The following is a 288,358-nucleotide window of genomic DNA, read 5'->3' as shown; positions in this document are numbered from 1 at the left end:
TAGCTCAACTCCTATTAGAGCTTACCTTACCCCCAATCATATTACACTAATTCACCCGCACACTTACCCTACTCCCACTGGTACATCCTCACACCTACCCTAGTCCCGCCTATACTACTCACTCGAATGCACACTCACACCTACCCTACTCCCACCTATACTGCTCACACTGGTACAACCTTACACCGATCCTACTCCCACCTATACTGCTCACACTGGTTCACCCTCACACCTACCCTACTCCCCCTATACTACTCACACTGGTACACCCTCACACCTACCCTCCTCCACCTATACTACTCACACTGGTACACCCTCACACCTACCCTACTTCCCCTATACTACTCACACTGGTACACCCTCACACCTACCCTACTCCCCCTATACTGCTCACACTGGTAAACCTCACACTTATCCTACTCCCACCTATACTGCTCACACTGGTACACCCTCACACCTACCCTACTCCCCCTATACTGCTCACACTGGTAAACCTCACACCTATCCTACTCCCCCCTATACTGCTCACACTGGTACACCTCACACCTATCCTACTCCCAGCTATACTGCTCACACTGGTACACCCTTACACTTACCCTACTCCCACCTATACTCCTCACACTGGTACACCCTCACACCTACCCTACTCCCACCTATACTACTCACACTGGTACACCCTCACACCTACCCTACTCCCACCTATACTACTCACACTGGTACACCCTTACTCCGATCCTACTCCCACCTATACTGCTCACACTGGTAAACCTCACACCTATCCTACTCCCCCCTATACTGCTCACACTGGTACACCTCACACCTATCCTACTCCCAGCTATACTGCTCACACTGGTACACCCTTACACTTACCCTACTCCCACCTATACTCCTCACACTGGTAAACCCTTACTCCGATCCTACTCCCACCTATACTGCTCACACTGGTTCACCCTCACATCTACCCTACTCCCACCTATAATGCTCACACTGGTACACCCTCACACCTACCCTACTCCCACCTATACTACTCTTACTGGTACACCCTCACTCCTACCCTACTCCCACTGGTACACACTCACACTGGTAAACCTCACACCTATCCTACTCCCCCCTATACTGCTCACACTGGTACAACTCACACCTATCCTACTCCCAGCTATACTGCTCACACTGGTACACCCTTACACTTACCCTACTCCCACCTATACTCCTCACACTGGTACACCCTTACTCCGATCCTACTCCCACCTATACTGCTCACACTGGTTCACCCTCACACCTATCCTACTCCCAGCTATACTGCTCACACTGGTACACCCTCACACCTACCCTACTCCCACCTATACTCCTCACACTGGTACACCTCACACCTACCCTACTCCCACTGGTACACCCTCACACCTACCCTACTCGTCATCATCATTTATTTATATAACACCAACATATTCCGTAGCGCTTTACAATTGGGGACAAAGAAAACTAATAAACAAACTGGGTTAAACAGACAAAGAGGTGAGAAAGCCCTGCTCGCAAGCTTACAATCTATGGGACAATGGGAGTTTGATACATGAACCTATATTACTCACACTGGTACACCCTCACACCTACCCTCCTTCCCTCCTATACTGCTCACACTGGTACACCCTCACACCTACCCTACTCTCCTCCTATACTACTCACACTGGTACATCCTCACACCTACCCTACTCCCACCTATACTACTCACACCTTGGTACATTCTCACACTTACCCTACTCTGACCTATACTGCTCACACCTACCATACTCCCACCTGTACTGCTCACACTGGTAGACCCTCACACCCACCCTACTCCCACCTATACTGCTCACACTGGTACATCCTCACACCTACCATACTCCCACCTGTACTGCTCACACTGGTACACCCTCACACCTACCCTACTCCCACTGGTACACCCTCACACCTACCCTACTCGTCATCATCATTTATTTATATAACACCAACATATTCCGTAGCGCTTTACAATTGGGGACAAAGAAAACTAATAAACAAACTGGGTTAAACAGACAAAGAGGTGAGAAAGCCCTGCTCGCAAGCTTACAATCTATGGGACAATGGGAGTTTGATACATGAACCTATATTACTCACACTGGTACACCCTCACACCTACCCTCCTCCCCTCCTATACTGCTCACACTGGTAGACCCTCACACCCACCCTACTCCCACCTATACTGCTCACACTGGTACATCCTCACACCTACCATACTCCCACCTGTACTGCTCACACTGGTACACCCTCACACCTACCCTACTCCCACCTATACTGCTCACACTGGTACACCCTCACACCTACCCTACTCCCACCTATACTGCTCACACTGGTACACCCTCACACCTACCCTACTCCCACCTATACTACTCACACCTTGGTACATCCTCACACTTACCCTACTCCCACCTATACTGCTCACACCTGTACTACTCACACTGGTAGACCCTCACACCCACCATACTCCCACCTATACTGCTCACACTGGTACATCCTCACACCTACCATACTCCCACCTGTACTGCTCACACTGGTACACCCTCACACCTACCCTACTCTCCTCCTATACTACTCACACTGGTACACCCTCACACCTACCCTACTCCCACCTATACTACTCACACCTTGGTACATCCTCACACTTACCCTACTCCCACCTATACTACTCACACCTACCATACTCCCACCTGTACTGCTCACACTGGTAGAACCTCACACCTACCCTACTCCCACCTATACTACTCACACTAATACACCCTCACAAACATTCCAATCTCCACTCTAAGCCACACTCGCTCCTCTTGTTCCATCTGTGCTCTTTTCCCTTTAGAATGTAAGCTGTCTAATGAGCAGTGTCCTCCATACCCTGTGTTTTAATTTCTGCATTTATTTTGTATGTCCTGTTTGCCCTGTGTCTCCTTACAAATCTACATTAATAATGACTGTAAATGGCAGTGTAAAATGGAGTTGCCGGTCATGCCTGCTTGACTTGCCCCATGACCTAGCAAAATACAAAAAATTAGATTCTAATCGAGTCCAGCGACTGTACCACGATGGGACCCCAGGATCTAACATTTAAGGGACAGTTTAGTCTGTTAAATATAAATCAAATGAACATTACATTTATTAGGAGTAAGATCCAAAACTGGGCAGAAGAGGTTTTTATATAACCTATAAATGCATTATTGGTTTTGTAGAAATTGGGTGAATAAATGTCACATTTCCTATCACACCCGGGTAGTAGGTTAGGAGACCCCAATTTAGAGCGTGTTACACGTGATGATCTCAGACCACCCAGTTCAGCAGCAAACTATATCTGGAACTGATTTTAAAACCTCAGCAGCTTGTGTCCCTCTATTAACAAATAACATGGTAACATTACTTGGGGAAATGCAGCCAATATGTTTTGTTCATTCTTGTGACGCATCCAGTTGGTGATATGATGCTGGAGGGCAATCCCTAAATTATGGGCTCACCCCCAAACAATGGTCCCAGCCGTGGCACACTATCTGCTATATGCTAAAAAAGGGGTGTGGTCATGCCACGCCGGGGGATGTTGTAATGCCACAGCTGCTGAGTTCCTGAAGTGGTGGGCACTCAATTTCCAATTTTGTTGGGACAAAGTATTGTTTTGGGGAACACATTAGTAAAAGTAACGCATGGAGATTCTAAATAGATATATGAAATACAAGGCTGTAACAAGAAGATTTGTATCCACTGTGTGACCATGCCCCATGTGCACGCTCCAAAACACACTCTCCGAGGGCCCCTTCCCTCCACTAGGTATATTCTGGGGACAGGCAGTATGATCCTCAGCCTTCATTTTCAAATAAAAGCACATTTTTAACAAATAAATAAAGTTGTTACATTTTTGGCCTTAGCTCAGTCTATGATTAGAAGCCTCTTTTGTTTCTGTTTTACAGTTGAGACATCTTGCTGGACTAGAAGGTTTGCAGTGGGTATATTTTAGCCTTTTTAAACCCTAACATCCATCTATCCTTCTTCAATCCATCCTAAATGCTGCTGCAAGGCTGATCTTCTTCTCTCACAGCTCCTCTTCTGCTGCACCACTCTGCAAATCCCTACACTGGCTCCATGTGTCCTCCAGGATCCAATTCAATTACTCACCTTTACCTACAAAGCCCTCAGCATCACCCCTGCATACATCTCAAATGTCATATTAAAATACTCTCTCTCCCATCCTCTTAGATCTACCTCTGACCTGAGCCTTGTCTCGTCTCTGGTAACCACCTCTCACTCCCATCCTCTTAGATCTACCTCTGACCTGCGCCTTGTCCCGTCTCTGGTAACCACCTCTCACTCCCGCCTACAAGACTTCTCCCGTGCTGCTCCCCACTTATGGAATTCTCTACCACGCCCAATCAGACTTTCCCACAGACTTCAAATCTTTAGATACTGAAAACCCATCTCTTTTTTTTAGAACTTATCTTGTCCTCAATGCTACTGATTGGGGAGTGGTGGAATATGGCATAAGGAAGTATCTTGTTGAATGGTGTCGATTTTTTTACTTGAAGCAGCTGGCAAACTCATGGGCTGTGAGGGAGGAAGGAGTAGCTGCAGGTGGGCAGAGAAGTGAGTATAAGTGAGGAGCTGGGTTAGCAGACTTGGTGGATATTAGATATTTGAAGAATGCTTGTTTGTAAATTGAAAGAGCAGTAAGATCAAAGGATGCATTTATAGTGGAAGAAATTGGGATAGGAACGAGATTTCTTCCAGGGGTGCTCTGCAGTGCTCTTCAACAATTAAATATCTTCTTTAGCAGATTTATTGCAATGTTAGTCTGATGGAGTGATGTTAGAGATTTAATGTAAGTGCAAAAATCTTCTTTTCTCCTTCATCCACTCTGGGGGACACTGCTACCATGGGGACGCAAAAATGTTGACTGGTAACTGGAGATGGATTTTCCCACCTTTGGAGTGTACCAATCAGCAGGAGGGGGGGGGGTGTCTCCTTTACACTCCCAGCACTGGTGTTTTCTTTTTTTTTTTTCTTAATATATATCCCCTATGGGGCACTGAGCTGACACAAGGAGGAGCTGTGAGGAGAAGCAGCAGCAGCAGAACTCTCTGAAGTCAGAATATCTCCCGTTCCGGAGCGTACCACTGACAGCCGGGGAATCTCTCACTCACTCCCCGCCGTCTGATGGTTCACCCCCCCCCCCCCCAGAGGAAGCCTCTATCAGCCCCGGCTGCCGCACTGCGCTGTGCTCCCGTATCAATGCCCATTCGTAATCCTTCCTAGGGCTCTATGAGATCCAAGTCCCCCCTCCGCCTCAGCGTATCTCCCAGTATGTCCGGTCCTCGGACGGAGTGCGGCGCCCTCTGCCTGCGGCAGCGCCGGACCCGTCAGGACAGTGCAGTGACGGCCGCTTAGCGCCATCACCGCTCCTCATCAATAACCACCACACTGCGCTGTGCGGTCTGTTATTAATATTCTTCTTTTTTAAAGCAGCATTGCTCCATTTTGAAACCTGTTAGGAAAAAAAATGTTAAATCCATCCATCCTCACCTACACTCATACCAATAATCTAATAACAATAATACAATGTAAACCTAAGCAGCAGGTACTGCTAAGCAGTACTAACCACAGCCCAACTCCTTGGGCATTTAAACATAACAGAGGTCTGTGGGGCCGCAGAGGGGAGGAGTCAGCAGCAAACTTTAGTTGTTAACTATTTAAGAGCCAACTCCATGCGCCCTCATACAAACCCCATGGTAGCAGTGTCCCCCAGAGTGGATGAAGGAGAAAATATATCTGGCCCAGGAATGTACAAACAGGGCCTGATTCAGCCACGCATGTCTCTGCAGATTGTACAAAAAAATCACTTTACGCATGTCCTGAACCGGACCATACGCCAGTAAACTCAGCCCTGTCTGCTCCGTTTTCATACACAAAAGACACTTGCTACGGTCTACAATTTCAGGGCTGAACATGGTGGGGAAGGGGAGTTTTTCCGTAGTTAATGTACAGTGAGGGCGTGCCAAACTGAAGTGCACACAGCCATGTCCGAATCCAGCTCTAAGTGTCTCACGGTTACTCGTTTCTCTGGCTTAGCTCTTGCTCCAGGGCCAGTCTTAGTCCTGATCAGTAGTGATGACAGTCTCATATGCATGCTATAACATGTGTTTGTAACCATGGCAACTGTAAAAATGCATTTTATGTTCAGTAGACATTAACAACATTCTAACTTTTTGCGAATGTATAATCCATATAGGTAATGAACATATCCTGCAGAGTCTTGTGTATTAGAGCACATCATGCCTACATTAGAGTTTATCAGCACAGGTATCTTCAGATCCGCTTCTTCATAAAGTCCGGAGTGTGCAGACCCTATTTAAAATGCACGTTGCGCTCAGTATGCTTGTCTTGATAAATCAGGTCCGAAGAGTTTCAGGAATTAATAATATACTCCAGATAGTACGTAATAACGATGGATTATTTTCCCTCATTTGGTAAAGAAGATGTCAATCATGTACATTGGTTTTGATAAAATGCGTTATCTTTAAAAAGGTTAGCAGGGGGCAGACTGAGGGTTACTCATGATCACGCGACCAGCGCCGAGTCTGTATACGTTAATGTCATCCTCTGGCGCAAGCAGCGGTTGTGAATGGAACTGGATAGAATCAAATCCTGCAGAGTAATATAATGTATGGTCAACGTTCCAACAGAGAGGATTCCCCACGCCCTGGGTCAGAGTATGGGAATCCCCCAGTTGTAACTAGAACGTCAATATAATGCTAAGAGGTCATTTGCGGTGGGAGTTCTTAGCGGAGCTAGTACTGCGACTTCTCTTATAGTTTATCTAAGACGTGGATCTGTAATTCCAGAACAGGAGCCCAGCGGTGACCAATAGAGACGGATGTATTGGGGAGTTTTCAAATTATTATTATTTTTTTACATTTATCTTCCAGTCTTCCGGCCCGATGTGTAGGATACGCTTTAAGAGTCTCTTACTACGTACTTTACAGTCTTAAGATATGTAATAAACTACGGGACACAATTTATGCTGTAAGTGTAAATCCAACTCTACATATAAGAGAGAATCGGGAACATATTAAGGGATGGATGCTGATCCCATTCTATGGCGATAATTCGTTTGGTTAATGAACAAATCCAAGGAGTATCTGTGAACAATTAAGTGGGAGAATAATGTACTCACTAGTGTACATCCATAGATAGTTACACACCATTCCGAGCCGCAGGTATTAGTGGAGCCATAGACATAACAATGAGATGACCGGAGTGGTATAAAACATCTGTAAGTACATCTGCTACACAATTGTGATACAAATATGATAAACCAAGAAGGATTAGACAACACAACAAAGAGGACTACAAAGAGTCTAACTTGTGTGTGTGTGTGTGTGTGTGTATATATATATATATACACACATATATATATATATATATATATATATATACACACATATATATATATATATATATATATATACACACATATATATATATATATATATATATATATATATACACATATATATATATATATATATATATACACATATATATATATATATATATATATATATATATATATATATATATATATATATATATATATATATACACACACACACACGCATAATATACCTGGCAGCATAAAAAACATCAAATATCAATTTAATAATTGTAAACATAGTATAATGGTCAAAATCAACAAATATGTCCGCGTATTATGTGAATGGGGGACATACAGCACACAGCTTCACAACAATGAAGAATTAACAAAACACAATGTGTGTTGAGGAAGTGTCATCATTGTTATTTTAATGATTTATTACTGAAGCACATTACATCTCAAGGAACGAGTGTTACATATTAAATGTGAATAGTCTGTCAGTCTTTGGGGCATATTCAATTGGCCGCGTTACTGTCAAAACTAACGCGGCTTGCGCACTAATTACCATTATTGCGGTAATAGTGCACGTAATTACCTTTAATGGCGGCTTTCTGCTCGCAGCTCCGCGAGCTGGTATCCGGGTTAGAATTATCGTAATAACGGTAATACTTTTAACGCCGCATTACTTTTGCGAGTAACGTGTCTGATTGAATATGCCCCTTTGTGTTATAAAGAAATATATTGAATATATGATGAAATGTATCAATATAAGAAGAGAAATGTCAAACTGTTTTCCCCGGTGAGAAATGGGCCTAGAGAATCATCTACGGCAGGTGAGGAAACAATACTCCAATGGAAATCTCTTTTAGGGATATAAATAATATAATCTAAGAAAGTGTTTAGCATAGGAGATACCATTTAACATTTAAGCTTGCAGCCCACGTCAAGGGTCCTCACTCCATCAAATAACACTGAAATGCCGTTAAAATCATCTGCACTGCTCCGGTCCACGGGTGTGTTAGCCGTGGAAACGTGTTCTGTGTAGTGACTGTCACGGTTCAGGAAATGGATCCTTCGGTTTGTCCAGATTTTAACTACTCAAGTAAGGCGCAGAGTATAACGGGGAAACGGTATTCACCAGGAACCGCTGCAAGGCGGTTTGGCCTTTGCTGCATCTATCCCGCAGTTCGCAGACCCTACTAGGAGTACCAGGCGAAACACCTTAGGAGAACATGCAAAGATGGTCAGCAAAGGCAGACAACACGGGGAGAAGAGTAGTGGGGATCGGCAGATACCACTGGAGAGATGGTAGCAAATACACTATGAAGTGTTAGTTCTGCAGTAGACAGGTTACCACTGGAAAGGCGGTGAAGTACACAGTAGAGTGTCAGCTCTGCGGACCACAGGTTACCACTGGGATGGCTGCAAGTACACTATGGAGTGTCAGCTCAGCCCCATCAAACACCTTTGGGATAACTAGAACAGATATTACGAGCCAGGCCTTCTCATCCAACATCAGTGCCTGACCTGCCCTACCCCAACTATAAATCTGTCCCTACATTTTAAATTTAGCTCCCCCTCCAATGCATATGGTTTTGCCAAGGTGACAACTTGCTCCATTTTTTCCTTAATGAATCAGGCTCAATGTCATTACAGACCCTGTTGGTGTAATGGTCAGGCGATCATGAGTCTTCTATAGATAATAACACTACTAGGCATTTTACGCGAGTTTCGCAAATGACCTTCTTTGCTTTTTTATTTCAAATCGAGGGGAATGATTAGACATGAAAAAGACAGATACAACGGTACTGAGGAAGGGTTGGTGGACTGGTCAGGGGTCCTTGTGTTTATATTTCCTTTATTTGTAACTCTGCTGCTCTTGGTCCCGGCACATTTTATTTTCACAAATGCGGATCCTCCAGAACCAAGTTTCCCAGAGGGCTCCAAGCTACTGATGTAAAGTAAAGGGGGTCCGCAGGTCCCCATACTGGGTGTTAGTGCTGGTGATCAGAATTATCTACACAGGTATTCTAAGGTCAGTAGGTTGCAGTCTCCCTTCCTACTTATCTGTCATCCGAGGGGGCATCGTCCCCATCAGTTTGCCCCCAGCCAAGGGATAGAACGTTTCATATTAGATCATCCGCACGAGATGGTTTCAATCTATAAATGTAAATTTTGAGCAATAACGTTCACTTTGTGCCTCTGTAATTGAGAAATGTTTTTACTCATTTACTTATCTCTGCTGGTTCCTTCATCCGCTAGAAATTAGTTTTGTACTAATGCAGCAATGATCTGTCTCCCCAAGGCTGAGCGTCATGAGAGGGTCTGTGGGGCTCAGAGTGCGGCGATTGTTCTGCTTTTCCCTCCGTCACTGGTGAGGAGCAGCGTCCAGGGAACATCGCCATCACCTTCCGCCAGCATCTCTCTCTGCTCAGAGCCAGTCGGTGGCATCAGTGTCTGGTCCGACATCAGGTGGCGGAGCTTCTCCATGGGTACGATACGGCAGCATAGAGCGTTTGGCACCTATGCTGGCGGTGAGGATATTGGTTAGAACCGTCCTGAATGTCTTCAGTTATTTTATTGTGGACACCAATTTCATAATTCCCTTTATCCCCCTCTTTCTGGACCTAAATACCCCACTCCTTCCTTCGTTGCCCCCTCTCCAATGTATAAATCTGTGAATATAGTTTTGTGCCGACACGTGGATTTACTTCTAATTTCAGCATGAATATTTCACCCCATGTATTGTAACAGTAAATGTACCTCATTTTACAGTAGATCTCACCCTCATTCCACACACTGTACCCCCAGAACGTGGGCCGGGCAGGGCCCCGAGACTGGTACCTTCTCACCTTGTGAGATTACTTTCCCACAAAAACCACTGTAGCTGCCGCCATTAGTATAACGGATACAAATCATCTCTGTGTCTGAGACGTCGGCTATTAGAATAAATATATAATAATGGAGTTATGGATATGAGTCATGGCCGCTGGGATTAGCAGCTAAATCCTGTTTCGTTCCCCTTTCACCCCTTGTTTTATTCCCGTTCCCCGATGGAGAGACCCCAGTGTTTATTATTTGGTCTCTACTGAACATCTGCAGCCATCTGTGTCCTGTCCGGGGATGATGGCCGACACTAAGGGTCATTATACTAATTGTGTGGGAAACTGAGCAGGGAGAACATCCCGTGTACCTGCGAGTCCTCGTGTCGTAGGAACCTGGGCGAGTAATCCTAGAAGCGGTATATTCTAAGTGGCCGTGTGGTATCCTGCGTGCCACACATTTCCCTGCCCACCATACCCTTTCCTACAACACCCCATCTCTTCCTGCACTGACCACTCTGCGGACCAGGACACCGGGGGGCTCTATACCCTGCAGGAAGTACCATGCACAGTGGCCGATTCCTACAACTAGATGCATTAGGATTCTGTCTTCTCTGATGGACCCCACTGACCAGAACCAGAGCTGGTAATGGGACATTTCTGTGGCTCAGAGGCTCCTTAGTCCCCCCCCTCCCTCTATCACCAACAGAAGCAGTGGCGTCACAGGCCATAAATACATCGCCTAAATAAGCTGTAATCATCGATTCCATCTCCACCAAGTGACAATTTATATATGAAACAGATTGTAAACCTGCAGTCAGTGTTTGTCCCAGAGCTGCGGACGTACCCAGGAGACTACAACAAAACATAAATCCTCATAATGAAGTAATTAGATGACTTTACCCGTCAATAACAGCACAAGAATGTTATATGGACATTATACACCCATTATTTATACTAGAATATACTGCGGCTCAGGAGCGTACCCTCAATGTATGTAACGTCAGTACAATATACCCGACACACTCACTCATAGCGCTCCCGTTTCATGTAAATAGTTACAGAATATAGTGGGAAGTAATTGTGCAGCTGGTTACTCTGCAGACTCCGTATAATTCACCCTCTGACATCTGGAACTTTTCTACAGTGTTTTTTTCTAATGTCAAAAAAAATACACGGCTGAATTTACATATTTAATTAATACTAATGGTCAAGACGGATAATGGGGACAGATATGGATAATGATAATGTATAGCAGAGCGTCTCTGAACGTCCGTTGCGATGTGTCATAATGAGTCTCGTTATTGCTGTAAATCTGCATAATTCCTACATCTGGAATCTCACCTCTGATGACATTTACTTTATCTTCTGTACATTTCTTTCTTTAAAATAATGTCCTATAAAGTAATGAAAATAGAATATTGTGAGACTGGTACGTGACAAAGTAATACACGAAAATACATCCACAAAATCTGTTTCCATCATAAATAAACGAGGAGTCCTGTAATCCAGCAATTACAGCTAGAAAATGGATTTATTCCTAAACAATACATTATCATTCTAAATATTGTTCTGCAATCAGTCCAGACTGTTACATCAATACACAAACAAGGTTTGATGAGATAACTAATACATTCAGCTTTCCGTTCTCTGCTATTTACTGTTATATATTTATTTCCGTCTTTATGTGGTTTCAATATTAAACAATAGTCCACAGGGAATGACCTAATGTGCAGAGGTTCCAGCAGCTGTATGAGAACAGAGCACACTGGAATATACATATATTGGGGGGATATCTTGTGGTTGGAAGAAGAGATTATGTGGAGAAGTGAAAGACGTATATCAGATAATTATATAGATGTATACAGCTTACTGATCTGTAAATATCAGGGTGACTCTGATCTAGACAGACATGAAAAAACCCAACAATGACGAGTACCAATCTCGTCCCGCATTCTGCGCAGATCCATCCTGCCCCGCCCACTGCGCTGGTTCTGTCCTGTCTGCACATCATTGGTTGAACTGCCCCCAGTCAGTCAGAGATTGGACTGTACAATCAGATCACAGGATGTATAGCAGCTTATACACAGATGCTGGGGTACCAGAAGTGTAACAATATATAAATACATGGAACAATACATAATACGTGGAAATATGGTGGTGAAAGGCAGATCTCTGTGCATTATATTATTATATATTATGCTCCTCAGCGCTATACAATAATCTGATAATGACCGATATGAAAGGTAACGAATGCCCTAATACCAATTATTTTCTTTCTTTGTGACTTATTTGCTGGAAGCTGTTACTAGGTTTCCACCAACCGGTCAGTAAAATAATAGTTTCCTGACACTAATTATAAGCTTAACCCCTTCAGGACTTGGCCTCTTCCTGTAGTATACATCTATATACAGTACAGGGGATGGACGGATAAAGGTATGGGAGAATCTACATAAAAGGACATTACAGAAGAAGGTAAGGACACATCCGGGCTCTCTGCCACTGGAGTATTATAGTCATTTAACATGACTGTTCTAGGAGATGTAGTGCCACCTAGTGACCTGACAGTGTTACTGCAGGGCTATGTAATTACAGGTAAAGAAGATTCCTTAATTTATAGACAACTTCAAACTGCATCTGACCTCACATTGCTGTAACCCCCGGGCCACTCATAAACCTCGGCACTTAGAGGGATTCACATTTGGACTATGACAGATCATAATAAAAGGGGTCCGGAATAGTTTTGGGGGGACCATGTTTTATTCTTATGGGCCTTTTGTCACAACGGTGGCCCCAGCATAGTGGGCCAATGTGTCAATCCAGGGCTCCCACTCTTGTAAATTACCCTGATCAACACGGTCCAGGTCGGTCAGGATGAGGCCCAGCGGATTTTCAGGATGGGGCTCAAAGCTTCTTGGGGGGTGGACGGGGGGCGCTATGATAGAGAAGGGGGGGGGGGTTATACTTCGCTGTTCCGGTGGATGGAAACCAGCCTGGGCAGTCTAGAGTTGGTAGAGGACTTGGGAGGGGGCGCACGGGGTGTTTTCGCTCTGTTACCCTGTGCAGCATCTCAGAGGAGACAACTGTCAATCACGTGTAGCTCTCCGCTATTCAGCTGTTTGTGTTCTTCCTGGATGTCACTCACAGTACAAGAGATTTGCAGAGTAAAATGAGAGAAATACGCTGCAACATTGAGGCTCTATTGATGATCTGTCACCAGAGAGTATATTTACTAAACTGAGATTTTGAAAAAGTGGGGATGTTGTCTATAGCAACCAATCAGATTCTAGCTGTCATTTTGTACAATGTACTAAATAAATGATAACTAGAATCTGATTGGTTGCTATAGGCAACATCCCCATTTTTTCAAAATCTCAGTTTAGTAAATATACCCCCTGGAATCATTGGGCAATTACTAAGAACACCCTAACATTCCGGGGGCACTTTAAAACTACATGACTTTATAAAAAATATGAATGACGTTTCCACAATATCATCACCACCCATCGGGGGAAACGTCAGCAGACATCATCATCATCAGTTATTTATATAGCGCCATTAATTCCGCAGCGCTGTACAGAGAACTCACTCACATCAGTCCCTGCCCCATTGGAGCTTACAGTCTAAATTCCCTAACATACACAGAGACAGACAGAGAGAGAGACTAGGGTCAATTTTATAGCAGACAATTAACCTACTAGTATGTTTTTGGAATGTGGGAGGAAACCGGAGCACCCGGAGGAAACCCACACAAACACGGGGAAAACATACAAACTCCACACAGATAAGGCCATGGTCAGGAGTCGAACTCATGACTCCAGTGCTGTGAGGCAGAAGTGCTAACCACTGAGCCACCGAGCTGCAGCAACAGTCTAAAGAACCCTCCTGTGCTTGTCCGTCACACAGCACCCTGCGCACACACAATGTAAGCTGCGTCTCTATCATCCGTCACACAGCACCCTGCGTACACACAATGTAAGCTGTGTCTCTATCATCCGTCACACAGCACCCTGTGCACACACAATGTAAGCTGCGTCTCTATCATCTGTCATACAGCACCCTGCGCACACACAATGTAAGCTGCGTCTCTATCATCTGTCATACAGCACCCTGCGCACACACAATGTAAGCTGCGTCTCTATCATCCGTCACACAGCACCCTGCGCACACACAATGTAAGCTGCGTCTCTATCATCCGTCACACAGCACCCTGCGTACACACAATGTAAGCTGCGTCTCTATCATCTGTCATACAGCCATGCAATACGCACAGAGATCACACAAAGTAAGCTGTCTCTATAATGCACACACTGCTCCATGCAGTCACACGATGTAAGCTGCGTCTCTATCATCCGTCACACAGCACCCTGTGCACACACAATGTAAGCTGCGTCTCTATCATCTGTCATACAGCACCCTGCGCACACACAATGTAAGCTGCGTCTCTATCATCTGTCATACAGCACCCTGCGCACACACAATGTAAGCTGCGTCTCTATCATCCGTCACACAGCACCCTGCGTACACACAATGTAAGCTGCGTCTCTATCATCCGTTACACAGCACCCTGTGCACACACAATGTAAGCTGCGTCTCTATCATCTGTCATACAGCACCCTGCGCACACACAATGTAAGCTGCGTCTCTATCATCCGTCACACAGCACCCTGCGTACACACAATGTAAGCTGTGTCTCTATCATCCGTCACACAGCACCCTGCGTACACACAATGTAAGCTGCGTCTCTATCATCTGTCATACAGCACCCTGCGCACACACAATGTAAGCTGCGTCTCTATCATCTGTCATACAGCACCCTGCGCACACACAATGTAAGCTGCGTCTCTATCATCTGTCATACAGCACCCTGCGCACACACAATGTAAGCTGCGTCTCTATCATCCGTCACACAGCACCCTGCGTACACACAATGTAAGCTGCGTCTCTATCATCCGTCACACAGCACCCTGCGTACACACAATGTAAGCTGTGTCTCTATCATCCGTCACACAGCACCCTGCGTACACACAATGTAAGCTGCGTCTCTATCATCTGTCATACAGCACCCTGCGCACACACAATGTAAGCTGCGTCTCTATCATCCGCCACACAGCACCCTGTGCACACACAATGTAAGCTGTGTCTCTATCATCTGTCATACAGCCATGCAATACGCACAGAGATCACACAAAGTAAGCTGTCTCTATAATGCACACACTGCTCCATGCGGTCACACGATGTAAACTGAATCTCTATCATCTGGCACACTGCGCCATGCCACAGAGATGTAGATTATCTGTCACTCTGCACCATGCGACATGCAGAGATCACACTGTAACCAGTCTCTATAATGCATCACACTGCACCATGCCATAGAGATGCAGATTATCTGTCACACACTGTAACCTGCGTCTTCTTAGTCTCAGTTATTGCAGCTGCAGCAGAAATCCCTGTCTATACACAGAATCACTGTTCCCAAACAGCTCCATGTCTGCTGGACGGCTGGACAGAGAAAAGACAACATTGGTTTATGATACACGAGTTTGTACAGAGAATTTATGACTAAATCTCTGTGCAATGTATATGTCTAATTAATAACAAAGTTAATATCTGATTCTTCATAGGATCGTTAACCCATAAACACAAATTGCTCTAGGCAGCCTCGCATGCGCCATAATCGTGGTGATATCGCTGCGCGGACCTTAAACTGAGCGTGAAATGAGAGACGGATGTCCAGGTCTTACAGGAATGTCCATAAACTTGGTCACCAGATATTCGCACTTATCCTCGTTGATCTCCCAGCTGCGCAGTCACAATCGCGAGCGTACTGAGCGCTACTATCCTCATATCAGGAACTTATGGATGATATTGGACATTATTGATCCATCCTTTGCTTACATCACGTGCATTGCTTCCATGTGTCATGATTGCAGGGTGTATATAGTTACAGTAATTCCAAAGTATCCCCCAATCCCAGCACTGAGTGGTGCCCACCGCGGTCTCTGCGCGTTCATCTCTCTTTATGGATAACTAGTTTGATGGTTTTATTTCTAGACCTATGTAACCACAGTGATCCCAAATGGGACGGATTTATTGTTCCTCTATGTCTAATCCACATATTACCACAAGTCCTAATTAACTATTAATCACCATATCCAAGAAAGGACATTTCACTTAATGTGATTTGGTTGGAAGAAACGATTTTTTCATCATATTTTACAACAAAATGGTAACTTTTCTCTGTGAATACAGCTTACAGTTGTGTTTATGGAGGGCAGTAATTGGGAGAAGGCCATGACCCGTACTATCTACATGAAGGACAGAAACTTGCCGGTTGACGAAGGACGGGAAGGTACGCCGGGAGACGCCTCTCTGGACAGGAGAGGTTGTTGGGTTAGTGGTGACCTGTGGATATCACCATTGACACCCAAGCAGTCAGCTACCGGCAGATGGGATCATCCACCGGTTCCAGCCGACATTTCCATTGTGTCGATCAGGATTCTGGGCGAGTTGGGACCTCGGATAAAGAGATTTGGGGCCAATTTAGTCAAAAATAAAAAAAACTGGACGTCCTAACTGCTGTATGTATGGATAGCCTCAGGGGGGAAATGTAAATGTGGTCCAGATTGTCCTATATTTAGAGACAAATTCCACCCTAGCGGAACTATTAAGCTCTGTGGTCTGCTGCATCTTCTATCTGCTGTTTGCGCTTTGCGTATAGTCCGGCCGCCACTTCTTGTCACATCAACAGGTGATGCGGTGAGGATGGGCTGTACGGACCCGGCAGAACGCCGAATCTAAGCTGCGCATCAGACATATTAGAGACCTCATTTATCTCCTACGAGCGCCAGGCTGCAGGTGCATTGGGATAAAGATGGCGGCATCTGATGAACAAGGGAATAAAACAAAGGATCTTCACAGAAATCCAGAGCTCTCTGACAACTAAGGAACAGTGAAGAGTGCGGTCTGACTGTCCTGATATATAACTTTCACTTCAAGATAAATTGGCCCTGGAGCAACACTACTAAAACTTACAAACAGGTCACAGAGTTCTACAGAAGCCCCAAATCCGGGGTGAAAGACGGCGGCGGTCACTATCCTGCAAATCTCACACATTTGATATATTTACAGCAAATTGTTTGATTTAATAAAATAATACAACTCCAGAATAATTGTAATAAGTAGAAACATTTATTATGTCTGATGGTTGCTTTATTGCACCATCTCCTAATGTGCCACGGAGGCAGTGCCACCAAAGTCAGACAGAACGAGGGGAGAGGTGGCGTAATTACCCTGAATCTGAGTCTATTGCAGCGTTTCATATACCTCCATTGTGTCATTACTGAACCGTTAATGCCAATCCCACCCAAATACATATTTCTAACATCCCCCCATGGCAGGACCCCCACATTCTGCTAGTTGGGGAGAATTAGTGTGAGAGAACTTACACCTCATCGTCATATTCCTTGGGTGGCGAGACGGCTATGACCAGATCAATCCAGTCCTGTAGAAAGATGCAATCATTAAGTATCTAATATTCTAAATACATCATTTATTCCTATAGCACCAGCATATTATTTAGCATTTTACAATTAAGAACAAACAGTAATAAAACAATACTGGGTAATACATAGAGAGAGGTAAGAGGGCCCTACTCACAAGCTTACAGTCTATGGGACAATGGGAGTTTGATACATGAAGGTAAGCGTTACACATTGGACCAGCCAGATTGCAAAGGTAAAAAGTATTTAGTGGGCTGTAATATCAGTCACACAGCAATGTTGGTCAGAGGGCTGTGTAGCGGGTGGTAATAGGGTAACCTAGGGAGGGTAAGAAGGTGGTTGAAGAATATTATAAGCTTGTCTGAAGAGGTGGGTTTTTCAAAGAACGTTTGAAGACCAGAGGAAAGTCTTACTGTGCGAGGGAGGGAATTCCACAAAGTGGGTGCAGCCCGAAAAAAGTCCTGTAGCCGAGAATGGGAGGAAGTGATGAGAGTGGAAGAGAGACTCAGATCTTGTGCAGAACGGAGGTGTCGAGTTGGGAAATATTTTGAGACAAGGTAGGAGATGTATGTCGGTGCAATTTTGTTGACGACCTTGTATGTTAGTTATATTGGATTTGGTAAATAACAGGCAATCAATATAGAGACTTCAATATAGAGACTGACAGAGTGACTCAGCAGAGGAAGAACGATTTGCAAGGAAAATCAATCTAGCTGCTGCATAAAAAAATAGATTGTAGGGGTGAGAGTCTGATTGGGGGAAGACCAGTAAGGATAGAATTGCAGTAGTTGATGAGGGAGATCCATGAATTAGAGTTTATGTAGTGTCTTGTGTGAGATATGTACAAATTCTGGAAATGTTTTTTAGATGTATGTAACATGATATAGAGTCGATGTGGGGAATAAAGAATAGTCCAGGATCACACCTAGGCAGCGAGCTTGCGGGGTTTATGGTTATGTGGCCAATAGAAATGTCAGGCAGGTAACATCTATTGTTAGGTGGGAATATTTTTTGGCGAGAGGACATCAAGATGAAGTGGCAGAAAGACAGTCAGTAACGTGAGACAACACAGATGGCATCATTAGGGGTAGATAAGAAAGATGACTCAGCTGGGGACAGGACTTACCCCTCCCGAATTCCAGGCTTTTGCTAGCGTCGCCTGCGCCTCAGATAACGTCACATCAGTTAGAATCTTCCCATTCACCGCCAGGATCTCGTCCCCTCTCACAATTCCACCTGAAAAAGAAAAAACTAAATTTTCAGAAATAATGACCCCGGTTTAATGACCAGAAAGGGGTGAAATCAATTTTTCTATTCAAGTTACTGAACATATGGAAACATTGTGTAATCTCTGTGCTTGGATCGCAGAATATAGTTATATTGTGATCATCCTGTATATAGCGCCAACATATTCAGCAACGCTGCACAATCAGGGAGAAGAGTCTGATCGTGCTACAAGTACAAATAACGGGCCAGAGAGAGAGGGCCCTGCAGATAGTGGAGGAGGGCGAGTGATGGGCTTTCAGGTGGCAGCATTACGTCAGAGAATACCAACGTGGTTCCGGAGTGTAATAAACATCTCTGGAGATTGGCATGCCCTCAAAATGCCCAATATCTGGAAAGTTAGGCAGTCATCTAAGTGGGTGTTTCTCGCCCCGTTTTAGCGATTCCTGGGTATATAATACATTATTGCTCCCGATGTACTGGATTCACGGCACGCAAAGCCTTCATCCCTCCAAAACAGGTTTTTTGTACCAATCAACATTTGCTTATTGCAAATAATCGGCCATGATCAGTCTTGCACATTAGTATGTGATTTACTGTATGACCTGTCCATGTGGCTTATACCATGTCTGGTCAGCCCAGGAGTGATGGACTGTCCTATCTCTAGGCACCTTACTAGGTAACCTCTAGGTAAGTCACCATACCTAGGAGGTAACCACCGACTGCTGGAGTCACGTTGTGACCATAATGAACCTCTTGGACTCCAGGTCCAGTCTGAACAGGGGCATCAATACTCCAATACTGTTCAGTATGAAGATCCTGTGACCGGGGTCTACTCCTTCCCATGTAGACAGCGATTTAATTTCACCAGAAAAAGATACTTGGTCACCGGCCCAACGGGTATTCAATGACCTGATGGTCAGATGACAGCGTCTGAGTACCCACTGTGTGGATGAAATTCACTAACACATTTAGGGGTCTCTGCAAGAATAAAATGTGGTGCCACTAAACAGTCATCACCACAAACCGCAGCAATGCATATTTAAGCACCGCTGTAATGCACCATTCCCGGGCTACTCTGGGTGCCCCAGCGAAGTGACCCCTCTTCTGCAAAGTCTTCTTCCTGTTTACCGGCAGCTTAGCGCATGCACACAGCACTTCCACTGTAATGGATTCTGTGAAGACGGAAAGTCTTCAGCAGGATCCCATAGGAAATAACAGGTAACGACACACTGTAACCTGTCTGCGCAATGCAGAGCTCATCAAAGCTTCATGCACTGCAGAACATCACAGTCCCCATATTGATCTATTGGGGCTGCGAAGACAAACATTAAGTGGGAAATCTTTGATTTCTCCTCTATAAGCCCTTCATGCATTCTGCTGCTTTCTCCATGTAATGCGCATCACACTTGCTGGATATTATAAGGCCAATTTACTAAGTAACAGCTGTTTATATTTTCTTCTCCCAAGTTGGAAGGATGGTGGCTCAGACACGACGAGTTGTCAGAATCATCATCCGCAGAGTGCGGTGCACCCAGATCTCAGGCTGATTAGGTGATTGGCGGCTCAGACACGACGAGTTGTCAGAATCATCCGCAGAGTGCGCTGCACCCAAATCTCAGGCTGATTAGGTGATTAGCGGCTCAGACACGACGAGTTGTCAGAATCATCATCCGCAGAGTGCGGTGCACCCAAATCTCAGGCTGATTAATAATCACGTCTGATATTATTGTAATATGTAACAGATTTCCAATCTAATAACAATAGAGACACTTAAAAGTCTGAACGTTATTATACATGAATATAGTCCTAATTTTCATTGTTTAAATTGTAAAATAATTACATGTGATAAAACTAAATGTTAATAATTTATTTGAACATTTAAATTTCTTTGACAATCAGATTATTTGCCAATTTTCATTTGCGGTTTTCCGATCAAAATATTATTTAATGTACAAGAGAATTAGCCTGGATTCGTTACAATAGGTGCTGTCAGACAATATAACACAGATGTCAAACTATTGCTAAACTCACCATAGAGGCGCTGACAAATTAACATTAGTAGGAAACTCAAAATCTAATGTAAATCTGCTAAAAACTATTATTCAATAAATGATTTAATATACCGTGGTTGTCAGCGGCTCCCCCGTCGTATATAGCAGAGACCACGATTTTCCCAATGGGAGATTCAATGCCCCCTTCTACCACAAGGTCCAGGGATCCTTCCTGTGTCCAACAAGAAGTGCAGAACAGTATTATATATAATCAGATCTGAGCTTCTTACAATAGGTTTAACCCTCTACAGTGATTCTATATGCAGCAGAATAACGGGAGCGTGAGAGGGACAGGAACAAAGGACACACATCCATTGCTGGAGGAGCTAATCAATCCCCAAATGTTGTAATATTCTGTATTCTCTATATTGTACAATATATACATCAATTTGCTGATCAGACTTTATAGCTATGGCTGATGGTGCACACAAGTCTACTACATCTGTAGATAATAGACATTGTGAGCAATATACACAGACAGCTACGTGCTGTGACGTTTTACCTTTTTAATTCTTAGTTGTCGGACATCCTTCCCTGCGATCTGTTGCGATGCAAACTAAAAAAGAAAAATTGCAAGTTACACCACAAACACTAATATACATGTATTAAGTATTGTGTGTTACCTGATTAAATGACAGACAACCAGTTAGTAAAAAAACAATTATATATAAACGGCCTGGTACAGGGTGCGACGTACATTGTAGAATCACAATACCTGCGTCTGAAGTGGGTGGAGCTAGAATGAACATGCAGCCAATCAGCATTTACTGGTAGATGTAAATCAGCAGCAAGAACCAGCTCAGGATTACTCCCATTCAATGGATGAGGAAACATTTCTCTATATTAATACTTCCACCCAACTCTCATTTAATAAATAATATAAGTGATTGAAAGAGGCCGCCTTTTTCTCTAGATACCCTTTGTGGAGTGAGAAATCGAAGGTATCGATCTGAGGCCCTAGAAAGAGGGAGCCGACTTGGACAACGTAGGTGACAGAAGTTTCTGTCGGTTCAGAAAGGCTGAGCTGCGCTTATTAGTTTTTTTTTTAGCAGAACAATGATTAGATCCACCCCGCGAGGTCACAATTAATTAGCACGGTGACAGGTGAAGTGATGCCTCTGATATATCTCTGCAGATGCAATAAAAACACAACATGCAGCATCAAATCTGAAAAAAAGTTGTCCAAAAGTTCTTTCAAAGTTGCCTTCTGAACATTTTTAGGACCAAACAGAAAATTGATCCAATGTAAAATCCTGCAACATTTTCCACTTGTTTGTTTTAAAGATTAGACAGGAAACATTTGAAAGCAATAGTTATATGCAGGCCACTCCCACAGCGCCAGCACAAGGACAGTAATATATAGTCAGTGAGTAAATGACTCATGCGGGCAGGTATACCCCACCCTTCAATGTAAATGTTTAGGATCTAATCTCTATGAAAGATAAAACATTTGAGGAGTAAATATCATCAGTTAGTTGTTCTATGGTTCAGACACTAATCTAATTGACCGTACGATTGTATGGATTAATTTCTGCTGTACAGCATGATTTTTAATGTTTAAACACTCATTTTGTTGGCAGGACCAATAAATAGAAGTTTAATTTTATCGATAATTTCCATTTTTATTCCTGTGAGTGGTTATGTAGGTCGGGCCCCCAGCGTTCTGCTGTGCCCGGGGGCCTATAAAGCTAAGACGGCCCTGTATGACCAGAGCCGCATTAAGTGGTGACTTGTATTTGAACATTTATTCCTGACTTACCATTGTGTACGGGTCAAAGTCTTCCACATATTTCTGGAAACCCTCAATGAAAAGAAAACACAAAGTTACAAAAGGAAAGCTCCATTCTTATATAAACGTACAGAACGGGAGGACAGAGCGGGATAGAAAACGTCTCTCCCTGTCAGCCAGAAACACTCTAGAAACCTACCGGACACTGTAAGTACCTCCTGTGTCACAATCCACCAATCGTGATACAACAGAAACACTGCCATGAACCTCAGTGTGAATAATAAGGATATTACAAGTCATCTCTGATTCTCTGTGCCCCCTTCTAAACTCATCTCTGAAGGATGCGATCAAGAGAATAGACTCATTACACCAAATGTAACTACCAGACATCAAAGCTGTTCTGATCTCATTTATATTGTCTGTCTGTCAGATATATTCACTTCCTACAATTTACTAGTCAGCTCTCGTGTCATTGTCATGGTTTTACAGTAATTACTTGAGATGAAATGACAATGTATCCTCAGCAGATGCACAGCTCGTGACGGGGCTCACAGAATATTAAGTAGCCAGAAATGTTCTGCAGATAAAAAATACTGATTAAAATAAACGCAAAACATTATCTCTGGGAAGATCCAGTGTCTGCGTTATAAGCGGAGTGTCCACCATGTTTGACCCTGTAATAGTTGCAAAATGTGAATGATCCAGGACTGTGTCATGTGATCGACAGACAAGAAACGCAGATTATCGGTGGTTACTTGTCGCTTGCTAGATCTGAACGAGGAGTTGTACACCACCATCCGCTTTAACATCTCCGGCGGCTGCAGAATGAAAACAGATGACAAGATTTAGCAGAGAGAAACAAACTCATTGTGAAATATGTACATCACCTACATATCACCTATACAGCACATCACCTATACAGCACATCACCTATACAGCACATCACATCACATCACCTATACATCAATCACATCACCTATACAGCACATCACCTATACAGCACATCACCTATACAGCACATCACCTATACATCAATCACATCACATCACCTATACATCAATCACATCACCTATACAGCACATCACCTATACAGCACATCACCCATACATCAATCACATCACCTATACATCAATCACATCACCTATACAGCACATCACCTATACAGCACATCACCTATACAGCACATCACTTATACATCACATCACCTATACATCAATCACATCACCTATACATCACATCACCTATACAGCACATCACCTATACAGCACATCACCTATATGTGAACGCAGAACATGCTCACAAGATAGAAGAATTTATGCAGATTTTCGGCCTGTCCTGTTTTCTGCTGTTGCTTTTACTGTTTATGGAGAATATTAATGTGTTCCTAAGGTAGTAAATAAATTAACCTATTGCTACTGAATTTGTCTTTAGTTGTTACTAATTACACACGTTATGGGAACCTCAGAATAACGACTACAGACAGACCTGTTAGTGCAGCGTGGGGAGGTGGGTTAGTGATCAGTGTACAGTAACCCTAATTACCCCTACAGTGTCTGAAACACTGACAGTCTGTATATACAGATCCCATAGGGAACAGGTGCAGGAGACTAAATCAATGTCCTGGATAAAATAAAAGCCGATTCTATGGAAACGACACAATATTTCCCTCTCCATTAATTGGTTATTCCCAGTCTTGTGACAGATTCACACACAGTGATACAGTAACGAAATAATCACCAGTGCAGTAATGGTTATAAAATATGAGTCTTACCAGAGGATCCGCTTTCACCGCCGGTCTCAGTATAAAGTTGGAGTCTGGAGGCAGCATGACCGGTTTGGAGGGAATCGGCACAGCCGGCCGGCGCTGGGTAGGTGGACTCGGGGCAAACTGCTGCATTCCAAAGAGCGGTGTTGGCAAAAGGTAGATAATTAGACACTTTGTAACAAGGCACCGCAGAGTAGCATGCAGTGGAACACGTGACCGGGCGCGGAGCAGCATGCAGCGGAACACGTGACCGGGCGCGGAGCAGCCCGCAGCGGAACACGTGACCGGGCGCGGAGCAGCCTGCAGCGGAACACGTGACCGGGCGCGGAGCAGCCCGCAGCGAAACACGTGACCGGGCGCGGAGCAGCCCGCAGCCGAACACGTGACCGGGCGCGGAGCAGCATGCAGTGGAACACGTGACCGGAGCAGCCCGCAGCTGAATGACACTCACTAGTAATGGTACAGTACTGGGCGCTGAGAAATGCTCCCCAGTATCTATAGCTGTCTGCTTATTTCATCAAACCATTTACAGTTCTAGTTGACATTACTTATTACATACATGTTACTGACAGGTGTCTGAGCTGGCCGGCCAGCCCTGGTCTATCAGCCATACAGGCCTCCTACATGCCGAGAATGAGAGGAATCTGTCTGTCTATATCGTCATTATTACATCATATAATAGGGCCGGGGGGCTCACTGACGAGTGTGTAAGTTTTGTGTTTTCCATAGTCACAAGTGCAAAAAAAAAAAGGTTTAATCCACGTTGGTAAGGTAACACAACAGTCACATATCACACCCAACACACTGCAAATCACTGCACCCCAGGACCCCAGCTCCGGACCCCACGTACCAGCTGACTGCTCGACGTGGATGAGATCTTACTTATGTTTGACGTGTTCCTGACAACCTGTAGAAAACAGCCTTTATATGGTTACAGATACATAGAATCCTTATCTATAAGAAACACCAATGATCACTTTTTAGAGCAGAGTGAACCATTTAATAGTTTTGTTTTTGTCACATAACACCATATAAACGCTCCTGGTACGACGGACACCTAGCACCAGACACACACAGTCCACATGAACTGCGAGGATTCGGGATATAACTGTGTACAAGGAACCAGTCTCAGAGGGCGGCTGGTTACTTACAGAGACAGGGTTATTAGAATCAGGTGCAGGTGATATCTGACTACAATAAAACTCTTTATGAGGCAATAGATCATTCCCAGTGTTTATCTCAGCGCCTGTGTGGTTTATACCTCCTCGGAATTAGACTTTACTGGGAGGTAAATCTCCGTTATTAATCACCCAGGAAAATATACATGAAATAAAAGTTGACCTGGAAGGAAATTTCCATCTTAGCTAAATGGCTGCACCTGTCCCTCCGCTGCGGCGACAGTAAGTGCTTGAACAGAATTTTATAGGCTCATTTGTTATAAGTTAGTAGAAGATACAGCGCGTGCTGGAATATAACCACAAGATGTAACATCGGGCACCTCAAGGCCTCAGACCTGTGGGCGGCACGATACGCCGAGTCAGGCGTTCATGGTACTGTACCCACTGATTCCAATGACCCCATACCCACTAGTAATTGCTCTTGGGGCCACTAGCACTTTTTCCAATGCTGGAGAACATTTACCTTCAGTCTACTTCATTGTCCTCGTCCGACTGCATCTGTGTGTATGTCATACAGTACATGGGGGAGCGACGTACTATAGTGGAAGGGTTAATACAGAATCGTTATCTCTAACTACCCAGCAGTAACATAACGTCTCTCCCTGGAGGATTCTTACATTTCTTCTAAAGATATTTTTATCAACGTGAGATTGCTTCATGAATTGTTCCTCACCAGCACAGGAACGTTAGATATTTTCTTCCTTATGAAATAGTTTAAATAATTAATTGGTAGATGAAAACACATGAAATAGAAGGGTTGTGTCATTAATAGTAGCACAGAGCACATCCGTATAATGCTGCAAGATACCCGGATTGGATAAAATTGTTAATAGCGCTGACAAATGCAGCTTCTTATCAGTCCGCGTGGTCACACCCCCATAGGCCATAATACCACAACGCTGGCGCCCAGGAAAAACCGATTCCAGGGGCAGGAGCCCGGTATAACCGAGGTGGGGGGTTAGATGGGACGGATATACATTGGTTAATTAATGTCAATTCTTTGTTAAAGGAACAATTGTTAAAATCTATGTTGAGACACAAATAGCTTTGTGAAATCCACTCATTGCGTCACACTAAGCGCATAAAGACAGAGTCACAGCCTAAAATGCTTTTTAGTGGCACCCAGATTGTCATTAGTACACACAGGTACACACAGTGCTTGTGATGGGAGGTCTGACGTTATATTACGGTTGTATAGATATGGTAAGTTCCACTATGCGGACCAAAGGGTAACCAGGGCTGCAATTACGGCACAAAACAGCGCTTTATAGACTAAATGAGGCAACTGCTTGGGACGCACTCTTCTCGGGCAGCAGTGAGAGATGACAATTACTGATGTCGGGAGCACAAGATCACAGCAGATTCCTCGGCCTGGAACGCGATCTACAATGGGACATTCGCTAAGTTATTTATTAAACACACAGCAACCCTTCCACTTACTACCCCTTATCTGTATATCCCCAATTTCCCTGTTTGTCTCCACGGACCTGGCACTATCTGTATAATGACTCCCTGCTGTGTTCTCACTTAGTTATTCAGTGTGTTTGAATGTTTGTGTGTCCGTCGCTGGCGACTGACGTGATTGTGGAATGGAGGTGGGGTCTCAGAAGTCCATCTGTCTTATTCATGGACTTCTATCTGCAGAATATACAATACTATTATCCACATACATCTATAGAGCTCACCTTTGGGCTTGGAGGGTAGGTGGGTTCTGGGTTTGAAGACCTCAGAGCTGATCTTCCTCTATAGCTTTTTAACTCATCTGAGAACGGCAGTGGTGGGCGAGCAGAACCTGAGGACTGTGGTGGCGGAGGCGTTGGAGATGGCATTGCCGGGGAGGGCAAGTGCATCCATGTTGGCTGTATAGGAGGAGTCCTTGTTGGTGCTGGAGGTGCACTTCTCCTCATCATCGTAATGTTGGGGGAAGGAGCCTGGCGGGGGTTACTGGAAGCAGACAGCATCCGTGGCGAGGGAGGAGGGGGCGCCATCCTTTTGACAGGGCGACTAGGGTCCTCTAAATGAACTTCATCCAAATCTGTGGTGTGAAGCTGGATGCCACCAACAAACCTCTGCACAGCAGCGGCAGCGGGTACAGCCGCCGGAGCAGAGGCGACAGGCGGACGTCCTCCTGCTCCCTGCTCAAAACAACAGAAAGAGTTAACAACTGTCAGCAGGAATAAAACAATAATATCCGCTCAGTATTCCATAGCATTGGGGGGAGAATGGTGGCTCAGTGGTTATCACTTCTGCCTCACAGCTCTGGGGTCATGAGTTCAATTCCCGACCTTGGCCTTATCTGTGTGGAGTTTGTGCGTTTTCCCCATATTTGCGTGGGTTTCCTCCCACATTCCGAAAAAAAATACTGATAGGTTAATTGGCTGCTACTAAATTGACCTTAGTCTCTGTCTGTGTGTGTTTGGAAATTTAGACTAAGCCCCAATGAGGCAGGGACTGATGTGTGAGTTCTCTGTACAGCGCTGTGGAATTAGTGGCGCTATATAAGTAGCTGATGAAGATGATTAGAATATACAGAACAACTAAATCAGTGGTGGTAGCTATCCAGTGTGATGAAACAATGTATCAGTGATGTCACTGGCTCCTACTGACTGGATAGGCTGCATTCTCAGTGATGTCACTGGCTCCTAGTGACTGGATAGGCTGCACTCTCAGTGATGTCACTGGTTCCTAGTGACTGGATAGGCTGCACTCAGTGATGTCACTGGCTCCTAGTGACTGGATAGGCTGCACTCAGTGATGTCACTGGTTCCTAGTGACTGGATAGGCTGCATTCTCAGTGATGTCACTGGTTCCTAGTGACTGGATAGGCTGCACTCTCAGTGATGTCACTGGTTCCTAGTGACTGGATAGGCTGCACTCAGTGATGTCACTGGTTCCTAGTGACTGGATAGGCTGCATTCTCAGTGATGTCACTGGTTCCTAGTGACTGGATAGGCTGCATTCTCAGTGATGTCACTGGCTCCTAGTGACTGGATAGGCTGCACTCTCAGTGATGTTCCTAGTGACTGGATAGGCTGCACTCTTAGTGATGTCACTGGCTCCTAGTGACTGGATAGGCTGCACTCTCAGTGATGTTCCTAGTGACTGGATAGGCTGCACTCTCAGTGATGTCACTGGTTCCTAGTGACTGGATAGGCTGCATTCTCAGTGATGTCACTGGTTCCTAGTGACTGGATAGGCTGCATTCTCAGTGATGTCACTGGTTCCTAGTGACTGGATAGGCTGCATTCTCAGTGATGTCACTGGTTCCTAGTGACTGGAAAGGCTGCACTCTCAGTGATGTCACTGGTTCCTAGTGACTGGATAGGCTGCATTCTCAGTGATGTCACTGGTTCCTAGTGATTGGATAGGCTGCACTCTCAGTGATGTCACTGGTTCCTAGTGACTGGATAGTCTGCACTCTCAGTGATGTCACTGGTTCCTAGTGACTGGATAGGCTGCACTCTCAGTGATGTCACTGGTTCCTAGTGACTGGATAGGCTGCACTCTCAGTGATGTCACTGGTTCCTAGTGACTGGATAGGCTGCACTCTCAGTGATGTCACTGGCTTGTAGTGACTGGAAAGGCTGCATTCTCAGTGATGTCACTGGTTCCTAGTGACTGGAAAGGCTGCACTCTCAGTGATGTCACTGGTTCCTAGTGACTGGATAGGCTGCACTCTCAGTGATGTCACTGGTTCCTAGTGACTGGATAGGCTGCACTCTCAGTGATGTCACTGGCTCCTAGTGACTGGATAGGCTGCACTCTCAGTGATGTCACTGGCTCCTAGTGACTGGAAAGGCTGCACTCTCAGTGATGTCACTGGTTCCTAGTGACTGGATAGGCTGCACTCTCAGTGATGTCACTGGTTCCTAGTGACTGGATAGGCTGCACTCTCAGTGATGTCACTGGCTTGTAGTGACTGGAAAGGCTGCATTCTCAGTGATGTCACTGGTTCCTAGTGACTGGAAAGGCTGCACTCTCAGTGATGTCACTGGTTCCTAGTGACTGGATAGGCTGCACTCTCAGTGATGTCACTGGCTCCTAGTGACTGGATAGGCTGCATTCTCAGTGATGTCACTGGTTCCTAGTGACTGGATAGGCTGCATTCTCAGTGATGTCACTGGTTCCTAGTGACTGGATAGGCTGCACTCTCAGTGATGTCACTGGCTCCTAGTGAATGGATAGGCTGCACTCTCAGTGATGTTACTGGTTCCTAGTGAATGGATAGGCTGCACTCTCAGTGATGTCACTGGCTCCTAGTGACTGGATAGGCTGCACTCTGTGATGTCACTGGTATCTAGTGACTGGATAGGCTGCACTCTGTGATGTCACTGGCTCCTAGTGACTGGATAGGCTGCACTCTCAGTGATGTCACTGGTTCCTAGTGACTGGATAGGCTGCACTCTCAGTGATGTCACTGGTTCCTAGTGACTGGATAGGCTGCACTCCTCGTGATGTCACTGGCTCCTCTGCCGAGGGAAGGAGTTGGGTGGTATAAGGGTGTTCTGAGCAATGTACTAAGTCTGCGCATTTTGAAGAGCAACATAATTATTTTATGGATTGAGACTACTGAATTGAGATAAGATGTTGAAGAGGTCGTATTTTCAGGGTAGTTTCCTGCCATGCAGAGGGTCCCTCAGTCGTTTCCACTACGAAAAAGGAGCTGAGAGAGAATGGATATTGGGCCTTGTAATATGCTGTAATGGGGCCCATTGTGTATCGTCATATTGCAATAAATTAGTCACTCGCGCGGTTCATTTAAGCCAGAAATAAATCTACAAATGGAAAAGATCCTCAGATTGGTCGGCTCCTCCGCACAGTTGGGCGGGGTTCACCATCGGGAGATCACTGTGATGTGAGCCGGGGTGGCCAATCCACGGCGCTATGCGATGTGCATCCAGAGCGCTGTATAAGTGGCGTCTGCTACACTTTGGTGATGGTTTATGGTCATAAGTTGTTGTTACATTAATGTTAAAATCCAACTGTCAGTGCTGGATTATCGCCTTGTTTTGCAGTCATGTAACAGAAGTGTTGCTGAGAAAGGAATATAAATGTGATGTAAATGATAGTTCTACAATGATAGACGCGGCTTCTGTCTTCCAATCTCTCAGCTTGCTGGGAGCTAGTGACATCACGGAAACACTGCTTCACTACCGAGTATAATGCATTCAGATTACATAAGAATTAGGTATTTAGCTTCTTTATGGGTTCTACACATCCTAAACATAGGAACTAAAATATATAAATTCAGAATGTTGCTAAATTTTAATGTAGAAATAGTTAAATAGGCGGAATCCCTATTTTTCGTTTATTCACTACTTGCTCGTCTTAGATAATGTTTTGTCTGTAAGGAGATGACTGAACTCTGTACATACCACTGCGGCAGAGGTTACCGCTCTTCTTACCTCATGACCCTCGTTCTCAGCGGATGAGATTTGCTCCAGCCTGGTCTGGCAGAGTCTCTCCACCCAATGCTGAACTTTCTCCGACTCCTCCAAGTCTTCTCGCTCCGTCTCGGAGACCTTGGTCACATGCAAACGAGTTCCAACATGTGACACGTGTACCATCACATTTAATGTATATAATGCTACAGTGATCTGGGTTAGGTGGGCAACCTGCGGCTCCTAAGATGTTATGGAACTACAAGTGCCAGCACATGGTAGGCAGGGCATGCTGGGGCTTGTGGTTCCAGAACAACATGACCACTGTGGGGCAAGTTGGGTTCTTCATGGTGTCCCAGTGGTGAAGGAACAGATAATGAATAATATAATATACATCTCATATAGCATTTGGGCATTACACAGGCACGTTCTCGTTCTGTATACAGCAGACACATATGTAATAAGGGGGGAGGGATGTGAGCATGTTTGTGGGATTAGGGTCTGGTTGTCTATATAACAACTACTAATAGTTCTTCAGGCCAGATATTAAGCAGAATATGTACATTTAAATGGGGTTTATTGTCTGGATCAATCCTATCCACCATGTACAGGAAACAGGAAGGAGTAGGGGCAACTGCGCCGGAGGTCACCACTGTACCGGTCCCGGTGGTGGAGGACTCAGCCCATCCATATACGGTCCGTCTGAAGGGCATGAAACTAACCACAAATACCAGCAGGTCAGATACAGGGGGTCCCCGGTTTGCTATAACCAGGATTATCTGCGGGACTGATGTAACCAATAAATAACAGTGTATGAAATGACTGACACATGTTACATAACCCAAGGCACATGTCCAGACAAACACGCGTGTCCCAACATCAGTACATAACAGACAGAATTACCTCCTGAACCAGACGGTTGATCTTTAGCCGTTTTTCCTTTTCCAACATCTCTTCTTTCTCCTTAGCCAGCGTCTGCTCAAACTCCACTTCCTTCTTACTCTTCTTCTGCTCGAACAGACGCTCGGCCTTCGATTTCTTCCGCTCTTTCCCTTTCTAAAGATGTTATTTCAGGAAATGAAACCACCAGAAACATGAGCAAGAAACAAACTACCTCAACCAAAGAGGTTTCATTATTCCCTAGAAGAGCTACTAGATGCTCTGAAGGGAACAATAATCCCATTATAACTCAGCGACGAATAGTCTGTGTAATAACCTGAGGATCATAGTGCATGAAAATACTGCAAAACACACTGCAAAACACTCAGAGGTACCGATAGGAGAAAAGGATGTAAAACTATCTCACCTCATATCCCCATCAGGAATCAACTCGTCGATGACCACATTACCGACACTGCTATTTCCCGAGGAGGTTCGGAGGTTAAGAGAACTGACTAGAAAAGAAGGACACTGACTCGCCTGGAGAGTGAATGGAGCATGAATGAAGGGTGCATAAAGCGGAGTATTAATGAAGGGAAATATCCTACAGCCCTAAAATCAGAGAAGTGCATTATGGGAGAGAACGTCTGCCCTTGTCTATGGTCCCCCAAAGTTTTACTATATGACACGTGGAAGAGCCAAATATATCGGTGTCACTGTGTGCAGATATGTAGAGATCATAGATAGAACACACAACACGCAGACATATTCACACGTTACACAGCACACGCCATACCTTCCTAAGGGTGGGAAACTTCCCTTCATATCGGTAGAACCAGCCAAATGCTGCACATGAGCAGGAGACAGAGGGACATTATTAATAACACTTATACAGCACCAACAACGCTCATTTATCAATTTACTGAGAACATGTGATTTCCGCTCAGTAAAAGACCCCAGGATTGGTGACAGACAATAAACAACGCTAGAGCCAGTCTTTTGGGTTGGCGATGAGCAGCACAGGATCATGGGTGTTTATAAACACCAGGACAGTCCCAGAACGCTCATTTACCTTCTGTCTCATGTCCAGTCTCCCCAGCACCCATTTCCCAGGTCTCCACCCGGCTGTTGGAGCCCAGAATAAAGCACTGTTTGTCCTACAGGCACTATGTAAGCACTACAGCCAGCAGTGTTATACCACTGACCATCAGTGTGACCAGTCCATCGATGTACTGCGCTACGTAATATGTTGGTGCTTTGTAGATAACAGAAAAGCAGCACAGGGGACTCTGTACAAAGACAGCGCCTCATAAATGCGCCAACAATCTCCAAGGTTTCGTGTTCATTACACGAAAATCTCCAGATTTGTCTGAAACATTTCTAGTTACAAGAGATATTATATATTTGTTAACATTTATTTAACCATATGCTAACCACTGTGCCAATATATCTATATCCGTAGCCGCTGTCAGACACAAGGTATGTAGGGAAGGGGACACCCTGAGCATGCTGGGAGACAGGGCGGGGGGTATTTTCAGGCAGAGATTAGGCGTTAATCCTCCCTCTTATTAGAAATAAGGTAAGATTGCCATGTTCATTTAATCAGCATCCTGCAGAGAGAAGTACATTACATAAAACAGACAATACAATATATACAGTACAAGTGTGTTACATCTTTTCTGTTTCTGGCTGACAGGAAGAGACAGGTGACAGGGCAGTAGTTAGATACGAGGGAAGGAAAGTACCCGACCTGTTTGTGTCTTGTCCCAGCGGCAGCCTCATCCTGCGTTATTCTCCCATCGGCTGGGGAGACAAAGGAGGAACAAAGTAACAGAGACAGGAAATGAGGAGGAAATTTTCCTATCCCTGCATCTAATACATACAGATCTCTAAGTGCGGAATACCAGCCTGATTATTCTGTGTCCCTGAGATCATTCATTTTATTAGCAGATGTTCAGTAGTTGATCTGTAATCTCTCTCCCGCAGGGAGACGTGGCCACCACAGTATTTAATAAGATACCAGACGTGGAACCAAATGACATTTACTTTGGTGTCTTTCCCACGATACGTCCGCTCTTTGTTGTGTCCCCAGGGGTCAGTCACACATGATGTCCCGGAGGACGTTCATTCACTGCTACTTAGGGAAAGGTTGTTTACTTCATTTATGTAAGAGAGGAAACTTGTACAGTTCCACAACAGCTGCCAAACTACAACCCCCTTCATCCTGGGAGACAGAGGAACGACCTGCGCAGTAGTTGGACCTGGGCAAGAGGTAATTCCTCTTGGAAGGCCATGGGCACAGCTGTGGTGGGAGACGATCACCTTGTGATATGGCTACGTGCAGAACACAACAGGCTGCTGCAGGCCAGCAGTATTGGGTACAGATGATTATTGGCAATAGAGAAAGTGTATTTAGTGTGTAGGAGAAGGACCCTCTGAGGAACCTGTGAGTGAGCGGGGAAACGTTAGGTGGTCTGTTTTATAGGCTCATATGTCTGACCATTAATTATGTTAGTTCATAATGTGTCCCACTTGGTTTATAGGACACCGACTTTATGTCATAAAACTGGACCATGGAGCGAGGAGATTAGATCGGCTCCATCCGGCTGTTAGGAAAGAATAAGACGCGTTACTTGGAGTCGTTCTCTCTATAACCTGTGTGGTGCTTGTTTAAGGCTCGGTATTAAACCTCTGGTGATGGCATTCCTCGAATACTCACCAGATACCGTGGGGTATTAATCCCCTATGTAACTTGTACAATACTCCCCTTACATGCATACACTTGGATTTTATACACATACTTTGCGTATAATCAGCCTCTATATACTTAGCTACATATTGATCTTTGTTTCTGAACGGATACATTGCATCACTGGGACATTTATTGTGATTATATTTCATAGGAACGGTGACAAACGCACATTGTGTCAATAATATAATACATTTTGGTTGGGACATTTGTGGGCTGTTTATTGTGTTTATTATATATTTGAATTTAAATCAGTAGAAGGTTTTTTTCTACTTAACTGTTCAATTTGTAGTAATAGATTATATTTTAGTATCAAGTTAGAAGAAATTTATATACTTCCATAAATATATGTTTAATTTGTGTATTGTTTATATTATCTTTTATTTGCTGATATTTTTCTTCCATTCATTAAAGGAGAAGATTACCTGATGCACCCTGACATGTCAGATCCAGGGATCCCCTACTGTACAACCAATCACTGAGAGCCAATCACAAAGCACCAGGATTAGGGCAGCTCTGACACCCACCTTAAGGGCCAATGGGCTGCAGAAATGAAGGCATCTTCCACAACTACTCACTTATACCTGGCAAACCCCTCCGGCAGCTGTCCTGGCCGTGGGACGCACAGGGATCTGGGGTGGGCAGATGAATGGTACATGGGAAATGTCTCTACTACGGATCTCTGTAAAAGGTCCATTATGGTGAAGAGTTTGGGGGTCAATAAGAGTATATGGGGCTCCCGTATAAAGAGAAAGATTTGTTGTATAAAACTTTTGAGACATTAAGGAGCATAATAATCATCTAATAACTCACATACGCAACTAAAGCACAGACTTACTCTTGTGTTTCGATGGGGGGCTGCGATTTGTTTGTGGGGGTGCAGACTTAGGACTTTTTGGCTGCTCTTTGTGTCCCCAATCTTCTTCCCACTCTTTCTTTATTTTCTCCTCCTGAGCGGAGATCCTGGAAAGAAGAGAGATTATGGAGAAACACATCAGTTCTGTGACTACATTTGTCAGCGTCCTAACGCGGATTCACAGCGCCAATAGCGTTTCCGACCTACGATATGAAGGGTCAGGTCCCTGATATATAATCATCACAGATTGTAAGAAACTAGTTACATTAAACGTTCACAGTTTATAGAAATTAGTATAGAAATATTTATACATAACAAAAATAACTTTATGTTTAATATGTTGCAATATTGAGTTTACGAAACACCACTAAGTCCCATTGAACGTTATAGAGGAATAAGCAGATTCTCTGAGATTTGGGGAACTTTTTCATTAAGAAAATGACTGGCACAAATGTATAATAAGAGAGATATAGCGCACTTCTTTATTTCTATGTGATGTCGCTCCTCTTCCTCCGCCATCTTCTGGGAGATTTCCATCTTCCTCCTGTGGGTAAATAATTAGAGAGACTCAGATACCATATCCACCCCATTCAGGGAGTACCTCTGTCTATATTAGACACAGTCATCTTATAGCCCTCATGAACCAGACCCGGCTATCACTTCCCTATGACACAGCTCTCAGGTTATAATGGTATAATGATCGCTGGGTATCAGGAGACCTGGGATAAGACCTGCGGGAGGGTCCGGAATAAACCTACGGAGCCTGTGTGCCCTGGACACACCTTCAGTTCTGGAGGGATTGAGCGCCTCACTAGCACCAGATCTGGGCACGGCTCACATGCGAATATTAAACATATGCCCCAGGAAGAACACTTATAGTAGGATAGAAGTAATGTGAGATTTAATAAATAAAATATAAAAATATACATAAATTCAGTTTAGAAAATAAACAAATATAGATGTATGACGGCCGTGTAGCAATTTATAGGTGGTACAGTCACAGCAGAGAACGTTTCACGTGCATGTTATTAGTAACACGGCTCGGAACGCCACTCGGGGGGAGCAGGGTACAGAAACCACATGGGGGAATCGGGGTGCAGAGGTCACTTGGAGAAGCAGGGGGCAGGTGCCACTCGGGGGGAGCAGGGTACAGAAACCACATGGGGGAAGCGGGGCGCAGATGTCACTTGGAGAAGCAGGGGGCAGGTGCCACTCGGGGGGAGCAGGGTACAGATGCCACATGGGGGTATTGGGTATTTATGGGTGACTTACACTTTCTCTTTCTCCTGCTGCTCTTTCAGTATTTTGTTGGTCTCCATGGCGAGTTTCTTCTGACGGAGGAGTTCCTGGCGTTCCAGCTCATGGCGCCGTTGTACTATGAGCTTTTCGTCTTCTGTCATGAAGAACTCCCGGCCCTGGGGATAAAAATCCATAATATATATATATAATATATATCTATAAATATCTCTCTCTCATATATATATATATATATATATATATATATATATACACACGTCACCCCAAATACTGTGTACAGCTCTGGAGAACGCATCTCCAAAAAGACAGTAATAAAATAGAAAATGCTCAGGAATGGGGGACTACAATGGTGCCTGGGCTGCCATACAGTGTCCCCCCCCCCCCACAGGAGCTGAACACGTCCGACGAGCGGGAGGGAGGAGGTGACAGGGTAAGAGAGTGCGGGGACACGTTCTGTATAAATGGGAGATCGCCTGTTACACTGTAACATGATCCCTATAGAGATGGAGGTAAAAGTGGTGTTACTGTTCATTAGGACACAATGTCTATGACTGGAGGGAGACTGAGGGGATTCAGGAGCGTTTCCACTTCTCCCAGCAGCTGAATGATTACACTAATGCAGAGGACAGACATGGGGCTACTGTATAACAAGGAACCTAGTTACATCCGTTACTTCTTTATGTTTAGTAACAACAGACGCCAACTATAAACATCCAAAACATTTCATCCTCTGATGGTTTCATGCCAAGACCTCCTCATCCCGTCCGTTTGCTGGAAACAGTGTAATGACGACATTTCTACAGGAAGATGTGTCGTTATCGCTGCAGAATTAACATCAACATTTCCAGCTTTCAAAACATTGTAATGAAAACAGCTGGTGTCCATATTGTTCTGGCACGATTAACATGCGGTCCGTGGAGCAGGTCACGTTACTGTACAGCTGGGGTGTTTGTGTCACACTGAGGTACAGTCTATGTGGCTGGAGATCCCTCTGCTGGTCAGATCCATACCGGAGAGGAGACACGGACATGGTCCATGTCAGTATACAGTAACAATAATACACAGGCGCCACAACCAAGCACGGCACCGTCTACATACATCATGAGAGTGATATATGTTATGACGGTCCAGTGTCTGTGCGTAACTCACCGATCCAGTTAGTATAGTTAGTGTCAGGGTCCGGCTGCTCTTTAACACTCGCACTGCCTGGACGGAGAGACAGAAACAGTTTACTGTGGATTCCTGGAGACTCACCGCAGCAATACCGATATCACTACTGTAGAGGAAGCACGTCAAGTCCTGACCCCTTGTGAGAATGAGACTTAGATTATGGTTATAAATCCAGATACGACACAAAACCATCTGACAATGGAGCATTAACCATATAGCTCCGCCCACTGCGCTTGTCTCTGTATTATTTCTCATGCTCTACATTGGATACATCTTCACCATCACTACAACAGATAGACATTTACCTCCTTGTGGTCGATGTTGGAGAAATCCACGCCATTTACCTCCACGATCTGGTCGCCGACCTTGCAGATAAAGACAGCGGAAATTAACAAATCTAAACCTGTAATGTTTTCTATGCAGATATGAGAGGGGAAGCGTGTAATATACAAGGAGTGTCAGGTGCACCACGCAGGATGGAAGGAGGGAGGCTGGAAGGAGGGAGGCTGGAAGGCTGGAAGGAGGGAGGCTGGAAGGAAGGAGGGAGGCTGGAAGGCTGGAAGGAGGGAGGCTGGAAGGAAGGAGGGAGGCTGGAAGGAAGGAGGGAGGCTGAAAGGAAGGAGGGAGGCTGGAAGGAAGGAGGCTGGAAGGAAGGAAGGAGGGAGGAGGGAGGCTGAAAGGAAGGAGGGAGGCTGGAAGGAAGGAGGGAGGCTGGAAGGAAGGAGGGAGGCTGGAAGGAAGGAGGGAGGCTGGAAGGAAGGAGGGAGGCTGGAAGGAAGGAGGGAGGCTGAAAGGAAGGAGGGAGGCTGAAAGGAAGGAGGGAGGCTGGAAGGAAGGAGGGAGGCTGGAAGGAAGGAGGGAGGCTGGAAGGAAGGAAGGAGGGAGGAGGGAGGCTGAAAGGAAGTAGGGAGGCTGGAAGGAAGGAGGGAGGCTGAAAGGAAGGAGGGAGGCTGAAAGGAAGGAGGGAGGCTGAAAGGAAGGAGGGAGGCTGAAAGGAAGGAGGGAGGCTGGAAGGAAGGAGGGAGGCTGGAAGGAAGGAGGGAGGCTGGAAGGAAGGAGGGAGGCTGGAAGGAAGGAGGGAGGCTGGAAGGAAGGAGGGAGGCTGAAAGGAAGGAGGGAGGCTGGAAGGAAGGAGGGAGGCTGGAAGGAAGGAGGGAGGCTGGAAGGAAGGAGGGAGGCTGGAAGGAAGGAGGGAGGCTGGAAGGAAGGAGGGAGGCTGGAAGGAAGGAGGGAGGCTGGAAGGAAGGAGGGAGGCTGGAAGGAGGGAGGCTGGAAGGAAGGAAGGAGGGAGGAGGGAGGCTGAAAGGAAGGAGGGAGGCTGGAAGGAAGGAAGGAGGGAGGAGGGAGGCTGAAAGGAAGGAGGGAGGCTGGAAGGAAGGAGGGAGGCTGAAAGGAAGGAGGGAGGCTGAAAGGAAGGAGGGAGGCTGGAAGGAAGGAGGGAGGCTGGAAGGAAGGAAGGAGGGAGGAGGGAGGCTGAAAGGAAGGAGGGAGGCTGGAAGGAAGGAGGGAGGCTGAAAGGAAGGAGGGAGGCTGAAAGGAAGGAGGGAGGCTGGAAGGAAGGAGGGAGGCTGGAAGGAAGGAGGGAGGCTGAAAGGAAGGAGGGAGGCTGGAAGGAAGGAGGGAGGCTGGAAGGAAGGAGGGAGGCTGGAAGGAAGGAGGGAGGCTGAAAGGAAGGAGGGAGGCTGGAAGGAAGGAGGGAGGCTGGAAGGAAGGAGGGAGGCTGGAAGGAAGGAGGGAGGCTGAAAGGAAGGAGGGAGGCTGGAAGGAAGGAGGGAGGCTGGAAGGAAGGAGGGAGGCTGGAAGGAAGGAGGGAGGCTGGAAGGAAGGAGGGAGGCTGAAAGGAAGGAGGGAGGCTGGAAGGAGGGAGGGAGGCTGGAAGGAAGGAGGGAGGCTGGAAGGAAGGAGGGAGGCTGAAAGGAAGGAGGGAGGGAGGAGGGAGGCTGAAAGGAAGGAGGGAGGCTGGAAGGAAGGAAGGAGGGAGGAGGGAGGCTGAAAGGAAGGAGGGAGGCTGGAAGGAAGGAGGGAGGCTGAAAGGAAGGAGGGAGGCTGAAAGGAAGGAGGGAGGCTGAAAGGAAGGAGGGAGGCTGAAAGGAAGGAGGGAGGCTGGAAGGAAGGAGGGAGGCTGGAAGGAAGGAGGGAGGCTGGAAGGAAGGAGGGAGGCTGGAAGGAAGGAAGGAGGGAGGAGGGAGGCTGAAAGGAAGGAGGGAGGCTGGAAGGAAGGAAGGAGGGAGGAGGGAGGCTGAAAGGAAGGAGGGAGGCTGGAAGGAAGGAGGGAGGCTGGAAGGAAGGAGGGAGGCTGAAAGGAAGGAGGGAGGCTGAAAGGAAGGAGGGAGGCTGAAAGGAAGGAGGGAGGCTGGAAGGAAGGAGGGAGGCTGAAAGGAAGGAGGGAGGCTGAAAGGAAGGAGGGAGGCTGGAAGGAAGGAGGGAGGCTGGAAGGAAGGAGGGAGGCTGGAAGGAAGGAGGGAGGCTGGAAGGAAGGAGGGAGGCTGGAAGGAAGGAGGGAGGCTGAAAGGAAGGAGGGAGGCTGAAAGGAAGGAGGGAGGCTGGAAGGAGGGAGGGAGGCTGGAAGGAAGGAGGGAGGCTGGAAGGAAGGAGGGAGGCTGAAATGAAGGGAGGGAGGCTGAAATGAAGGGAGGGAGGCTGGAAGGAGGGAGGCTGGAAGGAGGGAGGCTGGAAGGAGGGAGGCTGGAAGGAAGGAGACCATAGAGGTAAAATAAAGAGGCTGGAAGGAAGGAGGGAGGCTGGAAGGAAGGAGGGAGGCTGGAAGGAAGGAGGGAGGCTGGAAGGAAGGAGGGAGGCTGAAAGGAAGGAGGGAAGCTGAAATGAAGGGAGGGAGGCTGAAATGAAGGGAGGGAGGCTGAAATGAAGGGAGGGAGGCTGGAAGGAGGGAGGCTGGAAGGAAGAAGACCATAAAGGTAAAATAAAGAGGCTGGAAGGAAGGAGGGAGGCTGGAAGGAAGGACACCATAAAGGTAAAATAAAGAGGCTGGAAGGAAGGAGGGAGGCTGGAAGGAAGGAGACCATAAAGGTAAAATAAAGAGGCTGCAAGGAGGGAGGCTGACAGGTAACATAACAATGCACTTTATACAGAATTAGTTATTACAGACAGCAGCTTATGGGGATAATTCCCTGACACACAACTGGAAAGGACTTGGGATTGGGGGTCTGGGGTGCAGCTGCAGGAGAGTTGTCACTTGTCTAGTTTTAAATGCGCTAAGGCTTATTTACCAACGTTGCATGTAGGTAAAATTTGCACTACAGCTCAGACACCTGTTCTCATTGTGTAGGATGCTCACATCTAATTGATGGTTGGTTTGTGAAAGTCAAATAATTGTATGAAGTAAATGAAATGAATTAATATGGATTTATCATGCGATTGTGATTAGTATGCCACGTGTAATGACGCAATCGCACTGATTAACAACACACAATTACATTCACACTTACATTTGTAAATAATACACATTTACTAAGGTTCCAATAGACATTAGTAAAATGTATTAGAGATTAATTACTCAGGTCCTGTAAAAGATAAAGAGTTTGGTCTCATATTAAAGCCTTTTTCACCAGCATTAGCAACAGTGGTAAAAGAGTTCTATCTGACAAACATGTAATTCATTACATTATGCTCCTAGCAACTCAAACTATAATCTTGTTTATATTGAAATCATGATAGCAGCGTTATACGTGCTGTTTTAAGTGAACTATAAACGCACTATCATAGGAATATAACATCATTATTTTTCTGTGTGATCCTAATAACTTACAAGACACAATTTTGATACAATTGACATTATAGCAACAGTGCTTAAGGAGTTCTATTTGACATATATGCGACTCATTACATTGTATTCCGAGCAACTCAAACTTCAATCCTGCTAATATTGAAACCATAATAGCATTGGTGTACGAGGTGCTTTAGCGAACCATAAACCCATTCCCATAGGATTATTACAGGTCTACAACTAATTGGGTTATGTTTAACATCTATCTAGACTGCCTTTTACATCATTTAGAGGGAATATCACAAATAATCTTTACAAATTAAAACTATACTAAATTTATTTACCTATATGATTAATGTTATTTGAGACTTATCACCCTTTTAATTACAAATTATATAAAAAAATTTTATTCTGTGAAATATTTCACTGTTTTAAAAAGAATTATTTTAACAACATACAATAAAAGTTAAGTTTTAGATCCAAGCCTCTGATTTATCCCTAATTGACTTTAATTATTCAATCAGTGGAGTGCTTAGTGCATCTCATCAACCAATATTTCTCTCTCTCTTCCTTTTTTCATTCACCAGCATTTACCCAGTTTTGATAGAGTATCGATCACATCTAGTGGTCGCAAGTTATGAGCAATATGAGATTAATACTCAAAAGTACTTTGTGGGTAAGTTTACGCTGGTTATTCATCAGGAAGACACATAGGGAACAGTTGGGGGAAGTTGCCACCCACCCTTGGAGAAGATGAAATGAACTGACTGACCTATGACCAGCAGACAACTGGAACATCGTTAACCCTGGACCAATGAAGACCTCTCTGAGTGTTATCTGTGTACATAGTGATATCATCAGTGGTTTTTTTTTTTGTTAACTGCAACTGCATATAAACTCCTGGGCCATTGTTAAAATCTCTACCTTCCTGACTGCAAACTACATGGACCTGGGCCCAGGTGAAGTGCTAGTGAAAATGTAATGTATTCGGTTTTTATGCTTTCCTGTTTTATTGTTATACCCTTTATGCGTCATAATGCCTTGCTGTAAATCTTGCTATCTTTTGCTATTAAATTGTTTTGTGCGTCGGAACCACGATAATCGCATTGGACAATGTTTATTGGTGAGCGACAAAACAAACATAACAGGTTGCTGTGGCTTAAATGCAATATTAGTAAAAGATCCATAAGGTGTACACAGGTGTGCACACTGTGTTCATGTTCCCGTCCGCTGCTTGGCAGCGCTGATGGTGTTAAAACACTATCAGAGTGGCCAGACAGGATTCTCTGTCGTCTGTCAGCGGACAGGAACATGAGTACAGTGAGCCCACTACTGCTAGGGGGGATGACTGCCCCAAACAGGGGTGCACGCAGGATTTTTTAGGGGAGGTGTGCACAGCTATGATACACGTCAGACTGGCCGGGAACGCAGATCACCAGTCCACAGTTACGTGTATACAATATTGTTTTATTAACCTGGGAATGTGCTTTATGTGAACCTTAATAAATGTCTGTCCCTGTGCGGTGTGCACTGCGCTAATTATCATAACCCCGTCCAGCTGGTGTCTCGCTGGTATTATAACAAGCAATTGCCGACTTGTATTATTACCTACCTGAATATATGCCTCAGACCAGAGGCGGAACTAGCCAGCTGTGGGCCCCGATGCAAGGAGGCGGGGAGGAGGGTACTGGGGCCCCTGGCCATCTGCCATGCAGCGGGTCCCATTATCTTCATGGGCCCCGGTGCACGGCTCCTGCCACACCATTGGTAGTGCCATCACTGCCTCAGATATTGGTCGACAGATGAATATATACCACAAACAATGGCCGGAAACATGAATATAATCCTCAGAGAAAGGCGATAGATGAATGTATAGCTCAGACATTGGCCGATAGATGAACATATACAGTAAGTACCAGAACTTACCTCTAACCCCACTTCCGCAGACAGGGAGCCGGGTTTAACATTGCTGACAAATATTCCAGGTTTTTGGGCCGGGCCGCTGGAAATGCTGCAAAGATAAAGTGTATATGAAACACGGTATAACATCTGAATAATTCCTATCAATAATCCCGCCTACAACATAGGGGACGTTCATCACAATGCAACACGCAAGGGGGAGAAAGTTCCATATTTCAATAACACCTTTCACCGCGGTTCACTACAGCCCTCTACTGACAACACACCAGACTCTGCTCTGACAACCCGCCAATGACAACCCTCTACTGACAACACACCAGACTCTGCTCTGACAACCCTCTACTGACAACACACCAGACTCTGCTCTGACAACCCTCTACTGACAACACACCAGACTCTGCTCTGACAACCCTCTACTGACAACACACCAGACTCTGCTCTGACAACCCTCTACTGACAACACACCAGACTCTGCTCTGACAACCCGCCAATGACAACTCACTGCTCTGACAACACACCAGACTCTGCTCTGACAACCCTCTACTGACAACACACCAGACTCTGCTCTGACAACCCGCCAATGACAGCCCTCTACTGACAACACACCAGACTCTGCTCTGACAACCCGCCAATGACAACTCACTGCTCTGACAACACACCAGACTCTGCTCTGACAACCCTCTACTGACAACACACCAGACTCTGCTCTGACAACCCTCTACTGACAACTCACTGCTCTGACAACCCTCTACTGACAACACACTAGACTCTGCTCTGACAACCCTCTACTGACAACACACCAGACTCTGCTCTGACAACCAGCACAAGGTTGTATAAACTGGCAGCAGACCATGCATTTGTCTATAATATCAAAATCATTTGACAGACTGCGCATAAAATTTGCTGGAACCCATAGAAAACAATTACATTCATATGTTATTGGTTGCTATAGGCTACAGCACCTTTTGGACTATTTGTCTGTGCACTAATTTTCAATAATGTCCCCAATTATGTTTAGGTCACTAGAAAGCAGCAACCACTAGACGTCAGTTGTGTAATAGACGATATAAATCACTTATATCACACAGATTATAGGTTATAGGTTATAGAGAAGGATCATCAAACACAACAGTCCCTGCCACCGAAACATACAACAAAGCAGTTCCTCAGCTCCCTGTGCGTTCTATGTACATTATGTGTATACTGATACATCTGTTATCCGGGAACCGTTTACAAACTTCTAAAATACAGAAATAAAAAGTCAGTTATTGTTTGTGGTGATTCTGTAACACACAGATGGGACCCTTCCTATAGTCACAGCGAGGAGCTCTGCTAAACTACGAGATTTTTATATGTTTAAGTAGATTTTAGGCATAGTGCTTCAAATTATGGAAGAATCCTTTTCCTGAAAATCCCAAACATTCCAGATAACAGACCCCAAACCCATATATACTCATCAAGATATATACATAAAAAACACTAACAATACAGACATGAAATGCACGATAAATACAATACTGTACATAATGTGATGTCTCTTCACCTCTATGACCCTGTACCAGGCCCCTCTCACCATCCCTTACACCTGTGCCAGGCCGCTCCCGTCACCGCCTTACACCTGTGCCAGGCCCCTCCCGTCACCCCCCTTACACCTGTGCCAGGCCCCTCCCGTCACCCCCATACACCTGTGCCAGGCCCCTCCCGTCACCCCCATACACCTGTGCCAGGCCCCTCCCGTCACCCCCATACACCTGTGCCAGGCCCCTCCCGTCACCCCTACACCTGTGCCAGGCCCCTCCCGTCACCGCCTTACAGCTGTGCCAGGCCGCTCCCGTCACCGCCTTACACCTGTGCCAGGCCCCTCCCGTCACCGCCTTACACCTGTGCCAGGCCCCTCCCGTCACCGCCTTACACCTGTGCTAGGCCCCTCCCGTCACCCCTACACCTGTGCTAGGCCCCTCCCGTCACCCCCTTACTCCTGTGCCAGGTCCCTCCCGTCACCCCCTTACACCTGTGCCAGGTCCCTCCCGTCACCCCCCTTACACCTGTGCCAGGTCCCTCCCGTCACCCCCTTACACCTGTGCCAGGTCCCTCCCGTCACCCCCTTACACCTGTGCCAGGTCCCTCCCGTCACCCCCTTACACCTGTGCCAGGTCCCTCCCGTCACCCCCTTACACCTGTGCCAGGTGTCCCTCCCGTCACCCCCTTACACCTGTGCCAGGTGTCCCTCCCGTCACCCCCTTACACCTGGGCCAGGTCCCTCCCGTCACCCCCTTACACCTGGGCCAGGCCCCTCCCGTCACCCCCTTACACCTGTGCCAGGCCCCTCCCGTCACCCCCTTACACCTGTGCCAGGCCCCTCCCGTCACCCCCTTACACCTGTGCCAGGCCCCTCCCGTCACCCCCTTACACCTGTGCCCGGCCCCTCCCGTCACCCCCTTACACCTGGGCCAGGTCCCTCCCGTCACCCCCTTACACCTGGGCCAGGTCCCTCCCGTCACCCCCTTACACCTGTGCCAGGTCCCTCCCGTCACCCCCTTACACCTGTGCCAGGTCCCTCCCGTCACCCCCTTACACCTGGGCCAGGTCCCTCCCGTCACCCCCTTACACCTGTGCCCGGCCCCTCCCGTCACCCCCCTTACACCTGTGCCCGGCCCCTCCCGTCACCCCCTTACACCTGTGCCAGGTCCCTCCAGTCACCCCCTTACACCTGTGCCAGGTCCCTCCAGTCACCCCCTTACACCTGTGCCAGGCCCCTCCCGTCACCCCCTTACACCTGGGCCAGGTCCCTCCCGTCACCCCCTTACACCTGGGCCAGGTCCCTCCCGTCACCCCCCTTACACCTGGGCCAGGTCCCTCCCGTCACCCCCTTACACCTGGGCCAGGTCCCTCCCGTCACCCCCTTACACCTGTGCCAGGTCCCTCCCGTCACCCCCTTACACCTGTGCCAGGTCCCTCCCGTCACCCCCTTACACCTGGGCCAGGTCCCTCCCGTCACCCCCTTACACCTGGGCCAGGTCCCTCCCGTCACCCCCTTACACCTGTGCCAGGCCCCTCCCGTCACCCCCTTACACCTGTGCCCGGCCCCTCCCGTCACCCCCTTACACCAGTGCCACAGACACAGAAAACGTGACACAGGTGACCTTCGCAGTATCAAGATTACCAATTTCAATCCTGAGCATCATTGCGCCCAGCTCATCTCCAGAGACCCACCTGCATCCCATGCCCGTGGTGCCCACCAAGCTGATAAAAACTTTCTTTTCTTTGAGGTCCCTCCCACCGGAGGATGCCAGCCCAGCGACACTGCTCTTCCCGTCCTGCAGAGAAACAACATTTGTATACATTAAACTTTACTAGAGTGACAGGAAGGGGTTCCTAAAATTGCATCCCTGCACTATACCTTACCTTCAGAGCTTGCTGATTTTTATATATATATATATATATATATATATATATATATATATATATATATATATATATAATTATATACAATATATATATATTTAAACATATACACACACACACACACACACACACACACACACTCCCAATATGGACAAGAGTATTTGGACACCTGACCATTACACCAACAGGGACTGTAATCACATTGTACACAAATACATATACTGTAATATGGAGTTGGTCCCCCTTTTACAGGGATAACAGCTTCCACTCTTCTTGGAAGACTTTCCACAAGATGTTGGAGTGTTTCTGTGGGACTTTGTGCCCATTCATTCTGTAGAGCATGTATGGGGTCAGGCACTGATGTTGGACGAGCAGGCCTGGCTCGCAATCTCCTTTCCAGTTCATTCCAAAGGGGTTCGATGGGGTTGAGGTCAGAGCTCTGTGTGGGCCAGTCACGTTCTTCCACACCGTACTAGTCAAACCATGTCTTTGTAGTTTTTGCTTTGTGCACTGGGGTACAGTCATGTTGGAATAGAAAAGGGCCTTCCCCAAACTGTACATCATCAACATCATTTATTTATATAGCGCCAACAAATTCCACAGCACTTTACAATTGGGAACAAACATTAATAAGAAAATACTGGGTAATACATACAGACAGAGAGGTAAGAGAACCCTGCTCACAAGCTTACAATCTATAGGACTGTTGTCACAAAGTTGGAAGCATAGCATTGTCCAAAATGACTTGGTATGCTGAAGCATTAAGATTACCCTTCACTGGAGATAAGGGCCTAGTCCAAACCCCGAAAACAGCCCCATACCACTATCCCTCATCCACCAAACTTCACAGGTGGAATAATGCAGCCAGGCAGGTAGCGTTCTCCTGGCATCCGCCAAACCAAGACTCACCCATCTGACTGCCAAACAGAGAAACGTGATTCATCACTCCACAGAACACGTTTCCACTGCCCCACAGTCCAGTGCCAGTGTGCTTTACACCCCTCCATCCGACGCTTGGCATTGGTCTTGGTGATGTGAGGCTGCATGCAGCTGCTCGGCCATGGAAACCCATTACATTAAGCTCCCGCTACACAGTTTCTGTGCTTACATTAATGTCAGTGGAAGTTCAGAAATCTTCAGCTATGGAATCAGCAGAGGGTTGGTGACTCTTACTTACCATGCGCCTTAGCAGTCGCTGAACCTGCTCTGTGATTTTACCTGGTCTTCTGCTTCGTAGCCGAGTTGCTGTTGTTCTTCCTAAACGCTTCAACTTTCTAATAATATCACTTACAGATGACCGTGGAATATCCAGCAGGGATGAAATTTCACAAACTTATTTTAAAGGTGTCATCCTATCACAGTACCACACATCCTATCACAGTACCACACATCCTATCACAGTACCACACATCCTATCACAGTACCGCACATCCTATCACAGTACCACACATCCTATCACAGTACCACACATCCTATCACAGTACCACACATCCTATCACAGTACCACACATCCTATCACAGCACCGCACATCCTATCACAGTACCACACATCCTATCACAGCACCGCACATCCTATCACAGCACCACACATCCTATCACAGTACCGCACATCCTATCACAGCACCACACATCCTATCACAGTACCACACATCCTATCACAGCACCACACTGTACCACACATCCTATCACAGTACCACACATCCTATCACAGTACCGCACATCCTATCACAGCACCACACTGTACCACACATCCTATCACAGTACCACACATCCTATCACAGTACCGCACATCCTATCACAGTACCACACATCCTATCACAGTACCACACATCCTATCACAGCACCACACTGTACCACACATCCTATCACAGTACCACACATCCTATCACAGTACCGCACATCCTATCACAGTACCGCACATCCTATCACAGCACCACACTGTACCACACATCCTATCACAGTACCACACATCCTATCACAGTACCGCACATCCTATCACAGTACCACACATCCTATCACAGTACCACACATCCTATCACAGTACCACACATCCTATCACAGCACCACACATCCTATCACAGTACCACGCATCCTATCACAGTACCGCGCATCCTATCACAGTACCGCGCATCCTATCACAGTACCGCGCATCCTATCACAGTACCGCGCATCCTATCACAGTACCGCGCATCCTATCACAGTACCACACATCCTATCACAGTACCGCACATCCTATCACAGTACCGCACATCCTATCACAGTACCGCGCATCCTATCACAGTACCGCACATCCTATCACAGCACCACACATCCTATCACAGTATCACACATCCTATCACAGTACCACACATCCTATCACAGTACCACACATCCTATCACAGCACCACACATCCTATCACAGTATCACACATCCTATCACAGCACCACACATCCTATCACAGCACCACACATCCTATCACAGTACCGCACATCCTATCACAGTACCGCACATCCTATCACAGTACCGCACATCCTATCACAGTACCGCACATCCTATCACAGTACCGCACATCCTATCACAGTACCACACATCCTATCACAGTACCGCACATCCTATCACAGTACCGCACATCCTATCACAGTACCACACATCCTATCACAGTACCACACATCCTATCACAGTACCGCACATCCTATCACAGTACCACGCATCCTATCACAGTACCACGCATCCTATCACAGTACCACGCATCCTATCACAGTACCACGCATCCTATCACAGGACCACACATCCTATCACAGTACCGCACATCCTATCACAGTACCGCACATCCTATCACAGTACCGCACATCCTATCACAGTACCGCACATCCTATCACAGTACCGCACATCCTATCACAGTACCGCACATCCTATCACAGTACCGCACATCCTATCACAGTACCGCACATCCTATCACAGTACCGCACATCCTATCACAGTACCGCACATCCTATCACAGTACCGCACATCCTATCACAGTACCGCACATCCTATCACAGTACCGCACATCCTATCACAGTACCGCACATCCTATCACAGTACCGCACATCCTATCACAGTACCGCACATCCTATCACAGTACCGCACATCCTATCACAGTACCGCACATCCTATCACAGTACCGCACATCCTATCACAGTACCGCACATCCTATCACAGTACCGCACATCCTATCACAGTACCGCACATCCTATCACAGTACCGCACATCCTATCACAGTACCGCACATCCTATCACAGTACCGCACATCCTATCACAGTACCACACATCCTATCACAGTACCACACATCCTATCACAGTACCACACATCCTATCACAGTATCACACATCCTATCACAGTACCGCACATCCTATCACAGTGTCACACATCCTATCACAGTACCACACATCCTATCACAGTACCGCACATCCTATCACAGTACCGCACATCCTATCACAGTACCGCACATCCTATCACAGTACCACACATCCTATCACAGTACCGCACATCCTATCACAGTACCACACATCCTATCACAGTACCGCACATCCTACCACAGTACCACACATCCTATCACAGTATCACAGTACCACACATCCTATCACAGTACCACACATCCTATCACAGTACCGCACATCCTATCACAGTACCACACATCCTATCACAGTACCACGCATCCTATCACAGTACCACGCATCCTATCACAGTACCACACATCCTATCACAGTACCGCACATCCTATCACAGTGTCACACATCCTATCACAGTACCACACATCCTATCACAGTACCGCACATCCTATCACAGTACCACACATCCTATCACAGTACCACACATCCTATCACAGTACCGCACATCCTATCACAGCACCACACATCCTATCACAGCACCACACATCCTATCACAGTACCACACATCCTATCACAGCACCACACATCCTATCACAGCACCACACATCCTATCACAGCACCACACATCCTATCACAGCACCACACATCCTATCACAGTACCACACATCCTATCACAGCACCACACAGCACCACACATCCTATCACAGTACCACACATCCTATCACAGCACCACACATCCTATCACAGTACCACACATCCTATCACAGTACCACACATCCTATCACAGTACCACACATCCTATCACAGTACCGCACATCCTATCACAGTACCGCACATCCTATCACAGTACCGCACATCCTATCACAGTACCGCACATCCTATCACAGTACCGCACATCCTATCACAGTACCGCACATCCTATCACAGTACCGCACATCCTATCACAGTACCGCACATCCTATCACAGTACCGCACATCCTATCACAGTGTCACACATCCTATCACAGTACCACACATCCTATCACAGTACCGCACATCCTATCACAGTACCACACATCCTATCACAGTACCGCACATCCTATCACAGTACCGCACATCCTATCACAGTACCACACATCCTATCACAGTACCACACATCCTATCACAGTACCACACATCCTATCACAGTACCGCACATCCTATCACAGTACCGCACATCCTATCACAGTACCACACATCCTATCACAGTACCGCACATCCTATCACAGTACCACACATCCTATCACAGTACCACACATCCTATCACAGTACCGCACATCCTATCACAGCACCACACATCCTATCACAGTACCACACATCCTATCACAGTACCGCACATCCTATCACAGTACCGCACATCCTATCACAGTACCGCACATCCTATCACAGTACCACACATCCTATCACAGTACCGCACATCCTATCACAGTACCGCACATCCTATCACAGTACCACACATCCTATCACAGTACCACACATCCTATCACAGCACCAGCTTGGTGTCACTGAGCTCTTCAGAATGACCCATTTTGTATCACAAATGGAGACTGCATGGCTGGTGCTGGATGTTATACACCTCTGGCAACAGGTCTGATAGAAACACCTCAATTCAATAATTAACAGGTGTGACCAAATACTTTTGTCATATTATATATATATATTTATTACACACACATTCATCATCATCATTTATTTATATAGCGCCAAATTCCGTAGCGCTTTACAATCACAGTTAATCTCCCCATAATGACCCTTTCTGTTACATTATTACCCATGATTATTCTGTGTGTGAAACAAAACCGTCAGTGAGCTGTGTAATAAAACTCCATATTCCAGATGAGACGTCTGCACTTGTCCCTCAGCGGGAAGGACCTCCCTGGGGGCCACGTACAGTGAAGAAGTTATGTATTTGGGGTCCCCGCACCTGGCACAATGCCACAGGAACAAGCGACTCGCACAAATACTGAGGAAGAAACACTGATACAACCCGATATTAATAACAGTCTCTGAATAAGTGGCGCCTGCACCAGACAAAGGGCGGAATTAAAGAACGTGAGCTCTGGGGGGATTTAGGTTCTGGAGTTTCACAGCAGCATGTAAGGAATTATCCGCACACGGAACATTCTATGCAATAGAAGCCTCATGCTGGAGAATATCAGATCCTCCTGTCACATTCCAGATAAATCCCGTCTGATAGAGAACCTGAGACTGTAATAAACAGCGGCCGCTGCGCTGATCCAATTATTATTACAGCAGGGGAGATACCTGTATAGAATTCATCTAAAGCTGGATTAAGGAGACTTACAGGTCTGTTCTGTGTACGTTCCGGGATGTAAAGCACCAGTGACCCCGATCTCTCTCACACAAGTGTCTGATACAGATAATAGGAGTCACTGGAAGAACCCCAAGGATTGTCCCTTCTACAGGATCAGATAAACCCTTCTCATCTGGAGCCCCAAGTGTCAGTTTGCCATCGTTCTGGGACCCCTGCAGCAAATCACAATGATATGTGACAATCAGGGACTCCACAGGTTGTAGAAGGACGTGTCCTTATTTACATACACCTCCTGGCAACATCTAAAGTCTAATATTCGGGTGTATTACATTACATGTTCACTTATATGCAGATCAGCAGGTTTGTAATTGTTGTAGTTTAAAGGAGAACCTCGGTCACAAGGGAGAATCCCCCCATAAGAGCACCTCTCCTTCAAATAAGATTCAAATGTTTATCAATGGGGAGTGAGCAATGAAAGTGTAGAAACACTTCCACAAGCTCAATATGGCCAAATCTGAACTCTGTCTTTACCCCTCTCCATCACCACTGGCTCTACCATTGTCTCTTGTCTGGGGGTCACCCTTGACTCCACCCTCTCCTTTACCCATCACATACAATCCCTTGCCCAATCCTGCCGCTTCCATCTCCGCAATATAGCCCGGATCAGACCCTTCCTCTCCACTGATGCCGCAAAAACTCTCATCCACTCTCTCATCATCTCCCGCCTGGATTACTGCAACCTCCTCCATACTGGCCTCCGCAACACCTGTCTCGCTCCTCTTCTAGTTGCCAGTGTACCTGGGCTGGTACTCCTGACCTCTCACTATAGATCATGGTTGCTGTGGATGGATCCCTCCCCTGGCCTATCACACTGACCAGGGCTGCATGGGCAGCAGGCAAAGAGGTGGTACTAGGAGCTGGGTCCAAATCTCAGACAGCCGGAGAACGGATCAGATTTAGGGTCTAATCTGTAGGTCACAGGATTACAGCATATTGAAGAAGTTGTCAAGCAGGTCTTGAAGCAGAGTGATGTTTATTGCTCTAATGTCCTGACAAGGACAGTTTCACTAATTAGAGGTATCAGTGGTCAGGTCAGATGGAACATCAGAAGAATACATTACATGCTCACACAGCTCACCTTTTATACAGTTCTGACATAACTCCTAGCAGAGGTAAACCAGCCCCTTGGGCCTAGCTGGCTCCAACCCGTCTAGAATATTCCATCAGATCTCAGGATGTAATCTAGTTTTGCATCTAACTGAATTTAACTTCCACATCACCCTGATTTCTTCAGATGTTCTGTCTCCATTGTTTAGAGTTCCTGTCTGTCTAACAGGACCTGCATTCAGGTAACAGCCCCCTGCTGTGCATTCAAGTGTTAGTCACTCACATTAAATAGACTTAATGAGCCTTAATGAACACATCCTCTAGACTACACAACAGAATTAGAAATGCTCATCAGAAATCAAACATATACCTTAGACATGAATGCATTCCCTCTAGCAAGGCTAAACAGGAAAACACATTTTCTACCCTGGTCTCAGAAATAACGATTTCCTATCTCAAAATATACACAATATCAAAAATAAGTGCATGTGCCATTATATAAATAAGCGCCCTGCGCTATTTTCTTTAAATAAATTTATACCAAAAGTTATTTATCAGAGATCCAGTCACAAGAACCCACACTTGTGGGCACAGGTTCAGCCTCCTACTCTCTCCCCTCCATCCCCACTCTCTGCGGCTGGTCGTCACTTTCACCTCTTTGCCTGTGCACCTGCTCTCTGCTTGGTTTGAAGTTTTTATGCTTCAGAGCATTATTTATACTTTCTGTACTTATTGCACCTAGTCTTTGTTCTGCTTGTACGCCTTGCATTGTTACCCTGTACTGCTGTCCCATGCTCTATGTACGGCGCTGTGGACCCTTTGTGGTGCCTCATAAATAAACAATAATAATAATAATAATAATAATAATAATAATAATAATAATAATAATAATAGAAAATGGTGCCACCTTCTTCAGCTCTGGTGATGACTATGGGGTAAGGGAAAGAGGTCCCAGGGCACAGAAGGACCTGCACATGACGTCCAGGGATGAGGCTTCCTCTACTATAAAATACTCATCATCTTATAATATTCAGCTCCTTCCCTGTGGATCCAACACCTAAACAGCAGCCAGAGGCTGGAGCCTCAACAGTGCTCATTGTACATCCTCGGTCTTACTTTTAATTGTATGCTCTTGTGATCAGGGCACTTTCATGCCTTAGTCGATGTTATTAGATAGTTAAAATGGATTTCCACCCACTTTTTACAATCAAATCTGTACTGGCACATTGCAGTCCTTATATTATTCTGTTGCTATATGGCTGAAACACGTCACTTCTGAGTGCTGCTAAGCTCCTCCGCTTGTCTAACAGCTCTGATTGACAGCAGCTTAGTGTTCACCAAGGGCTGTTATGATCAAGGTATCATATATGAGGAAGAACAGGGATGTCACAAAGGTGGTGTCAATGCTGTGTGTAATTGAGTTTTTTATGAGCTGTTCAAACGCTATTAAAATTGCTAAACATTTAAAAAGCGAAGAGCTTCTGTTCACATGTTGTAAATATGACGACTTTCAACACTTACAGCGATGTGCGTAACCGCACCGGCTGAATTAACTCCTACCGAGCAGTCTATTATGTGTGTTGACATTTGTTGTGTTACAAGTATCAGAGGGGAAGATCTATGAAAGCCCAGACTAGGGGCTGTACAAATTCACTGGGTAAAGGTCAGGTGGAATTTTACCTCCAGAAAACCAGGATAAAAGGGACAGGACCCTGATCTGACCCCTGTATGTAGGAAATGTATATCTATATTTATCTATCTACACACATACATACATACATATATATATATATACACACACACACTCAGTGGTGGAGGTGTGCTGGTATACTACAGTGGTATACCATACCACTTCTCCCACTGCTGTCGGTACCCAGGAAGATTGTATCCTACTGATATTGGAATAGGCAAAGAATAAAGTCAGTAGTATATTAGTATATGTAGAATAAGGTCAGTAGTACATGTAGAATAAGGTCAGTAGTATATGTAGAATAAGGTCAGGAAGATATATAGAATAAGGTCAGTAGTATGAGTAGAATAAGGTCAGTAGTATATGTAGAATAAGGTCAGTAGTACATGTAGAATAAGGTCAGTAGTATATGTAGAATAAGGTCAGTAGTACATGTAGAATAAGGTCAGTAGTACATATAGAATAAGGTCAGTAGTACATGTAGAATAAGGTCAGTAGTACATGTAGAATAAGGTCAGTAGTATATGTAGAATAAGGTCAGTAGTACATGTAGAATAAGGTCAGTAGTACATGTAGAATAAGGTCAGTAGTATATGTAGAATAAGGTCAGGAAGATATATAGAATAAGGTCAGTAGTATGAGTAGAATAAGGTCAGTAGTATATGTAGAATAAGGTCAGTAGTACATGTAGAATAATGACAGAAGTACATGTAGAATAAGGTCAGTAGTACATGTAGAATAAGGTCAGTAGTATATGTAGAATAAGGTCAGTAGTACATGTAGAATAAGGTCAGTAGTACATGTAGAATAAGGTCAGTAGTACATGTAGAATAAGGTCAGTAGTATGAGTAGAATAAGGTCAGTAGTATATGTAGAATAAGGTCAGTAGTACATGTAGAATAAGGTCAGTAGTACATGTAGAATAAGGTCAGTAGTATGTGTAGAATAAGGTCAGTAGTATGAGTAGAATAAGGTCAGGAAGATATATAGAATAAGGTCAGTAGTATGAGTAGAATAAGGTCAGTAGTATGAGTAGAATAAGGTCAGTAGTAAGAGTAGAATAAGGTCAGTAGTATGAGTAGAATAAGGTCAGTAGTATATATAGAATAAGGTCAGTAGTATATATAGAATAAGGTCAGTAGTATATGTAGAATAAGGTCAGCAGTACATATAGAATAAGGTCAGTAGTATGTGTAGAATAAGGTCAGTAGTATGTGTAGAATAAGGTCAGTAGTACATGTAGAATAAGGTCAGTAGTATGTGTAGAATAAGGTCAGTAGTACATGTAGAATAAGGTCAGGAAGATATATAGAATAAGGTCAGTAGTACATGTAGAATAAGGTCAGGAAGATATATAGAATAAGGTCAGTAGTACATGTAGAATAAGGTCAGTAGTACATGTAGAATAAGGTCAGTAGTACATGTAGAATAAGGTCAGTAGTACATGTAGAATAAGGTCAGTAGTACATGTAGAATAAGGTCAGTAGTACATGTAGACTAAGGTCAGTAGTACATGTAGAATAAGGTCAGTAGTACATGTAGAATAAGGTCAGTAGTACATGTAGAACAAGGTCAGTAGTACATGCAGAACAAGGTCAGTAGTACGTGTAGAACAAGGTCAGTAGTATATGTAGAATAAGGTCAGTAGTACATGTAGAACAAGGTCAGTAGTACATGCAGAACAAGGTCAGTAGTACGTGTAGAACAAGGTCAGTAGTATATGTAGAATAAGGTCAGTAGTACATGCAGAACAAGGTCAGTAGTACATGCAGAACAAGGTCAGTAGTACATGTAGAATAAGGTCAGGAAGTACATGTAGAACAAGGTCAGTAGTACATGTAGAATAAGGTCAGTAGTACATGTAGAATAAGGTCAGTAGTACATGTAGAATAAGGTCAGTAGTACATGTAGAACAAGGTCAGTAGTACATGTAGAATAAGGTCAGTAGTACATGTAGAACAAGGTCAGTAGTACATGTAGAATAAGGTCAGTAGTATGAGTAGAATAAGGTCAGTAGTATATGTAGAACAAGGTCAGTAGTACATGTAGAATAAGGTCAGTAGTACGTGTAGAATAAGGTCAGTAGTACATGTAGAATAAGGTCAGTAGTACATGTAGAACAAGGTCAGTAGTACATGTAGAATAAGGTCAGTAGTACATGTAGAACAAGGTCAGTAGTACATGTAGAATAAGGTCAGTAGTACATGTAGAATAAGGTCAGTAGTACATGTAGAATAAGGTCAGTAGTACATGTAGAACAAGGTCAGTAGTACATGTAGAACAAGGTCAGGAAGTACATGTAGAACAAGGTCAGTAGTATATGTAGAATAAGGTCAGTAGTACATGTAGAATAAGGTCAGTAGTACATGTAGAACAAGGTCAGTAGTACATGTAGAATAAGGTCAGTAGTACATGTAGAATAAGGTCAGTAGTACATGTAGAATAAGGTCAGTAGTACATGCAGAACAAGGTCAGTAGTACATGTAGAATAAGGTCAGTAGTACATGTAGAACAAGGTCAGTAGTACATGTAGAACAAGGTCAGTAGTACATGTAGAACAAGGTCAGTAGTACATGTAGAATAAGGTCAGTAGTACATGTAGAATAAGGTCAGTAGTACATGTAGAACAAGGTCAGTAGTACATGTAGAATAAGGTCAGTAGTACATGTAGAACAAGGTCAGTAGTACATGTAGAATAAGGTCAGTAGTACATGTAGAATAAGGTCAGTAGTACATGTAGAATAAGGTCAGTAGTACATGTAGAACAAGGTCAGTAGTACATGTAGAACAAGGTCAGGAAGTACATGTAGAACAAGGTCAGTAGTATATGTAGAATAAGGTCAGTAGTACATGTAGAATAAGGTCAGTAGTACATGTAGAACAAGGTCAGTAGTACATGTAGAATAAGGTCAGTAGTACATGTAGAATAAGGTCAGTAGTACATGCAGAACAAGGTCAGTAGTACATGTAGAATAAGGTCAGGAAGTACATGTAGAACAAGGTCAGTAGTACATGTAGAATAAGGTCAGGAAGTACGATCAGTGTGATACACAGCACATGAGTAGCTCACACATCTACCTCCGTCTCGGAGATGTACTGGTCCGCATACTGCCACTTTAGTGGCTCCTCAGCCGAACTAGAAACAGAGGAAATAGTGTCTATGTAATTATAGATCACAACCTCTTTCATTCATTCACACAGCTTAGTGTATAATAATGTGTAACGTACAAGATATATTATACAACACAAGGGGGGTAACACCGTGTAAAGTACTTACTGTGTATGTATAATTAGGGTTAGGGGTACAGGGGAGAATACAGTACATTGAGGGGATAAATCAGTAGTGTATATGATATATAGGACCATATGTTGCTCTTTATAAGCAGGTACATAACAGCCACAAGTCACCTTTTGACAGGAAACATCCCGACATCTGCAGAGACAAGAGACAGGCGTCAGCCTCACACAAACAGCGGCAGCAAGAACGCACTGTCTACGACAGACAACTTACGTCTCACTTTAATGGACACAATCTTCTTTGTGCGAATGAGATTGATCACTTCCTCGTGAGTGCACGAACTGATTGAGTATCCGTTAATCCGAACCACCTCGTCTCCAATCTTAAACAGAGAAGGTTAATAATGATTAACTGGAATCATGATCATGAGATAACTGGAAGGAATGCACCGAATATCACACATATCTTCTGGAAACTAATCACATATACATACTAATATATATATATATATATATATATATATATATATATATATATATATATATATATATATATACACACACATACACTCCAGTCCTTCAGTTCCGTATCATCACATTACACTTCCATAATAGAATCCCATTCTATAGCCTGGTCTAAACTGTCTCCGCTCATATATATCAGACATTGCCGCTCTTTGTCTCCATTAGAACCAGAGTGTAGTACACGAACATTGCTCACCAGTGGATTACACTCAGCCTGTTCCCAACATGGACTATAAAGTAATTTGTACCAATTAGATCTTCTCCTTCAGTTTTTTAAGTATCTGCTCTCTATACATTATCTATAAGTCACTCACTACTCTGCAAACCTCAACCGTCCTCCTACATCATCTGCTCCCAACACCTCCCCACAGTCTCTTCCAGCTCCAAGACAGCGGCACTGAGGTCTATATCACACTATGTATATATACCTATACTGCCCTTATGCAGGCACACTGTGCACATATGTAACATACATGACAATCCTATGTAGTTTTGTATACTGGACCCTTTGTGAAAACATTCTGGAGATACTGCATATATAAAGGATCGCGACGTGCTTTGTGCGAGAGACAATGACGGATACATACAATGAGGTCTGCTAACACTTCTCTCTCTGCAGAACAAGCACCAGGTGGAATACACAGAAAACTGACACTGAACTGTCTGAAAGACACAAAGAGCCGAAATAGTTTCATAAAACGAGGAGTAATCTAGATTTCTCCGCAGAGCCATTATGTGATCTGATAATATCTCACTTTTATTTGCAACATTGGGATAGACGGGGAGGGGGCTGCAATGTCTTTATTCAGGGTGGGTACAAGATTACGCTCCTGTGATTAGCAGAAGAGGAGTTCGTAGACTCTCTAGACACAAAGACTGAGAGCCCCCGACACATTAATTAGCAGGAGAATCGGAATTAATGCTGACGTTACCATAAGAGATTATTATATTCCATTTCTCTGTGTTTCCAGGTATAAAGGTACCGCTCAGGGTGGAATTTCAGCGTGAGAACTATCCATAACAATTATCTCTGTCAGTTAACACAGTGGGAGTGACTAGATGTAAAGACGTATGCGAGTAAATTCTGTATCAGGCGACTGGTGAGTAACAATAACGTTAATCTACATCGAGGGGACGCGGTTCTGGGAGCTCCCCGACACACAGGATCCCAAATATCGCTACTACAAAAGACAACCACTCTGTGGGCCATGGTGATGTGACGTCCTACGCACTACATGGAACATCGGGGGAATGAGATACAGGAACTGGGAAAACATATAAAGAACTGAAATAATACTGCGCAAAACCAACGGCATCTTAGCTGACAAATGTTTGACTTATTATAGAATCGTAGTCTGCACACTGGTAAAGGTTATGTTGTAGTCACAGATATTGGGAGAGAAAGGATAGAAAAGAAGAATATATAAGGGGGTGGGCTGGGGGGGCTAAATTGTGAGCTCTTGGATCAAGGGTCTATAGGCATCCATCCCTTCATCTGTCAATTGTCTGCTTGACACAAGGCAATTCGGTGTGTAAACTGGTCCCTGCAATCTTCAATATGAAAACCCTCTGTCACTTTTAGAATCAGGTCAATTTATAATCAGAGTCGTATGTATCTACCGATTCCTTATAAGACGATGGACTGGTGCACGTGGAACCCTAAGCTACAGTGATTACCTCTTCCAGGGACTCAGGACCCCAGAAACCTGAGACTGAACATTTAGAATGGACACAACTGGGATAAACTGAATTACACCCCTGCAGTTAGGATTCAATGAGGATTACGGGTTGAAGAAATAATGACATGGTAAATTTATCCGATCTTCAGTTCTGGAAATTACATTTTGCTGTAAAGAAGGGATGAGCTTCCTGTGAATTCTCTGCTAATTCCCCCCTACAGATACTATATCGGTACAGCTTTGTAGTTATAACATTCACCATTGTCCAACTAACCTCTAACATCAGAGGAAGATACACACACTTCATAGGCTTTTACAGCTCGGGGTTAATGCCCCTAGGACCCATGACTTACAGAATTAGGCAAAGATGAACCCCTCTGTAATGAACAGTCACTGGTCTCGTAAGCCGGTCACAGACGGTGATGTTGGTGCGTGTGAACCCAACAAGCCTGATGCCAGAGAATGATCTATTTAATATAGATGAGATCTATTTTTGGAGGTTCCTGTAAACTCAGTGGGCGTTATATTCTGGGGGCCCCCAGGACACCAAATCACCTGATCTACCCACTACGGCCTCCTTCATGTGGCTATTGAGCGATCATGAACAAAGTATGGCAAGATCCAGCTGCGTAAATCCATGTGAGCATGAACAGTCCTCACGTCTATATAGGAGCATCAATACCAGGAACAACACAACCTCCACAGAGAGCACCATGTCCCCTGCCTATATCAGATCACGGGGAATAACCTCACCTGGAGTCCGGCGTTGTCCGCTTGTCCTTCTTTCATAATGTGGGAGATATAGAGACCACAACTAAACTCCAGACCACCTCTGACACTGAGTCCGAGACCATCAGGGTGGGAGCGATCTAACTTCACCTCCCTCAGCTTCCTGGAGATGACATACATTACATATATGTCACCCAAACATACATGAGGAAACACACACACACACACACACACACACACACACACACACACACATATATATGTCACCCAAACATACATGAGAAAACACTACATATATGTCACCCAAACATACATGAGGAAACACTACATATATGTCACCCATACATACATAGGAGGGAACACTACATATACTGTATGTCACCTGAACAGGTACATACACAGGAGAGGACACTACACACATCACCTATACATACATATATACATGAGCACGTGCCATATATACACTACTCAGAGACAGACCCTTTCTGCAGCAGACACAGACATTTCTAGGCTCATTTGAGCTCACATTCATCGTTGCTCCCATCATGCTTCGTTCTCCGGTACAGACGTTTCATGTCACAGAATATTAATAACATGTGATCATATTAATCCTCTCAGATAGTACAAAGGTCTTATAACACCCAGATCTCCCACATCGCAACATTCCCAGGCACATCATTACCTTGAACGTTTCGGTGTCAGCTGATCATATTCCACCTGATGTTTCAGAGGGATGAGGGGACGAATAGCATCAAAAAGGGGCAATCGCAATGGGTCATTGATGACAAGTTTCAGATCCCCCACAAAGACAGGGAGGTCCATGGACCTTCAGAAGAACAAAACAATAACTATTCATTTTCCAGAATGACAAAAATCTCAACAACTCTACAATAACATGGACACTGTTCTCTCAAACTGTAGAATAACATTATGGAAGGACAACAATCTTTCCAGGTCCACAATAAAATTATGGAAGGACACCAATCTCTCTAGCTCTAGAACAACATTATGGAAGGACTCCAATCTCTTCAGTTCCAGAACAGCATTATGGAAGGAGAACAATCTTTCCAGCTCTAAAATAACATGACACTGACCTCTTTGGCTGTCAGCTCTAGAATAACTATATGGAAGGACACCAATCTCTCTAGCTCTAGAACAACATTATGGAAGGACACCAATCTCTCCAGCTCTAGAACAACATTATGGAAGGTCATCGGAAGACACTAGAAGAAATGAGCATAATACACCTCCCTGTATACAGGAAGCAGAGAAGATAAAAAGAAGATGTTTGTACTTACTGTAAAATCTATTTCTCAATCTAAACAAAGTTGGGGGACACTGCGGACCATGAGGTATAGAGGGCGTTGTGGAGTCAAGGCACTACAAACTTGTCTATCCTGCTCCCTCCCCTCTAAGCCCCCCCCTCCCCACTGGCCAAAAATACTCAGTTTATTGAACTAACCAAACTGCAAGAGAGGGGACAACTTAACCAACAGAACACACAACGAACTGTCAGAGCAACAAAACGGTGGGAGCGCAGTGTCCCCCAACTGTGTTTAGAGAAAAAGATTTTACAGTAAGAGCTCTAGCACTAAGAGTTGAGGGACACTGGAGACCATGAGGACGTTCCAAAGCTGCCCCTATGGGTGCGAATGCTCAGACCGAGCAGAATGTAAAACTTTACAGCCAAAACTTGCGTCTTTAGAAGCAAAGACATGAAACCAAGATTTTTTGTGAACGAGTGGATGGAAAACCAAGTAGCTGCCCAGCACAACTGCTCAACCGAAGCCCCGTGCCGCGCCGCGCAAGAACTAACTGACCTAGCTTAATGTGCAGTAAAACCCACTGGAAACATCTAGATTTTGTCTGTTTCCTGGCTGGCCAGCCACACTTCCGAACACTATATAACACCAGGGGGTAAATGTTTCAAGCTGAGAGTTTTGCAGTGGGTTTGAAAAACCAATCAGACTCTAGTTATTTATTTAGTACATTCTACCAAATGATAGCTAGAATCTGATTGGTTGCTATAGGCAACATCTCCACTTTTCAAACTCGCCGGAAAACTCTCAGCTCGATACATTTACCCCCAGGAGGTTGTCATTCTTCCTTACCGACCAAGCCACATAAATCCACAAATGCACTGCAGAACTGAGATGTGTGTCAGCGAGAGTAAGAACTTCACCTGAAGATGAAGAGTCCAAATTTTGTCTGAAAGCAAAAACACCTTCTGGGACCCGGTGTCGGATATAGACCTAGAGACGCCATCCGCTGGGAAGGATCATGTTGAATTTGTCTACATTGAGAATCCAGCCATAGTCCTGTAAGAATTGCCTCGTCAATTGCAGATGAGTTCAGCCGAGCTGCCGAATCCGCTTTTAGCAAGAGATCGTCCAGGAAGGAGATGATCACAACTCCCCATAACCTAAACTGAGCAGCCATGACAGCCATCACCTTCGTGAACACCCTGGGAGCTGTTGCCAGCCCAAAGGGGAGAGCTCGGAATTGGTAGTGTTTCCGCTCCACCGCGAACCTCAACAGACTGCGATGACCCTGCCATATCGGCACGTGCAGATACGCATCCTTGATGTCCAAGGATGCCAGGAATTCGCCCCTTTCCATGGAGTTTATAACAGAACATATGGACGGACTTCATACGAAACGTTGGAACCCTAAAATGGGTGTTCAGATCTTTCATATTTAGAATGGCTTCTGAACCAGAAAAAGGTGTGAGCAGTAACGCAGTCCCCACCACCCGGAACCACCACCCCTGAATACCCCAAAGACCAGACAGCTTTTCTCAGGGCCTCCCTTCTTACAGGGTCCTGAGAAAGAGGAGTGCTGAGGAAATGCCTGGGAGGTCCCTCCAGATCCAGAATGTAACCCCTGGAAGCTACTCACCTTACCCATGAATTGGTAGTGGAATTTACCCTCCTGCCGTGAAACCCCAAGAAGCGGGGCCCCACCACCGTTCCCACCGTCTGACAGGGTTGCGAGTCAGGCTTTTCAATCTGCATGGATGTCGGGTGGTGGCCTCTCCAGGCGTGTCTGGCTCATTGCCCGAGGTGCTGAGGAGTGGCCTCTGCCAGAAGCACCTCTGGAATTCCCAACATATCAAAAGGATCGAAAATGTTTACCATTAGCTTTTTCAGTGTCCACTGGGAGAAAGGAACTCTTTCCTCCCGTGGCATGGGCAATAAATTTGTCCAGAGCTTGGCCAAACAGCACTGAGCCATTAAAGGACAGGGCCTCCAAAGCTCATTTGGATTCAGCATCTGCACACAAAGGCTTAAGCCAAAGAGTACGTCTGCTGCTATGGCCAAAGAGGAAGTACGAGACAATCCCTGCACGTCAACGAAGACCACATCTCCCAGGAACTCAGCAGCCTCTTTAATATGATCTACCCTGGGAACCAGGTCAGCTCTCGTAGTACCAGCCTGGATACCATCACTCAGAGCGGTGACAACCCAGGCTGCCACCATAACAGGGCGCAGGGATACACCTGAAGCCAGATAAATAGACTTCTGAGTGCCTTCGCATTTCCGGTCAGAGCTATCTTTTAAGCTAGCAGAATTAGGAAAAAGGAATGATGGTTGATTTTACCAAATAAGTCATAGGGGCGTCAACACTAGGGTCCATCTCCCAAGATCCCATTTCCGCATTTGGAAAAAGATAATAAAACAGATAACTTTCAGGCATCTGAAACTTTAGTGTCTGGTATTAGTCTGGCCTCACCCCAGATTTCCAAAAGTTGAGGAGATGGGGAAAAACCCCCCAAACACAGTCCTTTTCTTTGTTCTTTTGAACATAGAAGTCTGTGCTAGTGTTATCCAGTGGTCATAAGCAGAAATACGAAGCACCTGTCTCAAGATTAGGTCTTCAATCCCTGTCTTATAGACAGATCTTCCATCTACCCAGAAATGTCCTCCTGTTCCTGGGGGTTCGTATCATGACAGGGGGGGGTGGCACTAAAGCGCCAAAAGGACCTCCCCCGGTCAGCGTCCGCGGCGTTCACAGTGTAAATGCTGCTAAGTCTAATGTAACAGTAAGCTAAAAAAATAAGAAATAAGTTAAAAAAAATATAGCTAAACTAAAAAGTGCCCTACTGCGTTGGACACTACCACAAAAACTGAGTATTAGAAAGGAGGGGGCAGGTTAGACAAGTTTATAGTCCCTGGACTCCACAGCGCCCTCTATGCCTCATGGTCCGCAGTGTCCCCCAACTGTTAACGCTAGAGAAACATCAGTGCTACTATCTGATATAACCTCTAATATCTGGAATAAGACATTTACCTCTCCAGGACAGAGTGTCGGCTGTAGACATGTTATTTCTGTGATGATAGACATTAAATGTATTAGTCCCCGTTTGTCACACAATTACTGTGTTGTGAGGTTCAGTCCAGGAATGATTTCAAGGGCCATTACTACTGGCAATTGGGGATTTTGTTTTTTTTTCCAATTTTGTGTCAGAATTCAGGGAACAACATTCAAATCATTCATATCTGATGCCAACGCTGGACACAGCTGGACCGTCTGCCCGCTCTCTGCACCCACCAGAAGTTACAATGGATGAATCTCCACCCAGCCGACCTTCTAAGTCAAGGACGGGACTCAACTGGAGCCAGAGAAATTCTCTAAAAGTCATCTTCTCCATTTATTCATTTCTAATGTAATAATCCCCGGGTAACAGTTCCCTGATCCCCTTCTCACATGACAGGAGTGCATACAGTGGGCGTTCTTACATACAAGCATAAATCTGAAGCATTCATATCTTAGTGTGGCCACTGTCTGATCAGATTTACTTAGAGTACCAGACAACGCTCTGAGCCCTTACATGCTACAATCTGTGACCAATCAGGTCTAAACCAATCTAATTGGCTGACAAGGTGCACATTGTATGGGCAGCCTCTTGCTGGTTGTGTCCCACACGTGGCCTGATGCCCACGCTTGTCCTGAGCGAGACGGCTAATGTCCAATCACCTGCATGAGAGGTTGTATGACTCCCGGTGTTACTGTAGAGGGAATACAGCTGTGCACAGGCCGATAGCGCTCATCTTCCAATCAGATCATCAGATATCAGGCGTGTTCACATACACTGCGATGTCGCGCTAATAGCTAAATACTGTCCACATTCCAGCAGTGTGTAACACCCTGTGGGGAGTTTGTCTTCAAATACAGTAACTATTAATACCTGTCACACTATGTTGGACACCTGTGTAATCTGTAACACAATTACACAATAGTAAGACAAACAGCGATGCAGGAAATACATATAGGGGTTGTTCTTTAAAACAACGTAGGGCGCGCTCAGTTACTGTTTCTTTGGTAATTTTAACACAGATTTCTGCTCGCGGCTCAAGGTGCTGCAAACAAAAATCAGCGATGAACTTACAGTAGTAACGGTAATTGTGCACGCCCCGCGAGAACAACGCTGTGAAATAAATCTGCCCTATAGTGTGATGGAAGATGTCAGATACACGTCTAACAAATTCTGAATAAAACTATTATTTCCTGCATCACTGAGAAATGTCTAATAACAAAAGTTACTGACAGTGTATCATGAATGTACAAATTCTGAGGCTTCGAACCACGACAATGACCTGAGATTAGAGTCATATAAAATATGTGTTTCTGCAGGGTATAAATCTACTTCTACAAAGCCACAATGACTGCAGTCACCGTCGCTCTGTTAATAATTGAGAACCCCGATTCACAGCCTCACTCGCTGCTTTATACAAAGAGAACAATTAGACAGCCTGAAACTGATGAGATCTGACAGAAGAGGAACAAAGAGCGGCTGGAAACTTGGAAACATTCAGCTGCCAATCATCCCATGTCCCCAGGAGAGGAGGGGGTGTTGGGGGCGAGGAGAGGAGGGGGTGTTGGGGGCGAGGAGACCCTCCCGTTACAGATATCAGCAGGACAGCTTTTCAGAATATCCCATTAAATAGAATCTCCCAGATGTGCCTAGATAAGGAATTCTGTAAATCTTGTCCTGAAGCATATGCTCATATAAGGTTTAATTGCGTCCCTTAACGCAGATCTCCTCTAACAGCATATAACATAGTTACTCAGAGTATAATCAGTATATAGGAATACTGTTTACACATCGCCACAATATATAGGGTATAGTCAATATATAGTACATAGTACACACAATACAGATACATATACAAATCTCCTAAACTAATATAAGTCATATGTAAAGGAATTGTAGACACCCCCCACCGCCCAATTATCAGAAATCACCAACACAAAGCCTTGGGTAATAACAATTTATACTTACTGATAGTACATCCGCAGGACATCGTACAGATAATCCTTCTCCGCCTCATTGTCAATGCATTTCTCCACCTGCAACACAAATATAGTCAGCATCAGTAATTCCAGAGGGATAATTTCCTACCACAGAATCACGCGCCACGCCGCTGGCTACCTGCCGGGATCACGCACCACGCTGCTCCCTACCTGCCGGGATCACGTACCACGCCGCTCCCTACCTACCACAGAATCACGCGCCACGCCGCTGCCTACCTGCCGGGATCACACACCACGCTGCTCCCTACCTGCTGGGATCACACACACCACGCTGCTCCCTACCTGCTGGGATCACACACACCACGCTGCTCCCTACCTGCCGGGGAATGTACTGCTGGAAAAACACCTTCAGAAATCTCTTGGGCCATTCGTTAATATGACACATGTCCCCAGAGATGTGCAGGATCTCCTGTGGAACAGATGCTGGGCTGTTGTGGCTGCTCTCGGAGCCTTTCAAGGCAAGCGTTCATAAACCGGGATTGAGTTACCGCACGCTGTTAGAGTACGGAGGGGGTGTCACTCACCCTAACAAGCATGGAGGGGGGGGGGGGGGATACTAATCGGGGGCTTCTATTTAGCAGACGACATTACGCAATGCAACACAATAAAGAAGAATTAACAAATCATCAAGATAAACAAAGTTCAGCACATTATGTAAAGTATATTATTATCTCTATATCCGTGGGGGAGCTGTTATCAGAAATGTTTCTGATGGAGGAGTTACACAATGTACAGCATATAATTATTCAGGATGAGGGTTCCTAAGACACATTATAGTTGTTCTCTGGGCACTAATACAGTCTGGAAATATGACAACATAACGTTTACGTATCACATGGTATAAACGCTTCACCACTACAGTGAGTCCTAACCTTTAATGTGGGTTTGCAATATTGATGCTATACAGAAGGATGCACTTAATTATCGGAACCTCGGGTTATTTCGTTGGGATTTATTTATTTTGGGCGTTTTTTTTATGTTGTATATTTGCTTATTACCTGTAAATCTGTACAATAAATATACTTGATTTAAAAATACAAAAACCCCATGATATATTATTACGGATTTAACAAAACCACGGCCGTTTTGTACTCATGATCATGAATTTACATACTAGAACTAGCACCAGATAAGAATTCTGCTTGATGAAGGATTAGAAGAGGTTAAAGTCCGCCCCAGCATCACGGATACTGGTAATCCCGGAGAGGTGCAGTTGTGCTATAACCACATTCCAGAAACGGACCTTTACCTCCAGCTAATAAACTAATTAGTGATCCTGTGCAACACTGCAGCAGTGTAATGATGAGGTCTATATACAGCGCCTATAATGGAGATAGTATTATACAGGAAGAGAAATATCCTTCATCATTCTGATTATTTCCACAGTGCTGCACAACTCGGAGATACAACACACATACATACTGAATGCTCCTGTTCATATGAGCTGACACTCTAGAAGAGAACTACTGAAGCATAATAATTACATATAGCCCATCCACCTTTCATACATCAAACCTGCTTTACAAATTAACCTCATCTCTGCTGTACACATAGATTTAGAATAGGCTGCGATTTTTCATCCCAAACGTAGGCGTAAACTTAAGGCCGCAAAATCGTCGTCCTATGTGTGCACTTTAAGATGTGTGCAATATAAAATACAGTGTGAACATGTGGCCACATCAAGATATAGCATGGGGCAATAATAACTCTCCCAAAGCTCTCGTTTACCTTTTTATTAGACTCCTAAATCCACGAGAATGAATGAAGAGGTTAACGGTCCATCAGATACATACTGACCCCTCGAGGTCACCTAGGTTCATTCTCGGTGCAGCTCCACGAAGATCAAGTTCTCGACGTTCTCTTACAGTCTATTATTTTATATCCCTATGGGTACATTATGGATCTCCTAACCGATCATAGCCCGACGCTGGATACCACAGGGGGTCCCTACACTCTGGAGCATCTAGCAGTGATGCAGGTTAGTTATTTTGGAACCGAGGATCTTTTATTAATTAATAGTTTCTTAATCCCTAAGGATGTGTGTTAATACCATCAGCAGCTATCTTTATACTAAGGACTAGGAACCCATAATAAATCCACCTCCTAAGAAGCGTGGATGATGCCACATGTAACAGTCCTCATCTCTAGTGGGCGTACTACACTTACGTGTGCAAACCCCTAATGTACTTAACAATGAGCATCACTATAGAGCGGCTGACAATGGCCCATTATAATAGTGCTCATCCAGTATCACACACCAAGATGTATTTTGCACCATATTCTCAAACAATTCAACATGGTCACAGGAGCCTCACATCACTACTCTGTGCTGCTGGGGACCCTGCTCCTTCCACTATATAACTCTCAGTATGAGGCTTCCTGCTGCCTCCATTCCCCTCCTCACATCATGTCACTGCCCCTGTCACATGCAGCCCTGTCCTCACTAACACATCACTCATCTCCTGATATACTCTGTGCTGCTGGGGACCCTGCTCTTTCCACTATATAACTCTCAGTCTGTGACTTCCTGCTGCCTCCATTCCCCTCCTCACATCATGTCACTGCCCCTGTCACATGCAGCCCTGTCCTCACTAACACATCACTCATATCCTGATATACTCTGTGCTGCTGGGGACCCTGCTCCTTCCACTATATAACTCTCAGTCTGTGTCTTCCTGCTGCCTCCATTCCCCTCCTCACATCATGTCACTGCCCCTGTCACATGCAACCCTGTCCTCACTAACACATCCCTCGTCTCCTGATATACTCTGTGCTGCTGGGGACCCTGCTCCTTCCACTATATAACTCTCAGTCTGTGACTTCCTGCTGCCTCCATTCCCCTCCTCACATCATGTCACTGCCCCTGTCACATGCAACCCTGTCCTCACTAACACATCACTCATCTCCTGATATACTCTGTGCTGCTGGGGACCCTGCTCCTTCCACTATATAACTATCAGTCTGTGGCTTCCTGCTGCCTCCATTCCCCTCCTCACATCATGTCACTGCCCCTGTCACATACAACCCTGTCCTCACTAACACATCACTCATCTCCTGATATACTCTGTGCTGCTGGGGGACCCTGCTCCTTCTACTATATAACTCTCAGTCTGTGACTTCCTGCTGTCTCCATTCCCCTCCTCACATCATGTCACTGCCCCTGTCACATGCAGCCCTGTCCTCACTAACACATCCCTCGTCTCCTGATATACTCTGTGCTGCTGGGGGACCCTGCTCCTTCCACTATATAACGCTCAGTCTGTGACTTCCTGCTGTCTCCATTCCCCTCCTCACATCATGTCACTGCCCCTGTCACATGCAGCCCTGTCCTCACTAACACATCCCTCGTCTCCTGATATACTCTGTGCTGCTGTGTGCACCCCAGTTACCGGATTGGCTAGTGAATTGGAGGCATCTTGGATAAGCAGGAGTCTGAATTGAATAATGTGCTCTGAGCCTGGAGAAATGCACCATAACAAACTGAAAATATCCTATTCCTACATCAGAAAGTGATAAATGTGTAATATTATCTCTCACAATAGGTGCTGGTATTTATATACTAAGAACATTGTATAATATAGAAACGCTCTGCTCTTGTCCATTTATTATGTCTTAAACAGAGAAGTTATAAGTCTGCTGCAGTATACAGATGTGTTAGAAACATATGGTAGCATGCACTGAGTAACTCCTGAGGGTAAATGTATCAACCTGAGAGTTTCCAGCGGGTTTGAAAGGTGGAGATGTTGCCCATAGCAACCAGATTATAGTTATTGTTTATTTAGTACAGTCTACAAAATGATAGCTACAATCTGATTGGTTGCTATAGGCAATATCTCCACTTTCTCTCAGCTTGATACATTTACCCCCTGATATGGTTTCTGATTAACCTGAACTATTCTGACGTTTAAAAAAATGGTAGAGGACTTATTTCCTCCAGATAGCGTCACATTGGTAAGATCACCCCATTATACAGACAATGTCGCCCAATGGGCAAATGCTGATTAAGTTCAGATATATACAGTATATGGACTTTCATTTTACCTGAAAAGTGTATCGTCCCTCTCCCCTAATAAATGTTTAGGAAACTTTTAATGACAAAATTACTAGTAGAATTTATTTCATGCTCATTCTGGTGAGTGCAGATGCGAAGCTAATAATGATTATAGGATATGAGATTCTTATAGTGTACCGTGCGTTACCCGTACACAGATATTAATCTTCCTGAGGAAGCCTTGACTGTGTTCCAGATGTTTCACAAACATCATATAGACAACGCACTGATATTACCACAAACCAGGCGCAATGTCCAAGTCCTCCATACAAAGACATTAGACCGTACTGACTGCCCAGACATGAACGATTTCTATCTAAGTAATGGACAGGCTGCGTTCCCTGCGTACATGTCACATGTATGTATCCTGGGATAATAAGCGTTTTCCACCAATTAATTACTTGAGTTCAGGGTAATGCAGTGAAAATGTTGGAAATACCAACAAATGATGGAATACACAACGTTGGCTCGTTCATGACATATTGCGCAGCTGCCCAGAAACCCCCCCCTCCTGCCAGGACTGTTGTCAGGCTGGCCCCTGTCCTGGGCATCAGCCACGGATCTACAGATCCGTTCCAATCAGTTCCGCAACTTGCACTACAGTTAGATGCAGCAGATCACCCTTAATAATACAAAAATACAGTGTTCATCAGGACGTACATCCCAACTATCCCTGTAGTCGTAACAAAGTCCTGACTGAGCAGGACAGTCACATAAAATTGGGACTGCCTCACTAAAATCGGGACAGTTGGCTACCATTGCCCATGTGTTTGAAGGATATGGGAAGAGATGGAGAGCAGTCTAGCACACCTCTGTCATACACTGGAAGTGTGGAATAAACCCCCCCCCCCCCCCCCCTGCAAATCCTGCGTTACAGACGCACCTCTGACCCTCATTGTAAATCTGTGGTTTCTGGACAGGAACTGAGCACTAACTGGTTAACCAGTCACAATAATAGTAAATGTTCTGTTCTCTTATTGCCAAACAGGATCAATAGACAGAAAATTAAGCCACCTGCGTTGGGGGCGACTAGTCCCCCTTCGGAGGCTGATCTCACCCCCAGCACAGGGTCAAAGGGCAGATGTGTGCGCCTTGGATTATTCAGGTGAAGTTATGAAACCCATAAATATGAAATGTGGCGACACAGACGGGAAGCAATTAAACAGCAAAATATAAAGGTCAGAACCATCATTTACACGGAGCCTGGCAGAAACAATGGCGTCCGTCCAGATAATACGCGTTATAGGACAGGACCATGAATTATGGCTGTGTCATTATCAGAAGATAAAGAGATAAATTGTGTTACGCTCTAGTCCAGGACATATATCATCGTCTGCAGGAAAATGCAATCGCCACACACACACACAAACACACACACACACACACACACGCAAACACAGAGACGCATACACACACACGCATACACACACACATGCATACATACACGCGCATACACACATACACGCATACACACACACAGGCACGCATACACACACACACACGCATACACACACACACACGCATACACACACACACACACACGTGCGCATACACACACACATATACACACACACACACACGCACACACGCGCATACACACACACAGCTTGTTTATTGAATTTGTAGGCAGGTAAATATAAGGTAAAACATGTTTCAATCTTTGAAGTATAAATGTACAGTCAGTAAATATATTTTTTTTGCATTTTTAAATAACAACAACAACAAATGCAGCTAAAACTAACTTATGATGAATACAATGCAGACTGGTGGGGTCTAGGAGACTGACAGAGTGACAAACAGAAGCTAATATGGAAGACACAAGACAAGAAGGGAGGAGGATGGTGTTGAGGTATATAAGGGTAAGATAAGGAGTGCCTGGTGGTGAGGAACAAGAGAGGAAATGTCTATGCGTTGGCAAGAGGTTGGGGATGAGGGGTCATGAGGTTTACAGGAAGAGATCATTCATTGACATATAGACACCAATAAGGGAGAACAATTCTTTAGGTGGGAGATGGAGATTTCCAGATAAAAGGAATCAAGGTCTAACCTGCATTAAATAAAAGGGATTTTTATATATACTTCTTAAGAGTTATCATTGTGGGATTAACATGCAACAAATCTCAGTATTACAGCTACAAATAGTCAAATGTGATCGCATAAAGCGTTTGTTTCTATTTTTGAGATTTAGTCTTGCACATCGGACTAAACAGCCAACTAAGCTGATCCGTGCACCCTAGCTTGAGCTTGGCATGACTGCAGAGGTGACCGCCATCTTGAAAGTACGCCCATACGCGATCCTCCAGCCGTCTCTTAAAGGCACAACTCACAGCCTATTGGTCCTGCTCACTCCATCTCCGGTATTTCAGGCTGTATAAATTAGATCTGGTAACCCTCATGATTGTCACATCTTCATGTTTGTTTAGCTTATGCTACCTTGGCTTCCTCCCGTCTCATTGATTATATTCCTGCTGGTGATTTCGGCTGGCTTCTCTGACCATTCTCCTTGGATTCTGATTTTGCTGCTGTGCTTTGTGACCATGTATCGACCCCCGGCTTCCCTGCACCTTACACTCTCACCCAATACCTGCTCGGAGGGCTATGAGCAGTATGGGTACAGCCCTCTGGGTGAACACCTGTCCCACATTAGGCTCTGTGCCCCCCGGCAGATAGAGCCAAGTAGGGTGAAGTGACTGCATCCTAAACTCTTTATGTATTGTGACAATTTATTTATGTTGTGTATGGCAAATCCTGACCGTATAGCAGCTGAAATGACGATTCTTCATACCAGGGACAGGAGATCCTAGGGTGGTCTCCGCTGATAGACCCATTACTATTGTATCTGTGCGCTCAGAGATACAACAGTAACATCCAGAGGAGTAACAGGGTTATTTAATGTCAGCCGCTCTCTGGCTTCGCTCATTACCAAGGTGCAGTGTGTGCCATGTACAACCCACAGTGCTGCTTATTGGACTTTTTGTTTTGCATGAAAACTAGAAACGACTGTGCATGAAAATCCCAGGAGATGAGAGTGTGAGACCATCCTGTCTGTGCACAATTACTTCAGTCACAGAGACACAATCTGAACCTCTGGACCATGTCTGCAGTTATGCTTTGACTTCCTACTAAATGGTTGGCTGATTATTTTATATACTTAATTCTATGCAATAAGTTCAGAGGTGAATAATGTTCCTCTTCAAAGTTGAAACTCTGTCACTTACGTACTAAAACATTCATTACGGCTCTAATATAAATACTTGTGTTAGTAAGTAGACATCATGGTCTAATTTCAGTTCCTTAAATTTTGCACTAGATGAGGTAATATGTGACCTGACGTCACGTCTTACTGCAGAGCATCTCAGCACAGGTTACGTCAAACTCTCCCCCTCTAAATCTATATCTGTAGAAACATTTACAGATTTTTCAATGCATTTAATATGGTTTCCAGCTTTATCAAAACATGTTTTATATTTCCGGCTCCCTCTAATTCAAGTTACACTTGTCGGAAGTGTCACATCAGCATCTCGTGTGTCACATTTATTACTGTCCGCTCAGCTCCCTGTGTGTCACATTCATTTTTATCCCACCAGCTCAGGGACACACGTGTAATGTCCCTGTGTGTCTCATGTGTACTGCATGTCCCTGTGTGTGTCGTGTATGATCTATGTCCATGTGTGTGTCATGTATGATCTATGTCCATGTGTGTGTCATGTATGATCTATGTCCATGTGTGTGTCATGTATGATCTATGTCCATGTGTGTGTCATGTATGATCTATGTCCATGTGTGTGTCATGTATGATCTATGTCCATGTGTGTGTCATGTATGATCTATGTCCCTGTGTAATCCATATGTCCCTGCGTGTCATGTATGATCCCTGTCCCTGTGTGTGCCATGTACAATCTCTGTCCCTGTGTGTGCCATGTACGATCCATGTCCCTGTGTGTGCCATGTACGATCCATGTCCCTGTGTGCCACGTACAATCCATGTCCCTGTGTGTGCCATGTACGATCCATGTCCCTGTGTGCCATGTACAATGCATGTCCCTGTGTGTGCCATGTACAATGCATGTCCCTGTGTGTGCAGCGGGCAGGGGGTGGCACAGTGGGGAAGGGTCTCACCTTGTGTCTGAACTCTCGGGCTATCTTCCTCTCCATGGTGCTGCAGGTGACTGATACCAGGATCCTCGTCCCGATCATGTAACAGCTGCTGCTCTCATGGAAGCAACTTTCTCATTGGTCAGAGAGGAAGAGCCATCTGATACCTGTCCGCTGATTGGTCACAGCTGCCCCCTTGCCCTAAAAGCAAAGGATACATCCATTAACCCCTGCCCTGCTGAGCAGACAGATCATTACATAATCCATTAACCCCTTCTCTGCTGAGCAGACAGATCATTACATACATCCATTAACCCCTTCCCTGCTGAGCAGACAGATCATTACATAATCCATTAACCCCTTCCCTGCTGAGCACACAGATCATAACATACATCCATTAACCCCTTCCCTGCTGAGCACACAGATCATTACATACATCCATTAACCCCTTCCCTGCTGAGCACACAGATCATAACATACATCCATTAACCCCTTCTCTGCTGAGCACACAGATCATAACATACATCCATTAACCCCTTCTCTGCTGAGCACACAGATCATTACATACATCCATTAACCCCTTCCCTGCTGAGCAGACAGATCATTACATAATCCATTAACCCCTTCCCTGCTGAGCACACAGATCATAACATACATCCATTAACCCCTTCTCTGCTGAGCACACAGATCATTAAATACATCCATTAACCCCTTCCCTGCTGAGCACACAGATCATTACATACATCCATTAACCCCTTCACTGCTGAGCACACAGATCATTACATACATCCATTAACCCCTTCCCTGCTGAGCACACAGATCATAACATAATCCATTAACCCCTTCCCTGCTGAGCACACAGATCATTACATACATCCATTAACCCCTTCCCTGCTGAGCACACAGATCATTACATACATCCATTAACCCCTTCCCTGCTGAGCACACAGATCATAACATAATCCATTAACCCCTTCCCTGCTGAGCACACAGATCATTACATACATCCATTAACCCCTTCTCTGCTGAGCACACAGATCATTACATACATCCATTAACCCCTTCTCTGCTGAGCACACAGATCATTACATAATCCATTAACCCCTTCTCTGCTGAGCAGACAGATTATTACATACATCCATTAACCCCTTCCCTGCTGAGCACACAGATCATTACATACATCCATTAACCCCTTCCCTGCTGAGCACACAGATCATTACATACATGCATTAACCCCTTCCCTGCTGAGCACACAGATCATTACATAATCCATTAACCCCTTCCCTGCTGAGCACACAGATCATAACATACATCCATTAACCCCTTCTCTGCTGAGCACACAGATCATTACATAGATCCATTAACGCCTTCCCTGCTGAGCACACAGATCATTACATACATCCATTAACGCCTTCCCTGCTGAGCACACAGATCATTACATACATCCATTAACCCCTTCCCTGCTGAGCACACAGATCATTACATACATCCATTAACCCCTTCCCTGCTGAGCACACAGATCATTACATACATCCATTAACCCCTTCTCTGCTGAGCACACAGATCATTACATACATCCATTAACCCCTTCCCTGCTGAGCACACAGATCATTAAATACATCCATTAACCCCTTCCCTGCTGAGCACAGATTACATACATCCATTAACCCTTTCCCTGCTGAGCACAGATTACATACATCCATTAACCCCTTCCCTGCTGGGCACACAAGTTACTTACATACATTAATTAACCTATTCTGTGCTGATTACACATCAGTATTATGATCTGTAAATTCTTGTGTCATTTTCTCTCACTATTGAGAGATAACTGGTTATAATATTATGAATAAAAAGTAAAAATGATTTTTGTTTTCTTTCTTAAATCTAAGATTGGGGCAGTTCGGGGACTGTGCTATTACCAGGCCCGCAGCACCAGCCCCGGCCCCAGGAGGGCCCCAGCCGGGAGCTTCTCACACAATCATGAGATGTGGTTCCCGCCAGTCACGGCTTCCTGGGAGTTGTAGTCCTCTCGTATCTCTGCGCATAACGTTATAGCAGGAGCAGCACTACAACTCCCAGAAGCCCATGCGCTGGTCTCTCACACACACATGACATTAATGGACCAATCAGTGGGCCTCCTGCAGCCAGGCTGGTGGTCAGGGATATGGAGGCAGGTAAGTGCTCACTGACTGACCAGTCATATTAATATCAGTGGTGTTATATAAGGTGTTAGAGCTATATGAAGGTTATATGCTGTAGTGACCTGATGTTCCTGTATGTGAGTGATGAACTGGTCCATCCCCATAGATATCACAGTATTTAGGGGGGACAACCAGATTTATTACCAAATAGCAAAACACATTAAAACATGAGGTAAAATAGTGATAAATATCCTGAAAAAAAAACCTATATTTAAAATGCCCCATTAATAATCACACTGTCACCTCAGATAACAGAGCAACAAAACTCAGATATAGGCTAAAATAAGTTTAAACCAATCAATATAGACCAAGGATGAATTCCAAACAGATAATGGCGGGATTGTTTATACCACCTGTCTCCAGAAGGATGAGAGTTGTAGATTGTTGTCCATTGCGCACAGTACACGCTGTTCACGATGTCTGATCGCCCAACGCGTTTCATCTACTAAGAGACCTTCTCAGGGACATGTGTGTCCTCTGGGCCTGATGCTGGGTTAGGAGCAGTGACCTGTGCAGTCCATGGTACAGTGCGACGGGGGCACATTCATTGCTTTTTTTTTTTTTTATTTGCCTGTAGGAAAAGTACTTTATATTAATTTTACACTGAAAGTTAAATTTGATCTAGAACATGCCCTAAACCAACTCTAAATCTGTCCCCACATTGTATATATACACTGTCCCGTCCGATGCAACATCGTTTTGCCAGGGAGCATAGTTACTCTTTTCAGGATTTGCTCATAACTCAGCATAAGGTCGTTATTGTAATTATTGTCATGTTTAAATGTCTATTTGTTTGTATGGTTCCCCTGGTGTTATTCCTGCTGCTTCAAGCTGTAATCTGTGGTATAAACATATATAATACATGTATCTCCCCTCCCTGCCCAGCTGGTGTCAGGTGATTCCCTGGTGTGTAATAGCTGCTATTACTTGGGGAGTACTCTCCTTTACATGCTGCAGGCAGGTAAGACTCAGCCCAGTTACAGAGCATAGTAATGATCATGTTATTGTTTATAGTCGGTGTAGGACAGACCAGAAGGGGAAGACACTGGTGTGTATTAGCTGCTATTACTTGGGGAGTACTCTCCTTTACATGCTGTAGGCAGGTAAGACTCAGAGCATAGCAATGATCATGTTACTGTTTATAGTCGGTGTAGGACAGACCAGAAGGGGAAGACACTGGTGTGAGAGGGTCAGTGTAATGTGTACTGTAAGATGTGGTATTTATACAGAGTACAGCTTGACACAGTTACAACTGCATTAATAATGTATTTGCCGAGTGGATCAATGTGTTTGTATACATGTGTGTTTGTATGTTGTGCTATGTGTAAGATTGATCACACTGTTGTTTTGTTACTACCTAATCTTCATTAAACAGAGAAAATCCCCATCTTCAGCTGCTGATGATATCTGTGTGCTGATTGGTCACAGCTGCCCCCTTGTCCTGATAGCAAAGGATGCTTCATTAACCCCTTCCCTGCTCAGCACAGAGCCTTACATATATTCATTAACCCTTTCCATGCTGAGGACACAGATCAATACCATACATTCATTAACCCTTTCCATGCTGAGGACACAGATCAATACCATACATTCATTAACCCTTTCCTTGCTGAGGACACAGATCAGTACCATACATTCATTAACCCTTTCCTTGCTGAGGACACAGATCAGTACCATACATTCATTAACCCTTTCCATGCTGAGGACACAGATCAATACCATACATTCATTAACCCTTTCCATGCTGAGGACACAGATCAATACCATACATTCATTAACCCTTTCCATGCTGAGGACACAGATCAATACCATACATTCATTAACCCTTTCCTTGCTGAGGACACAGATCAGTACCATACATTCATTAACCCTTTCCTTGCTGAGGACACAGATCAGTACCATACAAGAGCCGCTGCAATTCTTTAGTTTTTGTCATAAAAATGTTTTTGGGGTTCACTAAGTGGATCTGAAAGCCTATTTGTTGATGCAGTTTCTTAACTCTTAATACTCCAGGCCACTATTATGGAAACAGCTGAGTTTGGCTCAGATGCCTCAGTAATATTTTAATGGTAAATTGCAACAATAGGTGATCAACCTTATTGCCACAATTTCATAAATAGACCTCACAATCTATGGGGATGAAGAGCGAAAGGAATAGATTCTACACGGACAGAAGCGGTCACAATGCATATATTGTGTGATTGTAGTACACAGATTTAGACGGGACAGTACTGCATTTGTGGACTGCCGGGAATGTTACCCCACTCACAGCAATGGGGTTTTAGGGGTAGGGGCGACCTAGCACTTCGGAAGGAGAGGGTAAGGGGTGGTCCCTGATGATAATGGTTCTATGAACGCTGGTGGTTACTGGCTCTGTGTGATATCAGACTTATATGACCTCAAACAAAATTACACAAAATCTGTCTAAAATCAGCTGAGATGTTATAGTCCAAAAATTCTTCCTTTAAATCCAGTTACTCCGTCCCATAATGAACCTATTTCACCTGAGGGTTCTGCCATAATATCCTAAACCTGGAGCCCCCAGCGGGTTCTGTAGACAGAGAAGTATCTAGCATACAGCAATGAGAACGGCTCTCTGGGTAATAATGCGGAATAGAGGACTAGGCCCAGAATGATTGTGGAGGACGGAGCGGGTGGATCTATGTCACGGTGCCTCATGGGAACTGTTAGTGGCAGAGAGAACGGAGCTGAGAATCCGCACATGGGCAATCAGGAGAGAAATCCCCCCTCACATGGAATGGCAGTCTCTGGTTAATGTTAATTCTTAACATGCTGCTTGTATGACAATAGAGGAGGAAAAGGAAGAACATTGATAATTAGCCAGACCCACGTCACTTGGGGGTATGTTTACTAAACTGCGGGTTTGAGAGAGTGGAGATGTTCCATTGTGACCCTATCTGGAGGAAATAAGTCCTCTAACCCTTATTTAAACGTCAGAATAGTTCAGATTAATCAGAAACCATATCAGGGAGTAAATGTATCAAGCTGAGAGTTTCGGGTGGGTTTGAGAAAGTGGAGATGTTGCCTATAGCAACCAATCAGATTCTAGCTTTCATTTATTTAGTGGATGCTACAAAATGACAGATATAATCTGAATGGTTGCTATAGGCAAAATCACCCCCGCAGTATAGAAAATATACCCTTTGGTGTCAGTATCTAGAGAACAGAGGGACATGAGGTGACCCGATAGAACCCCAAAACCACATGACCATGCAGATGTATGTTCACGGATTGGGTCCTGAATCACAGACAAGTAGATCATCTATATTTTACTCCCCGTGGCGTTATATCATGAGCACACAATACCCCTCTGATGCAGTAAACCAAATAAATGTTTGCCAGCTGATCTGTGACAGGAGCCCCTGAGAGATTGTAGACAATAACAGAAGTACAGCACATGTCCACTAGAGGGGGCAAGAGGTACTCATGCATCTGCTCTTGGCTGGTGTCTCATACCCAGAAATTGTTCTATTGAAGTCACCTGTAGATGACAGACAGGAATGTTCTTTCACAGTTTATAAATGCTCATTATCTCCCACAGCAGCATATAGTAAAGAGCAAGTCTCTTCCCACAACCCCCCCTCCTTCTCATCTGCCGGCTGTCTCTCTCGCATGTTTAGTCCAGTGTACTCTCTCTCTCTCCCTCTCCTGGCAGTCTCTCTCACACGCTTAGTCCATTCTACTCTCTCTCTCTCTCTATCTAACACAGTCTCTCTCTCTCTCTCACGTTTGGTGCAGTCTTCCCTCTCCCTCTCCCTCTCCCTCTCCCTCTCCCTATCCACCCAGTCTACTCTCTCTCTCGTCTACTCTCCCTCCCCAGTCTACTCTCTCTCGGGTATATTTATCATAAGGAGAGAAGCCCTGTTTCATACAGAAACGGGTGTTATAATTGGCTATATGGCATCGCCGTATACATCAAGGATGGCGATAACAGAAGATAACAAATTAAAAATGCTGTATTGAAATAAGACATATTGCAATGATAAAAACTTTTTATCTATATTAAATATTATTTATATTTTTCTTGCCAAGTGCAGCTGAAAGTCTGGGCTTCTGGTTTTCCTTCGTGTTTGTGCAAATCCCCTCAGATTAGCCCGGTGTAACGGACAGTGAGTTAACCCTTACTGCTCCGGATGAGGCAGACATGTAGCGCTCTTCCTATTGCAAACTCAACCGGCTGCATAATCCCATATCAGTGTATTAATACCATGTAAGTATTCGTAAGTACACGTAACACTGCTCTGTAGGTCTGGACAATCGCTTTTATTATGTGTGATATGTAGTATTCGCTTGTATTATGTGTTTATATATTTACACAATTGCTTGTAAAATGTGTTCTATATTATTAAAATCGTTTGTACTATGTGTGTTCTATATTATTACAATCGCTCGTACTACATGTGTTCTACATTATTACAATCACTAGTACTATGTATGTTCTACATTATTACAATCGCTCGTACTATGTGCGTTCTATATTGTTACAATCGCTCGTACTATGTGCGTTCTATATTATTACAATCGCTCGTACTATGTGTGTTCTATATTATTACAATCGCTTGTACGATGTGTGTTCTATATTATTACAATCGCTCGTACTATGTGTGTTCTATATTACAATCGCTCGTACTATGTGCGTTCTATATTATTACCATCGCTCCTACTATGTGTGTTCTGTATTACTACAAATGCTTGCACTATGTGTGTTCTATATTGTTACAATCGCTCGTACTATGTGTGTTCTATATTACAATCGCTTGTACTATGTGTGTTCTATATTATTACAATCGCTCGTACTATGTGTGTTCTATATTATTACAATCGCTCGTACTATGTGTGTTCTATATTATTACAATTGCTCGTACTATGTGTGTTCTATATTACAATCGCTCGTACTATGTGCGTTCTATATTATTACCATCGCTCCTACTATGTGTGTTCTGTATTACTACAAATGCTTGCACTATGTGTGTTCTATATTATTACCATCGCTCGTACTATGTGTGTTCTATATTACTACAAATGCTTGTACTATGTGTGTTCTATATTATTACAATCGCTCGTACTATGTGTGTTCTATATTATTACAATCGCTCGTACTATGTGTGTTCTATATTATTACAATTGCTCGTACTATGTGTGTTCTATATTACAATCGCTCGTACTATGTGCGTTCTATATTATTACCATCGCTCCTACTATGTGTGTTCTGTATTACTACAAATGCTTGTACTATGTATGTTCTATATTATTATAATCGCTCGTACTATGTGTGTTCTATATTATTACCATCGCTCGTACTATGTGTGTTCTATATTATTACCATCGCTCGTACTATGTGTGTTCTATATTACTACAAATGCTTGTACTATGTGTGTTCTATATTATTATAATCGCTCGTACTATGTGTGTTCTATATTATTACCATCGCTCGTACTATGTGTGTTCTATATTACTACAAATGCTTGTACTATGTGTGTTCTATATTATTATAATCGCTCGTACTATGTGTGTTCTATATTATTACAATCGCTCGTACTATGTGTGTTCTATATTATTACAATCGCTCGTACTATGTGTGTTCTATATTATTACAATCGCTCGTACTATGTGTGTTCTATATTATTACAATCGCTCGTACTATGTGTGTTCTATATTATTACAATCGCTCGTACTATGTGTGTTCTATATTATTACAATCGCTCGTACTATGTGTGTTCTATATTATTACAATCGCTCGTACTATGTGTGTTCTATATTATTACAATCGCTCGTACTATGTGTGTTCTATATTATTACAATCGCTCGTACTATGTGTGTTCTATATTATTACAATCGCTCGTACTATGTGTGTTCTATATTATTACAATCGCTCGTACTATGTGTGTTCTATATTATTACAATCGCTCGTACTATGTGTGTTCTATATTATTACAATCGCTCGTACTATGTGTGTTCTGCATTGTTACAATCGCTCGTACTATGTGTGTTCTGCATTGTTATAATCGCTCATGTTATGTGCAATTGATAACTCAGCTTAGCAGTCTCTTCTCCAATGTCAGAAACCCCTTTTACAGTCGCGCAGCATCTCTCAAGTCAATGTAATAACTGACCAGTAAGTTTTAATGGAGAAACTTAATACACCGAGCACAAGATATTTTTAATGACTTTCTGCTAACAGACTTAGGGTCGATGTCTTTTCATAAAGGTTTTGTCTGTGGTGCTTTGTGTTATTAGATACCGGCTGCCTGTAAGACGCGGGGGAGACAGAGGGACTTTTCTGTTCGTTTAAGACACAAGTGTCTTTATTTCATGTATTGTTTCCTTTGTATCCAACTTCTACCTAACAAAAGAATTGCAGGGTCTGGCCCTTTACACCCAGATGAAGCGGCCACACCTGGGTCCACGTTTATCCAAACTCTGGAATCCCCCCCCCCCCATTTATAAATCAAGTGAGACATTAGTTATGAAGAATGGGGGAGTACGTTAGCTATGTGGAATGGGGGGTACGTTGGCTTTGAGGAATGAGGGGGGGATGTTGGCTATGGGGAATGAGGGGGTACGTTGCTATGTGGTATGGGGGGAGATGTCAGCTATGTGGAATGGGGGGGTACGTTTGCTATGTGGAATGGGGGGGATACATTGGCTTTATGGAATGGGGGGGTACGTTTCCTTTGAGGAATGAGGGGGGGATGTTGGCTATGTGGAATGGTGAGGTATGTTTGCTATGTGGAATGGTGAGGTACGTTGGCTATGTGGAATGGGGGGGTGCGTTTGCTATGTGGAATGGGGGGATACATTGGCTTTATGGAATGGGGGGGTACGTTGGCTTTATGGAATGAGGGGGGATGTTGGCCATGTGGAATAGGGGGGTACGTTGCTATGCGGTATGGGGGGGGACGTCGGCTATGAGGAATGCGGAGACAGTTACGATGGATCATCTCTTGCACTTAGAGTAGTGGTGTAATATTCTATTGTGCAAATTAAATGAAAAGCTTTTTTTTTTTTATTATTATTATTTTTTTACGCATGTTAAACCGAAGTAAAACCACATATAAACTGTATTGCTTTTGTACATGTTTGATTTCTATTTAGAAATGAATCTAATTGAAAGTAAAGTTTTCAACTAAGTTAACACTCGTTGGATACACTGAAATGTAACACAACACTGCAGAACTCAAGTTAGACAATTAAAAAAACAAATATGTACGTCTTTTATATATAATATGTATGTCTTATTGGGTACAATGAACACATCATATAACAGTAGTGTATAGGTAGCCTATAAGGACCGCAGCACGTAGTTGTATCTAGTACAGTAGATTAAGAATTGATACATTTCAAGTAATTGCCCATAAAACTACAACTTGGGAGATGTAAGTTTGACCCTAACATGTCATTAGGATCCTCCTACTTTGTACTCTAAGTTCTATAACATTATATGGCGATTATTGCCGCCACTTATGTTAAAGAGTTAAAGTGGGTGTGTCTTAGTCAACGTCAGAATAATAATTTTTATAGAATTCTGTATTATGGCTCCACATTAAAACAGTAGGAAATTATCAGGTCTATAAATTGTGGCAGTCTTTCCTGCACACCAAGAACTTTCTTAAAAAATAAAAAAAAATATTGTATTTACACCATACATTAAGACTTTTTAATATAATATGGTGTAAAATTGTACATTTGTTCCATTAAAGACAGTTTAAGAAAATTTTCCGATTCCTTCCCTTTGAATGGACATTTCTGTAAATTCCCTGATCTTACATGAACAGTGGCCTCTGCCAGTGGGCGAACGTGACCCCACATCTTCTATTCTCACCTTTCCAGCAAGTATTCAGATATTCTAGTGCAGGGTATTGTCATTTCGTGATTTGTAATGGATACTCGTACAACTCATGTAGCAGTTACGCCCATTAGCGCAGTTGGCTTTGCTTATTCTTAGAAAAGTGGCTGCGCACATATGTGGCTGTGTAACAGATTGGGATTGGAGAGGAGCGGCGGGAAGGGGAAATCTAGCGTAGGTCAAGTACAGTGTGCGTCTCATAGAGACACAGATACCCCTGTCAAAGCCTGAGGCCTGGATACACACTGATGACCATGGTTGCCAGCACGAGTCGGCCGCTTCTATTTGCCTAATTACGGACTCGCCTGTAGAGCTGACAGGTGTATATTAGAAGGACATTTTTTCCATACAAGTGGAGAGTTGTTCCTGCTGTATTAGAGGTTTTGTTTATTTTAAACACCACAAATAGCGATTGTGTATTTTGCTTTCAAAACAAATATTTTAAAACATTGCCAAAAGTGTATCTTGCCTATGCCTGATGTAACTGGTCACATAGTAAGGGGTGCAGACCAGCAGCATCTTTGCACACAATTGCGTTTGCTTTTTTATGGGTTGTTTTTTTTTAGTGAATGCATTTTACGTCTGTCAATTTGGAACCTTTTGTTTTGTTGTGGCAAAGGGTTAATCTGCATTATGCGATGAAGAGGTAAATTACGCCATGCACATTGGAGCTGACATCTGGACACAGTGAGTTTATTGGCCACGTAAGTATGAAGTTAGTAAACTGATGATCTCGATTTTTCTATGTGAAATAATAGCGGAACTGTGATCTTGTTTAAGGTTCTTGTTTGATATCGTCAATTCTCCCTCTGATTGTGGAACATAAATGACTGTAGGATAATTGTCAAGTAGCTGCTGCATGTGAGAACCTTGGGGGGGCCGGATTTGTAACTGAGTCCTGTAATGTGAGCTGGACGCACTGACCAGCCCCAGTCGTCACTATCCCACCTGCTCAGAGAGATGTTCAGCACATTTCTAGCTGATCTCCGCTCAGGAGGGATGGAGATGCCAAACCCAGTCATCCTTCTGATTGTTCTGCTGACTTCTAGCTGGGTCCGAGCAGGTGAGCAGCTTGTGTCCAGCATACAGGTCTGAGCACCCAGCGGGATTCTCTGCTTGTTGTATTTCGTTCTATAGAATATTCAGAGTCTTCTTGATTGATGGTAAATAAAAGTTTCTCTTCCAGACTTTCTCTCTGCCGTCACACCGGACCCTCGTTACTCTGCTGACAGCCCCACAGATAGGTGAGTGAGATTTTCTTTGATATCTACAAGTGCAGGTCACTCTGAGAGATGTGCAGAATGTAGAGAAACGTGGTACTGAGGACTAGGCACCTCTTTCTGTACTGCTCTCTGGTATGTGCTGGTGTCTTATTATGTAAATTGTCATATTAGTAATGTCTCTCTGCTTTATACAAGTCACTGATAGCTCTGTGTAGCTGTTCCCATAGGAGCGTATAGTAATGACTCTCCATATGAGCACATATGACATATCTCCATATCAACCGCTATAGAAGCCGTATCTGTGACATATGTCTGATATCGGAATTAGATATAATATGGAACACTGTGCAACAAAGGAATATATAGAACAATCTCCTGATCCACACACTGACACGGCGATTCTTATATCCTAAAGAGTATAATGCACATTCCTGTGTGTTCTGCATGAGCAGAGATAGGTGGAGATTACCTGAACAGAACAGACACAGCCTTGTTCTCTTCTCCCCAGGAACAACAGCCCTGCGATACTTCAGAAAGCAGATCCGACTTCCCAAGGAAACCAGGTAAGGAAACCCAGCTCCTGAGGTGACATAAAATCTATAAGTTACATTAAATCTCTCACACGCCGAGCTCCCAGTACTGATCAGTGGAGCGAAGTCACTGACTTGAGTCTACAATCTCTACTGCTATCATTTCATGTTCAACATGGTTTTATACAAGATTAGAAATCTCATTGTTTCAGTGACATAAACTACTCAGACCTGCAAATATAAATGTACTTTGTGCAGAATCCAGCTCGGTTCTGCCGGTCAGGAGCGATCGCTGTTCCTCAGATCTTTGTTGTGGAAGTTACGTTGCTTTGTTCCATAAAATGTTTGGTTTGTTATCTACCGGTCTGTGGTACAAAGTACATTGTCTACATGTAGTTATGTTGTGCCATAAAATGTTGGGATTCTCCTTTCTGTCATCTGGAATATAAGCTCTCAGTATGTAGCCTTCTGCCAGTATCTAATGTCTGATCATGTAGAACTGTTGTAATTACCACAGACCTGCTGATGGGAAACTAAATACTGTATAAACCTCTATAGCCTGACATAACCTGTGATACAGTGTGTAATACAGACCTAGTATAATGTGACGGACCAGGTAATATCACTGAGTACAGGAGGGTGACAGGTGTAATACAGACCTAGTATAATGTGACGGACCAGGTAATATCACTGAGTACAGGAGGGTGAACATATGTGTAATACAGACCTAGTATAATGTGACGGACCAGGTAATATCACTGAGTACAGGAGGGTGAACATATGTGTAATACAGATCTCCTGTACAACGACACAGAACAGGTAATATCACTGAGTAGAGTACAGGAGGGTGACAGGTGTGTGTGTGTACACACACACACACACACATACACACACACACACACACACACACAGAGTGCTGGTTTGTTAATGGGACCCAGTGGTGGATGAGTGTCGCGGCGGATGTTAAAATAGTTAAGAGACGGATTTCATACTGTAATTGGAAAATGAGAGAAGTGTGTTCTATTAGCTTAACTGCTGAGGTCTAAGTCTTATATGACTATTATATGATTAAGGTAGATAATTGCATCCATAACTCTCGTCCGCAGTAGATCCTGGGTAGTATACCCCAATAGTGTCAGTGAGGGTCCCTGGGTAATTTCAGTATTCTGCATTCATGTACTATCCTGTGTAGAATTCCTACAGATCACGTTACAGAAACACAAATGACCCCTCTGCTCTGTGTGATCAAAGACCATCTAGTAAAGATCAGTGTTACCAGTCAGAGGAGGGTGTCTGTAAGATAAACCTGTCAGTTCACCTGTTTATCTTGTTAAATCCAGAAAAGAAAAGATGAAAAGCCTCAATGCCATGTTGCTCACAGTATTCTGTATGCACAGCAATGTGATGTATATTACATTCCCTGCACACTACAGCCTGGTAGCTCTCTATCTCTGTACTGAGTACTCAGTGTATATTACATTCCCTGCACACTACAGCCTGGCCGCTCTCTATCTCTGTACTGAGTACTCAGTGTATATTACATTCCCTGCACACTACAGCCTGGCCGCTCTCTATCTCTGTACTGAGTACTCAGTGTATATTACATTCCCTGCACACTACAGCCTGGCCGCTCTCTATCTCTGTGCAGGATAATCAGTGTATATTACATTCCCTGCACACTACAGCCTGGCAGCTCTCTATCTCTGTGCAGGATAATCAGTGTATATTACATTCCCTGCACACTACAGCCTGGCCGCTCTCTATCTCTGTACTGAGTACTCAGTGTATATTACATTCCCTGCACACTACAGCCTGGCAGCTCTCTATCTCTGTACTGAGTACTCAGTGTATATTACATTCCCTGCACACTACAGCCTGGCCGCTCTCTATCTCTGTGCAGGATAATCAGTGTATATTACATTCCCTGCACACTACAGCCTGGCAGCTCTCTATCTCTGTGCAGGATAATCAGTGTATATTACATTCCCTGCACACTACAGCCTGGCAGCTCTCTCTCTCTGTGCAGGATAATCAGTGTATATTACATTCCCTGCACACTACAGCCTGGCCGCTCTCTATCTCTGTGCAGGATAATCAGTGTATATTACATTCCCTGCACACTACAGCCTGGCAGCTCTCTATCTCTGTGCAGGATAATCACTGTATATTACATTCCCTGCACACTATAGCCTGGCCGATCTCTATCTCTGTGCTGAGTACTCAGGTATATTACATTCCCTGCACACTACAGCCTGGCAGCTCTCTATCTCTGTGCAGGATAATCACTGTATATTACATTCCCTGCACACTACAGCCTGGCCGCTCTCTATCTCTGTGCAGGATAATCAGTGTATATTACATTCCCTGCACACTATAGCCTGGCAGCTCTCTATCTCTGTGCAGGATAATCACTGTATATTACATTCCCTGCACACTATAGCCTGGCCGCTCTCTATCTCTGTGCTGAGTACTCAGTGTATATTACATTCCCTGCACACTATAGCCTAGCCGCTCTCTATCTCTGTACTGAGTACTCAGTGTATATTACATTCCCTGCACACTATAGCCTGGTAGCTCTCTATCTCTGTGCTGAGTACTCAGTGTATATTACATTCCCTGCACACTACAGCCTGGCCGCTCTCTATCTCTGTGCAGGATAATCAGTGTATATTACATTCCCTGCACACTACAGCCTGGCAGCTCTCTATCTCTGTGCAGGATAATCACTGTATATTACATTCCCTGCACACTACTGCCTGGCCGCTCTCTATCTCTGTGCTGAGTACTCAGTGTATATTACATTCCCTGCACACTACTGCCTGGCCGCTCTCTATCTCTGTGCTGAGTACTCAGTGTATATTACATTCCCTGCACACTACAGCCTGGTAGCTCTCTATCTCTGTGCTGCTCCTTCGCTCCCTCTTCCCACTACCTGCTCCCACCTTGCTCCCCTCTTCAATCTGTCCTTCTGCACTGGAATCTTCCCCTCATCCTGTAAACATGCTCTTGTTTCTCACATTCTTCAAGAAAACCCAATCTTGACCCCACCTCACTCTCTAACTACCCCCCCATTTCTCTCCTCCCTTTCGCCTCCGAAATACTTGAGCGTTTTTTCTAAAAACGTCTCAGCAGCTACTTCTCTAACAACGTAATCTTTGATCCTGCCCAATCTGGCTTCCACCCCTCCACTCCACAGAAACTGCCTCGACCAACGTCACCAATGATATTCTCTCAGCCAGATCCAGGGGCCATTTTTCATGCTTATCCTCCCAGACCTCTCTGCAGCCTTCGACACTGTGGATCACCTCTACTACTCCACACGTTCACACCATTGGCCTTTCTGTCACTGTTTATTTGTGGTTCATCTCCTACCTCGCCAATCAGCCTCCTGCACCACCTCTGTGCAGACGACACTCAACTCTACCTCTCATCAACTGATCTCTCCCCTTCCCTCCTCTCAGATGTCCGGTTGCCTCTCCGCCGTCTCCTCCTGGCTGTGCTTACGCTTTCTCAGACTTAACATGGCCAAAACTGAACTCTTTCTCTCCTCTCCCAACCTCTCTATCACTGTTGCCAACACCGCTATCTCTTGTGTTTCCCAAATTCATTGCCTTATTGACTCCTCCCTCTCCTTCAATCTCTTGCCCAGTCCTATCGCTTCCAGCTCTGTATCATATCCTTCCACTCCCAGGATGCCGCCAAAACTTTTATCCACTCGCTGATCGTTTCTCGCCGGGACTACTGCAACCCACTCCTTACTGTCCTCCCTCGCTACTCTGCGATGTGTACTTAATGCTGCAGCTAGACTTTATCTTTTCACTCACCGCTCCACATTTGCCTCCCCTCTCTGCCAAACCTTACTTTGGCTCCCCTTCCCCTACAGAATCATCTCAAACTCCAACTATAAGGCCCTCTCCAACTCCACTGCTCCCTACATCACCAACCTCATCTCTATATACTCCCTCCCGCCCTCCCCAGTCAGCCAATGACCGTCGCCTTTCCTCGCTTCTGGTAACCACATCTCACTCCCTTATCCAAGATTTCTCCTGTGCTACCCACCACCACTGGAACAATATCCCTTGTTCTATCAGACTATCCCCTAGCATGTATAGCTTCAATTGGTCATTGAAAACCCACCTGTTTAGAATAACCTACCAGTCCTCCACTTAGCCATTTCACCATGTAGTATATCTCGCACTCTTTCATCCTCCATCTCTACTACTCTTGTTTCAAGTCCTCAGATCCCCTTACATTGGCTCACCCCCATGTGTCAACTGTTTGTCTGCCCCTTTCCCTTTAGATTGTAAGCTCTGGTGAGCAGGACCCTCTTCCCTCCTGTTATCATTGCATATAACTTTTGCTCACCAGTTACACTGCGCACCTCCTCCTCGGGCTCTCTGCCCTTTGACTCCACTCCTCCATTGTCTTTGCACCTTTTTCAGTGGCTCTAAACCTGTTAGTTGCGCCCACACTAATGGGCACAGGTTTTAGCCAGCGCTGAATATACCCCTTGCACCCCAATAGCTGTGTTGAGTTATAGTGTTATTTGTTTACTGTATTGTACTGTTATACCATGTACTGTAGTTTTCCCTCTGTACAGCTCTGCGGACAATATGTGGCACCCTATAAATAAAGATTATTATTATTATTATTATTATTAATAATCCGTTGTGCTCATTCTGTGTGTCCTCAGCTGGAGGTTCTATAAAACCAATAGCTTGGAATTCTGTAATAGAATAGACCAGATACAAAATAATTGTTTTATATGAGTGGGTTGGGGTTCAAAGGTATCTTCAGTGAACAAAGGGTTAATGTGTTTAATTTGTGGCCCCAAATAAAAAAAATCTAGAAGAGTCAATTACCCCCACCTACCCCCACTTCTAGACTTCTGCAAGATTGAGAAGGACAATTTTGACCTCCTGTGGCCCATATAAGGATATAAATGTAGGGGTTTAAATATTTGTCTTGGGAAGAGAGATTCATAATATTTGGGGAGAAAACTCCTTTTTGTTACCTTAACTCAATGAGAGAGATCAGTTCTGTTTCATGTAATCTTCCCAGTGAACAGTTACTGTGACTTCCAGGTATGTGGACATTTCACCATATGGTCAAGTGGATAATTGGAAGGTATATTGCCATTGGGATGTGGGTCTGAATATGATCTGTGTTGTGTAGAGCAGAGCCCAGGCAAGTGTAAGGGTCATCCACATTCACTGTCACCTTCTCAGCCGGCCTCCCATATGTAGAGACCCATTGTGTTCATCTGATTTCCTTTTACAAGTAGATCTTCTAGTGGACAGAAGACAGAAAACATTGTCATTTACCCCAGAACTCCCTAAGCCACCCAATGGGCATCTTACAAGTCGTGTCAGCTGGAGAAATCGATTATCGATTATCCCAAAAACCAGACCCGATAGGGGATTAAACATAGATGTGTATGTGCAAATAGTGGATCAGAAGGAGCGATCCTTGGGCTTCATTAATTTGGGGGTTGTAGATTCAGAAGTAATCGGAGCTGATGCTCGCAGGATATAGGGGGTAGTGGCACGGACTCAGGGATTCGACTTTCTGGAAGGTGGGTCCAGTGTATTACAAATTGGGATTTGTGCTTGTATTCTAGTTTCAAATGAGCTAAATCGGAAAGCAGATGCTTTGCTTCATTGTAATGTGCTCACAGATTATACGGATAAACTGACATTTAAATTATTATGCTTCAGTGGACTGTGTAGATGAAGGTTCAGGGGGTGAATTCCATCTATATAGCCGGGCAAGTGGGTAATCTAGGGTCTCTTTCAACATATAGCATTAGTGATGAGGCTAGGGCCCCATAGGTTTTAATGAGCCATGATTCCACAAGGGGGCAGGTATCTTTCCCCTCCACTCCAGCCTTTCAGGGAATGCCACCAACATCCCGTTATTTCTTCTCTGGTGTTGGAGGGCATCCAGTTTGTCATTCCAGGGTCCAGCTTTCTGAGAGAAGGAGCTTTGTAGATGCATCCGTAGAGGAATCCTCCAGCACAGACATTTCTTGCTCCGTCTGCTCTGTCCCTTTCTCCGAGGTTTTATGAGACATGATAAATTGTTCAGTGTAATTTACAATCTGATATGGTTTGCAGGTAAGTTGGAAGCGAGGCATCAGTCAGATTATTAGAATCCTGTTTTTTGCGGGCAATAAGGCTTATTTCACCCAATACATAATAGGGGTTACCGCCAGCGTTAAACTTGGTACGTTTTACCAGCTTTTGTAGCAAAGCCTATCTAACAAGCGTTGTGGGTGACCTGTGCCGCTGTGATACATGTTACTGCCATCCCAGGATAAGATTCATATTAGGAAAATGCTATAGTCTTTTATTATTTATTAAAATAAATGAGATCTATTTTTAAACTTTATTTTTTGCAATTAGAACTGAAAGTCCAAATTAACCAACTAAGTATCGCTGTGTGCTAATCTCATGTTCTGTTCTTACCCGCTCTCTTGTTGCCTCCTCCCGGGGCTTCTCTAGAGCTGCTCCTCCTCTTCAGAACTCTTTATCTCGCTTTATTACAAGGTTCTCCATTGTCTCAACCTTTAAGCGGTCACTTAAAAACTAAATTTTCCAGAGAAACTTCCCTGGACTCTCTGATCATTTTCTGTTGTTAATAAAGGTTTTCCCATCGGTAGCCGGTTGCCCAGCCCACAACTTGCGTTATATTCGCTGACTGTTGGCGCTTTAGAAATCCTGAGAGGTGTTTGTTGTGTCCACTGTGTTTTCATTGCGCTTAATCTTTTCTTTACTTAGACTACGAGCGTATGAGAAACGTTTCTCCCCAGGGACTGTGGATTTTCCAGTCCTTGTGGCCTCTTCTCTTCCTCGTTGCTGCAGGGTGTATCTGTTTTCATTGTCACAAAGGAGAAGCTTCTGTTTCAATTAGATTCCGGCCTGATGCCAGCTTGCTGCCCTATGCCATCTTAGGAAGCTTGCCCCCTTCCTCTGCCCACTATTTCATCTGTCTTCTGGTTTCTGCTGACAAAGTCTTATGAAATGGCATGTCCTTATCTCTGAGGATGGTATATCACTGTAAGAGAGAGACCCCTGAAATAAATCATAGTATTCTATTCTATATTATTGTAAATGGATACAGCAGGAGATCTGTAAGTCCCACCCCTGGCAGAATGATAACTATCCCATCACTGCAGGGAATGAAGGTGCCGGAGGCTCCAAAAGTAACATTCTTCTATCACGTTATTGTAGCCATAAAAAATATATATTTTTTTTATTATTGTCACAATTTCCCAAACCAAATCGCAGGGACAGCTGAGGGACACACAGATCTAGGCTTTTTGGTCTATTAATGTGTGGGGATGGGGGTAATTAAAAAACAAAATGGCTAAATAATTGCTAATTTTTTTTTTATTTATTTATTTTTTTAAAACTTTTTTTAAACTAAGCATAAGAGTATTAATATACAAGGTGTCTCCTCTATCTTTTATACATTTATATCGGTGAGGTAAGGGGAAAAGAGGGAGAAGGGGTGTGAGGTAGAAAGGCACAAATACCATTAACAATATTGCTAATATGTGTGCATGGAACATGGCTAGGGAGAACTAAACCAAACTATTAAATAAAGGACTAAATACCAGACAGGTATTACTCACCAACAACGCACCGCATCCAGCCTAGGGGATCCGGAGGCGGCCCAAGAGCTATATTCCAACTGCGGGAGGGGGAGCCGTACCGGATAGGCAGCTGCGGCTTTCTAGTGAATACCACGGGGCCCACACCTTGTCAAAATCATGGGATTTATCGTGGAGGTAGTAAGTTATACTCTCCATGCTTGTGACATGTCAAATATAAGACCGTAGTTCCTGCAAGGAGGGAGCATTAGGGTGTTTCCAATGCTTTGCTATTAGGGATTTAGCAGCTGCCAAGATATGGGAGATAAGCTTGTTAGAAGGTGCGCTCTCATCAGGTATAGGGCGGGAGAGAAGGCATGACCAGGGATCTTTGTTTATCTGTTGTTCTGACACAGAGTTTATGAGTGTGAGGTAGATCAGGGGGGCGAGGACGCGTGCAAGTGTAGGCCAAGTAAGGGCGAGCTAGACCTGGATGTAGATCCGTTGTGGGTATAAACTCATAATGATGACAGTCGGATGCCACGTCTGATTGGCTGGCTGAATGTGTCTCTACCCCTCTTGCTGGCTGTGGCTGCTACATTATATGAAATCTCTGTGATTGATTCGCTTTATTCGCTTTGTTATTTGGTATCTGAACGCTGCAGGAAAAAGAGATTGTCATTTTACTTTAAAATAAAGTGCATGTTTATATTTAATGGTATTTTAAATTATAAATGAGTAACACTGTCCATACACTATCATGTTATGTATATTGTGTATAATTTAGGTACAACAGAAAAATATGTTGATGCGTTTTATACAAACACTGTGGAGCTTCTGCACTGTGGAGCTTCTGTAACCACAGCCGTGTACACACCGGCCGTGCACACCGGCCGGTACACAGACCTGGATACATCTTTGATACATCTTGAGATGCGTCAGACTCTGCATACTACGCACAATGTATGTCTGCATATTACATGGAAATTGTACACAAGGCCTTAAGAGATTAAATATTAACCCTACACCCCAGTCCTAGCTATGAGGCGCTTACCTTAAGCCATTCATTTATATTTTATGAATCCTGTTCTCTTCCCAGTACATTTGCTACTGAAAATTCTTATTTACAATAAATCTTACCAGATTGACTCTATAGCCAGATTCCTGATGAATGAAGAATAGGGAATCATATACACTTTACCTAACATCCTGAGCTTGATTACTCGTAATATCTTAATATGAGCCGGTTCCACGGGGCAGTGAGGCTACCCACTGAGCCGATGCCACGAGGCAATGAATATACCCACTGAGCCGGTTCTGCGATGCAGTTAGGCTACCCACTGAGCCAGGGCAGTGAAGCTACCCGCTGAGTGGATGCCACGGGGCAGTGGGGCTGCCCACTGAGCTGATGCCACGAGGTAGTGCGGTTACCCACTGAATTTTTTTGTATGTATCAGACACCTATAGAACATGAATCTATGGCAGAGAGCAAAATGTTCTTTAGTACTTGTTTCTGCAGTGTTTATACTGAGTGTAGCAAGAACAATTTCACTCTATACTCCCCATATTTACTATTCCTCCCGGGAGTAGCACTTCCAGGTTTATAGGGGTTTGTCCCTAAAATGTCACTTTCTCACAATCTTTTCTCTGTGTGTGTTTTATGCGTTAATATTTACATGTATCATGATGGGAGTTGTAGTCAAGTAAGATCCAGACAGACAGTTGTTCATGCAATGGGATTAGATGCAGGAAATGTTGCTGGAAATGTTTTGTAATGTTGGCGATGTCATGACCCTAATTTGTGTTATGGATTCAGACACCATGTTGGGACTGGTTTCAGAGCAACGTTTCTATATTGATATGGGATCAGTTATATAGAATGCCCTCCATTGCTGCCCCTGATATTCTCCTCCTCCATTAGTTTAGCAGAGCTCCTCACAGTGACTTGCCGAACTTCAGCAACAATTTACCCACTTCCCTTCTGGAACTTTCTGTCTCCGAATAAGAGATTCCAGAGCTGTAAATGATTTTTCTGTCTTGTAAACTGTCTGAATGTTGTCATGACAGTAAATCTGTGATAATCGGTATATATTATATTATAATTACTGTTCTTCTGGGCGGAGGTTGCGTTGGAGCGAGTTGCTGTGTGCAGCGTCTCCTAGGTAACGAGCGCGTTGCGGTGTACGCTGAAAGTTTATCTGATGGGGGAACAGTCTGTGTGTGAGTTTAGATTGATTCTCTTTGATCTGTGAAATCCAGCAAGTTTCCAGCATTGGACAAGTTCCAGCACTAATTTGTCTGCAATCCAAAGATTACATGGAAAAGATGCCGGGAACCTTTGCTGGGTTCATAGAGACCTCTTTGATCTCCCATTTCACCTTGAGGAGAAGGAAATCCAATGAGCGGCGGCCCGCTAACCCTGCAAACAATCTAATAGGGGGGAAGTGGGCTGATTTCTTGTTATAGATGCAATGAAGAAGAAGCCCCCGTATTACTCGCCAAGTACACTCAATTACTGCCTCTGACATGGGAGCAGTGTTTTATTGTTGATTATAATATTACACGGTATCCAGACATCATTTTGGTGTAAAATGCCTGCTTATGTGTTATTACAGATGTCTCTTTCTGTGACTAAATGTATTCATTTACCTTGTATGGATATTAGGGGTATTGAAGGCTGGAGGGCCACCAATGTGGTCCTGGAAGTGTATCGGGTTGCCTAGCACTGTTGTAGATGAATGTGACACACAGAGAATTGAGGGGACACTAATGCCTGTGACACTGGGAGCTGAGGGGACACTAATGCCTGTGACACTGGGAGCTGAGGGGACACTAATGTATGTGACACACGGGGGAGCTGAGGGGACACTAATGCCTGTGACACTGGGAGCTGAGGGGACACTAATGCCTGTGACACTGGGAGCTGAGGGGACACTAATGAATGTGACACACGGGGGAGCTGAGGGGACACTAATGTATGTGACACATGAGGAGCGGAGGGGACACTAATGTATGTGACACACGGGGGAGCTGAGGGGACACTAATGCCTGTGACACTGGGAGCTGAGGGGACACTAATGCCTGTGACACACGGGGAGCTGAGGGGACACTAATGAATTTGACACACGGGGAGCTGAGGGGACATTAATGTATGCAGGGCTGCCAAGAGGAATTTTGGGCCCCGGTACAGCAACTTCATGGGGCCTCCTATAGGTGATTAGCATGTAACGTTATTATGTGCTGCCGCTGCGCGGAGCCGTCAACAGGGGTGTGGCAATACCATTGGGGGCGTAGCTTGCACCATTAGGGGTGTAGCTTGCACCATTAGGGGTGTAGCTTGCACCATTAGGGGTGTAGCTTGCAGGTGAAAAGCACTAGGCCACACTCCTACAGAAAAATGCATTAATCTCACTTGTCCCCTCTGCCCACAAGCTTTAGTCACATATGCCTATAACTATAGAGCTCTAGTGGGGCCCTGGGCCCCTCAGGAAGGTCCGGGCCCGAGTAATTTGTACCTCCAACCCCCTCGGCGCCCCTGCATATATGTGACACACGGGGGGCGAAGGGGACACTAATGTATGTGACACATGAGGAGCGGAGGGGACACTAATGTATGTGACACATGAGGAGCGGAGGGGACACTAATGTATGTGACACATGAGGAGCGGAGGGGACACTAATGTATGTGACACATGAGGAGCGGAGGGAACTATTAAAGTGTAAAAAATTAGATTGTCTGATCTAGTTGCTTAAAGGAAAAATAAATACATTTATATATTTATATTAGTTTAAGATTGAACTTTGCAACTCAGCCAACTCCCTGAGCTGCGAGCTGAAATCCAGCGAGTAAATTACCATATTAAAGGTTTTTTCGCGCAGGATTACCGTAATAACGGTAATCCTGCGCGGACCGCGGGATTTTCGGCAATCCCGCAGACAATTGAATATGCCCCTTAGTCTTAAATTAATAAGGATTTAACAGGTATGATGGTGACATTTTACAGGACTCTTAAGGGGTATATTTATTAATTAACAGGCTTTTGATTTTTCAATCCCATTTATTAAAAAATCATGTCGGGACAGCGCATCTGATAGTCTGTTCTGCAGATGATTTCACCTTAATGTCCCATTCTCTGGCTCTCCTCTCTGCGCACTGTGGTAAACTTGTTCCTCAACAAATTACTTGTTCAACTTTATGGCTATTTCTGTATCGCCCACGCCGTTTTTTGCGCCGACTTCACCTGTCTGAAGTACCCGTTTCAAAACCTTGCTGGAGTTGCCCACAAAGCTGCCAACCAACCTTCAGTATCGGATAATTAGGACCTAACCTGTTACAACCTCCCATTGTAACCATCAAACATACAGACTCTGGCATGTTAATGTTCTCATCTGTCGGTGACCTTACATCACAGCTAATCTATGTAAACCTACTTTAAACTACAATGTTTCAGAAAACTGCCAAATTAAAAACCATGAGCAGATAAGAAATTAAATATTTTCTTACAATTACATTTTCCTGTTGCTAGCAATTTATTTTAAAACACTTTTTCTATCAATATTTTACAACAAACAAAACAAACAAAACTTTCTATAACTTTACCATTTGATTGTTGCATATAGCAATGATGGAACCGTAACTTATACTAAGTCTGTCTAGAACAGACATCTTTTCTATTCTAATATATAAAAGAGAAAATTTGTCCTTCTGTCTGTCTTTGTATACAAATCCACATTTTTCAAGCGAAGATCATGACATTTTGCATACGAGTGTATTAAAACATGACGGAGGCAACTAAAAAAATGTAAAATTGAAATTCATTACGGGGTGGGGGTGGCGAGGGGGGTAACGCCTAAAAATCATCGAAAACGAGCATAACTCTGGAATGTCTGGAACAATTTACACCAAACCTGGTACACATATGACTTACAGTCTGACAACAAATATTGTGGGGGCAAGACACCCCTAACACTCCTAAGGGTGGGGGTGGCGAGGGGGGTAACACATTCTTTAAATCCCGGGCAACGCCGGGTATTCTGCTAGTATATAATATATTCCTTATTTACCTTTTCTCCTGTGAACCTGTCAAGATCTTTATGATCATTTTATGTATTCACCTGTAGGTTTCTTCACAGTTACATTATACTTTATCACACATTCCTTCAAGTGGGACTATTCACATCCACTCTTTAGTTACCTCTACTGAGTTATCTGTTCCATTAAATGTAAGTATTACACATTAGATCAGCTAATATTTTTAAATACCCAATAATCTATAGCTTAAAAAACAACAACATGTTGTTTACCTCTAAATATGCTTCCCGCCTACCCCATTTTTTTTACATCCCATCTATTTGTTTGTTTTTATTCTGTATAGTGTCTTTACTATATGTTAACAATGTAAATGCACGAATCTTTGATATTATTAAATGTTACCACTATACACTGTTATGTCTGTTTTATACTTTATTTATTAAAACAATAAAAAACTTTCTAAGTTATAAATAAATAACATATGAACCAACACATATGGACAAACAGCGGTGCTGCGAGTCAGCTTATGAAGATATGACCTCATATAGATATGTAATGTGTTGTTTGTGGTTCTTCATATTATCATTTTCTTCTAAATTTATACTGTAAAATATATATCAGTTATTGGGTTTAAGTCAAAGTATCTTTCTCAGTATAAAAACGTGCATTTCATTTTGTACATCCGTGATAGTCATCTTACATATCCGTTATGCCGTCAGCCAAGTCTACTTTTCTGGGGACTGTCCAAAACTTTCACACACAACACTCACCAGATATTAATCACAATGATCATATCTTTTGCTTACCGAATCCTTATCTGTGAGCAAAGTAAGGCCATCGACCAAGCTTGTTATCTAATTAAAATGTTTAGCGAGCTCTCAGTTTCAACATCAGGATTCTCTGCTGAGGGTAGTGAGCTAAAGGGGAGTTCTAAAAATGCTGGGGAAAAAAAGAAGAGAAAATATCCAGGTCTTGGTTTGATCGTTCTTTCTGGTCCTTTCTTCTTTTCTTCTTTGCTTCATCCATCTTCAATCTCATGAAACAAATTCTGGAGCTTTGGGAGCAGCCTTTTAGTTTTCTTCCTATACTTGTAAAAGTCCTACTTAGTAATCTGGGGTAAAACAATCTAGAACGTAATAAATTCTTCTTTTGTTGTCGTTATTTGAAGTTCACATTGTCACCACTTGTGGTTGTCTTTCAAAAGGGTTTTCCCAAAAAATTTAGCATAGATTCTGGGAGTGATTCTTATACTGTATGTGTCCAAAAGCAGAGCCTGTGGCTGTATTAAACCTGTCCCCCTCCGTTCATATGAGCTTCTAGTTTATCACAATATGTTGGCTGAATATAGAAATCTGTTTAGTAAAGTATTTGTATCTTGCCTGGGTTTATACGAACTATGTGGGCAAATGTATTCTTTTACATGTAGATTATGTTTCTCAAGTTTCACTTGAAGCTCTAATTAACATTCAAAGTAGATAGTGAATGAAATATGTTATTCAATATAGTAATCTTAGGTTTTATTTATCTTACTTATTAAAGACAAATATAACCAAATAGTAAAATACAATGAACTGATGATGAAAGATACAAACATAGTGATGTATTAAAAATTACACTTTAACAGGGCACTAATGAATGTGACACACGGGGGAGCTGAGGGGACACTAATGAATGTGACACACAGGGGAGCTGAGGGGACACTAATAAATGTGACACGCGGGGGAGCTGAGGGGACACTAATGAATGTGACACACGGGGGAGCAGAGGGGACACTAATGAATGTGACACACGGGGGAGCTGAGGGGACACTAATAAATGTGACACACGGGGGAGCTGAGGGGACACTAATTAATGTGACACACGGGGGAGCAGAGGGGACACTAATGAATGTGACACACGGGGGAGCTGAGGGGACACTAATAAATGTGACACACGGGGGAGCAGAGGGGACACTAATGAATGTGACACACGGGGAGCTGAAGGGACACTAATGAATGTGACACGCGGGGGAGCTGAGGGGACACTAATGAATGTGACACACGGGGGAGCTGAGGGGACACTAATGAATGTGACACACGGGGGAGCTGAGGGGACACTAATGAATGTGACACACTGGGGAGCTGAGGGGACACTAATGAATGTGACACACACATGTTCACAAGACGGTGACGACTGATATATTCACCTTTCTCTTTATTTAGGAATCCAGAACATCAAGCAGATTACAAGCAGAGCAACTTTCCGCTGTGGAACGGAGGATACCCAAAGTAAAGTGTGGTAAGATACCTGATATATAGAAATAAATCTATATATATCTATCACTAATTGTTATATCATCCTATTTCATCTATTTGAGTCACTTCATGGCTGAAGTTGCATTTTCCTCCTGCACAACCCCCTCTCCCCCTCTTTTAAATGAACAGCAGATGTTGCACAATATCCATGTAACTTGTACCACATGGAGAAAGGTAAGTCCCCCACATACAGGTGTGAGCCAGTATTATCAGCGCTGGATGTAAGGTAAGATTCTGGTATAACCCCCTTCCCTTTTCTCAGCCGTTCACATGTAGTGCGGTAAAAAGACAAAATGGCTGCTTTGTCACTTGTAGGTTTGTTATTTGTGTTAACATATTTTTAACTCAATTCTTAAGTGTCCTATTTAAAAACTAGACCAATGGGACCTGCAGTGTCACATATAGATGACGTCGTAGGGGCACGGCTATGGGGTGACCTGCAGTACATATAGATGACGTCGTAGGGGCACGGATATGGGGTGACCTGCAGTGCCACATATGGATGATGTCACAGGGCCACGGCTATGGGGTGTGACCTGCAGTACATATAGATGACGTCGTAGGGGCACGGATATGGGGTGACCTGCAGTGCCACATATGGATGATGTCACAGGGCCACGGCTATGGGGTATGACCTGCAGTACATATAGATGATATCACAGGGCCACGGCTATGAGGTATGACCTGCAGTACATATAGATGATGTCACGGCATGGCTATGAGGTGACCTGCAGTACATATAGATGTCACAGGGGCACGGCTATGGGGTATGACCTGCAGTGTCACATATGGATGATGTCACAAGGCAACGGCTATGGGGTATGACCTGCAGTACATATAGATGATGTCACGGGCATGGCTATGGGGTATGACCTGCAGTACATATAGATGATGTCACGGGCATGGCTATGGGGTATGACCTGCAGTACATATAGATGATGTCACAGGGCCACGGCTATGAGGTATGACCTGCAGTATATATAGATGATGTCACAGGGCCACGGCTATGGGGTATGACCTGCAGTATATATAGATGATATCACAGGGCCACGGCTATGAGGTATGACCTGCAGTATATATAGATGATGTCACAGGGCCACGGCTGTGGGGTATGACCTGCAGTATATATAGATGATGTCACAGGGGCACGGCTATGAGGTATGACCTGCAGTACATATAGATGATGTCACGGGCATGGCTATGGGGTATGACCTGCAGTACATATAGATGATGTCACAGGGCCACGGCTATGAGGTATGACCTGCAGTATATATAGATGATGTCACAGGGCCACGGCTATGAGGTATGACCTGCAGTATATATAGATGATGTCACAGGGGCACGGCTATGAGGTATGACCTGCAGTACATATAGATGATGTCACGGGCATGGCTATGGGGTATGACCTGCAGTATATATAGATGTCACAGGGCCACGGCTATGAGGTATGACCTGCAGTATATATAGATGATGTCACAGGGCCACGGCTATGGGGTATGACCTGCAGTACATATGGATGATGTCACAGAGCCACGGCTATGAGGTATGACCTGCAGTGTATATATAGATGATATCACAGGGCCACGGCTATGAGGTATGACCTGCAGTATATATAGATGATGTCACAGGGCCACGGCTATGGGGTATGACCTGCAGTATATATAGATGATGTCACAGGGCCACGGATGTGGGGTATGACCTGCAGTACATATGGATGATGTCACAGAGCCACGGCTATGAGGTATGACCTGCAGTACATATAGATGATATCACAGGGCCACGGCTATGAGGTATGACCTGCAGTACATATAGATGATGTCACAGGGCCATGGCTATGGGGTATGACCTGCAGTACATATAGATGATATCACAGGGCCACGGCTATGAGGTATGACCTGCAGTACATATAGATGATGTCACAGGGCCACGGCTGTGGGGTATGACCTGCAGTATATATAGATGATGTCACATGGGCACGGGTATGAGGTATGACCTGCAGTATATATAGATGATGTCACAGGGCCATGGCTATGGGGTATGACCTGCAGTACATATAGATGATGTCACGGGCATGGCTATGGGGTATGACCTGCAGTATATATAGATGATGTCACAGGGCCACGGCTATGAGGTATGACCTGCAGTATATATAGATGATGTCACGGGCATGGCTATGGGGTATGACCTGCAGTGTATATATAGATGATGTCACAGGGCCACGGCTATGAGGTATGACCTGCAGTACATATAGATGATGTCACAGGGCCATGGCTATGGGGTATGACCTGCAGTATATATAGATGATGTCACAGGGGCACGGGTATGGGGTATGACCTGCAGTATATATAGATGATGTCACGGGCATGGCTATGGGGTATGACCTGCAGTATATATAGATGATGTCACAGGGCCACGGCTATGAGGTATGACCTGCAGTATATATAGATGATGTCACGGGCATGGCTATGAGGTATGACCTGCAGTACATATAGATGATGTCACAGGGCCACGGCTATGAGGTATGACCTGCAGTATATATAGATGATGTCACGGGCATGGCTATGGGGTATGACCTGCAGTATATATAGATGATGTCACAGGGCCACGGCTATGAGGTATGACCTGCAGTATATATAGATGATGTCACAGGGGCACGGGTATGGGGTATGACCTGCAGTATATATAGATGATGTCACAGGGCCACGGCTATGAGGTATGACCTGCAGTATATATAGATGATGTCACGGGCATGGCTATGGGGTATGACCTGCAGTATATATAGATGATATCACAGGGGCACGGCTATGAGGTATGACCTGCAGTATATATAGATGATGTCACAGGGCCACGGGTATGGGGTATGACCTGCAGTATATATAGGTGATGTCACGGGCATGGCTATGGGGTATGACCTGCAGTACATATAGATGATGTCACGGGCATGGCTATGGGGTATGACCTGCAGTACATATAGATGATGTCACAGGGGCACGGCTATGAGGTATGACCTGCAGTATATATAGATGATGTCACAGGGGCACGGCTATGAGGTATGACCTGCAGTACATATAGATATAGTCACAGGGCCACGGCTATGGGGTATGACCTGCAGTACATATAGATATAGTCACAGGGCCACGGCTATGGGGTATGACCTGCAGCGTCACATTTGTTGTTAGTGCATGTTTATTTTCCAAAAAATTACTATGGTTTTTGTAAATGTGAACATTTGAGAAATCTTTTCAGTTCCTTATTTGTCCCTAATAAATAATCCCACCATGTATATCTGAGTCTGTTTGTTGGGCAATGTAACGAGAGTCTTCGTGTTCTAAGACTTATTCACTATAGTTATATAGATATTTCCTGCAGAATGAGCCCCTGTCTGTGACTAAATTATTTTATTTATTGGAAGGACTCCAGACCATCTTATCCTGCAGCTGCGACTGCCCTTTAGTAAATGTTCTAAGTGGGTGGATAACTGTGACAATGTCCTTCAGTTGGATGAGATTATTTCTCCCTACTTAGCATATTCTGTGTTTCATTAATAACTGTTACATTATACCATCAATTTATTATACAGCCAATTTTATGGAGGAGTTTAATTTTCAAAGGTTTTCAAACCATTGACCTGGAAATTGTGTGAGATGAAGACTTGTGTCGGGATGACGTACGAAGCTCCCCAGATAGACCTCACCGGATCACTGTCTGCACCTGCCCGTCCAGGTGTATTATACCAAGGATTTTCCTGGTATACCTGAGATCTCAGCTAGTTAATCAGTTTCTAATGACCATAATAACCCAGAAAATCTTCTATATGAAATCCAATAACCAGCTCCGGACAAAAGATATTAATACTTGAAAACCTATTTATTATGAAGCTAATAATATGTCTGAAGTATCCAGTTTGTTTACTATGTACAATATCTGCCCCATTTGCTGAAAGCAGAAGTCTCTAAAAATATGTAAATACATATAGGCACTGATATGGGAATTAGTTATCACAGGGTTTGGGTATGACATACATGCACTGGTACGAGTATTGGGTATGACATACATGCACTGGTACGAGTATTGGGTATGACATACATGCACTGGTACGAGTATTGGGTATGACATACATGCACTGGTACGAGTATTGGGTATGACATACATGCACTGGTACGAGTATTGGGTATGACATACATGCACTGGTACGAGTATTGGGTATGACATACATGCACTGGTACGAGTATTGGGTATGACATACATGCACTGGTACGAGTATTGGGTATGACATACATGCACTGGTACGAGTATTGGGTATGACATACATGCACTGGTACGAGTATTGGGTATGACATACATGCACTGGGACGGGTATTGGGTATGACATACATGCACTGGGACGGGTATTGGGTATGACATTATAAACACTGGTACGGGTATTGGGTATGACATACATGCACTGGTACGGGTATTGGGTATGACATACATGCACTGGTACGGGTATTGGGTATGACATACAGGTACGGGTATTGGGTATGACATTGTAAGCACTGGTAGGGGTATTGGGTATGACATTATAAGCACTGGTAGGGGTATTGGGTATGACATACAGATACGGGTATTGGGTATGACATTATAAGCACTGGTAGGGGTATTGGGTATGACATTATAAGCACTGGTAGGGGTATTGGGTATGACATTATAAGCACTGGTAGGGGTATTGGGTATGACATTATAAGCACTGGTACGGGTATTGGGTTCGACATTATAAGCACTGGTACGGGTATTGGGTATGACATTATAAGCACTGGTAGGGGTATTGGGTATGACATTAGAAGCACTGGTACGGGTATTGGGTATGACATTATAAGCACTGGTAGGGGTATTGGGTATGACATTATAAGCACTGGTAGGTGTATTGGGTATGACATTATAAGCACTGGTAGGGCTATTGGGTATGACATTATAAGCACTGGTAGGGGTATTGGGTATGACATTATAAGCACTGGTACGGGTATTGGGTATGACATTATAAGCACTGGTAGGGGTATTGGGTATGACATTATAAGCACTGGTACGGGTATTGAGCCTAGGAGCTGTTTCTGTTGCTCAGTTTTTATTTGTTTTATATGTATCTTTCTCTATGTAACAAATACCCTGAAACACGTGTCCTTTGTTCCTCCCAGAAGTTCTTCCTTGCTTCAATGGTGGAGAATGTTTACAGAAGAAGTTCTGTGACTGCAGCCGTTATAATGCGTCTGGATCCCGGTGTCAGATAGGTATATAATATGATGTATAAGTTACAGGTACCATTCACCTTCGTGCCCTGGACATGCATCAATGTATTTACTGTGTAACAAAGGAGTGAATTGTGAATATATGCCTGTGCCTATATGGATACAATGTTTCATGCTTTATTATTTTACAGTTTATAACACAGGTGCAGAGAGAGAGAACATATGTCGGACGTGGGGACAATATCACTTTGAAACATTTGATGGAGTTTATTATTTTTACCCTGGAAAATTCACCTATGATCTCTTGCGACAAAATGAGCCGGACGAGCAGAGTTTTGCCATACAGGTCAGATGATTCATATAGACATCATCATCATCATCATCATCTATTTATTTATATAGCGCCACTAATTCCGCAGCGCTGAACAAAGAACTCACTCACATCAGTCCCTGCCCCATTGGAGCTTACAATCTAAATCCCCTAACACACACACACAGACCGAGAGAGACAAAGGGCAATTTAATAGCAGACAATTAGCCTACCAGTATTTTTTTGGAGTGTGGGGGGAAACCGGAGCACTTGGAGGAAACCCACGTAAACACTGGGAGATACTGTATGTTTGTATACAGCCCTCATCGCCTCTGGGCCCCTTATATATTCTGTGTCTGGTAAAAGTGGGCCAAGCTCTAGAAAATGTCTCCTGACTCTATATAGGATTATTATTTTACCAGAGTTATTGTCATTGAGGGAATTTGGTGTTATTATACAGAGAGAATGTTGTTTGTTATATATAGGGAATGTATCCTTATTACAAAGGGGGATGTAATGTTATTATATAGGGGGAATATGTAGTGTTATTTTTTGATATAGAGGGAATGTAGTCTTATTCTATACCGGTTATGTTTATTATATAGAGGGAATGTAGCCTTATTACATAGGGGAAATGTAATGTTATGTTTTATATAGAGGGAATGTAGTCTTATTATATATAGGGAATGTGATCTCGTTTTATAGACGGAATGTAGTGTTATCAGGAAACATTAAATGAAACATTCTATAGGTATGGGTCATTTTATTTTATGGTCATTAATAAAGATAAATAATAAATCCGGACATTACAGCATTCCCAGCAGACTCTTCTTGAGTTCTGTCTGCCCTGTGCTTGGCACTCATGTCTGGATGTTGGGTTTGTATTGCAGGGTTAGAGATAGATCAGAGGCATCAAATCACTTGTGAGTCTGTCTGTCTCTGTGATCTCTCTCTGACACTGGTATATTATAGACTATAGCAGCGTCTAACCATCCCTTCAGCACATTCACGATTGTCCCCTTCTAATATTACCCTCTTGTGAAATAATGGTTTCTGCTGTAAATGTCTTGTTCCCGGCTTCCATCTCATCTTTAAAGTGTTCCCCGCAGCAAGATTCCTTTGGAATGTGCATTACTGGGTTTGTACCGCAGAGATCTCTGAGCCACTGTCAGATATTAACTCACAAGTGATCTGTGATGGACAGGAAACAAAAGTATTGCTGGGGAAGTAATTTTTAAAGTAGCAATTATGTTTAATCAGAGCTGTGTTCCTTAATTATAAGCCCCATTGCCCGGGACACATAATCCATCCCACATAGGCAAAGCATTGTTATCATCCTCGCTGTAGTGAGATGAAAGGGTTAATATGACTGTGACATTGAAGTGCCGGCGAGTGGTGAGGCAGCTGGAAAAGTATAATATCTATTTTTAGTGGGATGTTTCGTGTAAGAAATCGATGATGAGGCAATTAAATGCTGCAGCACAAACAGCGTTCTAGTTGGTGCTTCAAGTGGGATGACTAGCCCTAATTTATTGTTTGCTATATCACAAAAGTAATATAGCAAAAGTGAAACACATTCACATTTGATTAAATTAATTATGAGTTAGAGGACACACTAGTGATGGCACGGAACAGAAACACATAATTGTTCAGAAAGTTAACTAATATAAATTAATTTTCTGCTCCATTTCAATTAATAAATAACTTTATTTACTAACTTATAAAGCAGCATCTTATTTCTTTCAGCTCTTACTGTTTTCGAAAAGTCATCATGTTACCGAATTTGTTTTTTGAGTCAAATTCAAATGTTATATTCCTGCTGTTAAACATTTTGTTGCTCAATACTGAAAGAGAAATTTAAAAAGAAAATAGGTTCAAACGATTGTAATTAATGCCTAAAACAGTTTTTTGTTCAGACTGTGATTATTTTAATCCTTTGTTTTGTCAGAAGACCAGTGGCGTTGCTGTATGTAGTTCTCAGTATTTAACAATTTGTTTCCAGATCTCAATAATCATTTACTTTACTAAAGTTGCCTCATATAGTGCATAAAATGAATATTGAGTAGAGATTGTCCAGGCACACTTTTTGATACTGTAGACGTGTGGGGTCTACAAGGTCTACGGGGTCCAGAAGTGGGCCCGGACAAGGTCTACGGGGTCCAGAAGTGGGCCCGGACAAGGTCTACGGGGTCCAGAAGTGGGCCCGGACAAGGTCTACGGGGTCCAGAAGTGGGCCCGGACAAGGTCTACGTGGTCCAGAAGTGGGCCCGGACAAGATCTATAGGGTCCAGAAGTGGGCCCGGACAAGGTCTACGTGGTCCAGAAGTGGGCCCGGACAAGGTCTATAGGGTCCTGAAGTGGGCCCGGACAAGGTCTACGTGTTTCAGAAGTGGGCCCGGACAAGGTCTATAGGGTCCTGAAGTGGGCCCGGACAAGGTCTATAGGGTCCAGAAGTGGGCCCGGACAAGGTCTACGGGGTCCAGAAGTGGGCCCGGACAAGGTCTACGGGGTCCAGAAGTGGGCCCGGACAAGGTCTACGGGGTCCAGAAGTGGGCCCGGACAAGGTCTATAGGGTCCAGAAGTGGGCCCGGACAAGGTCTACAGGGTCCAGAAGTGGGCCGGACAAGGTCTACGGTGTCCTGAAGTGTGCCCGGTCAAGGTCTACGGGGTCCAGAAGTGGGCCCGGACAAGGTCTACGGGGTTCAGAAGTGGGCCCGGACGCGGTCTACAGGGTTCAGAAGTGGGCCCGGACAAGGTCTACGGGGTCCAGAAGTACCTTTTATATGTAAAGGTCGGAGCAATTGACTCCAACATCTTTTGACATCCCGTAGTCCAAATGTAAAGCTCTCTGAGCCAAATTCTGTGTTTTCTGGATTCTAGAATTGAGCTTTGAGCAGTTGACATTATACAAGTTCTTTTGATTCTGTTCATAGCACCAGCATCTGTAATGGCCATTAGTATTAATGCCTCATCTCATTTCAGTATCTACAAATGCAGCAAGCTGTAATCCGCCACTGAGATAATGTTTACCCATGATTTAATCCAGGTGCACAATGACCCGGACTGCGCCACCCTCCCATACGCCTGTTCGAGGTCCGTCAGCCTGTACTTCGCTGGTCTGGGTGAAATTAAGTTACAGAACCAAATTGTTCTTTACAATAACCTCAGGTAAGTGATCCTTCAAACACCCACCGCAGAAATACATCCCTAAATCTACCTGCACTGCATGAGAGGACTGATGTTCCCCAGTGTTATTTATTTACAGAGAAACCATGTGCAATGCTATGAGTAGGGAACAGATAACTCTACATTGTAGAATACAAGATTCTTATTGAGACAGGATTAGCAGAAAGTCCTGTTCACCAAAGCTTACAATCTAAATGGAGCGACCTTTGCATCATGTGTTAGAATTTGCGATAATTTTGCAGCAGCTTTAGGGGGGTATTCAATTGTTCCTCCGGGAGCCGCTGGAACGAGCACGTTAAAACTATTACCGTTAATACGGTAATTACTCGCTGAATTTCAGCGAGTAAACTACCGTATTAACGATTTTTAAGCGCAAGTTTACCGTATAAACGGAAATAGTTTTAACGCGCTCGTTCCAGCGGCGCCTGGAGGAACAATTGAATACCCCCCTTAGAGTCTTTTTGGATCTTTGGGCTCTTTCCCACCTGCTGGTGATCTCAGTGATGTCCTATCTGGACGTGCAGATCAAAGCGCAACAGTACCGCTAGTACGTTTAATGGGCGACATTGCAGGAGTATTATCCCATAATTATATACTTGCCCTTTACTTACACATCTCCCGTGCTTTTCTTACAAAGTGCGAGTTTGGTCAGTTACACTAAGCTGTGTGTACAAATATTTTGATCATATAAATAATTGTCCTCTTGTACAGACAAGTGGCGCTTGTCATAAATGCTTTAAGATTGAATATTCACCCTGGATAAAGGAGAGGGGTTAATATTCTTAATTAATTTTACCATAGATTAATCATTTCAATATCTAACTAATAACGTTATAAAATTGTTTTTGCTAAATAATTGTAATTCTTGTCTGGTTGTTGGTTGTGGATGCCAATAACCATCTTGAAAATGAAGTACTTAGTGCCATCATTGATGGATGTTTATCTACTGATAGTCGTATGATCAGTAATGTAGCCCTCTTCTGAAATCTGTGCTTTTATAGATCAGAACATAGTTAACTTGTAGTTTCACAACACCTGGACAAGCCTGCCCTAGGTGATGATGGTTCATTATGTCTTGATATGTAAAAGTCACAGTTCTGAAAGAGGTTTATTTTTAACGTGAGTCTGTTGCACATACAGTTTGTTCACAGCATCATACATGCAGAATTTGCTAAATAGCTTTTATCTGAACACTTGAGCTTACAGTCTAGATATTTGCATCTGGGATACTTGGACACAAAGTGATACCGGGATTGAAAAGCGTGGGTCTGAGTTGATTATATATTATTGATTATGCAATAATTCTATAACATATGCACGACTAATGAAGAAAGCACCCAGCTGCTTACAGGTGAAATTGCAGTCAGCCAATCCGAAGCGGTTTGCTAGGGCTAGCGATCGTCGTCATTATAATCTGCGTGTATTTGGTGCAAATAATAAGTCCATAAAAGACATATCTGCGTCTAAGTTCAGGTCTGCATCAGTCCACAATCTGCGTACATACCATTACTGTACTCGGCCTACGTTACAGTGCCCATTCCCTCCCCCGTCATGCATCGCCAGGCGCAGTTGTATATGCAGCTACTCTGCATGGGATAGGTACTTGGAGGTTTTTTAGTGGGAATGTGCAGAGCGAATTCACCCACTTGTGTACGTTCAACTCTGCATCAGGCCCATTGTCTCCATCGCCTCCCAGACTGTGCCCTTAACCACTGAACTACTATTGTTTCTTTTGCTGTCACATAGATTTAATTTCCCTTAGTGTAAGGGACAACCCTGGAGCTGGTGGATGGAAACCGTTGGAAACATTTATCATTATAATCTGGTTTCTTGTACATTTGAGTTCTGCTGAGGAATCAGCCCACAGTCTGGTGTGTGTGTGTGTGTGTGTGGGGGGGGGGGGGTATGAATACATCATGTGGGATGTGGGCATAACGTATGAGGAATGATCGGTGAATAATAGAGGGGTCCGGCTGGTACAACGGAACATGTCTCTCGATGATTGTCTAACAGTAGATGATCAGAGTGACTCTCCAGATAACTTCATGTATGTAGGTTGGAACGTTGTGTTGTGTGTGGACAATGAGATGTTCGGCGTATATACACCGCTCCGCATCTTTATACTTTTATGTTAATCTTCTGTTTATCCAGGATACAGTTGCCGCACACGGTGGGAAATGTGAAAATAGAACGGATCTCCGGATATGTGATTGTAAGACAGCAGTACGTGTTTTCCTTGGCTTGGGATAGCAGCTCTTCCGTTTATCTGAAGATGAGTCTGGACTATGTTGGCCGAACCCGAGGTCTTTGTGGGAATAATAACTGGATCCCTCAGGATGATCTTGTAACAAGTTATGGTGAGTTCCATATTTCTCTGAAGCAGGTAGCAAATTGTATGTAAAAAACCATTCAGAGAAAATATTTGTATTGCAGAATATTAATACAAATGAGATTGTTCATTCGTGTCATTGGAACGCACCTTAAGTAGCGCTGGATAATTGATGCGTCTTAGTGACCTGCATGAGATACTGTGATATTTGTCATTGGTTTATACCTGTATCAGAACCATCATTTAATTGCAGAGAGTTTGGCAAATTTCCATCACTGCGCTCCAAGTGCTCCAGCTATTGGTGATGTGTGTTCAGAAATTAGCCCATCACTGATGGGGACTGTGACCCAATCTTGCCACTGGTCTGTCGGGGAAAGGGAGTTGGGATGTTATACAATGTATCTGGGTTACTTTCTCACCGTCAGTAACTGTCTGTTACTGACCCCTCCTACTGGTGTCACCATGCCACCAGACACTCGCCAGCTTGCAAATGCCAACTGTAATAGTTGTAGGAGAATTTGTCTGCCATCACTAGGTTCTTTCAATGGCACCTAGACCCGCTTACTTCTGGGTAGCTGGTATAGCTGCTGCAGCTCCTCTTTGCTATGGGTTGACTGGTACCCCCTGACCGCTTACTATGGATCAGGACTGCTGGGTAGCAGGCAGAGTGTTGACACAGATGCTGGGTTCAACACAAGACAGTCGGGGAATTGATTAGAGTGTAAGCTCTTATCTGTTGGTCACAGGATACAGCAGGCAATGGGCGTCAGGCAGAATCTGCATGCAGTGATGTTTGTTGCTCAAGGGTAAACACCCATACACACTAGTTGAAGGTACTAGTGATATTTCAGAAGTACAGATGGTATTATACATTATGGGGGAAATTAAATTGACCACGTTTTTTTTTTTTTTTCCCGCAGCGTTAAAAAAAGGAAAAAAAAATTACAAGCAGGTTTTTAACTGCTATAGCGACCGATTTTAGTTAACACAGCATTAAAACTCAATTGAATTCAATTGAAAAAGAGGTAACGCTGCCCCCGCGCGTTAATCATTGGTGTTTGCGAGTTTTTAGGGGAGTGAAGGGAAGTGTTTAACAAAAACAAGGATTGGCATACATTTGCATACATTTGCATACATTAGATTGCATTACACGACCATTCTATTTGATAATATCTACATTACAGTACTTTCTTTAGCATATTTTTTTATTTCACTATGTTTTACTATAGAATCATCTATACCACGTCAAAACACATTAGTACATACATATTTGTACCAAAAACATACATAAATATATTTAATTAGTGTTTTTTTTTTTTTTGTTTTTTTTTTTAAATAAAATCAACTTTTACATGTTATGCATTACTGATGAACATAGTTTATCTTTTTTTTTCAGTATTGCATGATTTCAAATAGTTTTCTTAGGTTTTTTATTTTTGCACACCCCAAAGAGGTGTGAGATAAAACAGCCTATTGGCCTGTTTAACACGTCGCGTTAAAAAACAATTGAATAGCTTTTAACGCGGCGGGCTCTCACCCACCCTATACTTTCAATAGACCTTCTACTGGAGAGCGAGAGGACTGTTTCATGAAAAAAATCCGGAGTGTTAAAAATTAAATTGAATCGCGGGTAAAGTTATCTTGCTCAAAAATGACAACGCGATGTTAAAAAATATCTTGCAGTCAATTGAATTCCCCCCTATATGGTCAACAGAGGTCTTTAAATACTATTTCTGACACACATGTTGGCAGTGGGTCCTACCTGGCACCACACAGTCTAATATATTACATCCGATGTTTAACATCAGGATGTAATATATTCTCTAAACTTGGATTTAATGCAATTCAAACAACAAAATTTACATCCATCGTGATTTCCCAAATTACTTGCTGCTACATTATTCAAATAGTTCGCTATATTTTTAAATGGACAGAATGCACAGGATAGAAAGGTAGTGGACATCTGCTGTGTATTCAAGCTAAAAAGATGTTTTGGTCACTGAAAAGATTTGATTAGAATGGGATTTCCTTTCTTCCAAAAGCATGTTTCCGCCAACATGGCATGTTACCTCATTAATCAATACACGAACAGTATGAAAATTAATGCATTTACACTCCCAGTGCCGGGACTTAACCCTTTCTGGCGCTGCGCGGTTTACTTACCAGCACTCATTCATTACATTTACAAATACATTCAGCACTCCCCAGAGCTGTGCGTCGGGTGTTTACCCATTGAATGGTGCGGCACAGGTATTACTCTTCCAGCGCCGCTGCGCACCTTTAAAATACATCTATTTTTATTATATACCTCTTTAAATAACGATTTTACACAAGCAGCGCCTAACGCCGGTGAATTAGTATTAACCTTCCCAGCGCCGGAGCACATATAAAGATGGCCGCCGCATACACGTGGCGGAAAGAACACTGGACCTGGCCACAGGGAGAACTCTCCTCCATCAGTACCGCAACACTTCTTGTCCCTAAGCTGTAGAAGGGGAGGTTTAATCAGTGTGTGTGAGGTCCTAACGCTGACGCTCAATGGTTGGAGCCATAGTTCTTCCACTTAGCAGCCGTGTTTGGAGCTGACGCAGTGACTTGAGATGTCCTGGTATGTCAGTACTGGACAGAAGCACGTGAGCTATGCGTTCTCCTCTACGGCTGTAGTATCTTATCCAGCACCCCCAAAGTTCTGAGAATTGGGGGAGCTGGGATCTTGGGCAATACAGTTTACGTGGAGTTGGGTAACAGAAGATGTATCCGTAGTGTGGTTGTTATGAAATACAATCTGACACAAGTATTACTGATCCAATTGGCTTCTCTGTGTAGAGTAACAGAAAATTAATTTATTAAGCTTAATTGCTGCCACATGTTGATCACAAGTTTCACACCTGTATTTTTCTCAGGAAAACTAACGGAAAACATTGAAGAATTTGTGAACAGCTGGAGAGAGGATATGCCCCAGAAATCCTCCATACACCCCTCTAACCCGTTGGTGTATGAACCGCCCTGCGCCAAGCAGAGTCCGCACACAAAACAGGTATGGCGTCCAGTGCACCGTTCGCTGTAACATAAACGTATAGCTGGAGATTAGATGTGCTATGGCATATGTCCATTGGTTACAGGAGATATTTAATATAATCATTGGATATTGACTAGATCCCTCCTTTTCTCCAGTATAGATTGGGGATTACACCCTGGCCCCGTCAGACAGTGTGCTGATAAATGGGGCTGATGTTTGGGCTAGAAGCCTCGATGATGGAACATTACAGGAGAAATAGTTGGTCTCAGTGAGATTTTAACTGCACTGGAATACAGCGGACGAGTGGAAACATTAAACAGGGATTACCTGGGATATAATGGGCTGGGGATTAGTGTGTCAGCAGGAACAAAGATAATATATAGTATTAAGTGTAATACAGTGGATTAGTGATCAGTATTAGGGTGGATTGAGCCGGTTAGTGATTAGAATTAGGGGGAAGGTTAGTGATTACTATTAAGGGGATACAGTGGGTTATTAATTAGTATTAGGGGGAATACAGTGGGTTAGTGATCAGTATTAGGGGGGTTAATATTAGGGGGGATACATTGGGTTAGTGATTAGTATTAGGGGGGATACAGTGGATTAGTGATCAGTATCAGAGGGGTTAATATTAGGTGGGATACAGTGGATTAGTGATCAGTATCAGAGGGGTTAATATTAGGTGGGATACAGTGGGTTAGTGATAAGTATTAGGGGGAAGGTTAGTGTGACTGGATCACTTAAATAATTTATGGTATAATTTTTTTTTAAAGGAAATCGCGCAAGGCGCTTATTTATATATTTGCAAATGTACTTATTGATATTGTGGGTATGTTGGTAAAATAGATCTGTATTTCTGAGAGCAGGGGAAGAAATTTGTTTGTGTTTTAACCTTGCTAGAGGAAATGTATTATTTCTTATGTATACATCTGATACAATAAGCCTTTGTTTGGGAAGTTTTTTGTACAAGGAAATGCCATATTTGGGGTTTTGAAACTTTTCTTGGGGAATTCTTCTTTTTGGAGGAAATGTGTATTCTTTAAGTGTTGGAAGAAAGCACCCATGTTAATGTCATGTTTATTAGACCTTTTGATGTGAGTGTCCAATACCCCTTAAGGGAAAGGAAGGGGTAATAAAGCTTGCTGTCAGATGTCCACTGTGTCCAAAATAAGAATCAGGAAATCACAGCAAGGTTATAAGATATCACAGATAAGCGTAAATATTGTTAGCTTTGCTTTGAATGTGAATCCATGTTTGGGGAAACAAATTGCATCCTGATTCTAAAAATAGCCTGTGAGGCTGTGTCGAAAATAATATAAATAGGGAGCCCTTGTACACTGAAATGTATCATTCTGATTTTCCATCTGACCTGACCACTGATATCTTTAATCAGTGGAACTGTCCTTGTCAGGACACTTGAGCGAAATAAACATCACTCTGCTTCAAGACCCTGATTGACAACTTCTTCACTATCGCTGTAATCCTGAGACCTACAGATTAGACCATAAATCTAATCATTTCTCCAGCTGTTCTGAAGTTTGGACCCAGCTCCTGGTACCACCGCTCTGCCGCTACCCAGCAGCTCTGGCCAGTGTGATAGACCAGGGGGGATCCTTCCATAGTAAGTGGTCAGGGGTACAATCCCAAGTGTACCAGCACGGGAGTACACTAGCAGCGACAGTTACCCAGAAGGAACGTGGTTCTGGATGCCATAAAGAAGCCCAGTGGTGGCAGCAGGCTCCTCCTACTGCGGCAGGAGGGGCATATTCGGAATAGCAAAAGGCGGCGGTGGCAAAGTAAGCCCAGCCAGTTCCCAGCAACAACAGACAGGGTGGCGTAGGCGGTCCATCCTGTCAGTTAGTGATCAGTATTAGAGGGGTTAATATTAGGTGGGATAAAGTAAGTTAGTGATTAGTATTAGGGGAGGTTAGTAATTAGTGTTAGGGGGAATACAGTGGATTAGTGATTAGTGTTAGGGGGAATAAGGAGGACTAGTTTAGACGTTGTTTGTTTCAGTTGCTACCAACATGCAAATTCATATTTGGCATGAGAAAATATTGTAATAATGTAAATCCGTTTATATTTTAATCCTTGGGGCCTGGCTTTGTTCCCTAGGACTTTGTTCCCTGATATTTTGATTTTGTCGACATTTGCTGTATGTTTGCAATGTTCCTATACTGGCACCATATGTACATATGTAATAAACTGGTATCAAGGAAAGTTCAGTTTAGTGTTTGTATGAGATGTCAACTTGAATATATGTTTTAAAGATCTCATTTTAATGGGAAGAATTTGTGACATTGTTATCTCTTCCTAGATGGCACATTCAATGTGTAGCTCACTACTACAATTTCCATTTCAAAGTTGTCATGAGTTAGTGAGTCCATTCCCCTCCATGGCGAGCTGTACAAGTGACCTGTGCGTGTAAGTGACCTGTTATTAATGACCTGTGCGTGTAAGTGACCTGTTATTATTGACCTGTGCGTGTAAGTGACCTGTTATTAATGACCAGTGCGTGTTAGTGACCTGTTATTAATGACCTGTGCGTGTAAGTGACCTGTTATTAATGACCAGTGCGTGTATGTGACCTGTTATTAATGACCAGTGCGTGTATGTGACCTGTTATTAATGACCAGTGTGTATATGTGACCTGTTATTAATGACCAGTGCGTATATGTGACCTGTTATTAATGACCAGTGCGTGTAAGTGACCTGTTATTAATGACCAGTGCGTATAAGTGACCTGTTATGAATGACCAGTGCGTATATGTGACCTGTTATTAATGACCAGTGCGTGTAAGTGACCTGTTATTAATGACCAATGCGTATATGTGACCTGTTATTAATGACCAGTGCGTATATGTGACCTGTTATTATTGACCTGTGCGTGTAAGTGACCTGTTATTAATGACCAGTGCGTGTAAGTGACCTGTTATTATTGACCAGTGCGTGTAAGTGACCTGTTATTAATGACCTGTGCGTGTAAGTGACCTGTTATTGATGACGTGTGTGTAAGTGACCTGTTATTAATGACCTGTGTGTGTAAGTGACCTGTTATTAATGACCTGTGTATGTAAGTGACCTGTTATTGATGACCTGTGTATGTAAGTGACCTGTTATTGATGACGTGTGTGTAAGTGACCTGTTATTGATGACCTGTGTATGTAAGTGACGTGTTATTAATGACCAGTGCGTGTAAGTGACCTGTTATTAATGACCTGTGTATGTAAGTGACCTGTTATTGATGACCTGTGCGTGTAAGTGACCTGTTATTGATGACCAGTGCGTGTAATATGTGCCTGTGACTGTGGTTTTCTCTCCCAGGTCAGATGGTGATGTTGGCACTTGGTGTAGCGCTCTGACAGAGTATGCCCGTATCTGTGCCCATGCAGGGCACCCTCTCCATGGATGGCGGGCGATGTATAAACAGTGTGGTATGTTGGATAGCGGAGACAGAGGGGCATCCCTGGAAGATGGATTTAAGATGTCTGCATTGCTGCTTCTCCCAGTTGCAGATACATTGTATCTACTGCTACAGGAGCAGACTTGGCTTTGGGTGTTTATCTGGCATATAATCCTGGGTCTTGTTAGTGCTGACCGGATTTACGTCTTGGTCGTTAGACAGAAGCAGGGTGCACAATAGAAATGATATCCTATTATATACTATTACGTACAGTTCTCAGGACAACATAATAATTCCGGACCTCTCGTTCTATATCCCCCTATTTGTGCAGAGATCCCGTGTGCTGCTGGTCTGGTGTACAATGACTGTATAGACTGCTGTCCAACCTCGTGTCACCAGAGGAAGGCGTGTATGGAGAGCGAGATCCCCTGTGTGGACGGCTGCTACTGTCCTGCAGGTAACTTCAGTTCCTGTAATATTCTGTAAGTGGTGATGGGAAGGAAAGGACTGCTGTGTAGTCCTTTATCTGTTACTCCATTGTTTATATACGTATCCTACACAAACATATACTGTACCTACATACGTGATACTGACAAACTCTCAGAACTGTTCAGCGATGGGAATATGTTGATGTTTTATGTGGAATTATCTTTACTTTCCAACGGGTTGTTGGATCAGGTTATTCTCACAGTAAAGTTTTGTTGCTGTTGTATTTGTTTACTATACATAGGTTTGATTTTTGAAAATGACACTTGTGTAAACCCTACTGAATGCCCCTGTGACTTCCTTGGTACCCCTTACCAGGCCGGCTCAGTGGTGCGGGATCAGTGTAACAATTGGTAAGTTGCCGGGGATTGGGGGGGATAGAGAATGGAATATAGTGTCACAGATTTCTCTGTATTGTCGCTGTGGAAGAGAAATCAGTATATATAATTTTACATGTTCTGTCGTCCGGGACATCTGTACAACATGCACTATATTGCAAGTAGCAGAGTGCTAATTTATAAATATAAGGATATAATGTAAAAACTAATGACAAGAAAAGTTACACCGTAACACAACAAAGTGCTTTAAATTAATATAAAAACTGTGTCAACAATTTCTATAAATGTCCCCAAATCCGCACCTTGTAATTGCTGTACACCAGTATTGTGTTTTGTGGGTAAGGTGCACAAATTGTGCATGTTTTAGTTACGTGTCCTACTTACCTGTTGCAAATGTGTATCTGCGCCGAATATGGCACCAACGAGGTGTTGCGCACTTCTGACGTTGCTCTGTACCCCTCCCATTATAAATAAGCGATATTGACAAACTATTTTTACTTTTAACGGTTATTGGACATTTATGGGCAAACCGCTTAAGATATAATTTATACTTATTCTGGTGATCATTGTTCTGCAGAACTTTCCTGTCCAATCTCATCTCTTTGGGGGCTCTCTAATTAATATGATTTTCTCTTTCCAGCACTTGCTCTGGCGGAAAATGGATCTGCACAAATCTTACTTGTCCAGGTGAGTGTTGTTACTGGATTGATAATGAATAGGGGAGCGGATCCCCCTAGACATACAAGACAGGATACAAATATATATCCGTATCATATATTTATAGATATATAGCTGGAGACCAGTTAGATATAGAGGTTCAGATTGGTCAGTGTTGAATTAACCTATGACTAATAGTCTCTGCTGATTGGTCAGAATTTGATGTTGTGTAGGGTGGAAGCGATACTGAGAACAATCCCTGCTGTCTGTGTTTCTCTGTTGCCAGCGGAATGTTCTGTCACAGGAGACTTTCACATTATGACATTCGATGGGCGGAAATACACCTTTCAGGCCCCGTGCCAGTACATCTTGGCGAAGAGCCTCACGTCTGGGACGTTTACGGTGTCTCTGCAAAACGCCCCCTGTGGACAGGTGAGTGTCTGCATTTCACTGGACTAGGTATAACCCTGATTGTCTTCTCTGCTGATACTAAGTTACTGTACTTACCTGAGTCACTCACCTTCCAGGGACTGAAGTAGCATCTAGGATGCAGAGCTGTGGATGATCTTTAGTTGTCTGTATATATAGAGACTTTCTCAGTTGTCTTACATCACTTTCTTTATATTTATATAGAGACCTTCTCAGTTGTATTGCATCAATTACTGTATATATAGAGACCTCAGTTGTCTTACATCACTTACTGTATATATAGAGACCTCAGTTGTCTTACATCACTTTCCTCATATTTATATAGAGACCTTCTCAGTTGTATTGCATCAATTACTGTATATATAGAGACCTCAGTTGTCTTACATCACTTACTGTATATATAGAGACCTCAGTTGTCTGGCGTCACTTACTATATATACTCTCTCCTCAGTTGTCTTACATCAACTAATGGCTGTAAGCTCTCAGGAGCAGGGCCCTCTTTCCGTGTGTGCTCCTTCTACTATTCCATCACCCTCTGTACCTCTTGGCTGCTTCCCTAGCCCTGTTTTCTTAAGCTTCGGCCTACTTCTCGCTGATTTCTACCATCACTTTCACTCATTGTCCCAGTAATACTTTGATTTGCACCATGTTACCTGTGTCTGTGTATATATTTTTGTTCATTTTCGTTCTTTCTGTAGCATGCTGTCATGGCTCACTGTTATTGGTATGTTATGTACGGCACTGCGGACCCTATGTGGCACCTTTATAAATTAAAGATAATAATAATATAGAGACCTTCTCAATAGTCTTGCGTCACTATATATACTCTCTCCTCGGTTGTCTTACATCACTTACTGTATATATAGAGACCCACTTCTCAGTTGTCTTCATCTGGCGTCACTTAATATATATATATATATATATATATACATTCTCCTCAGTTGTCTTACATCACTTACTGTATACATAGAGACCTTATAGGAGAACAGAGGAAACAGATCGGCACAGGTTTAGGACTCATTCCTATAATCATAGCTAATATTACTAATTTAGGTAAGACGGTGCTGTTCCAATTAGTAAGTATTAGAAGAACAAAGAACTAGAATTGGAAATAAAAGAAGGCGCTCTGGTACAGAAACAATAATGTTACACCTTAACACAACAAAGTGCTGTTAATTAATATAAAAACTGTGTCAACATTGTAAGAGTGGTGATTAACTATATTCATGAATCTAGATTAGAGCTCATGGGATATATACGTATATGGGAGGAAGCTATCTTACAAGTCTGTTAAAGATAAATAACAACAGATAGGCAGCAATGACGAGCAATGTGGATGTTTATACATCTTTTAATGCTTGATAATTGGTTCTAGTGAAGTTATGTAACACATTGGATACATGATCATACTGGATGTATATGTGATATAGGAATGTACATAACAAATGTTAATAAAGACCATGTGTTATAAAGACACACAGTGAACATAACATGTTATGGGTGCAAATGTTGAAGCACTCAACATGTGTGATGAACACATGTAATACACAAACACACAGGACCAAATTAATATGTTTTTTTGCAATATTACTGCCTAATGACAATACCATTCTTAGATATATAGACTTGGGAGTAAATGTATTAAGCTGAGAGTTTTCCGGCGGGTTTGAAAAGTGGAGATGTTGCCTATAGCAACCAATCAGATTCTAGCTATCATTTTGTAGAATACATGATAGCTAGAATCTGATTGGTTTTTCAAACCCGCCGGAAAACTCTCAGCTTGATACATTTACCCCCTGGCGAGCTGGCTCCACCTAGGGGTTGGTGAGCATTATTTTAACTTACACATTTTCTATCTTACACTTATTCTCTCTATTTTTGAACAATATTTCACTGCTAAAGATTAGGATTTATGTACAAATACCCAACATAGTATCACATTTTATGGAAGAATTAATAAAGAATATAATTTTTTTAAAAAATAAATCTCTAATAAATAATTGATAAACATTTTTGTTTCTGGAGCAGAGTGCCGCCTTGTATTTCCAATTCTAGTTCTTTGTCCTTCTTATATAGAGACCTTCTCAGTTGTCTTACATCACTCACTGTATATGGAGAAGCCCTCTCCTCAGTTGTGTTACATCACTTACTGTGTGTGTGTATATATCATCATCACCATTTATTTATATAGCGCCACTGATTCCGCAGTGCTGTACAGAGAACTCACTCACATCAGTCCCTGCCCCATTGGGGCTTACAGTCTACATTCCCTAATATACACAGACAGACAGACTAGGGTCAATTTTGATAGCAGCCAATTAACCTACTAGTATGTTTTTGGAGTGTGGCAGGAAACCGAAGCACCCGGAGGAGACCCACGCAAACACGGGGAGAACATACAAACTCCACACATAGATAGATATGTATGTGTAATATATATATATATATATATATATATATATATATATATATATATATATATATATATATATATATATATATATATATATATTATTACCGTATATTATAATTTTACACGAGACCTTCTCCTCAGTTGTCTTGCGTCACTTACTGTATATATAGAGATCTTCTCCTCAGTATAAATGTCTCTGTTTTGCACTGGTTCACAGCCCCGCGCACGTCATGGTGCCGCCTGCTCTCTGCTCCCGGGAGACATCACAAATTAGGAGCCTGGAGAGCCATAAAAATGTGAAGAGGAGTCAGGTGTAAATGTAGATAAAATGCACCAGTGTAATGATGCTTCTTCATTAAGTAAAACGTTTCCATTTATCTCCGAAAATACTTCAGGGTAATTGTACTCTGCATGTTTCTAACATGTAACAAAAAGTGCAAAGTGCACCTCCACCAAAGCATTGCTCAAAATGTGCCCATTACACAGCCACTGTCCGCCCCTGGCCAGGAACTCCCCTAAATATGGGTCCTCTCCCCTTAGTTTCATTTTAATAATCTCTGTCCACAAAATGAAATGTCTTGTTTTGTATTGTTCCACAAAAGTAAGTACGTTGGTGGGCTTAGTCTGTATTTTGCATGGAGCCCCCTAACTTCTTCCATTAGCCGGTGTAGACTTCCACAAAGGCCCCATCTTGCTATACAAAACAATGCTCCTTGGCGGTAACAGACACATTTGCTAGAACGTGGTCTCAGACCTGGGTAATGTTAGATAAGCTGGTGAAGCTGTAGTCACATTGTAAGTGGATAGTGAAAGTTAGATTTCCTTATAAACGAAATCTAAAGCTTCCACGTTACATCCGTCTTGCTATATTGGCAATTTCTTATGTCACCTGTGGGATTATGTGGAATCTTGAGCTGGTTCAGCTCCTTAATTAACCAACCTCGTCATTCTGGAATCCCTGTGCTGGTTTCCCTAACCGTTCCATTTAGGATACTTATGATTGTACTTTAGCTTATTGCTGATGGATTTTATCATCCGCCGCTTTCTTTATTGTGGGAGTGTTGATTTTAGGACTGGTGAGGTCACCCGCATTCTGCATGTCTACGTTGTGGAAGCAAGCGTTTGGCATAGGTTATCGAGTGTTTGCACAATTGCTGCCAGGATGAAAACATCAAATACGGCAGAAGTGAGGGGAGCAGGAGAGACATTCCTGGCCTGTATCACAAAGGTTCCAGTCATCCTCCTCCACGGACTTGGTGACACAAATAGTCATCGAGCTATAAGTGGCTTCAGAATTATGTGAAATTTTGCTAAAACGCTTTCTGGAAAGCAAATCAGATGAGCGATCAGCGCAGCTTAACGTTATCACGGTGTCGGGTGTCTGCATCAGTGTCTTTGTAGTTTCCTGAGATGAGAAAAGATTTGAATATAGGAATTTTTTCTCAAGTGCTTAGCTGGAGGGAGTGCAGCTCATGTGAAAGCACCTGCTGAGAAGAGTCCCAGCTGACACTATGAAAGGATCAATTCATGGGAACAGAGAATTATTGTCATCTAGTATTTCTTCTTTTCACAAGCAATTGACGATGAAAGTGTTATGTCCATCTCTGCACCATAGGTTAAGGTAAATAACTACTTTATGTCTGTTTACTGGTGGTCAGGAACGCGTGTCCGTGTCTGTTGTGTGGTCAAGCTTTTGACCTCTCAGGTCATCTTGTCATATGAGAAGACATCGGATCACTCATCAGCCTGAAGCTTCCCATGTCTGACAGTGAGATTGTGCACAACAGGACAGTTGGGTGGAATCATTTGTCTTCCTGATATTACCCAATGTTTAGGATGTTTGGCCCCTGGACACACAGACGCTACTAAAAAACATGGCTGGATTCTGAAGAAAGGGGAAAAGGTGGAGAAATAAATAGTTTGAGATAAATTTCTAGAGAAGGTGATAGAAATCAACTAGAATCTCCTTTTTCACACTGGGGCTCAGGAGACATCCTAGTATGAAGGTGTCTGATAGGTCCACTGAAAGACCCTTCCACCTAATGGGGATGTTCCACCTTAGTCCTCCACATTCTGTCTTCTGCATCTGACATCATGGGGTCCTTATTTACTGATTACATCCATATATACCAGCACGGCTGTCCTATGGAGGTGTGCTGTAGGGAGATAATTATACGGGTATGATGTCACACAACGCTGTATGTTGTAAGGTCCCTCCTTCTGTTATAAACACCTCATTCTGCTACAACCTCCCTCTCCTGAATCCACTTGTGTCTTCCAGCAGAACTTCTTCAGGATGTTACTCAACCCCCCTCTTATGTCTTCAGAATATCACCCACCCAACTGCCTGTTCTGTTTCTAAGATATCCCCCCACCCTCTCTGACTTCAGGGTATTACATACTCCCTCAGCCTTCAGGATGTAGCCCCTCATATTCAGCAGGATGTCAATCCCTATTGTTCGTATACAGGAATCCTGAACGTACTTATTGTACGAGTCTGGTTTAGAAGGAATTATATAGTAAATGTATGGAACCATTCAGGGTTGTGTTTAAGGGAAGGAAGGGTGGTTGAGGACTGCCTAGTATTTCTGAAACGTCCGGCACGCTCCTGGGGACATAGCTATGCCCCCAACGATACGCGGCCACACACCTTTTTCAGATTCCCAAAATTGGAACGTTGGGAGGTATATAATACATGCAGTATTGGACCACAATATATTTATAAATTCCTTTTGTGAAATTACTTTTTAATTGGTGATGTGTGCTGGTCGAACTAACCAGTTACATGAATTGTACTTATTCAGAAGCAGAGAATCGGCAGATTATGTAAGAACAGCTTCATTATTTTCTTGTGTTCATCTTCCATTCCACAATGCACTATCATCATCATCAACATTCATTTATATAGTGCCAGCAAATTATGTAGCACTTTACAATTGGGGACAAACGTGGTCATAAACAATACTGGGTAATACAGACAGAGAGGTAAGAGGGCCCTGCTCGCAAGCTTACAATCTATGGGACAATGGGAGTTGGATACATGAGGTGAAGTCTGCATACCGCATTTCAATCCAGCCAGATTGTAAAGGTCAAAAACAAACAAACAAAAGGAATTAGTATGCTATATGTTCCAGTCACACAACTATGGCGGTCAGAGGGTTCTTGTCTTGTATTACCTGTGTAGAGGGTGGTAATAGGGTAACCTAGGGAGATTAAGAGAGTGGTTGAGGAATATTATAAGCTTGTCTGCAGAGGTAGATTTTCAGAGAACACTTGAAAGTTTGTAGACCAGAGGAATGTCTTATTGTGTGAGGGAGTGAATTCCACAGAGTAGACACAGCTCGAAAAAAGTCCTGTAACTGGAAATGGGAGGATGTGATGAGTGTGGATAAGAGGCGCAGATCTTGTGCAGAACGGAGGTGTCGAGTTGGGAGATATTTTGAGACAAGTGAGGAGATGTATGTCGGTGCAGTTTTTTTTGATGGCCTTGATTGTGAGTAGAATAATTTTATATTTGATTTGTTAAAAAACAGGCAGCCAATGTAGAGACAGACTGAGTGGCTCAGCAGAGGAATAACGGTTTGTAAGGAAGACTAGAGGAAAGTCTTACTGTGCGTGGGAGGGAATTCCACAAAGTAGGTGCAGCCCGGAAAAAATCCTGCAACCGAGAAGGGAGGATGTGATGAGAGTGGAGGAGAGACGTAGATCTTGTGCAGAACGGAGGTGTCGAGTAGGGAGATATTTTGAGACAAGTGAGGAGATGTATGTCGGTGCAGTTTTTTTGATGGCCTTGATTGTGAGTAGAAGAATTTTATATTTGATTCGTTAAAAAACAGGCAGCCAATGTAGAGACTGACAGTGGTTCAGGAGAGGAAGAACGATTTGCAAGGAAAATCAATCTGGCCGCTGCGTGCAAAATAGATTGTAGGGGTGCGAGTCTGTTTAGGGGGAGACTAGTAAGGAGGGAATTGCAATAGTCGATGCGGGAGATAAGTGCATGAATTAAGGTTTTTGCAGTGTCTTGTGTGAGATATGTGCGCATTCTGGAAATGTTTTTTAGAGATGTATGTAACATGATTTAGAGTAGATGTGAGGAACAAAGGATCGTTCTGAGTCAAGGATCACACCTAGGCAGCGTGTTTGAAGGGTGGGGTTTAAGGTCGTATTGTCCACAGAAATAGAAATATCAGGCATGTAACTTCTGTTGGTGGGTGGGAATATCATTAACTCTGTTTTAGAAAGATTGAGTTTGAGTTGGTGAGAGGACATCCAAGATGAAATGACAGAAAGACAGTCAGTAACGTGAGACAATACAGATGGTGAGAGATAGGAGAGGATAGAAGTGTGTTCCCAAAGTAACATGCACTACTGCTAATTCCTCTACCACGTTCTTAATCTCCCTAGGTTACCCTATTACCACCTTTCATCATCATCATCATCAACATCTATTTATATAGCGCCAGCAAATTCCGTAGCGCTTTACAATTGGGAACAAACATTAATAAGACAATACTGGGTAATACATACAGACAGAGAGGTAAGAGAACCCTGCTCGAAAGCTTACAATCTATAGGACAATGGGAGTTTGAAACACAAGGGCATGTGCTACATCATATTGCACAATGGACCAGCCAGACTGCAAAGGTAAAAGTACTGAGTGGGCTGTGTATGTTGCAATGTTGGTCAGAAGGTTGCTGTCTTGCGTTAGCAGTGTAGAGGATGGTAATAGGGTAATCTAGGGAAATTAAGATGGTGGTTGAGGAATATCATAAGCTTGTCTGAAGAGGTGGGTTTTCAGTGAACGCCTGAAGGTTTGAAGACTAGAGGAAAGTCTTACTGTGCGTGGGAGGGAATTCCACAAAGTAGGTGCAGCCCGGAAAAAATCCTGTAACCGAGAATGGGAGGATGTGATGAGAGTGGAGGAGAGACGTAGATCTTGTGCAGAACGGAGGTGTCGAGTAGGGAGATATTTCGAGACAAGTGGGGAAATGTATGTCGGTGCAATTTTGTTGACGGCCTTGTATGTTAGTAGAAGAATTTTATATTGGATTCGTTGAAATACAGGCAGCCAGTGTAGAGACAGACTGAGTGGCTCAGCAGAGGAATAACGGTTTGTAAGGAAAATCAGTCTAGCCGCTGCTTGCAAAATAAATTGTAGGGGTTCAAGTCTGACTTTGGGAAGACCAGTAAGGAGGGAATTGCATTAGTCGATGTGAGAGATAAGTGCATGAATTAATGTTTTTGCAGTGTCTTGTGTCAGATATGTGCGTATTCTGGAAATGTTCTTTAGGTGTATGTAACATGATTTAGATATAGAGTTGATGTGGGAATAAACGACAGTTGTGAATCAAGGATTACACCTAGGCAACGAGCTTGCGGGGTGGGATTTATGGTCATGTTATCGACAGAGAGAGAAATGTCAGAACCTCACACAGCGCAACAACCCTCTGACCAACCTTCCTTTGTGACTGGATCATACAGCCCACTAAGCACTTTTACCAATGCACCAATATGTAATACTAGATAAAGTTCATCAAAATGATGGGAAAAAATAAGAGTAAGATCACGTTGGACCCTTTTTTGGTAACGGTTAAATTGCGAACATCGTTTATCACACGAATGTGGAATCAACTACCGGCTCACAAAAAACAAACAAAAACCCACAATTCCTATTTCACAAATATTTCTTTATATACCACATATTTTGTGTAAATCTTCTCAGTCTTTTACCAGTTTCCCTTGTCTCATGCCACCAATCCTTATGATAATCGTTAATTCGGAAACAATAGGGACTGTAGCCAGGTAGCGCGGCAATAATAGCACCCATAGACGCAAATGTTAAAGCACTATTAATCGATCTTATGTTGTCAAAGAATTTTTTTTAATGCTCATGCTGCCCTTTCATTAAGTGCTGTATAACAGGGGCAGAACTTACTGCATCCAATGTGACTTTACCCTTGTGGCAGCATTGATTGAATAGTTTGTCAGATGGCTGCTCAGCTGCAAATGCTAAGCGTGGAAACACACACAAATACTGTTCATGGGACCACAGTTATGATCATTATATTTGTTTCATCCAAGTTACCGACATCAGGAATGGCGTGGAATCTTGTTCACTGACTTTATAGACATTGATGTGATATTACCAATGGCCTGTTCACTCTTCCATTGTTTTCTCTGTGACGGGCAGTTTGCTGAGGAGTCAGATTTACACAGTGATGACGATCACGTTCTCTTTGGTCATCAGTTATAGTTTGTCGTCGGCCTTTATCCCACTCCAACCTTTGTCTTTTTGCTGCTTCTTGCTGTGCAGTTATTCCCACAACAGACATTTCCTTTTTAGGTAGCATCGCAGTTACACTTTGTTGCTTAAATGAATTAGTATATTCTTATGAATTTAACACTAACTGCAAATAAAACAAATTGATAGAAAATTGAGTCAATTTGGATTAGCAAAGGTCATGGTAACTGCCACAAAAAAAAATTAAATAAATAAGCCTAAGAAATGAAGAAACTAGTCTGTAGGAATGGTCTGTAGGAATGGTCTGTAGGAATGGTCTGTAGGAATGGTCTGTAGAAATGGTCTGTAGGAATAGTCAAGTACATAAGTCATTTGCAAACATTTTACCAAATTTGTTTATGTGTTTTATGTGTTCGCTATCTTCTTACCTCTCTGTCTGTATTACCCATGAAGCAGCTTTACCTTTGCAACACAACTAATAATAATATAAAACTTACACCCTATCCTTGTTCTAGACCCATTTTTCAAGTACCTTTTATTACCTCCATCATCACCCGGTTGTTTCCTTGATTTAATACTTCAATTATTTTAACAATCCACTATTAGTGCTGTAAGGGATATGACATCCTATATTAGAGGACCTGACCTGGATAATTGTGCTCGGCTTCAGTAGAGTCTCAGAACTCGCCGTCATGTTTAATATCCTTATAATATACAATACAGTCTAAATGATCCCATATGTACATATATGTGCTATGAAAGAAAGACAAAACATTTTACAGAACTCCATCGATATCTGTCTGGGTTTTGCAGAATCTGGATGGATCCTGTATCCAGTCTGTGAACATAATTATAAACCAGGATCAGAGGAAACAGGTGACGTTGGTGCAATCGGGCGATGTGCTAGTGTATGATCAATACAAAATCAACCTGCCGTACACTGATGGTAAGTCTTTGTGTGTCATCAGTTCTAACTAGGGAATCCTAATCCTCACTCTACTGAGGACTTTCCTGGCATTTTCAGTTAGAACAGAGAAGTCTGATCTGATTACTATTGGGGTCCATGACAGATCTTTACCATGTCCCCCTCCCACCTATGCTGCTCCACTCTTATATAGACGCCAGACACGGTTATCCATTATAGGAGCAGTGCATCCACTTCCTATTACATCATCATAGTGGCCGAGCCGCACAGGAAGTGTATGTAGAATTCCAGAGGGGGATCCCCTTGGTTCAGATGCCATTAGAAGAGATGATGAAACAGCTCTTTGCTCTTGGGGAGTATCGGTGGGGGAGGAGGAGCTATTGGGATCATTCTATCTGAAGAGAATAGGAAATTACTATAAAAAGTCCAGTTTCTTCAGTAAGTATGAAAAAGACATTTGCACATCCTAAATAAAGACTTTGAGTATGATGTAACATTGCATTTATATCATCAGGCAGAGCTGTTCATATCCGTTACCCCGGACATGACAGCCGCTCCATGGATTCAGCTGTGTTAGCTCAGTCGTATCCATGGACATAAATACGGATAATACGTGGAAGCAGAAACTGGATGCAGTCATCGTCTGAATGTGGGGAACCCCCTTTATACTCTGAGGAGCAGTAATAGAAATAGCACCAGCCCTGCCCCCATCCGGCACATAGATATAGCGCTGACGTGGGGGCCAAGAAAACACAGGGCCCGTTTTATCAACATCCCTCATCACTGCGACAAGTAATTGCTATCGCCTCACAGGTCTCTATTGTTGGCAACTCTGCCAGATGTCTTGTCATCTGGCAGAGTTGGGCTTTCAGGTTTGCCTGTTAAAAAAATATAAACCTGAAAGAACACAACACATATAAAACATTTTATATAGTAAATAAGTTAGATTATGTATAATGATAAATAGGCTTTGCTTATGGAGATGCGATAACGAGTCCTGGGAGTATCAGCAATGCAGCTCTTCATCCTTTCATAAATAAACCTACATTTATTAAATGCTACATTATTGTTCCTCCATCTGATGTTTCTACAGATGTATTTGAGGTTAGAAAACTGTCATCTGTATTTGTACAAGTGAAGACGGAAATCGGGCTGCGGCTGCTGTATGACAAGGAGAGTCTGCGGCTCTATCTCCATCTCGACGGGCGCTGGAAAGACGACACTACTGGCCTCTGCGGGACCTTTAATGACAATGCACAAGATGATTTTCTGTAGGTTTAATATGGAGAGATCACGCTGAATATTATATGATCATTTTCCTCAACTGTTCATTGCTCCATTTGCTTGTGTTGAGCTGCAGCAGAGTTATGACCATGTTAATATCACAGATTGTTTAGCCATGTTGCTATGACTGGTCCAAATGTAGGAAATATATTATAGGCGGGTCCCATGGGGCCAGAGGGAAAGATATTATAAGCGGGTCACAGGGTAAGATATAGACGGGTCACATGGGGTCATAGGGAGAGATATTATAGGCGGGTCCCATGAGGCCAGAGAGTAATGTATTATAGGCTGGTCACATGGGGTCTGTGGGAAAGATTTATAAGCGGATCAGAGAGGAAGATATTATAGGCGGGTCCCATGGGGCCAGAGGGGAAGATATTATAGGCGGGTCCCATGGGGCCAGAGGGAAAGATATTATAGGCGGGTCCCATGGAGCCAGAGGGGAAGATATTATAGGCGGGTCCCATGGGGCCAGAGGGAAAGATATTATAGGCGGGTCCCATGGGGCCAGAGGGGAAGATATTATAGGCGGGTCCCATGGGGCCAGAGGGGAAGATATTATAGGCGGGTCCCATGGAGCCAGAGGGGAAGATATTATAGGCGGGTCCCATGGGGCCAGAGGGGAAGATATTATAGGCGGGTCCCATGGGGCCAGAGGGGAGATATTAAAGTGAATTCCGCTCTCTGGAGTAAAGTTCTTTACCTTATATTTGAATGAATTGGTTTGAGGTTTCCTTTAATTTCTAGCGCTGCAGAGGCTGATTAGTGGGAATTATACACATATAATATTGCCTTTATATGACATATAGAAATGTTTATACATAGACTCTGAATATTTACGTGACAGGTAATGTTTACCCCTCCTATAATGATCTTGTACAGTGTTTACTGATCCTATAGGCCTCTTCACACAAGCTTTCTTTTTACATCAAATAAAAGGTATAAAATTAATCACAATGACATTTTACACAATGGTCACTTTCCATTATTCATAATAGTCCGACCCTTTATTTATACTGAACGGAAATGGTGGCTGGCGAAATGATTCACTTCTTGTTTCCGAATTCTTTTATGGCAACATGATTTATTTATTACGTCCGATAAAGGTCTCCAGCTGGGGTCCCAGAAAGTACTCCACAACTCTTTGGGAATTCCTGGAAAACGTCTTCTGCCTGTGGAATGGAATATTTAGCTTCCCCTCTGGACCCATGTGACATTCACCTACAGGCTGGTACGTATAGATTCATATCACACATAAAGTAAAGTTACTGTTTATTCAGATGGAGCAGAGTTTGTTGTAGTAAATGATGAGCAATGAAACAGATTACTTTTTTAGATAATTATTCCCAGCTAATCCAATCAGATAGCTGTTTGATGATTACACAGGTAATACACGTAATCCTTAATCATGGTGAAATGCCCACTACAATAAGCTCCACTCCATCTGTATACAGTATTTTATAATGATCAGTCTAATTAATAATGATGATAATAATTAACCTTGGTTCTCCGTCAGCCTCTTATGCTTCGGAAAGTTGCAGCATTGTCACCAAAGATCTATTTGCTCCATGTCATCCGTACCTAAACCCCGTGTCTTACTATGAACAATGCAGAAGGGACACGTGTAAGTGTGGCGAGGCCTGTCTCTGCTCCGCCCTGGCGCACTATGCCCACCAGTGCCGACGCTTTGGAATAATCATTAATTTCCGAGCCAGCTTCCCAGACTGTGGTAAGTAAAGTTATATATGTAGAGAGAATAAAGAAACTGTTTTCCATTATAGTTTATGTAATAATTGTTTCATGTGTGTATGAAGCCCATTAATCATCATTAACTATTTATATAATGCCACTTATACCACCGCTGTACAGAAAACTCACATCAGTCCCTGCCTTTGAATCTTACAGTCTAAATTCCCTAACATACACACAGACAGACAGAGAGACAAGGGACAATTTAATAGCAGCAAATTAATCTACTATTATGTTTTTAGAGTGTGGGAGGAAACCCACACAAACACGGGGAGAACATACAAGCTCTACACAGATAAGGCCATGGTCGGGAATCAAACTCCTAAACCCAATGCTGTGAGACAGAGGTCCTAACCACTGAGCCACCGTGCTGCCCATCATGGATAGTACTGTAGGACAACCTACAGAGGTTATTATTGGGAGCACTTGTCTTGATGGATGAACGGTTCTCCTTGCTAAATAGCAGCAAAAACCACTGATTGCAGTTTACTGAATAGCAGTCGCCAAGTGATAAATGATGACTTTAAAGGCAGCAGCACTCAGTATAAGGAAAGCCCCAGTGCCTCTAACTACCCTCCGGAGTACTGCTTTGAATGACGGGGGCAATTTTATTATGCCATCCCCATTGTATCATATATGTTTATTTATCTTCTATATGCAGCATATATAATTTCCTATTGGCAATAAGGAATCTTACCCCCACAAAGGTAACTGTCCTGAGACTCTCTAACATCACATCTCAGTGAGAGGGTTATTAGGTTTTACATTTCCTATTTTTTTGTTCCCAGTATCACAACTTAGTAAGAGGACACCAATGCTTTGTGATCTGTGATCTGTGATCACGTATTGATAGTGTGAGGACATTTACAAACCTTTTCTTATAAAGAACAAAAAATAGTGGAGAGTGTTTTTTGCATTAAGATATTTACTCTTGTGACAACATCCATGGCTTCTATTAATGGTAGGTGAGGGCCACAGTTGGTCTCTGCCAGGGGATATGCAAGACACCAGTTCAGGGGATTATGCAAGATGCCAGTTCTGTTAGGGAATTACGCAAGACGCCAATTCTGTTAGGGAATTACGCAAGATGCCAATCAGGCAGGGATTGCGCAAGACGCCAGCTCAGCCAGGGATTACGCAAGACGCCAGCTCAGCCAGGGAATACACAAGACGCCAGCTCAGCCAGGGAATACACAAGACGCCAGCTCAGCCAGGGAATACACAAGACGCCAGCTCAGCCAGGGATTACGCAAGACGCCAGCTCAGGCAGGGATTACGCAAGACGCCAGCTCAGGCAGGGGATACGCAAGACGCCAGCTCAGGCAGGGGATACGCAAGACGCCAGCTCAGGCAGGGGATACGCAAGACGCCAGCTCAGGCAGGGGATACGCAAGACGCCAGCTCAGGCAGGGGATACGCAAGACGCCAGCTCAGGCAGGGGATACGCAAGACGCCAGCTCAGGCAGGGGATACGCAAGACGCCAGCTCAGGCAGGGGATACGCAAGACGCCAGCTCAGGCAGGGGATACGCAAGACGCCAGCTCAGGCAGGGGATACGCAAGACGCCAGCTCAGGCAGTGGATACGCAAGACGCCAGCTCAGGCAGTGGATACGCAAGACGCAGCTCAGGCAGTGGATACGCAAGACGCCAGCTCAGGCAGTGGATACGCAAGACGCCAGCTCAGGCAGTGGATACGCAAGACGCCAGCTCAGGCAGTGGATACGCAAGACGCCAGCTCAGGCAGTGGATACGCAAGACGCCAGCTCAGGCAGTGGATACGCAAGACGCCAGCTCAGGCAGGGGATACGCAAGACGCAGCTCAGGCATTGGATACGCAAGACGCCAGCTCAGGCATTGGATACGCAAGACGCCAGCTCAGGCAGGGGATACGCAAGACGCAGCTCAGGCATTGGATACGCAAGACGCCAGCTCAGGCAGGGGATACGCAAGACGCCAGCTCAGGCAGGGGATACGCAAGACGCCAGCTCAGACGGGATACGCAAGACGCCAGCTCAGGCAGGGATTACGCAAGACGCCAGCTCAGGCAGGGGATACGCAAGACGCCAGCTCAGGCAGGGGATACGCAAGACGCCAGCTCAGACAGGGGATACGCAAGACGCCAGCTCAGGCAGGGGATTACGCAAGACGCCAGCTCAGGCAGGATTACGCAAGACGCCAGCTCAGGCAGGGGATCATGCAGGACGCCAGCTCAGGCAGGGGATCATGCAGGACGCCAGCTCAGGGAAGGGATCATGCAGGACGCCAGCTCAGGGGATTGCGCAAGACCCCAGCTCAGGGGATTAAGCAAGATGTCAGTTCTGTTAGGGAATTACGCAAGACGCAGCTCGGGCAGGGAATTACGCAAGACACCTCTCATTGTTCATGTGCAGTCTGTGTGTTTCAGAGATTACGTGTAAGGAGTCGATGGTGTACGGGACTTGTGTATCGATGTGTGCGCAGACCTGTCAGTCACTCTCTGCGCTGGAAGTCTGTGATGGAGACTGCGTAGAAGGATGTGCTTGTCCTCAAGGGATGTATTTAAATACCCAGCTTGAGAGATGTGTAGAAAGGTAACATAAATCTGGTCATTCCAATAAAAGTCACACATGTAGTAGCGATATATGTGTCTTATAATTGTTTTTAAAGGGTGAAGTTTCTTTTCTGACAATCCCTCTATATAGGGTTAATAATGGGGACAGTAAACATTTAGGGTGTACACACATAGTTATGGCTGTCATACCTACATAAACTCCTGTTTTTCCAGGAATCAGTGTCCATGTTACCTCCAAGGAATCGATTACCATCCTGGAGAAAATATCATCACCTCTCTTGGTAAATGGTAAGAATATATAATGTACAGGGCGCAATATATAGTATGGTTTGTGTATGTACGTGATCAGCCGCACATTACTAAAAGCTTTTTATATCAAGCAGGTAGCGAAGTCCCTTACTGCTTTCCCTCTCTGTCTGCTGTCTCTCTGCAGCTTCTCTCTGTCTGCATCTCCCTGCAGCTTCTCTCTGTCTGCAGTCTCTCTGCAGCTTATCTCCGTCTGTAGTCTCTCTGCAGCTTCTCTCTGTCTGTAGTCTCTCTGCAGCTTCTCTCTGTCTGCAGTCTCTCTGCAGCTTATCTCCGTCTGTAGTCTCTCTGCAGCTTCTCTCCGTCTGCTGTCTCTCTGCAGCTTCTCTCTGTCTGCATCTCCCTGCAGCTTCTCTCTGTCTGTAGTCTCTCTGCAGCTTCTCTCTGTCTGTAGTCTCTCTGCAGCTTCTCTCTGTCTGTAGTCTCTCTGCAGCTTCTCTCTGTCTGTAGTCTCTCTGCAGCTTATCTCTGTCTGTAGTCTCTCTGCAGCTTATCTCCGTCTGTAGTCTCTCTGCAGCTTATCTCTGTCTGTAGTCTCTCTGCAGCTTCTCTCTGTCTGCAGTCTCTCTGCAGCGTCTCTCTGTCTGCAGTCTCTCTGTCTGTAGTCTCTCTAGCTACTCTCTGTCTGCAGTCTCTCTGCAGCTTCTCTCTGTCTGTAGTCTCTCTGCAGCTTCTCTCTGTCTGTAGTCTCTCTGCAGCTTCTCTCTGTCTGTAGTCTCTCTGCAGCTTCTCTCTGTCTGCAGTCTCTCTGCAGCGTCTCTCTGTCTGCAGTCTCTCTGTCTGTAGTCTCTCTAGCTACTCTCTGTCTGCAGTCTCTCTGCAGCTTCTTTATGTCTGTAGTCTCTCTGCAGCTACTCTCTGTCTGCAGTCTCTCTGTCTGCAGTCTCTCTGTCTGCAGTCTCTCTGCAGTCTCTCTCTGTCTGCAGTCTCTCTCTGTCTATAGTCTGTCTGCAGCTACTCTCTGTCTGCAGTCTCTCTCTGTCTGCAGTCTCTCTGTCTGCAGTCTCTCTGTCTGCAGCTACTCTCTGTCTGCAGTCTCTCTGTCTGCAGTCTCTCTGCAGCTACTCTCTGTCTGCAGCCTCTCTCTGTCTGCAGTCTCTGTCTGCTGTGTCTGAAACTTATCTTGCCACAGCCCTGCACTCAGCTATCTCATGAGCTGTTACCCCAGAGCTGTCTCCTCAGGCTTCTCTGAACTGTTCTTTCAATCTGACGCACAATGATCTACATATATATATTAGAGATATAGGTGTGTGTATGTATGTATGTATGTATGTGTATATATGTGTTTGTGTGTGTGTGTGTGTGTGTATATATATATATATTAGTGTATGTGTGTGTGGGAGATATACGGGGGTATGTCTTTCTGTCTTTCTGCCACTTCTCCTACTGCCTTCGTTGTGAAAGTATCAAATTCCATTTACTTACATCACTGTTACATTTTCTGTGTGGTCACTTCTAATTTTCCACTCAGGCCACTGTTTATGTGTGTATGTATATAGTGCCTGGAATAGGGATGCCATCTCCTGGGGTATTGGCTGGTGTAATGTACCAGCTGGAAAGTGACACACATCCAGCAGTCTGGTGCAGTTTGCCCACAGCTAGTTTTACTGAATAAACAATAACAAAAACAACTAAGTAAATTGTAGCCTGTCAGCTCTAACTAACATACAGTCCATTTCTATTTAAGGGGGTCATAGCATCCTGCCCACACATAATAATTGTAGAAGCAAGTTTGTCTCTCTTACAGAAGACAGCTATGTTTCCCAGGTACTGAGAGACTGTCACACCCCTTTTATACATTGTAACTGCTAATCTACCTGTGGTATGGCTGTGAGGCCAGAAGACACGATCTAGCCTTTGGGAATGGAATGGAGGCTCTCCCTCTCTCTGCATTCACTCCAGGGACCCTTGAACCAGCTTTTGCTTGAGCTGAACCTATTAGAAATCCCACTTTCCAACTCTCTAAGCAAATACCAAGATGATTAAAAGGCTTTTGAACGAAACGTGGGAAAGACATATAGCCCATATACTATTTCCCCAGTGCTTCCTGCTTTTATCAGTAGTGTTGTATGCACATGAGAGGGGTCTGATTCATTAGTGTTCTAGTAGTTAGAAAAGGGCTTTAATCCTGGAGATCTGGAAATATTTGTTGTTGTTTTTTTTAACTCATTCTTCAGAGAGCTCAATTGAAGCTATGGATGACTCACAGCATTCTGTACAAATAATAGAGGGCCGGCTCTGGACAACCCCATCTGCATAGCAAGTCCAGTTTAATCAGAAGCTGCTTGTTGTTACTTACTACGTAATTAGTATAATAATTTAGTTGTGTGTTTTTGTGTCTATTGCAGTATCTGCAACGATGGAATAATGAACTGTGAGAGCCGTGAGACAGGTGAGAGAAATCATTCTTCATTATCCACCATATTTATCTGCACAATGTCCACTGTTCTTAGAGCAATCTGTGGAATTTCCACCATACAAATGTTTCTGGATGACCAGGTGGTTGTGTGTAACCTCTTACTCTGTTAGTTACATGTGACCACAGACATGTGTATATTATACCTTTCTCCTGGTTCTCTAGCACACGACTGTCCTGCCGGTCAGATATATTATAATTGCAGCAGTTCCGATGTGGACATTGAACTCAGCCGGGAGAGAACCTGTGAGAACCAGCTGCTGAATGTTACCCTATCTGCCCATCTGCCCTGCGTATCTGGCTGTGTGTGCCCGAAAGGGTGGGTATATTACTGTCACTCTCCTGTGGTCATGTATGACTTATATATGAATATAAAATCCTAACGCTGCTCCTCACCTTTATAAATACATACACAAAACACACAAACAAATTGGGAAAAAGTTTGCAAATGACTCTTTTGTCTACTTGACTATTCCTACCGACTTGATTTTTTTTCATTTCTTGGGCTTTTTTTGTTTGGTTTATTTAGATTTTTTTATGTGGCAGTTACCATTAATATTTAATGTTCTTTTCTATTACAAATTTACTCGATTTTCTATCCCTTTGTTTTATTTGTGCTTAAAGTTAAAATAATAGGAATATACGAATTAATTTAAGCAACAAAGTGTAACTGCAATGCCACCTAAGATGCAGCAAAAAGACGAAGGGCGAAGCGGAAAAAACGACGACAAACTATGACAGCTGACCTAAGAGTACGGGATCGTCACTACGGTCCCTGTTGTTTCCAAATTAATGGTCAAATTTACCATTGAACAGAATCTTTGTATCCAGCAAATGAGGACCAACAAAAGTTTACCCAACTTTATATATTAGACTCGGATGAGGCAGCAAATCAAATAATGAGGATTGTTCGTGATCTGCTGACGTGAAAATCAAAATTATTGGTGGCAATGGAACGGGAAATTGTAGAAGACTCTGGGCTTGATTCATTAAGGAAAGTTAAGCAAAAGTAAGTAAGGCAAAACCATGTTGCATTGGAGGGGGAGGTAAATGTAAAATGTGGGGGACTTATAGTTGAGGTAGGGCATGTCCTAGATCAACTTTAAATTTCAGTGTACAAATATGCAATCAAGTATTTGTGTGTTACATTGAAATACAGACAGTATTTTCCTTATGTGAAAAATAATAAACTAATTTGCACCCTTTGCATTGCAACATGGTTTTGTCCAGAGAACTTAAGTATGAAAACTTGCTCAATTTTTTGCTTAACTTTCCTTAATGAATCAGGCCCTCTGAGAAGATTTACACAAAATATGTGGTATATAAAGAAATGTTTGTAAAATAGGAATTGTGTTAATTAGTTGGTTCCACATTTGTGGAATTGACAATGTGCAAAATTTATCCGTTACTAAAAAAAGGGTCCAACGTGATCTTACTCTTTTTTTCCGGTATTTTGATGAGCTTTTAACTAGTATATGTATAACGTATACAGCGCTGTGTAAATGCAAATTCTTCTCTAGGCTGGATAGACTTGGTATGGATGAGGATTTATTAGTTAACAATAATAATGATACCAAATATTTAATAAAGTCTGTAGAGATCGCTTGTGGAAACCAAGACCCACAAAAAAGCTTTAACTGCCCTCGAATGGACTTTGTGTCACCAGCTGGACAGCCCTGGCCTAAGGTACTTTAGGTGTCATCAGAGCTTCACATTTGTTAAGATCCTCAAGTAAAATATTGCGCCTGATAAGTTGACTGACTCTGCACCCAGTGGCATTGAATATGCCGCGTGTTCCTTTATTGTTGTGTCTACCAGCTCTCAGTAACCAGAGATGAACCTGTCCGTCCTCGCATGTTCTGGGCATGTGTCAGGCTCCGTCCCGCGCTGCATATGTGCCCAGGATGGACGTCTGTCTTTCTGACGATTCGCGCCCCGTTGCTAGGCAACGGGATGCTGCTCTCCTCCGATATGTCAGCGGTCAAAATCTTCATCTGCCTATCAGGGAACACTGTAGGGTATATCTGGCACCTCCTCCCAACAATCTGGTGCCAGAGTATTGGGTCTCCAGTGTTCCAAGTGTCCTGTTCCTGTCTACTATTCCCATTGCTGACTTTTGGCTTGATCCTGACTATTCCTTGGCTTTGGGATTCGGTACCTCTTGCCCAGCAAGTTCCTGACCTCGACTTCCTCTGACCATTCTCCTCCTCGCTATTCCCTTGTGTACCTCGTCTCGACTGTTTTGCATCCGCAATTTGGTCTCCTGTGTCTGCTCCACTGCACTGGTGACTAGTTGGGAGAACTTCGACCTGCACACCTCACGCAGCCAATCCCATACCTCCTTGCGGGGACCCTGGTGAATATCGGGGGGGGGGGGTGTTAGACTCCGCACCTCTCAATCTAGTTGCATCAATACCAGTCAGTGGCCTCTTCAGTACTATTAACGTGACAACATGTGATCAGCTCCCATTTGTTTAATTTTTGACTTAAAACAACAGTATCCATAGCAACAGATCCGTCCTTGTGTATTGATAGGAGACGTGTTCGGTTGTCGGATCATTATGGGCACAGAGCAACTGCACATAACTCGTTGAGAAATGTTTCCATGTTTAATGTATAGGATATGGTGGTACAAATTAGGGTGTTACAGCCCTGATTTTTATAGTTCGGTAAACATATTCTCCAGACCCCTGAGTGCAAGAAGACCCCATTACTGTGCCCCTCACTACCTCAGAAGGTAGAGTCTGGTGTAGTGCAGAGCAGCAGGACTGCCCCAGTTACACCGCTACGAGGTTCTGCACAAAAGGCTGGAATGTACCTTTTATCATGTGTGGCCATACCGGCTTCTAGAAGCGGTCGTCCACGTACCAGGCGATACGACCCTCTAGGGTGCAATGTGGAGAAGATTTAGCAGAACATAGCTTGAAGTGGATCAAGGAAGAGTGAGAGCAAGTAATCGATACATAGGAAAAGAACATTGTCTTTCATCAGCCCCAGCAAGTGGCCAAACTACCAACAGATTGTTTTTTTTTTAAGCACAAACAGGTGAGTTAATCTATAAATATCCCACCTGTTTCTACAGACAGAAATCCTGAAAACATGACCTGTTGGTAGCTTTTGAGGACTGGGTTTGAGCACCTCTGATTAAAGCCATGAAAGACCCAGACTAACTGTAAATAAAGGAGATATCACAGCATCACATTATTTTGAATAGTGGTGACAAGTCCCAAGCATATTGGTAAACCAGTTAACACCATTGTATGTGCACAGGAGAGTACATTTGCTGGATTTTCCTCATGGGGGCAGGTCGCTTCCAAGCTTGTTATGTTCTTACCTTTTTTGAGGGTCATAAGTGTCCTGCTAGGTATTTTAAATGGCCCTACCAAATATTTTGAACCATACGGAAAAGGCGGATATATACTTTGGCTCTCTTAACACTGATGCCCCCTCATACTTGTTGAAGTTTATTACTCACTTAATAAACAAATAGACCCATACACCTTCCAATCCATATCGGCCCCCTACTGAACAGGCACGAGAAGAGAGCTCACACATTGGAGGACATATTCGACTTTCCTTCCTAGTTACTGCCCATAAGACATACACCTGCTCCAGACTTTAAGTGTTGGCATTTCATTACCTCATTTCCCTGCTGTAACGAACACAGAGGAAGTGTCAGATTGATCCACTGGACTTGGGGTTGTATCATGGAGAACAAAGTTCTTACACCCTGAGGATAAAGAACAATATAAGAACATAGAGATTTTTTGTGAGGATATTTCCTTGTCCTTTTGGAGGATATCCTGGTGACCTGAATGGCCAATCCAAGCCTGTTTAAGGAGCCCATTAATTCTATTCCAAATCATTTAACACCATAGATTGCAGCAGATACTTTGTATTTCTATTTGAACTACATTAAACCTGTTATTTTATCTCAGAGACCATGAAGCTTGCAATCTGTTAGTTTCGTTGTCCTACTCCCCCAATTCTGTTCACAATAAACAGGTGGATAATCAGATCAAATGTCTGCTAAGAAGCTTAAGCAGATTCCTGGGAAATTGCACAGCAGATATAATACATTTTTCATGTCGTCTTGTGAGGAATTTTCTGTAACACTGACCATGAGTCAGTATAGATGCTGCATTGTGCGCACAGTTCCATATGGCTGAGCACAGCTCGTAGAGATGGGAACACCTTGAAAAATGACATATTGCTGGGTGGTATTTTCTGATGCATTGGGGTTAAAGTTAATTAAGCTGCTCACGTTTGGACCAGGGGCAGCACGGTGAATTAGTGGTTATGACTTCTGCCTCACATCTCTGGGGTCATGAGTTCGTTTGCCGACCACGTCCTTATCTGTGTGGAGTTTGTATGTTCTCCCCGTGTTTGCGTGGGTTTCCTCCCACATTCCAAAAACATACTGGTAGGTTAATTGGCTGCTATTGAATGGACCCTAGTCTGTGTCTGAGTGTATTAGGGAATTTAGACTGTAAGCTCCAATGGGGCAGAGACTGATGTGAGTTCACTGTACAGCGCTGCGGAAATAGTGGCGCTATATAAATAAATAAATGGTGATTATGGGGCTGTGTATCATGGGCATCTAATTATGTATGATGGGCTTTAGGAATATGCGCACTGGATTTGGGCACGTGCGATACGTGCTGGAAGTGGGCACGTGCGAACAGTTCTGGATGTGGGCACGTGAGATACGTGCTGGATGTGGGCACGTGAGATACGTGCTGGATGTGGGCACGTGAGATACGTGCTGGATGTGGGCACGTGCGATACGTGCTGGATGTGAGCACGTGCGATACGTGCTGGATGTGGGCACGTGCGATACGTGCTGGATGTGGGCACGTGAGATACGTGCTGGATGTGGGCACGTGAGATACGTGCTGGATGTGGGCACGTGAGATACGTGCTGGATGTGGGCACGTGAGATACGTGCTGGATGTTGGCACGTGAGATACGTGCTGGATGTGGCCGATATTTGGATTATGTCACATTACAGAATGCTGTGAATTGAAGTTAAATTGCGTTAACTCCACGTCTAGGGAAATATCACATCCTAGCGTTAAATTATCTGATGTGAAATCAGACGCTGCGATGCCTGGTCGGATCAGGGGGCTGGTTTACCCCCTGCCAGGAGTTGTCAGATTCTGTATAAAAAGTAGCTCTATTTGACCATGCAGCGTTATACCGTCTGTACTTTCTGGATATCACTAGTACCTCAAACTAGTGTAACTGTCCTATTTAGGACTTTCTGAGCTAATATACATCAATGCTGAAGGGAACCCTCTTTGACACCTACTTCCATTCTGTGATTTCTGTGACCTGCAGATTAGATCCAATCTAATGCGCTACCTGCAGCTCTGGCCAGTGTGATAGGCAGGGGGAGCCATCCACAGCAACCCTGATCTGAAGGCAAAAGGTCAGGGGTACCAGAAAGGGGGGTAGCCTAGCAGCATGAGCTACCCAGAAGGAAGCGGTTCTAGGTGCATGTCCTTGTGTCCTAATACTTCTTTTCCTTTGAAGAATGTTTCCCTCCTGTACCTTGTTAAAGCCCTTGATATATATGAAAGTTTCTAACATGTACCCCCATTACCTTATCAAACTATACATATTAGATATAGAACTTCCGGGTAAGTTTTGTGCTGTAGACCATGCACCATTTTAGTTGTCCATCTTTGTACAGTCTGTAATGTATTTATATCCTTCTGGAGATATGGCCTCCAGAACTGAGCACAGTATTCTAGATGAGGCCGTACCAATGACCTATACACTGGTGGTATTATTACTTCTTTCTTTCTGATACTGATTCCCCTCCCTATACAACCAAGCATCTGACTTACCTTTCTCATTGCTTTGTTACATTACTTACCTGCCTTTATGTCACCTGAAATAGTGACTCCTAGATCCCTTTCCGCCTCAGTAGTTTCCAATATAATGCCATCATTACTATATATAAATACCTGGAGCCAGAATATGTCCCTGGAATATTTTCATTGATTTTTATATTTCCAGGATGTCAGAATACAAGTTCTATTCATTTATTTGTGATATATCCCTGCTCCCACTTTCTCCTTGTCCATGAATATACATAATGTTTGTCATGTCCTGAGATTACCCCAGTTGATGAGATGTCTCTTCCCTCAGCTGCCCCCATCATCTTCCCTCTGTCCCCCAGAATCCAGCACATCTCTGCACTCTCTTGTGTCTGATGTCCATGACCCAGAATACAAAGCAGAACTTGCATTTGATCTACATCCAAAAATCTCTCCTATTATTATTCTCTGGCTAACACGACTGAAATCTGTGATCCGTTCAGTTTGGGGAACTTAGGCTTTCTAATGAATTTTCTCAAAACTAAATTAAGGGTGTTGAAGGTATCTCAGTCTTCAACAAATAGTAATTAAAGTCTGTCTTGTGTAAACCAACAGCAGAAGGAGATTGTCCCGTATATTAATTCAGGGCTTTGAATTATTGAGGTTTTAATCTTTAAATTCAAAAGGACAATCTAGACCATCCGCTGCTCCTGAGTGCATACGTGGCCATTTATCCAGGAGCAGACTGTTAGCTCCCTGGCAGAGGTCTGTGGTGCAAGTCGTACATAGGACGGCTCTCTGGTGTAGGTCAGTACATAGGACGGCTCTCTGGTGTAGGTCAGTACATAGGACGGCTCTCTGGTGTAGGTCAGTACATAGGACGGCTCTCTGGTGTAAGTTAGTACATAGGACGGCTCTCTGGTGTAAGTTAGTACATAGGATGGCTCTCTGGTGTAGGTCAGTACATAGGACGGTTCTCTGGTGTAAGTTAGTACATAGGACGGCTCTCTGGTGTAGGTCAGTACATAGGACGGCTCTCTGGTGTAAGTTAGTACATAGGACGGCTCTCTGGTGTAAGTTAGTACATAGGATGGCTCTCTGGTGTAGGTCAGTACATAGGACGGTTCTCTGGTGTAGGTCAGTACATAGGACGGCTCTCTGGTGTAAGTTAGTACATAGGACGGCTCTCTGGTGTAGGTCAGTACATAGGATGGCTCTCTGGTGTAGGTCAGTACATAGGACGGTTCTCTGGTGTAGGTCAGTACATAGGACGGCTCTCTGGTGTAGGTCAGTACATAGGACGGCTCTCTGGTGTAGGTCAGTACATAGGACGGCTCTCTGGTGTAGGTTAGTACATAGGACGGCTCTCTGGTGTAGGTCAGTACATAGGACGGCTCTCTGGTGTAGGTCAGTACATAGGACGGCTCTCTGGTGTAGGTCAGTACATAGGACGGCTCTCTGGTGTAGGTCAGTACATAGGACGGCTCTCTGGTGTAGGTCAGTACATAGGACGGCTCTCTGGTGTAGGTCAGTACATAGGACGGCTCTCTGGTGTAGGTCAGTACATAGGACGGCTCTCTGGTGTAGGTCAGTACATAGGACGGCTCTCTGGTGTAGGTCAGTACATAGGACGGCTCTCTGGTGTAGGTCAGTACATAGGACGGCTCTCTGGTGTAGGTCAGTACATAGGACGGCTCTCTGGTGTAGGTCAGTACATAGGACGGTTCTCTGGTGTAGGTCAGTACATAGGACGGCTCTCTGGTGTAGGTCAGTACATAGGACGGCTCTCTGGTGTAGGTCAGTACATAGGACGGCTCTCTGGTGTAGGTCAGTACATAGGACGGCTCTCTGCTGTAGGTCAGTACATAGGACGGTTCTCTGGTGTAGGTCAGTACATAGGACGGCTCTCTGGTGTAGGTCAGTACATAGGACGGCTCTCTGGTGTAGGTCAGTACATAGGACGGCTCTCTGGTGTAGGTCAGTACATAGGACGGCTCTCTGGTGTAGGTCAGTACATAGGACGGCTCTCTGGTGTAGGTCAGTACATAGGACGGCTCTCTGGTGTAAGTTAGTACATAGGACGGCTCTCTGGTGTAAGTTAGTACATAGGATGGCTCTCTGGTGTAGGTCAGTACATAGGACGGTTCTCTGGTGTAAGTTAGTACATAGGACGGCTCTCTGGTGTAGGTCAGTACATAGGACGGCTCTCTGGTGTAAGTTAGTACATAGGACGGCTCTCTGGTGTAAGTTAGTACATAGGATGGCTCTCTGGTGTAGGTCAGTACATAGGACGGTTCTCTGGTGTAGGTCAGTACATAGGACGGCTCTCTGGTGTAAGTTAGTACATAGGACGGCTCTCTGGTGTAGGTCAGTACATAGGATGGCTCTCTGGTGTAGGTCAGTACATAGGACGGTTCTCTGGTGTAGGTCAGTACATAGGACGGCTCTCTGGTGTAGGTCAGTACATAGGACGGCTCTCTGGTGTAGGTCAGTACATAGGACGGCTCTCTGGTGTAGGTCAGTACATAGGACGGCTCTCTGGTGTAGGTCAGTACATAGGACGGCTCTCTGGTGTAGGTCAGTACATAGGACGGCTCTCTGGTGTAGGTCAGTACATAGGACGGCTCTCTGGTGTAGGTCAGTACATAGGATGGCTCTCTGGTGTATGTTAGTACATAGGACGGCTCTCTGGTGTAGGTCAGTACATAGGACGGCTCTCTGGTGTAGGTCAGTACATAGGACGGCTCTCTGGTGTAGGTCAGTACATAGGACGGCTCTCTGGTGTAGGTCAGTACATAGGACGGCTCTCTGGTGTAGGTCAGTACATAGGACGGCTCTCTGGTGTAGGTTAGTACATAGGACGGCTCTCTGGTGTAGGTCAGTACATAGGACGGCTCTCTGGTGTAGGTCAGTACATAGGACGGCTCTCTGGTGTAGGTCAGTACATAGGACGGCTCTCTGGTGTAGGTCAGTACATAGGACGGCTCTCTGGTGTAGGTCAGTACATAGGACGGCTCTCTGGTGTAGGTCAGTACATAGGACGGCTCTCTGGTGTAGGTCAGTACATAGGACGGCTCTCTGGTGTAGGTCAGTACATAGGACGGCTCTCTGGTGTAGGTCAGTACATAGGACGGCTCTCTGGTGTAGGTCAGTACATAGGACGGCTCTCTGGTGTAGGTCAGTACATAGGACGGCTCTCTGGTGTAGGTTAGTACATAGGACGGCTCTCTGGTGTAGGTCAGTACATAGGATGGCTCTCTGGTGTAGGTCAGTACATAGGACGGTTCTCTGGTGTAGGTCAGTACATAGGACGGCTCTCTGGTGTAGGTCAGTACATAGGACGGCTCTCTGGTGTAGGTCAGTACATAGGACGGCTCTCTGGTGTAGGTCAGTACATAGGACGTCTCTCTGGTGTAGGTCAGTACATAGGACGGCTCTCTGGTGTAGGTTAGTACATAGGACGGCTCTCTGGTGTAGGTCAGTACATAGGACGGCTCTCTGGTGTAGGTCAGTACATAGGATGGCTCTCTGGTGTATGTTAGTACATAGGACGGCTCTCTGGTGTAGGTCAGTACATAGGATGGCTCTCTGGTGTAGGTCAGTACATAGGACGGCTCTCTGGTGTAGGTCAGTACATAGGACGGCTCTCTGGTGTAGGTCAGTACATAGGACGGCTCTCTGGTGTAAGTTAGTACATAGGACGGCTCTCTGGTGTAGGTCAGTACATAGGACGGCTCTCTGGTGTAGGTCAGTACATAGGATGGCTCTCTGGTGTAGGTCAGTACATAGGACGGCTCTCTGGTGTAGGTTAGTACATAGGACGGTTCTCTGGTGTAGGTCAGTACATAGGACGGCTCTCTGGTGTAGGTCAGTACATAGGACGGCTCTCTGGTGTAGGTTAGTATATAGGACGGCTCTCTGGTGTAGGTCAGTACATAGGACGGCTCTCTGGTGTAGGTCAGTACATAGGACGGCTCTCTGGTGTAGGTCAGTACATAGGATGGCTCTCTGGTGTATGTTAGTACATAGGACGGCTCTCTGGTGTAGGTCAGTACATAGGACGGCTCTCTGGTGTAGGTCAGTACATAGGACGGCTCTCTGGTGTAGGTCAGTACATAGGACGGCTCTCTGGTGTAGGTCAGTACATAGGACGGCTCTCTGGTGTAGGTTAGTACATAGGACGGCTCTCTGGTGTAGGTCAGTACATAGGACGGCTCTCTGGTGTAGGTCAGTACATAGGACGGCTCTCTGGTGTAGGTCAGTACATAGGACGGCTCTCTGGTGTAGGTCAGTACATAGGACGGCTCTCTGGTGTAGGTCAGTACATAGGACGGCTCTCTGGTGTAGGTTAGTACATAGGACGGCTCTCTGGTGTAGGTCAGTACATAGGACGGCTCTCTGGTGTAGGTCAGTACATAGGACGGCTCTCTGGTGTAGGTCAGTACATAGGACGGCTCTCTGGTGTAGGTCAGTACATAGGACGGCTCTCTGGTGTAGGTCAGTACATAGGATGGCTCTCTAGCAGCGGTCGCTTGGGTAAGTCAGTTGGCTGTGTATTCAAATGGCAGGTTTACATCAATTTCTGGGGAAACATGTGGTTGTGTAAAATGTTGCAAAAAATGGAAACCCCTTTTAGAAAAATGTACAGATTGGATTGGGCAAAGATGGTCATTATCTGCTGTTTATGCTTCTGACGTTTTGTATACAGGATATTGTCTGTATTGTGTATAAAGTTACTTAGATTCTGAGCTTCAGGTACCTTTGTTTGGATAAATTGCTAGTGCAGGTTTGGCTCAAGGGCCCTTCCATGAAAGGTGGCCCATGTCCCTGCTATTGCTGTAATACTAGTATTTGGAGTCGCTATTAACCGTTTTTTGTATCTCTGTAAAATGCTTCAGGAAGTAAGTTATGTGATCCTCCATCATTGTGAAGATTGCCACATAAACATAGAGGCAGAGCCGTAACTAGGGTGGTGCGGACGGTGCCGTCGCCCCGGGCGCAAGCCCAAGTGGGCGCAGCAGCCGCCCGCTACCTAGCCCTATCTTCTGCCTTTTTACCGTCCACACACGGACATCATGAGAGAGAGAGAGAGATTAACTTTCCGCAGTGGAACGCATGTGCGTTCCACCGACAGGAAGTTCGGCATTTGGAACGCTTTGCGTTCCAAATGCCGAACTTCCTGTCGGTGGAACGCACATGCGTTCCACTGCGGAAAGTTAATCTCTCTCTCTCATGACGTCCGTGTGTATTAGTCCCTTTCAGAAGCTGGATGGAATGCTGCAGTCACGCCAGATCCAGGAGTTAATCACCCTCCAATTTATATAGGAGAGGTAACAAGCTCTGCAGATAGAAACCGGACACGGAAAGGGATATACTGCCACTAACTGTAAGTGAACGTTTCCACTATTCCTGGACACCTATGCCAATATTCAGGATTTACAAACATTAGGAGGAATGTTCATTCAGGACATTGTTTATAAATAGAAGCTTTGTGAATTTTAACTGGTTATCATCTTTTAACCATTTCACATGTTTGCCTCAGTGCTGAACACTGATAAGAAATAACTTTCATTACATGTGGTGCATAATATTACAGAGATTTATAAATGTATACAATTGTGTTTTATGTATGGTTTTTTTCTGGACAGAATTGTACATTATGTAAGTTGAATTTAACCAAACATTTGAAGTAATATGTAATTAATATCCAATAAAGGATAATGAATTGTACAATCACAGAGCCCTAAACTATGCGAAATGGATTTTTCTGAATGGCTTAGACATTTTTAAGTAATGTGACCATTTAACAAAAGTCTAACAGGAGATATCGGAGATATCTTCCTCATTAAGCAAATTATCGCACAATCCAGCAGTCCCCATAATACTCAATGGGGACTGGGGTGTCCCATTGGTCTATATATATATATATATATATATATATATATATATATATATATATATATATATATATATATATATAATCTCATGCATTTGCAAATATGTGTAACAGAGTTATTTCAGTAAGGTGCTAGCCACACCCCCACATTAGGTTGGCCACACCCACTTGTAAAATGCCACTCCCACTTAGATGGGGGGCGCCGGTGCCTTGTCTCGCCCAGGGCACTAAAATGTCTAGTTACGGCACTGCATAGAGGTTTCCTGGGGACAGGATCAGCCGTGTTGTAATCTATAGAATCTGTTCAAGATGTTGCCAGATATTTCCCGTTGTCCACTTTTCTGTGATCCTTAAATGTTTGTACCTGTAAAATAATTGGCACATTTGTTTTCAGAAATCGCCCCCTTATTTTCGTTAGTTTCGGTGTATGAAATCCATCTGTTGTACTGTAATAAGGGGGTTGTCCTAGAGCTGTTATCACCTGTATTAGGTGGATATTGTTACCGGACAGACTCCCATCTGCTGCGGTGCTGTCAGCAAATGACGGTCTCTGCCAAACTCCTGGTAATTTGTGAATCGTAATAGGATAATAATTAGTAGGACATATGTACAGAGAGCTGGCGTTTGACATATTGACCATTAATGGCTGACTGACCTCCCGCAGAGCATTGTCTGTGATGTGATGCCCTCTAGTGACCCCTGGGCGCTTAATGCAACGTTTCAGGTTTTCATGTTGTTAATACTGTTCCAGACTGTGTAAGATATGATGGTGTAATAATATAAAGTGTACTAGGCAGGTTGCAGACTTTGTGTAGCACTAATATCAGTCACTGCCTGTTTCAGACGGCTGCGGGAAGAAGAGGAAGAGTCGGAGAAACTAGAAACGTAGTCCAATGACTCTATAGAGGCCCTGCGGTGAAAACTGATGAGACGCATTAGGGTCACTTTTAGCAACTTTATATAAACAAGACTTGAAAAGCATCGGTCTCAGGAATAACGGGGTTCCCGTGGTAAATACCCCACAGTTGTAGCCACATTGTATTTATTTGTGGTTTTCTGTGTATGACCTTGAAGTAGACAGGACGAGACCAACCTGCAGCTAATCGGAGCATTAGGACATTAACACAATTTACAGATCCAACTGCTAAAGATACAGCAAAAAAATGATGCATCTTAATGAGTTTAAAAAGTGAATGTTACTTGGGTCAGGGTTACCATTTCCTGCCTTTCAGTATGTTTGGGATAATGTGTGGGGGAGGGGGGTAGTTAATCTTCATTGTGCACCAATGTCATAACATGTTGAAGATAACTATAGAAGATAACTACATCTTATCCCAGTCACAGATGTACAGTATAATAATGTCCCTGTAAATAAGGTGAAGAAGACACATGACACAGGGACACAATGGAGGGTGTAACCTTGTAATATTATTAATTTGCAGCCTTGTGAAACACGGCAATGAATGTTTTGAACCGGATGCCTGTCCCTGCTCGTGGAAGGCCAAGGAGTATTACCCAGGAGACATTGTGAATGGCTCCTGCCACACGTGGTGAGTTCTTTTCCTGCACTGTACAGATAATTATTGCAGGTGTTTGTGGTGTATACTTTGCATTGCTCTGATGAGGAACATCAGCCGCTGTTTTAAATCATGTAAAAATGAATATTCCTGCGGCTACATATAGATATGACACGTCCCAGTCTCTACATCCGCCTGGAGCTGAGAAGTGGTACAAATACACTACATTATTATTGTGACATTTAAACGCCTGTCATTGCATCAAGCTTGTTTATTAGTTATGTCATTTCTTCTGTATAGAGATAAATACAGGTAGATACGTCTGATAAATTGACAAGTGGATGTTGAAAGGCTCCAATATTCTTAAAGATCACTTTGGTAATGTGCGAATATATTGGACACAATTTGCATATGAGCCACTCACTTCCTGGACCAGTGATCTGACTGTTGCTGTCTATGCAGCTGTTTTATTTCACCTTTACCAGTCTATATTCATAGAATTATTTGCTAAATCAAATTTTTCACCAAATACAATATGTACCAAGATACTGGCTGTAAAACGGAGGCGGTTGGTACTTGTGGTGAGATTTATATTAAATAAACGAATGTATGATATATGACCAATGATAAACATCTTGTGTCCCCAATTACTGATCAGTATAAAGAATCCACCATTCTAGTGTTTTCTGGATGTGCTTTTTAGGGTGTGTTTGACTGATGTCGGCACCTTATTGTAATCTGTCCTCAGCTATGTAGCCAATCATATTATCTGAATGTACACAGCAGCACAGAACATTTCAGGAAATTACTGATCATGCTGTTCTTGCACAGAGTAGGGATGGGAGGCTACTGTCGCACTGATGTAGGAAGCTATAGACTGAAAGTTTTATATAGTGGAAGGAGCAGGGTCCTCCAGCAGCACAGAGTATGTCAGGAGATGGGTGATGTGTTAGTGAGGACAGGGCTGCATATGACAGGGGCAGTGACCTGATGTGAGGAGGGGAATGGAGGCAGCAGGAAGCCACAGACTGAAAGTTATATAGTGGAAGGAGCAGGGTCCCCAGCAGCACAATGTAGAGACGTGAGGCACGTGTCTCATTGATGCAGGAAGAGTTAACGCATCTCTATATGAAATTCAATTCAGACATCCCTCTTGTTATATCATCTTTTCCTTAATTTAACTTTTTGTTAGTTTTGCAGAATTGTGAGATTTATTTTTTTTGTGTGTCTGCACCAATGTAAAATCTCTACTCTAACAAATCCACAGATTGGTCTGTTTCTCAGACAATTCTACAGTTTATGATGGACATACATTTGTGTGAGGGTTCACAACAGTTTTGCTGTATTGGGGAATTTGGAACCAGTTACTAACACCGATTTTCATGTTTTTTATTATTTTAATATGTGACTTAGTGTATGTCATCATGGATCATTTCAATGCACCTTACACCCGTGTCCATCCATGTGCACATATTACGGCGATCGCCATTACCGGACATTTGATGGTTTGGCGTTTGATTTTGTTGGAGCGTGTAAAGTTCATCTCATTAAGGTGAGAAATGACTAATGCATCTGATACTCACGTTCTGTATTGTTGTTATTAGGGCTTTTCCATGAGTTTATAGCATGAAAAATCTAACCACTAAAAGCCACCGTGCAGACACATGTGTTGACTTATCTTTTCCCTGTGCCTTTGTCCTCCTTCACCTAAGTTGGATGTTACACGTTAAGGTGTCTGTCTTGTCACTTAGCCGAGTAGTGTGTTCAGTCAGCTAGATTGGAGGGCTGAGCCACAACTCAGGAGGTGATGTTCATGATCACTCCACAAAGGACCTCCAGCTATAAAGTCCAGCATGTCCTATATTTTAATATAGGAAAGGGAATACGGTACATCAAAAAAATAATGTATGTATAATCAGTGAAGGTAGGTCCCTAAAATGTGTTGAAATTGAATTCTAACACCTTAGTGAAGATAATATACCTAATATTGGCATATTTCATATGTATCTGTGTGTACATTTATAACTGGTTGGTTGGAGGTAAAATCATATTCCTATGATGTATGGGCCAAGGAATGTGTAATTTTTTTTTTTTTTATTTTTTTTTTTAAGAATTCCCACTGAATTTGTGTGAGCAGTGGAAGTCAAATATGTATATAAACCATCCATTAGCCTTCACAGAGCCCTCTGCTAGTGACCTCCCAGGATAGGAGGGCTGAGCTGAAGGATCGGGGTTATAAGGTCACTGGATGTTATGGAATATTGTCATATTCCTGGAGGGCATCGATTTTGGCGATTGGAACCAATGACTGCATCAGATAGAACATTGCGAAAGTTTTTTTTCTATTTCTGTATTTCTCCTGTTATCTTGTTATTTTATTTTTATATCTTAAACATTGTGGCTGTTTTGCTATATTAAATTCAATTTATTAATGTTCTGCTTTTGTATTTTTAACAAACAAATGCACCAGATAGCTTGGTTGTTAAGTGCTACATAACTGATATACAAGGAGTTGTTTGGTTAACGATGACTCTGGTTATATTAATTTGAATTGTAGTGGGGTGTAAGCTGTGATGGTATTTTAGGGGGAGTAATCTAAACTTCCTCATAGCGAGGTCTTTAAAAATAGTATTGGTGCTGGCAGTTTGGATTAATAGTATGTGTTATATATAAAAAGGCGATTTTACTCATTGCTAGACAGACGCCCCCTCCCACCGCATTCATCTCGTCAGATAAAGCACAAAGGCCTACGTGCTCTAACGACATTGCCCTGCCTTACTTTCACTACCTCCGTAGCTCTGGAAAGTCGCCTCCACATGACTCTTACATTTTGTCTGAGCAGCTGACCCATGTCTTAGCATTATTACCAGGTGGCACCTAACTGACACACGTCGTCCTGTCCTAATTGATTTTTATTGACTGGTTTTACTTCTTTTGTATACAATATGAGCCTGAAAAAAAACCTAAGGGTACCAAGCCTATCCCTGCAATTGTCTACTGTAAACACCTGTGGCAGGCGCGGAAAAGAGAGTCCAATCTCTGTCAGAACCTCGTCCTGTGTCAGATCCTGCTTCGACTTTGTGTTACTGGACTGTGTATAACGAGGGTCTTCTCTTATATCTGTGTTACTGGACTGTGTGTAACGGGGTCTCCTCATATCTGTGTCACTGGACTGTGTATAACGAGGGTCTTCTCTTATATCTGTGTTACTGGACTGTGTGTAACGGGGTCTCCTCATATCTGTGTTACTGGACTGTGTGTAACTGGGGTTTTCTCTTATATCTGTGTTACTGGACTGTGTATAACGGGGGTCTTCTCTTATATCTGTGTTACTGTACTGTGTGTAACGAAGGTCTTCTCTTATATCTGTGTTACTGTACTGTGTGTAACGAGGGTCTTCTCTTATATCTGTGTTACTGGACTGTGTGTAACGGAGGTCTCCTCATATCTGTGTTACTGGACTGTGTATAACGGGGTCTTCTCTTATATCTGTGTTACTGGACTGTGTGTAACGAGGGTCTTCTCTTATATCTGTGTTACTGGACTGTGTGTAACGAGGGTCTACTCTTATATCTGTGTTACTGGACTGTGTGTAACGAGGGTCTACTCTATTCTCTTCCAGAGTCTGTCATTGGACAGCTTGTCTGTCACCGTAGAAAATGTCAATTGTTACAATACTGGAACAATCTGCAGGAAATTAATCTCTATCAACGTTGGGCAGTCACTAATTATATTTGACGATGACACTGGAAATCCGGTAATTAAGGCCTCAGTTTTAAGAGAAAAATTTTATATTTTGGAGGTAAAAGAAAATATACAATTATATATATATTTTTTTTATTAATATTTTTGTATGTGAATTATAGAAGAGGTGTCATTAAACATATACATATATGTCATGGCGTGAGCATACTCACTGAGCACCTGAAAAATATCCTATGACACCATCACACGTATTTTCACATAATCAGATCGTATTATACCTCATGACAACCACAACCAAATGGCTACCTAAGGTGTTAAACCAAGGGTTAATACAAAAGGGGCACAATTTTCATTTAGATTTTCTAATGAATGGTAGGTGTGTTCGTCACTGTACAGTTAGGCTACTACTATTATTCTAATTAGCAACATACACTCAGAGTAACTAAAGAGCCAGCGTTACGAATACTTCCTAGCTGTAAAGAACAGAACAAATAGGAATGGTTCCCATGTGGTACTTAGGTGGGTGAAGAGGTCACATGACTGGTGGGTACATTTGGGGAGGGGGGGAGTAGAGATAGAGCGTGTACCCTGACTGTTTGTATCTATTCCAGAGTCCGTCAAGCATTATAGATAAAAGACAAGAGATTCACATCTGGCAAGCCGGCTTCTTCACCTTTCTCCATTTCTCTGCGGAGTATATTACACTTCTGTGGGACCAGAGAACGACCATTCACGTACAAGTGGGACCCCAGTGGCAGGTAATGTCTTACGACGTTGTCCCATCACCCTGAAGAGATGTCAGGCTTATTGGGTACAGAGAAAGGCTCTTACTGAGATTATTGATGTTTGCAGAATTAGTGGAGTAGGCATCTTTGAAGTCATACCCTCTGAACCCTCCTTCTTATGCTCTTCCTTTGAAGTCCACACTAGCCGTCTATTTTATCCTCTCCACCTTTATGATGCTGCCGTTTATCGCCCCCAGGTATAGTTTCCTAATTTCTGGACAACTTTGCAGCCTGGCTCACTTATTTCCTCTCCTTTGACCTGCCGACTCTCATAATAGGTGATTTCAACATTCCCATTGGTAATCCTACTGTCTCTTCTGCCACTAAACTTTCTTCCTTTGGTCTCTCCCATTGGATCTCCTCTTCCACACACTGTGGTGGACATTCCCTTGACCTTTTCCCACTACCGTTCCATCTCCAGTTTATTCAACTTAGGCTTCCTACTCTCCGACCACAGCCCCCTTTCCTTAAGCCTCGCGTTACCTCATGCCCTCCCCCCTACACCCAAATTCACACATACACAGCGACACCGAAGTTCTCCTTACCCAATCTACTTCTCGTTTTTCCCTAAAACAACTACTTTCTCCTATGACTGAATTCTCCTGCCCTAATCAGGCTGCCTCTTTCTACAACAAAACACTCGCTTTAGCCTTAGACAGTGCAACTCTAGCTACGATAGATACAGTCTCCAACGATCCAAACGCTGACCATGGCACACCAAGCAGACCCCTTACCTGCAAAAGTGCTCCACATTGCAGAGTTCCTATCCTGATTTTCTCCACTATAAATGTATCCTTTTATATTACAATGCTGCCCTTTCAATTGGCAAACAAACATACTTCAAATGTCTAATGTCCACGCAGTCTTCTAACCCACTTTGCCACCTTCAACTCCCTTCTCTGCCCACCTGAACCTCCACCCCATTCCTCCCTCACAGACCATGATTTTACTTCAAAGACAAAATCGACACCATTCAACAAGATATTGCCTCATAGAATAGAGTTGTGTTAAGGACTGGCGTTATTGTATAAGTGTGCCGGCCAAGGGTACACACAGGAGGCCACTACACTTATTCAAACAATATAATAGAAAATAGAAACGATAGTGTTTACCTTGAGCGCTCACTCTCCCAAATAGTAATTCAACCGAGGAAATGACTCCTTACATAACAATGTATCATCCTCATCATGAGGCACTGAGAAATAAATTCCAAACATATTCACACATAGATTAATATTGTTTTTAGCACATAAATGCAAATTTCCAAGTGAGATAAAAAATTCCTAGGTGACAATCACACAAGAAATATAGGCCCTTCTTCCAAAGTGTATGAAATGGTTAAAACCCTCTTCTTTCGTGACTGTTTCACACAGAGTAGAATCACTTAGAAAATCTGCTTACAAACTGAAGGGCACAAAAGAGGGACTGGGTGACGTCATGTCCTGTGTCAATCTCTGAGTCTTCCAACACTTGTAACATGTGGACAGGAGAACAGAGATATCTAGTGTATTACCATTTTATTTCCCAGTCAAAAAATATATTTCCTCATGTCAAATTCCACACGCTCCACCCACTCTACCCACCTTCACCTACACTCTCCAATCCACTCTTGATTCATTCTCTCCAGTAACTGAAGACAGTCTCTGCACTTATCTCATCATCTTATCCTACAACCTGTCCCCTCACCATATTCCCTTCCCGGGACAGTCTCTGACAGGCTTCAGGCTGAGCTGTCCTGGATTAGTCTCTGAGAGGCTCCGGGTTCAGCTGTCTGCCTGGGAAAAGTCTCTGAGAGGCTCCGGGTTGATCTGTCTGGGATTAGTCTATGAGAGGCTCCGGGTTGAGCTGTCTGGGGTTCGTCTCTGAGAGGCTGTGGGCATCCACAAAAGGGCTCCAGGTGGGAGTGTACCAATGTCCTTGCAAGGATTCCTCAAAGTCCTGTATTCGGATCTTCCTTTCCAACAATGCACGCAAGGAAAAAAAGCACAAGACATAGGAGGACAAAGAAACACAACGACAGGGACCACTCACCTGAACATCTGTTTTTTTGATTGCTGTGTAATCTTTCTCAGCGGCTATGGGGGTAAGCAGAACAAACCCCTCCCCACAGGACTGAATGGGACTAAACTACGTCGGGTGTATCCCACTCTAGTCTAGTTACAACAAAACTCTAACAAGTGCCCCGGGTCCAGGTGCAACACTGCAGCTGACTAGGAAATTTAGGCAGCACAATGGAGACCAAAAATGGCGATACCAGTCAGGGCGTGGTCTCGAAAAGAAAGGTTACTGACATCCTATTTGCTGGCAGGCCTAGTGCCTGAACTAATTTGGCCATAGGCTATGCCTAATTTAGAGTCCCCTTGTCTAGGCTCTGTACCTAGCAACTTTTCTAAACAAGCTGCAGGGCAGGCTTTAAGCCTGTAAAGATTGTGGCCCCTGGCTTTTAAGCATGGTAAAAGCTGTGGCCATAAATACATGACTTAAAAAAAATGCACTTGAGCCCTCCTAACTGTGCCATGGGCCTTGTACCCAGCAGTATGCGTCAGAGGGTATGGGAGAAGTATGGAAAACTTACTTGCAGGAAAAAGATCATCTCCCTGCCACTTCCTTGTCCTTCTGTCCTTCCAGCTGGCGGCGTCTCTTCTCCAGTTCGGCTCTGTATTCAATTGAAGAGGCTTTGTCCTCTACAGTTCGCGTAGGACTTCTCCTGTCGCTTGAATTGTCGGCATCACTCTTCTTTTTTTCTCGCTCTTGCGCTGCTTCTCAGGTGTTCACAGTGTCACCAAATTAAAATGGCCAGCGGTGAGCCCTGATTGGCTCACTGTTCTGAGCACTGATTGGCTGACAGCATATGTGTTCAGATGCACTGTCACCAATGTCAGGGAGAACTGCGGGAAGAGTGGACTTTCCTGCGCTGGATCGCTGGTCTGGAAAGTTGACTATTCTTTTCTTCACCCTCTTCATGGGCACAGTTATAAAGGGACAATAAAGACTGGACTGGTTCTCACTACATCAGGGGGACAGTTGCAAATCTGCATTAAAACTACAACAACAGTTTAAGACATTTGCATTAATTTTTTTAACATATACTACCCTATATCCACCCCTTTATTTTACCCCACCCGAGGTTCTACCTTACACTGCCCTGATTATACCGCTATGTATTACTGATCCTTTGCCCCTGTATATTATTTACCTCCTGTTCGTGTATATTATTTACTTCCAGGGAGAACTGAGTGGACTTTGCGGGAACTTTGACCTGAAGACAGTAAATGAAATGAGAAGTCCGGATAACTTTGAGCTGACGAACCCTCAGGAATTTGGAAGCAGTTGGGCAGCAGTTCAGGTAACTTAATATGATGCTTCAGATACATTGTTACTGTGTGATCTGCTTCAGATACATTGTTACTGTGTGATCTGCATCAGATACATTGTTACTGCGTGATCTGCATCAGATACATTGTTACTGTGTGATCTGCATCAGATACATTGTTACTGTGCGATCTGCATCAGATACATTGTTACTGTGTGATCTGCATCAGATACATTGTTACTGTGTGATCTGCATCAGATACATTGTTACTGTGTGATCTGCATCAGATACATTGTTACTGTGTGATCTGCATCAGATACATTGTTACTGTGCGATCTGCATCAGATACATTGTTACTGTGTGATCTGCATCAGATACATTGTTACTGTGCGATCTGCATCAGATACATTGTTACTGTGCGATCTGCATCAGATACATTGTTACTGTGTGATCTGCATCAGATACATTGTTACTGTGTGATCTGCATCAGATACATTGTTACTGTGTGATCTGCATCAGATACATTGTTACTGTGTGATCTGCATCAGATACATTGTTACTGTGTGATCTGCATCAGATACATTGTTACTGTGTGATCTGCATCAGATACATTGTTACTGTGTGATCTGCATCAGATACATTGTTACTGTGTGATCTGCATCAGATACATTGTTACTGTGTGATCTGCATCAGATACATTGTTACTGTGCGATCTGCATCAGATACATTGTTACTGTGCGATCTGCATCAGATACATTGTTACTGTGCGATCTGCATCAGATACATTGTTACTGTGTGATCTGCATCAGATACATTGTTACTGTGTGATCTGCATCAGATACATTGTTACTGTGTGATCTGCATCAGATACATTGTTACTGTGTGATCTGCATCAGATACATTGTTACTGCGTGATCTGCATCAGATACATTGTTACTGCGTGATCTGCTTCAGATACATTGTTACTGCGTGATCTGCTTCAGATACATTGTTACTGGGTGATCTGCATCAGATACATTGTTACTGGGTGATCTGCATCAGATACATTGTTACTGGGTGATCTGCATCAGATACATTGTTACTGTGTGATCTGCATCAGATACATTGTTACTGTGTGATCTGCATCAGATACATTGTTACTGGGTGATCTGCATCAGATACATTGTTACTGGGTGATCTGCATCAGATACATTGTTACTGTGCGATCTGCATCAGATACATTGTTACTGTGTGATCTGCATCAGATACATTGTTACTGTGCGATCTGCATCAGATACATTGTTACTGTGCGATCTGCTTCATACACATTGTTACTGCGCGATCTGCTTCATACACATTGTTACTGCGTGATCTGCATCAGATACATTGTTGCTGCAGTATCTGCATCAGATACATTGTTGCTGCGGGATCTGCATCAGATACATTGTTGCTGCGGGATATGAATCAGATACATTGTTGCTGCGGGATATGAATCAGATACATTGTTACTGCGGGATCTGCATCAGATACATTGCTACTGCGGGATCTGCATCAGATACATTGTTACTGCGTGATCTGCATCAGATACATTGTTACTGGGTGATCTGCTTCAGATACATTGTTACTGGGTGATCTGCATCAGATACATTGTTACTGTGCGATCTGCATCAGATACATTGTTACTGGATGATCTGCATCAGATACATTGTTACTGGGTGATCTGCATCAGATACATTGTTACTGGGTGATCTGCATCAGATACATTGTTACTGCGCGATCTGCTTCATACACATTGTTGCTGCGGGATCTGCATCAGATACATTGTTACTGTGTGATCTGCATCAGATACATTGTTACTGCGTGATCTGCATCAGATACATTGTTACTGCGTGATCTGCATCAGATACATTGTTACTGCGTGATCTGCATCAGATACATTGTTACGGCGGGATCTGCAGCAGATACATTGTTACTGCGGGATCTGCATCAGATACATTGTTACTGCGGGATCTGCATCAGATACATTGTTACTGCGGGAGCTGCATCAGATACATTGTTACTGCGGGAGCTGCATCAGATACATTGTTACTGCGGGAGCTGCATCAGATACATTGTTACTGCGGGAGCTGCATCAGATACATTGTTACTGCGGGAGCTGCATCAGATATATTGTTACTGCACGGATCTGCATCAGATACATTGTTACTGCGGGATCTGCATCAGATACATTGTTACTGCGGTATCTGCATCAGATACATTGTTGCTTCGGTATCTGCATCAGATACATTGTTGCTTCGGTATCTGCATCAGATACATTGTTGCTGCGGGATCTGCATCAGATACATTGTTGCTGCGGGATCTGCATCAGATACATTGCCATTGATAATATGTGGTACACGTGACACTGTGATTGACCATACTGATTCACCCCCTGTTGCTGAATGTGAGTTATTGCTATAGTATCTGTCTTATTCAGTGTGTTGACAGCCCGGACACCAGAAATCCCTGTACTATGAACCCCCTCCGAGAGCCCTTTGCCAAGAAGGAGTGTGGAATATTACTGAGTGAGGTGTTTGACGCCTGCCATCCAGTGGTGAGTTGCAGTTACTACATCTCCATGTTCTCAGGATATATTCCATGCACACGCTGCAGTAAATACTCTATGATGTTAAGGCCTGAGCGAAAAATAATGGCTGTCATGTTTCAGACAGTCCTAACCTGAACTATGTGACACAGATAAAAATACATAGTCACACTGCTCGCGGCTTCTGTCGTACATGTCGGAAGATTGAGTGCTGACTTAAATAGACAGGACACAGACGGCAGCTGGGCCCTGGGAACGCATTATGGGCTATGATGAGGAAATCCATGAAACCTGCTGAGCAATACTGGCCCATAGCAGTAAGGGTTAACCCACTGGTCTCTGCACATATGTACACGCATGAGCCCAGAGTTACGTTTTCAGCCCCTCTAATGTGTAAACAAAATTAAAAATGTTGAAACAGTTAAAGATGACAAAAGAAGAAATTAATATAAAAATGTGTCATTCAAAGAACAAAGCATTGTTTTATTGTCATCATGAGATGGCGAGAAGAGAAGAGGTACTTCCCCCTCCATAAGCGGTAAAACCATCACATGTAGGGCAAAGCTAAAATATAGCTGGTGAAAGACCAGCCTCTGATTGTGTTGCGCGCTGTGTACTGTAATATACGTTTGTGTTGCGCGCTGTGTACTGTAATATACGTTTGTGTTGCACACTAGGTAGATGTTACTTGGTTTTACTCCAATTGCCTGTCAGACACCTGTGGGTGTAATCGCGGTGGAGACTGTGAGTGTTTTTGTTCGAGTGTTTCAGCGTACGCTCACCAGTGCTGCCAGCAGGGAGTTACTGTGGACTGGAGGTCACCCCGAGTGTGCCGTAAGTATGAACTGGGCCAGAGTCAGATCAATATGTATAGTACACAGGTCCGGGAAGCAGGGAAGGGTGGTATCCCTATTCAGCAGATCCACAACAGACAAAGCTCGAGAACTATGAAATTGTAAGATCTTATTATACCTACTGCTGGTGGTGGTGATGGCCATTTTAATTTATGAAGTGACAGAGAGAAGTCTGCTATCCTTATAGCAATAATAATCCCAACATTGTCCCTTAGTGTGCTACAGATGATCATTGTCGCAACCACAATCAATGATTATTTCAGTTCTATAGAGTATTCAGATAATGTGCTTTATAATAGAATGGGCAGATAGATTGGAAGGTCAGGACCACACAGGGGGTGTGTGCAAGGTACAGAACACAGAAGTGATGTCTTATATCCTTATAATGTACTGTAGGTGCCTGACATTCCCCTCACCATTTATATAGCTATTACTGACTCTTTATTCTCTCTTTCTCTTTAGCTTACGACTGTGAATTCTACAATAAAAGTGAGTCTTAAAGTATTTATATTTTGATCTATGAGTGGCTGGTTCCCTGTATAGCGGAGGGACACATAGTCGCAGATATATGAATTTCAAAGCAAAATCTGTCTGACCGCTTACTATCCTAATGGGTTAAATAATAACGCAAACACCAGCGAGATCAACGTTCCTCTCTCCTGAACCAGAGATTTATATGGCGAGATCGCGCCCGTCTTACCTGGACGTGTCCTCTTTCCATCTGAGACTCCGAAACAGCATTTGTTGGATAGACGTTTTATTCTTTTCATAATCTTTAAACTGGAAAATATCAGAATATGTGAAAGTCACCTCTTGCCACAAAACTGAAAGTCAGCTGGGTTTATTTGTGCCACATGGGGGCAGTAGAGGACAATAATAGGATATAGACATACAGTGTGGTTTCTAGCAATGAGCACATACAACGCCTTGGGCTTTAATAAATTAAACTGAGTGCAGAGAGCTCGTAGGGTCTCCATTTATTTGGGCCATGACCTCCAGGTCTCGCTGCAAGGTTAGGGGGGCTTTATCCCTGGATTCTCCTTCCCCCAAGAACCCTTAGGCCACACCACCAGAGGGTGCACCACGTGATAAGGCATCCGGTTTTCTATCCCGTAGTACCGATCCGCACCAATGGGTAGGAGGCCACCTTGTCCGGAAGACCAGCTGATACGTCCTGACCTACATAGGCCCAGCCAGTCTATACTGTTCTTAGCCAGAAGTGATGAGGGAGAAATATTAACGGCAGTATTCGCTGTAGCCGAGAGCTGAATGTAGTGTACAGTATATAGCAGAGATCAGGAAATAGAAAATGATTGGCTGCCCAGTACAGTAAAAGCTCAGCCAAGTACAGTATAAGTTGAGGATGGACACTGCGTCTAAGGGATCCGCGCCATACACCGTACAACGCCACTGCATGTTACCCGGTACAGCTCCACTGATATATACAATGTGCTCTGGTTTGCAGGAATAAGGGTAAATGACTGTGTATTGTTAATATTGAGAAATAACCCTTATATACAGGATTCTGCAATTAGTCTACACAACAAACACCTAGGGCTAGATTTACTAAGCTGCGGGAATGAAAAAGTGGGGAAGTTGCCTATAGCAACCAATCAGATTCTAGCTTTCATTTATTTAGTACCTTCTAAAAATGACTGCTAGAATCTGATTGGTTGCTATAGGCAACATCCCCACTTTTTCAAACCCGCAGCTTAGTAAATCTAGCCCTTAGTTTTTCCTTATCTATAAATATGTTGGTGTTCGTAAATACTGGATTATTCATAGTCACTCATTCTCTGTCTTGTATTATAAGTTCTAGGGAAAGGTCCGTACAGGCTGCTCAGTTATGTGGACCGACATCTGGTGTTTTCGGTCAGCTTGTCAGACGCCACCCTTATGGCAATGAGGGGAGACAGAGAGATTCCAGGACATACAGCAAACTTCATGCTGACCCCCGGACTGTACAAACGGAAAGCGCACGGTGAGATGACAATCCGCTGCACGTTATATTTATTGTTATAGCTTTTATTACACCTCGATCTGGTACTATGCTGAACCAGACCTGGGGGTGACATTGGCAGGTGTGGGTGATCACATCCTCCCCCCTTCCCCATACAGTCATGGGTGTAATCTTTAAACTTTATTTTCTACCATATCTGATCCAATCAGATAGGATATTTTGAGACACAACAAGCTCACACACAGGCTAATGACCAACCAGAATATCCCAGTGTGTGGCCGCACTTGTGATGGAAGACAGAAGTCGGACATATTTTATTTTTAGATTTTAGGAGCTTTCGGGTAATATTTCTGTGTGTTTACTAACCAGCTTCACTGCAGCCATAAGATTATGTCTGACAAAGTTTTATTGGACTTGAACACGTATTTGTTGTTCCACAGACAGAAATCTGGTCTCCTTCGAGTTGGCCGACCGACCAAACTTCTTTTTACATGTGGGAAGAAACAGAACTTTGATGGTCTCCAAGTGGCAGAGAAGTGAAGAGTTTCAGATCCGCTCCACGTTTATAATCCACAAGAACACGTGGATCTCTGGTTATAGCGCCTACGAGAGCTTTGCTAAACCTGGATACTTTGTACAGATCTCCACGTCATTCATTTATCTGTCGAAATATCATCATTCGGCTCAGTACAGACTGTCAACTCTCTTCATGTTATCAGGTAGGAAGACGTACCATCATTTTACACCTTATTGTGGTTTATTATCCGTTTTGTGTATGTCTTGTATGTTTCACACGATAGATGTGATGGATAAAGCTGATTTTATCCAGAAAATCTTAGATTGGCTAGGATAATCTAACCTGCAGCAGAGAGAAGCATTATGAGAAAAATAGAATTAATATTTAAACTCTTATTTCTCAGTGATATTTTAACCTGGTTTTAGAGATTGTTGAATTAACCAATTAATCATCCTGCACCCGGTTCCAACACTACTGAAATCTCCATGAAAATGGGTCAGAGTGTTGGGTATTGATGGTTATGGGATATATAATGTCCGGCCTGTCCTCTGTGATCTACAAGGAAGTGATATCAGACCAGCATCAGCCCAGACACATATAACAGGTGATCACACGGCGCAGTATGACACCCAGCTGTTCTATTCTTCAGGAAGTATTAAATGGCCTCTCTATGAATCTGCCTTTATTTTGCGGAGTTTGAGGCAGTGGCTGCAGCTGCTTCCGGCACACTCCAACCTCACGAATATGACGGATTTTGTTATTCAATTCCTCTGACCTTCAGCCACACTCTAAACCTATTGCTGAATGGAGCACATGTCCAGGGTAGTGAGCGGGCGATTTGTCCCTCTGTGTCTGGTACCAGACATGACAGCTTTCACATACAGACCTAACACCGTGTTTTATATTAATGACGCTGTCCGTGGGCGGCACAGGCTTCAAATACAGCTTTGGTGCCAGAACCTGAAGAGCTGACACTCTATCTAAGATAGCTAAAAAAAATAATGCTTAATCTATTGCCTAATTAGGGGATGTTGCATAAAAAACAAGTCTTGACTTTCCTACTAAACCACAAAATGTTCTGATCTCCATAATTATAGCTGGCCCCTGGCCCTCGTTATCATCCAACAGTAAACAAATAATTCCCATTGTGTCATCTTGTAGAGTTCCATAAGTGCAGGAATCTAATCTTTCCCACAGTTTGTTTCAGCACTTGCAGTTTGCTGATACAGATGATTACATGCTCTAAAAATATAGCAGCATTTGTTTAAGTTAATGGAAAAGTTACACCAGGAGCAGAGGGAAGGACAGATTGGGTTTCTTGCTGACTATTGGAAATACTTTGCATGTTAGTGGAGAAAGTATATATGACGAGACTGAGGCACGAATCCTGGAAAGGAATAATGTCACCAGCTCTCTGACGCACATCAAATATCGCTTCACAAGCCCACGTGCAAAGGGATAATTTACTATGGTGCAATTCAGGGTGACCTCCCTGCATGGTGAAACCGAAATACACTCTGTGCAGAGGAAAACCCCCAACCTCACATTCCAGTAAATCGCATCTCTTCCAGAAGCATTCAATTACATATGAAAGGAGTTCTGCTTCTTAAATGGCTATAAATAATAAAATGTTTAAAAAATATACTCGTTTATCTTTGTTTATTTATAAGTGAAACCACCATGTGTGCTTCCATCAAAACAGTTATTCCAATTGTCAGAACAAAAACCCGATTACCTGGCTTTTTCTCGAATAACAATATAGACCCGAGACCCCTCACCCAGCTTCTTCTCGTAATAGCAATATGGACCCAGGACCTCTCACCCAGCTTCTTCTCGTAATAGCAATATGGACCCAGGACCTCTCACCCAGCTTCTTCTCATAATAACAATATGGACCCAGGATCTCTCACCCAGCTTCTTCTCATAATAACAATATGGACCCAGGACCTCTCACCCAGCTTCTTCTCGTAATAGCAATATGGACCCAGGACCTCTCACCCAGCTTCTTCTCATAATAACAATATGGACCCAGGATCTCTCACCCAGCTTCTTCTCATAATAACAATATGGACCCAGGACCTTTCACCCAGCATCTCCTCGTACTAACAATATGGACCCAGGATCTCTCACCCAGCTTCTTCTCATAATAATAATATGGACCCAGGACCTCTCACCCAGATCCTTCTCCTAATAACAATATGGACCCAGGATCTCTCACCCAGCTTCTTCTCGTAATAACAATATGGACCCAGGACCTCTCACCCAGCTTCTTCTCGTAATAACAATATGGACCCAGGATCTCTCACCCAGCTTCTTCTCATAATAACAATATGGACCCAGGATCTCTCACCCAGCTCCTTCTCGTAATAACAATATGGACCCAGGACCTCTCACCCAGCTCCTTCTCGTAATAACAATATGGACCCAGGACCTCTCACCCAGCTTCTTCTCGTAATAATAATATGGACCCAGGATCTCTCACCCAGCTTCTTCTCGTAATAACAATATGGACCCAGGATCTCTCACCCAGCTTCTTCTCATAATAATAATATGGACCCAGGACCTCTCACCCAGATCCTTCTCCTAATAACAATATGGACTTAGGATCTCTCACCCAGCTTATTCTCGTAATAACAATATGGACCCAGGATCTCTCACCCAGCTTCTTCTCGTAATAATAATATGGACCCAGGACCTCTCACCCAGCTTCTTCTCGTAATAACAATATGGACCCAGGACCTCTCACCCAGCTCCTTCTCAGAATAACAAATTAGTTAAATAAATCGAACTGTGTCCTGACTTTTCTCATTTTTTTGTACCGCATATACTAAGTTGCCTATATATTAAAATTTAGTATACATGCTGGCGATATGCTTTGTCCTATATATTAAGGGAGTTACTGCCGGTATTGACCCCACTGGCATTAAATATTACCTACTGTAGCCACCAAAGGCTTCTGAATGCAGAAGACTATTTATTAAGTATCACAATGCTTGTTCTGATAACATCATAAGTAAAGGCCATTACTCTCTTCTATTTCTCCTGGATCTCTCTGCTGCATTTGTCACTGTTGACCACTCTCTTCTCATACAAACGCTACAATCCCTAGGTCTTCAGGACACTGTCCTATCCTGGTTTTCATCCTACCTATCTAATTGCTCTTTCAATGTTCATTTCTCTGGATCTACCTCTGCTCCACTTCCTTTATCAGTAGGAGTCTCACAAGGCTCAGTGCTAGGTCCTCTGCTGTTCTCTATCTACACCACTTCTCTAGGGAAACGAATAAGCTCCTTTGGAGTTCAGTATCATCTCTATGCAGATGATGCACAAATTTATCTATCCTCTCCTGATCTCTCACCATCTGTGTTGTCTCGCGTTACTGACTGTCTTTCTGCCATTTCATCTGGGATGTCCTCTCGCCAACTAAAACTCAATCTCTCAAAAACAGAGTTAATAATATTCCCACCCACCAATAGAAGTTACCTGCCTGACATTTCCATCACTGTTGACATCATGACCATAAATCCCACTCACAAGCTCGCTGCCTAGGTGTGATCCTTGACTCAGAACTATCCTTTATTCCCTACATAGACTCTATATCTAAATAATTTTACATACATCTAAATAACATTTCCAGAATACGCACATATCTTACACAAGTCACTGCAAAAACTTTAATTAATGCACTTCTCTCCCGCATTGACTTTTACAATCCCCTCTTTACTGGTCTTCCCATAAACAGACTCAAACCCCTACGATGTATTTTGTACGCAATGGCTGATTTTCCTTGCAAATCGCCCTTCTACTGAACCACTTTGTCAGTCTCTACACTAGTTGTCTGTTTTTTTTTTTTATAGAATCCAATATAAAATTTTTCTACACATATACAAGACCATCAACAAAATTGCATCAACTTACATCTCCTCAGTTGTCTGAAAATATCTCCCAACTCGACACCTCCATTCTGCATAAGATCTGCGTCTCTTCCACTCTCATCACATCCTTCCATTCCCGGTTACAGGACTTTTTTTGTGCTGCACCCACTTGGTGGAATTCCCTCCTCACACAATAAGACTTTCCTCTTGTCATCAAACCTCCAAGCATTCTCTGAAAACCCACCTATTCAGGCAAGCTTATAATTTTCCTCAACCACTCTCTTTCCCTCCATAAGTTACCCTATTACCACCCTCTACACAATTCACACAAGACAACAACCCTCTGACCCCAGATCAGCATTGCTCTGTGACTGGATCACAAAGAATGCTAATGACTTTTTATCCTTTGCAATCTGGCTGGACCAATATGCAATATGTAGATTTAACCTTGTGTATCCGACTCCCATTGACCTATAAATTGTAAGCTTGTGAGCAGGGCCCTCTTACCTCTTTGTTTGCTTTACACAGTATTTTTTATTACTGTGTTCGTCCCCCAATTATAAAGCGCTATGGAATTTGCTGGTGCTATATAAATAAATGTTGATAATGATCATCAACCTGAAATATAGTTAATAGAAGGAAACCATGGAATAAAATCTTTTTAAACAGGGAATGTTTGTTTCACATATTACATTACATGTTAAGCTGACCAACTCAAGCCAAAGATCTATAATATAAATGCTTAGTGGCGTGTGTTAGTCTGTCTGTGTGTGGAAAAAATAAAACCAAGCTGCAGCGCCACCTGCTGGGCGGAGTTATACACTGACCTACTAAATTCTTAGTGTGTGTGGAAAAAAAATTCAGAAAGGGCTGAAATTTGGTATACTAAGATGTTTTTAATTTGTTAATTTAATTTGTTAATTGTTAAAAGTGTTTATAAAGATTTTAAAAAAATATATATATATTTCTTGAAGGAGAAGTGACAGCTGGGAGTGGTTGGTGGTTGCCGGGGGTGACAGTGGGGAGTGGTTGGTGGTTGCCGGGGGTGACAGTGGGGAGTGGTTGGTGGTTGCCGGGGGTGACATTGGGGAGTGGTTGGTGGTTGAGGCCTGGGCTATGGCCCAAATGCATGACAAGAACCTTTTTAACACCTTAAGTAGCTTGATTTGACTAGAATGGATGAGTATCATGCACGCGTTACCTTGTGTGTGTGTATATATATATATATGTATATGTATGTGTGTGTATATATATATATATATATGTATATGTGTGTGTGTGTGTATATATATATATATATAGCCAGATGGTCAGCACTCCTTAAAATATCTCACTGCCTGGGCGCCCTCCCAGAAATGAAACTTTTTCAAAAAAACATCACCACATGGGGGTGGCACGCCTTGGTCCTCTAAAATGAACTGTAATATTGTGTTTTTGTTTTGTTTTCAAATCTTTTACTGTATACACAAATATAAATGAAACTGGAAGCTGAACACGACGACCTTGCAGTTTCCACACATGTCCGCACATTCTCGGAACGATTACTGTGTATCGCTTCGCTGTCATGACTATAAATTAGTGATAATTCGTAGGGAAAAGTATTTTTATTATCACTGCAATAGGTATAATTTTAGTAAATAGGCCCCAAAATCTGAAGTAAAATTAAATCCAAAATAAACAACATCTTGTAACGTTCACAAATCTATATATGAAGCTATCCTGTACCGTGACAGGACTTAAAGACACAGCACTCCCGTTTAATCTGCCCCCTCTCAGGACTTTTCCCTTGGGCAGTTTAAGGCGACATATTAAATATCCAGACTGATCAAAGTTACATTGTGAATTTGTTTTAGTCTTGCAGTGACCCCGGGAACAGGTGACTGATAATCAGAATGAGGGGCTGACAGCACGAGTTCATGTGCTAATTGTTATGGGGGTGTCTGTAGAAACTTCCGCTCAGTATTCTACATATCCAGACAAGGCACTAATCCTCTTCTCACCCAATTAGAGTGACAGATACAGGGGTCTGTTAGTGCATTTACTGTAATATCCCACGGATCATACGTGTTATTACATGTACAGCATGTTTGGGGATAGCTAAATTGTTCTCATGGACATTTTTAGCTATACCGTGTTTTAGTGACGCATTTCAATACATCTGTCTGTTTTTCACACGTTGTATTGTATTGTCACTTGTACTAATATGCATCACTGGAGAGAATGTGTTATTGTGCCATCTTGCTTGGTGGTTGTTTTATAGAAGCGTGTTTTAATGTGTTATTTTATGTTTATTAGTTCTGCAATTATTGATTAGTAACTTGTTTTAAATAAAAGATTCTCAGGCAATCCTTTGTGTGCCATAGATTAGAGCTATGTTACCATTATAAACAGGGGAGATAAAAATCCTTATATGAGCTAGCTGCGGGGATATACTTAATCATCATTTATTTATATAGCGCCAACATATACTTTCTTTTGAATACATATATTTAACGGTACTTTTTACCGTAATCATTTTTTTAACATAAATTCAACACCTGGGGTAATTGTATCAAGCTACAAGTTTCCGGCGGATTTGAAAAGTGGAGATGTTGTCAATAGCAACCAATCAAATTTTAGTTATCATATATACAGTGGTGGAAGTGGGGGGTATATGGGGCTATGTCATACCGCCACTTCTACTACTGCCTTCACTGTAACACTATCACATTCCAGTCACTTACATTATATGTAATATAGAGTAGAGAGGGCACTCACCATTTAAAACAAATAGCTTATTCTTTATTTTTAATCCAGTTTCTTTACATTGTAGTCGATGTTTCTGTCTCACATCCAGACCTTTTATCAAGGCAGATTTACATAGAACAGCAGACAAGACAGCATTATAATTACCTGACTATATATAGCGCCAAAAGGTTGTAAGCTGTAGTTTATCTCCAAGGATCACCAGTTCTAGCGCATCCGCACCCCACAGTGTTACACACCTTGTGTGTTCCACTCTGAAACGCACATGAAGGTCACATGGTTTCAGACTTCTGTTTTTAAACTAATATTAATTGTTACATTCTACCACTACACAGTAAATATCATCCCCCATTACTCCACCAATGAACATATCAGCTTCTCCAGACTCCATTTCTGCCTGCACGACCATTTAGCTATAAGTTCTTTAATACATGTTCATAATTCTAATTCCATCATTCGCTCCACTCTGGAATGCATAGCAGGAAGTCTAGTTAGGCATTTCCAATTTATACATTTCGTTAGTGGGACAAACAGGTGAAATATCATCTTCATCCAACAATAAGATGTATCTGGTTGGAGACATCACTTCCAAAATTAGTATAGTTAGATTTTATATACAGAATTGTTATGCGTTCCACTGTGGAACGCATTACAGGAAGTGAGCTGACACCCTCCCGGTTAGTACTTAAGCCAACCATATTATCATTTTTAATGCCTATTATTTATATATCATGTTTCCCCAATAAAGCACATTTAATTAGGAATATCCAGTCCAAGATATAATCTAATTGAGGCTCATGTATAGCATTGATATGTGTTCCACCCTGAAGCGCACAATAGGGGGCGTCACAATGCACTTCCAGCACCAATAGCTGACCATTAGGTAAGTTTGTGGCATTTGGCAATGTATATAGTATTATCATATTTCTTCAGCAATATATAATATAGTACCTACACTTTATAAATATTATGGAAGCCAATACTTGTCATTATAGTTTCTAATTTCTATAGTTCAAAAATTGCTGTATAGTATTACACAACCCCAAGTATTGTTACTATCAGCAAATAACACTATATTTTCTCATATCCATTATACAATTCACCATGTCATCTGTACTGAACAAAACCTGTGAATATGGGACCCTATAGGGAGATCTAATAACCATAGATAGCCAAATTTTTGTTGTTAATAGACAATATAGTAGATCTGGATTTAAACTTCTTAATCCCTCAAGAATATAGTTAGAGGGTTATTTTTCATTAAGTCCTCTTGGCATTGTAGTGTCCAATTGATGGATCCATCTAGAATCTTTCTTTCTTGACATTAGTTCTCTATCACCTCCTCTGGATGGTGGGGGCACCCAAGCTAGAAGCCTGCATCTCAATGTTGACAATTGATGTTTCTTTTGGAGGAAATGTTTTGCCAACGGTTAGCATGTTTGGCCCGTGGCCAATGCTCATCTACTTGATGATCTGTGATTGGCCATACATTCACGGAATATCCTAGTGGTTATGCCCACATAGGTTAAACTGCATGGATATGTTGGAAGATAGATCACATGATCCATTGTACAAGTTAATCTGTATTTAATTCTAATTGTTCTTCCAATTCGTGGATATGGGAATGATGTTCTCATATTCATACCTCTACACATCGTGCAATTTGTGCATCTGTAGCATCTCGGCTTTCTGGCTCTCTACCAATTTGTTTTTTCTACAGTAGACTTCATTTCTGGTCTCATCAATAGTTTTTTGAGGTTTGAGCCCTTATGGTGGGATACTAATAGCGTTTTTTTACTTTTTTTTTTTTTTACAGTAAAGGGTCTGTGACAACAATTGACCAGTATTGTTTTATGACTTTTTTAATCCTAATAGTTCTCACTCTCACGAGATCTCCTCAGTAAGGAGATTACTGAGTGCCAGGGAAGGACTGCAGTGACAGGCTCAGCAGCATTGATCGGGCCGGGGGCGCCCTCGCCCCCGCACCAAGCAATAATGCTGCTGAGCATTTTCAAGGGCCCCCTGGATGCCCGAGACCCCTGGGCTGTAGCCCAGTTAGACCTCGGGTTAATCCGGCCCTGCCTACGGAGGAAATGTAGTCTTATTTATCAAAGTTGTTCTTCTGCTATATATACCTTTGTGTTACTTCTTAGTACAAGTATGAACTGTGAAATAGGTAGACTCTCCTTCAATGCTTTGGGCTGATAGCATTTAAAATTGTATTCCAATCAGATGGTTTTCAATAAAGTGTTGTGCTCCAGCAAGTAATTTTTTTCGAAACAAACGTGATATCCCAAAAAATATAAAATCGATTTGTATGTCTATCCACATGTGAAGATACCGGGTTTAACGTAACCTTTTGCACCGCACAGCTGGCCTACCCGGTACCCTACCCAAGGTTCAAAATCACCCAGGCAAATATCCAAAATAATACAAATACAAATAAGTTTATTTAACAAAATGGTAGCACAAAACAGCAATAAACATATTTAAATAATAACTTGCAACAAATAACACTACAGTCTGGCACAGACGACATACATGGTATAATGAAAACACCTCACCAGTATCCTTGTCACTTTCAGGGACTGCTGTCTATCAATCCAAGCTTATCCTCCTCCTTTCTCCTTTAAGGCTACCAGCAAAGCTAGCGGCCTTGAGTCACTGTCATTCCGCTTTCAACGGACACACAGCTCCTCAAGACCTGGAGAGATAGATCAGGGCAACGGCAGTACTCCAGGGACCGATTGTCCCTTTCCTGTCAGGGGCAGAGATCTATATCTCAATGCCAGCCTGACTTCAGCTATCACTGAGTAGTGAATGCCAATTTGCTGTCCTCTAGAGCTCCCTTTTAAGCCCAAAAATGACCTCATCAGCAATTTCAGGACCTGCCTGATTGTTCCTTTTCTGTGTTTACCTTTTCACAGGTAAACATGCAGACAAAGGGATAGCAGATGAGTCACTCCTGATTTAATTAGGGACAGGTATTGTTCTGTGTCTATACAGCAGAGTTTGTTAAAACAGGAGAGATCACAATCCAGACACATTTACATTTAAATACACAATGCAGTCCTCTGTAGTTAAAACATAAATCACAGCTAAACCCCCTGGTGTGATGTACATTCATACAGGACTGGTGGACAATAATCCTTTTGCCTAGACTGAAACAATGGACTAGTCTGCAAGATAACAATGCTGGCAGACATTTTAACTACTTTTAACTAGAATATATACAAGTCTAAATAGGACTGAGAAATATGGGGAACCAGAGGGCTAGAAAAAGTACATGTTTTTATAGTCCGCAGTTTGTGACAAACGAGGTGCAGACAGGATGAGGCGATATTAATACCTCATTTCCCCACACCACATTGTATGTAAATTTTAGCAGTGTATCTAACATGTTGATATCATTTATACATCTAATAAACTCCTCCTTTGTATCCAGTCAGAAAAACATCATCTATATATCTCCTGTAATATAGCATTTTTGAAACATAGGTAAATATGATTTTTTCAAATGGTGATATATACAGATTGGCATATGCTGGTGCCAGGTTAGACCCCATGGCAGTACCTGCTAGTTGTGCATAATAAGTATATACAAATTTGAAATTACATTCCAAAACTATTTTCAACAGATTTAATAAGAATTCAGTTGGAGGGTTAGTTGTTCTTCTACCAGTCAGTATCTTTCTTACTGCTTCCATACCAGCTACATGTAGTATAATGGTACATAATTAAGCCACATCTATTGTAACTAGCCAGGCTTCTGCCGGTATGTCTATCAATTCATAGCTTCTTTTTTTTTAAGTAAAACTGGTGTATCCTTTAAAGGCTTGGGATCTCTTTAACATAGATCTGTAAAAATGCATCTAAATACTGTGAAATTGTTTGTAGTATAGAATTAATTGCAGATATAATTGGCTGCCCAGGAAGGGTCATCCATTGTTTTATGTATTTTTGGGACTCTAAAAACTGAACACCCGAAGTGCTCGGTCATCTATAAACATTCTCCAACTATTTCATCTATTCAGCCACTTGGTATCCCTTGATCTATGAGGTTATCTACCTTAGTATTTATCATTTGTGTAGGATTATAATTTATTTTTTATACACTGTTACATCCGTCAGTTGGTTTGAAATTTCCATATCAATATTTCGGTTCACAATTTCACCTCCATCATCAACAGGTTGTATCACTATCAAAATTTATAAGCGACTTTAAAGCCACTCTCTGCTCTCTAGTTGTCAGGATGGTTATCAGATTTATTTTTAATCTTAATCTTCTGATCTAATAATCTAAGAAAGGTTTTTATACTTGGATTATTTGATTGAGGGTCAAATGTACTGTTCTTTTTTAGATGCAAATGAGGTTAAAATTAAATCAAGAAAAAATAGAATAAAATACAGATTAACTTTTACAATGGATCATGTGATTTATGTTCTAACATGTCCATGCATTTTAACCTATTTGGGCACGACGACTAGGCTATTCTGTGAACGTATGGCCAATCACAGATCATCAAGTAGATGAGCATTGGCCATGGGCCAAACAGACAAACCGGTGGTGAAACATTTCTTCCAAAAGAAACATCAGCTATCAACATTGAGATGCAGGCTTCTAGCTTGGGTGCCACCACCATCCAGGGGAGGTGATAGAGAACTGCCACTTATATATATATTAAACACACAGTGGTGGAGGTATACAGGGCGTGTCATACCGCCACTTCTCCTACTGCCCTCATTGTGACACCATCACTCTAGTGGGAACTGGAGTGCTGGTGAACGATATGTGATGATGATGGTGATTAGTAGTATTATCTATCACAGTGGTGGGCAGCCAGTGGCCCGCTATGACTTCACCTGTAGCCCCCCAGCTAGCTGCCCCGATCTTATCAGAACGTGGGAGTGCCGAGAGGTCATGTGTCATACCCAGAGGAGGAGGACGTGCACTGTGCTCTCCCTTCTTCCTCTGTGTGGCCACTTTGAAGGCTGGAGGGCTGCCTATATATATAATATAACTGGAAACCCCAAAATGTGTCCTGGAAAGCTCACCTGGAAAACTCCTAATTAGTAACATTGTCTGACAGTGCTAACTTTCTGATCATTAGAATGGATGAGACCATACGTCAGACATGGATTACGCCTGTCTTATAGCACAGAATATCCTGTATATTCTGTATATTACACTCTTGTGTCTTGGGCTCTGTCTCATTGCAGTTCTGCATTTCACCTTTTATCTTCTAGATGCCAAGTCACGTGTCATTCTGCGATCTACCTGTGAGTGGCGCTATGATGCTTGTGCAAGTGCTTGTTTCAGAACCTGCAGAGACCCAGAAGGGGAACACTGTCAGAATGTCCCTAAGTGAGTACAAAGGTCCTAAATCCCACTGTCCATATAGTCGCTCTCACTGTCTTGTTGTCTGTGACCTCTGACTTGTGATTTCTAGGGCTCGGTGAAGGACAGCAATATGCGGCTCTAAACATTGCTGTAATTGCATTATTGGGTTCTTATTACACAACAAGGCTTTTATAGATTCATTTCATGTTATATGTTGTTTCTTATGCTAGTGCTATATACATAAGTGACGATAATAATGTGGTGTATGATTTATCAGTCGTCTGATGTACAAGGATCAGTCAGTCAAGAAGCCACCAGTTATCTGACACCCGACCTCACCTGGGTGCAGCGTTATATCCTCTTCATGCAGTTTGTTTTTGGAGCCATAAATTTGAATTTCATGTCTTGTCCTTTATGTAATAGAAATCCTACAGTATATAATGAGGTGTTTGAGGGGATTTGCCTGTAGCTATAGGAGAGTTTGCATTATGTCTGTCCTTGTTGTTCAGTGACAGATACACGTTATGGAATCTGTGCTTGCTCTGTTTCCAGATTTGCCTCTTATTTCATGTCATTCTTACCTGCAGTCCTGTCCTCCTGTCATCCCATCCATTTTATCTCAATTACCCATCATGCCATTCACCTTCCCCAACATGTCCGATCTGTGTTCCAAACCGTTCGACTCCACTTTTACCTCTTGTCCATTTATATTCCTGTTTTCCTCTCCCTCCTCCCGTCCTGTTTCCTATCCCTCATCTTCTTTGCCCCTGATTTGTCACACTCCCCAGGCATATTGCTTTATCCTTCTGTCCTTCTCCCATTATACAATTCTTCTTTGGACAGAAATGTGTCAAAATGGTTGAAATTTGCAATAATTCTGCCACATTTTCACTGGAAAAGTGTGAAAATAAAAGAGAAAACAATCTGCTAATCAGAGTAAATGTAATTCTATAAAATGATATAATATTTTTATAATTTTACAGACCCTGAGAGCTGCAGTATATAGCTTGTACTATGTTCTGTATCCCGTGTTATGGTCTACATCCCGCCCTATGTAATATATTCTAGTTCCTGGTTACTGTCCATTTCTGTGTATCCTGAGAGACCATAGAACTGCTCCATGTTACACCTGTCTCTTTCAGGGTTGAAGGCTGTTTCCCACTGTGTCCCCCAGACATGGTATTGGACGAAGTTACCAGGAAATGTGTGTACTTCCCAGATTGTGAGTACTCTCTTCTGACTGTAACATATACTATCTACATGTGAGTACTCTCTTCTTACTGTAACATATACTATCTACATGTGAGCTCTCACAACATGTGAGTACTCTCTTCTTACTGTATCATATACTATCTACATGTGAACTTTCTTTTTTCTGTAACATATATTATCTACATGTGAGCTCAAATTCTGACTGTAACATACACTATCTACATGTGAGTACTCTCTTCCATTGTGTATATAATGTATACCATATGTTAGTGCTGCGCCGTAGTTTTAGCATTTAATTTATAAGGAACTTGAAAGCAGGTGAAATATAATTTACAGAATGATAGAATGTCAGTAATCCTGTGATCCTGTGGCTACAATATATAGATTGTGCGGCAGATTCCAGTTCTGCACATAATAGCTTCTGGTTTGACACAGCACCCACTAGAGATTGGTTTTGATGGTGATATATCCTGCTATATTGAATGACTGTTTTGATGGACACAGTGGCATCTTATAGATATTTACATACATTTTATATTTTATCCACAGGTATTGAACCTGCGATCGAGCTAACAACAGTACTTTCCACAACAGGGCATCACAAATTAACAACCAGTCTTAATGTGACCACATCACCCAGCTTTACTGCTACCCCTTTGTCAGTGACTAAACCAGAGGTCACGTTACACAAAGTATCTGGAGTCCCTATGACAGCGAATGCGTCAACATACTCTCCTAAATCAGCTGTTACGCTGTATACTACACTGGAACCTGCTACCACCATGCTCGCTATGACTGACATGGTGTACACACAACCAGTACCGGCTACCACTATAACCAGTAATATCACCGGCAGCCAGACTCTGCTAGAAGGATCAGGGACAACATTGCACTTATCTACATTAACTGTGGTTCCAACTCCTACAGGTCCTGAGACAACATCTGTTACAGTCCTAGAAACGTCACAACTCCCGGTAACTGGAACAGTCTCCTCCAGGTCTACATCTGCAACTGCAGGACCATCTTCAGCAGCAACAGTCATCCTGACAACGGGCCTGGCTGATGGGACAACAGCGGCAGCATTTCCTCCGCCTGTCACTGTGATCCTAACTACTGAAAGTGTAACATCCACATCACCTGCACAAACAGAAGTGACAACTGTTTCAGCAAAGTACACACCAGGCACTGGTTCTGTTCCAGCAACCACAGAGTCACATAGAAAGTTTCAAACTTCATCTACGAGTTTCTTCCATCCTATAACAGGAAGGAGTACAACAAGTACTGGCCACACCTTCTCACAACTAGCATTGGCTGTGTCACACACCCCACCAGAAATCACACCCAGTGCCACACCTACAATCTATTCACTATTTTTTAGCCCAGTGGTAGAAGTGACATCAATACCATCAACTAGTAGTGCTGTGGAGACCACTAAACACACAGAGTACACGTCACAATCCACAACACAAATGGTGACCCTGAAAACTGACACAGTCAAACAATTTGTCACAAAGGTGTCCCCTACTCAGTACTCCATTGAGCCTACTACAAAACCAATATTAGCACCAGAAATGTCCAGTATCATGATTCAGAGAAGCACCATCACAGAAGCCACATCTCGGCCACCTTCTGTGGACACTACACTGGCCAATGGCACAATTCCACTAGCCACAACCTACCTCACTACAGTTTCCACACTCCCAATAATTGTCAATATTTCTGGAACAACCCTGTCTACATTTACTCTGTATCCTCTTCAGCCAACACCATATACAATTACAAGTAAATATCTTACAAAGTCAACACAACCATCATTTCCTTTAGTCTCAGAAACCTCTGCATTGAAAACCGCGATAGATGTCACCTCCACGGCACCAATTTTAACATCTCAAACTTCATTGTTCACATTCACAGCAAAGTCTGAACCAACAAAATGGACTCTGAGTACATCGTCTGGTACTGCCCCACACACAACTGCACAAGTGTCACTATCCACATCTAGTGGAGATATAAGTCATTTGGCCACAAAACCACATGTAACGAAGGATGAAGCCACACTACAAACTTCAGAAGTAGGCACACCAATGTCAACTTCTCAGCTAGTAAAAACAAATTTGACCACAAAAATGGTTTCATCAAATCTTACATCAGCAGCGGAACATGTATCACCAAAGGGTGTCACTCAAGAGGCTACTAAAACCACTGAACTAGTGACTAGACGGCCCAGGACAGAAGGTAGAAACACAACAGAGTTTACTACATTCGTCCAGGACCTAGGAAATATGACCGGTTCATTAAAATCGATACCCTACACTGGGAGGACGTTGTTACCCACTGATGTTTCTGTACATGCTACAACACTCCCCCCTGTACACGCTTACTCCCCAGAGAGTGTTTCACAACGAACATCTCAAACGGAGGTTACACAAACAACATTAATAAAGACGTCAACAGCCCTTTCCACTAAAAATGTAACAGTGATGTCTGTTCTCTCACCAACACCTCAGCCTCCATCTCTTGAAACCAGTATCTCTATGACTGTTCTAACTTCTGAGTATCCCTTTACAGATATCTCCAAAACTATGCCATCCACTAGTCAACGAACATATTCAACTCTTTCTACCTCATTATCTCCAGCTGTTTCTTTTTCTACAGCACCGTTAATCATGTCTCTGGCTACAGAAGGAAGGACCTTGTTAACTGATACAATTAGCACAACACAAATTCCCAGTGCAGCATCCGTTATAAGCACCAGGTCTACACCAATTGGTCAACCCACCAAGCTTTCTTTTCAATTCAGTACATATGTAACGTCTAAAGTCACAGACACAGGAGGGAAACAACCTACAGAAAAAACAGAAACCTTATTTACGTCCAAAAAAAGCACAACTGAATTGAGAGCTCTGTCAACACCAGAGGCCTATAAAACAACAGGTCAATTAATGTCTGCTTCTCAACCAGGCACTCAATCAGTGGCTATATCTGAAACATTAGCCACTGCTCAGCCAACAGCAAAGGAATTGACGTCTCTTGGGTCCGTCACTGAAGAGACCCGGACCTCGGCAGGAACCATAACAAGAGATACTGTTTCAGGTAAACCTCCATGGCCATCTCTTTCAACTACGATGTATCCTTCAATTATCACACACTCAGTAACTACGTCGTTTGGTCATCTCATGTCCCAGACTTCTGCCAGGTCAGAGGCGACTCCTGAAATCACGCAGGAACTGAAAACAGTGGGAAAAATGGTCTCATTAGAAACCTTCCCAACCTCCGTAAGAACCACAAACTATTCCACAACTACTGAAGCTTTACAAACAGTTATACCACAGACACATCGACTGACAACCATTACATTACATGCTACTGACAAAGTGCCAGTAACTTCCGTGCCTCTCACACACCGTGTACATGTACCAGTTACCCCTATTCATATTCTTACCACCAGTCTGCAGCCCAGATTGCAATCCACAACCGAGCAAATATCTTCCCACAGTCCATCCACAGGCATTACATTATCAAGACCTGTGGAAGAGACATTTTATCCTGCTGATCAGACTAGTCCTGGGGACATCTCAAGGAGAATGACCGTGTCAGCCATGTTGCCTTCAAGAGAATACGCAACACTCCAGATATGTACAGTAAGTAATATATTAATATACATTCTACTAAATTAATTCATATAGTAATCTATAACATATGCTGGGCTTTGCAGACTTTTATAATAATATGTAATATACATGACACATATATGAACACTCAACTCATACGGTAGTATGTAATATATATCATATGGTGAAGACAAGAATAGTAAGTTATGGTGGAAACAGAAGAGCGATATATTAGATTATGCTGGACACAGGACAGGGATATTGCGTTATGCTGGACACGGACAGGGATATTAGGTATGGTGGACACGGGAAAGGGATTTTCGGTTATGGTGGACACAAGACAGGGGTATTAGGTTATGGTGGACACGGACAGGGGTATTAGGTTATTGTGGACACGGGACAGGGGTATTAGGTTATGGTGGACACAAGACAGGGATATTGGGTTATGGTGGACACAAGACATTGATATTGGGTTATGGTGGACACGGGACAGGGATATTAGGTTATGGTGGACACGGACAGGGGTATTAGGTTATGGTGGACACGGGACAGGGATATTGGGTTATGGTGGACACGGGACAGGGATATTAGGTTATGGTGGACACAAGACAGGGATATTGGGTTATGGTGGACACGGGACAGGGGTATTAGGTTATGGTGGACACGGGACAGGGATATTAGGTTATGGTGGACACGGACAGGGGTATTAGGTTATGGTGGACACGGGACAGGGGTATTAGGTTATGGTGGACACGGGACAGGGGTATTAGGTTATGGTGGACACGGACAGGGATATTAGGTTATGGTGGACACAAGACAGGGGTATTAGGTTATGGTGGACACGGGACAGGGATATTGGGTTATGGTGGACACGGGACAGGGATATTAGGTTATGGTGGACACGGGACAGGGATATTGGGTTATGGTGGACACGGGACAGGGATATTGGGTTATGGTGGACACGGGACAGGGGTATTAGGTTATGGTGGACACGGGACAGGGATATTAGGTTATGGTGGACACAAGACAAGGAAGTTAGGTTATATACACAGCTGAGCTGACATATTTGTCTTCTCTTGCAGCCATACGCTGAGAATGAGTGCATTAAGCACATCTGTGTGGATGGCCAGTTAATCCAGGTGAATAAATCCCAGCATTGTCCCTACAATGTAACTCAGCCCAGCTGTGGTCTCCTGGGATTCGCTGTCCAGATAAACGGTGACCGATGCTGCCCAAAGTGGGAGTGCGCTTGTAAGTATTACCATGAATGTCTCAGAAGAACACAGGAGCAGAGAGAATTCTATTTGTGTGTTTATTCTACATGAATGAAAGGCAAATAAATGTTTATTTCAAGATCCTTGGTCCCTGCATAGAGACCGGCAGTTCCTGAGTCTGTTATGTCACATTATATAGGTATTACAAAGTAATATGGAAATAAAAATCTATTCCTTGCTCCATTTATTAAACCTACCGCCAGCACTGGTGGTGGATGCACAATGTGGTTTGTCACTGATATTAATGTATCATTGTTATCTTTGTGTGTATGTCCAGCTGTGTAGGGGATTTAGACCTCTGGATTGGCTGAACACGTCTTACTCTATATAATGTGTTATAAGTAACAGACTACATTTTGATCACTGTTCATGATAAACATCACAGGGTTCTAAGCAGCATTTGGCCTAACACGCACATCATTCTGGGTAATATCTCTAGTACAGGAGTGATTTATTTTTATGTTGCTCAGTATTAAAAGTTTGACTTTTATTTTCTTTGAATGGTGTTTTCTTTCTCTGTTATTTGGGGCGTACACTTGGCAGTCATTGCTGATTCTCCTGGAGATCTATACGGCTCTTTATCAGGAAATGTATCAGGATATGGGGGTGAATAATGGATATAACATAGAGCTGTGTGGCCCAGTCTTTTCCATGTTCCATTCTAAGCTTATTCTGCTCAGTTAGTGGTAGAAATAAAGGCCATTTTTCTCATGTAATTAGTAGCTGGCACTCTGTCACTTAGATGTTAATAATCTGAATATCTGGTTATTTATGGTTCCAGGTCGCTGCTCTATCTTCTCAGACCTGAGTTTTGTTACGTTTGATGGACGCTATCTCGCCTTGTTTAAAGAAGCCTCCTACATTGTTACCCTGACTGAGGAGGAGTCCATAACAGTCCAAGTTTCTAAGTGTGAACACGCAGATCCGGTGAGAACACAACTGATTTTATTATAGATTTCCAGGATTGGAAAATGAGTGTTTGGAACAGGAAAGGGGCAGGAACATCAGTAAAACGTTGCTTGTCACGGACAGGAGGAGCACTCGCCAGGCACAGGAAGGGACTATAAATAAATGACCGATAAAAAAAACAATGACAATGGAGGGGGGGGGGGGGGGGGGTCTTGAATATGAGACATTCATTCTCCTCAAATACAAGACCTGTCACTGTACCGGAGACTGTGAGAGAGAGGCCACCCTCCTGACCAACCAGATACGGCTCCTGTCACTGTACCGGGCCCCTGTACCGGGCCCCTGTACCGGAGACTGTGAGAGAGAGGCCACCCTCCTGACCAACCAGATAAGGCTCCTGTCACTGTACCGGGCCCCTGTACTGGAGACTATGAGAGAGAGGCCACCCTCCTAACCAACCAGATAAGGCTCCTGTCACTGTACTGGGCCCCTGTACCGGGCCCCTGTACCGGAGACTATGAGAGAGAGGTCACCCTCCTAACCAACCAGATACGGCTCCTGTCACTGTACCGGGCCCCTGTACCGGGCCCCTGTACTGGAGACTGTGAGAGAGAGGCCACCCTCCTAACCAACCAGATAAGGCTCCTGTCACTGTACCGGGCCCCTGTACCGGAGACTGTGAGAGAGAGGCCACCCTCCTAACCAACCAGATACGGCTCCTGTCACTGTACCGGGCCCCTGTACCGGGCCCCTGTACTGGAGACTGTGAGAGAGAGGCCACCCTCCTAACCAACCAGATAAGGCTCCTGTCACTGTACCGGGCCCCTGTACCGGAGACTGTGAGAGAGAGGCCACCCTCCTAACCAACCAGATACGGCTCCTGTCACTGTACCGGGCCCCTGTACTGGGCCCCTGTACCGGAGACTGTGAGAGAGAGGCCACCCTCCTAACCAACCATATACGGCTCCTGTCACTGTACCGGGCCCCTGTACTGGGCCCCTGTACCGGAGACTGTGAGAGAGAGGCCACCCTCCTAACCAGCCAGATACGGCTCCTGTCACTGTACCGGGCCCCTGTACTGGGCCCCTGTACTGGAGACTGTGAGAGAGAGGCCACCCTCCTAACCAGCCAGATAAGGCTCCTGTCACTGTACCGGGCCCCTGTACCGGAGACTGTGAGAGAGAGGCCACCCTCCTAACCAACCAGATAAGGCTCCTGTCACTGTACCGGGCCCCTGTACCGGAGACTGTGAGAGAGAGGCCACCCTCCTAACCAACCAGATAAGGCTCCTGTCACTGTACCGGGCCCCTGTACCGGAGACTGTGAGAGAGAGGCCACCCTCCTAACCAACCAGATAAGGCTCCTGTCACTGTACCGGGCCCCTGTACCGGGCCCCTGTACCGGAGACTGTGAGAGAGAGGCCACCCTCCTAACCAACCAGATAAGGCTCCTGTCACTGTACCGGGCCCCTGTACCGGGCCCCTGTACCGGAGGCTATGCGAGAAAGGCCACCCTCCTAACCAACCAGATAAGGCTCCTGTCACTGTACCGGGCCCCTGTACCGGAGACTGTGAGAGAGAGGCCACCCTCCTAACCAACCAGATACGGCTCCTGTCACTGTACCGGGCCCCTGTACCGGGCCCCTGTACCGGAGACTGTGAGAGAGAGGCCACCCTCCTAACCAACCAGATAAGGCTCCTGTCACTGTACCGGGCCCCTGTACCGGGCCCCTGTACCGGAGGCTATGCGAGAAAGGCCACCCTCCTAACCAACCAGATAAGGCTCCTGTCACTGTACCGGGCCCCTGTACCGGAGACTGTGAGAGAGAGGTCACCCTCCTAACCAACCAGATACGGCTCCTGTCACTGTACCGGGCCCCTGTACCGGAGACTGTGAGAGAGAGGTCACCCTCCTAACCAACCAGATAAGGCTCCTGTCACTGTACCGGGCCCCTGTACCGGGCCCCTGTACCGGAGACTGTGAGAGAGAGGCCACCCTCCTAACCAACCAGATACGGCTCCTGTCACTGTACCGGGCCCCTGTACCGGAGACTGTGAGAGAGAGGTCACCCTCCTAACCAACCAGATACGGCTCCTGTCACTGTACCGGGCCCCTGTACCGGAGACTGTGAGAGAGAGGCCACCCTCCTAACCAACCAGATAAGGCTCCTGTCACTGTACCGGGCCCCTGTACCGGAGACTGTGAGAGAGAGGCCACCCTCCTAACCAACCAGATAAGGCTCCTGTCACTGTACCGGGCCCCTGTACCGGGCCCCTGTACCGGAGACTGTGAGAGAGAGGCCACCCTCCTAACCAACCAGATACGGCTCCTGTCACTGTACCGGGCCCCTGTACCGGAGACTGTGAGAGAGAGGCCACCCTCCTAACCAACCAGATAAGGCTCCTGTCACTGTACCGGAGACTAAGAGAGAGGTCACCCTCCTAACTAACCAGATACGGCTCCTGTCACTGTACCGGACCTCTCTATCAGAGACTATGAGAGAATCTTTATAGAGAGTGGATGTCATGATGGAAAGACCGTTTTCCTAACCAATCAGATAAACTCTTTCCTGTTTTTCCACAGGTCAATGTGAGTGATGTTACCCTGTGCTTATCTCTGCTGGAGCTAACTTATTTATCCAACCAGATTATCATTGATCGCTTAAGCCGAAAAGTAAGTGACTAACAGCTGAGATTGTTTCACTAAATGTCACTATTGTAAAGGAAGTCTCTATTATTAGCCCCACGTGGGCTGTGTTCCTGGCAGAAGGTTTGTAAAAGGTTTGCTTAATAGTGGACCTGTATATTATACACAACATTAATCAGCCTAGACTAGTCCATAGATATGCAGTATGTAACTGTTACTGTCTATACTGTGTGCAATTTACACATAGACTGAATTATTACACAGTCACCACAATGACAACATAACAAAATATAACTTTATTCACTCGGAAAGGATTATCAGCTGATGACCATTGTGGAACAATTTTAGGTCATTAAACACTTCCTCATTGGACAACAGACATCATGTGACTCTGAGGTTACAGCATAAACAAAAAAACAGGACCTTGTTAGTTGTATCATTTCCTTCTCTCCCTGCGTCTGACTTCATGTTTCTCTAAGTGGAGGTTGACTGTCCATGTACACTGACATTTTTGTGGCCATTGTAGATTTAATTTGCTACAAATCTCAACATGTGACCACAGTCTCATCAGGATATTTCAGATGTCTCTTGTGACTTGCGAATAACGCCACTATCTCATTGTGCGCAGTCATTGTCCATTCTCACTAATTGTCCCGATGCCGTGGGCAGAATCATACGTGTGTGGCCCAATTGGATATAACATGGTATGGGCACATTTTAGATGCCGAGTTAATTTTGTGATACTAACTCAGGTATGAATCACTAAAGTGATTATTTAATACTCTCTCCCCACTGTATTTTCCTATATAATGACCATTAATTATACATATTCACTCACTTATTTTAAAAAAATAAAAACCTACCAGTCCAGAAAAGAATCATGTAAAATTTGCTTGGGTAGTAAAAAAGCAAAAGATTGCTTCCAGCACAACCGAGATAGCGCAAAAATAGCAGGATTTTGTGAGGTGCACATTTAGCACAGCCCTCGGCCATAAAGGTGTTAATGGCAGATTAATGTGGGATGACTGATAGAAGAAAGATGGAAGTACAAACATTAGCCACTTCATCACAGCAACTGAACCAAAGTAGTTAGTGTACAGATGCCCATTACATACAATTACCTTCAGAAAATAAGATACCTACTGTATAGAATATTGAGAAAAGACGGGGTAGCGGCTGATTTGGCAGAAATTAGAAGTATAATGCTGCAAGTCTGTCATTTTGAAAGTTAAAATAAAGGTAACTTTATTGTAGGTTGCTGTGAACTCAAGAAAGGCCTGGCCAATGGTTAGAAAGTATGGTTATAAAATTGTGGATACTGGAAATATGTACTTAATCGACACTCCATCAAATGTTAAAATCCAGTGGTTTCACAGTACTGGTCTGATGATAATTGAATCCAACTCCACCAGTAAACCCACGGCTATGGGATTGTGTGGTGAGTACAATTATTCCATTGTCTTTCTGTTCAATTAATCTGTTGCCATATGGGGATCTAGTGGACATATCTCTAACAGGACCTCAGTATCAGATATAAATCGTACCCAGGGATCTTGTTCTACAAGCTTGCCATCTATACCTCATCGCTAGCTCTAGAGTACCCCAGCATCTAGATCTACAATCTACCAACCTTCAATGGCAAACAGAGCGAGTACCTTGGAGATATGTTTGTATAATCTCCATCAATCAGTGTCGGATATAGAGATTACCCCATGAATCTAGTTCCATCATATTTCCACCAATCCTAAGTGGCAGTTATGGGAAGAAGCCATCAGGTGGTCTGTGCCAGATATAGAGAGCACCCAAGGATCTAAGTTAAGTCTTTCAGTGAGGTCCTAGTGAATTGTTTGACTGTTATCCTGACATTTGTTCAGCCAACAAGATGGCTGTCTCCGTTGTATGTAAAGATCTCTCTTTAAGCAGAATGGCCTTGTAGTCCCTGTTAATGGTCAGAGTAAAAGTCATTAAACAGAATGCTCATATTAGATATAGTGCTGACATTTGTGTCTTTTAATAGTTTGATACGTTCACATTTCATGGTGTTACTGGACATAAACTGAGCTGGGTTTATTTTGTAGAACCGGACAGAAGCCAAATTCTCTTCATAGAGCAGTGTATCGAGTGACAGATTTCTAGAGCTCACCTTTCACTCCATGGAGTATTCGTGAGGAGTCTTTGTGATCACTGTGGTTCTATCCTGGGTATATTTTTAGCAAACATTAATTAATTAGAATATTTCTTTTCCCATGAAATGTGAAGTTGTTGTTTTGTAAATCTTGTGTAGTAAATATATTTATCACGCCTCACCCCAAACAGCCAGTTCTTGGCTCTGATGTGAACACTTGTCCTTCTTGTGACAAACTAGCAGAGGGTGCTCACAGAACAGGCAGGTACCATGGAGGAGAACTTGGAAAGGATGTGCTTCTCTTCCCCTCGAATTCCTGTTAATTTATATCCTCACCATAACTTATATCAGCATCTCATCACCTCGCTCACCCTTTCCTTTACCTTGTTCCACTCTTCCCTGCTTGCTCCCCTCTTCTCATCACCTCGCTCACTCTTCCCTTTACCTTGTTCCACTCTTCCCTGCTCCCTCCCCTCTTCTCATCACCTCGCTCACTCTTCCCTTTACCTTGTTCCACTCTTCCCTGCTCACTCCCCTCTTCTCATCACCTCGCTCACCCTTCCCTTTACCTTGTTCCACTCTTTCCTGCTCGCTCCCCTCTTCTCATCACCTCGCTCACCCTTTCCTTTACCTTGTTCCACTCTTTCCTGCACGCTCCCCTCTTCTCATCACCTCGCTCACTCTTCCCTTTACCTTGTTCCACTCTTCCCTGCTCACTCCCCTCTTCTCATCACCTCGCTCACCCTTCCCTTTACCTTGTTCCACTCTTTCCTGCTCGCTCCCCTCTTCTCATCACCTCGCTCACTCTTCCCTTTACCTTGTTCCACTCTTCCCTGCTCGCTCCCCTCTTCTCATCACCTCGCTCACTCTTCCCTTTACCTTGTTCCACTCTTCCCTGCTCGCTCCCCTCTTCTCATCACCTCGCTCACTCTTCCCTTTACCTTGTTCCACTCTTTCCTGCTCGCTCCCCTCTTCTCATCACCTCGCTCACTCTTCCCTTTACCTTGTTCCACTCTTTCCTGCACGCTCCCCTCTTCTCATCACCTCGCTCACTCTTCCCTTTACCTTGTTCCACTCTTCCCTGCTCGCTCCCCTCTTCTCATCACCCCGCTCTCTCTTCCCTTTACCTTGTTCCACTCTTCCCTGCTCGCTCCCCTCTTCTCATCACCTCGCTCTCTCTTCCCTTTACCTTGTTCCACTCTTCCCTGCTCGCTCCCCTCTTCTCATCACCTCGCTCTCTCTTCCCTTTACCTTGTTCCACTCTTCCCTGCTCGCTCCCCTCTTCTCATCACCTCGCTCTCTCTTCCCTTTACCTTGTTCCACTCTTCCCTGCTCGCTCCCCTCTTCTCATCACCTCGCTCTCTCTTCCCTTTACCTTGTTCCACTCTTCCCTGCTCGCTCTCCTCTTCTCATCACCTCGCTCTCTCTTCCCTTTACCTTGTTCCACTCTTCCCTGCTCGCTCTCCTCTTCTCATCACCTCGCTCTCTCTTCCCTTTACCTTGTTCCACTCTTCCCTGCTCGCTCCCCTCTTCTCATCACCTTGCTCTCTCTTTCCTTTACCTTGTTCCACTCTTCCCTGCTCGCTCCCCTCTTCTCATCACCTCGCTCACTCTTCCCTTTACCTTGTTCCACTCTTCCCTGCTCGCTCCCCTCTTCTCATCACCTCGCTCACCCTTCCCTTTACCTTGTTCCACTCTTCCCTGCTCGCTCCCCTCTTCTCATCACCTCGCTCTCTCTTTCCTTTACCTTGTTCCACTCTTCCCTGCTCGCTCCCCTCTTCTCATCACCTCGCTCACTCTTCCCTTTACCTTGTTCCACTCTTCCCTGCTCGCTCCCCTCTTCTCATCACCTCGCTCACCCTTCCCTTTACCTTGTTCCACTCTTCCCTGCTCGCTCTCCTCTTCTCATCACCTCGCTCTCTCTTCCCTTTACCTTGTTCCACTCTTCCCTGCTCGCTCCCCTCTTCTCATCACCTCGCTCTCTCTTTCCTTTACCTTGTTCCACTCTTCCCTGCTCGCTCCCCTCTTCTCATCACCTCGCTCACTCTTCCCTTTACCTTGTTCCACTCTTCCCTGCTCGCTCCCCTCTTCTCATCACCTCGCTCACCCTTCCCTTTACCTTGTTCCACTCTTCCCTGCTCACTCCCCTCTTCTGATCACTTTTCACCACCTTCCTATGCTTGCTCCATGTTTCCCATCACCTCACTCCATGTTTCCCATCACCTCACTCCTCCATTGACTTTCAGTGCAATTTGGACCATTTTCGCTAATTAATTACCCGGACATTGATCTTTTAAAGGGTGTTTAGAAAAAACAAAAACAGGTAAAGGAGTAATAAGGGCAGTTGTAGAACAGTAACTTGGGGAAACTATCTCCCCTTAGTCCCCCTTTACCTCTGTTTTTGTTTTTACAAATTGTAACCAAGTATTATTCTATATTTCAAAAAAGCCCATAATTATTGGATCCAGGAAGTCTCTTGTATAATAGTAGCAGAGTGCATATCAGAACCACCTCCACTTATGTGTTACAGTACTACATATGTCTGTATAACATTGCTGAGCACGCATGACATATACATGGTTACACGTGTTACCTTAAGAACTACAGAAATATGTATTTTTTTCTCCAATTATATCGGGTTAAAAACCTCAACAACGCCAAAGTAATCATCAGAGATCTTGTAGACAAAACAGTTATGCAAAACTCCCAGCAGCATTAATTAACGGCTCTCCAGGAACAAGTGTCCAGTGTGTCCTCTGCTACTGAGCACGTATCATTCACAGTAAATCCATCTTGCTTATTTCTATCAATGAGATGTCATTCTTGCTTCCTCCCGGCAATAACCTACATACAACACACAAAGCGGTTGCAGAGTCTTGTTAATAGGGGAAAAGTTTTACAGTAAAGTTCTTACACTTGTCATTTGTTGTTTTGTACATTATATTGTAGAAATAGTTTCACTCGTGATGTATTCATTGTTGTGTTTTGTGCATTTTTAGGATTTTGTGATGGAAATGCTACAAACGATCTAATTTTGCCCAATGGCAGAGTCCTGACTAAGAGCGATGATTCCAGCGAGTTTCTGGACAGCTGGCAAGTTCCGTACACATTAAAATATGTTGGAAAAGAGAGACACCAGGATCTGAACTGCTCGGTTATGGACTGTTCCGAGTGTTTTGGAATGATCTTAAAGCAGACTTTCAGCAGCTGTCATCCTTATGTATGTACCATTCATAAAATAAAGCGCAGGCTGGTGTAGGCGGCTGGCACCACAGCTCGCATTGTGTAAAAGCAGCCAGTACCAGAGCCCTGTTTGTTGGACTGATAGTCAGTATCTGGGGTGTCATAGTCTCTGGAACTCGGTAACTGTCAGTTAATGATTTAAAGCATCTTATAACGGAGATGTTATACAGATGACCTATAAAGTGAGTAGCCCGTCTCAGTAATGATGTGAGGTTGTGTTACGTAGTGTGACCCACCGTTGCGAATTAGTTCTCTGACCAATACAAATGCTTTAGGCCAACTCACTGCTCGGACATCGGCCATAGTTCGTGCTGCACTGTCTGACTGAAGAACCCCCATCAAGTAGATCTGCAGGTCACAGATCTAGCTAATGACATACTAAAAGTAACATTGCACACGCTAACATGTATAGAACATGGTGTTACACGAGCAACGTCTATTTCAGTTATTCCATATTGTGTGGCCTCACGTGTTCGTTAGTGACCTGCTTATCAACTTTTACAGGGACATGATCATCAAACTTGTGTATAAAGTATTAGTATAGGGTTAATATTTTTACAAGCTGGTCTTTAGTGTCACCGTATTATTGGAATAACTGTCCCTGTAATTCGGAGGTCTTAGCATCGGGGTTTTCGCATTTCTCGCTGTACAAATCGGAAGCTGCGTATTCACAAATGAGCCGGTAATGCTGTTTGTAAGGCATAGACTGTAACCTGCTGAGATGTGACTGCTGTACAAAGCTCTGCTAGATGCGATTTCAAATCAATAACATACAGAAAAACATTACATTTCTGTGCTTTTAAATATAGGTTTTGTTTCCCTGTAATCAATTCAGTACAGTGAAATTTATTTAGTAATGTCGCTGAAGGCCACAAATCTGCAGTAAAGCTGGGTACACACCTATGAAATCTTCCATCAGATGCAAAGCCTGTAACAAAATCACCAACGATTGAAAAATGCCAGTTCCTGTGTACACACCTATACAATTTACCTTCAGATCTGTGATCCTCAGCTCTCATAACCATCTGCTCTAAAGACATTGTTCCATTGTTGTCATGATTTTTAGGAAGTTTATAAAATCAAATCAACAGATGTGTTGTGTTTTGGGAAGATAAACCATGATGGTGGAAGCGCACACTCTGACCAAACAGTCGTCAAACATGTGATCTGCACGATGGTGCATCGGTGTGTACCCAGCTTTAGTCCATACTAACCAATCAGGTATTTGCTTTCATTGTCGCTAATGTGCACTAGACAGATAAGCTCATTGCTGATTGGTTGCTTTGGTTTTAATGCACATTTGCACCTTAATGTAAGATAATCACACTGTTTCCCACTAAAGGTTTCTGTTACTCTCCACTAACGATGGATCTAGGAACAATTACTTATTATACTATAGTACTGTATACTATACCATATCTCTCCACCATGGCTCCTGCAGGTGTCTCCGGAAACGTTCTGCGAATTGTGGGTGCAGGACATAGAATACATCCAGGATCCTTGCAAAGCTCTGACTGCTTATACTTCAATGTGCCACAAATTCAATGTCTGCATCGAATGGAGGAAACCAGACTACTGCCGTAAGTGGGTGCGCGTAGCCTAATACACTGGCGGCAACAGCCTAGACGTATAGAAAGATATGATCATCAAGTGTTTCTTTCTATAGTAACTGTGAGGAGCTCTGGTAAACCATTTAATAAAGATAGGAATACCAGGGGCTGTGTGGGGAAGACGGGGATCATTTCTAAATGTGATTTAGTAGTTATTAGGCATTGTGCTGCAAATTATATGGGGAAATTCACCTTTTCTGCAAAGCATTATATCCCCGGGATTAAGATACCTCTGATTTGATCGTGTAAGGGGAGAGAGGGAGGAGAGAGGGGGGGGGGGGGGGTACTATGTCTATCCATTATTCTTTTATATAAGGCAATTTATAGTTCAGTAGAGTTTTAATGCCCACTGCTTAGAGCGTAAGTTCTTCTGGTAAGTGGCATCATTCTGTCCCAATGTATATGTCCTCTAAATGTAGTTTGTAATAGAAATAAAACTATTGACGTATGATACTATATTATACTATAAAATAATATATATTTTATTGAATAAAATGTCATTACATATCTACTTTTCCTGCAGCGTTTAATTGCCCCGAATCATTAATGTACAGAGCATGTCTGCCAGTCTGTGATGTCCCCCAAACGTGTCAGAACAATGAGATAGATCTGTACGACACAGAATCATGTTCCACGCTCACAGAGGGCTGCGTCTGTGCGGAGGGATCCGTGCTACACCGTCCATATTCAACCATGTGTGTTCCAGAGAGTAAATGCGGTATGTACTGAGAAACTAGAATATAGAGGTCATCTAATGTGTATTATACCTTTAAGGTATAATACACATTATTATTTATGCTTCATATTTTAATTACAGTTTAAATCAAAGAAATACTGTGTGTGTTGAAAAACAATAGGCTTTAGTTTTATTAACAAGTTTCATGGACATGCAAGAACTGCAATTATGATTTGTAACAGTTATGTCCAGCTTCACAGGACATGTATATCTTTCTTTTGCTCTTTGTAATAGCTGCTGATGTTGCACTTTGTGATACACGCTTGCGCAGTGCTAAAATGTCTACGTGACTGAAACATTATATGTAGATGACGATTTGTTTTGATAAATTTAGAGCATATACTACACCCTACATGTGCGTGTGTTTGTGTTCTCCGGCCGTGAATGAAGTTAAGAAAGTTTCCTCTGTTTGTGTTCCACTGGTAATATACTTTGGATTTGACAGTATGCATTGTTATATTATCCTGTGCTCACTACACTCTGTCACTGATAGTGTGTGGGTGTGACTGATTGTCTGATATAGTGTGTGTATGTGGGTGTGATTGATTGTCTGAAATAATGTATGTGACTGTGTTTGTCTGATATAGTGTGTGTATGTGGGTGCGATTGTCTGATATAGTGTGTGTGATTATCTGTCTGATATAGTGTGTGTGTGATTGTCTGATATAGTGTGTGTGATTATCTGTCTGATATAGTGTGGGTGTGATTGTCTGATATAGTGTGTGTGCGATTGTCTGTCTGATATAGTGTGGGTGTGATTATCTGTCTGATATAGTGTGGGTGTGATTGTCTGTCTGATATAGTGTGGGTGTGATTATCTGTCTGATATAGTGTGGGTGTGATTATCTGTCTGATATAGTGTGTGGGTGTGATTGTCTGTCTGATATAGTGTGTGGGTGTGATTATCTGTCTGATATAGTGTGTGTGGGTGTGATTGTCTGATATAGTGTGGGTGTGATTATCTGTCTGATATAGTGTGGGTGTGATTGTCTGTCTGATATAGTGTGTGGGTGTGATTATCTGTCTGATATAGTGTGGGTGTGATTGTCTGTCTGATATAGTGTGTGGGTGTGATTGTCTGTCTGATATAGTGTGTGGGTGTGATTATCTGTCTGATATAGTGTGTGTGGGTGTGATTGTCTGATATAGTGTGGGTGTGATTATCTGTCTGATATAGTGTGGGTGTGATTGTCTGTCTGATATAGTGTGGGTGTGATTGTCTGTCTGATATAGTGTGTGGGTGTGATTATCTGTCTGATATAGTGTGGGTGTGATTATCTGTCTGATATAGTGTGGGTGTGATTGTCTGTCTGATATAGTGTGTGGGTGTGATTATCTGTCTGATATAGTGTGTGGGTGTGATTATCTGATATAGTGTGGGTGTGATTATCTGTCTGATATAGTGTGGGTGTGAATGTCTGTCTGATATAGTGTGTGGGTGTGATTATCTGTCTGATATAGTGTGTGTGGGTGTGATTATCTGTCTGATATATAGTGTGTGTGGGTGTGATTATCTGTCTGATATAGTGTGTGTGGGTGTGATTGTCTGTCTGATATAGTGTGGGTGTGATTGTCTGTCTGATATAGTGTGTGGGTGTGATTATCTGTCTGATATAGTGTGGGTGTGATTATCTGTCTGATATAGTGTGGGTGTGATTGTCTGTCTGATATAGTGTGTGTGTGTGGGTGTGATTGTCTGTCTGATATAGGGTGTGTGGGTGTGATTGTCTGATATAGTGTGGGTGTGATTATCTGTTTGATATAGTGTGGGTGTGATTATCTGTTTGATATAGTGTGGGTGTGATTGTCTGTCTGATATAGGGTGTGTGTGTGGGTGTGATTGTCTGTCTGATATAGGGTGTGTGTGTGGGTGTGATTGTCTGTCTGATATAGGGTGGGTGTGATTGTCTGTCTGATATAGGGTGTGTGGGTGTGATTGTCTGATATAGTGTGGGTGTGATTGTCTGTCTGATATAGTGTGTGTGGGTGTGATTGTCTGATATAGTGTGGGTGTGATTATCTGTTTGATATAGTGTGGGTGTGATTATCTGTTTGATATAGTGTGGGTGTGATTATCCGTCTGATATAGGGTGTGTGTGTGATTGTCTGTCTGATATAGTGTGTGTGGGTGTGATTTTCTGTCTGATATAGTGTGTGGGTGTGATTGTCTGATATAGTGTGGGTGTGATTATCTGTCTGATATAGTGTGTGGGTGTGATTATCTGTCTGATATAGTGTGTGGGTGTGATTGTCTGATATAGTGTGGGTGTGATTATCTGTCTGATATAGTGTGTGGGTGTGATTGTCTGTCTGATATAGTGTGGGTGTGATTGTCTGTCTGATATAGTGTGGGTGTGATTGTCTGTCTGATATAGTGTGTGTGGGTGTGATTGTCTGTCTGATATAGTGTGTGTGGGTGTGATTGTCTGTCTGATATAGTGTGTGGGTGTGATTGTCTGATATAGTGTGTGTGGGTGTGATTGTCTGTCTGATATAGTGTGGGTGTGATTATCTGTCTGATATAGTGTGTGGGTGTGATTGTCTGATATAGTGTGTGTGGGTGTGATTGTCTGTCTGATATAGTGTGGGTGTGATTATCTGTCTGATATAGTGTGTGGGTGTGATTGTCTGTCTGATATAGTGTGTCTGTGTAGTGTTGCTATTTCAGACATCAGTGGTGTTAGAATTAGTTGTGGGACGAGCAATTTGTTAACAGAAATGTATTCTTATCAGTGAGCTCTTCTTTAATGCTGTCCTGTAATGCGATGTTACTCTGGCTTTATTATCGGATATATCCTCATTCCAGTGTGTACGGACAGCGCTGGGACCCCACGCGAGATGGGGGAGATCTGGAATACGTCCGGCACAGGATGTTGCATGTATAAGTGTATGGACAACGACACCATTATTCCTGTGCAATATAACTGCTCCGATACTCCGGAACCCCAGTGCCAGCGCTACGGAGAGGTGGTTGTATCGGTCTCCGATAAGCAGTCCTGCTGCCCTCACAAGCTCTGCGGTAAGTGGAGATCAGACTGAGATAAATGGTGTGATGTACACACAGAGACCCATTTATCCCATCATTTATTTCCTGTTGTAGTGTCATGTAACCAGCAGGAGATTGTCAGCTCCCGTGTCTCACATCCTGCAAGGTGTATAACACCATTCTGGTTATATGTCCCCCTGGGAAGGGGATTAACTTGCTCTCAGTCTTGTTTTCTTCTTTCTGACCCCGGCTGATTTGTATGAACTGAAAACTCTTTACCAGTCTCCTGAAAGTGATGAAAAAGGAAAGTCAGGTTCAGGGCTTTGAATGCTCAGAACTTGCTGCCCGCTCTCTCTTGTTCCTATTAGTAGAGATATTTATTAAACAAAGACCCATTAAAGATGAGCCCAGACAGGTGGGTCTAGGAGTGAGCACGTTGACATCTCTTTAATAGCTGCTGTGTGTCATGCTCTGCACAGTGTCTCAGAACAACATTATTATTTACATACAACCGGTTTTCTGTATCCGGGTAAAATAGCTGCAGTGTCACAGATTGTGGAGGGCTTTTACTGTCATCTTTGTGTCTTTAGTCTGTAATCAAACACTCTGTGATGGCGTAATCCCAACGTGCCACGGACGTCAGAAGTTTATAGCTTATTACCAGAACGATTCCTGCTGCCCACGATATACATGCGGTAAGAATTTCACTAATAAGTCATTGCTGACGTCCATACTGTCTGTTATCAATAAGTATTTAGAAAGCACCAAGAATATAATAGGTGTGTTTATAAGAGGCGGTTAACATAGGAATACTGGGCCCTTCTAGTATCAGTTTACATACTACAGGATTAGGAGAACATTCAGGACATAGGGTGCAAAGGGGGTGGATTAGATTCATTGAAGGGAACTCTATGGATCAGATGCCTCTTTGTCTCAGCAGAGATACAAAGGAGAGAAGAAACATAATTTACATCCCCAATTGATGACGATATGAACATATGAACACATTTTTATTAATAATTCTGGAAAAATGATATTGAAATGTATCAGTTTTACAGAGAGCGATTACATTGCAAAAAAGTTAACTATTAACAGTATTTCTGTCAGTCTGACAAGTTGTGTTGTAGCAAGTAGAGAAGGTAGGAGGGCCGGAGACCTCAGACATTCATCTGTACACACTGAAGTGATACATGTCTGCAGAACCCTCCAAAAGTTAATAGGTTACAAACAACTTACATAATATATGTTGCTGTTCCCACCAGAAAGGTTCATAACAAGATGTCCTTTGTAATCAGCTGGGGGAAATGAATTAACAATCTGGATAAAGGGGAGAAGTGAATATATCTGGATAGGACACACTGTGTCATGTAAGAGAATGACACTGAAATAAGTATCGCCACAGACACGAGGAACAGATGGGCTCATATTGGTGTCTAAATAAGATGCACATTGTGATCATGGACATGTGTTATCCAGACTGAACCCTGACTACCATCACCCCCAGTCTGCAGGTTATATGGGTCACATGACAACGGGCATTTGGGTCATTTAGAAAAGATGATGCCAGTAAAGTGGAGTAATTAATAATCTAGAACTATATTGTGCTAATTATTACACAGCAAATTGTAGAAGAAAGGTTGAAGAAACCTGATAAAGATTGGAAGACATTTTCTAGGACACACAAAACAGCAATTATACTGAATTACAAGCAGCCAGTCCTTATACTAATCGTACATATCTATGTTATACAGTTCAGTACTGAACGCTGGATGTTCTGACCTCTCTCTGAGTCCTCTTGTTAGTATCTGGGGGTAGCAGCATTCACCGCAAGTTAAGAGACCTTAAACCTACTTATCAGTCTGGGAGAAAACAGCTTTAATGAAAACCTCATATTTAATCCTAATCCTGCTGTATTCAGCAATCCCTCCCCAACACACAATAGGGGCTATAGTAGTCAAATAGCAAATGTATTTTGTTTCAGAATGTGACCCCGATAACTGTGATCCAGTAGACACAAGACCTCAGTGTCGGGAGGACCAGACACTGATTGTTGCTCATGTGAACAATTCCTGCTGCGTCAGACACTTCTGTGGTATGAAAAGCCTCGTATCATCATTATCTTTTATGCGTAAGGTGCAACAAACTCTGCAATATTAGACAGTGGATATGACAAATCATACACAGAACTAGAAGGAAGTTCAGGCACGAGACAAAGGTAGAGAGGTCCATGGTCCAGAGAGCCAACAGTCTAGCGGGAAAGGACAATACTGAGACAGAAGAGCTAGTGGGACTCAGATGGTAGCTACTAGTATCCAGAGTGATTAGTTTTGGGTGTGTAGGATAGACTACAGTGAAGTGGGGGGTTTTGATAGAGCATGAGGTTGGGGGAGAGTTTGGGCAAGTTGAGTAGGGAGATCCAAAGGGAAGAGCAGCACAAGAGAAGTCTTGGAGACTGGAGTTAGATATGGTGATCAGAGAGGAGAGGAGGTGTAAGTCAGAGGCAGATCTAGGAGGACGAGAGGGAGCGTATCTGGTACCAAGGTCAGAGACGTATGAAGGACAGGAATTAGTGAGGACATTGCAGGTGAAGATGAGAACTTTGAATTGGAATTCTTGAAGTAATGAGGAGACAGTGTTGGGATTTGCAGAGTGGGAGAGCGGATGTGGAGTGGCAAAGTGGAAGATCCACGGTAATGTATTCCACCAGTTGTTTAAAAACTTATAGAACTGAACTGGTCATGATGGGGGCATGGCCATAGTGCCAGAGGACTGTAAAGCCCTAGGCTGGCCATTATCTCCCTGCTTTTACCCTAACATTCCTATTCACGGGACAAACATGTCCCCAGGGACAGAGCCCTAAAACCATGACTGTCCCGCTGCAATCGGGATAGTTGGGAGGTATGACCCCCATAGCAGAGAGCTGCAGGAGGGGAGCCGGCTGAGGGGGCCCGGCACAGTCAGAAAGTGCAGTATAAATATTATGTAGCTAGAATGACAGATCTCTGTTCCTGTATAACTTGTACTCTGTCAGTGCTGGACAGGAAGAACCTGTATCTCATGTATTTTGTGTCCACAGGCTGTAATGTGTGTTCCCAGCGTATACCTACCTGTCAGGAAGGAGAGACACTTACTGTGACCAGTAATATTACGGAGAGATGCTGTCCTACCTACCATTGCAGTAAGTTCTAGCAGCTGTCAGATGAAGAGATAAAACATTCATATTGTTATTGCTTATATTAAAAATAAAGATATACTGTATATATGTGTATGTAAATAGTAAAAACATTTGTCTGATAAGATGCTTTAAGCATTTGAGCTGTAAACTGACCTGTTGAAAGTCTCCAGATTATGAAGATGTATTCCCCAATTCATGTAAAGTATCCAGATTATGGAGATGTATTCCCCAATTCATGTAAATTCTTGTCGCAGTGGAATAGATCCTGATATTTGCTGCTTTACTGCTCTTTGCATAATGAATAAATAAAAGTCCATCAGACAGCCATAATAATAGTACTACAGCCCCTGGTCTGTAGCCTTGTAGACATACATAGACCAGACAGACACATCTGGATGCCACTAATAGCTGAAGGTCCAGCAGTAATCCTAGTGGTTTAGTAAAATGAGAGTAACCACATTATTTTACATACTATACAAAACATACCAAGAGCCATCTTAGCGCAATGGTTTGTTTTTATCCTGTTTTCTGTTCTTTTAGTATTTTGCAGATGCAGTGTAGTACCTTCTTTTGACCTCTATGTGTCACTGTTACACAAAAGTATATCTAGTCATACCTGCATATAACTTATTAATATAGAAATAATGTATCCATAACCTTTGAAAACTACTCCCAGCACAGATGTGACCTTTCTCTTATTCAACAGGGTTTGTGTTAGTAAAGTGCTATGTTCCCCTATTATTTTGTATTTAGATATAGACAGTCTATTTATTAAACAATATGAAAATTGGGATTTAGACTAAGGGGGGGGGGTGTAAACATTAACAGGAGTCCCTCACCCCATGTACAAAATCTGTATTTCCTACACATCAATCGTCAATTTTCTGTCTTCTATGTATAGTGTGTGACAGAGCGCGATGCCCCGAGATGACGTGTGACCGAGGAATGTCTGTGATGGAGATGTGGACACTGAACAGCTGCTGCCCGTATAAAACATGTGGTAAACGAGATTTACATTGTCACACTGACCGCTACAAATGTAGAATCTTATAGAGACACGGGTTAATCTCTCACTACTCTGTAACATGGTGCAGCATCCTCTAGAAGTTCTGAGGGTGACGGGGTTAATCTATCACTACTCTGTAACATGGTGCAGCATCCTCTAGAAGTTCTGAGGGTGACGGGGTTAATCTCTCACTACTCTGTAACATGGTGCAGCATCCTCTAGAAGTTCTGAGGGTGACGGGGTTAATCTATCACTACTCTGTAACATGGTGCAGCATCCTCTAGAAGTTCTGAGGGTGACGGGGTTAATCTATCACTACTCTGTAACATGGTGCAGGATCCTCTAGAAGTTCTGAGGATGACGGGGTTAATCTATCACTACTCTGTAACATGGTGCAGGATCCTCTAGAAGTTCTGAGGGTGACGGGGTTAATCTCTCACTACTCTGTAACATGGTGCAGCATCCTCTAGAAGTTCTGAGGGTGACGGGGTTAATCTATCACTACTCTGTAACATGGTGCAGCATCCTCTAGAAGTTCTGAGGGTGACGGGGTTAATCTATCACTACTCTGTAACATGGTGCAGGATCCTCTAGAAGTTCTGAGGGTGACGGGGTTAATCTATCACTACTCTGTAACATGGTGCAGGATCCTCTAGAACAGGGGTAGGCAACCTGCGGCTCTCCAGGTGTTGTGAAACTACAAGTCCCAGCATGCTTTGCCAGTAGATAACCAGCAGATAGGTGGCAAGGCATGCTGGGATTTGTAGTTTCACAACACCTGGAGAGCCACAGGTTCCCTACCCCTGCTCTAGAAGTTCTGAGGGTGACGGGGTTAATCAGTACAATCCATAATGTGGCCACGATCCTCTATACGTTCTGAGGGTGACGGGGTTAATCTATCACTACTCTGTAACATGGTGCATAGAAAGTGTTAATCTTATGTATATTTATATTAATGTTCCATAAATCAGCTCAATATTGTATTATGTTAATTCAGTTTCCTAATGATTCTCCTGTCATCTGTACAGAATGTTCCTGTGAGAAGATCCCCAAACCGGAGTGTAATCTGGTGAGCACCCCCAAATGTTTCTGGGTCTGGTAAAGAGATTTAAAGGGAACATCTCCTATGTGACTTGCCGCCAATGACCCGTTTTTGTAGGGATAATCATCCCTTACCTGGGAGGTGGCTGCATTATATTTCAGTTATCATTGTAACTTCTTATAGGGTAAAGCTGCCTAGTATGTTACTTTAATACTCCCTCCGTGAAATTACAATGGGGTGTTCCATGTGACGGGATGTTGGGTAGAAATTATATTTACATACAGTAGATAAAGCATCTTCTTCCGTCTTGGATGAAGAAATAAAGTAGCGATACACATGGAATTGAATATTAATTTATATTTTTTTTTGTCAGGGGGAAAAGCTAGAAATTGATGAGGAATTCCTAAACTCTGCAGCAAATCCCTGTAACTGCACCGTATATAAATGTGGTAAGTTCTCAGGCTATGAATAAGTGATTGCTGGCTAGTGTCGGGGTCTGAATGGTCGATCACCAGACAGTGTCAGGGTATGAACTGTGGGTCTCCGGCCAGTGTCAGAGTTACTGACTGAAATCATCAAATTATTCAGTATAAAATCCATCCCTTTCTGGAAACATTTCTTCTGTCCCAAAGTCTAAATGTAAATAATGATGGATAATGTGCTGTAGAGGTCACATCACTGAGAATAATTCTCACAGGGGTATTGTAATTAATGTAATAACATGATGGGTTTGTGTCGTCTTGCTGAATGTAAAAGGAGTACTCCCATGTCTGGAACTACCTTTAAAACCTCTAATTTATGCAGTCATTACACTGTCTGCCCACTGGGGGGCAATGTTTCAGTAGAGTCTATAGATGGAATTATGGTGGATCTAGCAGCAATCGTTCAGAAATAAATGTGAATATCAGACACACCAGGATCTCAGTGCATATGGCTGATGGATTTTACATAATTATAAAATGTTAAAGTGAAAATAAACCTGCTTAAATGGGACTGTTGTTAGTTTGCGATCACTTTGGATTCTGCCACGGTAATGACATATTTTCTGCGCTCTCTCAGTGAAGGACACTGTGTGTCTGAGTAAGGAACGCGGAGTCCTGAGGCCGGGACAGACCATTGTGGAGCATACACCCCAGGGCGTCTGTCACTCGTCGCACTGTACGTCTGTGATGGATCCGGTCACCAGATTTCACCAGATCAACATCAGCTCCCTGAACTGTGCCGCCAGGTGCCAGCCTGTAAGTGGGTCTTTATTTCACTATGAGAATCTATTCTAATTAGAGGCAGTTTAATTGCTGTGAGTGGTATCTGAAAATACCATTAATTCTGTAGCTGTATTTGACAAGTTCTGCCCCATGTGAAATATATTTAAATACACAATATTCTAATATTTCTCATGATAAGTAGATTCCACAATCTGCCCTGTCAGCGCAGGTGATCTAGATCTCCTCTACATGGCTCACAGCTGTCATCATGGATAGATCTGATCTGGGATGTTACTGGAAATAATGATATTGTCCATTCACCAGTGGAAGGTCCATTACGTAGACTTGTAATTAATATTAATCTCCATATACTTTTGTGTGTACATTCCAGTGCTCGGACAGGTAATAGGATTTAGAGATCGTTCTAACACCTAACCTGCGATTCATGAATTGGAAACACATATTTAATAATTATTTTTTTAATTGTAAATCTCATGTTACTTTACAGAACCAGATGTATGAACCTCCAAGAGAGGTGAGCAGGTGCTGCGGGCACTGCCGAAATGTGTCGTGTGTCCAGACGCTGCTGAATGGTACTATCCTTACTCACATGGTACGTTACATTGTTACATTAGTCATCTGAATGTACTATTAGTGTCCTTCACTGACTCACAGGGTACGTTACATTGTTACATTAGTCATCTGAATGTACTATTAGTGTCCTTCACTGACTCAGCTACAGGGTACGTTACATTGTTACATTAGGCATCTGAATGTACTATTAGTGTCCTTCACTGACTCACAGGGTACGTTACATTGTTACATTGTTACATTAGTCATCTGAATGTACTATTAGTGTCCTTCACTGACTCAGCTACAGGGTACGTTACATTGTTACATTAGGCATCTGAATGTACTATTAGTGTCCTTCACTGACTCACAGGGTACGTTACATTGTTACATTAGTCATCTGAATGTACTATTAGTGTCCTTCACTGACTCAGCTACAGGGTACGTTACACTAGTGATCCAAATGTACCATTAATGTCTTTTACTTAGATGGTAGAAAATCAATAATTAGCGCTACACCCATTTTAACAGCCACGTAATAAAAATCTTTAAAAATCATTATTCCATAATCCACAAAGGGAATATATTAGTCTGACCGCTGCCTACATAGATACCTATAAGACATATATATTCTTATATGGCCTCTTATATATTCACATAACATTTATTAAACAATCAGTATCTGAAAAAATGTCATTAAAACTACAGGGTGATTCAAAAGTCGCAGTACACCCATTTATTTCAAAAACTCTACAGGAATTGGGCCGGTTGGCCGATTTCAAGATGGCGCCCATGTTTGGTACATACCGTAAAAGATAGACCACGTCACCCATACCTTACTGGAGTATTCAGGTTTCCCAGTTTCCTGTAGAGTTTTTGAAATAAATGGGGGTACTGCGACTTTTGAATCACCCTGTACATTAAGGATTCAACATTTGAAACAAATTCATATAAAGGAGAAAACAAATCTTTTAGGGTAAAAGGTAAAACCAATATATCCACAATTGATCTAAAAAAAGAAGTTCATTTAAACACCACACAAAACAAAATAGTCCAGAATTAGGTGACAATGTGCCGGAGAAACCTCAGTTTAAAAAGCCATAGCTGCGTCCCTTATTCATATATCGCTTTGTATTTACCAAATTCAGTCTGATGGCCATCTAACCCTTTATTTTCAGAATAAATCCTGTTCACATTACTGCTTGTTTGTTGTCCACAAAGGTCCGAGTAATGCTTTCTGCAATGTGAAACCTCTCTCATTCGTGTGGGTTCCACCTTGTTCTTTTGGAATGCACATATACTTTCGGGATTGCTGCCAATCATCAAAGGTCCAATCTGCTCGTTTCCTGGTGCATTTCGTCACTAAGGACTTCCTCCAATGGGTGGATACCATCCTATCTCGCTGTCTCTTAAATAGGAATTCTCTTTATTAATCTCCCCTCCTACTCGTTCAGTATATACATTATATGGACAAAAGTATTTAGCCACACCTAATTATTGAATTAAGGCATTTAAATAAGACCCGTTGCCAAAGGTGTATAAAATCCAGCACCTACCATGCAGTCTCCATTTGCAAACATTTATGATACTAAATGGGTCGTTCTGAAGAGCTCAGCGACACCAAGCGTGGTACTGGGATAGGATGCCACCTTTGCAATAAGAAGGTTCGTGAAGTTTCATCTCTGCTGGATATTCCAGGTGTGACTGGATCACTATTAAATAACTTTTGGTACAAATTTATTTAAAGCAAATAGCGCAGGGCACTTAGTTATGTAATTGCATTTGCACTTATTTTTTTGATATTGTGTATATTGTGAGATAGAAAATCTGTATTTCTGAGACCAGGGGAAGAAATTCGTCTCTTGTCTAACCTTGCTGTAGGAGATGCCTATTTCTGATGTATATATCTGATACCATGAGCCTGTGTTTACCAAGCCTTTGGTGTATTGTGATTTGGGGAAGTGGCTTGTTGTGTGGGTCCTTTTGTTGTTCTGTGTGAATATGTAAGCCGAACGGTCTGATGAAAGGCCACATGTTAATTAGATCTTTTGATGTGTGAAGGTCCAACATTGAAGGCAGGAACTTTTAATTAAGACTGGCTCCTGGATTCTTTGCATCTGAAAACCATCACATTGTTTCTAGAATTTCACAGATAAATGTAAATATCGTTAGCTTTGCAATGCATGTAAATTTATGTTTTGCTAGCAGGGTTACACACTGATTCTAAAAATAGCCTATGTCAGAACTGTATAAAAGATGAGCTGTGTGAGCATGTAATCATTCTTCTGACTTCATCTGACCTGATCACCCTGGTACCTTCAACTAGGGTGAGAGAAAATAAACCATCTTGCTTCAAAGACCTGCTTGGAAACATCTTCAATATCGCTGTATTCCTGTGATCTACAGATTAGACCCAAACCTAATCCGTTCTCCGGCTGTGTCTGAGGTTTGGACCCAAGCGTTTCCAGTACCAACGCTCTGCCTGCTACCCATGCAGCTCTGAGTAGTGTGATAGGCCAGGGGGGATCCATTCACAGCAACCCGGATCCATAGTAAGAGGTCCGGAGTAACCAGCCCAGGTACCCCAGCAACGAGACACGCTAGCAGCGTCGGTGACCCAGAAGGAACGTGGTTCTGAGTGCCATAGAAGGAGCTCAGTGGTGGCAGCATTATAAGCCCCTCCTACTGCGGCAAGAGGGCGCATTTGGGATAATGACAGGGAACGGTGACAAAGTAAGCCCAGCCGGTTCCCAGCAACAACAGACAGGGTGGCATAGGCGGTCCATCCTGTCACACCCATGGTCAACTGTAAGTGATATTATTAGAAGGTGGAAGCATTTAGGAACAACAGCAACTCTCCCACGAAGCAGAAGTCCAGATAAAATCACAGAGCAGAGTCAACGTTTGCTAAGGCGCATGATAAATAAGAGTCACCAATGCTCTGCTGATTTCATAGCTGAAGAGTTCCGAACTTCCACAAAATGCACAAAAACTGTGTGGCGGGAGGTTAACGGAATGGGTTTCCATGGCCGAGCAGCTGCATGCAGCCTCTCATCACCACGAACAATACCAAGTGTTGGATGGAGTGGTGTAAAGCACACTGACACTGGACTGTGGAGCAGTGGAAACGTGTTCTGTGCAGTGACGAATCACGTTTCTCTGTTTGGCAGTCAGATGGGTGAGTCTGGGTTTGGCGGATGCCGGGAGAACGTTACCTGCCTGGCTGCATTATGCCAACTGTGAAGTTTGGTGGAGGAGGGATAATGATATGGGGCTGTTATTTAGGGTTTGGACCAGGCCTCTTATCTCCAGTGAAGGACAATCTTAATGCTTCAGCATACCAAGTCATTTTGGACAATGCTATGCTTTCAACTCTGTGGCAACAGTTTGGGGAAGGCCCTTTTCTATTCCAACATGACTGTGCCCCAGTGCACAAAGCAAGGACTACAAAGACATGGTTTGATGAGTTCGGTGTGGAAGAACTTAACTGGCCCACACAGAGCCCTGACCTCAACCTCATCGAACACTTTTAGGATGAACTAGAACAGAGATTGCGAGCCAGGTCTTCTCCTCCAACATCAGTGTCTGACCTCATAAATGTTCTACAGGATGAAGGGGCACAAATTACCACAGGAACACTCCAACATCTTGTGGAAAGTCTTCCAAGAAGAGTGGAAGCTGTTATCACTGCAAAATGTGGGACCAACTCCATATTACAGTATATGTATTTGTGTACAATGTCACCTTATCTGTGAGGAGTTTGTATGTTCTCCCTGTGTGTGCGCGCGTGGGTTTCCTCCGGGTGCTCCGGTTTCCTCCCACACTCCAGAAACATACTGGTAGCTTAATTGGCGGCTAACAAATTAACCCTAGTCTGTGTCTGTCTGTCTGTGTCTGTGAATCTAGACTGTAAGCTCCAATGGGGCAGAGACTGATGTGAGTGAGTTCTCTGTACAGCGCTACGGAATTAGTGGCGCTATATAAATAAATGGTGATGATGATTACAGCCCCCTTTGGTGTAATTATCAAGCGTTTGAATACTTTTGTCCATATAGTGTATCTTCCTCTGACTCAATCAGAGAGTACATTGCACCAGTGATCTGTATGTATTATTAATGTCCTTCTCTGACTGCAGACATTACTATAGTGTAGAAAGAAGAAAATGTCTCCACACAGTTACCTATAATGGATGTAAGATACAAATATTAATTGAATTACTCTGCTCAAAATGTGCTTCGGTAAATAATATTTGATAATAATGTAATTCCTGATTAGTTATAGCAGAGGGTGCTGAGAAGATATATTCACAAATTGACACGGAAAGGAAAAGGTTTTCTTACATTAGGGGGCACTCCATAATTCCTCTATGTTAATTGATATGTTATAATAAAATCATTGCTTTTATTCTTTAAAATGAAAAAAAACCTTATCAAAAATTTGGCAAAATATCTTGTCAATTTGTGTACATTACACTAGTGATCTGAGTGCACTATTAATGTCCTGGATACTCCTTACCGCTATATCTCAATCCTTCCCATTATCCATCCTCTATATGTCTCCATCGGTTATCAGCAAATGTTTATCACTCTCGTACACAGAGAGAAGGTTTTGTGTATTTTATATTCTAATGTGTGCATTTGTTTGTCTATTACTGTAAGGTGCCGTATGAGGGATCATATAAGGAATTAGTGCGCAGAGTAATCCCGTGGTCTATATTTTATTTACACTGAATACTGTGCGAGGACCAACAATCTATATACATGACAGTTCCTGTTTATGTTGTGCCTTCCATCTTCTTTTTTACTTTCTATATAGCCCGGTTCTTCCTGGATTTCTAGATGTGTCAGATATGACTGCACAATCACACCGGTAGGACCAGTGTTAGTCACATCAGCCATCAACTGTCCCCCATTTAATGAGACAGAATGTGTGAAGGTCAGTGTCTGTTCCTAACATAGTATAGAAGCTCATTTACTAACAGATGCCTAGTTCACCTATAAATCTTACTACTGCACTCGGGGAAGACTCCATGGTACATTCAATTCATGGCCGAGATGTATGCGATTCAGAGCGGAACTGGCAACCCTTAGCCAGGGAAATTGGCACAAGCCAGTAGCCCAGAGGGTGGCACCACAGACCTGTATATGCAAAACAACAAAAGGGATTAAGGAGGGTAAAGATGAGGTCTGTCTGTTGGCCATGTACGTTCTATATATGGAGGGTTCAGCACTACAGTTATCTGACCCTTCTGTTATATTTCCATTATTGTACAGAGAATATAATAAGAGGCACTGAGGTCATCCTCCTGCTTAGCAGTTCTCCCCCAGTGCGTAGCTGCAATGGTTACTAAGTTCAGTATATCGTCCTTTCCTCCGCAGCCTTAGTTGGGCGTTAAAGGGAAACTATCATACTAGGCAGAAAGTGGTTCCAGAATTCAGGCTACACCCGTATTGTGCAGCGGATATGATTTGGTGTTAGACCTCAGACCTCTATTTTTTCACACTCAATATCTGCTGGTTGGTTACTCGCTATTATCACCAACGGAAAGCAGCAGAAACATCAATTGTGATATAACGTTCTCCAATTGTAAACGAGTCTGGTAGACTCACTATAGATATATATTTCTTGATGATAGTTTCCTTTTAATAATAATTAGCTGATGTAAATTGCGCTTTATTTTTAGTATTAATTGGTATAACGCCAACATCTTCATGTTGGTCTATGCTTCTGTAGTATGCTGGTGTCTTATCGCTGTGTGTTCTTTTATATTGGTGTATTCTGGTGTCACTCTTTATGTAACATAACTCTGCGAGGGGCCACCCACCGGAGACAGTGATGTTTGTGGACGATGACTAACAATATAGCATTAAAACTCGCTTTGCTGATGGCATAATAGGGGTGTCCAGTTGTTTATCACTTTGTAAACATGCAGATTCCTGCTGGCTCTCTAATCCGGACCACATAGCAACACATCCAGGGCCGTCTTAACAACATTATGGGCCCCCGGGCAAAGTAGCGCACTGGGGCCCTACACAACCATCCACCCACTGATGTACAATTAGTACGTGTACGTTGTTTTTATTAGGGTTAAGATATGTATTCGCAACAGCAAGATCACATGTACAGATAACGGCTGATACTGAGGTAATTAGTCCACCTAAACGTTTTAATAAAGAGGGTTTGAAGGTTCTGAATAAATCTTGAATAATATGCTGAAAAGTTGAATAGCCTATGGGGCCCCGATGCTCGTGGGGCCCCTGGGCAAATGCCCAGCGTGCCCATGCGTTAAGACAGCCCTGAACACATCACTGTGTACCTGGTGAGAGAAGTGTATAGGGCCGGACTTAGAGGTGGACATAACCGTTTCTCCATCTGTATTTTGAGTTGTATGATTTCTAATAATGTCCAACTTCCAATCCAGCATAAAGATAGAACAGCCATCATCACTGTGATGCTGGACAGACTGCATGGAGCGGACGGGCCACATGATAGGGACACAGCCGGCATCGGTACCCCCACACGTGCTTGGAAACAAGCACCAGGCTGTAGTGCCAGCACTAGTTATTTAGGGGGATTTAAAGTGTTTTATTTATTTGCTTTACGCTGTTAAGTTACAGCTGTTATGATGATGACAGAAGCCTTAGTGACGCATTAAAGTTTCACCTCTAAAGACGCGTCCAGCTGTAAATCAAACACAGAACGTCTCTTCTGTCATCACTTTTAAAATGTTTTTGTTTCTTCTAGATGGGAGGATACATTGTATCGTTCTTAGATGGATGCTGTAAAACGTGTAAGTAAATAATGTTATTCTTCCGCACCCGTAGAGCTCATACACAGCAGTAACACGCAGTCATGTGAGATATGATAGGTAACAATATAACTGTTCTCTACAAGTAGCAGAATTAACTGCCCCTCTCGAATGCTTATAGATATTACTATACTCAGTGTCGGACTGGCCTGCCGGGGAGTCGGGGTATTCCCCGGGAGGCCCTGTTGCCTGATAACCCCGCCCTCTTTGTTGGTGGGGCGGAGCAGAGAATTACTGAGCTGCGGTCAGTCTACATATGAAACGGAGACTGTTAAACTAATAAATCCCTGCCTACAGCCAGCACGTGAGAACACTTCCTGCTCCTGAGACAGAGAGAGGCAGAAATGCTTCACAGTGACACAGATCTCAGATTACTCCTTCTGCTGTAGTTGCAGGCGTCCTGTAGTCATAAAGTTGCCATCCTAACTGCAGTGTGAGTCCGTGTAATCAGTAAGTAATAAATCGTGCAAACTTCTCTAGAGCTCTCCACTGTGTGACCTCGGAGGGAGGGAGATAAATTAGAATGGCTTCATGGCAATATACGTCTTCAGTGCCTCTATAAAAGGATCCTATTGCAGCTGACCAATGAATGGATTCCTAATAAACTAGTAACCAAATTCACTGTTTATATCATGTTCCATGTTTATTTGTTTTCAATCAATTTTGGGACTCTATTCCCTATAGAAGCATATCTTAATCAGAATAAAACACATTGAGACAGTTAGGTCCTTATAGGATTGCATCTGCTATATGCTTTAATATTAATGTTTTGCTTTTGTCCTTTGTAGTGGCATTGGATTATTATTGAGTGTACATTTTGTGGGTAGATCATTTTTTAGAGTCCTGTTTTTATTTGCCAGTGTCTAGAGTGTAATTAGATTTATGTAATATTTTAAATGTGCATATATTTTTATGCTAATAATTTTGTGGTCTCCATAGTGCTTCATGGATATATTAATTTTTAGTCTATACCCTTATATTGTGGTTTTCATATGATGAATGGTTGATCTCTAGTACTGTATTATAGCATTTGTTTTCTGTGTACACTATGAGGGGAGAGAACACTAACCACAAAGAATGGACAGCACACAAATAGCTGATGACGATTGATTGTATTCAATTCATCCCTCCCCTTCCCCTGTCTCACACAGTGCCTTCCATGCTGCATTTGCTCCCCTTCACTTACCTTCCTATTGACTTCTTTCTTCTCTTCTGCCTTTCCTTCGCGGCTCCTCACTGCAAATGTCCTCTTTTTCTTTATGGACCATACTATGGTGCTATACGTTGTCCTCCATGGGATGACCCCATCCCCTTTAATGACTGACCACAACCCCTCTTACAGTTGGCCACACCCCATTGTAGTGGGCCCCTACCGCTGCATTTCCCCCGGTGGGCCCTTCATGTCCCAGTCCGACACTGACTATACTAATGTTATATTTCCCTTGTTCGGAGAGTCTAGAAGAGGGATTCTTTTCTTGGGGTGGATGATTGGATGATGTATTCGGAAATATTCTTTTACCGTCCAGTTTCTGAAAACAGAGCCCCCCCCCAATATCATGTGCCCAATTCTCTTCATACCTTGGAGTCTTGCATCATACAATAACCTCAGTGCCTCCAAACCTAAATATCCCATCCAGAAAACAGGGACATACAGGTTACTTGAATTATAAAATAATGATATAACATTTACCATTTAATTAGCAGTCAATACCATATTATTTGTTGCCAATTGCAAAACACTAAAAATAAACTATTTAATGTAAGTTAGCGACGTTTCAGGGTACAGGTGAGTTAAGTACTGGGAGGTATTTGGGGTTCAAGTGAGGTCAGTAGTGGTGATTTTTTGGGTACAGGTAAAATCAGTATTAGTGGTTTTTGGGGTGCAGGTGCGTTCAGTAGTGTTTTTTGAGGGTACAGGTGAGATCAGTAGAGGGAGGTATTTCTGGTGCAATTGAGGTCAGTAGTGGTGGTTTTTTGGGGTGCAGATGAGTTCACTAGTGGGAGGTATTTGGGGTGCAGGTGAGGTCAGTATCCATAGTGTTTGGGGTGCAGGTAAGGTTGGTAGTGGAGGTTTTTGGGGTGAAGGTAAAATCAGCATCAGTGGTGTTTGGGGTACAGGTGCGTTCAGTAGTGTTTTTTGAGGGTACAGGTGAGATCAGTAGTGGTGGTTTTTGGGGTGCAAGTAAGGTCAGAAGTGGTGGTTTTGGGGTGCAGGTGAGTAAGTAATGTTATTTCCGCTGTGCTGCTTATGGTAGAGGTGAGTTCAATAGTGGTGGGGTTTGGGGTGCAGGCAAGACAAGTGGTGTTTGGGGTGCAGGTAAAATCAGTATTTGTGGTTTTTGGGGTGCAGGTGAGTTTGGTAGTGGCGGTTTTTGAGTTGCAGGTAAAATCAGTATTAGTGGTTTCTGGGGTGCAGGTGCGTTCAGTAGAGGGAGGTATTTGGGGTGCAAGTAAGGTCAGAAGTGGTAATTTTTGGGGTACAGGTGAGGTCATTAGTGGTGATGTTTGGAGTGCAGGCAAGACAAGTAGTGTTAATGTAATTTGGGCGGTGGTGTTTGGGGTACAGGTAAGCTAAGTAGTGGGATGTATTTGGGGTGCAGGTGAGTTCCGTTTGGGGTGAAGTAGAGTAAGTAGTGTTATTTCCGCTGTGCTGTTTGTGATATAGGTGAGTTCAATAGTGGTGGGGTTTGGGGTGCAGGCAAGACAAGTGGTGTTTGGGGTACAGGTAAAATCAGTATCAGTGGTGTTTGGGGTACAGGGAAAATCAGTATCTGTGGTATTTGGGGTGCAAGTGAGGTCGGTAGTGGTGGTTTTTGGGGGTACAGGTGAGTTCACTAGTGGTGATGTTTGGAGTCCAGGCAAGGACAGTAGTGTTAGTGTAATGTGTGCGCTGCTAAATAGGGTGCAGGTAAGGTCAGTAGTGGGAGGTATTTGGGATGCAGGTAAAAACAGTATCAGTGGCGTTTGGGGTACAGGTGAAATCAGTAGTGGTGCAGGTGAGATCAGTAGTGGTGGTATTTGGGGTACAGGTGAAATCAGTAGTGGTGGTATTTGGGGTGCAGGTAAGGTCCGTATCGGTGGTATTTGGGGTACAGGTAAGGTCCGTATCGGTGGTATTTGGGGTACAGGTGAAATCAGTAGTGGTGGTTTTTGGGATGCAGGTGAGATCAGTAGTGGTGGTTTTTGGGGTGCAGGTGAGATCAGTAGTGGTGGTATTTGGGGTGCAGGTGAGGTCAGTATCAGTAGTATTTGGGGTACAGGTAAAATCAGTATCCGTAGTATTTGGGTGCAGGTGAGGTCATTAGTGGTGGTTTTTGGGGTGCAGGTAAAATCAGTATCCATAGTGTTTGGGGTGCAGGTAGTGGTGGTATTTTGGGGTACAGGTAAAATCAGTAGCAGTGGTTTTTGGGGTGCAGGTGAGTTAAGTAGTGAGGTATTTGGGGTGCAGGTGAGGTTGGTAGTGGTGGTTTTTAGGGGTACAGGTAAAATCAGTATTTGGGGTGCAAGTGAGGTCGGTAGTGGTGGTTTTTGGGGGTACAGGTGAGTTCACTAGTGGTGATGTTTGGAGTCCAGGCAAGGACAGTAGTGTTAGTGTAATGTGTGCGCTGCTAAATAGGGTGCAGGTAAGGTCAGTAGTGGGAGGTATTTGGGATGCAGGTAAAAACAGTATCAGTGGCGTTTGGGGTACAGGTGAAATCAGTAGTGGTGCAGGTGAAATCAGTAGTGGTGGTATTTGGGGTACAGGTGAAATCGGTAGTGGTGGTTTTTGGGGTGCAGGTGAGATCAAGAGAGGTGGTATTGGGGTACAGGTGAAATCAGTAGTGGTGGTATTTGGGGTGCAGGTGAAATCAGTAGTGGTGGTATTTGGGGTACAGGTGAAATCAGTAGTGGTGGTTTTTGGGGTGCAAGTGAGGTCGGTAGTGGTGGTATTTGGGGTACAGGTGAAATCAGTAGTGGGAGGTGTTTGGGGTACAGGTGAAATCAGTAGTGGTGGTATTTGGGGTGCAGATGAGATCAGTAGTGGTGGTATTTGGGGTACAGGTGAAATCAGTAGTGGTGGTTTTTGGGATGCAGGTGAGATCAGTATCCGTGGTATTTGGGGTGCAGGTAAAATCAGTATCCGTAGTATTTGGGTGCAGGTGAGATCAGTAGTGGTGGTATTTGGGGTGAAGTTGACTCAGTAGTGTAAGGTGTGCGCTGCTATTTGGGGTACAGGTGAGTTAAGTAGTGAGAGGTATTTGGGGTGCAAGATCAGAAGTGGTGATTTTAGGGGTGCAGGTAAAATCAGTATCCGTAGTATTTGGGGTTCAAGTGAGGTCAGTAGTGTTGGTTTTTGGGGGTACAGGTGAGTTCACTAGTGGTGATGTTTGGAGTCCAGGCAAGGACAGTAGTGTTAGTGTAATGTGTGCGCTGCTAAATAGGGTGCAGGTAAGGTCAGTAGTGGGAGGTATTTGGGATGCAGGTAAAATCAGCATCAGTGGTGTTTGGGGTACAGGTGAGATCAGTAGTGGTGGTGTTTAGATACTGATTTCACCTTTACCCCATAGTATTTGGAATACAGGTGAGGTCAGAAGTGTTAGTGTTATGGGTGTACTGGTGTTTGGGGTACAGGTGAGCTTAGTAGTGGGAGGTATTTGGGGTGCAAGTGAAATCAGTAGTGGTGGTATTTGGGGTGCAGGTGAGATCAAGAGAGGTGGTATTGGGGTACAGGTGAAATCAGTAGTGGTGGTATTTGGGGTGCAGGTGAAATCAGTAGTGGTGGTATTTGGGGTGCAGGTAAGGTCCGTATCGGTGGTATTTGGGGTACAGGTAAGGTCCGTATCGGTGGTATTTGGGGTACAGGTGAAATCAGTAGTGGTTTTTGGGGTGCAGGTGAGATCAGTAGTGGTGGTTTTTGGGGTGCAGGTGAGATCAGTAGTGGTGGTATTTGGGGTGCAGGTGAGGTCAGTATCAGTAGTATTTGGGGTACAGGTAAAATTAGTAGCAGTGGTTTTTGGGATACAGGTAAAATCAGTATCCATAGTGTTTGGGGTGCAGGTAGTGGTGGTATTTTGGGGTACAGGTGAGTTAAGTAGTGAGGTATTTGGGGTGCAGGTGAGGTTGGTAGTGGTGGTTTTTAGGGGTACAGGTAAAATCAGTATCTGTGGTATTTGGGGTGCAAGTGAGGTCGGTAGTGGTGGTTTTTGGGGGTACAGGTGAGTTCACTAGTGGTGATGTTTGGAGTCCAGGCAAGGACAGTAGTGTTAGTGTAATGTGTGCGCTGCTAAATAGGGTGCAGGTAAGGTCAGTAGTGGGAGGTATTTGGGATGCAGGTAAAAACAGTATCAGTGGCGTTTGGGGTACAGGTGAGATCAGTAGTGGTGGTATTTGGGGTACAGGTGAAATCAGTAGTGGTGGTTTTTGGGGTGCAGGTGAGATCAAGAGAGGTGGTATTGGGGTACAGGTGAAATCAGTAGTGGTGGTATTTGGGGTGCAGGTGAAATCAGTAGTGGTGGTATTTGGGGTACAGGTGAAATCAGTAGTGGTGGTTTTTGGGGTGCAAGTGAGGTCGGTAGTGGTGGTATTTGGGGTACAGGTGAAATCAGTAGTGGGAGGTGTTTGGGGTACAGGTGAAATCAGTAGTGGTGGTATTTGGGGTGCAGATGAGATCAGTAGTGGTGGTATTTGGGGTACAGGTGAAATCAGTAGTGGTGGTTTTTGGGATGCAGGTGAGATCAGTATCCGTGGTATTTGGGGTGCAGGTAAAATCAGTATCCGTAGTATTTGGGTGCAGGTGAGATCAGTAGTGGTGGTATTTGGGGTGAAGTTGACTCAGTAGTGTAAGGTGTGCGCTGCTATTTGGGGTACAGGTGAGTTAAGTAGTGAGAGGTATTTGGGGTGCAAGATCAGAAGTGGTGATTTTAGGGGTGCAGGTAAAATCAGTATCCGTAGTATTTGGGGTTCAAGTGAGGTCAGTAGTGTTGGTTTTTGGGGGTACAGGTGAGTTCACTAGTGGTGATGTTTGGAGTCCAGGCAAGGACAGTAGTGTTAGTGTAATGTGTGCGCTGCTAAATAGGGTGCAGGTAAGGTCAGTAGTGGGAGGTATTTGGGATGCAGGTAAAATCAGCATCAGTGGTGTTTGGGGTACAGGTGAGATCAGTAGTGGTGGTGTTTAGATACTGATTTCACCTTTACCCCATAGTATTTGGAATACAGGTGAGGTCAGAAGTGTTAGTGTTATGGGTGTACTGGTGTTTGGGGTACAGGTGAGCTTAGTAGTGGGAGGTATTTGGGGTGCAAGTGAAATCAGTAGTGGTGGTATTTGGGGTGCAGGTGAGATCAAGAGAGGTGGTATTGGGGTACAGGTGAAATCAGTAGTGGTGGTATTTGGGGTGCAGGTGAAATCAGTAGTGGTGGTATTTGGGGTGCAGGTAAGGTCCGTATCGGTGGTATTTGGGGTACAGGTAAGGTCCGTATCGGTGGTATTTGGGGTACAGGTGAAATCAGTAGTGGTTTTTGGGGTGCAGGTGAGATCAGTAGTGGTGGTTTTTGGGGTGCAGGTGAGATCAGTAGTGGTGGTATTTGGGGTGCAGGTGAGGTCAGTATCAGTAGTATTTGGGGTACAGGTAAAATTAGTAGCAGTGGTTTTTGGGATACAGGTAAAATCAGTATCCATAGTGTTTGGGGTGCAGGTAGTGGTGGTATTTTGGGGTACAGGTGAGTTAAGTAGTGAGGTATTTGGGGTGCAGGTGAGGTTGGTAGTGGTGGTTTTTAGGGGTACAGGTAAAATCAGTATCTGTGGTATTTGGGGTGCAAGTGAGGTCGGTAGTGGTGGTTTTTGGGGGTACAGGTGAGTTCACTAGTGGTGATGTTTGGAGTCCAGGCAAGGACAGTAGTGTTAGTGTAATGTGTGCGCTGCTAAATAGGGTGCAGGTAAGGTCAGTAGTGGGAGGTATTTGGGATGCAGGTAAAAACAGTATCAGTGGCGTTTGGGGTACAGGTGAGATCAGTAGTGGTGGTATTTGGGGTACAGGTGAAATCAGTAGTGGTGGTTTTTGGGGTGCAGGTGAGATCAAGAGAGGTGGTATTGGGGTACAGGTGAAATCAGTAGTGGTGGTATTTGGGGTGCAGGTGAAATCAGTAGTGGTGGTATTTGGGGTACAGGTGAAATCAGTAGTGGTGGTTTTTGGGGTGCAAGTGAGGTCGGTAGTGGTGGTATTTGGGGTACAGGTGAAATCAGTTGTGGTGGTATTTGGGGTACAGGTGAAATCAGTAGTGGTGGTTTTTGGGGTGCAGGTGAGGTCAGTATCAGTGGTATTTGGGGTACAGGTAAAATCAGTATCCGTAGTATTTGGGTGCAGGTGAGATCAGTAGTGGTGGTATTTGGGGTGAAGTTGACTCAGTAGTGTAAGGTGTGCGCTGCTATTTGGGGTGCAAGATTAGAAGTGGTGATTTTAGGGGTGCAGGTAAAATCAGTATCCGTAGTATTTGGGGTTCAAGTGAGGTCAGTAGTGTTGGTTTTTGGGGTGCAGGTGAGGTTGGTAGTGGTGGTTTTTGGGGTGCAGGCGAGGTTGGTAGTGGTGGTTTTTGGGGTGCAAGTAAAGTCAGAAGTGGTGGTTTTTTGGAGTGCAGATGAGGTCATTAGTGGTGATGTTTGGAGTGCAGGCAAGACAAGTAGTGTTAATGTAATTTGGGCGGTGGTGTTTGGGGTACAGGTAAAATCAGTATCAGTGGTGTTTGGGGTACAGGTAAAATCAGTATCTGTGGTATTTGGGGTTCAAGTGAGGTCGGTAGTGGTGGTTTTTGGGGTGCAGGTGAAATCAGTATCCGTGGTATTTGGGGTACAGGTAAAATCAGTATCCGTAGTATTTGGGTGCAGGTGAGATCAGTAGTGGTGGTATTTGGGGTGAAGTTGACTCAGTAGTGTAAGGTGTGCGCTGCTATTTGGGGTACAGGTGAGTTAAGTAGTGAGAGGTATTTGGGGTGCAAGATCAGAAGTGGTGATTTTAGGGGTGCAGGTAAAATCAGTATCCGTAGTATTTGGGGTTCAAGTGAGGTCGGTAGTGGTGGTTTTTGGGGGTACAGGTGAGTTCACTAGTGGTGATGTTTGGAGTCCAGGCAAGGACAGTAGTGTTAGTGTAATGTGTGCGCTGCTAAATAGGGTGCAGGTAAGGTCAGTAGTGGGAGGTATTTGGGATGCAGGTAAAATCAGCATCAGTGGTGTTTGGGGTACAGGTGAGATCAGTAGTGGTGGTGTTTAGATACTGATTTCACCTTTACCCCATAGTATTTGGAATACAGGTGAGGTCAGAAGTGTTAGTGTTATGGGTGTACTGGTGTTTGGGGTACAGGTGAGCTTAGTAGTGGGAGGTATTTGGGGTGCAAGTGAAATCAGTAGTGGTGGTATTTGGGGTGCAGGTGAGATCAAGAGAGGTGGTATTGGGGTACAGGTGAAATCAGTAGTGGTGGTATTTGGGGTGCAGGTGAAATCAGTAGTGGTTTTTGGGGTGCAGGTAAGGTCCGTATCGGTGGTATTTGGGGTACAGGTAAGGTCCGTATCGGTGGTATTTGGGGTACAGGTGAAATCAGTAGTGGTTTTTGGGGTGCAGGTGAGATCAGTAGTGGTGGTTTTTGGGGTGCAGGTGAGATCAGTAGTGGTGGTATTTGGGGTGCAGGTGAGGTCAGTATCAGTAGTATTTGGGGTACAGGTAAAATTAGTAGCAGTGGTTTTTGGGATACAGGTAAAATCAGTATCCATAGTGTTTGGGGTGCAGGTAGTGGTGGTATTTTGGGGTACAGGTGAGTTAAGTAGTGAGGTATTTGGGGTGCAGGTGAGGTTGGTAGTGGTGGTTTTTAGGGGTACAGGTAAAATCAGTATCTGTGGTATTTGGGGTGCAAGTGAGGTCGGTAGTGGTGGTTTTTGGGGGTACAGGTGAGTTCACTAGTGGTGATGTTTGGAGTCCAGGCAAGGACAGTAGTGTTAGTGTAATGTGTGCGCTGCTAAATAGGGTGCAGGTAAGGTCAGTAGTGGTGGTGTTTAAATACTGATTTCACCTTTACCCCATAGTATTTGGAATACAGGTGAGGTCAGAAGTGTTAGTGTTATGGGTGTACTGGTGTTTGGGGTACAGGTGAGCTAAGTAGTGGGAGGTATTTGGGGTGCAAGTGAGATCAGTAGTGGTGGTATTTGGGGTACATGTGAAATCAGTAGTGGTGGTATTTGGGGTACATGTGAAATCAGTAGTGGTGGTTTTTGGGGTACATGTGAAATCAGTAGTGGTGGTTTTTGGGGTACATGTGAAATCAGTAGTGGTGGTTTTTGGGGTGCAGGTGAGATCAGTAGTGGTGGTTTTTGGGGTGCAGGTGAGATCAGTAGTGGTGGTATTTGGGGTACAGGTAAAATTAGTAGCAGTGGCATTTGGGATGCAGGTGCATACAGTAGTGGTGGTTTTTGGGGTGCAGGTGAGATCAGTAGTGGTGGTATTTGGGGTACAGGTAAGGTCCGTATCGGTGGTATTTGGGGTACAGGTGAAATCAGTAGTGGTGGTTTTTGGGATGCAGGTGAGATCAGTAGTGGTGGTTTTTGGGGTGCAGGTGAGATCAAGAGAGGTGGTATTGGGGTACAGGTGAAATCAGTAGTGGTGGTATTTGGGGTGCAGGTGAAATCAGTAGTGGTGGTATTTGGGGTACAGGTAAAATCAGTATCCGTAGTATTTGGGTGCAGGTGAGGTCATTAGTGGTGGTTTTTGGGGTGCAGGTGAGGTTGGTAGTGGTGGTTTTTGGGGTACAGGTAAAATCAGTATCCGTAGTATTTGGGTGCAGGTGAGGTCATTAGTGGTGGTTTTTGGGGTGCAGGTGAGGTTGGTAGTGGTGGTTTTTGGGGTACAGGTAAAATCAGTATCCGTAGTATTTGGGTGCAGGTGAGGTCATTAGTGGTGGTTTTTGGGGTACAGGTAAAGTCAGTATCAGTGGCATTTGGGGTGCAGGTGCGATCAGTAGTGGTGGTTTTTGGGGTACAGGTGAGATCAGTATCAGTGGTATTTGGGGTACAGGTAAAATTAGTAGCAGTGGTTTTTGGGGTACAGGTGAGGTTTTTGGGGTACAGGTAAAATCAGTATCCATAGTGTTTGGGGTGCAGGTAGTGGTGGTATTTTGGGGTGCAGGTGAGGTTGTAGTGGTGATTTTTGGGGTACAGGTAAAATCAGTATCTGTGGTATTTGGGGTACAAGTGAGGTCGGTGGTGGGAGGTATTTGGGGTGCAAGATCAGAAGTGGTGATTTAAGGGGTGCAGGTAAAATCAGTATCCGTAGTATTTGGGGTTCAAGTGAGGTCAGTAGTGTTGGTTTTTGCGGTGCAGGTGAGGTCGGTAGTGGTGGTTTTTGGGGTGCAGGTGAGATCAGTAGTGGTGGTTTTTGGGGTGCAGGTGAGGTCAGTATCAGTGGTTTTTGGGGTACAGGTGAGATCAGTAGTGGTGGTTTTTGGGGTGCAGGTGAAATCAGTAGTGGTGGTTTTTGGGGTGCAGGTGAGGTCAGTATCAGTGGTTTTTGGGGTACAGGTGAAATCAGTAGTGGTGGTTTTTGGGGTGCAGGTGAGGTCAGTATCAGTGGTTTTTGGGGTACAGGTAAAATCAGTATCCGTAGTATTTGGGTGCAGGTGAGATCAGTAGTGGTGGTATTTGGGGTGAAGTTGACTCAGTAGTGTAAGGTGTGCGCTGCTATTTGGGGTACAGGTGAGTTAAGTAGTGAGAGGTATTTGGGGTGCAAGTTCAGTAGTGTTTGTTTTTGGGGTGCAGGTGAGGTTGGTAGTGGTGGTTTTTGGGGTACAGGTAAAATCAGTATTAGTGGTTTTTGGGGTGCAGGTGCGTTCAGTAGTGTTTTTTTGAGGGTACAGGTGAAATCAGTAGTGGTGTTTTTTGGGGTGCAGGTGAGATCAGTAGTGGTGGTATTTGGGGTACAGGTGAAATCAGTAGTGGTGGTTTTTGGGGTGCAGGTGAGATCAGTAGTGGTGGTTTTTGGGGTGCAGATGAGGTTGGTAGTGAGAGGTATTTGGGGTGCAGGTGAGGTCAGTATCGGTGGTTTTTGGGGTGCAGGTGAGATCAGTAGTGGTGGTATTTGGGGTACAGGTAAGGTCCGTATCGGTGGTATTTGGGGTGCAGGTGAGATCAGTAGTGGTGGTTTTTGGGGTGCAGGTGAGATCAGTAGTGGTGGTATTTGGGGTACAGGTAAAATCAGTATCCATAGTGTTTGGGGTGCAGGTAGTGGTGGTATTTTGGGGTACAGGTGAAATCGGTAGTGGTTGTTTTTGGGGTGCAGGTGAGGTTGTAGTGGTGATTTTTGGGGTACAGGTAAAATCAGTAGCAGTGGTATTTGGGGTGCAAGATCAGAAGTGGTGATTTTAGGGGTGCAGGTAAAATCAGTATCCGTAGTATTTGGGGTTCAAGTGAGGTCGGTAGTGGTGGTTTTTGGGGTGCAGGTGAGATCGGTAGTGGTGGTATTTGGGGTACAGGTGAAATCAGTAGTGGTGTTTTTTGGGGTGCAGATGAGGTCAGTATCAGTGGTTTTTGGGGTACAGGTGAAATCGGTAGTGGATGTTTTTGGGGTGCAGGTGAGGTTGGTAGTGGTTGTTTTTAGGGGTACAGGTAAAATCAGTATCTGTGGTATTTGGGGTGCAAGTGAGGTCGATAGTGTTTTTTGAGGGTACATGTGAGATCAGTAGTGGTGGTATTTGGGGTGAAGTTGACTCAGTAGTGTAAGGTGTGCGCTGCTATTTGGGGTACAGGTGAGTTAAGTAGTGAGAGGTATTTGGGGTGCAAGTTCAGTAGTGTTGGTTTTTGGGGTGCAGGTGAGGTTGGTAGTGGTGGTTTTTGGGGTACAGGTAAAATCAGTATTAGTGGTTTTTGGGGTGCAGGTGCGTTCAGTAGTTTTTTTGAGGGTACAGGTGAAATCAGTAGTGGTGGTTTTTGGGGTGCAGGTGAGATCAGTAGTGGTGGTTTTTGGGGTACAGGTAAAATCAGTATTAGTGGTTTTTGGGGTGCAGGTGCGTTCAGTAGTTTTTTTGAGGGTACAGGTGAAATCAGTAGTGGTGGTTTTTGGGGTGCAGGTGAGATCAGTAGTGGTGGTTTTTGGGATGCAGGTGAGATCAGTATCAGTGGTGTTTGGAGTACAGGTAAAATCAGTATCCATAGTGTTTGGGGTGCAGGTGAGGTTGGTAGTGGTGGTTTTTGGGGTACAGGTAAAGTCAGTATCAGTGGCATTTGGGGTGCAGGTGCGATCAGTAGTGGTGGTTTTTGGGGTGCAGGTGAGATCAGTAGTGGTGGTTTTTGGGGTACAGGTAAAATCAGTATCCGTAGTATTTGGGGTACAGGTGAAATCAGTAGTGGTGGTTTTTGGGATGCAGGTGAGGTTGGTAGTGGTGGTTTTTAGTGGTACAGGTAAAATCAGTATCTGTGGTATTTGGGGTGCAAGTGAGGTCGATAGTGTTTTTTGAGGGTACATGTGAGATCAGTAGTGGTGGTATTTGGGGTGAAGTTGACTCAGTAGTGTAATGTGTGCGCTGCTATTTGGGGTACAGGTGAGTTCTGAAGTGTTCGTGTTATGGGTGCAGTGGTGTTTGGGGTACAAGTGCTGGAATGAGTTAGGAACCCTTGTCATTATATGGCAACAGGGCCCCACCCCATACTTGAACTGACCCATGGGTCTCGCAGCCCAACCAATGAGTCACACACTTACTGATAGTTGTCAGCTTTATACCATACTTCTCTCCTATTTTGCTGTTTGTCCTTTGTTTGGGTTAATATTGAACATGTACCTTGTATGAAGTCAGTCCACCCCTGCCCAGAAAGTGGGCCCATGCAGACGTAAGCATTTCTGGCTCTTACGCGCACCTGTGTCTGGAGAGATGGGGCGAGGGATGGGGCGTTCTAATGTTGCCAGAATATCGTAAAGGTGTGTTTAGGTAAATGCCGCTCATACAGTCCTGCAGAATTGCACATACAATCTGCTAGGAGTCGTATGATTTGCACTTCCTTGTTTTACAGTATTATTATTTTCTAAAGCCCCGGACATTGCTTTCTTGCCCTTAGTGCAATAGAGGAAGAGCCCATCTATACCTGACCCGTGATACCAAATGGTCTCTTAGAGGGCATAAGTTTTCAGACCCCCCTTCCCGCAAGACATGGGGGGGTCCCTTTACCCTGAGATCTACAGAAACTTACCCATACCTGGAAGGAAGGTCAGCAATGGTTCGAGGGGTGGGAACATCAAAGCCACGCCCCCTCTCTAGAACTTCAGGGTTTGGCAGATCCCATAAAGGGCCTACTGCACCCCTCAATCTGTGAAAAGAAAAACATAAATGTGAAAGTGACAAACAAGGTGTGAAATAAATAGTGTCACGTGGGTACATCCCGGCTTACTGGCCGGTCAAATATGAAAAATATTTTGCTCACCCAAAAGGCCAGGGCACAAGGAGGCTAATGCAGAAATATATATATAAATCACATGACGGCATTATCAATGTAATTTTAGGACACCTCCGGGTCGCCACTACTGAGGAAAATAATTCTGGTCTTTCCCCACAGACTTGGCCTTCTAGCCAGAGCGCCATGTACCACACCGACACTAATGCACGTGGCCAGCGGGTGCGAATACTTTATTATTTCACAAAAATCACTGTGATTGACCCTTTACTCATATATGGCATTTGTTTTAAGTCTCAATCGGGAAATTTATAATTTTATATGTTCGTGATACTCACAATATATATGTACATCAGTGTCCTTTTTATTTGATTTGATTTATTTTTTATATACACTTCTATACATTGTATCTGTCTTCATTCTATTCATTTAACTTTGTGCCAGGATTTGTATTGGTTTTGTATTTAAGGGAGGGACACCCTTTATCCTCCTGAGCTGCATTGTATATACTTATCTTACTTCCCAGCAGCGCAGTTTGGTTTTGTTTGTCTTTATAGTGTGAGGAATTGTCTCCTACCCTGTCTGTTGTGATGCTGGGGACCAGCTGGGCCTTGCCCCCGTCCCCTTTCTGTCTCCCAAATGCGCCCTCCAACCGCAGTAGGAGGGGCTTTTTTTGCCTCCACCACTAGGCTCCTTAGCGGCACTTGTTACCGCGTCCTTCTGGGTAGTTACCGCGTCCTACTGCTGGTACCCCTGACCACTTGCCTTCTGATCAGGGTCGCTGTGGATGGTTCCACCTGGCCCATCACACTGGCCAGATCTGCAGGGCAGCGGGCACAGCGTTGTATTAGACGCTGGGTCCTAACCTCAGAACAGCCGGATAACTGATTAAATTGGGTCTAATCTGTAGGTCACAGGAATTACATCAGGTAAGTAGGCGTCAAAGCAGGTTCCTTAAGCAGTGATGTTTATTAGCTCAGGAAGTCCAGATGGTACAGTACAATAGATGGTGGGACAGTGCTCATTTTATACACATTCTGACACACGTTAGCAGGGGGTAACACCGCCCCCTGATCCTAGACGGCTCCGCAAAGACTAAGATATTACATCAGATATTTAGTATTAGGATGCAATATGTTCCCCAGACATGAATATAAATGCAATGTAAAGTTAATAACATTTACACATCTGTTATATCCTAAAACTTGCTGGTTGCATTATTTAGACAGGTTCTAAAATGCAGGATGAAAACTATATATGAAACGAAGGTAATGATCTCCTGCGGTGCATGTAGGCTAAAGCAAGTGTTTGTCACTTCACATGAAGAAGGTCTAATTAGCCTTAATGAGGATTTCCTCGCAAAGCTACACAACCCAAACATGACATACTGTCTCAGAAGTCAATACATTTCCTATACCGCAATACACACAATATAAAAAGATAAGTACATTTGCAATAATATAAATTAGCACACTGTGCTAATAATTTAAATATATTTATACAATAAGTTATTTATAAGTGATCCTAGCCATAGGTGTAATATGGAAACATCTGCATAGAATAACAGATCCACTGCTTTGTTTCAGGTAAGGAAGACGGGAAATTCTGCAAGAGAGTAACGGTTCGGATGACGATCAGAAAGAACGACTGCCGAAGTAACACTCCAGTAAGTGACATAAATCGTAAATGACACACTCCTATTTGTGTCATATGCAATTAAGATACAGTGGCTATATATATATATATATATATATATATTTGTAGAGTTTTTAGCGATTACCTCTGAATTCTTGAAGCAGTCCTGAGATGCTGTATTCCATGTAGTATGAGTGATGTGTACGGACAGCCGGGAAGGGCCAAGCCGACATCATATCCTTGCAGAGGTCTGTAGTATACTATGAAATGAAGCTATAAAACCCGATATCTTGAAGGCACCATTGTTAGTGACCATGAATGATTGATACCTGCATGTGTTTGGTGCCCTCTCAGTTTTACTGTGGATCTCTGCATTAAACACTGGAGTGGTCACATATGGTTGGAATGCAGTTTATTGATACACCCTTCAGAGGCTTGTAAATATTATTGCAATTTTATAAGATACAGCATGTAATTGGCCTCCGACACACAGTGATCGGGGCGGTTGGTGAATGTATTCTGTAAAGAGGCCGAACATCCACAACACCAAGTCCTGTTACCGTCACTGCCGTAATGCCAAATATGAGATTATTTCACAGTCTGCGCATTGCTGGTCAGCGGAGGTCCGATACATGCAACATAATAATCTTTCAGAGAGCAGCACCTGGTGGGTGCATGACCAGAACTATGTGGTCTTAGGTCACTTTATCAATAATGCACAAATATTGTGATTTAACGTAACCGCACCAAGTCTAAACAATCTCTTGTGTTGCCTCAGGTGAACATTGTGTCCTGTGACGGCAAGTGCCCATCCGCCAGCATCTATAACTACAACATTAATACATACGCCCGCTTCTGCAAGTGCTGCAGAGAGCTGGGGTTGCAAAGACGAGTCGTGCAATTATATTGCAGCGGGAACTCCACCTGGGTCAATTATTCCATCCAGGAACCAACGGACTGTTCCTGTCAGTGGTCGTGAATTTGGCGTTAAAGAATATAACACCAACCACATAAACTCTACGTTGATAACATCCCCTGCTCTCAAATACATTTTATATCAAATTAAAAGACTTTTCTGCTTCTCTTTCCAAGCACCAATTCCTAAAGCAAAGTGCCAATCCCTGAAAAGGACATTTATATCAATTGAAATTAGATCCGACCAGAGACACGTGGAGATATGTTTGTGTTGTTGTAGCTTCCACTCGTTAGTGTCCTAGGAGAACTTCAACTATTTGTTTGTGTTAAACTATTTAAGCCAAATTCCTGATGAAAACTTTATCGCTTAGTAATGTGTCCTCTTATTTACTGAACAACCGTCCTGGCGGAACCTGGTGTAAACTAACAGAAATGCTGTTATTTATGACAATTAAGTAGTGGCCAAAATCACCGCAAAAAGTGTCCGTGACCTTCATGCCAAGCACTGGCCATTTGGGAAACCTCATTACGGAGAAATAAGATCATCCAATGCCCACCCTCGTTACTGTAATCCTGCATACACAGACCCACGTACCGGCTGCCAGGATTCGTGGATCTTCAGCCTGTAGAATACTCTGCAGACTGACCGACAGCTGTTCACTATTGGACTGAGGATAATACTTGTAGTGGTCTCAGCTTTTTAGTGACCCCATCTCTCCTTCCCTCCCAATACATTATGTACTGGGTTTAGAGTATCGGGGCCCTCTAAGAAACACCTCTATTGAATGACAACTTGTGAAGCTGTATTTATTATATATGTTGTGATTTCCATGAAAACAGTGGACCTGGCTTGATCTAAATATCGATCACTTTGCCTCATATGAGGCAGATTTCATTTCAAGCGGCATCATTTATAAATATTGTTCAAGTGATAAACAAGTCCCAAGTTTGCGGAAGTAATTTTATTTTTGGTGCAGTTCCGTGTTGTACTCTGCAGTGGGTTGATCTACAGGGATCTTTCAGCCAATGACAACTGCCGGCTCCTGGGCGGTACCGCCGTACTGGTAACATATAGAAAATGTCAGAATTCTAGCACACTAAAGCCAATGCCAGCATCATTCATGTCATTATAACGGTTATTGATTATGATATCAACGGGGGATTAGATTACAAAGACTCGTTTCTAATATAAAAGAGGGAAAATGGACTATGTTCATGGGCCACTACCCCACAGAGCTAACAATCAGAAGCCTCTGGCACAGGGAGAGACTATAGTTTGCTATATATGCAGCAAATCTCCTTTGAGGCCGAACGGACAAGTTGTGAACATGTGAAACTGTTGTAATAAACTTGACTTTTGTTAAGTTATTTTGTGTAGTCTGTAATCACAGTGTTGGAAATAAAAATAATGATGTAAGATGAGGGTATTGATCGAAGAGTTATCAGTAGTGATTAATGCTACAAACATGATACTATCCTGGTAAGGACAACACATATCTGTACTGTACACAAGTACTACGGCTGTTTGGTTTCTTCATCCCGCAGCGCCAGTTTTGCTTACCAAAATTTACCCACTAGTCGCTCGAATTACACTCATCTAGGAATCTTACAGAGAACATCTTCAACCCTATTGCAAGATAGCAGTACAGGCATCTGCCTGGGTACAGAGAAGCTGGAGGGTGTACATCCAATGCTGATCACACAAACATTGTTTACTTGTTGTCTGTTAGCCGCAGAACAAATAGAAAAGGGTGAAAGCTTTTTGCCTTCAGCCACCTCTGTGAAAATACAATATCTCAATAGCATAATGCAGGTAATACCCAGAGTGCATCAATGGCATATCGGTAGCAAAATACTGAGTATACCCAGAATACTTTTGATGAATTGTGTGTATTCTCTGTATTATGTACATATATGTTATTGATGTATTCTGGACACTTTCTACATTACACTATTGATGTATTGTGGCATTCTCTGTAATACAGATGATACTCAGAATAAATCAATAACATGTCGGTAGCGAAATACAGAGAATACATCAATAGTGTAATACAGGGGATACCCAGAATATACCAACAACATATGAGTAGTGTAATACACAGAATATATCAGTAATATATTAGTAGCCTAAAATACCCCAAATACATTACTAAGATATCTGTAGTGTAATATAGAGAATACACCAGCAACAATATCAGTAATGTAATACACAGCATCAGTACCTATTAGTAGAGTAATACAGAGTATACACATCAGTAGTGTATAAGTGTGTAAGAGCCACAATAATGTGACAGAGATAAATGTTTGACATTCTAGAGCACGCGCCAGGTCCGTGGACAAGATCCTGCGCAAGTATCTCGCTTTTCTCACCGCTGTCTAAAGGCTGAAACATTTCTGAGCATCTGCCCCTAATAAGTTTATCACTTATAGTAAAAACTCTGCAAAAGGTCCCGTTGTGGATAAGAAACCTGATTTTCTGGCCCTAATTCTTTCCTTCCTGTGGAAATCAATAAATACATTTTAATACAGTGATTCATGTCCAAGGTTGGACCATGGAGAATTCAAGGCCAAATGCCAGTTTTATGGCTATTGTGGTAATATGATACCGTAATGTGTTAACTAAACCACACACGTGTACTGACAGATGTATGGGGGGGGGGGGGGGGGGGGGGGGGGGGGATGGGTGGGTTGTGTCTAAGCCTATTGCACACATGTGTAAGAGTAATGTATGAGGGGATCAGAGACCTAAAAGAGGTCTCCGCCCACTTTACACACGCATGAAATGGGTGGGGTCTCCGGCCTGCTTTACACAAACACAAAATGGGTGGGGTCTCCGCCCGCTTTACACACGCATGAAATGGACAGGAAAGAGAGATATAATAAAGGTACATTGCACACTTTTTATCTGGTTGAACAGTTTTATGGAGGAGAAAACGTCTCACAGATGTGGTCAAATCAGAAAAATCCATCTCTTGGGTCACAAGGATCCAGTGGGGCAAAATTATCACATTTTCAGAGACATTGTCCCAATTGACAACTGAATAACCCTCGATCAGGTATTGATTGAAATCAGATCATTTTAGAACTAATTGCCAGCATATATATACAGAGAGTATCTGAGTGACAGTCACGCAATACAGAGAACAGCCAAGTGACTGCCATTTAATACTAAAGGTGCTTCCTAGTGACCAACATACAATACAGAAAGCATTCTAGTTACCGTCATACAATACAGAAAGCATCTTAGTGACTGTCATACAATACAGAAAGCATCCTAGTGACCAACATACAATACAGAAAGCATTCTAGTTACCGTCATAAAATACAGAGAGCATTCTAGTGACCGTCATACAATACAGAAAGCATCTTAGTGACCGTCATACAATACAGAAAGCATCCTAGTGACCGTCATACAATACAGAAAGCATCTTAGTGACTGTCATACAATACAGAAAGCATCCTAGTGACCAACATACAATACAGAAAGCATTCTAGTTACCGTCATAAAATACAGAGAGCATTCTAGTGACCGTCATACAATACAGAAAGCATCCTAGTGACCTTCATACAATACAGAAAGCATCCTAGTGACCGTCATACAATACAGAAAGCATCTTAGTGACCGTCATACAATACAGAAAGCATCCTGGTGACCGTCATACAATACAGAAAGCATCTTAGTGACCGTCATACAATACAGAAAGCATCCTAGTGACCGTCATACAATACAGAAAGCATCCTAGTGACCGTCATACAATACAGAAAGCATCCTAGTGACCGTCATACAATACAGAAAGCATCCTAGTTACCGTCATAAAATACAGAGAGCATTCTAGTGACCGTCATACAATACAGAGAGCATCCTAGTGACCGTCATACAATACAGAAAGCATCCTAGTGACCGTCGTACAATACAGAAAGCATCCTAGTGTCCGTCATACAATATAGAGAACATTCTAGTTACTGATATACAACACAGGGAGCAATATAATTACACCTGAGGAGAGTCGGGGCTAACTGAAAGGGACATAATCTCAGAACGTCCACATGCACTGAACCCCAGTGGCAAGGTCTTTTTTACGCCCTCAGATCCCACCACACATTGTCACCCCTTTGGGGGTGGTACTTCTGATATCATGGGATGTTACATGTTGATGATGGAGGGGGCAGTTTTATTATATTATACTCTGACCCACAGCTAGGGTCCGGGAGTATACAGTGGAGTCATAATAAAAAGCTGTGGGCTGCTCATCAAACTATTCATTTGACAGATTTCTGGTATTTCCTCTTTTACCATTCTAATAATTGTCAGTACAATTACTGTTTTCTGCCAAGCTGAGAATACCAGCTGGGAGTGCAACAATCATTCCCTGCGCCCCACAGCAGCAGCTCCACCTCTGATCCCCGTCCTTCCCCAATTACAGGACAGAGACTGTCCAACATAGGAGGAGAAGATGAAGTTGTTGTAGGGTCCTCACACATCCTGATATCAGTATTAATGACATTGTTACGTGACGGTGCTAATAATCTTGACATTCACAGACTGTAGTAAAGGTGGAGGTCTGTCTGTAAAATGTTGTGATGCTGTAATAACAGGTCTGTTTCATGTAATATAACCCATGAGAATCCACTATTTTGTTTTTATACTAGATTGATTCAATTTGTATAATTTAACCTCCGGTCAGTTTCTAGTAGAATCTCTGCTCACTTTAATAATAAAGGACTTGTTGCTGATTAACTTTGTTTATCCAAACGAGACTGAAAATTCCCATCTTTATTCAGAGAGGATTCAGAAAGATTTAAATCAAATTAACTTCTTGCCACTGGATTTCCAGAGAGAATTGAGTGAGTTTTAGTGGAGATGTCGGAATTACATTATTCTGTTTGCTGTTATTTAACATGTTCAATAAAAAGGTAAAACCTGTGTATTTATATCATTTATATAATGACCGAATTATTCCTCTCCGTGGATATACTGTCTGACCCCAGATACTTATATTCTCCCAATAGTGGTGAAGGACATTATTCATCGGAATAAATTAATGGAGTGGATAAAAATCACAGAGACGACCGACAAGTTATTCGCTAGTTACGATGTATATAGATGGAATATACAACACAGGTGAATCCGATCAACACGGCACAATTTTTTTACCCATTTCTCCTTTATTGAAGCAATGGACAGAATATTGTTCCTAAGTACATATTAATCACTTCCAATTTTCAATTACATTCTATACGTTCATTTGCCTCAGACTCGAATATATAGACAATAGGTCAATAATAATCCAGGAATTTCAGCAAAGATAAATAGAAGGACCTAAGATGGTACAGAACGCTCCTAATAACCCTGTCCAGTCACTCTAATAAGTCTTCAACTCATATAAAAAGCAAAACTTGCCAACTTTAGCCGTCTCCAGGAGATCCAGAGGGCAAAGGTAGGGGGGCTGTGATGACACAGTCATATCATCAAGGCCACATCCCCCCTGTACAACGGGTGAGGACATTTCATGCCCTGCCCTTACCCCCTTTTCTCTGGAAAAGTGGGCGGGATCCAGGAGTTTGGGAAAATCAAACAAAATTCAAGAAATGAGCTGACAAGTTTAGTATGAAGTTCTGTTTCCTAAGGTGCATATGAGACCGACCCCTAGATTTAGCGGCCCTGTTCTTTGGAGTAGGGGCCAGAGAATATCAGTTTTTATGTATGATTTGTGTAGCCCTGTTTCCAACCAGTCCTTTCACAATATATGGAAAAGGGTGGGGTAGCGTCTTGGACCCACATTTGGACCTTTTCAGGTTTTAGTCTCTATGTATAATGCCCAAGATTGCTCATTCCAGGGTTAAGGATCAGTAACGGGATGGTTAGAAAATCTACAAACTTAGACCTAGAAACGCTTCAATGGGCAAAATCTGCCACAGGGAATTCACATTGTGTCTGGTAGGCCAGTTATAAAGCGTCTGTGTACAGTGACCCATCTTTTAGAACATCTCCATATATGTTGCTGCTGGGACCATTCCGATAATGAACAAAGTAAAGACAGAAACCGAGCCCAACAAAGTGCTAACCCTGATTTCTCGTATACAAAACCACTTTGTATTTGGTTCTGACTAGAATAAGCCTCTGGACACTTTGCTATCTAACGTCTTTGTGTAGACTAGTTTGAGGAATGAAGTAACAATAAGAAGTATTTTATTGTAAAGAGCTGGGGTCAATTACTGGCCTTTATTGGGTACCAGTGTATTGCAGCCCAGATATTAAAGCACTGCACCCAAAACATAACATTTAGGGGGGAATTTAATTGACCGCAGGTTTATTTTTTTACACCGCGTTAAGTTATTTTAACGCGGTTTTCACTCATTTTAGAGCGGGTTAACTTTACGCGATATTCAATTAAATATTTAACTTATCATTTTTATTGCACAAACGGTCCTATCGTGGACAAGTAGAAGATCCATTGACAGTATAGGGAGGGAGAAGCGTTAAAAGCTATTCAATTGTTTCTACCGCTGCGCGGTAAACTGTCAGATCCCCAGTTTTATCTCGCCCCTCTCACGGCTGTGCAAAAAATTAAAAACATAAAACTATTTGAAATCATGTAATAATGTAAAGAAAAAAAGATAAATTATCATCATCATTTATTTATATAGCGCCAACACAAATTATGTTTATCAGTAATGCATAAAATGAAAAAGGTGATTTTCTTTTACAAAAAGCATGTAAAAAAAAAATCATAAAAATAATACACACACTAATCACTAATTAATATATTTATGTATATTATATCTACTAATATGTATACTTATGTATTTTGTCATGGTATAGATGATTGTATAGTAATAAAAAGTACTGTATGTAGATATTATAAAATAGAAATGTTGTGTAATGCAATAAAATGTTTGCAAATCCATTTTTTTTAATATAGATGACCGCGTTAAACCCTCCCCTTCACTCCCCCAAAAATCCACAAGCACCAATGATTAACGCGCGGGGGTCTGCTTACCTGTTTTAGAATTGAATTGCACGATTTTTTTACGCGGCAGTAGCTAAAAACGGTCGTGTCAGCGGGTCAAAACTGAATTCTCCCCTTAGGGGCCTATTTATCAATGTGCAGCGATAAGGCTGATTTTCAATTGCTGCTTATCACAGTTATAGACAATCCCTTATGACGCGATTGATCAATAGAGTATCCCCGGGACAGTGGAGCGATACTGGCCCGGAGCCGTAAGGGTTAACTTACTGCTTCACTGATCCAGTCTCAGGTGAAGTGCACAGCTGCCCAGTTCCCACACAGTGGAACAGAAAGCCTAGGTTGCAGGGCGCAGGAGGCACAAGAAGGGGAAAGGAGGCACTGGCAGTGACAAGGAGGCACAGGACGGGAGATGGTGAAACAGACAGGGAGCAAATGTGGAGGTGGACGCATTGGCACAGCAGACAATCGTAAGAAAGAACGCACTCAAAACAACTTGTGTGAAAATTGAGTTGGATACATCTCAAGATGCATCCAGCTCAGAAACAAGGCGTACAAGTGTGTATACTTACAACAACAACAGCATATAGATGCGGATAGACACTGCTAAAGAGCTAAAGTCACGTTACCCTATTTGTACACAATATAGTAAGTAATGTAGTGTCATATACACAAGCGAGAATAGTGTCTGGAGTGTTATTAATAAATGCAAAAAAGTTGCAAGTTTCATTTAAAATGTAATTAAATACAAACACTCCCACATCCATTGTTTTCCCTTTAAAATCCAAATAATCTTTCCTGCAATAGTCCATAAGGAAACCTCAATTAAGTTATGTGAATAGACGGCCACAATTCTAATACACTACGGTACTAGCGGCCGGAGCAATCAGCCAATCAGAGCAGGTATATTGTGTATTGTTTATTGTTGCACCAGCCCTCCGGCATCTACGTTTTATTACATGAAGACGGACAACACTCGCCTGTCCCTGACCACCCCAGCTCGGCCTCTCCATACGTTGGTAAGGGACCTAAGCCCCTTCCTAGAGCCTGGTGGACGGGAGGTCTGAAGGACAAGTGTGTGGGGAGCACGTGATTTGCAGCATTGCAGAACTACGAAACATCAAAACCTCTCTTCAGAAGGGGACGGTGACCTCTTCTCGTGGACATTCTGGGACAGTACACAAGTAACTAGTATATAATTATATCTATATTATGAGTAGTCCGCCATGTCACTTGTACAGTGAGTCTGGATAAGTCCAGACATGTCAGGGTATTTACACAGGAATATCCCTCCCTCTAACCCCAGCACCTTGGCCTCCAGCAGCTGGGATCCTTCAGGAATATTTTCTTCCTATTCATTATCAAATTGCCAGATGATTTGCAAGTGGCTGTCAGTGCGATTACAACGCTCCAGCACTAATAGTCACAGCCAGGTAATTAGTCCGGCACATTTGTAGGGAGCCGCATTCTGAAATACGGATTATTCAGACATTCTCAATTTTCCACAAATGTCTTTGATTTCTTATATGGATAAAGTGTGTAAAATGAGAAATAAACCAGCAGTTGTCTACATGTGTATATGTTTATTTAAATAGAATCACAACGCACCCTGCTATGCTGGACAAAAAAATAAATATATTATTTTAGGGCTCCAAAGAGCTTACAATCTAAATGGGTGATCGGAGACATACAACAAAATTATTGAAACAAGTGCTAACATTTGGAATACAAGACTCAATACATAGAGGGATTACAGTGTCCTTACATTGTAAACCTACAGACTAGAGATGTTCACTGACCCCCGTATTCTGGTTTTGGATCTGGATTAACTTCGTGTTTTGGCAAAACCGCCCTTGGGTGTTTTAGTTTTGGTTTTGGATCCCTATTTTTTTGCTAAAATCACATAATTTAGCTTTTTTTCCCCCTACATTATTATCTTCAATAACACTAATTTGAAGTCACTTGCAGTCAAGCTGAACCATCTCACAGGTCACAATATTATTTTCATGCACTTTCAAACAAAGACTGCAGCGACCTGGCTGGATACTAAGCGACAGAGCAATGGCTCAAACATACGGCAGTTCCTAATCTAGGACACATTGGCACACAGCAATGGCAGAAAATAATAGTGGTGCAATATGGAATTGTCCTTGAATCATCCGTTTTGGTTCATTTGATCGTTCCACCCCGTTCCTTGGATAACTGCTAATTCTACAGTAAATACATGGCTATTTTAGTCCAAAATTTCTCAAATGTATTAAGCTGCGATTTTTACCCTGATCTTCAAAATCGCTGGTCATCTCTGGCGCTTTGCTTCGATGTAAAACACTTCCGTGTTAGCTAACTCTCCTGTGTTGTAGCAGCGAGTTTACTAAACCAATCACTTTTACACTGTTCTGCTATACAGCCGGAGGTCCCGGCAGCTGTCAAAACTGTAAAAAATAGATCAAAGTTTTTAAAAAAAAAAAAAAAAGTGTGGTCCCCCCTTTATTAACCCTAGTGATGCCAGACTAGTGCTGGTTCCATGAAAATCGCGGGGGGGAAATTTGCGTGGGGTCCACCCGATTTCCACTCAAACAGCACTAGGCAAACCAGCCGTGGTTGGTGGCACTATGGCAGCTGGACATGCGGCAGGGGTCTCACTGCCATAATGACAAACCGCCGAAAAAAACGGCGGTCCTCTCCTCTAGGGACACCCAGCCTAATGCTGAAAGCACTAGGGCTCTTCCTACACCCCTGGGCGGTTGGTGTAGGGTAATAAACGGCGATTATAGTATAAACAAAATTAACGGACGCCATTTTTTGTGGAACTACAAGCACCAGCATACCCATGGTGCCATAAATAGTGTGGGCATGCTGATACTTGTATAACTACAAGCACCAGCATACCCATGGCAGTAACGGCAGGTTGGCACTTGGAGAACCACAAGTGCCAACATGCCCTGACACCCTGGGCTGGCTGGGACCTGTAGTTCCACAAAAGAAAATGTTAAATAAACCACCACTCCCTCATTAAAACTACTAACATTTAATAAAAATAATAAACCCACAATAAAGACAGTAAACACCCTCATTTATACCACATATTTTTATTAAAAATAATAAATGCCCCATATACTCACCACTGATGTTTTCATCTGTCGTCAGCAGCTTTTAATCTGAAAATGGCTGTCAACCAAGTCCCAAATAAATTTGTATCCAAGAGTCCGGCTTGAAAAAGTCCAAAATAAATTTGTAATTCCCAAAGTCCGGCTTGAAATGTCCAAAAAGTATTTGTATCCAAAAGTCCCACCGCCCAGCACTGGACTGTGTGTCCCTAGAGGCGGACCCCACTCCCTAGGGAATCCTGACCAACACTGAACAGCCTGGGGTTGGTTTGTCATTATGGCAGGGGGGCCCCTGCCGTGTGTCCCCCTGCTATAGTGCCACCAACCCCGGCTGGTTTGCCTAGTGCTGGTTCAGTGCAAATCAGTGGAACCCCATGCAAATTTTTTCCCTAATTTTATCGGTACCAGCAGTAATCTGGCAGCAATAGGGTTAATAGTGAATAGAGGGGGACCCCTACGCATTTTATTTTTTTAACTTTTATTGATTTTTTGAACAGATTTGATAGCTGCCGGGAGCTCCAGCTGTATGACAGGCAGTGTAACAGTGATGTGTTTACATGGGCACACAGCAGTAGCTGAAAGGAAAAGTGGTGCAAGATGGAATTGGCCCTCCCACCCACCCTTATGTTGGATCTTAAAAAGGACGTGCACACTTTAACAAACCAAGCACTTTATCCACAAGGAGTGACACTTTTGAGGCTGATGAGCTTGGTTTGTTTGGGCCCCCACAAAACAAGCTAACAATGGGCTTAAGGCACCTAAGATAAAAGTGCTATTAATGAACTCTACTGTGGCAAGATGTTGTCATCATCCTCATCCTCATCAGTGTGTACATCATCCTCACACATTATTAATTCATCACCGCTGGAATCCACCATTACAGAAGTCTCAGTATTTTTATGTAATTGGCGGGAAAGGCCTTCCTCATGGAAATTGAAGTTCATTTATATAAACATCATCTTTTCCACATTTTGAGGAAGTAGCCTCTTACTCTGATCATTGACAAGGTTTTCAGCTGTACTGAAAACTCTTTCCGAGTACACACTGGAGAGTGGGCATCTTAGGCATTGCAAAGCGAGTTGGTACATTGGTCTCCAAATTTCCTTTTTTTCCTCCCAGTATGCAAAGGGACTGTCTGATGTGTGTATTTCTATGCTGTCGTGAAAATAATCCTCCACCATCCTTTGGATGCTGATAGTAGGATCAGGAGGAGTTACGGCAGAGGTGTCACGTTTTTTGGTCAATTCTTTTAGACCAGACGTCAAAATGTTGTGCTGAGTCATCTGCATCATCCTTGGGTCTCTTGGGAAAGCTAATTTTTTTCCTAGCAGCAGTTGAGTGAGATACTGATGGAGGAGACCCCGTCCTGTCACATAACACTTGAGCTGTCATCTTGCTCACCAGGAGCTCCTTGCATCTCTTCAGATCTGGGTCACTTGGAAACAAAGAGAAGACACAGCTCTTAAACTGAGGATCAAGCACAGCCGCCAAAATGTAGTGATCCGATTTCAAGATTTTGATAACTATTGAATCCTGGCAAAGCGAATAAAGTACTTGATCTACAAGTCCGACATACTTAACGTAATTGCTTTGTTTAATCTCCTTCAGTTTCTCAAGCTGCTTTTCCAAAAGTCTAATTAAGCGAATCACTTGACTCAAGCAGCAGTATCTGAACTCACTTCACAGGTGACTACTTCGGATGGTTTCAACACCTTGCACAACATGGAAAGTATTCTCCACTGCGCTTGAGTAAAATACATCCCCCTCCTTTCCCAATGTCATGGCTTGTGGAGTAAGCGTGGATGGCTTTTCGCTGTTCCTTCATCTGCAGAAGCATATACCGGGTGGAATTCCACCTTGTCACCACCTCTTGCTTCAGTTGGTGGCAGGGAAAATGAAATTGCTCTTGCAATTTCCTACATGCTGTAGCCGAATGCCGGAAATTTACAGATATTTTACGGGCCACAGAGAGCATCTCCTGCACGTTCATTTCATTTTTAAAAAGCTCTGCACAACCAAGTTTATTGTGTGAGCAAAACAGGGAATGTGATAGAATTCACCCAGCTGTAATGCTCTCACAATATTGGTGTCATTATCAGAAATCACATATCCAAGTGGAAGAGTGCAAGTGGAATAAGACATGTTGCAATGATATCCCTTAGTTTCTGTAACAGATTGTCAGCTGTATGCCTCTTAGTGAAACCGGTGATACACAGAGTAGCTGCCTCTGAAAAATGTGACGTACTTGGGTACATGCTGCTGCTGCTTCTGCTGGTTAAGGCGAATCACCAACCCAGTGGCCTGTCACAGTCATATAATCTTTAGTTTGCCCAGTTCCGCTTGTTCACATATCTGTGGTTAAGTGTACAGTGGGTAGAAAGGCATTTTGTAGCCTAATAATTACGAATCTTCTGGTAGAGGTGAGGAATAGCTTTTCTAGTAAAATGGTGTCGTGATGGAATTTGGTAACGAGGACACAAGACCTCAAGTAATTGTCTAAAACCAGCTGCATTAATAGTGGATATTGGACGCAGATCTAATACTAGCATAGTCGCCATGGTGTCTGTGATCCGCTTTGCGACTGGGTGACAGCTTTCATACTTGCTTCCTCTTGCAAAGGATTGTTTAACAGTCAATTGTTGTAAACTACTAGTAGTCTTCTTCTTGGTCTGCTTCTGGGATGAAGATTCACCCCCAGCAGCAGCAATGGGACTAACGATCAAGAATTCTTTTGAGGAATCCAGGATAGCCTTAGCAAGGATATTGATGAGGACGGTATTGTGGGTGTAGATTGGAGGTGTCGGGATCTAGCTGAGAGAAGGGACCTAGCTGATGATGGACTGCTTATTGTTATTTTTTTAGCATAAGTTTCTGATTTTCACAACAGTTTGCCATGAACTCGCTTCAAATGGCGTAACATGGATGAGGTTCCGAGATGGTTAAAGTCCCTACCTCTACTGCCTGTGGCTTTAAAAATCCTACAAATGCCTAGACAACTCTTGTCAATAATTCCACACATAAGAGGTGGAATTTTTGGTCTTATGCCCAGGCATGCCAATGGCCTTCTTTTTTATCATGTACAAGTGATAAGAACTTACTGAAACAACATCATCCTCATCAACATCCTCATTAACGCCCTCGTCAACTACACAAATATCCCCCTCATCCAGTTGCAATTCCAAAGTGGCATCCTAAATTTGTGTATCACCGGCTACACTTGGGCTGTTCATGCACACATCTGCAGAAATGCTGAAAGGGGCCTTCTTTATGGGTACACTATCAGACAGCTCAGGATTACACATAGCACTCGTGGATAGACTCTCCTCAGGGATTTGTGTCATTTCTGAATCTGAACATACATTTTCCTCTAATGCCTTACTATTTTCTTCCAGCTCGGCTTTTACACGTAAAAGTATTTGGACACCACTTTTGGAGTCCGAATGACAAGGTCTTGCTTGGTCATGGCTGACCTTACAAGATGCCGCCTCAGTGACAGTTGCAGAACTAGCACTCATAGAGAAAGGCAAAGGCCTCATTCTTTCCTTGCGCCTGCGTGTGTTGAATGGCATGTTGGCAATTTTATTTTTTTCTGCAGATAACTTTGCCAGGATTACAAATCTTATTTTGTTGACCAAGGTAAAAGGTGTTTTTTTACATTTTAGTTTCCCTGACTTAAAAACACTATGCACTTTAACATAGGCTTTAGCAGATGATGTAGAGTGATTACTATCATCATGACTGGTGCCAGCAGCTGCTTGGTGCTCCTAGTCTTTTGTGTACTGCTGTGAATCCATTTTGATAACACAGTACAATGTGACTGCATATTAAGAACAACACTTCCAGCCCTATTATTTCTATTTCAGCAATGACAATTAGCAATGGAACTCTCCTGAATGTCACTGGAGAATTTGAAGAACACTGCTACCCCTCCTCTTTCTTTTCTACCTATGACGCTGCCCAACTGCACTAGAGACTGCCAAGAACTGTGCTACCCCTTCTGTACCCCTCTGTGAAATGGCGCTGGATCGCCGTGGAGGGCGGTACTTATAGCATCCAAAACTCGCGAGATAGCGCGGGAAAGTACCAAGCCGTCTCGGCTTGGTACTCTGACCTGTTAAGTTAAGGTGTGTTCGGTTCTTGGGTCATCATTTACTAGGACCTGAAATCCACACACCTGTCCAGTTTTCACCATCTAAAAGGTGTGTGGGGTTGTCTGAAATGGGCGTGGTCTCCTCCAAAATAGGTGTGGTTTGTGTGGGTCTGGGGTGTTCAGCCTCATTAATCCAAAATATCTAATGGCATACATTGCATCTTCTTCAATCGGGACAGGGGGCATAATCAATTCACAATGCTCGGTTTACTTGTACTCTCTTCCATGCTCCCCCGCTCTTGAAACTCGAAACACCCATTCATTGCAGCACGCACCAATGGCAGAATATAGCACTATGTATCTGTCAGCATGGGGACCACCCTCAGGGTTATTCGTTATCACTGACCCAGAGATCATAACCTGGCTACTGCTCCTAGTCCACCCACCACTAGCTCCACCAACATGGGACTATTGAAGGGGATATAACCTGCATTGTGACTGTATTGAGAGTGTTCGTGGACTGGTGACTATGAACCGCGCTTCTGTCACGTGTTTATGCTGTACCTGCAAACAATGTTATCTGTCTGGTGATTGTATATTGCCTGCCAGGTTTCAGATGGATATCTACTGGTAAAACATGCAGGGGCTTGTAGTCTCACAACATCTGGAGAGCCACAGGTAGTCCAGGCCTGGCCTAGGTGATTTCCAAGAACCTACTAGGATGTGTGGTCCTCACAGGGTAGATGGGACAGAGCAATGTTCTGCAGATCTCTAGAGAGGTCAGTAATGTAATAGTCTGCTGAATATATCACTATGTATCTGTCAGGGGGTAGATGGAACAGAGCAATGTTCTGCAGATTTCTAGAGAGGTCTGTAATTTAATAATCTGCAGAATATGTCACTGTCTGTCAGGGTTTATATGGGATGTGCTGATGTGAGAGATCAGTCATTCATAAATAAGTTGTATCAGCCTTTTTTATGAGTTAGCACAGACACCCCCTGTAATAAAGTTACAAATCACCTTTGAATCTCACTTTTGTAACACCCTATGCTGATTTAATATGGATTATATGCACAGTACCACTTCTCTCGTCCAGCAGGTTCTGCCCCTCACTCAGCATTAATACTACTACTGAAATGTGGCAGAGGTGAATGTCGCAAACAATGTACGTGTGATCGGTGCAGGGTTGTCTGTTCTATAGTTTCCTACTCTCTCTACTTATCTGACACATTGTATCGAGTTACCAAGACCCAGCCACTTCAGTAAGCACAGAATTACATCAGCATGTTCCTGCCACTGTGTATGTTTATTGAGGATAACATGAAGGTCCCAACTGCTTGCATCAAGCCCCGCCCACAACTTATTTTCCAGCCCCGCCTCCACATCTTCCAGAATTGATGTAGGAATCTGATGAGTCTGGTATACCCTTAGTTTGTTTTAAATAAATGCACTTCAGCTGTATAAAGGTGTATAGGTCTACCATACATAGGACAAAGATACATACCATACATAGGTCTACCATACATAGGACAAAGATACATACCATACATAGGTCTACCATACATAGGACAAAGATACATACCATACATAGGACAAAGAGGGTGTTGTCATATCAAATGTCTCATTTATTTTCCCATCTGGTTTACACCAATCCATAATAATGAGGCAATTATTACTTCTTGGGGTTATAACTCGTTACAGTAAAGAGTAGAAAATCACAATTAGCTGCAGTGAATTTTGGGCCCTGGTGAGATAACGGTGTCTCTAGACCTTCAGCTTGACCATAAATGACACATCTGACAAGGTTCCGAAGAATTAAAAACTTCAGCTGTGATTGGAAAATCGGTCTTATGTCCCTTATAAACCATTGTAGCTGGTAAATAAGATCAGGTTTCCCAGGTAAGACAGTATACATACAGTACAGTATACACTGCACAGGGGACCGGACGTGTCAGCGGTGAGGGGGATCGGGCAGTAGCTATTACTTTCAAGGGAACACGCTTTGCATCTTTTTAATTATGACCTTTATTGTACACACACCCACCACAATGTAAGTGGCTCTAAGCTTTGAACCGTCACACTCACACTAATGAGAGACTGAAGTTGTAAAAAGCTCCCTGAAAGTATATTTGTATAGGGATCCCCCACAGCTGTGAATACCTCCAGGCAGTGGAGAGATTAGTCCTTAAAACTACAAACTCCCAACAGTTGCTGAATATAAGACTCCTCTACAAGCAGTGGCGGAAGGACTCAGGAGTGAAGATGGCTCCATCCGGCTGCTCCACCCTCCGGAGGTCACTGCGTATGCTAAAAAGAACAGTCCAAGGACTGGCATCACCACACCCTCCCCCCCCAAACTATGCCATGCTCCTCCCTGGCTGCTACATTATGGTCTTGGTGGAGATAACAGTGACTGTGACCAGGTGTGACAATGTACAGTCACTGCAGAGAGGAGCTCCATCCCCCAGACTGTGCCGACACTGACAGATAAAAGAATTCCTATGGTTTTATCACCAAAAAATTACTTTTCTCCACAACTTAGTTGTTTTTTGTTACCAGAGCAGCACAGTAATACATAAAGAAATTAAGTTAAATAAAAAAGACAAAATATATATAGATGTAATATATAACTAGAATTACTCAACCCCCTCCCCCCAAAGAAAAATAGCCCTAATCATTTTGCATAAATCAGCACTAAAAAATGTATTTATTATTTAAAGTTAACATTTTTCCACTGCTCTGGTTTATATCATATTGAGAAGGCAGAAACAGAACACGTATCACATGTAACACAGTGGATACATTATATAGTGAGTTTCACGTCGCCGGCGGGGAAAACACCAATGTTCACCGGCAACAGAGCTTTTGTCCTGTAATAAATCAGCCCCATACTCTAGATATTAAGAGGGGATGTGTATGAATAGACACAGTTATGTATGGATTCCAGACATTAAGACATTCATAATACTATACTGTATGCTAATTCTGCAGATATCTGGTAAAGGAAACTCTCAGAGGATGTAATGTGTACCCAACATTCAGGGCAATCCCTCATTTGTCCTTCTCGCCTCATTGGGAGTTTCACTTTAGAACATGGCTAACTGTTTCTAACTACAGGGGCCACACAGATATAGGGACCAGCTACAGGGGCCACACAGATAAAGGAACCAGCTGAGGGGCCACACAGATATAGGGACCAGCTGCAGGGGCCACACAGATAGAGGAACTAGCTGCAGGGATCAAACAGATATAGGGAGCAGCTGCACGGGCCACACAGACATAGGAACAAGCTGCAGGGGCCACACAGACATAGGAACCAACTGCAGGGGCCACACAGATATAGGAACCAGCTGCAGGGGTCACACAGATATAGGGAGCAGCTGCAGGGGCCACACAGACATAGGAACTAGCTGCAGGGGCCACACAGATATAGGAACCAGCTGCAGGGGCCACACAAATATAGGGTCCAGCTGCAGGGGCCACACAGATATAGGAACCAGCTGCAGGGGCCACAAAGATATAGGGACCAGCTGCAGGGGCCACACAGATAGAGTAACTAGCTGCAGGGGGCACACAGATATAGGGTCAAGCTGCATAGGGCCACACAGATATAGGGAGCAGCTGAGGGGCCACACAGATATAGGGACCAGCTGCAGGGGCCACACAGATATAGGGACCACTACCTATTTTATCACCCTATTGACCTGAACATAAGGTTTTCCTCTCATTATAACATAAAAAGGAGGACTGTTACATATCCTGTATATGGGAACAATTGATTATTCTTGTGAATTAAGGTATTCTCAGCTGTTGCCTTTCACTTGTCTTATTATTCAAGTGTATTATGTTTCCACATGATCCATTGCAATTCATTACATGCATGGAATGATAAACCCATGTTATGTAAATAATAATTAATACTCATAATAATCCAGTTGTATTGTTGTGCGGGAGGGAATCTGTACTAATAACGCAGTGTCAGTTCTCAGCTCATAGCAGCAGATATTCAGGACACCATTATGTGCTGAGCTTATTAGGGCACAGACAGCTGAGCGTTCTAAATAATCAGATATTCTTATGTTTACTTAAAGAAGTAACACTATTGTACTGTCTCTGCCCTCACCCGGATCGAGTCCTATTGTCATAAACGCCACACCCATGGCTGCATTTATCCCGGTGTTACGTTGTGAATGGTAACGCTGTATCCCATGGCTGCATTTATCCCGGTGTTATATGGTGAATGGTAACGCTGTATCCTATGGCTGCATTTATCCCGGTGTTATATGGTGAATGGTAACGCTGTATCCCATGGCTGCATTTATCCCGGTGTTATATGGTGAATGGTAACGCTGTATCCCATGGCTGCATTTATCCCGGTGTTACATGGTGAATGGTAACGCTGTATCCCATGGCTGCATTTATCCCGGTGTTACATGGTAAATCGTATACAGAATACCTACAGGTCCTGTCTGGCTCAATGTGGGGAAAAGGACCTTTATCTCTGTCACTATATCACCCGGTATTTTACCAGCCTGGGAAATTCATAGCAAAAACTACTGTAAAATAAATACATAACTTAATTGTAGAAAATAATAACATTTTCAAATATAAAATGTGCAGTTCACAAAAACGTTTGGGTAAAGCACTTACACGGGATAATCAGTAAGGGGGGAATTCAATTGGGCGCGTTACGGGTAAAAGTAACGCGTCCTGCGCATTAATACCGTTACTACGGTAATAATGTGCTTTATTACCGTTATTGAGTAAAAAGCCGTCGTTCAAACTACATTAATAACGGTAATAATGCGCAGGACGCGTTACTTTTACCCGTAACGCGGGCAATTGAATTCCCCCCTAAGTGTTACTGTTATTAATTATATAAGATCTTTGAGGTGGTAATCTTCAGAAGTCTTCAGGCGTGTAAAAAATAGCCGTCATAATTAATATGATTAATACATATTTCTTAAACATATAAAAGGAATACTTATTATAATCCAGTCTTCCCTCCCACACTACATAGCTCCAAGAGCTTCTGCAGCAGTTGTGTAGATGACTGACTGTTATCATGCACTGGGGCTGATCATGATGAACATAGCTCTGCCCTCTATACACAGAGATCACTGTACCCAGCTAATCCCTGCAGAAGGGGGTGAAGGTAATTTGTGGTGCAGCTGTCACACTCCTGGCACATGGTCAGCTGCAAGAACAAATGTGTTTTGCAAATGAAAATACAAGATGTTGAACCGCAGCCTCCTGCCCGGGCCGGGGGTGGGATGAGGGAGACACTATTGTTCATCTGGTACTGGCTGCACGAAGGGGTTTACTGTGCGGCTTATAGCCAAGTGGCAGCAACATGTCAGTGTAAGAGAAGAACGACTGACGTGTGCTCAGGATCACAGGGCTGCTATTGTTTAGCTGGATGGAGAATTATTACACTTTGTCATCCAGAAATGCGTTGGAATGATGGCGCAGACCCCGCTGACATCTGTGGTCCATTGTTATTCCAGGGGCTACAAAGACCTATGGTTGCTGAAATTCCAATGTAAAGCCCTCCCAACACAGAGCGCTGGATATTCATTTACAGACAACTTTCCTTGTATGAAGCAAATACTCCTCGTAAACCCATCACCCATAATAGGAGTCGTAATACTTCCTGTAGGATCCTGTTATTATAGATAAGAAATGGCGAGGAATCGAGTGGTCACTGCATAACAAGCTAATAAAAGCAAATATGTACTGGATAATTCTTACACCTATTTTACCACCAGGCACATAAAAAGAATACACACATTTCTGTTTGTGTAAAGTCCCTTTCTGCATAAACATTAGATAACAATTTATTAATTTGTTGTTCCGGACAGAAATTTGCATTCTGAGAAAAGTACAAACATCTCTGACCACCCTAAAGTACCGTTTATCGAAGTCTCATTTCTGTCTAAGACATAAGGGAGCGAGGTCACCTCATCGCTTGTATTACATGGTGTCTTCCCATGTAGGGGACTTGCTCTATGGTGGGCATCTATACCCGGAAGACCTCCCCTAAATACTCCACGTGTCCCCTCCGTGAAGGTCATTTAAATGTCTTGTCCTGGAATTCCCTCTCACCCCACGTAGTCGCCGCCAGGGGTGTAGGAGCGAAAATTTTCATGGGGGGGCAAAAGGCCAAGGATTACTATAGGGCTTAGAGCCCTTTTTTCCCGTGTTTGGTATCTCATATTACGACAGTTGTGACAGTGACTGTAGATATACAAAGACTCACAACCTTATGTTAATTTTTGTCAGTGTTTCAGGGGTTGGCCAACCCCAGTTTCATTGTTTATTTTACTATAAAAAAATCTATTTATACATTATTAAATATATATTATTAATATTAACTGCATATTAGTAGAATCGCTGTTAGAAAGATAGATACTTTCAATTGTTTATCTTAAAAAATTTCATTTTTTATAGTCATTAACCTAATTTTTATTAAAATTTCATTGACAGCCGGATCTCATGTGATTGGGAGTATCTATAAATCTATAGTCACCGCCTCACTGGTTATGGTCTGTGCTGTATCTCATGTGATTGGGAGTATCTATAAATCTATAGTCACCGCCTCACTGGTTATGGTCTGTGCTGTATCTCATGTGATTGGGAGTATCTATAAATCTATAATCACCGCCTCACTGGTTATGGTCTGTGCTACATCTCATGTGATTGGGAGTATCTATAAATCTATAATCACCGCCTCACTGGTTATGGTCTGTGCTACATCTCATGTTTCTTACTGGACGCACCGCACAAAATTCAGGGTAAAAGTAAAGTGAATAGTTGTTCATCATCAATACCGGTTATTTATTACATGTTTATGAACGGAACACTTGAGATTTTTTTAAATAAACAAATCAATCAATCTGTATTAAATCTATACAAAGGCAATCTATATTTAGAACATTTGTTAGCTATACTAACACAATCTATCATCTAAAAAAGTTTCACAAGTTTATAACAGATACCATGACTTGAGAAAGTCATCATCATCATCACCATTTATTTATTTATATAGCGCCACTAATTCTGCAGCGCTGTACAGAGAACTCACATCAGTCCCTGCTTACAGTCTAAATTCCCTAACACACACACACAGACAGAGCAACTAGGATAAATTTGATAGCAATCAATTAACTAACACAGTCTTTGCCCACCCAACAGAAATCATGAGGAGGCAACTGCCCCCTATGCCCCCCCCCCCCTTCCCCCTTGATTCCTACTCCCCTGGTCGCCGCACATCATGCTCCATCTTATATACAAGGGGGCGGAAATAGGTTCCCCCCCTTATGTGATGTCCTTTCTGCAGCTATTCTGACTACCTGGTGTGTATTAGCTGCTATTACTTGGGGAGTACTGACCTTTACAAGCTGCAGGCAGGTAAGACTCAGCCCAGTTACAGAGCATAGCAATGATCATGTTACTGTTTATAGTCGGTGTAGGACAGACCAGAAGGGGAAGACACTGGTGTGTAATAGCTGCTAATACTTGGGGAGTACTGACCTTTACAAGCTGCAGGCAGGTAAGACTCAGAGCATAGCAATGATCATGTTATTGTTTATAGTCGTGTAGGACAGACCAGAAGGGGAAGACACTGGTGTGAGATGGTCAGTGTAACGTGTACTGTAAGATGTGGAACAAACAGTCCATGTTAGTATACAGCTTGTAGTAGCTAATATAACATAAACAATGTATTTGAAGAGTGCAATGTAAGTCAATGTAATTTCTTAACTGCAAGGGAGACGTTCAGTAAACAACAGTGTTGTACTTCGTTTCTTGGACAAGTAATATGAATATGAAATTCACTACTGCTCATGCCCACAAGACTTGTGTCCATATGCAAAGTCAGTCGTATCTTGCGTATATGACTCCTTCCGCTTATAGAGTCGGATCATTAAGGGCGTGTAGACCTAGATGTAGGTACGCTTGCCAGAGAATATGTCTGGTTGTGAGTACTCTACCCCTGGCCTAAGATACAAACTGATCATGACGACAATCAGCTAAAATCCGCCTGACTCCACCTACTAAGCAGAATGTCTCAGTTTACACCTGCGTTTAACACTGAATGACCACCATCGTACGCATGTTGGCAACTAACATACAGGTCATGGGATTCACAGTGCACTGAATACTCTGTAGTGAATGGAGGTTACACAGAAATACTGTGCACTGACTAATGCAGACCTCAGATCTCTGGTGGGGTCCACACAGCTTAATTACCCCTCCTGCGGTCTTGGACATCTTTGCAATGCTTCGGCACGGTCCATCAAACGCAGGAACGTCTACCGAGTATGGCAGCTTCCCGGCACAACCCAAGCAGCGGGGACATACACTGTGCATCCCAGGCTTCTAACTGGTCATCAGCGTTGGCCAATCAGTATTCAGTGGTACGTCATGAGGTGTGACACAAAGTATCGCTAGCTCTTGATTGGCCAACACTGATGAAAAAAAATAAAACCAATGCCGTGTGGGCCAGAGAGCCCCAGGGCCCCTGCTCAACTTCTGTTACAGGATAGCTCATGCCCTGAGAAAACTATGAAGAGCGTTCTCACAGAAAAATCCAACAATAAATAATGGTATAAAGCAAATAATAATTAAGCACTAAATGACTGTCTAGAGCAGGGGTGTCCAACCTTCTAGCTTCCCTGGGCCACATGGGAAGACGACGAGTTGGTTTGGGCCGCACATAAGATACACTAACAATAACGATAGCTGATCATCCAAAAAACCATAGAAAACATAGTTAACACATATATATATATGTATATATATATGAGAAAAAAAATCCCCCTATACTTACCTTTCAATCACCCTCTCTAGTTATTATACTATAATCACTTTTTGTATTGTTTCGATGCAATATCAATAAAGTGCATTTAAGCCAGGCATTGTATATCAGGGGTACCCGACATATACATCACTGTGACCCCAAACTGTCACCTGTTTTGATAATTACACCACTATGTTAGTTAAGGGATAACAACTTATAATGGGCCAAAGAGAATAATATATAATGCCCCATTAGTATTACAAGTAGAAGTATGTAGCAGGGAGATAAGGTCCATGATGCTCCAGGACCAGGTGACTTTTATTCACTGGTCAGCGTCCCTTGAAATAATAAAAAAAATCCCCCTTAACTTACCTTTTAATCGGCTTGTTCTCCTGTCCTCTTCTCTTCTTTTCTCCAATTCTGTGCTGCTGATTGTTCTTCTCGCGCGGGTGACACCTCTGTGCTGCGCTCCACAATGGATGTTGGGCGTGATGACATCACGCCCGACATTCACTGCGAGCACCGCACGGAGGAGGAAACAAGGGAGGGAGCCGGAGTACCAGCTGACGTGACCGCGTGACCGCAAGGTAAGTATTTTCTTTTCTTTTTTTTTGCAGGATTTTTTTTTTCCATCAACAGTGCTGCCCCCTTGCCACAACCAAAACTCCTTCTGGGCCACATTTACAGGCGTGCTGGGCCGCATGCGGCCCGCGGTTCCCGGGTAATATAAATACAGGTTAGAGGCTTATCAACTATCAGACCTGAATGAGAACACAAACCGGACAATGATGATGGGGTTTTAGGAACACACACAATAATTCCAGTGGCAGAAAATTTATTTTCATCTTTGTAAAGCAACAGGCATGGTGTACGGTGTTACAACCCCTTAATCTAATCCACACCTGACCAGCACTTTTCAGCCATGTTGTTATCAGGAAGTATCAGTGATGTAACTATAACATCTCACTGGAAAAGTACTTCAGGGGTTAAATTCCACCTCCACAGGGAACACTCAGGAGCTGAGTGAATTAAGCTACCATTGTTATTTCTGTTTGCTCCCTATTGTCCACTAGTGAGCTCTACAGACAGCCAGGAGCCGGACCCAGCAGGGGTCACCTGAGTGAGGACACCTGGTGAGGTGGGAAGGGGGCTGGATGGTGTAAGCAGCCCACCAATGGAGACCTTTTGCAACTCCCCTGTGCAGGCAGTTCCCAAGGTGGGATTAGGAGGTGATAAAAGAGGCTACCCTGGGAGCTGGACACGTGTGTGACTGACTTTTGGCCAAGAGGTGATGCTCTGCCAGAGATATGCTGTGGAACATCTCTCATTGGATTTATTTGAACTGATTTCCTCAATTCTTGGACCTGCTATTGTTAAGGGGACTGTGCTGTATTTAATCCTGTTCTGCAGAATAAATCATCCTTCTATTTTTCCCCTAATATTGTGTCCGGGTGATTTGGAAACAACGTATCATCAAAATCTTCTATTTATTTTGTCTTTAGGGGAAAATGAAGATAACCCCCAAAAAGTAAGATTATCCCAACCATCGGTATCCTGTTAATCTGATGTCTGGATTCTCCATATATTCCCCTTGCAGTAGCACTGACTTGCGTCTTTCCGTTGTTACCCTATGCTCCATGTTTCAGAGTATTAAATGGCGTTATGGGGTGCAGCAGTGACACAAGGAACGGGGTGTAATCTGATCAGGATGTCGGCCGTGTGTATGATCCATCAGGATAGAGTCCACCAACACGTAGCCAAATAGCATGTCGTCACTAGGGGTCATTTATAATAAACCAGGGAGATTACAGACCTGGGAGGTGGCTGACATATGACAAGGAACACAACAAGATGGCGGATGAGGGGTTAAACGCCGGAGGAGACTCTGTCTCTATCTAACTTACTGCTGAACTATTAACTGTCCAAACATATCAGTTACTGCCATCTGTTCCTCCGGGCACTCAGCCCATCACAGCCAGCATAGGGGGATTAGGGGGGAAGGCAGAAATGATGGAGGTGCTAGTACAGTGTAATCATATTGTTACTGCGTGCACTGGCGGAAACCGCGACAGCTGCAGAGAGTCTCATAGGGAGAGAGCGCTAAATATACACATCTATTATATATATATATATATTACACACACACAAATATATATATATATATATATATATATATATACACATATATATATATATATATATATATATATATATATATATACACACACACACACACACATTCACACAAACAAATACACACATATACAAAGCAGACACTTATCTGCACTCTCCATGTACAAGCTTGGATGCAAGAGGGAGTTAGCCACATTGTATAAAACAAGCATTGCTTTTGATCATATTGGACTAAAAGCTGATGATTGCTGGCCAGAATGGGAAGACTTTGGTGTGAGCTGGTCATCTTAACGTATGTTGCAATATGTGGAACTAACATTCCCCTTTCTTAATATAGAAAAGTAGTTAGAACAGCATTGTATATTTGGTGGGTGCAGAGTATACATATAAATATACACACATATATACATACATACATATAGTGGGGCAGCACGGTGGCTCAGTGGTTAGCACTTCTGCCTCACAGCACTGTGGTCATGAGTTCAATTCCTAGATTCAATTCCTGACCATGGTCTTATCTGTGTGGAGTTTGTATATTCTCCCCGTGTTTGCGTGGGTTTCCTCCGGGTGCTCCGGCTTCCTCCCACGTTCCAAAAACATACTAATAGGTTAATTGGCTGCTATCAAAATTGACCCTAGTCTGTTTCTCTGTGTGTGTGTTAGGGAACTTAGACTGTAAGCTCCAATGGGGCAGGGACTGATGTGAATGAGTTCTCTGTACAGTGCTGCGGAATCAGTGGCGCTATATAAATAAATGGTAATGATGATAATGATGATGATATATTATGACTGGATCACTTACAAGTAACTTATGGTATAAATTTATTTAAAGGAAATAGCGAAGGGCTCTAAATTATATAGTTGCAAATGGACTTATTTTTGATACTGTGGGTGTTTTGGTAAAAGGAATATATATATATATATATATATATATATATATATATATATATATATATATATATATATATATATATATATATATATATCACATACACACGCACACCGGTCAGCCACAACATTAAACACACTGACAAGTTAAGAGGTGCGATATATTAGGCGGCAAGTGAACAGTCAGTTCTTGAAGTTGATGTGTTGGAAGAAGCAAAATGGGCAAGCGTAAGGATCTAAGCGACAACAGCCAAATTGTGGTGGTTAGACGACTGGGTCAGAGCATCTCCAAAACGGCAGGTCTTGAGCATCTCCAAAACGGCAGGTCTTGTGTTCCCAATATGCAGTGGTTAGTACTTACCAAAAGTGGTTTAAGGAAGGACAACTGGTGACCTGGCGACAGGGTCATGGGAGCCAAAGGTTCATTGATGCGCGTGGGAGTGAAGACTAGCCCGTTTGGTCCAATCCCACAGAATAGCTACTGTAGCACAAATTGCTGAAAAAGGTAATGATAGCTATGATGGAAAGGTGTAAAAAAAACACAGTACATCACAGCTTGCGGTGTAGCCGTAGACCAAGTCAGAGTGCCCATGCTGACCCAGTCCACCACCGAAACCACCTACAATGGGCACGTGAGTGCCAGAACTGATCCATAAAGCAATGGAAGGTGGTCTGGTCTGATGAATCACGTCTTCTTTTACATCATGCGGACGGTGGCCAGGTGCCTGTGCGTTGTTTACCTCTGGAGACATAGCTCCAGGATGCACTATGGGAAGAAGGCAAGCAGATGGAGGTAGTGTGATGCACTGGGCAAAGTTCTGCTGAGAAACCTTGGTTCCTGGCATTCGTGTGAATGTTATAGTGACACGTACCACCTACCTAAACATTGCTGCAGAGTACACCATTTCATGGCAACAGTATTCCCTGATGGCAGTGGTCTCTCAACAGGAAAATGCACCCTGCCACATGTTCGCTTGAGGAACATGACAAAGAGTTCAAGGTGTTGACTTGGCCTACAAATTCCACAGATCTAAATCCAATCGAGCATCTGTGGGATGTGCTGGAAAAACATGACTGACCCATGGAGGCCTCACCTGCCCACTTACAGGAATTAAAGGATCTGCTGCTATTGTCTTGGTGATAGATACCACAGAACACCTTCATAGGTCTTGTGGAGTCCATGCCTCGATGCCTTTTAATGTTGTGGCTGATTGGTAGTTACTACAGCTGTGCAGTGGTAAAGGGGAGAATGCCTGAACAGGCAGGGAGGAGAGTGATGCTAGAAGATTGGGCATAGTAAGGACAGTGTGATTGATGTATTGATGATGATGACTAAAGACATGTTGATTACATGGGGTCAGAGGGTACAACAGAAAATTTAGTAACTGGATTTTTTTATTATTATTTGATGAGAGCTGTCCAACTCCATCAATGTGGAGAGCCACATTGTTTGGGGCTCGAATAGGAAATGCTTTTATATACTATAAAGAACAATATCACGCGACATTTTCCACAAATACATAAAATGAAAGCAGCTGAAATATTTATGGACCATCAGGTTGGAAGTAGCACTGTGCACAAATATGGAAAAGCCTACTGAGAAATGCTTCCAGTACCCATAACAACAGAAGTGGTCCAAACAAACAGTTTGAGGTGGGACTGTGCAGTGTCTCTGCATGAAAGATAGGACTAATACTGAGAATGCCATCAGGGATATGAAACAAGAATACTGTTCTTGAGAAAACATCCAGATAGGTACAATCTAAAGAAAAAACATACAATACAAGACAAGGGCAGAACAGTGTAACGTCCGAAGCCATATTTGGGCAAAGACCTATAGATGTCGCTCTAGCCTCCTGGATTCCTCTTGTGAGGATGTCCTCTGTGCCCCTGGGGATCCCATTACCTCCGTAGCAGCCACATGCAGCTTGGTAGTAGTTCCACAACTGATACAAAATATACGTGTATTTTCACAAACAGTAATTCTGTGAGTGGCAATATGGGATTGAGCAGGAATCACTAGAAATAAAGTGTCCACTTGTGACAGGTCAGTGGGCTGTATTTTAATCAGAATCCCAGAATAATGTAACACATACTGCTGCCATGGATCCGCTCTTTGACCTGCTACTAATTTATAGTTTAAATGAGGTTTCCAGGCTAAAGTATTACAGGCACGGCAGGAGTGACCCCAGCACTACTCCGGTATCATATACAGTTCCTTAAAATAGGACTCAGCAGTGTCTCATACTTCTAGAGAAAGATATATGTGACATTCCTGTACCAGACTAAATATAACATTTGTCACTACTAATATCATCAGTATGTTGGATTTGCCACTACTAATATCATCAGTATGAGGGATTTCCAGAGATAGGGAGCAGCGCGAGAAAAGTCTTAGGGGTAAATTTATCAAGCTGTGGGTTTGAAAAAGTGGAGATGTCGCCTATAGCAACCAATCAGATTCTAGCTGTCATTTTGTAGAATGTACTAAATAAATTATGCCTATAGCAACCAATCAGATTCTAGTTAACATCTCCCCTTTTTCAAATCCACAGTTTGATAAATTTAGCCCGTGGAGTGAGAAATGGTCATCAGAGGGGAGGAGAGGTGGTCGTAATTGGCTGAGCATAGAGGGAGGAAAGAAGTGTGGAGGAAGATACAGTTGGAAATGTAGGGGGGAGAGGAGAGGGCATCAGCTTTGTAAGTAATTGTGATGAGTATGAATGGCATGTGGAGCCGGTGGAGAGATATAGGCAAAGGGGTGAGGCAGATGCAGAGTTGTGAGAGGATCAGTGTTGCCATGCACTAAGGAGGGATTGGAGAGGAGAGAGGCTGGTAAGGGGAAGACAGAGAGAAGAAGGTTGCAATAGTCGAGGCAAGAGAGAATGGATTCATGTTTTCGTGGCATCAAATGAGTGAATGGGTGGAATCCTGGTGATGTATCAGGGATGGAAGCAACAGGAGTGGGAGAGGTATTGGATGTGTGGCGTGAGTGAGCGTAAAGAATCTAGGGTGACACCCAGGCAGTGGACATAGGAAATTGAGGATTGTCATTATCAACAGTGAAGGAGAGATGGGGAGGGGTGATGACTTCTGGTTTTGGACATGTTTAGCTTAAGAAAGCATTGTAACCTCCAGGAGGAGATAGCTGGCAGTTGGAGATTTTCAAGGGCTGGGAGGGGAAGATCTCGGGGGCATAGAGATGGTACTGTACACTGAAAGAGCTCACCCAGAGAGGGGGTATAGAGTGAGAATAGCAGGGGGCCGAGGACAGGAAGTGTGAGAGGGGGATGAGAATGTGAAGTTTAGACGGCGAAGGAACAGTCCAACAAATCCAGGAGAGAACAGTGTAGCAAAAGCCACGGGAGTCAAAGGCACTCAATAGATCAATGTGGTCAACTGGGTCAAAAGCTGCAGAGAGGTCCAGAAGGATAAGGACAGACATATTACCCTTGGATTTAGCAGTAAGAAACTCATTGGTGACTTTGGTGGCTGTTTCAGTGGAATGGAGGTGGAGGAGGCCAGATGGGAGAGGGACAAAGAAAACAAAAGTTCTCAAGCATTTTTGAGGTGAAGGGGAAGAGAGAGATTGGGTGGTAGTGAGGTAGGGTCAAGAGAGGTTGTTTTTTTTTGAGAATGGAGAAAAAGGATTTGTTTAATGGAAGAGGAGAAGATACTGGTTGAGAAGAAAAGGTTGAAGAGGTGAATGAGGTGGAGGCAAATTAGAAGGAGCAGAAGTGATGGAAACGAGGTGGCAAGTCAAGGGGGAAGAAGATGAGAGAAGAACATGGACTTCAACTGTTATGGTGGGTTGAAAGGAGCTCAAAGAGAGGCTTGGCTAGAAGAGATATCCCATATAATTAATTTATTTTGGTGGTGAAGAATGTTGTGATATCAAGGGGGGAGAGGATGGGGGGGTAGAAGGTGGCGAAGAAGCTCTGAGGGTTCAAGGATTCAGAGGAAATGAAGGACCTAAACAAGGATTGTTTGGAAATTGAAAGGGCAACACTGTATGGAGAGAGGATGAATGTAAAGTGAAGGAAGTCACAGAGAGAGCGAGACTTCCTCCACTGTTGCTTGGCGGTGTGAGAACAGAGATAATTTGGAGTGCCATGATTGGAGTTTGGCGTGACGGAGGATCATCAAAGTAGCAGGGTGGCAGAGTGAATGAAAGAGGTGAGAGTACCTTTGTACAAGGAGACTGACTCCCTGGATAAGGTAGGCCAAGGCAGTAATATGAGAAAGGAGTGTTGACTGTTTCAAACGAGAAAGAGAAGGTAGCATGGTAAAAGGCAGTGGGATTGTGTTTGAGGATTTAGGGGAGGGTGCAGGAGGCGTAGAGAAGGTGAAGTACATGAGGTGGTTTAAGAAAATGTTGCAAAATGGTGTGAAAATAATCATTCCAGTATGTCACAATTAGCATTGACCTTGCCTTCTCACTGTTGGAAACAATCAGTCTAGGATGTAGATGGTCTTTAATTTATTTATTATTGTTATTTAATAATATTTTGTTAAAGAGCAAACAGAAAACCATTAGTGAAAGGGAAAAAAAAGGAAAGCAACAGTGCGACTACAAAATGATGGGACATCCTGATTTGTATTGATCAGTAGCCAAGGCTGAGTACAGTTTCCCTCCACCATATCAGTGCAGCGTTAATGCAATTAACAAAGTTAATTTGCCAACAAGTCGGTGTGATGTCTCTTATTACATGGCACAAGTGTTCAGGTTAAGGTAAAGGTTTATGGTTATGTTATCAACCGCTAAGCATTTTATTGGGACGGTTGGGAGGTATGGTTTATAGTCTATGTATAAAGATGGGATGGCAACGGTTTGGTGCGGATGGCATAGGAACGGGAATAGTAACGAACATGTTTCTACACTAATGCTAAAGCACATGTAGCTTGTTCCCACTAAAACAGACCTCATATCGAATTGCATGGAAGTGCATTTACGTGCCGCTTGCATTTTGCTAAAAATTTGTTGCACCGCTTTGGTGTACAATTTGTGCCTATTGTTTGTTTATTTTGTGTATACGAGTTGCACTTATGGATCCTAGCACTTGGAAAGCCCTCTAGGGATGTTCACATGCAAATGCAGTACAATAACTTATGGGTATTATTGAGATGTGTCCAATTCTAGGTGACACATTAGATACGTCGTTTAGGAGCCGTAGCGTTAAATGTCCAAAAGTCTGAAGCAAGTTTATGAGTTAATGATGTGATTATGTTTGTCTACATGCAACTCTACATGTGTAACTTATTACTAGTGATGTGTATAACCAGAAACACAATGTTTATACAATATGATTTCTGTTAAAGGTGCAGTGTGCACCCTAACATACACTGTTATATTATTAGTGATGTAGTGTGCACCCTAACATACACTGTTATATTATTAATGGTGTAGTGTGCACACTAACATACACTATTATATCATTAAAGGCAGGGCCGGACTGGCAATCTGGCACTTCTGAAAATGCCAGAAGGGCCGATGGCCAGATGGGCCGGTTACTAGCTGGCCGGCCCCATCGCTCAGCGCACAGACTGTCATGCCAGAATCCGGCATGACAGCCTGTGCACTGAGCGATGGGGTCGGCACTACACTTACTTCCTGATGGCCGAGCATCCCCTCCTCCTCCCCTCCGCTCCTATGAATGGCTCTGGAGATGTGTCACATGGGACGTGCACCATGTGATAGGTGCCGTCCCATGTGTTAGGAGAGACTCTACACAGCGCCGCGGAGCGCACAAGGTAAGGGGGGGGTTTGTGTGACAGGGTATCTATTATCTATAGTATGTGTGTGACAGGGTATGATTATAGTGTGTATGTGTGCAACAGTATAACTATAGTATGTGTGTGTGTGTGACAGGGTATGATTATAGTGTGTATGTGTGTAACAGTATAACTATAGTATGTGTCTGTGTGAGACAGAGCGTATGATTACAGTGTGTATGTGTGTAACAGTATAACTATAGTATGTGTGTGGGGACCGGCGTATGACTATAATGTGTGTGTGTGTGTGTGTGTGTGTGTGTGTGTGTGTGTAGGCCGGTGTATGACTATAATGTGTGTATGGGGGGCCGGCATATGACTATAATGTGTGGATGGGAGGCTCTTAATATAATGTGGGAGGTGGGCTGTTAATCTAATAGTGAATTGCAGGTGGGGGCTAATTATTGGGTGCTATTCTATTTGTGGGGTGATGGTGGGGACAATTTTATAGTGGGGCCTATCAATTTAAGATGGGGTGATTGGATTTTTAATTTAATGCTGGGGTGGTTTGGGAGTGATTAATTGAATGTGGGGCTGTTTGGGGAAAATGAGGTCTATTTATTAAATGTGATTATGAGTTATTTAATGCCTGGGGTGGTTGTAGGAAATAGATATATTTATTAACCTTAAATGCTATTTAATTTCTTCCTGGGGTTGTTTGGAGAGAGGGAAATAGTTTTATTTATTAAATGGGAATACTATTTAATGTCAGGGCTAGTTGGAGGGAAATAGATGTATTTATCAAATGTGAATACTAGTATTTTAATGTTGTGGCTGCAGTGAGGCCTAATTTTAAAACATGGATGCTATATTGATTTAACACCAGGGCTAAATTACATGTACTCGTTTTTTTCTCCAAATAGGGCATCCAACATTCCAGGATCCAGACAAGCAGCAACTGATCTAAAGACACCAGCAGCCACAAGTGGTGACCATGATAAGACAGGTAGGAGCGACCAGGACAGTCTGCCAACTGTTCTGAATTTGGTGGGTGACTGTCCCGCTTAGTCAGGATTTGGTCTGACTACAAGAACAGTTGGGAGATATGTCCTGCTTCACACTGTACTGCTTGTTAAGGCAGAAACCTAACAGTAGTGCACACAGTATTGCCTGTGTATTTGTCAAAAATTTGTCTAATAACCAAATTACATCATAGGAGCCCCCCTGACGTAAGTGCTGGGGCCCCCGAGCCTTAATCCAGTTGGTCAGCAGGAGGATCTATGCTCCCAGTCCCGGACAGGGCACAGCCTGCAGAGCAAGCCGAGGAGCTCTAAGTCTCATGAGATTTATTAATCTCCTGAGACTAAGAGCTTCCCTGCTCACTCTACAGGAATGTCAGCAGCATCAGCAGCATAGATAAGTACAGTGGGCTGGGGGTGTCATAATGTATCTGGGGGGGTGGCGTAATGTGGATGGGGAGGGTCTGATACATGTAATGTTTTATTGTAATGTATGTATCAATGCACCATTTTGACCACGCCCCCAACATAATGTAGCTACGCCCTTGGCGGCACACATTTTGTTTCCTGCTCATCAACAGAGGTGGGCCTGTGTGCTTTAAATGCCAGGGCTGATTTTTTGTCCCAGTCCGGCCCTGATTAATGGTGCAGTGTGCACCCCAACGTACATTACCTATGTCCGTCTGCACCTCCCTTACTGTACATTACACCTATGTCCGTCTGCTCCTCCCTTACTGTACATTACACCTATGTCCATCTGCACCTCCCTTACTGTACATTACACCTATGTCTGTCTGCTCCTCCCTTACTGTACATTACACCTATGTCCGTCTGCACCTCCCTTACTGTACATTACCTATGTCTGTCTGCTCCTCCCTTACTGTACATTACACCTATGTCTGTCTGCTCCTCCCTTACTGTACATTACCTACGTCTGTCTGCTCCTCCCTTACTGTACATTACACCTATGTCTGTCTGCTCCTCCCTTACTGTACATTACCTATGTCCGTCTGCACCTCCCTTACTGTACATTACACCTATGTCCGTCTGCTCCTCCCTTACTGTACATTACACCTATGTCCATCTGCACCTCCCTTACTGTACATTACACCTATGTCTGTCTGCTCCTCCCTTACTGTACATTACACCTATGTCCGTCTGCACCTCCCTTACTGTACATTACCTACGTCTGTCTGCTCCTCCCTTACTGTACATTACACCTATGTCTGTCTGCTCCTCCCTTACTGTACATTACCTACGTCCATCTGCACCTCCCTTACTGTACATTACACCTATGTCTGTCTGCTCCTCCCTTACTGTACATTACCTACGTCTGTCTGCTCCTCCCTTACTGTACATTACACCTATGTCTGTCTGCTCCTCAACAGAGGTGGGCCTGTGTGCTTTAAATGCCAGGGCTGATTTTTTGTCCCAGTCCGGCCCTGATTAATGGTGCAGTGTGCACCCCAACGTACATTACCTATGTCCGTCTGCACCTCCCTTACTGTACATTACACCTATGTCTGTCTGCTCCTCCCTTACTGTACATTACACCTATGTCCATCTGCACCTCCCTTACTGTACATTACACCTATGTCTGTCTGCTCCTCCCTTACTGTACATTACACCTATGTCCGTCTGCACCTCCCTTACTGTACATTACCTATGTCTGTCTGCTCCTCCCTTACTGTACATTACACCTATGTCTGTCTGCTCCTCCCTTACTGTACATTACCTACGTCTGTCTGCTCCTCCCTTACTGTACATTACACCTATGTCTGTCTGCTCCTCCCTTACTGTACATTACCTACGTCCATCTGCACCTCCCTTACTGTACATTACACCTATGTCTGTCTGCTCCTCCCTTACTGTACATTACACCTATGTCCGTCTGCACCTCCCTTACTGTACATTACACCTATGTCCATCTGCTCCTCCCTTACTGTACATTACCTACGTCTGTCTGCTCCTCCCTTACTGTACATTACCTACGTCTGTCTGCTCCTCCCTTACTGTACATTACCTACGTCTGTCTGCTCCTCCCTTACTGTACATTACCTACGTCTGTCTGCTCCTCCCTTACTGTACATTATCTATGTCCGTCTGCGCCTCCCTACTCTCATTCTGCACTTCAAGTCGTGTTATTTCCGTTCAGACTTGAATTGTAAGGTTAATGTCTGAGCATGCGCAAAGCTATTTCACGTAAGATACGTTATATCCCAACATGAATCAGGCCCTATGTGTAATCTACAGCACACATTAAATCAGTTTTATTGATGCGCATTAGAAGCATAAAGAGGTAATTACACCGGAGCAGCCACAATATAATCCCTGTCAGGGTTCATGGCCAGGTCCAATCCGTCCATCACTGAGTCCGAAACATTTACAGCCGTAGCAGCCCCATGTCACTCAGAGAGAATATTATCCGTTGAGGAGCTGCAGCTGGATGCTGACAATTCACATCTACAACTAATGGAAAATGTTTAACACAGCTGCTGAGGGGGGGTGTTAACCCTTTCTCTCCCATGCCAACATTACAAGAATGAGACACACGACTGTTGTGGTTGTCTCTCCCTCCTCATATGTGCAGCAGGTTGGGACAATAACGGAGAAGGATAAAGAAGTTCTGCATCAGCTGAGGACAATCACTTCTCTTTGCTAACACAACAGGAAAACACAAACACAACATTTCCTGTGAGGTTTTTGTGTTTTCTGTAAATGTGTCGGATGCTCCCAGGTGTGGGGGTCCCCAGATCTGATAACAATACACTAGTTTCAGTTGTAAAAGTGTAATAAAATAATCATATTAATTATAAATGGATTCAACTGCTTAGCTATATACGAAACCTTATTAACAGACAGATTGCCACCACTTAGCACTTAAGTCCTTCATATAAGGGGTGAAACAGATAATGATTTATATAACTATAAACATTCTGCTCATCTGCAACCAACGTAGGGACTCAGCTGGGACTGTTGAATAAGCCTCAGGTGTCACCTGTATGATACCTTCCAGCCAGGTGAGACCAATGCTAGGAGCAGCAGGAACTAGGAATGTGTAAATCTGTATGTACAGACCAGTTACCAAATGCTATTTCAAGGGACAGTCCCAGGTTTAAAAAAATTGTCCCTGCAGATGTCCTTATTTTTTAAAACTGACTGATACAATATCTCTTATCTATATTACTATTTGTGAAGTGTAACAACTGAAACTTGTGCTGAATGTAAACAAAGGTGAGTAAGAAACAATAAAGAAATTTTGAAATGGGAAACTATCATTTATAAAGCGCCAACAATTCCGCAGCACTATGATGTCCTATAAACACTGATGATGAAGAGCATTTAAAATGTCTAAATTATAAGCACATCACCTGCTAATGCTCCAATACAGCCTTCTAATGTCACCCATATAGCCCCCTAATACCCCACATACATTCTCAATGGTATTCATGTAGTCTCTAATGCCCCCATACATTCTCCTAATGTCCCCCACATACCAGCTGTAACCCCTACATATATGGGGCCTGATTCATTAAGGAATACGATACAAACTTACTGTGCATTTCTTATACGCCCGTCCGTATTCAACAAGGAGCGGATGGGAAGATACGTTTGGTGATGAATATGGGTCTAGGTCCGTTCTGCTCTAACGGACAATACACTGCTGGATACGTCCAATACATATGTGTAAAGTCACAAAAGAACGCACAGGAAAAAAGAAAACTATTCAATTAATGTCACTTGTTACATAATAGTCATTAATGACAATACATAAAAATAAAAAAAAAGTTGCTTGTTTTCTTCATACAATATATTTATTAGAATGTTATTAATGTCTACTGTACATAAAACACATGTTCTAGCTGTATACACAGCCATCATCACTAGTAATCGGCACTTACACCAGACCTGTAGCTGATGCAAGTGATACGCCTGAAAATCACGTACCCCTGAGATGCCCAAAGCTTCCATCAGACGCTGGAGCTCGGCACGTCCATACTGTACACTGACTACGTGCATATACCCATCCCTCCCCCGGTCTGCCCCTGAAGGCTGCTGCATGCTGTGGAGTATGCTCCGGCTCTAGGTATGTACAGAGTAATTGTGTCCATCAGACGCTGGAGCTCGGCACGTCCATACTGTACACTGACTACGTGCATATACCCATCCCTCCCCCGGTCTGCCCCTGAAGGCTGCTGCATGCTGTGGAGTATGCTCCGGCTCTAGGTATGTACAGAGTAATTGTGCCCATCAGACGCTGGAGCTCGGCACGTCCATACTGTACATTGACTACGTGCATATACCCATCCCTCCCCCGGTCTGCCCCTGAAGGCTGCTGCATGCTGTGGAGTATGCTCCGGCTCTAGGTATGTACAGAGTAATTGTGTCCATCAGACGCTGGAGCTCGGCACGTCCATACTGTACACTGACTACGTGCATATACCCATCCCTCCCCCGGTCTGCCCCTGAAGGCTGCTGCATGCTGTGGAGAATGCTCCGGCTCTAGGTATGTACAGAGTAATTGTGTCCATCAGACGCTGGAGCTCGGCACGTCCATACTGTACATTGACTACGTGCATATACCCATCCCTCCCCCGGTCTGCCCCTGAAGGCTGCTGCATGCTGTGGAGTATGCTCCGGCTCTAGGTATGTACAGAGTAATTGTGCCCATCAGACGCTGGAGCTCGGCACGTCCATACTGTACACTGACTACGTGCATATACCCATCCCTCCCCCGGTCTGCCCCTGAAGGCTGCTGCATGCTGTGGAGAATGCTCCGGCTCTAGGTATGTACAGAGTAATTGTGTCCATCAGACGCTGGAGCTCGGCACGTCCATACTGTACATTGACTACGTGCATATACCCATCCCTCCCCCGGTCTGCCCCTGAAGGCTGCTGCATGCTGTGGAGTATGCTCCGGCTCTAGGTATGTACAGAGTAATTGTGCCCATCAGACGCTGGAGCTCGGCACGTCCATACTGTACATTGACTACGTGCATATACCCATCCCTCCCCCGGTCTGCCCCTGAAGGCTGCTGCATGCTGTGGAGTATGCTCCGGCTCTAGGTATGTACAGAGTAATTGTGCGCATCAGAAACAACAAATCGCCAGTTACGCTTCTTAATGAATGAAGCCCATAGAGTACAAAGCAAAACTCTATTGATGCTGAGAACACCCACTTCAACCATTGATAAATGACTCTATTATGCTTTATATACTGAACTCCAGTATACTGAAGACTATAGCTCCAGGGATTGGCTGGAGTTCCCTTTAGGGAGTTAACGAATCACAGCGCTAAAGACTCTATGAAAGTGAATGCAGTGTGGCTATTTCAACGCACCAGGAGCCAGAGGAAGAACAGAGGGGACAGAGTTTTTAGCCCTGCGTTCCAGGAAAGGGGGATGGTTCGTGCGCTACACACATGTGGCCTAGGGGCCGCCAATTGGATAGCTGACATCTCAATGACTGGTTTATTCAGCAATATGCTGTTAATGGACTATATGATGAAACTGCTCCCCCTGCTGTGTAAATTAAATACTGCTGATCACAACATTGTAAAACAACATTTGATAAGAGGATTCTATTCAAGCTTATAAGTTGACACTGATATTCTAATATATCTTTTACATACTGTTCCTTGTTTGCTCTATTTTTACACAAAATTTTCAGTTATTAAAAGAAAACTCCACAAATGGAAGAAGCATGATTACATAATTATTTATATAGCGCCACTAATTCCGCAGCGCTGTACAGAGAACTCACTCACATCAGTCCCTGCCTCATTGGAGCTTACAGTCTAAATTCCGTAATATAGACAATCACACACACAGACAGACAGAGAGGGAGACAGACAGACAGGTAGACACTAGGGTCAATTTTGATAGCAGCCAATTAACCTACCAGTATGTTTTTGGAGTGTGGGAGGAAACCGGAGCACCCGGAGGAAACCCACGCAAACACAGGGAGAACATACAAACTCCTCACAGATAAGGCTAAGGTCGGGAATTGAACTCATGACCCCAGTGCTGTGAGACAGAAGTGCTACCACTTCGCCACCGTGCTGCCCATTTTTTTTTAAACATTGCAAAGGTCAGTGCAAATAACCTGCTCCAGCACTCAGGCACTCGGACAAGATACAGCTACTGACAGGGGTACCTGCGAGTCCCTGCAGGTCTGCATCATTCACAATTACTCATTAATTACTGCATTTGTACGCCCCTTCCGTACTCCATTCCACCTCTCCAATCATAAGGAGGAGCAAGTGTCAGATGCTGCCAACTCTGTATATGGACGTACGCCTACGGTATTGTGTGTGGGATTGTGCAGTGCAAACTAGCATATTGTACTCTAATCAAACAGTTCAACTTGGCATCCGACACACAAAGTATAGACGGATTTCCTTTTACAACCACAACTTGGGTCAACTTGTGTCAGGTGATTCCCTGGTGTGTAATAGCTGCTATTACTTGGGGAGTACTCTCCTTTACAAGCTGCAGGCAGGTAAGACTCAGAGCATAGCAGTGATCATGTTAATGTTTATAGTCGGTGTATTACTGACCAGAAGGGGAAGACACTGGTGTGTATTAGCTGCTATTACTTGGGGAGTACTCTCCTTTACAAGCTGCAGGCAGGTAAGACTCAGAGCATAGCAGTGATCATGTTAATGCTTATAGTCGGTGTAGGACTGGCCAGAAGGGGAAGACACTGGTGGGAGAAGGTCAGTGTAACATGTGGTCCCTGTATTTATACAGAGTACAGCTTGACACAGCTACAACTGCATTAATAATGTATTTGGTGAGTGCAGAGGATCAATCTCTTGCCATTTACTATTTTATCAGTGTTCAATACCGGACTGCTTTGAGAGCCAATGTTCCACATGAGAGGGATAGGATTCCAGTATTATTGTTGATGATCTATTAAAGCTGAATCCGTTCTCGGCTTTCTGGACATGGCGTCACCTGGCTGGGAGGAAGCAACCACATTTATACTATTGGTACATATATAGCGATAAGATGGGCTACCAGCCATGTCTTCTGGTGACCCAGGGTTCGTCTGAGCTGAAGTTTTCATATGTTTTCTGGTTAGGAAGGAGTTAATTATGTACAGAGAAATTGTGAAGATTGGAGGCCAAGGCCCAAACACTGCCGCCTAGGACCACATTTAGTCTTCACCTGGCTCTGTGGGTTTTTGCAGAATAAATGGGAATTATACATAAATAATCAAATCCAGTTCTTAACTGTACCAGGGACCAGTTCAGTCCAAGGCAGTGCCCTGCTGGGGTAATAACCTGTTTTAAAGGAGCACGCCAGTCAAAATTCTTCCCTTTCAAGCCCCACAAAGAGAACCTCATCCAATTACCTTCCAACAATGACCATGTAAAAAGAAGAACTTGTATCTCCCAGACAGCAAGATCCAACCACACCAGAACACTTCTACTCTCAGAGATGGGTTTGGTGGGACAAGAACGCTCTGTGATTGACACTCTCCTGTAAGATATGGCAGGGGATGAAAGAGTCTTTTGCCATTACTTGAGAGGGTTTCAGATATTCCCTAAGTACGAGTTAAGATACATGTAAGAAAGACCCATATTGTAACTAGATGATGCAGTCTGACCGAATAATCTCAGTGTATAAACTGTACTGATGGCAGAAATATAGTAATATAGGTATTCTGTATACAGCGATACTGACAAGGTCTTACTTAGCAATGGGTTAGAAAAATGGACTAATCTTGTGCACCTCAACCTATTACCGGGGACTGGAGAGTGGCCTTTGTACAGAAACACTCTTAGGGGTATATTTACCAAACTGCGGGTTTGAAAAAGTGGAGATGTTGCCTATAGCAACCAATCAGATTCTAGCTGTCATTTTGTATAATGCACTAAATAAATGAAAACTTTGGGTATCCGAGTACCGAGCTGAGCAGCTCGGTACTCTCCCGCCCGCTCCGAATCCAAATCGAGGCCGAACGTCATTGTGACGTCGTCGGATCTCGGGGCTCGGTTCTCGCGATACTTCAACGTTATAAAAGCAATCCATCGCCATTTGACATAGGGAGAGAGTAGGGTGTAGTCACAGGCTGATTAGAGCAGGCACAGAGAATCCAATATTCTTCTTGCAATTGCTCTAACAAAAATCGCTAGAGAAGAGAGGAGGATAGAGGTTTATTATTTTTTGTTAATATTTGGCACTCCCCAGTGCTTTTGGGGTGTCCCCCATAATTGTGCATATATATTTCTGGCTGTCAAAAGTCATATCTGTCAGCAGTATCTACCAAATAATTTTTAGCACTCCTCAGTGCTTTTGGGGTGTCCCCCATAATTGTGCATAAATATTTCTGGCTGTCAAAAGTCATATCTGTCAGCAGTATCTACCAAATAATTTGTAGCACTCCTCGGTGCTTTTGGGGTGTCCCCCATAATTGTGCATAAATATTTCTGGCTGTCAAAAGTCATATCTGTCAGCAGTATCTACCAAATAATTTTTAGCACTCCCCAGTGCTTTGCGCTCAGAATGGATTCAAAGCAGTCCACATATGATCAGAATGAGCAACCAGGTTCTGTCACCAGTCCTGATGTTAGTGTTCCCAGTACGTCATCTGGCCAAGGCGATGTCAAACAACACAGTGTTTCCAAATTAGTGCAAAAAACAAAAACCCCAAAAAAACTTACTGTATTGAAGCGAAAAAGAAGTGTAACTGAGCAAAAGTTAAGTGACGATAAAAAAAAAAATTCAAGCATGCCATTCTACACACGCAGTGGCAAAGAGAGAATGAGGCCTTCACCTTTGTCTATTAGTGGCAGATCCCAAAAAGTTACCCAGCCTACAATTGGTGCACAACTACTGTTACGCGTCAAAGCTGAGCTGCAAGATAACAGTAAGGCATTAGAGGAGAATGTTTGCTCTGATTCACAAATGACAACAATCCCTGTGGAGAGTCCATCCAACAGTGGGATGTCTAATCGTGAGCATTCTGCTGATGTGTGCCTTAATAGCCCGAGTGTAGCCGGTGATACCCAAATTGAGGATGCCACTTTGGAATTAGAAGAGGATGAGGGGGAGATTTGTGTAGGCGACGAGGGCGCTAATGAGGATGTTGATGAGGATGAGGTTGTTTGTGTAAGTCCTGCACCAGTGGCAGCAGTTCTGGCACGTGACAAGAAAATCCACTTCTTATGTGTGGAATTATTTCTACCCAAATCCAGACAACAATTGTATAGCCATTTGTAGTGTATGTCAAGCCACAGTCAGTCGAGGGAGGGACCTTAACCATCTTGGAACCTCGTCTATGTTACGCCATTTAACGAGAGTTCATGGCAAAGTGTTGGGAAAAGCTGAAAGTTCTTCCCAAAAAATTACAAGCACTCCATCATCAGCTAAGACCCTCCGCTCACCGAAATCCCGACGGCTACAAAATACACCCACCACACCATCCTCATCAATATCCTCAGTAGCGCTCGGAGTTAGCCCGGCATCCCACTTAAGGCTGGTTGACTCCTGCACTATTATTGATTCCTCTGAAGAAAGCGTTAGTCCCACTGCTGCTGCTGTTGCTGCTGCTGGGGGTAAATCGTCATCCCAGAGGCAAGTCAAGAAAATGAGCAGTCCTACATTTCAGCAATTAACTGTGAAACAATCATTTGCGAGGGGAAGCAAATATGACAGCAGTCACCCAGTCGCCAAGCGAATCACAGACGCCATGGCTGCAATGTTAGTGTTAGATCTGCGTCCAATCTCCACAATAAACGCAGCTGGTTTTTCACAGTTAATTGAGGTTTTGTGTCCGCGTTACAGAATTCCATCGCGACACCATTTCTCCTGTAAAGCAATTCCACAACTATACCAAAAAGTGTGTAAAAATGTAGAGATTGCGCTGAAAAATGCCATTCTGCCCACTGTTCACTTAACCACAGATATGTGGACAAGTGGAAGTGGCCAAACCAAAGACTATATGACTGTGACAGCCCACTGGGTTGGTCATTCACCTTCACCAGCAGGAACAGCAGCAGCATGTACACCACTACGTAACATTTGTCACAGGCAGGCCACTCTTTGTATCACCGGCTTCACTAACAGGCATACGGCTGACAATTTGTTACGCAAAGTGAGAGATGTGATTGATACATGGCTTATACCACTCGGACTCTCCCCAGGGTATGTCATTTCTGTTAATGGCAACAATATAGTGCGAGCATTACAGCTGGGTGATTTCCAACACATTCCCTGTTTTGCTCACACCATCAACTTGGTGGTGCAGAGCTTCCTACGAAATAACCGTGAGGTGCAGGAGATGCTTTCAGTGGCCCGGAAAATTTCAGCCCATGTAGATTACAGCAGCTCCAAGAGCAGTTTAACTTGCCCTGCCACCAACTTAAGCAAGAGGTGGTAACTAGGTGGAATTCCACCCTGTACATGCTTCAGAGGATGGAGGAACAGCACAAAGCCATCCAAGCATATTGCACAAGCCATGACATTGGGAAAGGAGGGGGGATGTATTTCACTCTTGCACAGTGGGGAATCCTTTCAGTGCTGTGCAAGGTGCTGAAACCATTTGAAGTTGTGACGTGTGAGGTGAGTGCAGACTCTGCTAGTTTGAGCCAAGTCATTCCTTTAATTAGACTATTGGAAAAGCAGCTTGAGAAAATGAAGGAGGAGCTGAAAGCAAGCAATTCAGCAAAGTATGTTGGCCTTGTCGATCAAGTACTTAATTCGCTTCACAATGATCCTCGAGTTATTAAGATCTTGAACTCGGATCAGTACGTTTTGGCCACTGTGCTTGATCCAAGGTTTAAAACCTACATTGAGTCTTTACTTGTAAATTAGCGAGATGTGAACTTTTGCAAGGACCTATTGCTCAGCAAGTTGGCCGCTGAACTGGGCCTCGGCTTGACGACGTGTCCTCCTTCACTTTCTCAAGCTGCTGCTGCTCGTAAAAAATTAAATTTCCCAAAAAGAAGCAGGGAAGACGCAGGGGGCAGACCAGAACAATTTAACATCTGGGCTGGTTTGAAGGATTTTTCAAAAAAATGTGTCACTTTGCCCATAACTCCATCCAATACGAGTATAAACATGCAAAGGATGGTGGAGGATTACTTTCAAGAGGTAGTTGATATGGAAATGTCAGACAGTCCCTTTCCTTACTGGGAAGAAAAGCAGGCCATTTGGAAACCCATGTACAAACTTGCTTTGCAATACCTAAGCTGCCCACCCTCCAGTGTGTACTCTGAACGAGTGTTCAGCACAGCAGGGAACTTAGTCAGTGATCGCCGTAGAAGGTTATTTCCCAAAAATGTGGAGAAAATGATGTTTATAAAAATGAACTACATCTTCCACGAGGAAGGCCTTCACCATCCAAGACATCCAAGCACTGACTGTTCTCTAATGGCGGATTCAAGCGGCGATGAATTGATAGTCTGTGATGATGACGTACACACTGATGAGGGCGAGGATGAAGCTGAAGATGATGACGATAACATCTTTTTAAAACTTTCTATGTAAGTGTAGGGTGCAATCTACCCCCAAAGAGGAAAGGGACTTGTGGCATTTCCATATCACGTACCATCTTGAAAGGCTGCTGTTAGGGCAATTTATCCTTAAGGGTAGGGTGTCATAGACAGAGTGACCTCAAACTGGCTTTGTCCATTTCTCATAATATTGTACAGTCTATAACGGCTGAATTTTTTTGTATTTTATACAACTGGAGGGGGACCTAGAGAGACAGAAACCAAACTGGCTTTGTCCATTTCTCATAATATTGTACAGTCTATAACGGCTGAATTTTTTTGTATTTTATACAACTGGAGGGGGGCCTATAGAGACAGAAAGAAAACTGCCTTTTTCCAATTCTTTACATATTTAACTATAAGTGTAGGGTGTAATATACATCCAAAGATGATGGCTGCATTGCCAATATGCATAGATGGAGAGGAAGACAATCTGTTTTTGTGTGTAGAATAAATGAAGGCCTACCAGGAATTAAACTGTTTTTTTGGATGATTTATTACCTCAACAATTAGATTACTTATCTCAAACAGTTGGAGCACTAAATTAGGTTATTTTAGGCCCAAAAACATTGATTTTCCAACAAAATAGCAAAACAAAACCAAACAAAACCAAAACCAAAACACGACGGTAATCCAGATCCAAAACCGAATCCACAACCAAAACACGGGGGTCAGTGACCATCTCTAATTTTAACCCACGTTTATGTCCAGAGTAACCCGAAAGATTTCTGGGTGAACGTGCATGGAGTAGACAATGTACAATCTACCACCACAGATACTTCCATAAACTCCCACAATTCACATCCTTCTTCTAATCTCACAATTATCCTGGCTTCTCTTCCGCTATCATATATTTCGGGGGATCACTTTCATGACTTAACGCAGGCTCCGGCAGTAAGTTAATTAAGGTTTTCCTTCCCAGTGATAAAACAAATGTTTAAAGATGAAAGGAATCTAATTATAAAAGCTTGGTTTCTCTAAACCCCAAATACGAATCTCTGGTCGTATGTACAGGATCTTCCTTTCAACCTAAACTGCATGAAAAGTTCACTCAGCTTCATGTATGTCTGGGGAAAATAAGGGGATTTGTGTCATACGAGACTAGTGTGAAACGTCTCCCGATTACGCCAATAAAATGCTTAGTTTGTGTAATCCAATTAAATCAAACCTTCTCTTTATACCACTAGAAGGGACAGAGGCCTCTTTTCAATAAGGGGCCCAGACACTTATTGTTGATATACAGGACCAGACTGGGCGCTCGTCCTACTGACAGCTCACAAGGCTTTACAAAGAGAAATTTAAGAAGGTTTTACTCAGAATCATTCTCCGCTATAACAACAGACGTGAGACTCTATTTTGTTTAAGTGCCCTTCATCAGAGAAGCGTTTATAATAACTTGTGTGAGAAAATGATCCTTGAATAATTGTATTCCAATGTTCCAGCAATACAAACTTTTCAATTTTACCCGTTTTAGGGTGATGTTTATATTCAGGCCACAAACACAAAGGATGATGTCATTGGTAGATGTAAATATTATTAAAAAATACACCATACATACCTGGGTAACGAGACGAGTGCTGAGTTCTACAATTGGGATGTGGTTATTACTGTCACATCTCTTTTTAAATTACTCTAATTAACCCTATAAAACATGAAGTATCCAACTTTTAAGATTAATAAACACCCATGAAAAATAAAATAGCAGAGATCCATATCTTCTATTCCTCGCTGTACAAACCAGAACCACCAACACACAATCCACGCAAGCAAACATACCTTTTATCTCATGTTTCCCCACTCCAATAGTCCTGTCTTAATCAAATCCCCAAAGTATGCCCCTGTCGCTGGTGTGGATGGGGTCACAGTGCATTATTGCACAACATTGTGAGATATATTTGCTCTGGCAATGACTACAAAGAGAATACCTCATAGAAGTGATTGCTGCCAGCTTCACGATTAATAACTTTATTTCTTTTGTGCATTGGAACGATATTGATAGCAGCAGACAACATTTATTGATAGTGACTATACGAACATAACAGTCCTCCTAAACATGTTGTACATTTCCTTGTTGTAGGTGACAATGAAGTCACCAGTTAGGAGTTCATATGTAGAGGTGTCATTCAGTTACCTATTTCATCCTCATAATTTGACTTATTTAGGATAGTTGTCCCTCCTCCCTTGTCAGCTGGTTTTATAGTGTTATGTTTACACTCCTGTAGTTCCTTAAGTGCTCTTTCTCTGCTATTACAAGATTAGATTTTTTCCGATTGTTATCAAGGAACATCCTTTCTAGATCATCTTCCACCAGTCTCTTAAAGGTGTCAATATATGGTCCCTTCAAATAGCTGGGAAAAAATGTTGAATTGTTTGAGGTTGGTGAGCTTATACTGGGTCTCTCCCATTGGTGAAGAAGTGGTCACTTTTTTGTCAGACATTAAAAAAATTTGTAAGAGTAAGGTTACGCATAAACCTCTGTATATCTTTATAGGTACCGAATTTGTTCATTTTTATGTTTGGTGGAAACTGAAGACCTTTGTCCAATAAACACATCTGTCCTTTTGTCAAAGTGGTGTTACTCAAATTAAAGATCCCTTTAGGTATGTGTTACGATACCGTTAAACATGTACTTTTTATCCCAATGTCCCCCTAGAGGGTCTGCCCTAGCACACATTATGACTGTGTATTCCCATAGCATGTCTGTGCTCACCCCATACTGTGTTTGAATATTAGCTTTAAGATTGGTAATATATGATAATAATATATAATATATTATGTAATCTATTACACTGTAGGTGAGGTATTCACGCTAGTCTGAGGGCTTCTTAGTGTTCACTGAAGCCAAAGGAGTAAGTCTATGTGTATTCTAGATCTGTAGACACATACAACAATAATTATATTATCAGGTAGACCAGACTATTGTTTAACAGAAGTTATCTTTGTTTACCTAAACCTTAGGAGATCTAGCTCAGGGTAGTGTCTCCTCCTCTGTAAAAATCTAGTCAGGTAAGTGTTATGCTTAAAACACAATGGAGTGAATAGTCACCTTTACATTATGCTGTTACCATTTATATAGATTGTGTATATTTGGCCCTTTATATTGCTAGTTAACCACACATTACAGGATAAATATCAGAAACTGTAATATTGTGCTTTTAGCTATATCTGTAGGCAAACAAGATAATGTTTAGTAGTGTATTCACAAGCCAGACCTGGTGGCTTTCTGTGTCTGATTTAAGCACCTTAATTATTGAATGTGTATTGCATTCTATGCCTTAATATCCTAAGACACATCAGACAGTCAACACACCCTACGGCTATTCTGTGGGTGTAAGATAGAGCAGTGTCAGGGGGATGATGGAGGAAAGATCAGGCTGATGTAGGAGGTAATGGTTCCTGCCAGCTGATGGAGGACGGAGATCAGGGGAAGGACTGCGAGGACCCCTGTTCCTCTTCCTCTGGATAAGTTACCCCAGGTCTTGTGAATCTGTGTGCTCACCAAAAGCGAGGTGACAGTGAAGCCGGACCACTGCCCTGCTGGTAGTCACTGGGGCTTCGTACTCCCAGGAAAACGTAAGCCTATAGTCGGATTTCCCAAGGTGGCCATAATAGGACTGGTATTGTATTGTGTGGACTACTCTCGTGTCCATTGTGCACACCTGTAATTGTTACTCCTGTACATGTGTTGGTTTTGTACCTGTTGTTGCTGTTCCATTAATAAAAGTTACCATTGGTTAAGCTGGATATCTGCCTGGGTGTAAGTATTTACCCGCGTACAGGGGAATTCGCTAGGCTGTTCAGCCTTGGTGGACACCGTTCCCTCACAGTATTGTTTCTTTATTAGGTACCATCTCCTTATTTCTGGACATGTCCCAAGTCCTCCCGCCTCCCCCTCATTCTTCTCTATGGAGGCGGGTCTTTTCTACCTTTTTAGGCTTAGGGGACTGTTTACAGGGTTGGCTACCAATAGTGGGTCCAGACAAAAAAAAATGCAGAGTGGAATTCTTTCAACCTTCAGCGGGGATACTGTGTGTGGTGAAGGCAGATACTAGAAAAGAGAGGTCTTAACTAGTTCTAGATCATTTGCAACTAGTTCAGCCCCTTTGCCAAAGCTCTGTCTGGCTACATCTGCATAGCTATAATGCGTCCTCCCTTTCTTTTTTGGACTCCCAGAATTCAGAGGTTTATATATCCTTCTTGTCTTAATGTGTTTTGGTATCTGCTTAATAAGAAGTGATCTAGTAGGATGGAATTTTCTCTGTCTAGGGGCCAAATTCCATTTATCCTTATATTTCCTATAAGGAGAATTTCTTTGGGCACAGGCTTTCTTTATAGGTCGCCCAAGTTTTCCTGATCTCGCAGTCTTTCTGGTTTCCTTAAGATATCTATACTCCAGTTCTCGGTCCTTTAGGTCCCTCCTAAATTTGTTACCCTTAAACTGTGCAATTTGATCTTCAATCTTGACGATTTTGGATAGTGTGAGTGTTTTGAGAATTCCGTAATCTTCTAAGTGCTCTATAGGTTTGAGCATTAATTGTATACTGGTACTTTCATCTTCTAATTTATTTAGAGATGTTCTTCTGTACTCTATAATTAGTTTTATAAGCTCTAATGAAGAATCATCCAAAGTTTTTAATTTGAATATCTCCCCACTATTAAGAAGTTTAAGAATTAAAATTTAAATGGCAACCTTAAAATTTTAAGTACCTGGACCTTCACATCATTGAACTGTATGATCATCTCTGTTCATCAAAATTCCCTCCTTTACTAGAAAATATAAAAAAAATGGAATAAGCTTTGTATCTTGTGGATAAACTGTATTATATGTTAAGATGACCGTCCTTCTTCACTTTGTATAACTTTTTTTAGACCCTACCTGTTATACTCCTGGATAGCTACCTGCTCAACCTTCACAGGTCTCTGGTTCCCTGTGGGCGGTAAGAGACCGCAAGTAAATAAATAGATCTCTATACTGCCACACCAAAGATGGAGGACTTTGCATTCCTAGTCTAAAGAAATATTATCCCACATTTCCCAATTTGTTAAGATGCACTGGTGTCAAATTTTGGATGGACATCAACTTATCCTGGCTAAATATGATTAATCTACTTTATTGTGGCTTTGAAATCACTCAATGCCAACTACATTGAACTCCTATCTGTCCATTGTTTCTCATGCTACCCACTTATGCAATTATCTACAACGCCCAATCAGGCTTTCCCACAGCCTTCAAATCTTTAGACCTTTAGACGCTGTCTGAAACCCCATCTCTTTATTAGAGCTTCCCTTATCTCCGATTATACCACTTACGTTAATGCACCCTCATAACTATCACAATCTCATCTCTGAACCACACTCACTCAGCTGTTCCCTCTTCCACTTATAATGTAAGCTCTCTAATGAGCAGGGTCCTCTATACCCTTTATTTTCATGTCTGCATTTATTTTGTCTGCCTTGTATATCCCTGTTATATGTATGTCCTATTATCCCTACGGCATTGCGAAGCACTGTGGTGCCTTACAAATCCACAATACTAATAATGTCAGGTTTAGAATCAAGCCACTAAAAGGTACTTTCTATTCTATGTTCCAGTCTCCATATACCCTCTTGAATAATGTACAGTTCCTTTCAGGAACTACTCTAGCATCTTTTTCACACCGGACTACCCATAATATCATATTGTTATATAATCTATTTGAGTTGCTGTTGTTTCTAAACACTTCCACTTTCCAATAATATCACATACAGTGGATCATGCAATATCCATCAGGGATGTAATTTCATGAACCGTCTTATTGCAAAGGTGGCACCCCTCTTTAGAACAGCCCATTTTGTATCACAAATGTTTGCAAATGGAGACTGCATAGCTAGGTGCTTGATTTTATACACCTCTGGCAATGGGTCTGATTGAAACACCAATAATTTACAGGTGTGGCCAAATACTTTTGTACATATACTGTATATCTCTGCATGAGTGCTGCAATATGCCAATTACCCTCTCCTTGGAGGGATCACAACATATAAGTGGGAAGTCTGGGAGCAGAGAATTATGTACCGGGTAGAGGGGTCATGTTGGAGGGTGCATTAATGGGAAATTGGGGAGCAGATCAATATGTACCAGGTGAGAAAGGTCATTCTGTAAGTGGGAAGTTGGGGAACAGAGTATTACGTACCAGGTGGGAGAGGTCATTCTGTAAGTGGGAAGTTGGGGAACAGAGTATTACGTACCGGGTGGGAGAGGTCATTCTGTAAGTGGGAAGTTGGGGAGCAGAATATTACGTACCAGGTGGGAGAGGTCATTCTGTAAGTGGGAAGTTGGGGAGCAGAGTAGTATGTCTGGGTGGGAGAGGTCATTCTGTAAGTGGGAAGTTGGGTAGCAGAGTAGTATGTACCGGGTGGGAGAGGTCATTCTGTAAGTGGGAAGTTGGGGAGCAGAGTATTACGTACCAGATGGGAGAGGTCATTCTGTAAGTGGGAAGTTGGGGAGCAGAGTAATATGTACCGGGTGGGAGAGGTCATTCTGTAAGTGGGAAGCTGGGGAGCAGAGTAGTATGTACCAGGTGGGAGAGGTCATTCTGTAAGTGGGAAGTTGGGGAGCAGAATATTACGTACCAGGTGGGAGAGGTCATTCTGTAAGTGGGAAGTAGAGTAGTATGTACCGGGTGGGAGAGGTCATTCTGTAAGTGGGAAGTTGGGGAACAGAGTATTACGTACCAGGTGGGAGAGGTCATTCTGTAAGTGGGAAGTTGGGGAACAGAGTATTACGTACCAGGTGGGAGAGGTCATTCTGTAAGTGGGAAGTTGGGGAGCAGAGTAGTGTGTACCGGGTGGGAGAGGTCATTCTGTAAGTGGGAAGCTGGGGAGCAGAGTAGTGTGTACCGGGTGGGAGAGGTCATTCTGTAAGTGGGAAGTTGGGGAGCAGAGTAGTGTGTACCAGGTGGGAGAGGTCATTCTGTAAGTGGGAAGCTGGGGAGCAGAGTAGTGTGTACCGGGTGGGAGAGGTCATTCTGTAAGTGGGAAGCTGGGGAGCAGAGTAGTATGTACCAGGTGGGAGAGGTCATTCTGTAAGTGGGAAGCTGGGGAGCAGAGTAGTATGTACCAGGTGGGAGAGGTCATTCTGTAAGTGGGAAGCTGGGGAGCAGAGTAGTATGTACCGGGTGGGAGAGGTCATTCTGTAAGTGGGAAGCTGGGGAGCAGAGTAGTATGTACCGGGTGGGAGAGGTCATTCTGTAAGTGGGAAGCTGGGGAGCAGAGTAGTATGTACCGGGTGGGAGAGGTCATTCTGTAAGTGGGAAGTTGGGGAGCAGAATATTACGTACCAGGTGGGAGAGGTCATTCTGTAAGTGGGAAGCTGGGGAGCAGAGTAGTGTGTACCAGGTGGGAGAGGTCATTCTGTATGTGGGAAGTTGGGGAGCAGAGTAGTATGTACCGGGTGGGAGAGGTCATTCTGTAAGTGGGAAGTTGGGGAGCAGAGTATTACGTACCAGGTGGGAGAGATCATTCTGTATGTGGGAAGTTGGGGAGCAGAGTAGTATGTACCGGGTGGGAGAGGTCATTCTGTAAGTGGGAAGTTGGGGAGCAGAGTATTACGTACCAGATGGGAGAGGTCATTCTGTAAGTGGGAAGTTGGGGAGCAGAGTAATATGTACCGGGTGGGAGAGGTCATTCTGTAAGTGGGAAGCTGGGGAGCAGAGTAGTATGTACCAGGTGGGAGAGGTCATTCTGTAAGTGGGAAGTTGGGGAGCAGAATATTACGTACCAGGTGGGAGAGGTCATTCTGTAAGTGGGAAGTAGAGTAGTATGTACCGGGTGGGAGAGGTCATTCTGTAAGTGGGAAGTTGGGGAACAGAGTATTACGTACCAGGTGGGAGAGGTTATTCTGTAAGTGGGAAGTTGGGGAACAGAGTATTACGTACCAGGTGGGAGAGGTCATTCTGTAAGTGGGAAGCTGGGGAGCAGAGTAGTATGTACCGGGTGGGAGAGGTCATTCTGTAAGTGGGAAGTTGGGGAGCAGAATATTACGTACCGGGTGGGAGAGGTCATTCTGTAAGTGGGAAGTTGGGGAACAGAGTATTACGTACCAGGTGGGAGAGGTCATTCTGTAAGTGGGAAGCTGGGGAGCAGAGTAGTATGTACCGGGTGGGAGAGGTCATTCTGTAAGTGGGAAGTTGGGGAGCAGAATATTACGTACCAGGTGGGAGAGGTCATTCTGTAAGTGGGAAGTTGGGGAGCAGAGTAGTATGTACCGGGTGGGAGAGGTCATTCTGTAAGTGGGAAGTTGGGGAGCAGAATATTACGTACCAGGTGGGAGAGGTCATTCTGTAAGTGGGAAGTTGGGGAGCAGAGTAGTGTGTACCAGGTGGGAGAGGTCATTCTGTAAGTGGGAAGTTGGGGAGCAGAGTAGTGTGTACCAGGTTGGAGAGGTCATTCTGTAAGTGGGAAGCTGGGGAGCAGAGTAGTATGTACCGGGTGGGAGAGGTCATTCTGTAAGTGGGAAGCTGGGGAGCAGAGTAGTGTGTACCAGGTGGGAGAGGTCATTCTGTAAGTGGGAAGTTGGGGAGCAGAATATTACGTACCAGGTGGGAGAGGTCATTCTGTAAGTGGGAAGTTGGGGAGCAGAGTAGTGTGTACCAGGTTGGAGAGGTCATTCTGTAAGTGGGAAGCTGGGGAGCAGAGTAGTGTGTACCGGGTGGGAGAGGTCATTCTGTAAGTGGGAAGCTGGGGAGCAGAGTAGTGTGTACCAGGTTGGAGAGGTCATTCTGTAAGTGGGAAGCTGGGGAGCAGAGTAGTATGTACCGGGTGGGAGAGGTCATTCTGTAAGTGGGAAGCTGGGGAGCAGAGTAGTGTGTACCAGGTTGGAGAGGTCATTCTGTAAGTGGGAAGCTGGGGAGCAGAGTAGTATGTACCGGGTGGGAGAGGTCATTCTGTAAGTGGGAAGCTGGGGAGCAGAGTAGTGTGTACCAGGTGGGAGAGGTCATTCTGGAGGGTGTGTAAGTGAAACGTTTAGGAAATCATTGTTTTCGCTGTATATTGATAAATAGGGACCCTAGCATCAAATGAATCCCCTTTAAGGCTGCTAATACAAAAATAACTTCCCTTTATTATGTAATTTGCACCATATTAAGAAATTTGTTATTAATAAAAAGTTTTGCTTTCATTTGCAGTTTTAACCTCACACAGGTTACAATTTGTTCATAAAATCTTGTTTATTTTAATGTCATTTTACAGAAATCTGTAAAAGTGTGTAACATATTTAATCAAATCCAAAACTATACAATCAGATTGTACTGAATTCAGTTTGTATGAGTTGGATATCCTAATGTTGTGGGTCTGCTGTAATTGTACAGTTCTTCAACATGCGGATTCTGCCAAGTAAACATCTCCGTATTACGGTGGGGAAACCTTTGATATTTTATTACTCTCTCATCAAATCTCATAAAACATTTAGTGTGTGCAATAGATGCAATCTACGATCCAAGACTGTAATAGGTACAAGCAGTTTTACACAACAGGATTTCAGGAAGTCCTCTATCCTGCAGGTGAGTGACTGTCTTGTTTGTTGCTGTGACAGAGGGCACCCCTGGCCTGTTTGGAGAAAGTTACAGTCTGGGATTAGGTGAAACCTTCTGTTGACCTGACTGTCTGGGAGATCACATGCACCAAATTAATGCAAATGCGGATCACAAAATGGGTGTCACAGCAGCCACTTCAAAAAAGACCCCCTCCCGTGTGTGAATGAGCCTGATGAGGGCTGCTAATGATCCTAATTATGAGCTCATCCCAACAACATTTACACACAGTAAGTATTTACCACACCCATAAGAAACAAATGAAGCCTGTGACAGAGTGTGAAAGGAAATTGCCCCATGTGTCTGTGTGACGTGACTGGGAAATGTATTGTGTCTCACTGAGATTGTGTGTCCTGACTGGGAGATGTACTGTGTCATACTGAGATTGTGTATGTGTGACATGACAGAGCTGTATTGTGTCGTACTGAGATTGTGTGTCTGTGTGACGTGACTGGGCAATGTATTGTGTCTCACTAAGATTGTGTGTCCTGACTGGGAGATGTACTGTGTCGTACTGAGGTTGTGTCTCTGATTGATGTGATTGAGCTGTTGTGTGTGGTATTAACATTATGTACTGTACTCTGTGCCCCATGTAACTACCCTGTGCAGGCACTGGCAGGATTGCAGGTTGAGCTGGAATTTCGCACAGTGAAAAGATAAAAACGTTGCCGTCTGATCCGCCAGCCTCCAATCAGTCACAATGTTCCCATTTTACTTCTAGCTTAAATCATTTCATTATGTAACAAAACACACTTATCAAATATTATTAACAGTAGTTATTGTGCTTCCCAATCCTTATCAAATATTATTATAAAAAATGTATAATGTAAAACTATTTATATAATATGATATCTAATATGATGTAATAGAATATGTAATATAATCTGATAATATGTTATAATATAATATGATATAATCGGATAAAATATACTATAATATGACGTGGTGCTGGGAAAGGTAATTTGTTATTTTATAGTGATGAATGGTAAAGGTTGGCAGTCCCAATATTTGTAATTGATCACATAGAAAGTAAATCCTAGTATGAAGTAAGTAACATTAATTACTGATAAGTCACAGAATTAGGCCCATTCAGTCGCTGTTGTGTAATTTGTCTCCTCCAATCTGCACTGACATTACATTTCCTGAAACTGCCTGAACCCGGAGTCTCTATCCTTCTATTAAGCATTCATTCAGGTGACCTAGGAAGACAAATGTGTGAGTCTGTTTGTTGTACTGTGTGTGGCTGCACTGACACCTACACTTCAACAACTTTACAAACAGGAGCTGCAGAGATCAAGCGATAACTTCAAACCCCAGCTAAGACTCTGCAAAAACAAGGCAATTTGTCCCTAATTTACTAAACTCTCATCAATCAATCTCCTGTGCAGGAACTGCCCACAAAATCTACAATATTCACATAGCTGACATTATCTCTCTCTCTCTCTCTATATATATATATATATATATATTATACTAGCAGGGTCACCTGGCATTGCACGGTTCTGGTTTGTAATGTGTACTAGTTTTATACATTAGCAACTTATTTGGTAAATAGCCCTAAAATTCAGTTTAGATAATAGGATGTGTTGCTTTGTCGCATTGTCATTATATCATGTTGCGGCGAGGTTTCCTTCTAGCAGTCAATCAATTGTTTACAAACAAAGACGCTCTGTCGCTCTGTGGTTTAATAGGTTAATAACCATGTCAGATTTGGCAGGATGACTTTGCTGAGATGTGTATAATAGCAGTCATATATTCCATTTCATTTCCTTTTAACACAGGGTTGCCACAGAAAGAGAAGGAGGAGCTAGGATTACACCGTGAGCTGGCAGGTGGCAGCAGGAATAAAATGGCAGAAAAGCTGGAGTTGGTGCTTTTTATATGAAATGTATAAAATGTATAGAAATAATGTGGGTATCCTATGTTTAGAAACAGCCTAAAGCATTATATAAGGGTACTCCTTTGTTTATTGGAACTAGGATGAGAGAGATCTGAGCATTAACTCCCCCCAGCCCATCTCTGGAATTATTAACACTTTATGTAGTGTAGGGTGTTATTGACAATACTTCGCCTCTGGGTGCAAGGATTTGGGAGATAGGGCATGGCCCCCAACCCCTGGCTCTTTAGAAATGTCTGTAGTGTAGTGGATGGGAGGAAGGGCAGCTTCATGACATCATCCCCCCCACCACCATCCTGACTCCCATTTGCAGTAACAAGCAGTGAGGGACTTTTAGGTAAGTTCGTCCCTCATTTGAACTCCTACAGTGCTAAGGATGAATGGGCACTTTTAAGATATATGTGGAGGACACCAACCCCCCTGCACCCACTATAGTTCCACCCCTGTGTCAAACACTGAGTGTCAGGACTGCATATAGGATGGAGCTAATAACTGATATAGGCGCAACTGAACAAAGAGGCGCGGAGTCTAATACACCCCTTCACCAGGGACCCCTGCAAGGAGGTTTGAACTTGGCTGCAAGAGGAGCACAGGTCCCGGCTCTCCAGGACTGTTACCAGTGTAGTAGTCAAACAATCTGGGTCAAACCAATCAGGAGAAGCGGTACCCAGGGGAGGATTCAAGAGGATGGTCAAAATAGCAGAGGTCAAACTAGATGTGCAACAGAGCCAAATCACTATCCAGGGAATGGTCAGGGAACAAGCTGGGTCAAAGATGAACAACAATATTAACTGGAACAAACCTAGGAACGCTGGAGATAGGAAGACCGGATACTCTGGCACCCTAATGGTGTCAAAGCCAGGTTTAAATAGAGGCTCCAGGGGCCTGATAGGCTTACACTGACAGCCAACAGTGTGCCAAGAATAACATCCAACTTCTAGCAATGGGACACGACACTGCACATGCCTGAAAACAGGGCGTCCCTGGCCAGAAATGACAGGCAGCCATCCCTGCTCTACGGGAGCAATTTGGGGAAGGTGCCTGACAGTAACCCCCGCCCCCCCCCCCCCAGACACACTTCTCTGTAACAGAGGAGAACTGGAACTGGGGTGTTATATTTATCCACTCACAAAGTCTCCTCAGGGCCATAGCCTTTCCAATAAACAAGGAACAGAGACTTGCCCCAAAGGAGGCGAGAATCTAAAATTCACTTCGTACTCATCACCAAGAAAAGCCTTGATAGGAGGAAGAATAGAGGGTTCTTTAAAGAGTTGATTGATGACCAGAGGTTTGAGTAAGGAAATGTGAAATGAGTTGTGGGTTTTAAGAGAAGGGGGTTATCGCAGCTTATAGAAAACTGCATTAATGGCCTCAGAGACGGAAGAAGGACCAATGAATCAAGGAGCCAACTTCATCGAAGGAAAACAAAGTTAAAGATTACGGGTGGACAACCACAACAGATCCCCAACTCGGAGCACCGGAAGGTTCTTGCGGTGGCGGTCAACGGATTGCATGTAAGGAAGGGAAGCCTTTCGGATAACTTTGCTTGTGTTTGTCTCCAAATTTAAAAAATAAAATAAAATCATGAACCAGAGAATCAAGAGCAGGACCATAGACACTGGAATAATAATGTTGTAATTCAGGTTCTGGGCTAAACAACTGCCCTTTCAATTTGTTAGTAAGTAGCAGAAACAAATCAAATAAAATAAAATCCAATCAAATAAAATGTCTTTATCGTTGCTACATTGTATATGGCCTATGGGTTAACTGAAGCGTCAGCACTCATATGGGACATTTTATTTGATTGGATTTGATTTTATTTGAAAGGGCAGTTGTTTATATTGCCTGATTGGACTATCCACAACACGGGTTACATAACCCAGTGGATCACCTTTATATATGGACTCACATGGTCCACCTTTATCAATGGTTTTAGTTGTTTTGTTTGTTCTACTGTCCTTTTAGTGCACATGTTAGTTCAATTGTTTTCCGTCCGGAATTCTTTCTGTGTACATTGCAATAAATATAACGATAACCCCTCTGTGGCCACACGTTATATCTTCTAGCGCCCAGAACCTGAATTACAACATTATTATTCCATTTTGGAAGGGTAGGGATTCCCTCCCACACATTTACAGGTTCCATTTGGCTGCTTTACATATCTATAGATAGCGCAACACACCCTCTCTGTTTACCCATAGACACTGGAGCCTCAGCAAGGTTGGGTAAAACAGAATGCCTGCCGAAAAATTGTAAAAAAGGGAGAGAACCCAGTAGACGTATGTATGTGATTGTATTGTGGATGTGTATTTTGTGCAAACTCGGCCCAGCAGAGAAGGGCACTCCAGGAAGATTGGTGTTCAGATGAATAGTAACGGAGAAAGTCCTCCAGGTCCTGATGTGCCCATTCAGTTTGCCCATTGGTCTGAGGATAATATTCAGACGAGAATTTAAGGCCTATCCCGAGATTTTTAAAAATGATTCTCCAAACTCTTGACACGAACTGTACCCTACGGTCAAAGATAATTTCATGAGGGCAACCATGGAGACGAAAGATGTTTTTGATGAACAAGTGGGAAAGTTCGGAGGAGGATGGCAACCCATTACAGTGAATACAGTGAGCCATCTTTGAAAATCGGTCTACTACCACCCAAATGGCATCATAAGCATGACTCCACGGTAGATCTGTTATAAAGTCCATAGTGATGCTAGTCCAGAGAGAATCCGGAACTGGAAGAGGTTGCAGAAGACCAGAGGGAAGCCGTCTGGGGACCTAATACCGGGCACAAACATTAAAGGCTTGTATGTATATGCAGAAATCCAATCCAAGAGAGGGCCACCAATAATGTCTGAAGATGAGATCAATAGTCTTCTTAAAACCAGAATGTCCGGCTAATTTAGTATTGTGAGCACCCAACAGGAGGAGACTTTACCAAAAAACCAGTCAAAGCCACGACTTGTACAGGACTTAAAACAGGTTCACATGCAAGACAGGAGAGGAGATTGGAACTATCAAAAGATCTGTAAAGGGTGTCGGCTCTGGAGTCTTAGTGCCAGGGTAGTAGGTCAAGATAAAATTGAACCATGAGAATAATAAGGACCAACAATCCTGGCTGTGGTTGAGGCATTGGGCCTCTTGTATGTATGTAGGTTAGGTTCTTGTGATAACTGAAACCGGGTGTTGAACCCCCTCCAAGAGGTAACACCATTCCTGTAAGGCCATCTTAATAGCCAGGAGTTCTTTAGTGGTGCCCGGACGGCTGGGGGAACTGCGTCCCTTTTGCCTGGCACCCCCGGAAATGACAAGCAGCCGTCCCCGCTCTATGGGACCAATGTGGGGACAGTTCAACAAGGCCTTAGACAGAATGGCAGTTTTCAGGCTCCTACTTCTACCTCCAGTCACGTTGCACAAATCCCCTTCCCACCTAATCAGCCACATTGCGAGATCCTCTCAAGCACCCAACAGCCACAGTGCACACAACCCCTCCACAGACAAAGCAATAGGAGGAAAAGTGGGGAAAAGTTGGATATGTTTAGGGTGAGACAATGTGGATGGGAGAAATATA

General features: G+C 43.5%; 2 protein-coding genes across 6 annotated transcripts; one reads left to right on the top strand and one right to left on the bottom strand.

The window, feature by feature from the left end:
- Positions 1–11,416: 11,416 nt before the first annotated feature.
- Positions 11,417–78,104, bottom strand: USH1C (USH1 protein network component harmonin). Of its 5 annotated transcripts, XM_075187556.1 has the most exons (28): positions 78,022–78,104; positions 76,127–76,303; positions 67,925–67,992; positions 62,324–62,467; positions 61,666–61,804; positions 58,983–59,091; positions 58,880–58,904; positions 58,550–58,607; positions 46,838–46,941; positions 43,631–43,715; positions 38,286–38,345; positions 37,960–38,016; positions 36,826–36,968; positions 36,032–36,097; positions 35,536–35,660; positions 32,745–32,794; positions 31,973–32,125; positions 31,094–31,210; positions 27,374–27,823; positions 25,361–25,417; positions 24,517–24,636; positions 23,501–23,563; positions 22,776–22,817; positions 21,519–21,572; positions 21,089–21,188; positions 18,865–18,974; positions 17,685–17,740; positions 15,614–15,738 (listed from the first exon to the last, which is right to left on the bottom strand). In XM_075187556.1, the coding sequence occupies exons 2-28, from the start codon at positions 76,202–76,204 to the stop codon at positions 15,663–15,665; spliced, it is 2,709 nt and encodes a 902-aa protein (XP_075043657.1). In that variant the 5' UTR covers positions 76,205–76,303; positions 78,022–78,104; the 3' UTR covers positions 15,614–15,662. The 5 variants fall into 5 exon arrangements, with proteins under 5 accessions (XP_075043656.1, XP_075043657.1, XP_075043653.1 ...); XM_075187555.1 differs by lacking the exons at positions 15,614–15,738; positions 23,501–23,563; positions 24,517–24,636; ... (3 more) ...; positions 31,973–32,125; positions 32,745–32,794 and adding exons at positions 11,417–11,633; positions 33,699–33,751; XM_075187552.1 differs by lacking the exons at positions 23,501–23,563; positions 24,517–24,636; positions 25,361–25,417; ... (2 more) ...; positions 31,973–32,125; positions 32,745–32,794 and adding an exon at positions 33,699–33,751 and having other exon boundaries at positions 15,631–15,738.
- Positions 78,105–87,169: 9,065 nt separating this feature from the next.
- Positions 87,170–230,473, top strand: OTOG (otogelin). Its single transcript, XM_075188506.1, has 56 exons — positions 87,170–87,233; positions 87,345–87,414; positions 87,902–87,956; positions 102,751–102,826; positions 108,015–108,107; positions 108,257–108,411; positions 111,422–111,543; positions 113,713–113,918; positions 116,794–116,927; positions 119,227–119,333; positions 120,234–120,343; positions 120,644–120,769; positions 121,043–121,151; positions 121,777–121,823; positions 122,080–122,225; positions 131,690–131,822; positions 132,895–133,072; positions 134,192–134,316; positions 134,602–134,814; positions 137,240–137,405; positions 137,600–137,674; positions 140,041–140,084; positions 140,274–140,427; positions 153,272–153,379; positions 154,760–154,898; positions 156,969–157,103; positions 157,663–157,809; positions 161,063–161,182; positions 163,605–163,721; positions 164,390–164,546; positions 165,029–165,055; positions 166,380–166,547; positions 166,967–167,245; positions 178,911–179,028; positions 180,147–180,226; positions 180,766–183,857; positions 184,910–185,078; positions 185,883–186,028; positions 188,594–188,683; positions 189,911–190,094; positions 193,781–194,001; positions 195,466–195,604; positions 196,158–196,352; positions 199,177–199,389; positions 199,947–200,051; positions 201,338–201,448; positions 202,433–202,534; positions 203,433–203,531; positions 204,566–204,606; positions 204,953–205,028; positions 205,639–205,817; positions 206,293–206,397; positions 211,170–211,289; positions 213,099–213,144; positions 228,142–228,221; positions 228,969–230,473. The coding sequence occupies exons 1-56, from the start codon at positions 87,170–87,172 to the stop codon at positions 229,167–229,169; spliced, it is 10,017 nt and encodes a 3,338-aa protein (XP_075044607.1). The 3' UTR covers positions 229,170–230,473.
- The last annotated feature ends 57,885 nt before the right edge of the window (positions 230,474–288,358 follow it).

The sequence above is a fragment of the Mixophyes fleayi genome, chromosome 10, assembly GCF_038048845.1.
Source record: "Mixophyes fleayi isolate aMixFle1 chromosome 10, aMixFle1.hap1, whole genome shotgun sequence".
Lineage (NCBI taxonomy): Eukaryota > Metazoa > Chordata > Amphibia > Anura > Limnodynastidae > Mixophyes > Mixophyes fleayi.
The sequence above is the reverse complement of the archived record's forward strand: the minus strand, read 5'-3'. Positions and strand labels throughout refer to the sequence as shown.

What these genes read in the sequence shown, in the direction of transcription:
- USH1C (XM_075187556.1), bottom strand. Translation starts at nt 76,204, where the DNA reads ATGATCGGGACGAGGATCCTGGTATCAGTCACCTGCAGCACCATGGAG. An exon ending in TAACTATACTAACTGGATCG is followed by an intron (nt 36,969 to 37,959) that starts GTGAGTTACGCA and finishes TTTTATCCCCAG; the next exon opens with GGCCGGGAGTTCTTCATGAC. An exon ending in AGTTTCCCACCCTTAGGAAG is followed by an intron (nt 32,126 to 32,744) that starts GTATGGCGTGTG and finishes TAACATCTTTAG; the next exon opens with AAAGGGAAAGAGCGGAAGAA.
- OTOG (XM_075188506.1), top strand. Translation starts at nt 87,170, where the DNA reads ATGGAGATGCCAAACCCAGTCATCCTTCTGATTGTTCTGCTGACTTCT. An exon ending in ATCACCTCTCTTGGTAAATG is followed by an intron (nt 137,675 to 140,040) that starts GTAAGAATATAT and finishes TGTCTATTGCAG; the next exon opens with TATCTGCAACGATGGAATAA. An exon ending in GAGGTCACCCCGAGTGTGCC is followed by an intron (nt 164,547 to 165,028) that starts GTAAGTATGAAC and finishes CTTTCTCTTTAG; the next exon opens with CTTACGACTGTGAATTCTAC.